Raw genomic sequence first — 288,358 nt, 5'->3', positions numbered from 1 at the left:
TTGATGTACATGTTGATGTTATCATTAGTTCTTTCAAATCCTATTTGTACTAGATACTTGTGAAGTCTCTCATACCAAGCTCTAGGGGCTTGCTTTTATCCATATAGAGCCTTATGCAATTTGCATATCTTATTTTTGTTATTTTCATCAACAAATCCTTCTGGTTGCTCTATGTAGACTTCCTCTTCAAATATACCATTCAAAAATGCGGACTTAACATCCATTTGATAGAATTTAAATTCTTTGAAGGCTACATATGCCAGTAAGGTCCTTACTCCTTCCATTCTAGCAATTGGAGCAAAGGTTTCCCCATAGTCTAGTCCTTCTTCTTGTGCATACCCTTTACAGACTAGTGTTGCCTTGTTCCTTATGATTTCACCATTCTCATATAACTTATTTCTAAACACCCACTTGGTTCCAATTACATTCTTATCAGTTGGTCTTGAGACTAAGGTCCATGTCTTGTTCTTTTCAATTTGTTCTATTTCTTCTTTCATAGCATTGTACTAGTCATCATCTTTTATGGATTCACTTACTATTTTTGGTTCCATTTTGCTGCGCAGACATGTCTCACTTCTAAGTCTATTCCTTGTCATTGGTCCTACCTCTTTGTTTCCAATAATTTGATTTATAGGATGATGTCTTCTTACATACTTTGCCAATACTGGCTCTTTCCTTATTTGCATGTTGTCTCTTTCAGAATCAGAATCTTCATTTTCATCAGATATTTCTTCATTTCCTTCATGTTGATAGTTCTAAGAGTTTGAATGAACATTCTTTGTATTTTGCAGCTCAGCTTCTGAATTTGTCTACTACTCGACATTCACTGTCTATGACTCGACAGATACTAGATTTTGTTGCTGATTGTCATTCTGAGTTGCAACTTCACCATTATTAGGTATACCTTCATAAAAGTATTAAAAAGTCTTGTATTCTTCTAATTTATTAGTGTTCTCATCATTTTGAACTTTTGCAAGCTCATCAAATTTTACATTTTTGCTTTCTACTACTTTGTTGGTGTTAACATTCAAACACTTATAAGCTTTTCTTCTAGTAGAATAACCAAGAAATGTGCCTTCCTCACTCTTTGCATCAAAATTTCCATTTCTAGACTCTTTATATATATAGAATTTGCATCCAAATATTTTGAAATTTTTTACATTAGGAGAATGTCCATACCATAATTCAAAAGGTGTTGCATTTGTACCTTTCTCAACTTGAACTCTATTGAGTGTGTAGATTGTAGTACTTACAGCTTCTCTCTAGTATTTGAGTGCAACATTTTTCTCCATCATTAAGGTCCTAGCATAGTCAATGGTTGATCTATTCCTTCTTTCTAATCTACCATTCTGAGGTGGAGTCCTAGGTGTTGATGTCTATCTTTTGATTCCTCTTTCATTGCAGAATTCTTCAAATTCTCTTGATGTGAATTCACCTCCTCTATCAGATCTGAGACATTTTAGGCTCTTTCCAGTCTCTTTCTCAACTTTGGCCAAGTACCATTTAAACATTTGGAACACATTTTATTTTTGTTTTAGAAACATGACTGTCATCATCCTTGAATAGTCTTCCATGAATAGCATTATGTATCTGTCACCTTTGTAGCTTTGTACTTCAATAGGACCACACAAGTCAGTATGAACTAGCTCTAATACTTCATTAGAAGTATAAGCCTTGCTTTTGAAAGTTGACCTGGTCATCTTCCCTAGTTGACATTTTTTGCACATGGTGTTATCAGGCTTCTTCAACTTTGGTAGACCTTTGACTTTCTTCATTTTGCTGATGCTTATTAGATTGTCAAAATTTACATGACATAGCCTCTTGTGCCATAACCATACATCATCAGTTTGAACAATGAGACAAGAAGCATCTTCCATGTCTAGGTAGAACAAATTACTCCTAGTCTGGTCACCTTTTCCTATTAGACTTCCTTGATAATCATAGATCTTGGCAACTCCATTTTCAAATTCAACCTTGCATCATATGTTGCCTAACTGTGAGACACTTAAAAAGTTATAATTCAGGCCTTCAACATAGTATGCATTATCACATGATATCTTTTTAGTAAGCTTGATACTACCTTTCCCTTTGATTTGACATGGTGCATTGTTACCAAATCTAACACTATTTTCTTCATATTGAATAAAGGTAATGAACTTACTTTTATCTCTAGTAATGTGATGAGAGCATCCACTATCTATGATCCATTTATTATTCATGTTCATGTAGGTTACTAGGGCAGTTGCTTGATCTTCATCTTATTCATCTTTCATAGCCACATAGACTACTTCATCATCATTCTTGTCAAAGTATTCTTCAACAATGTAGCATCTTTTGCCTTTACCTCTGTAGTCCTTGTTGTCCTCTTTCTTGTTCTTGAGGTTGCCTCCATCCTTGTAATTTTTCTTTTGTGTGCATCTAGCTACAATGTGACCAACTTCATTACAATTGAAACAAATGATTGGCAGCTTACCTTTGAATTTTTCTCTTCCTCTATGAAATCTTCTTGCTAGTAATGCCTCCAATTGGTCTACATCATCTTCATTAGTGCTGCTGTCACTAGATACATACTTTCCTTTTCCACTCTTTTTCTTTGTTTGCACCTCCTCATTATCTTTTATTGTCATCTTGGCTTTGGATGAAAATTCAAAGTTTTTTGGCTTGTAGTTGTCAAAGTTGGATAGCTCAGAGGCAGTGAGTCTTCCAATTATTCCTTCAAATGACAATGTGTTTCCTGGTACACACCTTAGCTCTTGGATGGTTGATACTCTTATAGCATAGATAGGAAGCAAAGTTCTCAACTATTTGCTACATACAATTTCTTCTGTTAACTATCCTTCTAGGATTCTTATGGCACTTGCCACTTCTTTCATTCTTGCACCATATTGAGCAACATTCTCTCCTCCTTCCATTTTCATGTCATCAAAATTTTCTCTTAGGCTCTCTCTTTTGGCTCTCTTGACATTATCATCTCCTCCATAGATGTTTGATAATGTTTTCCACATCTGATGTGTAGTACCACATTCAATGATGTCATCATACTCAGCATAGCTTAGTGCTGAAGCAATCTCTAACATCACTTGATTGTGCTCCTTCTTCTTGTTCATGTCTTCTGTAGTGAGGGGTCCTGCAGGGTCCACATGATCAATTGTGATTGAGGTTTGTGCATAGTCACCTATTGATCCAAGGTGCAACTTCATCAGACTTTTCCATGCAACAAAGTTGTCTTTGTTTAGCTTGGGAACTTCTCTCTTGGACATCTTGATCTTCCTACTGCTGGTACCTTGAAACAAATCAACAGTGGGCTCTGATACCAATTTTTATAATTCTTTTAGAATAACTGAGAGGGGGGGTAAATTAGTTATTCAATGTCTAATAATGTCCAATACAAATTTTTTAATAAAACAAGGGTGAACAAGAAGTACTAGCCTTTTTACTTTCTTGTCAAATCCTTAATAGCATATAATTGAAATTATCATGCATGCAATTAAACATTAAACAATCATGAAAAGTAAACATGCATACCCACACAACACTTGAGATTTTGGTGACCTAGAAACCCTCCAAGAATAAGAAGGTAAAACTGGGGTGGGGATAACACTCACAAAATTACTGCGCAATAGATTTCAACCACTTCTAATGGTTTGCCCTGTTAAAGGTCTTCCTTATTAAAGGCTTTACACACTATTAGATGTGACCTTGTTAAAGGATTTCTACACTCTATTAGGAGTGTGCTTTGTTAGAGGACTTAAGAACATTCACCCTGTTAAAGGATTTACATAGAGCTATTAGGCCCACCCAAGTCCATGGGATTTACAGTAACCTTCTCAAAAGAATCTTTTATCCCTCTCTAAGGATCTCCTATCCTTCTCTTGAGGATCTCTTATCCTTCTCCTGGGGATCTTCAATCCTTTTCTTGAGGCTTATCCACCTAGCTGTTAATCTAAACTAGCAATATAGGATTTCAATTTCTAATATAAAGGTAAGAAAGTATTAGAAAGGTTTTGACTTGATAAAGATTGCAACTCTAACCTTACAAATTTTAGATCACTCTTTAGTTCTTTTCTTTGCTTGGCTTTTCTTCCTTGCAGTGCTGATAGCTTGTCCACCCTTCAAGAACTGTCTCCTTGAGTTCTTCCACTCATTATGCCAATGTAGTCTATGGTCACTTGATCAACTTAGAGTCCTGATGCTCTATGCTTACTCCTCACAGTGTCCTCTTCTTGACACTTCACACTAGCCTTCTCTTGGCTTCTTCGCATGACCACACTTATGACCTCTGACTTGTAACTCCTTATAAAGAAGTTATGTTCTTCATTTCCCACTCAAATCTTCCTGCTCATCAATTTGATTTGATCTAAGAGAATGATATTATTTTCCCTCCAAATTGTTTCTCATAAAAACTTCATGATAAGTCCATCAGTATTCACTCAAAACTGGTTTGCATGGTTTACATGAAATTTTGTGACATCTACTCATCATCCTTATCATCCAAATAATTTACAAAATTCAATGTAACAAACTTATCGTTACTGATTTGGTGAATATTTTTGTCTTATCAATAATGTAGCAACTCAACATCATTGGTTTACTGATTCTTGGCACCTTTTGTGTTACTCAGCTTCTACTACATTTACTGATGCTCAACACCTTTGTGTTACTCAACTTCTACTACATTTATTAATGCTCGACACCTTCTATGTTACTCAACTTCTACTACATTTATTGATGCTCGGCTCTTTCTGTGTTACTCAGCACTCGAAGGATTGCTTAGCACACACTAAAGTTGAACTTGCTTGGCTTTAACTAGTTTTCTCGACACTCACAAATGAACTTAGTCAGGTTCTATGAATGACTTAGTTAAACCTTACATCTTTGATGTGTCTTAGCATGTCCATTCCCTATGCCTTAGAGTATGTCATCAATACACTATTTCTTCAATGGCTTAGTTGATCCTTATACTTCATTACAACATCATAACTTCAACCTTCCTCTAGGTGCTCTAGTTACATCTTATTGATTGCCTCCTCCTTGTCAATCAACCAATTGATAGTATTTGGATCACTTAAGCAAGTGTCATTCCTGCAAGTAGCAAGTTTGAAATCAATGAGAAAATAATGCTTGAAAACATTATTTACCAGTTCCATCATTCTTCATTCATGATCTTTTCAATCATTTCCAACAAAAATTCTTTGTTGGATTGTAGATTCAAAAAAATAAAGATGGTGTCTACATTACTTAATCTAAATATATCAAGGAGATACTAAAGAAATTTGGAATGGAAGATTCAAGACGAGTTGGAACCCCTATGTCTACTGGACATAAGCTTTCCAAAAATGATGATTCCAAATAGGTAGATCAGACCACACACAGATCAAGGATTGGAAAAAAATTCATGCACTAAATTTAACAGGACAAAACACAACAATTTTTTTTTTGAAAAGGAAATAATAGATAAGTTTATCACATACTAACATCAAATACGTGGTGGAAAGATGACGATTAGTGATGATGAGTTTGAGTCTCAAAGTTGCATGAATAATTTACTAGAGTTCTAGGGTTTTTAATCAACTCCTCTAAGCACTTGATACTATATATAGGGCTATTGGTCAAATAAATAGTATTGAAAAATGAGTGTCAACACACTTAACCATTTTCATCATACATGCCAAGTATACAATAGATGCTAAGCCATAATTTCAATAGGTGCTGAGTCACAGTTAGTGTCAAGTAGATTATAGTATAGTATGTACCAAGCAATATAAGAATTGTTCATGTGCTGAGTAAAAGAATCATTTAGATGCCAAGCAACTTAGAACAACATATTCTTAGTGATACAGGACACAACAGGTGCTGAGAAAACTAGGAAATGTAGTTAATGCTAAGAAATCTAGAAATAGTATGTGCCAAGCAATGCAGGATTAGCATAAGAGTTTGCATTTGCACAAACTAAGATGTAAACCATTTTTGGAGATGACTTAGATAAATTTTGAAGGAGAAAAATGATAAGGATGAATCATTTACCTTCCCTATGCAATCTACATGCAACCAATTAGAAAAATGGTAAAGGCATGCAACCAATAAGAACAATGCAAAGTATAAGTGGGAATTTGCGATTCAATTTGGATTGTAGATTCATACCTAACCCTAAGTCTTTGCATTCTTTATAAGGAGGAAAAATGCACCATTGTATTTATAAAAGAAAAATTGCATAAGGGGAGATTATAGTGAAATCTCAATATGAAGAGAAAAGACTTAGTGAAAGGGATAACATTTATATATCTAGTTGATTAGAATAGAACATGAGACATATTAAGAGATCAGAAGAGAAAGAGCAGATCAAGTGCCTATACCTAGCAATTCGAGATTGCATTCAAACAGGTCAAATGTTCTAATACTCTCTTAAAATTGTATTAGAAGTTGAAATCCTATGGTGATAGGTTAGCTTAACACCTAGGTGGAAGAGCCTTTGGAGAAGGTGAAGAAAATCCTATATATTAGGTGGGTTTAACAACCTTTATGTAAATCCTTTAACAGGGTGACACTTCTTGTAAAGTTTTTGTAAATCCTTTGAACAGGTCAGTATTGACACAATGTAAAGCCTTTAACAGGACAAATCATTAGAAGTGGTTGAACTCATTGTTGCAGTAATTTTTGTGGGTGTCATCCCCACCCTAGTTTTACCTTCTTATTCCTAGAGGGTTTCTAGGTCACCAAAATCTCTTGTCTTATGTATTGATGCATGCTCTCATTTTATGTTTATTTACTTGTATGCATTCTAATTTTAGTTATATGTTATTAAGAGTTTGAAAGGATAAGAATTGGTACTTCTGATTCACATGCGCCCCCCCCCAAGAGAAGTACTCTTCCCATTTGAACATTCCAAAAATTGGTACCAGAGCTTTGGTTCTAATAAGAAGAAGCCTAACAGCTTGGAGAAAAAGGTCAGAAGAAGGAAGTTTTCAAACTTGGGAAGATCATTGACAATTAGGTGATTGATGTGCAACTAGCTCTACACAAAGTAGACAAAGCCAGGGAGGAACTGAGAAAATCCTTGAAAAGAAGAAAGGAGATAGCCATAGATGAAAATGACATACATTACAAGGAGATTGATAGCACACATGTATTTTCCAATGGAGATTCCAAGGAATTTGATGCAACAATAGCAGAATTAATGGATAAAAATAGAGCACATGCTGAAGAAATCAAATTGCACAAGCTTGAACAAGAATCACAAGCCACAATACTTTGTGAAGTAACTGAACAAAAGAAAAGAGCTATTGAAGATAAGGTCATGGTAGAAGATGACAAGAGAAATCTCATCAATATACTAGAATAGAAGAAAATTGAATTTGAAAAGATTTCAAATATACAGTTAAATCTTGAGCCAAATGATGAATGCTCATCATGAGCTGAACATGAAGGACATTAAGATCTCCACCTTGAATATGCAAAATGAACAATTCCAGAATGAATTGAAGATAGAAAAGGAAATAGTAGAAAGCTACAATAAACCAAATGAGGCCATCAACTATTTTGAGCAATTTCTGAAATCACCAAGGGCTAGTAATGATACTTCAGGACTTGGCTACATCAGCACTGAACAAGGAGAATCATCCAAGGCTGTAGAAGAAAGAATAAACAAAGGTAAGAATACTCAACCCACTTGTCATTTCTATGGTAAAAATGGACATACCTCTAATGTGTGTAGAAGCAAGAATAGTCATCAGCATGATAAGCCCACAAATGCAAGTTTTTGTCACAAGTGAAAAAAGAAAGGATATCAAGCACATGAATGTAGAACCAAGATCATAAGGACACTAAGATTTGAAGGTTACTGCTACAATTGAAAAAAATATGGACATAGAGCTTTTGAGTAAAGATCAAAGCCTATGTGGACACCTAATCAGCTTGTAAGAGGAACCAATCATGCACATCACTATAATTGGGATTACAACACTAGGTATAGTTGTCACTATTGCCAAGGGCATGGACACATTCCTAAAAATTTCATAAGGACACATTTTAAGGAAAATTACAGCAAATGGTTATATCAAATTACTTGTTTTAGTTGCTTAAAGATTAGTCATATCAGTAGGAACTATCCAACAAAATTCAAAGCACACAAGACTAAAGTTAATAAGGGTAAAGAAAAAGTTAATGTGGAACACATTAGCAAAGATATGAAGAAGACATGGTAGAAGAAAGGTAAATATAGCACATCAAATGGAGAGATCACTTCACCCAAGAGGTCAAGTGATCACACCTCATCAAATTAAGCACTAGAAAGGCACATGGGGCTGATACATATAAAGATGTATCATACATCAGCCCAAAAGAACATAAGAACACTATAAAGAAGAAATTTTCATAAGTTAAGATGCCAGAATAAAAGTTGGAAGATGATGTCGAGCTATCTTTGGTTGCTGAGTAAAACTCCAGTATAGGCTGAGTTGAACAGTCTAGTGGATGCTAAGTAAAGAGATAATTGTAGCTATCGAGTGAGTGAAATATAGTTGATGCCAAATTGGAAAATCCTTTGGAAGTCGAGTGTACAACTATAAAGCATGAATGCAATAAATGCTAGGTTTCAAGCCTAATAAAAGTGAAAATCATTCATTTTCACACCATTCAAATGAAGAGCAAAAACTAGAAGAGCTAAGAGGTGATCAAGCAACTACCTTATAGTCATTCACATCAAATACAACATAGATTCATCATGAAGTCATCGATCTAAAGGTATTTACTAAGTGCCAAGCTATGCAGAGTTTTAATTTTAATACATTTTAAAGCCCTAGTTTGGTAATATGGCTTCTAGCTCAAGAAACCCTAAGGCTAAGGGAGATCATGAGATTCAATTGGTTAGCAATGAAGTTAAACAACTTGAATTCAGACCAATCCCTGAAGTAGTCTATAAAAATGACTCGACTGGCGCACTATCTGTCATTCCACCCAAAGTCATTATGGTTCAAGACATAAGGAAATGCTACAATTGTAAAATTGATTTCATAGGTGACCTAGAAATCTTCAATGCCTATGATAAGTTATGTGAGAATAGGATATTGAAGGAAGAGTTTTCAATCATTGTGAAGAAGGGTTTAACTAAACCCTTAGTTTTTCCCATAGTGTTTAAAACAAAATAGATTTGCATTGTTCTGAGCTGAGTTCATGATGGATGTCTATGGCTAGAGTAAGGACTAGTCAAGATTACTAAGAGGATTATGCATAGGGTTACTAGTCTTCCAACCCTAGATTGGCCAAAAACATTGAGAAGTGATAGAAAGGAGGTAATTCAGAAGAATATAGGTACAAAATGGAATAATAGGGGAATGACTATTGATACAATGAATGACCCCCTACTTGACTTGCTGTGAGGATAATTTCACGTAAATTCTATCAATCTAGTAGACTAAACAACATTCCCTACATAGTTGTTGATGTGGCATACAAGTTGGTAAAGAAAGATCACACCTATGATCTGGCTGAACTCATGTTGCAGAAAATCAGTTAGAACTTAGGAACCATAAGGAGATCAAAAGATGCATAGTGTAAATTTGGCTTGGTTCTCATGTGCATATTCTTTTATGTGAGGAAAGAATTTCCTTCAATTAAGAAGGTAAAATGGAATTCTAACAAGATAGAAGTCACTCAAATTAATGAGTTCATTGATCAAATGGGAGACAATTTTGAAGCCCAGATGACTATCTATTTTGAAGACTTTAAGAAGTCTATGAAGCAAAGGATGAGGATATCGGTCTCACTAGTTGAGAAACATGTTAATGACATATGTTTCTTGGTTGATATTGACTTCACATACATTCAAGTTGCAATACCAAGGGTAAGATGGCTAAGGCCATTAGGATATGAACTAGATATTGATGAAGCCTCAGCAGCAATCACATCATTGTTAGCAGAAGAAATTGATAAAGTAGCTCCTCACTTTGGAACTTATTATGTTGTTAAGTCCAAAATTGAGACAGAACTAAAAACTACTTTAGTTATTAAGAAGAAGGATAAAATGGTGAGCAAAATAAAGAAGACATTTGGAGTAAATATTAAGGGTCAAGCAGAAGAAGTGGAAGGAGATAGTGAAGAAGAAGAAGAGAAAGGGCAAGAGACAGAAGAGATAACACAAGGGCAAGAAGAAGACAAAGAGGAAGGTGTTGAGGAAGCACCTACACCTATCGAGTAGAAGAAGAGAAAGGAAAAAAACATAGCCTACAACTCAGTCAAAGCCTAAGAAGGTAACAAAAGTAGCCCTAACCAAGCTAGCTCCAACTAAGCTAGTAGCAACAAGGGCCACAACAAGAGCATCAAATCAAAAGGCCAAAGAGGTAGTAAAAGAAAAGAAGAAAGTTATTGCACAGCCAGTAGAAGAGCCCAAGAAAAGAAGAAGATATGTGGCTCAACCAGAAACAAATGATGAAAGGATAGAATCTAAAGATATAAGTCAATTCAAAGTGGTAAGCCATCCTCCAAAATCTGCAATAGATAAACTTTGCAACAAAATTAAAAATGCGGACTTAAATGATTTGAAGTCCTTAAATTTAATTAAGCTCACTAGGGAGGAACAAAATAAAATAGAGGAATCTGTGTATGCCATGATGAAAGAATTCAAAAACACACCTCTAGAGCTTGATAACACTATACCACAAGAATTGTATGAGATAGTAGAACATAAATGGCATTATTGTTTACAAATGGAAAGGGAAATTAGAGAATTTACCCTAGGACAGGCGAAGCCTAACATGTCAAAGGCTCAAATAACCAAGGCTAATAAGAAACATAGTGGGAAGTTTACACCCAAATACAGAGCCTTTTGTATTCTTCAAAATAAAATTGAAGATGTTGTAAATAAATCTGCACAAATATGGAAGACAATATATAAGATAACTGATGATAAGGTGGAAGAAACAAATAAGGCAGAAACAAGTGCCAAAGAAAAGGTAGAAGAAAAGAGAGTAGAAAAATAGAAGGAAGAGGAAAGGAAAGATGAGGAAGAAAAAGGAGAAGAGGAGAACGAAGAGAAAGGAGAGGAGGAACCAAGGGAGAAGAAACTATGGCAACAGCTAACCAACAACAGGAAGAAGAACAGAGTATGCAAGACACACAATTGCCACCTCCCAATTCTCCTCACTCAACTAATACACCTATAGAGATAGTCATTATAAAGGATGTTACTAACAAAATAGCTCAAAACATCAACCCACTCACTATAGAGGATCTCTCAAAGATCCTTCACCAATCTACTCTATAGACACAATTATGCATAAGCCTTGTATTGGTGAGTGTAGATGAATTACAAAGAGTAGTAGTAGCACCACAAAGATAGAAGGTGAAGCCAAAGGAATAACCTTTTACATACACTGCTACTAAAGCTAAAGTTTTGGTGCTGCTACCACCACCTCCACCAAGTGTAATTATTGATAATGTTCAGATGTCGAGTACAAAGGAGAGGAAATTAGATGAGAAGGATGATGCAACAAAAGAAAAGGAGTAGGTCGCCATTCAAACATTGGTAGAATCACCAAAGATTGGTACTTCTACTAAGCATATTAAGAAGCCAAGCATTGAATCTATTCCATTGCAATTTTCCACACCAGGCTCAAGTTCAACAAAAGTGGCCAGGGCAATTCATTATGGAGACCTTGAACTAGATGATGAAATTGAGATACCCTCCTATGATTCCAAAACTATCACAATGGCACAAATGACTGAAATGCAAAATGTATTAGATAGAAGGATGAGGTAGGAAATTCTGAGAAAAGATTTTAAACAAAAGCAAGCACTTCATGATATCAAGGACATCTTCATGGATGCCTTCAGCTTGCAGTCGCCAGATGAAGGAAAACCAATAATTGTGCAACTATCAAACATAGTTGATTAGGTGACAAATGAGGACCAGGACACCAATGTTAATCTAATGGAATGGTCAAAAAGAATGTTTCAAGGTAAGGTTAATGAGAAGATATCAAGTGGCATTGCACTTGAACAGGTAGAGTTGACCAAGACAATTGATAAGCCCAAAATTGTTCTTGAAAATATTTTTTCATTACATAGGAAGTTGTGTGATTTTTCAAATTTCACACAAGAAACAAATCAACGAATAATGAGCTTGGAAGGGAACTTGAAAATCTCTAGTATGCAATTACCTAGAGTTCTAGCTCAAAGTGAGAAGAATTTTGCATAAATGCTTCACACACATCCAGTCCTCTATAACCCCTCATTTAGAAGTCCTCCATAAGGAACAAGTTTATGCTGAGACAACATCAAAGAAAGATCCCAATATTTCTACCCTTGATGGAATTGTACACCTTGCTACAAAGACTGCCATCCAACACAAGTCATTGGACATTGCTTTGAAGAATTGGGATGCAACTCTAAAAACAATAATGGAGGTAAATAACAATTCTTTGGTTAAATATGGTATTACTCCATAGAACCCTTTCACATTATTGTCAAAAAGGGGGAGAATGAACAAAGGGGGAGATATATATTATAGGGAGAGTAATAAGAAAAGGAGGAGATATGTAAATACTATGGGTAATTACCAAATTTTGATCATTTTTCATTTTGAGAATAAAGTGGAATGATTGTAAATCACCAAAAAGGGGAGACAAGGAATAAAGGAGTGAAGAAGAGATGTAAACTTTTGGTATTCACATGGAACACAGGCACATCACACAAATCAGATACAACATACAGGGTCAGAATGTAGAAACAGATCAAAGGACAAGGAGGATCAGGCATATTGGCACAGAATTTCAAATTTCAAAGGCATAATCAACTCAGGGGGAGCAAAAAGGTATATTACCACTCACAAATTTTGAAATTTTTGCAATTTTTGCATGAAATTTGAGTGAGTAAAGAATGTACTCAATAAGGTTAGGATCATCAATGCTTAGTTAAGTGTTTTTGACACTCATGTCAAAGGGGGAGATTGTTGGTCAAAGAGATAGTATTGAAAAATGAGTGTCAACACACTTAACCATTTTCATCATACATGCCAAGTACACAATAGATGCCAAGCCAAAATTTCAATAGGTGCTGAGTCAAAATTACTGCCAAGTAGATTATAGTATAATATGTGTCGAGTAATACAAGAATTTTTTATGTGCCAAGTAACATAGTCATTTAGATGCCGAGAAACTAAGAACAACATGTGTTGAGTGATACAAGATACAATAGGTGCCGAGCAAACTAGGAAATATAGTTCATGTCAAGAAATCTAGAAATAATATGTGTCAAGCATCAGTAATACTTCATCTATCAAGCAACGTAGGATCAGCATAAGAGTTTTTATTTGCAAAAACTAAGATGTAAACCATTTTTGGAGCCGACATAGACAAATTTTAAAGGAGAAAAAGGATAAGGATGAATCATTTACATTCCATATGCAATCTATACAACCAATTAGAAAAATGGTGAAGGCATGCAACCAATAAGAAAAATGCAAAGTATAAGTAGGAATTTGAGATTAAATTTGGATCGTAGATCCATACCTAACCCTAAGTCTTCACATTTTTTATAAGGAGGATGAATGCACCATTGTATTTATGGAATAAAAGTAGCATAAGGGGAGATTATACTAAAATCTTAGTGTGAAGAGAAAAGACTTAGCAAAAGAGATAGCATTTATATATCCAATTGATCAGAACAAAATAGGGGACATATTTAGAGATCAGATCTAGTAGAGATCAAAAGAGAAAGAGCAGATCAAGTGTCTGTACCCAGTAGTTTGAGATTTCATTCAATCAAGTCAAATATTCTAATACTCTCTTACAATTTTATTAGAAGTTGAAATCCTATGGTGATAGGTTAGCTTAATAGCTAGGTGGAAGAGCCTTTAGAGAAGGTCAAGAAAATTCTATGTATTACGTGGGTTTAACAACCTTTATGTAAATCCTTTAACAGGGTGACACTTCTTGTAAAGTGTTTGTAAATCCTTTCAATGGGTCACTATTGACATAGTGTAAAGCCTTTAATAGGGAAAACCATTAGAAGTGGTTGAACTCATTGCTGCAGTAATTTTTGTGGGTGTCATCCCCACCTTAGTTTTACCTTCTTATTCCTGGAGGGTTTTTGGGTCACCAAAATCTCTTGTGTTATGTGTTGATTCATGCTCTCATTTTATATTTGTTTACTTGCATGCATGTTAATTTCAGTTATATGTTATTAAGAGTTTGAAAGGATAACAATTGGTACTTCTAATTCACCCCCCCCTCCCCCCTCGCTCAGAAGTACTCTTCCCATTTGAACATTCCAACAAGGGCTACTTGTTATCATGATAAGGCATGAAATTGACTTCAACATCTAGGTTAGGGTTCCATTAACTTGTACACCCACTACAGATATATGGTTTTCACTTTGACTTGGTCATGGTTAGATCAAACATACTGTACACTAACTAGCTCACTATTGTATTGTCCTTTTTCAATGTTCAATACAAGTTATTCACCACTAAAGTCTTAGGTAGTTCTTCACTTAACCCTTGAAAACATTACATCTTATTTTAATCCCAACAATCAAGGTTCTACCTATATCACTTATTCAAGATGAAATTTACTCATTTCATATTATGTAAATCATATGCATATATTATTACCAATGTATGTTAAGATTCGAAATAGTTCCATAGTACAAGTGATAACGAATCACTAAGCACATAAAAATAAGGACTCCTAATATATCTAAGGGCTAATTGACATAATAACTCAATGATCATGTATTATAGAAGTGTTCATGATTTAATATTGTTAATACATCCTAATACATCTTATTTATTAAGTGTGTTGATTAAGATTGTTAGATGAACTACTTATGTAAAGATTAGGTGCATGTAATTAAATAATGTTTGTATATAACATACTTTATCAATCTCATATGTATGTGTGTGTGTGTGTGTGTGTGTGTGTGTGTATACAACTAACATAGTAAAATGTGGTGTCCATAAATGTTTTGTCACTATTGAATTCATTACCATATGAAAGCCTCCTTCTAATTAACTTTAATTTTCATAATATTTAATAAAAGCATACCATAAAACAAGTGTTAACATCTTCATTTTATTGAATGCATGTAATAACTGAGGACTCTTAGGTGAAGTACAACTACTCTAACTAGATTCAAACATTTATTTAGACTAACATTAAACTCTCTTATACAAATTGAGCTTAAACTATCAAATACACTAAGGTAGTATAATAATGTACTCTTTAAACATAATTATCTTACAAACTAAGATTCCTAGATTATACCACATCTAACTTCCATACTACCTAAATATTATCCTACTAACATATCCCTAAATTATCACTAACTACATAACCTACTAATTAATTTAACTACATTGTTATATTAACTACTTATATCAATATAACAAAAACTAAACTTCAATGGTGAGTAGGAAGGGGAGCAGGCAGGGGAGAGATCAAGAAGTGCATGCTCAAATTTCAAACCTAGCATTGGGTGGGAAATCTCAGGGAGGTGGATCTCGAAAACTAGGTACGCAGGATGGGATCCAAGCTTACTATGGAGAGGCAGAGTCTAGGAATGGGGATTGACGTGCAGCTAGTGGTACCCTAGATAAGCTAAAAACACAATCCAAGGTGGATAGACCAAGGAATCTCCCACTGAAATGGGCCTCACTCTTTGGTGTTAAGCCTTTTGGTAAGCCCTCTTTCCCTCCGATTAAGGTTGTGTCAGGTCTGGAAAAGGGATTGTGCATGATTTCCATTCCCAATGAAATTGTTGACGACAACATTGCCATGATGGCATCCACACTTGTGGGGAAGGTTATGGGTCAGAGACCAAAAATTTATGTAGTCTGGTGCTTCACAAAGAAGAAATGGAGTCTGAAAGGCTAGGTTAGTGTTACTGCTATGGAAAAGGGATTTCTTTCTTTTGAATTCACTTGTAAAGAGGATATGGCTGACATCCTGTGTAAAGGACCCTGGATCATTGGAAGAGCTACCCTGGTGCTACAAAAATGGTCTTCAAAAGTGGATTTAAATGAATCTTTCTTTCAAAAAGCTCTAGTATGGGTTAGACTCCCTAAGCTACCCTTGGAATTTTGGAATGAGGATGTTTTTATAGGTGTTGGCCAGTTCTTTTGGAGCTTCTCTTCATAGACCCAACTACTACTTCTAAGAGTAGGCTGACCTATGCAAGGATTTATATAGGTGTTAGGGAAGGGGTTGATATGCCTAAAGTGGTGTGCTTTCAATCAAAACTTGGCACTCATATTTAGTAGTTGGATTATGAGAGTGTCCCTTTTGGATGTTATCATTGTCTTAAGATAGGCCATAAGGCTTTTCAATCCTTGAAAGCAAAGTCATTCCAGAAGAAGAATCCTTCTACTGCTTCTCTCTTTAGGGTCAAGAAAGTATCAAAGAAAAAGACCACCAACCAAGGCCAGAAGGGTCCTCTTTTGGTGAATAAGAAGGTTGCAGAAGCTTCAAAGAAGGTAAATCAAATGCAGCCTTCTGATTCCACTTTGCCTCTGGGCATGGATGGAAAGACTATTCCTTAGGATGAGCTATTGAAGATAGCCCCAAATTCCTCTCTAGTCATTAGGGAGCGACAAATTATTAATGTCCAACCACAACTAATTAAGGGTGCTTTGGTTGAGGAAAGGTTGGATCCTCAAGTGTTTTCAGGAGATGAAGAAGGTAAGGATGCCCCACAATAGGCTGTTCAAGAGGCTATGATGTTAAGTTCTCCACTTTTTGTGGGAGGGCTTGATCTAGCTTCCATTGAGGAGGAGAAGAATAGAATTAATAGGGATATTATCATCTATCAAGATCTAGAGGAAAATATTGTTTCCTCTATAGCCAAAGGGACCAGTACAGGAAAGATGGATGTGTTGGTGAAGGATCTAGACCAGTGGGAGGATCTTCCAAGCAACCCAAAGTTTGCTCTCAAGGCTTCTAGGTCATTGAATTTTGGCATGGAGAGTGTAGTTCTTCTATCCCCAAAGCCTAGGAATAAAAATTTTAGAGAACCTTCTTTGGCCTCTCCAGTGGAGACTAAGATTACCTACAAACTAGATGTGGGCTCAGCGGCCAAAAGAGGCAAAAAATCAAAGAAGGAAGCCAAAGAGGAGGAGACCAAAAGAAGCTTGGTGAATGGGTGCCAGAGAACTCTTCAAGAGTGTTCCAAGAATTAAATATGAAGATCATATCATGGAATATTAGGGGCCTTAATGGAGCCCATAAACAAGAAATTATCAAGAACCTGATTAGAGATCAGAGACCAAACATCTTTATGATCTAGGAAACTAAGATGAAAAAGGACTTTTTGGGGAAGATTAATTTTAGCAACTTGATGAGTGGGGAGGCTTGAGACTAAGATGGTGCCTCTAGGAGTCTGTTGACCCTTTTTAACACCAAAAATTTTAGAATGGGATCTACTTACAATGAAGGTAATATTCTTTTGTGTAAATTTTTTCATATTCCTTCCAATGATTATTGGTTCTTGCTGAATCTATATGCTCCCAACAATAAGAGAGAAAGAAATAATTACTAGACTAGAGCTTGAAGTCTAGTGTAGAGTAGTAATTTAAAGAAAGGAATTATTATGGGTGACTTTAACACTCTTTTGTTGGATGAGGAGAAGAAGGGAGGTCTGCCTCTAGATTGGGAAAGTAAACATGACCTATGAAACTTCATTAATGGTCTAGATTTTTTGGATATGGACCTCATGGGAGGTGCCTTTACTTGGTCAAATAAAGCATTGGTTAGGACTATATTTAGGTCAAACTGGATAGAGCTCTTATCACTCCCGACTGGCTACAATCTTCCTCTTGCAAATTAGCTCTTTTCCCCAGAGTGGGTTCTGACCACTCCCTTATTTCCCTTTTGGTTGTTCCTATAGGCCCCAAAAGGCCTCCCCCTTTTCATTTTGAAAAAATGTGAACCTCCCACCCTGAACTTTTAGACAAGATAAAGCTCTGGTGGAGTATTGATGTGGAAGGCACAACTATGTACAGGGTAGATAGAAAATTTAGCAACATTAAAAGGATGGTTAAATCTTGGAAAAAGTCTAATTTTGGCTACATATTCTTTGAGAAGGAAGTCTTATCTAACAATATTTCTTCTATCCAAGCCTCTATTCAGGAGGATGGGTATGACAAGTTAAACAGGGAGGTTGAGCTATCTATCCTTTCAGAATTACACAATATTATTAGTAAAGAGGAGAAGTTCTGGAGACAAAGATCAAGGGTTAATTGGATCAAAGAGGGAGACCAGAATACAAATTTTTTTCATCTTACTACTCTAAAACATCGAGCTAATAACAGAATCATAGATTTAAAGAAAGGACATGGTATGCTAACCAAGGATGATGAAATATCAATTGAAGCTATTTCTTTCTTCTCCTCCCTATTGTCTTGGTATCCTATGCTATCCAAAGTGGACCAGGATGACATTTTTTCTTGCATCCCTTAGATCATCCATCCTCACCATAATAAACTACTTCAGGCCATTCCCTCTGATTTAGAAGTTAGAGAAGCTCTCTTCTCTCTACCAACTAATAAACCTCCTGGCCTTGATGGTTTCCCTACTTTCTTTTTCCAATTGTTTTGGCTAGTTTTGATGAAGGATGTGGTGAATGTTGTTCAACAATTCTTTGGGGCCAAAAGCATTCTAAAGGAGATTAACTCTACTTTTTTAGTTCTCATACCTAAAGTTCCTAGAGACCATTCCTTGGACAAGTTTAGACGAATTAGCCTATGCAATTCTTTTTACAAAATCATTTCGAAGATACTTCCAGGTTGCTCAAGCTCCTCCCTTTGATAATATCTCAGTAGCAAATTGGTTTTGTTCGGGGCAGACAAATTTTAGACTCCATAATGATGGTGCATGAAGTGATTCACTCTATGGAAGCTAGAAAAAGGGAAGGGATGTTACTTAAATTGAACATATCAAAAGCCTATGATTGGGTTGACTACTCTTTCCTGGATATGGTGCTTAAGGCTTTTGGGTTTGATGACAAAACATGTAAGCTAATTTCTTAGCTGGTAACTACTTCCTCACTTGCTATTTTAGTTAATGGATCCCCCTCCAATCTTTTCAAACCTTCTTGTGGTCTTTGTTAGGGGGATCCTCTTTCGCCTATTCTTTTCATAATCTTGGTGGAATGCATAGGTAGACTTATTGAGAAGAATAAGAAGGAAGGGAGAATCAAAGGTATTAAACCTTCTTCTAAAAGTGCCTCTTTTATGCATCAACAATTTTTTGATGATACTATAATGGGAGGGGAGGCTTCTATTAAGGAGGCAAAGGCAATGAAGCACATCTTGGATACCTACTCTAGAGGGTCAGGATAGCTCATCAACTAGGATAAGAGTTCTATTTTCTTTATACGCACTCCTGAGGATAGACAGAAGAAAATCTCTAGAATTTTGGGATGTAGTGTGGGGAAGCTTCCCTCTACCTATTTTGGGCTCCCTTTGGGCATGAATCCTTCTGATTCTTTTTGGAATGAAATTATGGATAGATTCAATAAGAAGTTGGTTGGTTGGAAGGGGCCTTTCTAAGCCAAGCTAGAAAATGCCAATTGGTTAAATCCACCCTTCAGAACTTGCTTGTTTATGCTTTGAGCCTTTTTCTGATCCTTGTGAAATTTGCTGAGAGGATGGAAAAAATTCAGAGAGACTTCTTATGGATGAGGGCTAAAAGGAATAAAAGGTATCCCCTAGTTGCTTGGGAAAAAGTCTACCTCCCAAAGAAAAATGGAGGTCTTGGGAAGCTAACTCACCTCAACTAGGCTCTTTTGGCTAAACAAATATGGTGTATCTTTAGTAGCATAGGGGAATGGAGAGAAATTTTGGTTAAAAAGTACATAAAGAGGACCTCTAAATAGTTTTCCCTCTTTAGTGAAGATATCCCAAGAGGATCCACTATTTGGAATGGTTTTTTAAAAGCCAGGGACCTTGCAAATTCTAGAGTCTCTTGGAAATTGGGAAATGGGGAGGATATCTAGTTCTGGTCTGATAGTTGGCTTATTTAGGGCCCTCTTAAGAAAAACCCTAGCGATGAGGTCTAGTTGAATGACTACATCAACCATTTTGGGAAAAAAGTTAGTAACTATAGGAATGACCACGGATGGATAGTCCTTTCCATCATCTCTAAAGATCTTAATCCTATTATGATAATTCTTAACTCTATGGCCCTAAATAACAATAGGGATGAATTAGTTTGGGGAGATAATACCAATGGGCTTTATACTACTACCTCTAGGTATTCAACCCTTTGGAGATTAAATGAGATTCCTCCTTGGTCGAGGGCTTAGCTCCCTAGTCTCATTCCATAAATTAATATGTTCTATTGGCTTGCTCTACAAGAAAAAATCCTCACCTAGGATAACCTCATTATAAGAGGTCATATTATGCCCATCAAATGTGTGTTAGGTAAAGATCAGACAGAGATTGGCAATCTTTTGTTCATTCATTGCTCCTTCTCCAAGGAGGTTTGGGTTTTCCTCACCCAAGGCTTGGGCTTCAGCTAGTGTGTGCCTTTTAACCTTCTGGATCTCTTCTATCAATGGAAATGCATGTTCAATAGGTTTGATCTTCAAGAATTAAGTTCCTAGATCCTACCTCATTTCTATTGGAGCATTTGGAAGGAGAGAAACAATAGAATATTCAAAAATAAAGAGGAGCTAACTATAGTGATAGTGAAGAAAATATTTGCTAACATTAAGGAAAACTATTTAGTGAGGAAAGGGGGAGATATAGAATTAGGTGGTAGAAAAAAGGAGAAGGCAAAACACAAAAAGACAAAAAGATAGGAAGCCAAATGGCTTCTCCCCCTGAAGGATGGCATAAAGCCAACTTTGACAGAGCTTCCAAGGGAAATCCTAGCTCCTCAGGAAGTAGAGGTATAATAAGGAATGAAAATGGTGGTGGTATTGTGGCTTTTTCCCACCTACTGAGATTTCAAACCAACCACTTTGTGGAAGCAAATGCTATGCGTAATTTTGTCAAACTAGCTTTTCAAATTAGAGTTACTAACCTTTGGCTTGAAGGGGATTCGAACAACATTATAAAATGTAGTAAAGGAAAATCTCAACCATTATGGTCGATTACAAATCTTATTGATGAGACATGTGAGACTCTTGCCAAATTCAGTAGAGTCCACACCACTCATATATTCTGGGAAGCTAACCCAATAGATGACAGGTTTTCAAATATAGGGGTTGGCGCAAACCAAATAATGACATGGCATCCCAAAAATAGTTTGTCGACGGATGTCAAAAGCATGATTGAACTAGAAAAGATCCAAGGAAGTACGAAGAAGATCAATGTGTAATTATGAGTAAGAATGGATTAAGGGGAAAGGGTAATTCCCAAAAAGGTAGCATGGAAAATCATAATTGATGTAATTTATTACAGACTATTCGATATGCTTTGTGGGTCATTTTTTGCATTTGCAATAGGAGCAATAGAAAGGTTAATTCTTTCTACATTTTGCTCATACATAGATGTTCCTATCAGTTAAAGTGTGAGGTGCATATGAGAATTGGGGGTATGTAGAGTGCATATATGGTAGTTAAAAGGTGTAGAAAGGAGCCAGTGGGTGAAATAGAGAAATGGAGGAGCAGGGAAAAAGTTTGGGAGCAGCTGGATCAAGGTAGTATTACCAGATACATTACAAAACTACATGGATTTGATCAAGAGGTGACCAATAGTATGGTTGGATCATGGAAGGATGGTAGAGTTAAGGTGAATGGGGTTTCTTTCACGATCATTGAGGAGGTGATATTGACCATTTCTAAAATCTCAATTGAGGGTTTTAAGTTCTTTAGGGACAAGAGGCTCTCGGCTAATGCTATGTGGGATTTTGTGAAGGATGCAAAGGAACTAAAAGCCCTGAAGAAGATTGACACGTACTATGTTCCTGATACCATGAAGAAACTATGGAGGTATGTTTTGAGAGTTGTAATTGAGTACATTACTCTAGAGCCTAGGTTTGATCAAGCTCATACCCACCACTTTGTTCTTTTGAATCATTTTCGACACAGTTGTAAAATTTCTTTTCCTTTTTACTTGTTAACTTCCATGAGCAAGGCAGTGGATAGCTTCAAAAAGAATCCCACTGATAACCCTGCTCTACATGAGGGGCTCTTGCTACTTATTTATGAGCACTTTAAGGCTCAAACAATAAGCAATGCCCCCACTCAGACTAAGAATGTGACCTTTGGAAGTTCCAGCTTCTCTTCAGACTTGGATGATATTTAGAGCTTAAGCTCTAAGGATGACAGGATTTCTTCCACTAGTAAAGAAAGTCACCCATTAGGTCAAGAATTTGCCTTCTTCCATACCTTCTAGTAGAAAAATCCCTAGGGTTCATGGGAAGAAGCAACCTGTGAAGGATGAGAAGGTTGACAGTGATGATGAGGAGGATGTGGAGATGAAAGAGGAGGAAAAGGAGATGCAAGAGGAAAATAAGGAAGATCGAGGAGGGAAGAAATGCAAGAGGGAGGGTCTGGAGGATGAGAGAATGTAGCAAGAACTAGATATGTCTTCACTGCCTCTTTCTCCTATCCATATTCAAGCCCAACTTGAGGAGCAAAAAATGGATTCTGAGACTAAGGGAGGGGAGGTGTAGGTTAAATATAAGAGGAAATCTTGGAAAAAATTTAATGTTAGGACCTTGAAAATGGGCATTTTTAGAGAGGCCATGAACCCACAGGTCCTCATGGAAAACCAAGAAAGGTTGCAGCTTGAAGAACTCATAGACTCGACGATTATGGCTATTTCGGATAAAGCAAGGGAAACTGAGATGAACCTCTTGAACAATGCTTGCAACAGTATGATTGATAACTTTAGATCAATCAAGTGGCTTTTCCATGAGCTGGAGGAGGTCAAAGAGCAGGTGGGTCATATGGAGGAATATAAGAATGGAGTGGATTTTGATAATAGAGATGGCCACGGTGAGAGGCTTAGTCTAGCAAAGAGAAGGATTAACAACCTCAAGATCTACAATCACAATCTCTCAAACCAGATGATTTTGCTGCTAAGCTTCATTAACAACAACATCATATCTTTAATTGGCTGGATCAAAGATAGAGTTATGAAGGAAGATGATGAAGGAAAAGATAGGGAAAAAGCTAGACTAGTGGTCAACCTTGCAAAGGATAACATCAACAATGGTCAAGAATAGGAGGATCAAAGGGTGCACCATCAGGAGGCTGAGGAGAACCAGATGGCCTATGAGGCTGCTCAGGTCATGCAAGAGCTAGAGAGAAAGAACAAGGACTAATCCACTGCCTATTCTTTTGTTTCTATTTGTGCTTTCTTTCTTTTTTTTGGCTTTTTGTCAGGGCTTTTTCCTTTTTTGGCTCTTGTTGTTTCTGTCCCTAGTGTTTTCTATGATCTTTATTTTTTGGTTGGGCCTTGTGCTTATTATCAGCCTTTGAACTTGAACTCTTTTGGCTGGGCTTTTCACGCTTATTTTTAGCCTTGTTAATGTTTTAACTCTTGGGTTTTAGGGTCCCTATAAAACTTGTTTATCTAATCAAAAATAAAAACTAACCTTCATTACCCATAAAATAAAATCCCTCAAATGGTTGAACATACCACTTTTGTACTACTTTTCTATATAGACCACAAGTAATTTAGACAAATCTACTAACTAGAAGAATTAAATTAATAATGAAACCCTACTCCTTAATAATTACAAATGAATACATCTAATAACCCTTCTACTTACTAATACCCCTACATTATACAATAACATGATCCTCAAACAACTACATGCCTAACTAAGCCCACTAATACTTATGCCACCTTAACCCAAGTCCAAACCAAATTACATTAATAAATTTCCATATAAAAATAACATTATCCTATGCACAAGGGTCCTTCTAAGCCTAAACTACCCCTTTACTTTTACAACCTAAGACCTTATCCCTCTTTCTAAGGCAACTTCACCTAATCATCGTGGCCTCACCAAACTAGGTGGTATTCTCTATGTATGCTAAGGTGGAGGCGCCAAGTTGGGAGGGTTTACTTGATTACCCCTTGTCATAATCATGTGCCTAGAGTGTCTTGGAGAGAGGAGGCACCTAGGTAAGGGTGCCTAACATGTGTCAGGGTGTTTCTAACATGTGACTTTGTTGAGTCTTTAATCTTCAATGCCTAAGGCGCCCCCTTTTTTGGATTTATTTTCTTCCTAACATATGGCCCTTTTGTTAATAGTATCTAGGATTTGTTTATTCTTTTATTTTTCTTTTGTTTAATTTCTTTTTGATATGCAAGTAAAGTGGCCTACATCTAAGAGGGTAGGGGACTAGTTCTATCAACATTTAGACTTGACATATCCTATTAAATTTTAATTACTATTTTTTTAACGGCATGATGGTGACATGAAGATCACATGGCTCATATGAGTCCTTGATTTCCAATTGTTATAAGTTATAAGTTTTACTTCTTTTTTTGTTTGAAACTATATTCTAATGTCCTAGTTCTTATTAAATTATGTATAGGATTCCCAAGGCATGTTCCTTTATTATTTTATCGATCTATAATCTTGAGGAATGAATTATTTCCTTTCCCCATACATATTCCAGAGGCATAATCAGCACCTATAGGATTGCTTCCCTTATGTATTCTTTTCTCAAGCCAATTTCTTTTAGTCCTATCATGGAATTTTAGTACATGTGTTTGATGGTGTGATGGTGTCACCTAAATTTTTTACTAGAACTTGAAAACCCAAAGACTAATTTTTCATACACATGAATGAACTATCAAAATATGTTAACTTTCTTCCATCATATTTAATGCATAACATATATATGTTTACAATACAACCATTTATGTATTGAATTAAATAAACTATATCAAAAATATGTAACCACTATGAAATATTTACACTACTTGAATGGTAAGAAGGAGTATTTCATTTACATGATTCTCCATTTGGCATCAATTTACATAATGTAAAAACTCACAATAAATGTTTCCTTACAAGTAACTATATATATATATATATATATATATATATATACATATACATATATATACATATACATATATAGTTTTAATCTTTCCTTACACATTTTCAACAAGATACAATAATAAGAACATTCCTCTTTACATCACAATGAAATGAATATGGAGACCTAACATCCTGACCCATTTACAATGACATAAAGTTTTTGTATCTCCACACACGCTTGGTTTCCAACATTGCCAAGAATAAACTCTAGTATCTCCAATGAATCCATCTTCACAAAACTTATAACACAACACAAAACTTGGAACCGTGGAGGCTCACCTCCCATCCTAGGCTTCTATTAAGCCACCCACCAAGCAAGGGAATCAAGGTCCAAATAGGATAAACACACACACATCACTTGCCATTGCATGAACACAACACATAACACAAAACAAATCCCTCCCATGGCTTGCACATTGGGTAAAGGTGGGCTCGTCAAAGAGGAGATGCCATAACTAAACATAAACATCATATTGCAATTTCATTTGCCTCTCAAGGTCATCATAAAAATCTCCTCCTTCTTACACACAAAACCCCTTTTATCTCCCAAGACAAAAAAGGTATATGGCTTCAATGGAGCCCATACTTCATGAAAGAACAACTCCTTATCATGAGGTAATTCTTCAAGAACACAATACACATTCACATTGCTACAACAAAATACCAAAGTCCATAATGCAAAGATTCATAATACAAAGCATGCTCCATTGAAAAATGTTCTATACTTGCAGATTTATTTTGCCAAAATAAAGGTAATGATAGTTGTAGTAGAGCTCCCTTAATCTCCCTCCAAAACATAACTTTCTCTAAAAATAGAGAGTGGATGAACACCCCACTAGTTTGGAAAATACTCTCTAATAAGGCCTTCTCACTAACTATTTTAACAAAGACACCTAGTCACTTCCTCTCACAAACTTTTCTCCCTCTAAATTTGCTAAAATTTACTTAGTGGGAACAAGGGAGAAAACACATGTGACAACTCCAAATTAGAATTTATGGAAGAATGCATGGGTAAAGGGGCCCCCTAGGTAGTCTAGGCACTCACATGTTCAAAATTAGGTCCCTAACATGATATACTATCATATGGGTAACTTGGTTTCACATAAAAGACACTTTGGGACCACCTAATGACCCCTTAAAACCCTAGCCAAGTCCAAATTAGAATTTCCTTGTAATAATGACCCATCCTACCCCTTGTCAAGTTGAGTTTATTTAATCACTAACTAGGTAATTAGTTTTAGGGTAACATGTTACCATGACCAAACCCTAGATGACATGTTATTAATACACAAAATTCACAAGTGTCAAGTGACACATAAAATCACACATCATCATGACATGTCCCTAATGCATCTTTGAGATTAAAAATTTCACATGCAACCAAACTTATATTTACAAAATAAAATACATCACAATGAGGTTTTTGAATCTTCGAAAGATTCATCTTGGCTAAACCATGTTCACATAGGTTTGAACCTTGTTTCCCCCAAAATTTTCCATGGTTCCACTTCCTACACACTAAACTTGAGCATCAATAGTCCAAGGAGGTCATATAAAATACATGTCATGAATGCATATGAATTTAAATGTTACGTAATCCATATTAAAAAAATCATGTCTGCATAGGTTCAAAACCAATAATTAGGTAAACCCATTGTATTTTTTATTCAATATATCATATTTCATGTTAATAATCATTCACTAATATTGCTTATACAAAAATTATCTTAAGTATTGTATTTATATATTTTTAAGTTGTGATTGTCGTGGTAGACATACATGCAAAATTAACAATATCAAATTTCTGCAATCCATTTGTAATGCAAGTTCATTTTGGATTTGATTGTGTGTGTTTTTTAGCATCATCATTTCAAATCACTCTTTGTAATCCATCATCAGCTGGATGAGAGAGTGCAGGATGCATGCAAAATGTCAAATCAAATGCAAGGCATGTGAACTATTTTATAGAATGCCTAAAAGAAGGTAAGAATATTGAAATGAAAGTATAACAGATCAAGCATTAAATATGGCTTTCCTCTTCATAGATTTTAGATCATCACTATCTACAAAAATTTTAACCAATGCATCACTATAATCAACCTCAAAAAAACTAAAACAATTATATTGAACATTGCAAATAGAAGAACATCTGAACAAAATTTATATGTTAACCTTTGCTATGTGTACAACAGTGACTATAGCCTCCCATTTTCATATTTTCCACATGCATCTTAAACTTTCCCAGTTCAAGCTTCTAAGTTCCACCTTTCACTTTTTTCTTTCAGGATTTAGGGTTCATGCATGTGCATTTCTAAATGTCTTACAAATTTGATGACTGCCATAGCCTACTAATGCCAACTTTTAAGCTAGGGTATTAAGCTTTCACTTCTTTTCCTTATTTGTATTTTTCTAGGCTTTATTTCCATTTTTTATTCCCATAAATATATGGAATTTGCACCTAGGAAACTTGGCAAGCCTAAGGATACTTGCTAGAAACATGTAAACCAAGGTATAAAACAAAGAATGGTTATCTGCAACCACTATACTAAGGATATGAGAGCAAGCTAAATCATTTGAAATACCACTTTGCATGAATCCAATGCCATGATGTAAAGCTATGTACACAAGCATGTTGAGAGGTTCATGATGAGGCAAGAACTTTTCTTGAAGCATATGAATAAAAGAATTCAAAGAAAAAGAGGATGGTAAATGCAATGGAAGCCCCATCCTCATTTTTAAATTCTATCAAGTCAAAAGCTCAGGGACAACATAGCAGCTCACATGGTCTTAGATGCCAAGTCTTACAGTGGCCTTAGAGTCAAGGAGAGTACAAGGTTTCTCAATTACCATGTGAGCATTTAGCATTTAGTCAATTTGCTTGAGTATGAATGAATTTTGGTCTAAGAAGTCAAGAGTCTAATCTAGAATCTAAGTTCTTATATTAGGGAGATAGTAAAGAGAAGTTTGAGCTAGAGTAAGGCAACATAAAATGCCATGTCTAGATCAAGGCATGGGAAGGAAGATTTTAGAGTGTAGGCAATTTTTTATTTGACATTAGGATTAGAATTCATGAGGGAGCCTGACTTTAAAGATGATGAATTTGCAATCAACAAAGAGAACAAGTATCGAGAAAAAATATGAAATCTAGGGATTGAAAGTATGGCATAAAGATCAAGGCTAGAAAGAACAAATATAAGCATGAAGTGAAAAAGGATAATTCCAACATTTAGATCTGAGAGACACCATAAAAAAATAGAAAAATGCGTGATGAAGAAGGGGGTTTTATGAAATAACCACAAGGACAAGTTGGATTTTACAAAGATATGAGACCAACAATTAAATTTTTTTTAAACTTGGAAAATTTCCAAATCAGTCGAAATCCTACCATGAGTTGGAAATTGAATTCCAGCTGTAGGTTAGAACTTGACCATGAGTTGAAATTTAATTTCTAAATAGTCACCAATTCCCACCCTAGTTTGGAGGCATGCCAAGGTGTTAGAAGATGAATTTGGGCTTAAAACAAATAAGAAAACTAGTGTGAGTGGAGAAGGAGGTGAATAAACTAAGTTAAAATAGATGATAATCAAATTTCAAAATTAAAAAACACACTTGTAAAAAAAAAAAAATTTATATTATCCTAAATTGTATGTCTGATATTTATAATTTAAGCTATACTTTAAAAACTAATATAAATGTGAGGACTAATTCCCAACATCCTTCTTCAGTGTGAACATGTAAAAACTTTCACACTTTCAACTACAATAAGCCCAACTAGCATAGCTAATGAAAGGCACCTCTCATGGTTTTCACACATGTTTACAACAAACCTAGAGACTAATCAGTATACACTCATCAATGTTGTCATGATGAAACCCAGATCACAAATAATAAATGCCAAATAAATAGAAATCAAAATAGACAAAATATACACATTCCCTTGAACACTATATTAAAATAGATCATGATACCAAGCAAGATCATTTCTTGCATACTCTTGGGGAGGGTTTCTTGTGTTCTTGCATGTGATCATGAAGTGTTGGGCTAATCTTTAGCTCCTATAGTGTGTAGATGAGAAGTGCATCAAGAAAGGGTTCATGGCAAGCAATAGCTCATCTAGCTGAATAGAACTTATAAATAGATGTTAACATATATTTATATTGATAAAACTATATCTACCCACACACATTTATATTGCAAGCACAAAGCGCATAACATATAAAAATCAATACAACATTACTTGCAACAAATTTGTTCATTACGTCCAGGCTTGAAAACTGAAATTAGGGAAGAGGAATTTGAGAAGCATACCAAATATGTTTAGTCTCAACCTCACATATACTGGTTTAAAGAAACCATTGAAAAACTGAATAAACCACTAGGTGATATAGAAATTTATTGCAACTAGAATCAGAACCACACTACAAAATTGTGTTCAACATTTCAATCCCACATAATCATCTAGTACACATTTCAACATAGATTAACAAAGCCCCAATCCTTATTAGAACTAAAATTTTAAACAAATGAAATGGTCTATAGATCAATAGGTTTCAAAGTGTAATGAAATAAATGGAAAAAATGCCTTCTTACCATTCGCTAGTGAACTTTTTTGAAACCCAACTCTACAGAACAACATAAAAAGCCTGGTCAAATACAAAACCACTCAAGAATTTACTGAGCTTTTGACAACAACAAAAGGAAAAATAATAAAAAATAACATCAGAAGCACAAAAAAAATTAAAAGTTAGAGTGGTATCATTAAAATCATAAATAGAAAACAAATTAGAAACTTATTTAAATTATTTTTGTAATCCATTCAGATTAAAAACATGATAGAAATTGCTACACTATCTTATTAAAGAGCCCGAAGTACTTTTTTGGGTATATGTGACCAAAAATATGTACAAAAGTCTTTAACAAAGCTTGAAATGCATGAAGGAAATTAGAGGTTGAGCAGAACTTAATCTTTTTGAATGTAATGACTAATAGTTACAACATGCTTTACATGATTCCTCATAGTAGTAAGCTATATGAAGGATTATAAAAATATGAATCCTTGAATTATCTCACCTGGATCAAATCTATAAGCTTTGCCTCACACTCCTCAACTGTTAGATTATCTTTTGTACCTGATAGTCACCCTAGTTTAGCTTCTACTATAATGTTCTTTGCATGGGCCATGGTTGTTATGTATTTCATATATGAAATATTATCATTGAAAGATATATGTGAACCGTCCACCATTACCAATTCAACACCCTAATAAACAATCACATACACAACAACATGTCTATGAATGTTTTTTCACATACAGAGATAATCATTCAATGTACTATGAGGATTCATTTCTAATACCTCCAAAATCCTTCATAAGTTATGATGGACATAATTACATTGTAAGAAAAAAATGCAGCAACTATAATGATCTCACCATGGAACAAGTGATAACACAAGCATGCTACTATATGATTTGTTTCTTTCTATAAGGTTCCATTGAATCATTTATTTAGATACTAAGAGATGTTTTAAATTTGAAAAATTTTTGTCATACCATTGCATATAACATACCATCTCCAAAGTCTCAATCAAGTCATGCTTTTTAGTTCCTTGATCAATATGCACTGTGATAGGGACCTGTCAAAGTAACTTTTATGTTAAGTTTTGTTTAGAAATGAGCCAAATTTAACTATCAAAGAATAAAATTATGATAATTCATTATTTAATTCTACTAAAAATACTTTGCTTCACATTCAAATAGGATAGAGAATGATCAATTTTAGTTTATGGATGCCATCCTACATGAGATCATTCATTTTTCTTGAACTTCAAGCTTAAGGGATAAATAAATTATAAAGCATCTTCATAGCTACTTATGCAAATCACATGCTCCAAAGAACCAACACTTGCTAGCTTAAAAAGTAGCAGTAGATTATTGAGGAGCAATAGAAATGAAAGCAGTTGTAGTATTTTAAATCATTACCGTACTTGATACTGAAATATTGTATAAGAAGCCCCTTGTGGATATGCATTAGGGGATTGTTTTCCATTTACCTTTACATAATATTTAGAATACTCCTAGGTCCTATGACCCTATGACAAAGTAAATTCAAACTTGAAAATGGACAAGGTTTAATTTGTCATGATTTGATACTAGTGATATCGTTAAAGAAATACCTGGAACAGATTACTTCCTACCACACAAATTTTTGTTGTTGCACTTCAAAATATTTTGATAATAATTGATTCTAACTGTAAGTCCTATACATACATTAAACTACCATTTTATTTTATGTGACTCTGCAAGGACACTACCTTTTGTTACATGCATGATTTTCCTTTCTAAGATCACTTGTCATATTCATAAGAACCTATTTGCTCCATTAAAAAAGTAATTCCAACATGAAAAAATATCTTAATTGCTTTTACAATGATATTTTGATGTGCACAACATGACAAGCTCTTTAGATACATAAACAACATCCTTTGCAGCAAAGATACAATATGCAACCAAAGGTGCTCCCCCATGCTTTAGGGCACTTTGATAGATCTGTGAATACAAGAAGAATAAATCAAATCAACAAAGACTAACAAAAACACATCATTCCAAAAAGGCTACCTAGTACAATTATGTTATTAAGAAAGTAAAATTGTAATTAGTTTTGATTATTATACTAACAAATAGACATCACCTTGGGTGTCCTTTTATTTTGGCTTGAATGATATAAAAGCTCAAGAAGAAAACAAGTCATGTAGTGAGGAGTTTGATGGAAGTGTAGTCATAGAAGAGATGGAAGTCTAAGCATTTTTATAGAGTTTACTTGGTACTAAAGGAGTAATAGGGGTCACTAGATGATGATAAACTTAATCCCAATCACTTTTTTTGTTAAATTCTCTTCTAATTGTCTTTTGGAATTTTCTGGCTAAACCATCCTATAAAATTTTAAAAATAGAATTGTAGATAACCTAACTTACAAAATAGATGGGCTTTTTTCAGCTTCAGTTGCTGCTATAACAGTTTCAACTACCTCAAGATTGTATACATTGAATGCTCCAACAAAATATTGATGTCTTTCAGCTTCCTGAAGAAATAAATTAGCATTCTCTAGTAAATACAGTCTTAAGTTTTACAATAAATCCATGCAGTGATTACCAACTCTTACCAGAAGAAGATCTTTCATTGAGAATCTTGCTAGAATAGCCCAATTCTTAACAACCTGAGCCAATGCATCATTGCCCCCAACATTACCTATAGGAAAACTTATTAGTACTTGTATGGGAGTAGATTTATAGATTGGGGGATGTTATTTACATTTTTTTAAATACCTAGAAACACAATGTAAGGAACATCAGGGTGTCTACTTTTAGGTCCTAGCTACCACAAGGGAACCCCAACCAAGGCTTGTCTAACCACCTCAGCATGACATGCTCCCATTGCTTTGGTGGCTAGATCTAATGATGTGATACCTCCCTAAATAGAAGTCAAGAAAAATCCATAGAAAAAGGCTTTTAATAATATTCCATTTTACTAAGAGCAAAATGCACCCAAACAACCTCCAATATGTATTATTTTGGCTTCATTCTTATCAAGACTAATTTTACCTATTGAGAAATTTTACTTGAAGTGGGAAATACTGGCTTTTTTTTATCATGCATTCATAATAAATAAAAGCATTTGAACTTTTCAATAGAGGTAATGTATAATAATCCAAAGGAAGAGGTTTTCATGGATATTATTACTAAAAACTCGTGCTGATACCTAAAAATAATTTTTGGTTAACTACCTATGGGAAGCTTTAGAGAACGGGGGACCTAATTCTTTTACTAAGAAACCACTAAGATTTTAGAAGTTGGCTCTTCATTCCACATTGAAGGAAAAGGAAAAAAAATATGCTGAACCTACTAAGGCAATGTGTCAAGCTTTAGCTTAAACAAACCAAATACACAGGCTATTCTAAAAGATGGAATATAAAAGAAAATATTGGATCAAATATGAATGCAGAATAGTTATAGATCTAAGAACAACTATTCAAACATAAGATAAAGTAAAATGCTTAATAATAATTACAAAACAAAAAAGCTAGTAGTATTGGTAGTATAGTTCAAAATGGCTTACTTCTTATCAAGAATGCTTTGCTATTTCATATTCAAAAGTCTTGTCTAACATCTAAAATACCATTTTACTTTATCATAAAAAATTATTTAAACTAGTCAACTGTAAAATGTGGAGGACTAAAGAAAACATGAGATGGACATGAGTGTTCATCTAAGCTCTTGACAATTTTCACATTTAAGTCATGGGCCCCTCCTTAGCTTTCATGCTTTTGGGTAGGTTCAAGTACCTTCCTAAGTATCAAGGCATGTTGGAGATTGTTGGTTATAATTTTTTTCATTAACAATATAATGTTATCACTCTTAGATATATTCAAGATACTCAAGTACTACTGGGAACATCCTTTATAACCTATACTACCTACATACCCTATATCCATAGGATTAAGGTTCATGGATTCACACTCTACTAATGGTATGTAGTTCTAGTGTACTATGTTTAATACAACTGTATTGAGAATGCAAAACGTTGAAGGTATTTTTTGGTCCCAAATAGTTCTTCACTATCACCCATTTGGATGCATCCAGCAGAGCCTATATCATTGACTACAAACATTTGAAGTGTTTTCCATATAGTTATGGTTGAAAACATGTAGAAAATACAACTTAGTGTGTAGTGAAGATGATGGTAGTTTTTTTTATAAGAAACAATAGTGGGCTACAATAGTCTGGAGCTGGGTAGTGATCTGAGTAGGGTGCTAGACCACTTGCAATGGAAAGGAGAACTTGACTTGGAGTCCCAAAGAGGGGCTTGGATAGTATGACAAACCAAAACTATACATGTGCCAAAACCTAGTAAGGGATCACTTAGGTTCCTATACAACAAAAATCATGTTTGGGAGGTATGTGAATTGGGCAAAAGATCCAACTTCATTCAGGATGGTTGGTTGCCATGTATGAGCTCATTTTCCATCTCATAATAGTTCTTGTGTTAAAAGCATTTAAGAACAGGAGGTTTAGCATTGATAGTAAATTCTAGTATCATCAAAAATCATCCAAGCCGAGCCAATCTAAGGATTCCTCAAGATGCACGTAGTTATATATGTATGTATATAATTATGCATGTACTAGTCCTCCCAAGTGATCATTCAAATTTATTTGTGAGGACACACATCTCATTTTAGGGCCTTTCAAATCAAATGAGGGATCCAAATTGGCCAAGTAGACTTGATTGCTATGCATGAGCTTTGTTTCCATCTTATTGAATATCTTCTTTACATTTTTATGATGCTTTTCAATGATATCCAACATTGTTTCTCTTTTCTATTCTAGATGATTCAAGTACATGATTCTCTTCCCAATACCAAACTAGAATTTTTCATCTTTTATTGCCTTTTATAGATTAAGGGAATGAGTTCTAAAGGAAATGAATGGTTGCATCTATATCATATACCAATTGGAAGGGAGACATACCAATAGTACTTTTGTAAGTGATCTTATCAGCCCAAAGTGCATCATGAAGTTTCTTCATCACTAATTTATCAAAAAAGAAAATCAAAATTGACCCACAACAAAATGCATGTGAAAAAAATAGAAGCATTTTTGCATTACACCATGACCATGGTAGTAAGAAACTCCCTTCAACAACTGGTACATGAATCTCTACAACATAATAAAGTCTTAATAAGAAGGGGGTTGGGGACTAAAGCAAGATAGAATTAAATACCAACAACAAGACCAAAGAGCTAGTGATTCATATAGATAATCTAAATAAAACTACCATAATTCACCTCAAGAGTTTCCTTAGTTCTTAAGGCACCTTGGAACATAAGATTATACACCAACATTGATTTATTACAAAAGAAAGTATAAAGAATTTGAATCAAACACAACACTTGGTATCTACCTTAACTCGTGAGAAACTTTAATTTATAATATGTAAAATTTGAAACATTATTTCTTAGCATAGAAAAATACCTTCATAAGATTATGAGATATTATTTCCTTCGATAGTTTGTCAACATAATTCCTAAGATCACAATCCATGTATTCAAATATCAAATGGATGAAGAGTCTACTGTCATTGCATTTCATGTGATGGACATCAAGTAACCTGTATAATTGCTTTCATTAGCCCCAATGAGAAGACTAATAAATGCAATGTAAAAAAATACATAGGAATTATTGTCATTGAGAAATAATGCATGCAATGTAAATAAACACAGAGGAATTATTGGCTTTGAGAAACAATGCATTCAATCTAAATAAATGAAAATGAATTGTTGGCTTTGAGATACAATGCATTCCTTACCTTACAATGTTAAGATTCTAAGATAACATCCTTAGAATGGATATCTCACAAAGGGTAGTAGTAGTAATTCCATCTTCATCATGCTCAATCTTAGATTTCTTAATCTCCACAATTAGAGTAATAGTTTGATAGTCACCTCAAATTGCAATAAGAGCAATAGTTTGATAGTCACCTCAACTATAGACTTCAACATCAAAATCCAAAAATTATTTATAAATAGGAATAAAATATGTGAACTTACAACATCTAGAAAGCATATACCTGAAGAAAAAGATCTATGATGACATTGTAGTCAATAGGACAACCCCCCTCCATTTGAGACATCATTAGTGCAAAATTAACAGCACCCTAGGAATAATTTTCAACAAATAAGACCTCTTTCTTTAAAACTTCTTCAAATTCACTATAAGAAATATAATTTTATTAATTGACAATACCTGGGGATCAGAGCATAGAATTTTTTGAAGGAGAAACAAGTAATTTGGAGTGTACCCGACCTAAAAAATTCATGACTGCCTTATGTTATGCCTCATTCACAATATATAAAGCTATAAGAATTAAACACAACAAAGAGAATGTTGAACTAAAAGAAACCAATGCTTCCAAGAAAAATATATTTTTCTAGTTAGTTTAAACATAAACAAGCCCTATCTTCCATCATAAATGAGAAGTGAACAAATCCAAGGCATACTTGTTTAGAGTAAATAAGTATTTTATCAAACTCCCTTCTCTCATCAAAAGCTGCTACAACTTTGGGGGTAGCCCTTTCTTTAATATATATATTTAGTGCAAGGTCGTTGTCCACAGTCTACATCAAGAAACAAAAGGTAACTCAAAAAAATGATTTAGCATCATATATACAAATGTGCAGAAAGTATATAATTAATTATCCAAAGCATACTTGTATGCTAGTTTCAGCTTCACTTGGTTTCAAGAATACTATAATATTCTCTACTTAACAAGGCCAACCACATGAAGGTGGAAACTCATCTAGCCTCATCCCCCTCCCCCTAACATCAATCTCAATTACCCATTATCATCTAACTACATACTTCATTCATTCATTCATCTATTTATGAACTATAACATTAAATCAATACAATCACATAACATTCATTAATATGATATAAGATTCATTAATACACAATACTAATCAAGACTTCATTAACACATAACAATATTGATTAACATAAAATAAAAATTAGTATTAATATGCATCATTCATAGATAATTACATAAAACAAAGTTTTTTCATTATTCAACATGGTTTATCAAAGAGAATTTTTAAAACATCATTTCTTCTTTTTATTTTTCTTAGCTCTCTTAAGAAAAGCACTCATAGGAGCATCCATATCTTCCTCATTCTCCTCCTCTTCTGGCATGTGTAATGTCAAATTATGATGGCTCCTTCTCTTTGGAGAAGCAGGAGGCTGTTGCACTAAGGGGGGCTCTATTGCAAGGCCAAGTAAATGGGATAAACTAGCATACTCTTTTTCTTTTTTTAATTGTTAGAAGTCTATATTTAAGTACTAGTACAACATAACATGCATTTTTCTTACCTGACAATGCCACATCATGTACATTAACATTTTGATCCATTGCCACATCAACATGTTGAACACTTAGAACATGCTCCATTCCTTCACAATGATTTTCAACATGCTTTGAAATATTCAAAAAAAGGATACACATCAAATTTTAATTGAAGATGTTAATTTTATTCATAATTGCATAATTAATTTCCAATAGAAAATTAATACCTCCACCACTATAATGCACATCATGGCCTTCACCACGAGCAAGTTTTGTGATAGGAGATGAAGGCTACAGTAAAATGTTATGCACATTGTTATGCAGCCAATTTATGTTCAAAACTAATACCAAAAAAAAATCTTCTCAACTATTCAATTTCATTTACTTTTCATCTGACCAATTTACCTATGAGATATCATTTGGTGCACTAGATTCTTGGGCAAGGCTTTCAAATTCTTTGCATAGGTGTGCAGTCACAACTTTATAGCCTTCCTTCAAGGTAATTTTTCTATCTTCATCTGTGAGCTCCACATTGAATTTTGTGCCCTATATTTTTTGCTTAATATCGTCAGTTTTCCATGTATGGTTTCATTAAAAAAATTTTTTTGCAAATTTGCACTAGATTCTTGGGCAAGGCTTTCAAATTCTTTGCATAGGCGTGCAGCCACAACTTTATAGCCTTCCTTCAAGGTAATTTTTCTATCTTCATCTGTGAGCTCCACATTGAATTTTGTGCCCTATATTTTTTGCTTAATATCGTCAGTTTTCCATGTATGGTTTCATTAAAAAAAATTGTTTGCAAAATTATTTTAAAAAAAAAATATGAAATTTCATTGCTGCTACTTACAAGTCAAGACTGAAGGTTCATATAGCCACCAGAGCCAAGTTTGTTTTGGCCAACCTTTTGTAGTCTCACTTTTGTAGCCATGGATGTGTCCTGAAAGCTATGAACAATTTCAAACATCTTAAATTATATATTTACAAATATCAATAATTAGTGCATGATTACAATGTACTTAATACTATCATGACATACTTTTTTTTCCCCTGTGCTGCTTTATTTACTCTATTTTTACATAGTCTTTTCTCCTTTGCATCTTCTATTATTTCATTCTACTCCCTCAGTGGAATCATAAGAGGATAGTCATACTTTGGGTTATCCTTAAGAGCCCTTCTATATTGATCCCTCATAGTCTTTATATGCTTTGCTACTCTTTTGAGAAGTAGACCATTGTCAAAAATGTTTTTACCAAATTTCTTCTCAAAAGATATAATCAACTAATTTTTTATTCCACGGCTTGTAAATTCCACCTTTTTATAAAAAAAATAGATTGTTAGATCAATAACTTTAGTATAGCACAATAAATGGAAGAAAAGAAAAATTATGTAGCAATGATATGAAACTGTGTACCTTTTACATATGATGGGTCCAAATAGTCTCAATGTCATATCAAAAAGATGATCAAAGAAAGCATTATTACCTACAAAAACATAATTGGATTATTAGTCCAAAATGAGTAATGTAAAAGTAAACTAAATTTACACTTTAAATAATAACAATTTTAAAGCACCTGGAAGCTTTTGTTCTTTTAATAGAAACATACTTTTCTTGTTCAGCAACAATGTCCCTACATATGAACCAATACTAATCACACAGACTGCTCCACGAAATGGATCAGCTTCACTAGTACTACTCTCTGTTTCTCTATCAACTGAAACATCATGACAATCAAAGCACACACCAAATGAAATGATAGATAAAGAAAAACCGCCAGTCACACTTTTATCAAAATTACAATCTAGATGTACTAAATGATGAGTTTTATTTTTTATTGCATTCATAGTAGAAAAGAACATCTATTGAGCAATAGAGAACACCTATGTGAAAGAAAGGAAATAACATTGCAACAATAATAATCAACATTTGCATCATGGAAAGAATCATAAGTTTAGTGTGACAATTAATGTTCAAAATTCACAAAAATAATGAATACAAGTAAAAACAAACCTATGCAGTGAATATCATGAAATTGAATGGAGCTATTGATGTTCATTTTGATTATGAGGCCTAATTTTCAAAGTTTTGAGAGACTTTATTTTCAATGCTTTATTCATATAATTTGTTAATCACAACTAGTATAGTTAGGTAATTTTGTAATAAGGGTATTTTGATTATTGTTCCTATAGTTGCACACTAGAAAAATCAACTAGGCTATAACTCTCAAGAAGAATACTAGTAGGATGCTTAGAAAAGATGCTAGAAAACAAAGGAAAATGTCAAAGAATGTTTTATACATTGTACAAAATAATCCTATCATGCACTAGTTATCATAAACTCATAGTACAATAGGAGTTTTGAATGTTTTTTAGCATGTTGTTCCAGCGTAGGAGTACCCTATATTTTTGACACAACCTCTATCAAAAGTTCAAGTTAGTACAAAGTTTGTTAAGAAAAATGTGGTTGTTGTTGGAGATTTTTGAGGTATATGCTAGAAAGGCTTACAAATTTGAAACCCTTTTGAATTTCAATGAAATTGAAGTATTCAAACTACTATTAGTAGAGAAATAGATTACCAATGCTACAAATAGGCCAATACTAGAAAAATCATTACTATATTGGGAAAATAAATGGTCAAATATTCAAAGAATTAGAATAGTTTTTGACAACCAGAGTACACTAGTGAGAGCATGCCACAAGGAAGTAGTTCTTATCCAAGATTTAAAGCTAAACCCTTCTAAAATTGTAAAGAAAATAAGGAACAAGAGAAAACTATGCAACAACAATAGGGGATGGATATAACTCCATGCTTTAGGCTTGACTTCAAGATAGAATAAATTTCACAAAAGATGAACTAGGAGGATAAAGTAGGGAAGGGTTCAAATTACTATATTTTGTAAATTCTTGTCTAAGCTCTTTGAGGAGAAACCAATTTGGAAAAAACAAACCTTGTAGGAATATTTGGTACATGATGGACTAAAAGTTACATATGATCATTTGAAAAGGGTTATTTTTAGAAAAAAAACACATTAGTTTAGGTACGGGCCATATTAGAAATGGATACTCCCAACAAAAAAAAAAGAAAAAACCAAGATCCAATAAATAAACAAGTTGATAATCAGCTTCAGGAATGAAGATGAATCACTTAATAGAGCTTTTCTTAAGCAATTGGAGCTGCTAAAATGTCCTACCCTAAATAAATGGTAAACACAAAATAAATTCATAGTGATCAATGTTATTAAAAAATTGTTGCTAGCTAAACCATAGTTGATGATTGAACAAAAAAATCAAATTGGTCAGAAAGAACCTACATAATATATATTAGAGATGACTTCAAAAAATACCAAAAATAATTCATCAAGCCACTTAGAGCTATCATATCAATAAAAGAAAAAGATGAAGATAAACTCATAAAAAAATTGGAAACTTTGGTTCAGGGACTTCCCTTGCACAGAGAAGAAGTAGAACAATAAAGATAGTTATCTCATACTGACAATTGTTTTACAAGATAAAAACAATTACTAAAATAAACTATTGAATCATCAGCAAAGTGCTCATATTAACACCAAAACAAATACATTATACCTATAGCTTACATATGCAATACCAAAGATGATATATCAAAAGTATAAGCTTGAGATAGAGATAAAAAAATAGAATAATAACATCTTGAGGGCATAGACATTACAAAATATAGCACATTACAAAATATAGCAAAACAAGGTTTCACCAGTTCTAGTGGCCATAAACGAGGATGTTTGCATGGTCCTTATTGTTGAAAATGCACCAAGCAATACTAGATCGCTAACCAAAGGAGGTGTCCACACTTCATCATGAGCTGAAGAATACAATATTGTTAGCAAAGACATTTGCAATGTATAAAGATCAAATGAGATACTAGCTAGAAGCATCCACACAAAAAATGGTAAGTGTTATAATGTTGATGAAAACAAATAAATAAAGTGTTACTTACATGAAAGTTTTGCACTAAAACCCTCACCATGTTCACCATGTGATGTCACAACTATCACATATTTCTATACAAGAACACATAAAATTAGAGATCATGATCCATAAGATACTATAAAATATTTTCATCTATTGAACTTCTATTATTGCTTTAGTCAAATTACTGTTTCCTTCAAAGATTGGATTCTATAGTCAAAGTCTTTTCTTAGTGCCTCTTTTTCCTCACTTGTGTCACCCTCGATGATAATGTTAACAAGCTCATCAGTGTATCTTTATTTAATTTTTTGGGTGATGAACAAAGGGTTAGCACTAAGGGCGATGTCATGTAGAAATGATGCCTGTATTTCAAATTGCATTTGATAAGAAGTCATTCTAGCTTTTTCCTATCATTTATGACATCAAATATAAGTAAAATTTCATCAAAATAACTCCAAAGCCATAAAGAAAAGAACATAATAATATGACATTTGCTTCTACATTAACATTAAAAATTACAATAATTAATGTTTACCTCCATTGAAGGTGTCTGAGATGGTGCATCCATGTCGCCCTATGAAAAAAATTAGTAAATGTTAGAAATCAGCAAAAAAATTAAAGTAATAGACTTACCAAAACTATATATTAGTAATAAAGTATATTGTATATGTAAATCATTTGTCTTAAGCTAGCCAAAATATTGGTGTAACTAATGTGTATATCTAAAACAATATTTGACATGTTCTACTTAATGTTTATATCTGCACACATGGTTTGGAAAAAAAAATTGGTCATACATGACCCCGTCATAGTTGACATTGATCCTACTTGGACATTTCATTGATTGTCATGATCTTCATCCATGTCATCGTCATCATCATCATCATCACTATCATCATACTTGTCACTTTGATCATCATCATCACCACCACCATCTTCATCACCATCATCATCATCTTCATCACCATCATCATCATGACCATCGTCACCATGATCATCACCATCTTCATCACCATGATCATGATCATCATCAACATCATCATCATCATTATCACCATTATCATTAGCATGACCAAAATCATCACCATCTTCTTCTTCATCATCATTGGGTAGCTGTCGTTCCTGATAATCATTTACTTTGTCTTGTGCTTCTTCAATATCTTGTTCTTCCATCATATTATACTTTACTGACCTTACTCTTGGGTCATGTCTAACAAAAAATGACCAACCTAGTTTGTGTGGAACACCAAAGTAAAACACTTGCTCACATTGGCTTGGAAGAACATAGGGCTCATCTTCAACTGGCTAAAATGACCTTGTATTAATCATAGTAAATCTACTATTATGTTCAATAACAATCCTATCAGGATCATTTTGATTTAGTTATAGCCTAAACTATTTGATGAAAAATGGAACTATTTTGAATGAATTAAAGTTGCACTCAAGTATATTTGAGGGTGTATGTCAGTTCTAGACAAAATATTGGTAGTACATAGCTTTGTGGTGTTTTACCTACAATTATTCAAACATGTCAAGATTATTTGCATTGATCTATGAGTTGATATTAAACTTATGTCTTATGATTAGTAATCTTATGCATACCTTTGTCTCTCTTAAGCTAACATTGGGATCTCCATTATGATGAGCTTCTTTAACCAATGATGCAACACCATCCCATGTTAATGAGTGACCATTTTCTTGAGACTATTCAATCCATACCGTCATCCAATCAATATTGTTTACAATATACAAATGTAGTGCATCCCATTCACGACCAACTATAAAGAAGACAATTACACAAATTAGAAACAACTTATATATATTGACATCTGATGGATAAGAATTATTAAACTACAAAAAAAAAATTATAATTACCTTTCACCCTCCTCAATCTACCTTTCTTTGTTAGGTACTCCCCTTCAAATTTGTCATTAGAGTTGGGATCCCAAATGCAATCTACATGGATATTTGTTGCAAACTTTGGAAGATATTTCACTAATGTATACCATGGTCTAGTATACCATATATCCCTATACCATGGAACCCTAAGGACATGCTCTTTGTTGAACCAAGCCCTTCATAAATTTCAAGTGCCTCTCAACCATCCACATTGACCTAGTTTTATAGGTCAACACAATTCAATCTCCTCAACTTGATGTATGAGGTAGTGTTCTTGAGCATTGAAAAAGGTTGGAGGTAAACACTTTTTCATTTCACACATAAGCCATGGAATTTTTATTTTCCAATATTTTATATCTTTTTTATCAATTTCTTTAGATGATAACCACTTAAAAGAGATTCAACATGCAAAAACACATAAACGAGATTTCAAATAAAATTATACAATAGATTTTAGATAAAAAACTACAAATCTAAGAAAAAACACTTCTAACCTCATGTATTTTTAAAGATCATGTATAACTTGTTTAATACTATTGTTAAACTATTTTGGAAGGGATAGAGGTAGGATGTACTGCAATCATTAAAAAATGATCATTTCAATATATTATTAAATAATTCAATAGGTAGTACATTCAATTTTACAAATATATTGTAAATAGAGAAGATGACTCACCTTGATGAAGGTATGCCAATCATGTGTTTTCAACCTTGGCCCAAAATCACCTTCCTTTTGTAGAAGAGTGCTTATATTTGCAGCAAATCCTGTTGGAAATTTTTCTTTTTTTTATGACTTCTTTTAATGCATCACTTTGTTGCTCCATTAATAACCAAGGAAGGGCACTTGTATTTATGTGGTCTCCATTTCTATTTGATTCAATAACATATTTTAGTGCATGATTGGATTCATGAATATCAGTATAAATTTTGGCAATTTGTTCTCTATCATGCCTTTCATCCAACATTTTCCACAGTGTCTCTATTACATTCTTTCCAATATGCATAGCATCAAACAAATGCATGATTGGGAGATCTTTGTAATATGGTAACCTACTAAATCGAGTAGGGTAACTTTTCATTCCTCTAGGAAGTTGTTCATTGATGCCTTAACAACCTTCATGAGCATTAATTATAGCATTAGTAAATATAAGACAATATCAAAATACAAATTTTAAACTTAGGACAACAAATTGAACATTACTTCAATGATTTAGTTGATCATATTCCAACTTCCATAGATGAGGTGTCATTCTTCATGGCCTTGATGATGTCTCTTCTTTCCCATTGAAAAAATGTTTTTTAGCAATTTGATACCTATGATTATTGTGGAGAAAGTGCCTAAACTCATTGAACACCTACTTTCCTAAACTTCTTGAATGAAAAGATTTCATCTTTGGACCACAAACTCGACATGCAAATATTTCCTTTGTCTGAAGACCTAAAAGATCATGTACAATTATCATGCACAACTTAAGCATACAATAGTAATGTGTAAGCACTATAATAGACCAAAAATATGTGATCTTAACAATATAACATATCAAAAAAATGAGTTAGCCCAAGGGCATCATGTATTGTCCATACATGCATTGCATGGAATTGAAATTGTCAATGTCTTATCGATCTAGAGATGTCATACATAGTGGTGTCATTCCATAACTTCAACAACTCATCAATTAGGGGCTCAATATACATTTTCATATCTTTAACTTGGTACTTACCTAGTAATTTAATGAACATAAACATTATATAATTATTATGACCATTTTCATGCACTATTTATTAATTAATTTAGATAACTATAAAATGAAAAAATACTTGGCACAATCATTGACAACATTATGTTCTCCCTCTTTAGGGACATCCAAGTATGAATGTTATTGTTAATAACAAAAAATAGGCCACACTGAGTAAACAGATCTCATATTTGCATATGGATGACATCATTTGCTACCAATGAGAGCTTCAAATTACAAGGTTCTTCTTTAATGTGTGACCATATTTCTTCTATCTCTTTAAATGCAAAACCATCAGTAGGCATTCACATAATGTCATCTTGACTTCTATTGCATCCATGGTAATCCATAAATTGTGCCAAGCTAGCACACCTGAATAATCATTGAAGACGTGGAATAATGGAAATGTATCGAAGAACCTTTTTACAAACCTTTTTTGTTATTTGATCTGACCGATATCTACTAATATGACAATTAGGATTTTTTGTTGCAAATTCATGTTGTTTATGATATAGAATGTGATCATTGGGACATGCATGTATTGTCTGATACTTCATTCCAATCTAATTTGTAATTTTAGATAATTCTTGGTATGATCAAGGCAAAATGTTTGATGGTGGTAACAAGAACTCACTTACCAACCTACAACAACAATTATGCATTGTTAATTTAATGAATAATAATTGTATGCTAACATTGAAGATGACAAAAATGGCATACCTTAGCATATGTGACATTGCTATATTGGATATAGCATTCATAACCTTTAAGTTCACCAACAACACTATAGTCAAGAGTAGAGTTGTTTGGGAGCCTTCATATAAGGGCTCATGTGCCTTCTTAGGTAAAGGTATATCAAGATCATCTTCATCATCATTATCAGATTTTCTAGTACCATCATTGTGAGCCTCTTCATCACTTGCCCCAATAATATCTTCTTCAATCATGTCCTCTGGCACATTATCATCTTCTTCCATAGGAGTGTTATCCTCAACTTCGATATTCATACCTCCATGTTCCTCTAGTAGGAAGTCCACATTCAATAATGGACAAAAATCGTGGCCCTGTTCAATGTGACCATGTTGCCTACAATGACTCTGGGTTGTTGTGATTAGAATTCTTTGATTCTTTAAGCCCTTACAATTTTTGCAAGAACAATAACATTTATCAAGTTTTCTTTGGAACTGAGCCCACAATACAACCATTGTCTCATTATATTGTTCTGGGTTCATATTATCAGGTGTGATCTTTCTTCATAGGAAAATATATCTGCAAATAAATTGGACATGTTGTAGTTAATGTTTATATCTGCACATATGGAAATTGTTGATTAATATTTTCAAATGTAACTAAAATGATCCTATAATTCTTAGAAGGCCTAGATGTTTGCAAAATGTGGAGTTATAGACAATGTATCTTAATTATTTGTAAAATGCCTCAAAGAGATGTCACAAGGTGAAAGTTACTTAGGTGCTATTAGTAGCATGTCTTGACTAATCTTGATAGCAATGACTAATTTGATTAATGCATCAACTAATGAAGATGATTAAAAGATCAAAACATATTAATTTATAGCAATGTTTTCCTCATGGAAATATATGCTCTTTAGTAAGATATAAAAGGAAATATGAATTAGGTGTTATCTATGTGTGCTCCAGATAGATGAACATTACCTTTTGATTATCGTTCAACAGTGGCATCATATTTTCATCAATTTATAGAAATGAAACTAGACTAATGGATCCTTTAAAATTTGGAGTGCTCTTATAAGTTATTATCTGCTGGTCTACTGAACTATAAGACTTCAACCATTGATCCAATTTTTTGATTTGCATGCTACAACCTTGTATTTTTTGAGATGAAGTCTTTAAGTATCATATTAGGACCCTGAATCATCAAATTTTGTAATGTGGCTGATTTAAGATAGATCTCTTGGTCAACTTACATCATTTCATGAGACAGTATATAATTTGGCCTTCCTTGAAATCTAATTCCCTAGGGATTTGTCTATGGAGCTACTTAAGACTAATGTATAGTTATACCCTATTCTAATAGGCATTCCCAAGTCACTTTTTTTGGGTCAAATTATCCTTTCTCCTAATAGTTTCTACTACTGTGAATAATTTCTTACTTTTGGTACAAGATTGAGTTGCCCTAAAGAACCTTCCATTTCTTGTTTGAACTTAAGGCTTCTAAAAGCTCAATGATCAAAGCATTTGACTAGTAGATCAAAAATCACTTTGTTTCTTACAAGTTAAACTTTCTCATTGATTACACTAACTTTCTTTCTACTAATGTAGACAAAAAATAAGTTATATATTTACATTTTGCATAAATCAAATGAAATTGATATTGATTTTTCATTTGATCACATACATCAACTACCAAAATTGGAGAGTGACTCTCTTTCATAATGATTTGTAGGTTGCTAGTTGGGGTGCCTACCTACTAAAGAGAAACATTTTAACCATATCCTTTGCATTGAGGGATACACATGAAGTACAAGTATAGTTTTCTCTAGAACATGGTGTTCCAGCAATGATTGGTATCATGGCTTTTGAAAGGATGCCATAACTAGCAAGATCATTTGATATGGCTCACTGCTCCTATTGTCTTATTCCATGGAAAGACTATGGTGATTATCTAAATCCAACCTATTTCTTCAGTAGAGCTTTAGTAATGGATGGAATTTATTTTTCTAAGTTAACCTATTCTTTTTCCCACCATATGTCATTTACTTACTGGAAGTGGATAGGGTGTTGTGGTCTAGTGGGTATTGGATTTTATCTGGTAGTCCTATAAATTGGAAAAAATATCACAAGGGATGGGAAAGAACTCCAGAGGACTTGAAAGCAAAGAAAGATGCAATTGAAGATGTTGCAAAGCATCTATGTTGGAAGAAGTTTGTTCAAAGGGTGACCTTGCTATATGGCTAAAGCCCACAAACCATATTTATTGTGTTAAAAGTAGATGTGTTTACAAAACTCCCCAAATATATGAAGCTGACAACCCTAATGTTGCTTGGTATGTAATTTTACCCATTTTTATTTTATAGCAATATAAGTCTTCTAGAATGAAACATTATAAGAATTTGGTATCAGAGCATCTCCTCAACATCTTTTAGTGTAAATTAGGAATATATGTCAATCTATTAGATCATCTTTATAGCTTAGCTTTGTTTGACCTATTTTTGTTGCTATCAATTTGAATTGTTGCTAAATGGAAGGTATAAGAAGATGGAAAATTTCATAACACCACTTCCAGAGGTGAATGATATCCATGATGTTGTAGGGGGGGCCTTAGAAAAATGGCTAAAATGTTTTACATCTGCCCCTCCAAGGATAAGCAGTGGCAGTCTCCCTGGAATTATAGCTAAAAAGTTTGATGAAGATAACAAACTATGAAATGAGAGAGTTTCTTACTACAAAATGTTCAATGGCCATCTAGGGAAAGGATGATACAAAAACATCATTGACATGAACTTCAATTTGGGAGGCTTTGTTGCCTCCTTGGCAAATGATCGCTCATGGGTTATGAATGTGGTTCCATCCAATGCAAAACTAAATACTCTCAGTACCATCTATGAATGCGGATTAATTGGTAGTTATCACAATTGGTAAGCAAAACATTTTTGGGCATATTCTCAAATCTAATATTAGACCCACAATTAGGCAACATTGTGCCCTACATGTATGAAATTTCTATAGTCTATGATAAATTGTTGGATGGTTTTTGGATTTGATGGCATTAACATTTTTTTATTAACATTTCAAATCATACTCTATGATTCATATGAATGTAGAAATGATTGGTTATAGAATATGATCCAAGTGTTAATAAAAAATGGACAATGCAGTCAAATCCAAAGTCATCCAATAATATTGTGACTATTTTCTAAAATTTGATATAGCATTTGACCTTGCTACATCTCATGATTAGAGTTAAGGTGAAATGAGAACTGAATGAGCAACTCCCAAAGTGAACATTTTTTTTTTTTAATGTAAGAAGTCCCTAACAATTGCTTTGCCAATTTTTCTTCAAAGTTAAACCTAGATGTAACCTTCACATATCTTTCAGTTATGACTTTCCACAAACCCTTGCCATGAAAAATTACTGCCCATGTGCTGTCCAAAATATTAACATAAATTGTATGACATAAGATAACATGGTTTTGGTACTTGGACTCACCAAGAGTATGCTATTAAGCCTATTTGGATGGTATGACAAAGGCATGTTTTTGGATTGTAGGTGAGAGGCGTTTTCAACATATCCCAAAATTTATGACTTGATTCATGGCAGTGGTGTCTTTAGCATGTATCAAGACATGTAATGGTCTATTTCAATGTTCATATATTATCTTATGCAAAAATCCTCCATGGGTATGTTACAAATTAATAAGTTTTTGAAATCTTCAAGGTTAAATTGGTTTTAAGAACAATCAAAGTACATATTATGATGTCATTAAATTTTTGAAACCTTCAAGATTAAATTTTTTTTAAGACCAATCGAAGCATATATTTTGAAATAGAAATCAGTTACTATAATAGTTAAAAATTTGTAAGTTTTCTTTGGATTAGATCTTGCCTCCAAGATACATAATGAGGCTTGCACTAATTGTTGTCTGAGTGCATGTAAGGAAAATCATATTTGTAGCATCGTAGAAGCCTGGTGGAATGGGTGTTACTGGTGATCACCTAGTGAAGCATAACACTTCCCCTGTATCCAAAAAATAATTTAGTTGCTAAAGCATAAGAGTGTAGAAGTATTTGCTAACATCTAATAACCATTTCATTACCTAAAAAAAGTGAGTGGAGAAAGGTTTATTACAAATGAAAATGGTATGAATGAATGCAAAAATCCAATCTCTAAAAAGGCTTAGTTCCATCATTATTTTATTGTTTCTTGTAGGGCTAAATCAAATCAAGATCAATATGAATCCTAAAATGAAAAGAATGTTAGATTAGGAGAATTAAACAAGAAAAAATATTTGGGAAATACGGAAGGAGACATTTCAACTTTCAAATATTGAGATATCTCATAAAAAATCTACTACAAATTTGGAAATGTCTATTATACCCTAGGGCCTAAAATCAAGTTTTTGAGCTTCATCCTTTTAGATTTACAACAAACACCAAGATTGAGGTATAAGACCAAGTTTGAGGTATAAGATTGTCCAATAAAGTATAATGCTTGAAGTGAAGACCTAGAGAAAGAATACTATACTATTATGTCTATAATAATCTTTATATGAAGATAGCTATGAAGGAAGAAAATCAATATAAATAGATATAATCCGATGGCTATAGATCCTCTCAGGAAAGGTCCAAATATCCATGCTCTAGTAATTTTAAAGCCTCATAGATACAAAAAGTGACTCTAGCTAATTAGGCTATTTGTTACTTTTGTAGATAATTGAATAACCCTATAAGCAAGCCTTGGATTTTATCTCTAGTAAAAAGACTTTAAGATCCCAATCTTTATAGAAATAACACTAACCCCTTTTAAATCTAAATCTCTTTTCACCAAAAAATTTTAGAATCCTAGTTTCAACCAAACAAACTTAGAGGTCGAGTAGATATATATTAATAATCACAACATTTATAATAAACTCACATTCAACAAATGGGAATTTACTTGTTAAGTGCAATAAACACACCGCTGAGAACAAATGTTCATGTCACAAGCAACCATCCAATAATAACCAACTTTCCATAAATAGTAAATCTTATCAAGGTGGTGAAAAATAAAAATAAACTAAAAAATCTACTTTTCATGAAACATATTAAAATTTTGAAGAAACCAAAGTAAGGCTTACCCACATATAATATGCTTGAAGCCAAGAATAGTCAATACTATCAGTCAATCACCCCCAAAAGCATCAGTATAGATATGATATATTTTACCTATAGTAGAATAAAGGAACCAATAACAAAAACACTAGAGTCTAGAACCACTAAAGCTAGAACATTCTATTTTAACATTTGTAGGAAATGATCTAGATCATATGCAACACATAAAGTAATAAATGTAGAAAAGAAGAATTCTAGAAACACAATATTTGCAAGGCACAATTTTTGAGATTGTAGATGAAAGCATCTATTGTAATTCTGGTCAAAGCACACACTAAAGACAAAATATTGACAAGTTTTAGATTGGTGTATTGGACTTGGGTTAGAATTACGATAGAGAAATTCATTCTTGCAATGTCCCCTTAATCATGATCTTGACAAAACTAAGAAACTCATTCTCAAGTTTGAATGATTAAAGCTAGTATAACTGATAAAAAAATCATCATTCCAAATTGATTTTGGGTTGGTTGGTGAAGTTGTATGGGTTGTAAGGAGTTTATTAAACATTGATAATTATTTTGGGCATATTGATCTAGTTAGTATTATGAAGGGATACATTTGGTTTTGAGTGTATTGATCTAGTTAGCATTTTGAAGGGATATGTTTAAGATTGCATCTTAAGTGAAATTAATAGTATGGAACATGATATTAATTAATGACATTAAATCAAATAAGTTTGATTATTTTTATGTATGCTAAATAGGTGGAGTTCAAATTGTATCTTATGATTTATTTGGGGTGTATTGACTCTTACAATGAAAATATGAGGTTTACATCATACCCTAACTAGGATTAATGATATGGATTCAATCAAGCCCCAATACTAAATCAAATGAGTTTTATTATTTGGGTATCTATTAAATGGATGAAGTTGATATTGTGTCTTAAGATTTTCTTGGAGTGTAGTGATGTTGTATAGTGAAAGGACACAATTTAGATCATACCCTTACTGATAATAATATTATAGACTCAATCAACCCTTACGCTAACCAATTAATTTTGATTATTATTAAGTGGATGGGGTTGAAATTGTACCTTGAAAGAATTTGTAGTCCAAAGGCCTATCGATCCTTGATAATAAGTTGAAGAAGACCAATTATTTAAGTTTTTTTTTTAATGAATTAGACATGGCCCAACATTGAAGATATTATATCCTTGACACAATATTGAAGAGGATTGGTTATTTGTGGCCCTATAAAAGATATCATAGAAAAGTCTAGATCAAGATAATTTTTAGAACAAATTTGGTTGCATGAATACCCCTCAGTCCTTCATATTAGGTGTAAGGGGTTTTCATTATTTTTTTACTTATAAAAGGGAAAGGTTGAGATGGGGTAGACATTTGATTATCCATCAATTGCTAAAGAAATGGGGCTAGGATTGTGTATTAGTATAATTATTCAAGAACTTGTTAAGAGATGATGTTGGGATCATCTAAAAAGAATTGATTATTTGTGCACTGGTCAAGATTATACCTCTAAGAAAATTAGTGGTATGGACACCCTTCATTTATTTGACCTAATTCAAAGAAGTTTGGTTATTCATGCAACCATTAGAGGGACAGGGTATGATCTTTAGTAGCTTGGAGACCATAAGTTCCTGACACTAAGCGAAAGAAGTTTGATTGTTCTTGTACTTGCTAAAAAGAAAAGGTTGAGATATACCCTAAAAGGAATTTGAAAATACAGATGCCCGTTGTTCCTTGACAATAAGTGGGGGATGTTGAGATGGAATCTTATTTGTGCTCTTATAAAAGGAAGATGTTGAGATTGAACCTTGAGAGAATTTGGTAGCATGAAGGCCTTTAGACATTGACAAGAGTTGAAGAAGTTTGATTTTGTTCACATACCCATTAAGGAGATGAGAATGAAAGATACCTGAAAAGAGTTCAATGACTTGGAATTATTTTAGTCATTTTCTAAGTTGAAAATGTTTGATTATTTGTGAAACCATTAATGAGATAAATGAGTAAAAATTATCAAAACATGTTAATGTGGCTCATTAATAATTCCCACAAATCAAAAGGGATGAGGTTTGGATTATACCCCAACCAAATTTAATTGCACAAAGGTCACTTCATTGTTAACACTACATTTAAAAAGTTTAATTATTCATCAACCCAGTAAAGAGATTAGGCCAAAATCAAGCTCTAAGAATTTGGAGGCCCCTATTCCTTGATACTAAGTTGAAAAAGTTTGATTAATTATATATCCTTCAAGGAATGGAGTCAAATTGTATCTCATTTGAACCTAGTGTTATTGATGCCCTTTTTCCCTTAAAACTTAGTTAAACAAGTTTGATAATGCATGCACCATTAAAGGAATAAGGTCAAGATCATTTTGCAAATGAATATTGTTACATGGAGATCCTTTAGTGCTTATAACTATGATAAATATATTTTCTTATTTTTGCACTTCAACTACAAGTTATGTGTTATTCCATTTTTTATGATTATTGTTAAATAATAGGTTTTAAAACTCTAATTTTTGTTTGATAAATATACAATAAAACCTTTGGTTCTTCCAACACCATCTTTATAGGCTCTTTTCATGCAAGATTAGATTGTTTGTGTAAACATATCCATATCTACAAGATTATAATGCACTTGTGACATGTGTAGCCCTTTCAAAGAATATGGCAATTTGTAAACCAAACACTTTAAAAGAAGCATACCACTATTGATAGTGTTTATAAGGTCAGGCCTTGTTCAAGGTGGGCTTATTAAAAAAAAGCATTAGTTTCTCACTTATGTCATATTAAACACTTGCTAAAGTGCTATTACACAATCAAATATCATCTAAACATCCTACACTTACATTTTATGTTTGACACACAAATAATCTCTAGAATACTTCTGCAGTGCCTCTCCCATTTGACTTATATAAGTCATCGTGATGGATGCAACCTTGTTGATCTTTTATTGTGATGGATCATGATTGTGACCTTGAGTGGTTTACACCATAGAGCTGATTTGATGTATGTTTCTGTATTAGTTGCTTTGATTATGCTTTGACTGATTTATGAGATTATGATGTGATTTTTGGTTCACTGTGGTTTGTGTTAGTGGTTACCAAGATCGATGTGGTATTATGAGGTTGTTCCATGATTACCTTGAGATTTGTATAGAGATTTCACTATGTACTATTACCATGTTGCACTGGACTAGGTTCTTGTAGCAGTGGCTAGTCATGTTTATGACTGTGTTCACTTATGTGTTTTAAGTGCCTTTTTAGTGTTGTTTAAATAATCATTATTTAATGCTTAAGTAATTAGAAATGGAATGTTCAGGTTGGATTATTTGGTTATGTGCTTCAGCATTTACCTTGTTATATTTTGATATGAGAGATATCTGTTACTTATGTGATGTTTTATATTTTAGAGGACTTGAGGGTCAGATGTTATACTTTGATTTTAGTATCATAGATTTTAGACTACTATGTTGTTCAATCAATCATATTGCATGATGATGCCATTTTGAGATGATAATGTGTTTCGTGATGATACCTAGTTATCTTTTATTTCGACATACCTCTGATTATGTTAGGTGATGGATTTAATGCTATGGTTATCTACTTCATTACTGTGTTGATATGCTTTATGTGAACATGAGTGATGTAAATAGATTTTTTTAATATAATTAAATAAATGGTTAAATTAGGTGATTTAATGCATTTATTACTTTGGCTATGTTATTATATGCAATTGCACTTGATAATGTTATTTAGTATGTAGGATTTATATCCTTGGCAGTGGCACATGGAGTTAGTGATTCAACCATTCATATTTTACCAATGTCATCCTTATATGGTCGACGTATCCTTAATTAAATGTTTAATTTAATCCTTTTGGTGATTATTAAATCCGAACTCATTTGCATTATGTGATTAGATCAGTAAGCGTGTCTGTGCATTTAGAGGTTCACATTGTCGCGAAAGTTATTAAGGAAATTTTTGTATTTTTGGGTTTTTTAACTTTTTAATTGATTTATTTTTATTTTTGGCAGCTTTTCCATCAATGAATTCCTATTTTTAGGAATAGCCTATTTTCATTTGGGTTGATTTAGGGTTTAACTATGTTGGCTAGTTATTTGCCCTAATCGATTATTCACTTGAAAAGTGAATAAATATCCAAAAAGGAATTTAATTCCTCACTTCTCACTTTTGAATTAGAAATTTGGAGAGTAGAATCCAAAATCCTCTTCATGAGGATTTACTATTTTGTTCATTGTGGGAGCTATGGGTGTGGGATCATCATGAGGTTGAGCTCATTGGATCCAGCTTGGGGAAACTTTGGATTGCTGTGATTTTCAGCTACTTCTATGAGATATTTATTTTATAGTTCAGATTCCCATTTTCCCCTTTTGGTTGTGAGGTAGGGCTTTCTTGTTTTATTGTTTCTACTTCTTTTCTACTTCTATTTTTGGTAGTCATTTGTTTGGAGGCTAAGAACTAGTGTTCCCCTTCGTTTCTGTATGCTAGTTCTACCCGGTTGGGCGGGTACAAACATTTCCTTATTTTTTGAGATGAGGGTTTGGGGTTTTATGCTGTTATGCTAGCCATTTTTGCATATGATGTCCAAAATTGATTACTTTTGGATTTTTGGGGTTCTTGTACCCAAAGGCCAATTGGGTTTTAATTTTGAAGTTTTTTCAAATTTGGATTTTTTACCTCATTTTGTGTGCCACCCTATTTTCTTGGGTTGTCTTGGCACAATGTGGGTCATGGACATTGATGATCCATTTGGATATCAGTCAAACCACTATTACACAATCAGTCAAACCTAGTGTTATAGTTTCTTTTGGACCCTTGTTATTGTTTAGTGGACACTGGGATTCATGTAGAATCTATGTTCGTGGATTGAGGTCGGTTGTGTGAGTTCATGATGTTTGGTCTTGTTGCATCATTGGAATTCATGTAGAATCCATACTCTTAGATTGAGGCCAGTTGAGTGATTTCATGATATATGATTTTATTGGCTTTGGGATTCATCTAGAATTCGTCCTTCTCATGTTGCTTTCAGTTGGATGTTTTCTTTGCATTGTGTTCTCATCCTAGCCTTGTGTTATGATCTTTTTGATGGTGGTGTGCCACACACAAGTACATGTGCTTACATTTTTCGGGTGACTTGTGAGGCCCAATCTTTCATGGTACTTCTAGAAGTTATGATCATTGGGATTGGGATGGAAGTATGCATGCCCATGGGTATTTGTCGTAGGATGAGCATGAGTAGGGTAGGGTAGCATATGGAAGGGGCTTCTATCTCGCAACCTAGTGATCATGGCACCATGGGTTGATAGAGGAAGCTTTATATAAGTGATAACTAAATAAAATGTGTGAATGGTACAAAAACTTAAGATAATAAAATGCTGTGTTGAGCCATTCTGTTGAGGGATGCTGAATCCACACAATCCAAGCTTGGGCTTTTTGATGCCAAGCAAATCTCCATGATGTCAGTCCCTACTTAGTAGCCTTTTGAGTGTCTAACTAGGACCTATACTCCTTGCATTGTCTTAGTTCTTGGTTACAACCATATACTATCTGGCATGAGTGTTAGCCATGGATGTTATTTTGTGTATTTGTGGTTGGATCTTTTTCTCCATCAGCATGGCAAGTGTGGACCTATAGGTGCTACATGGTTGGGAGGCATAGCTACCTTCACCACTACTAGGGATTGGTGTACAGAGATAGTTTCTTGTCCTAGTGCGACCATTGTTGGATGTTTTCACTTGATGCTTTGGGTTTTGGAGTATGCTTTCTAATGTTTTATGCTTTCATTGGAATGCTTGGATATCCTGTTTAGATGATGTTAGTTTATTTTATGCATTCTCATATTATGATGTTTAGCATATGACTAGATGATGTGTATTGCTATATTAGATTATCTATTGCTTATTGGTTTAGCATGTTAGATTTCCTTATGCTTATGTTGGTAGCATGTTTAGTAGTCGCATCCCTATTATGACAATATCGAAGATCTAGTAATTGGTGACTTGGGATGTTATGCACGGGGATGGCTAGGATCCATGACAGTCTTATGATGCTTTTGATGGTTGGGAGGAACCGTGTACTTAGTTTGGTTTTTTTGTGCATCATGTTGTTAATTATGCTTAATGTGATGTTTCCTTCTATTATTCCCTTGCTTTTGATTAGATGGTTAGACTTTTCTTTCAGTTTTCCATCTTTTAGCTTTGATTAGAGTGTTCTTACCTCGAAATATGGATCCAGTACTCCCCAATGTGGAGGAACTTTGATTCATAGTTTCCTTAGCTTTTTATAATTTTTTTTGTGTGCGTGTTGATTTGAGTTCTTGCACGAGATTGCAAGTCTTTGCATGAGGATACAAGTCTTTGCACAAGGTTGTGCAACCCTCTTGTGAGACTGCACTTCTTTGAATGAGAGGGAATTTCTTCGTGCAAAATTTTGTTGTTCTATAATTTCATGCTATTTAGGCTTGTCAAGAATAAGTTTGAAAGTTGGTTTGGATACCCTTTTGGGTTCTCCACCTTCCTAGTTGAAAATAGATTTCCTAGGGTTTTAAAATATATTGTTTAAGTATAAGTTCCTTATACTTAAGATATATTTAAATATATGCAATGAATCTTTTTAGATAGGTTTCAGACCTCTCCAAGATAAGATAAAGATTTTAGAAAATTTCAAGGCTTTAGAAATCCAAACTTAGCCAATTTTTAGGCCTTCAAGATTTCAAGCTTAGCCAAATTTTAGGATTCTACATTTTACCCCAACTAGGTGTTTTGTTGATGAGTGGTCATTCCTTCGAGCCCTCATCATGTGCATTGTCATTATTGGCTTTGTTTGTGCGTGTTAGTTTGGTTGTGGCATTCAAAGATCTATTGGTTGCTGGGATTTTGGTGAAGTCTTCTATTGTGATCTTTGTGATCCATGTATGATGTTTTCATGTGCATTCATACATGTAAAAAAAAAAAATCTTGGCTTGTATTGAATCCTTGTTCCAAGGATCTTCGGGCAGGGCATTACAACTTCTCAACGCTACCACCTTTTAAATAAATATGCATGCACATTTATATCAAATAGAAAGTAGCATACATATGGATCTTAGAAGAAAACCATACTAGAAACCCACATATATTAAAACAAAGAAAACTTCTTCTTTTTTCTTGAACTGGTAACAAATCTCCCATTATAGTTATGAACTAAAGTTGTGTTATAAAATTAGGTATCTAAGTAGTACAAATCAACACAAAAAATTAAACACATCTCACCCCTTTATCAGTCTCAATTCTAATCTAATTTAAACACATCCCACCCCTCTATTAGTCTCAATTCAAATCTAATTTTTTCTATATTACTATTTTATAGATCAATAAAGGTAAATCCACAGTTTCTTTTCCTACACAAAGAAACCATAACTATTAGCATTATAATATTTAGGAATTATAGGTTGAGGATATTTTTAAAAAAATCTTAATTCCCTATACAAGAGCCCATTCCTTTATATTTTTGCATATAATTTTAAATTTGGCCTGTTAGATTACAATATTATATTGAAGTTATTTCATCCCTTTGAATAGAGAGGTAGGATGGCTGTAACTTTCTTAAGACACACAAAGAGAGAGAGAGAGAGAGAGAGAGAGAGAGAGAGAGAGAGAGAGAGAGAGAGAGAGAGAGAGAGAGAGAGAGAGAGAGAGAGAGAGAGAGAGAGAGAAGCACATATAGAAACCAAGAATGGCTACCGGAAGCATCACAATAGCTACTACAATTGAGGCATCCTAACTATCATATAAAACTCAAACCTTGAGAACTTTTGTGTAGCACGAGGTCAAATTACATATCTTAGCTTTAATATCCTTCACCTTCTTCTACAAGTCTTGTACATAGCTAATGGCATCTCCAACAATTGATTCCTTGTCCATCTACACAAGCAAAAACATAACCCCCTTTTAGAACAAACAAATAGAGAACTTCATATAGAATCTTCAAGAAACAGAAGAAAAAGAAATCAAGAAAGAAAAGAAAACCCTAATTTGGAATATTGCCTTGGTGATTTTCGGAACAAGAGCATGCAAAGCATAAATCCTCTCATTCAGTCAACCATGGGTGAAGTGATTCTACACTACTCTTTGGATGTTGATTTGACATCTCAGATTGGAAGAAGACCTCCTGGAAGAAGACCTCAATGCATGTTGCATGTTCTATAGAGTTTTCTCAATGCCACAAAGTGGTGCAAATGAGTCATATCTACACAAGATGAGGAAATGTTGGATGGAACCAATATTAGAGTAATAGTTATAATTAGTAACTATACTTCAAGACAAGGGAATGATTGTATGAGTGGTTAGTCATGTCTTTTGGGCTAACCAATACACTAATCACTTTCATGCGGCTTTAGATTGAGGTACTAAAGGAATTTCTGGGTAAGTTTATCATTGTTTACCTAGATGATATTTTGATCTTTAGTAAGACCTTGGAGGAGCCTGCGATGCAAATTTGTAAGGTGTTTGATATTTTAAGGGAAGAAAAGTTGTTGATAAATTTGAAGAAGGCTAGTTTTGTGAAGGAGGAGTTCATGTACCTAGGATTTGTAGTTTAGAAATAAACTCTTAAAATGGACCTTGAGAAAGTGAAGTCTATCCTTGAATACCTACTCCAAAGAGTATAAAAAAGGTAAGATCTTTTCATGATTTGGCTATAGCATTTACAAAAAATTTATTAGAGGTTTTAGTAGTATTTGTGGACCCTTGTCTAAAACAATGAAAAGGGATAGGAAAGAGCTTAAGTGGGATATAGGAGCATATAAAAGTGTTAATTTGTTGAAACAAAGAGTTATAGAGAAACCTATTATAGCACTTCTATATTTTAATAAGGTGTTTCAAGTATATTGTTAAGCTAGTAGTAGTGAAATAGGAGCTATTTTGAGCCAAGAAAATAGTATTGTCGCTTATTTTAATGAGAATTTGAATGATGTCAAAAGAAATTATTATGTTTATGATTAGTAATTTTATCCTATACTTCAAGAATTAAAGAAGTGGATATAATATCTTCTTTCTAAGGAGTTTGTTCTGTATACTAATTATCAAGCTTTGGAATATTTGAATACTCAAGGAAAATTGAACCAAATGCATTTGAAATGGGTTGAGTCTTTACAAATTTAGACATTTATTTTGAAACACGGTAGTGAGAAGATCAACATAGTTGCAGATGCTCTTAGTAGAAGACAACATTTGTTGAGAAAGATACAAATTGAGGTGGTTGGTTCAAGGAACTCAAGAATTTGTATCAGATAATCCTACATTTGATGAAGCTTGGAAAGCTTGTACAAAACCAGTTACATGTTATAGAACAAAGTGGTTGAATTTTATAATCCAAGATGGTATGTTGTTCAAAGGAAGTCTTTTGTGCATTCCAAGTTCTATGAGGGAGAATCTCATCATAGAGAAGCATAGTGGAGGATTGGTTGTACATCTTGATATAGATAAAACCATTTCTATGGTTAATGAGAATTGTGAATGGCTACAATTGCAAGAAGATGTCAAGAATTTTGTACAGAGTTGCAAAGTATGTCAGATGGAAAGAAGAGTGAAGAAAAATATGATATTGTATCAACCATTACTTGTACTAGAGAAGTCATGGGAAGATGTCAACATGGATTTTTTCTTAGTTTACCAAGGAATCAATGAGGGTATGATTTAATGTTTGTGGTGGTTGAAAGGTTTCAAAGATGACACATTTCATTCCCTGCAAGAAGACTAGTGATGTTGTTCATGTCACAAAGTTTTTTTTCAAAGAAGTGGTGAGACTACATGGTCACCCAAATAGCATAGGTTTTCTACCAAGATACCAAGTTTGTTGGATATTTTTGGCATACATGATGGAAGAAGTTGAACATGGACTTGAAGTTTGATTCATCACATCATCCACAGACTAATGTGTAGACAAAAATTTTGAATAGGATTTTGGGGAATTTGCTTGGATGTTTGGTTGGAGATAAGGCAATGGGATAAGATATGATTCTATTAGAGGCCAAATTTGCATACAATAATTATGTCAACATGAGTGTTGGTAAATCACCATTTAGATTGTAAATGGGAGTAGCCCCTAGAATGATTTTGAATTGAGGAAGTTGGATAAATGAGATATAAGAAGTGCTAAAGTGGAGGATTTTTTTGAACATTTGAAGAACATTGACAAGGAGGTGAGGAATCACATTGCAAGGATGAATACACAATATAAGTCTAAGATAAATGAGAAATGGGGGCATAAGGAATTTCAGGTTGGGGATGAAGTCATGGTTCATTTGAGGATGTAGTGTTTTCTAGTAGGAGCAAATAACAAGCTAAAAATGAAGAAGTTTGAACCATGCAAGATACTAAAAAGAAAAGATTCTAGAAATACCTAAGAAGTAGAGTTTATTACTTAACTAAATATTTTACTAGTATTTAACATTTTAGATCTAACAAAATATTATAATGGAGGTGATTGAGATGAAATTGTATAAGTGCAGTGGAGTATTCCATCAATTGCTTCACCTACAAAGGAGATTGAGGAGATATTGGAAAGTCATGTCGGAAAAAGCACAAGGAACAAAACATATAAAGAGTACTTGGTAAAATGGAAAAGGGGGCCAATAGAAGGTTAATCATGGATAAAAAGGGAGTAGATTGACCATCTTTGTTTTTCTCTAAATACCTAAGATGTGACAAGGTCACTTCTCAAATTACCTAGGGTTTCTAATGAAGGAGCATCATGGGTTTAAGTGCAATCCTACATCAACCAAAAATATTTCCTTTCTATTTATTAAATAAGGGTTTTCTTAGTGAAAATTTATTTTTTGTGGAGGCTTTCTACTTAGTAAGTTAGTCATATGAACTTAGAATGTCATAAATTTAAAGGTGGAGGTTCATCTTGGAGATATCAGCCTAATAGTTGAGGCTTATTTAATATCATGAGTATTAATGGAGTTATTACAAATTTTTGGTGTGAAAATAATAGGCATTATAAAACTAGCATAACTATATGGTAGGCAAATGGAGAAAATGACACAAATGAATGGCTAAAGGCATTTCCTACCACACTATGGGGTATAGATATTGATTGGTATACAAACTTGGAGGTGGGGAAGAAGGCCAAATGGAGGGATCTAAGCATGATGTTTGAGGAGGAGTTCTAAATTGTAAAAGATGATGATAAGATTGTAGTAGAGATATACAATACAAGACAAGGAAAAAATATATCTATAAGAGCATATAGTAGGATACTAAAGGAGTTAATAGGGAAATTAGATAAAAAACCCACATATGGGCTAAAGAATATATTTAAGATTAACCCCATCTGTGTATAGACTATGAAAATGAGGGGCACATGAAGAATAATTTCCCTAGGAAGGCATTTTGAAACATATTTTAAAATGATGGGACATTCTATCAAGGATTGTCCCTACAATTTGAAATAACACAATACTCACATTTTTTTGGCTCAAGGAGAACCATCTACACCTCCCTTTACTCCCCCATTGAGTGTTAAATATGGGCATCTAATTCAAGCACACACTTCAACATGATAATTGTTTGTCAATAACATCTCAAAATAAAAATGAGATTATTCATCCAACATATCTACACAAGGAAATCTATTTCCTTCTAACTAGATAAGGTTTTACTATGTGCTCTTAGAATTGAGAGTTCAGTAACCAGACCAAACTAGTACAAAGGATTTGAATGAATGCAAATGCAAGATTAATCTATGGTTTTTAGATTTTTGTATACAAAGATATGAATTAATCTATATTATATTCAAATTAATCTAAGGAATGAGATAATAAAATTAATCTAAATGAATTCATTTTGAACTATATGATAAGCATGTAAAAGAAATGGAGATGTGAATGCAAAATGCTTGAGTGCTCAATCCAACAATGGTTCAATACTCTTCACTTGCATCCCCCAAAATGAGAGGTTGAGGGTCTCTTTTATAGAATCTTGGACCCAATCAACGGTTAAGATTAAATTGGATGTGCGGTTCAAATTGGAGGAGAGATTGAGTCCCCCATTATTATGGAGTTGAATAAGATGAACTAGGGGAGAATATTGATCCATTAAAATATGACCTCATAATATAATGTTATAACTAATTAAATAATTAGTTTCAAAAATTATGATAAGGATATTTAATTAAACCAATATATTTAATTCCATTTTTATATGAGATGAATTAGGAAAGAATATTGATCCATTCAAATATGACATCATAATCTAATATTATAATTAATTAAATATTAAATTCAACCATTATGATGAGACTATTTAATTAAATCAATATATTTAATTCATTTTTCATGTGTATTAGCTACAGGGGTGGATCTTAATTTGATTAAAGTGCTAGGACTTGTAATTAAATTAATAAATTAGAAGGTTAATTTAGCCAATTTAGATAAATATTTAGGAATTAAATAAAGTATGTGATTAATAAAAATTATAAGTTTTCTACAGTTGACACTTAGGTCAAGTAAATCCAATCAAAATTGAAATTCCTAGTACAATAAGGCTTAATTAATAAAGAAATTGATGTTGTAAGATTGATGCACAAAATTGGTTCAAAATGCCAATGTGCCAATTTAGGGGTATTACATTTGCCCCTCTTTGAATAAATGTGCAAACGACACATTGATTCAGAGAAATTGAAAGTTTGAAGTATAGATCAAGCACTAAGATTGATTCCAAGATTGATGATATGAAAACCAATTGATGATATTTTTAGGGTTATCTCCAGAATGAAGCTTAACCTTCTAGAGTCTAGATAGAACACCTAGATATTGTTCCAAGAGAATAAATATTGTCAAAATCTGTAAGATCATTCCTGGAATGAGACTCAATCCTCAAGAGTCATGGTTAGAATGCCTTGATACCTATTCATAAAAAGATGACAAAATTAATCAAAATTCATAGGGTTTTCCCTAGAACGAGACTTATCCTTAGGAGCTCGGGTTAGAATGTCCCATTACCTATCCATTAAACAATGACTGAAATAAAGTTTAGAATTATCTCTAGAATGAAACTTAATCCTCCAAAGTTCATATAGAACACCTGAATACTAGTTGATAAAGAGAAAGATATGAAGACCTATTATGAGTCATAGGATTATCCCCATAATGAGGCTTAATCCTTATGAGTCTAGATAGAACATCTAGATATGTGTCCAACAATCTATGATAATAATTGCTATGAGTTTGATTAGTTTATCAATAAGTAAGATAGATAGCATGTGACAGAGATAGATGAGACATGAGAATATTGATGTAAATAAATAGATTTGAAGATAGTAATGTGGTTAGAGATTTAAAAGAATATAGAATAGATCAGAAGAGTATGTAGAAAATTTTGAGTCAATATAGAGTTATTCAAAGGTTCAGTTAACCAAGTTTGACCACCATTGACCAAACTTGACTTTTTATGAAAATTTTGAAAATTGTGAAGAAAATTTGAGTTGATAGTTTTCTAAGATTCATATGATATCAGAAAGATAGACTACACAATGCTCGATCATGCCAGTCCCATGATTTTAAAATATGATTTTTAGTTGTTTAAGTGTGTCAAATTTTGATTTTGATCCTGAAAATGAGTTTAGAGTGGTCCATTTAGCCATGGGGTAATTTTCGCATCCATCAGTGCACTTTGATAATTTAGTCAAAACATATATAAGGGCCCTAAGGGTCATGTTCAAATCATTTGATCATTTCTCTTTTGTGGAAAAATGATGCAGGAGCATCTTGGGTTGCCTTGTTATCCTGCTCATTTTGTTCACCTAGTAGTTCCTTCATGTGCCTAGCAGTCCTTCATGTGCCTAGCAATTCCTTCATGTGCCTAGCAATCCTTCATGTGCCTATTAGTTCCTTCATGTGCCTAGTAGTCCTTCATGTGCCTAGTAGTTCCTTCATGTACCTAGTAGTCCTTCACGTGCCTAGAAATTCCTTTATGTGCCTAGCAGTTCTTCATGTGCCTAGAAATTCCTTTATGTGCCTAGCAATCCTATTTTCTTCATGTGCCTAGTAACCATGTTTTCTTCATGTGCCTAGTAACCCTATTTTTTTCATGTGCCTAGTAACTCTGTTTTCTTCATGTGCCTAGTAACCCTATTTTCTTCATGTTCCTAGTAACTCTATTTTCCTTCATGTGCTGAGTTATTTTAGCATTCCTTCCTGTTCCAAGTTACCCAGTGTATGCCAAGTGATTCTTCATGTGTCAAGTTACTCAGTGTATGTCGAGTGTTTCTTCATGTACCAAGTTACCCAGTGTATGCTGAGTGTTTCTTCATGTGCCAAGTTACCCAGTGTATGCTGAGTGTTTCTTCATGTGTTGAGTTACTCAGTGCATGCTAAGTGTTTCTTCATGTGCCGAGGTACCTAGTGTATGTCGAGTGTCAGTATTTGGACGTGATTTTTCAAGCTAACTTGTGGGTTTTATTTCATTCATGACATTTATTTTAAGATCTTTTCTTGGGATGAGTCCAGGCCATTTTTGGGTCACCCTTCCTCTTATGTAATGATTCTAGAATGATCTGTAACCATTTTGGAAAGTATAAATAGAATGTTCATGCTTAGAATTAGGCAAGTTTCAAAGAGAGAAGATGAGGAAGTAGAACTAAAAGTGCAAATTTGTTGTTGGATCTTTGTAACTAAATGTATTGTAATTGGTTGTAACCCAAAAGGCCTCATAGCTAGGCATGTATGAAGATATCTTGATGAATCAATAAAAGTAATTCACTCTTCTTCCTCCTTTGGTTGTTGTTCTTTGTGTTCATTTCCATTATGTTAACTCTTGCAGGGTGGTTTGGATAGCTGGGTGAGACTTTGGCCCTAGTTATTCACCCTCTTGCCTACGTCAAAAAAGAACTCTAAGGCAAAAATGGTGGTCCCAGTGCATAGTCATAGATCAAGCAATCCAGGCATCACAATCGATCAATAGACTATAAACCACCTATGAGTAGTCAAAAAACCTCATTGTTGTTTTAAATTTTGTGCATTTTGGTTAAAATTTATAAGTTAGTGTTGGGTCCTTGTGTGAGGACTCATTTCCTTGTATGAGGCTCCCAAAGAATGTGCATGAAGATATTCTTAGTAGCATAAGCTCGTACAAATAGTAAGGAATTCTCATGTGACACATACCCATGTCTCATGTGGGAAACCCTTTGATAGGGTTAAATTGCACATATGTTTGGACAAACTTCACATGATGCAAGTTTCTCGTGTGACCCAACATGTTTCTTGTGCAAGCATGTGTATAGTTTTGAGTTAGTTGTATGTAAATTGGCATTTTTTTGGGTAGTTTGGCGTCATTGTAAGTCATTGTAGCATGTTTTTATGATGTTTGTATAGTAATAGTATGAAATTATCATATTTTTGTTGTGCTTACATACTAATTGTGCTATGTTGTTTGCATGTTTAAAAATTTACTTTCCATATGTTGGTTTTAGATCTCATTATCCAACCACTGGGGCTTTGATCAGATAGTTGGATGTCACAAAGGTGGCACATATTGATTCTTTAGGTCTCATACATCTATGTAATATCCCTAAAATTTGGGTGAATCATAGTTTCTTGACTATATTGATGGAGCATTTCCATTCAGAGATGAACACATTCCACCTACCATCCAAGGAGATGACCATAACATCAAAGGGTATTTACAAGATTCTATGTATCCCATTTCACATTGTAAGGATAGAGTATGCCACAGAGCCTAAGGCTAGCACTTTAGAACTTAGGGCCATATTTTAGGATGATGTCATCATGGGTAGGGATATCCCCTAGGAGGAGCTCATACAATAGTATGGTCAAACCCATAGACTGGCAATAGTACGTGGTACATTCTTCAGTTTCTACTTGATGCCAGACAAAGGGTAGAATGGTTTAGAGTGTGGATGGGGCCATATGCTTTAGTGTATGTTAGAGAAGCCTATGTATTTTTGTTGGGGTTAGTACATGTTGGTCCACATGTTTCATGAGATGCATGAGATTGCCTCTAAAGAGAAAAAGAGCATGGTGATATGTGTAAACATATTGTAGGTTTGGGTATGGGAGAACTTACTTATTACAAGACCCATTTGTGAGGAAATGAGATAGCCTCATGAGCCTTATATTTGCAAATATAGGGGATAGCTAACCACCATTATTGGGTAAGAATGAGTAGTGGAGGGCTTAGTTGGAAAACCTAGAATAAGTTATATGGAGACCCTAGAGGGAGACCAAGGTGTAGGATGATGCCTAAGCCTAGATAAGGTACATGTTTTCTTTTTGAACACTGATAAGCTAATCGATCCAAGTAATTGAGACTTCCACAAATATGCAAGTGGACATAGAATAGTTGCCCACAAGATATCTCACAGGAGTAGTATTCATACACCCACTTCATCGAGGAGATGAAGAAGGGTTGGTTGTTGAGGTTATATCCTAGGCAATCCATGATAGATGTGTAGAGCTTAGAATTGACTTGGTGGGATTATATGCTTGTAATAGCTGATGGAGGGATGAATTTGAAGTTTAGGGAGAATTTTGTGAGTTATCATTTTCTTCAATTTATAGATCCAATTGGTGTTTTTGTACTAGGTTGTATGGTTATACTAGGGTAGTCAGTAGAGGCCTCATAATAGGCACCATAGAGGCCATAGTAGTAGGGACCTTGATAGAGGATGACATTGATCTTGATTTTGCATCAATAGATAAGGATAGATCTAGGTGTTAGGGGGAGTGGATTAGGTCACAAGAGGCCATAGGGAGATATGGGAACCTTGGGTTCTATCAGAGGTGATACCCTGAGGTAGCAGGTGGAGGATCAACCTCTACAATAAGTGGACTAGGAAGAGTAGGGTGGAAGTGATGAGGAGATGCAAGATCAGCCTACTCCCAAGCCATAGGATCAAGATCTATTAGCATAGACATAGGATGCTTTGTGATGGTCATGGGATAGGGTCCAAAAAGTGTAGCGATGGCTTGGAGAGTTTCAGATTCAAGTCATAGTGTGAGACACATGATTGGCAAAGCTAGATCAAGAGATCCAAGAGCTAAGAGAGAAGATAGAGTGACATCAGGATGAGGCATGTAAGCAAATAGCATGATAAACTTACTATTATGTTGCATATGTCAGACTAGTACCAAAGGTGACAAAGATGGTACCCCATTACTTGGAGTATGCCATAGCTTTAGAGGTTACACATCCACTAGCTAGAGCAGATGCTCCTCCTCCTCCTACACTAGGGGATGAAGGAGAAGGGTGGAGTTAGCTCACTCCCTTATGTCCATTTTGGATTTCATATCATATATTTGAGATGTATCAACATCATTTTGTAGCATTTTGAGATCAATAGTGCTTGAGTAGCACTCATTTTTATTTATATGTATATTTTGACTCACATCATTGTGTCATAGTTTTATGATGTTCATACATGAGATGTTTTCGTATATGATTTTGATTTATGCAAGTGTGATGGATGGTATGACAATGTAAAATAGATATATACTAACATCTCATGTAGGGGTTTATAGTTGTTGCTCATGATAAGTGCTCCAACAAATTCATAAAGATTGACCAGGGATCAAACACTTGTGTAGTCAAGATGAAACATAATACGTGTAAGAAATCATTCTCCTTTCAAGTTGAAGAATACAATTAAAAAATTAATTGAGATCATGTCCTAATTCAATTTTAGTATGAAATGCAATCCTATGCTAGATGCAATCCCTAGGACTAGTTATTGAACCTATAAGATATAGTTTTCATCATAGAGAATTTGATTAAGGCCACCAAATATCATACAATCCTCACTAGCATTGCAATCATGAGAATATGAATATGACATGTTTTGTAGTTTTGTTGGAATTAGATGTAAGCATTGAGGCATAAGAAGCCAGAATGACTAGAACATCTTTTCCTAGTAATGTAGTAAGTGAACATAAACATCCGGGCATAAATGCTAGGATGACTAAAATGTTTCTTGCGTACAAGCACGCCAGACATGTGAGAGATTCTTCTCATGCTAATTAATTAGTAAGCATTCTATCTTCAAGGACCCTTGCATTTGTAACTTGAGACAAAACTGTACTAAGTATAGTCACAGTGACCTATTTGTTCACTTCATAGGACGAGGATTATTATTTTATCGTAGCATAAAGAAATCACTCAAATAGTCAAGGAAAAAGACCAAAATCAATGAAGTGTCCATATAAAATGAGTAGAGGTACACATGGCCATCCAACATGACACAGGGGCTCTTATAGTGGACCACCCTTTTATATAGAACCTTCAAATCATTGGAACTAAACCATCAAAAAAGAAGAAAAGAAAAGATCATGCCCCTAGTCGTTGCTTCTCTAGTCAAATTAGACATCCTTGAGTTTCTTAAAGGGGAATGACAAAGAGAAAGAAAAAACATAGAGAATATCTCATCATAGCTTAATTAGTTTTAATGTTTTCAATTTAGTTATAGTGTTAGGGGATTGATGTCAAATTTTGATGTTTAGAATATTCATAAGAAATATCTTCAATAGAGGGATGATAGTATATGACATAGTTAGGGCAACTGGTAACTAACATCAAAGAGATTGCCTTAGAGAGGAATCTCATAAATAGACTAGGTGATAGCAAATAGACATAGTTAGGACATTTGGTGACTGATGTAAAAGAAATATTCTTCCAAAAAAATCTAGTAGTAGACTAAGCGACAATAGGTAGACACAGTTAGGAAAACTAGTGACTAATGCAAAAGAGATCTTCGAGAGAGAAATCTCATTAGTAGATAGACATAGTTAAAACAACTGGTGACTAACACAAAATAAATCCTTGAAAACTATAGGGTGTTTCCCCCTATACTCTAACTAGTTTTAATTCATGTAGGTTTGAGAATAATCTCAAAGATAATTGAGAGTGTATGCATGAGAGAAAATAGTAAATTAAAGAAAGAATGTGAAATACTAAAAGCAGAAAAGCAATTGTATAAGAGCCAAAAGATGTGCTACAAGATGTAGTATTTGAAATAAGTTGCATATGTTCACTAGGTTTTCACCTTCTTGGTAGAGATTCTATTTTTGCTACCACGATACTTGTTTGCCAAGTTTTCATCAATGACACATTTCATGTTTTTCATTTTTTTTCATTTTTCATTTTTCTTTTTCAATTTTTTTTTTTTTTTTTTGTATTACCAAGGTGGCTATTGCTAGGTTTTCACTAGGATAATAGATTTTTTTAGGACTTTTTCTAATTTTTAGAATTTTTTAAGGATATTTAGATATGTACAAAGAGCTTCAAAAGCATATCAATTGTAGAACCTTTTCAAATGAAGGGTGTTGATTGACTCCTTGAGCTGGTTTTCCCTTCAAACAAGATCACCCACCTAGAAGTCCCATGGTTTTACTTCCTTATTGTAACTATTGGACATCCACTTTTGGTAAGATTATAGATAATCAAACACAACTTATCGAAATTCATCTAGTAATTCTAGCTCTTTTAGCCAAGATATTCTATAGTCATCATCAATTATGAGGCCTTTTAGAGAGATTCATAGAATAAGAATCTCAACCTCAATTAGAAGCACAACATCTGCTCTGTATACTAAAGAAAAGGGTGATGTTCCCACAAGACTTCTGATACTTGTTTTATAAGCCCATATAGCTAGATTAATTTTAAGGTGTCATTCACTTCCATATTTATTAATTGCGCAATGTAGGATTTTGAGAATAGCCTTATTGGATGCTTCTTCTTATCCATTACCTTGGGGATAGTAGATCAAAGGCCAATACTACATGATGTTGAACTTTGAACATAGCTCTTTGAGATATTTGGTTTTGAATTTTCCTCCATTTTTATTAATGATGGAGGATGGTACACCATACCTACAGATGATGTAGTTGAGAATAAATAGAGCTAGAATTTTTTCATTAGCCTTAGCAAGAGGGACTCCCTCTACCCACTTTTTGAAGTAGTCTATAGATGTGATGATGAACTTGTGTCCATTTGAAGAAGATGGATGAATTATTAGACCCACTAAATAGAAGGCCCATTTTTGGAATGGCCAAAGTGTGATGAAAGAAATTAGCTCCCTAGCTGGAGTGTGAATCAAATTTCCATGAAGCTAGAACTGCTTGCAAGACTTGGCATATTTTATTTCCTTTTTCTCTATTTCCAGCCAATAGTAACTAACTCTAATAATTTTATGAGCTAGTGTCAATCAATTTGAGTGTGATCCATTAATACCTTCATGTAACTCAATTTAATGCACATTTTGATTCTTCAAGTTCTAGACACCTAAGGAGTCTACCATCAAGACCTCTCTAAAACAAGTCATTAGTGATGATGACATATTGTGAAGTATTTCAGATAAGGTGATGTTTCTCATTCTAGGTTAGAGTACTCAGAACAATTTGGTCATGTAAGTAGGAGAATATGTGATGGTAGCAAGATAAATCATATCCTATGATAGAACAAATCATTCATAGTTTAGGGGAATCATAGGTAGGGTAGGATAATGTCTCCACTAGGAACTCAAGTTGAAAGCCATTTTCTAGCATTTGTAACATAGAAGCTAGAGTGGCCATTGCATTAAATGCATTGTTATCTATCCAAGGAATCTACTGGAAAGTAACATGTGAAAAGTACTTTTTCAAATCATCAATCATCTTCTTGTAAGGCATCAATTTTTCATATTTTGTGTAATAGATATCATTAATCTAGTTGATCACCAACTATAAGTGACCAAAGATATTCAATTTTTCTAACCTCCATTCAACAATTATTTTCATCCCAATGATTAAGGCTTCAAATTCAACAATATTTTTTTTACAAGGAAATAGAATCTTGTATGCCTTAGGTAGAGAATATTTCTATGGGGTAATGAATTGAAGTCCAATACCATATCCTTTTTGTGTTAATGATCTATCAAAGAACATAACCCATGTTTGGTGTATCAATAGTAGAATAGATTCATCAAGAAATTCAACATTCTATGGTTGGTGACTTTGCAATGGTCCCTCTACTAGTTGATCAGAAATTGCTTATCCTTTGATAGCTTTTCATTCTAAATATTCAATGTCAAATTTACTCAAGATCATCACCCATTTATCCAACCTTTCTATTAGAGTAGCTTTACTGAGTAAGTACTTTAATGGATCAATCTTTGCAATTAGTCTTATAGTATGAGTGAGCATGTAGTGTCTCATATCCTGGGAAGCCAAAATAACTAACAAGAAATCTTTCTCGATAATTTTTTAATTCATCTCATACAAGATCAATGTAAGACTAAGGTAGTAAATAACTCACTACTTATTTTTGTTATCTTCTTGAGCAAGTAAGATACCTAGAGATGAGGTTTTTGTAGAAATGTACAAAATGAGTGGCTTCCCATGAATAAGAGGCATAAATATTGGTAGATTAGCAAGATACTACTTGATCTATGTTAAGTTTTGATCACAATCTATATTCTAGTTGTTTTTTACACCCTTATACAAATTTTTAGTGAAGGGTTCTAATTTATGTACTAATTTTGATATGAATTGATGAACAAACTGAAGTCTTCCTTATCATCCTCTAATTTGACTAATGTTACGAGGTAGAGGCATCTCCATTATAGATTAAACCATTTTGGAATTCACCTCGATACCATTTGTAGACACAATGTACTTGAATAGTTTTTTTGATGGGATACCAAAGGCACACTTCTTAGGATTCAATCAAAGACTAATTTTTTTTATGTGATCTAAAATAGGTCCCAAATCTTGGAGATGAGTACTTCTTTGCATACTCTTGGCTATAGTATCATCAACGTATTCTTCCATTATTTTATGTGTCATGGCATGTAATATTATTATAACTGCATGTTGATATGTTGCACTAGCGTTCTTTAAACCAAATGGTATTACATTCCAGCAAAAGGTCCCCCATGTATAGGTGAAGGCAGTCTTCTTTTAGTCTTCTGGCACAATTTTGATTTGATTATAGCCAGAAAAAGCATATCTTTTAGTCTTCATGTCCACTATCATATCAATGTTACGTAGTGGAAAATCATCCTTAGGACATTATTTTTTGAGATTCTATAAATCAATGTAGATTTTGATAGAATTGTCATGTTTTGAGTCTAGAATTATATTTGATATTCATTTAGAATAATCAATGGTACAAATGAAACCCAGTTTCAAGAGTTTTTCCAATCTAGTTCAACAAGAAGTGCCACTTGAGGATGCATCTTTCTGAGTTTCTTTTTAACAATTTTCACCCTTGGTGTGATAGAAAAATGATGCATAAAAAGATCATGACCTAAACTTAGCATATCTAAGTATGTCCATGCAAAGTTGATCTTCTTTTCCTAGAAGAAAGCAACAAATTCTTCTTTTTCTTCAGCAAACAATAATTTTGCAAGATGTATGATATGAGGATGTTCCTTAGTTCCTAGATTTATTGGTTGTATTGGTTCTATCAATAGTAATTATCACTCTTCAAAGTGACTCAAAAGTGTATCATATATCCTATCCTTAGGTGCCTCAAAGAGGTTTTCACCTTTAGGTATGTCTTTTTTTTAATACTATTTTTTGCTCTGATACTATCATACTATGGTTTTCACCATTAGTATACTTATTAATTTTCCTTTTGATTGTATGAATGAGATATTTGATGTCAAATTCAGTCATATTGACATTGTACTCATTAGTGGAAGATGTTACTGGTTCAACAACATGTAGATAGTAAGTAAGAGCATAGTCAGTCTAGAACATAGGGACTTTTCTAGATGTAGTTTTTGAGTTCTAGTCTATTAGCTTAGGATTAGTAAGTAAAAGAGAAATGGTTAGTTCAATTGCATTCATAGTATAGTTATCAAATGCATGGACACATAAGTTGAGACCTAGAGTGATTTCATTAAAAGATATGTTTGAATTCCTCTAAGTTTTAACAACATAAATCAAGGATATGTCAAAATTAGTAGAGTGAGATTCATTAGAACAAATCTTAGACTACTCTCCTACTTTGAGTTGGTTTTCATATATGTGAAAATTTTTGATAGCCTCATCAAAAGTTGCATCTAAGAGTGAATAAAATTCATACTCTCAAGAATCCATACTACATGGAGTCATATTGTATTATTCCCCAACATTCATGGGTACCCATTCTCCACATTCATTATCATCTTGATTTTGACAAAGTCATTCAATAGTAAGAGTGTGAGTAGACTTACCCAATTCCTTTTGAGTCAGGGGAGTATCAGTAGTATTCTCAATAGAATCAGTGTTAGCTTTAGTAGTAATGACATGTGGTTTAAAGTTGACATGTTCTGCAAAGAATGTACAAGGATCTAGTGGAATAGGATAAGGAAAGGCATCCTCATCACCAAAAGTTTTTGCTTGGTTGTTAGAATTAGTTTGTGACTCATGTTTAGATGAACTATCAGTTTCTAGTACAAATTTTTCGATCCCTAAATGAAACAGAACTTTCTTGAAGCCTAGACCTATTGTGTCATGAGGTCGTCTAGATGTTGCTTTAATTGGATCTATCAATCCTTTGTTGTTGTGTCCTATAGGACCAATACCTTTATGTCCAAGATGTTTTATCACTTTAAGACCTTGTCCATATTTTCAATAGTTATTTCATGAGACTAGTTTGTGAGATTAGATGGGACCTCTTCTTTGTATAGCCACACAACAATGGCTCTTTTTTCATCTTCATCTTGTAAAGGTACAATGGCCTATACAAAGGCACCATTGAAGACAGTCTTAGGTGATAACAAAAATGGTCTCTTCATTTTAGATGGTATCCCATAATGATGAGGACATTTGCAAAGAGATGTTAGAGAAAAAAGTGGTTCAATTTGATATTCGCTCATTCTGGTTTCTATTTTCTTAAGAGTCTTCGCCATTTCTTTGAGCTTGTTGATAGGATTTTTTATATACTTTCTATTAGGAGGAACAAAACTATCATTAGACTTGAACATGTTACATGTGTATAAGGTATTGGTAGGTATAGTAACCTTTGATCCTTGGAAAAAAAACTTCATACATTTATGGTATGTTGAAGGTATTGCTTGCATTTCATGAATTCAAGGTCTTCCTAATAGTATATTATAAGTTTATGGAAAATATTGATCTGATGTTAGGTGGAAAGGCAAGTGAAGGAGACCATGAGGATCTTTCATTATACTTAGACTATATAAATATAACTTGGAATGACCTCTACCACAATTCCTACCTTTATCTCTACATTGTCTAGGTTGATGGGGAGGAAATATGTTTCCACTCCTAGTTATAATAGTCATAGACAATGACTTATGAAATTTTTTATACAAGGACCACACTTAGAACATTGTCTCAAATTAAATAAGTATTAGTAAGAATGATGTATACTAGGGCATGAGTAGTCAAATAAATGGCTAGAACAACTGAGAGATTGACTATTGTGACACAAGGTATGACAACACAATGGAACAAACATGACAATAGAGTGACGAGAATAGTTCATATGTGGATCACAAGTAATCAACTAAGCAAGTTGGCTAAATTTTAGATTATTGTAGATAGAGAAATGAATCAATGTACTTGGATAAATACTAGATTTGAATAGAGTGTTGACATGGAAGCTAAAAATAGCTCATTATTTTTGATAATTTCTGATAGACTTGCATGATAAAATGACTCTGAGGTGAGTAAATGATATAAACCAGGTGAGTGAGTACTTTAGATAGACCAATTTGAGGAAATTTTGACCTAGTTGAGGCAAAATCATGTGCAAGTATCCTAGTAGATCCACGTGAGGAACTATGTAGACCGGTGTGAGAAAAGGGAACAATAATTCCCAAGTTCTTAATTGTGTAAAGTTTTTCCAAAAATGACATGAGGAAGTGACAAAAGACAAGTTCAACTATATTTTGGACAAGTTTGAAAGTTTTTATGCACAATCTCATGTGAGAAAACTCAACTTCCCATGTGAGGAACTACAGAGAGTGATGTGAGGAAATATAGACTCAAAGACCTTAAGATCTTGACTTACATGAAAGTTCACAACAAACTAGGTGAGTATAGGATAGAATGATAAGTTTGTACATGATTTTGAAGAAATATTGATCAATTCTAATAGGTTTTGGACAAATCAGAGATGATGTTTCCAATTTTTAGATAAATTTGAACATTATTTTCAGATAAATATTGTGTTGGACTGATTTAGCAAGTAGAACAGTTGTTTTTTAGGCTTGTTTATAAAAATAGAGAAGGGGACACAAGTAGTATTCATGAACAATCCAACTAAGGACAAAGAAACTCAAAAGGATAGGGGAGTTTTAACCTCTTGTTTGGATAGTTTGAAAAATTGTTGACTCAAAAAAGACACTCTTTATCCTTATAACTAAAAAATGGCAGAGGCAACAAAATCTTTTTTATATCCTAGAGGGTGTATCATATATCCTAATACAACTGTATCACCCCATAAGAGGGTGCCCATTTTTTTGGTGTATTAAAAGGACTCAATAACATATATACTCAAAGGTTACCCTTGAGGCAGGGGCTACTATCATATACCATCTTCCAACATCTATGTGCATGCCTATGGTGAGGATCTACAAGAGAGATTCTTCCCCCTCCTTGAACAAAGATTATACCCACTTTTAGAGGTGAACCTAGTAGCAACTAACTAAAAAGTGTTTAATAGGATTTTTTTCATATTAATCCTTGGTGGCCTTGCAAATGAAGTTGAGGCCAACAACCCACATCGACACCTAAAAGTTCACACACTTTACTAGCAAGACTGGGGACGACATCACCTAGTGCAATAGAAAGAGCCTTCTCTTGATATGTGATATCAGAACCAAGAGAAATAAATTTACATGGCTTTAGATTTTTTGACTCTATAAAGCTTCTTTATTATAGTGAGTTAGAATCATCGGCATTAGGTGTGTACTCACTTGGATCATTCTAGGAGGTTGGATCACTCTAGCAAGCCCTCTAAAGGTTGACTTAGACTTGGCTTGGATTCAAGGGTCCAAGTTTCTAATTTTCCCAAAGGGAAAAGAGAATACTCCTTGGTTGGTTAGAATAGTATCCTAGTAACACAAGGATTGAACACCCTTAAACAATGATTCATTTCTAAAACTCATCATGTTTCTACTAGAACATCATGCTAGACTCATTTAATGTACCAATTTGGGAACATGAACTTGAGATGGTGACTACAAAGTTTATGCTTTAGTTCTTCTCAATAATCATCACTACTAAGGTACAAGCAATTGCTATAGGAAACTCATACTAGGAACTAAACTTATAGATTAATTCATATCTTGAAGAAAAAACATAACATTAAATAAATAATGCTTTGGAAGTAAACCTATGCTATAGGATATAGCCAATGGTTCTACTACCAGTGGTTGTAGGAACAACAGTACTTAATAATCCAAAGGAAACTTAACTGAATTCTACTTAAGCATGAACAAGGAATTCAACTCCCATATGGGCCCCATGGAAGTATGAATAAATTATAACTCAGAGATTGAAGTGAAAACCTGTCTTATATTCATTCAATAAAACATGGGCACAATATAGAATATCAAAAATGCTTTACTCTACTACTACTAGATTACAACATGAATTTCTCAAAACCTCTAACTCTCTTAGAAACATAAATTCTAACTTATTTAAAGGAAGCTAGGAAAAAAAAATTCCTAAAAACTTGGTCTTCCATTACAAAGCATAACAACATTTAGTTTCAGGGGCAACAACATCATTTATGCAAAAAGATAAGCCACATTTAATGCTTCAAAAATATAGGAACGCTTGGCAACTAAATTGTCTTGGACTAAATCAACAACCATAAAGTGATGGAATTAGTGGATCTATAATGAACTCTAAAATAGTCGCCCACCTTGAAGGACCTACTCATCGTTAATCTACACTCCTTGCTTGACTTCTTATTCTTATAAATAGTTAACACAAAAAATCCAAAACATGAATCCAAGGCATTGATCATAATAATTTTCTCTATTTTAATGTAGCCTTGTCACACAGCTATAGGAGGTCTACCCATTAAAGATAGAGAAGAAATATACCAAATTTACCTTGAAATTCATTAATCTAGATATATATATTCAGTATTGTCTTTAAGTTTCATAAGCATCAAATATACATATAGTTAAAACTTATAAACATAAAGACTATCATATTTATGAAAAACTATAAGATACTCAAGTTTGCACTTAGAAAATCATAAACAAAACATCCTATACATTTGACTCATCATTCTACCTAGCTTAGCCATTTTTTGGTCCTCCAACAAAGAAATTCTTTAACCTAGCTATAATCCTATAGTCAGCAGCTACCTTCTATCCAGATCCTCCCTCTACAAAACTCTAGTAGAACTCTTTTGTTTTCATGTGTTTATTCCACTTGTCATTTTCCTCCTACATGTTAAAATTGTCTAGACATTCTAAATTTGCAAGTAATGGAGACATTAACAATGGAGGCTAGATGGTTAATGGAATCCAAAAACTCTCTCTCTCTCTCTCTCTCTCTCTCTCTCTCTCTCTCTCTCTCTCTCTCTCTCTCTCTCTCTCTCTCTCTCTCTCTCTCTCTCTCTCTCTCTTCCCAAAGAAATGTACCAAGGACCATGTTGGGTTTCCATAGAAAAATTGAGAGGTGAATGTGGTTTTGTCTTTCTTATCTCCCAAGATAAACTATTCCAACACCAATGTATGGCATTTCCAGCCTTAGGTAGTTCAGTATTCACCCTTTGTTCATATGCATCAAATGCTTCCTTCCACATTGGATAGATGATCTCACTACCTAATTTAGAGGGGGCTATTCTTTACCAATTATAATAGAGAGTTTTAGGATCCTTGGCTTCAAGACATAGAAATAGGGGAATGTTTGACTCTAAATTTCTATACGCTTCAAATTGAGTGTTCCAACTAATTTCACTTTGTATCTAGGATATGAAGGCTCTAATTTGAATATCCCCAACATGAAGTAATGGATTCCAAACTCGGTCATTTGGACTTGCAATATTGTGAGGATGAAGTTCACATAAAAAAAAATTAATAGCTACAAGAGAGTTATGGAAAGCTTGGGAAAACTGAATAGGCTCTTGTAATGAGGGAGCCCTATCTTGCATAATGTAGGTCATTTGATAGTTCAACAATTTTTCTTTAATAAATAGAGCATAGATAAGTGATGGGGATCTACAATCCATTAAGTGAGGGATTAAGGATGTAATTTTGTCAAGCTTCATACTTAACTATTCTACCTTTTCTTCCTGAACAAGTGTTTCTTGATAGTGACTATATATGATTTTATTTAGTTCTTTCCTTTTTTTGTTGTTTCTAATTTCCCTCTCAAAATTTAATTGTTTAGCCAACAAGAAAATGAAATCTAACAAAGATGTTGGACTAGATTGAGCTAATATCAAACTACAATGAGAATTATCTATGGCTAGAGGAATAGATGACTTACCATTGTTAACACTTGTCCATTTTAAAGAATTTTTCCACATATTTATAGCTTTCTCAGTATTAGAGCATTGTTGAGCCACTGAAGCTAATGTTTCTAATCCTTCATTCGCAATTTGCTCAACCACCTTATTAACAAGGTCCATATCAACAATTGGATTTTCTTCATAGGGATCCTTCTCTACCATAGGAGAAAATGTTGGTTCATCTGCTTCCCTGATGTAACTCTTAGAATCATCATTTTCTAAATCATCTCTCTAAAAATTCCTATAGGTTGATCCTTGAGATACATAAGGTTTCTCCTTTGAGTTGGAGTCATCTCTAATTGTAATGACTTCTACACTCTTGGGCTTAACAAGAACCTTCTCCATTTTTTCATCATGAAATTCTTTAAATGTATCTTGTTCTAGAACTCCATTCCATTGCTCATCTTCCTGAGAAATTTTAGGCCATAAATCAGCCTCTTGCTAGATATTTTCAATTGCTTCTTCTTGTGGCTTAGAATCTTGGGTTACCTATGTTTCATTTTCTAGAATCTCCTCAATTGGTTTTTTTCCTCACCTAGCACTCCTCCTTAATGGAGTTTCCTCCTTTTCTAGGGCTTTCCTTTTTCTAGAAGTGCTTTTGGCTACAAGAGATGCCTTATCCTACCGGCTAGTACTAGGGTTAACTTTTCACTTCTTTTTCTCTAGGAAAACCATTTCTACTATAGGGGAAGCTTCAGCCTTCTCTGTAGGAGTCTCCAATTCCTCTTCATGAAACTATTCTTGAAGTAGAGGAATTAGGGTTTCTAACCTTAGCTTCCTTTTTCTTTTTGGGTGAAGAACATTTTCTAATTTCGACAAAGATTTCTCTAATTCCTTTAGTAGTTTTAACCCTCTAACCTACTCTACACCCAACTAGTTTTGGAATAGGCTCCTTAAACCCTCATAGCAAAAATTCCTCCTAGGAAATATTTGACTACTCCTTTAAAGCTTTTTCCACTATGAGCTTAATTAAAAAATGGTGGGAGACAAAAAAAATTCTACCCTTTTGTACTAGTATGGCTTGTTTTGACAAAATACCAAATACAAAACTAGGGACATTGATAGATCTGTTATCATGCCTTAAACAACTCAAGAATTTGAAATTAATATCATGTTGAAATGAGTGTTGCCCTTCATAGGTGAAATACTTAATGATAAAAATTGCACATTGTTGAAATGGCTTGGGAAGAGATATTCTAACAATACCTTTTTTCTTATTAATATCAAGCTTTGGATCTCCATGTAGAGTGAATTGAGCTCTAGCAAAAGTTGGATCAAAATTCTCTACAAATTCCTCACCCTCCAACGGTAATCCCATAACTTTTGCCAGAACTATCTAAGAAAATGGCACCTTTTAGTCGTTTAACTATTACCACTCCATTATTTAAGGAGTTGAGAAATTGAAACACAACCTCATCATCCCAGCTAGTTAACTTCTAAACATAATCTATCCATCCCCTTGCTTGAAAATATGACCTACAATCCTAGTCTTCAAGAAACACATTATGCATAGTAGGCTCTCTTCAAATTAGGTCTCCTCCTTGTAGGACTAGAAAATGGATTAAATGCATAACATACTATGAGAAAATCACAAAACTCAATCAACATAAGTTAGCACCCACTAGTCTACCATGAAAGCCAAACTAGTCAAAAGAAAGCAAACATAATTAAAAACTCCCTCTTTCATTTGTAGCTCCCATGTTCTTCTTTCTTCTCCAAATGATTGTAGCTCCAAAGTTTCCTATAAGGCACACAAAATTGAAGCAAAAGTCTATGATATGGATGATGCCATGAGAATACTAGAAGTGTGATTTTCATGTGAGAGAATGAATGCAAAATGCAAAGAAGCTAGGGACTCAAAAGACTCAAGAATTAGGACCCAAGGACTTTAAAGATCCAAAATTAGAGAAAGAGTGTCCATTTTATAATTGGCATGGAGGATGAGAGCCTTGGATTTTTCACCCATAGATATGCAATGTGGTAAGAGATTCCTTTGAGAATCCATGATGCATATGACAAAATATGCCAATTGTAAGATTCTATGAAGCATGGAAGTCAAACTTGGCTAAATGTGGGAGAGAATCTATGATGTATCAAAAGACACCTCAAACCCACTTAAAGCCAATAATCTATGACAAATAAGCCAAACAAGGACATGCATAAGGAATAGGAATATTTGATTATGGCATATCGTATCCAAGTTTCAAAGGAGAATCCACAAGGTGTCATATCCAAGTGTCCCTATGATGCAATATTTTATGGAATATTCGAATTAAAAATCCTTTTATTCCACAAAATAAGAATTAGTAGAAAATAGAATTAAGGATGGAAAATGTGACTTAGGAAATTAAGAATTTCCATGGTTTGCAAATGATGAACCAATTAACTAATAAAATTAATTAATTGAGGACAATAATTAGGAAGAATAATTAGTAAGCATAATAGAATTAACTTATGGGTTATTTAATCCTATAGAGAAAATTAGTAAATGATTGACCAAATTGGTTAAATGAATGCGACCATATCCTTTGATGAAAATGTGATGATGATATAGATTGAATGAGATGATGACAAGTAGACCAAAGCCATGGTGAGATTAATTGATTGAAGTTGATAACATGCTAAGGACACATGACATGAATTGATTGATATGTAACATTTAACTGACATTGCAAATTCTATAGGATCAAGGTTGACTGATAAGGCTGATCATAATAACATTGAAGAACACTATCAATATTATAAAAATGGTTGATAATTCCATGATCTAAAATTGAAAGCCCCAATAATGTCAAATATTGGATGACATGAATGATAGTTTGACCTAGCACTGAGAGTTGCGATAGTACTAAGGTCAAATTGATAAGATTGATATGTTGATAGGTTTCCAAGGCACTAAAAGCCACAACAATACTTAGGAATGGATAAATGATGATTGATTTTATATTTTTGATATGTTTTGGGTTGATTAAGACTGATTGCGAGTGATTCTGAGTTTATTTGGGGTGATTCTGAGTTGATTTGGGGTGATTTCGAGTTGATTTGAAATTGATGTGAAAGAGGATACAAATGATAAAGTATGATCAATTTTAGTTGAAAGATCAAAGTTAATAGAATGAGAAAATGAGACAAATTTGTAAGAAGGAAGTGATGAAACCGTAGATGCGAACCATTTTTGAGCGTCTACATTTTGCCCCTCTTTAATACAATGTGATTTAGAACATTGTGTTAAAGAATGCTAACAAAAAAATCATAAAAGCATGCCCCAGCAATGTGGTAAATATTTATGCCCCCTTGAGAAATTGACCAACATATCAATATGATAGGTCAATTTCATCAACAACAAGAAAACAAAGTCATAGCAAGTGACAGATCAATAATCAGAGTTGAAACGCATATGGCCTGCGGAGTGCAAAAAAGCATTGTGACCAACACAGGAGTCTTTGGCATAGCCATCTAGGTAGTAGAAAGTTATAAAAGGGATTTAAGAGGATTTTAAAGTTCATTTTCACTCTCTCATTTGGAAGAAAAGAGATCTGGAGCAAGGAGGATGGATCAACTACCTAGGGAGCAACACCATGGTGAACGAGTGTGGACCTTCTGATGACAGGTAGATGCTAGACCTCTAGTCAGTACAACAAGGCCATCTTTGTGCTTTTTATGGTTTTTCATTCTTTTTTCTACATTTCCATGCTTTTTAACTACTTTTCAGGCACCTAGGAGTCTGTCGAGGGGAAATAGGGGTCAAATAGGGTCAACCAGGGGGTCTCAGGGCTAGTTAGGGCTTCCAAATGCCCCAAATTGCACCCAAAATGCAGCCAAGTGCATCAATGATGTATTTGGAATTCCCAAGTGTGTCAATGACATAGTTGGTATGACCAAGTGTGTCAATGACATAGTTGGGAACCCCAACTATACCTTAGGATGCTCTGGGGCTTCGATCAGGGTCTGAATGGTCCCAAACTGAGCTAAAACTTGGTATGGGCTAGGATAACCCTAAGGAGATGTTAAAAACATGATAAAATGTAGTTTAAACTGGTCAACATGCTTACAATTTGGTCAAACTTAGGGTAGATGAAGGTCAAACATAGGTAAATGCTGACAGCGAACAGTACAAAGGGCTCAAAAGGATGCAAATGGACTCAAAATGACTCAAAATTTGGAACACATGTTCAAAACCATAGGAAGAGTTGAAAAAATAGGTTAACTAAGGCTAGGATAGTAAAAAAAGTCAAACTTGGATAGTAAAAAGGTTGATCGATGGATAGGGATAGGGTCAAAATGATGCAAACAAGCTCCAAATGACCCAAAACTTGGGAAACATTTTCAAAACCCTAGGAAGAGTCCAAAACATAAGTAAAATTAGTCAAACATGCTCAGAAATAAGTCAAACTAAGTCAAACTAGAGTTAAACTAAGTTAAACTTGGATCAAAAGTAGGGTAAACTATATGCAAAACCATAGAAGGTTGACATAGGCTATGTGATTATGTAGGAGGATTTGCCCCTGTTATGGATATGAGGACATAAGCCATGGAATCTTGCACTACATCATCAAATGACACCTAGTGAGTGGTGGATATTGACTAGGTTAGGATTATATCATGTGATTTTTATGCAAGAGGTGAGGGGAAATAGGGCTTTGCTGATAGCCTTGATGGAGAGGTGGCACTCAGAGACTAGTTCATTCCACCTACTAATTATGGAGATGACTATGGCACTAGAGGATGTATGGTGCATCCTTAGGATCCCTATCCATGGAGAGTTAGTAGTGTATGACCCAGCTATAGGGCGAGCAGCTCTACATCGACTATTTGGATGTAGAGATGCAAAGCTAGGGATCTGAGACTATGAGATCGGATGGGACTTATTAGTGGTAGGCCATGAGTAGCTGATGATTGTGATCTATTGGGTTATTGGTGGATTGTTGATACTTGATAGATGGGGACATGGATTCCTAGTTGGATAGGGTCGAGTACTTGAGCAGATGATCATGGAGGGCACTATGTTTGCTTGGGGCCCATACATGTTGGGGATGTTATATTATTATCTGCATCAGGTAGCATATAAAGGAGGACTATCCTTCAACACTAGTGGCACATTATTATAGATCTAGGCTTATGAGCATATTGCAATATTTAGGCCTTTGGTAGAGCAAGTGTTGGTGGATTATATGCCATATGCTTATAGCTATAGAGGTGTCCTAGCTTGGGGACCATTGGGATATGCAAGGTATTTTCACCATCAAATAGACATGATGACATAGTTCATATGGAGACCATATAGAGATTTTCCTACATGGGATGGTGATGACATCCACTTATGATACTATAGGCAAGAGTGTTACCTCATAGGGCGCACAGTGATTAGTCACCTGGTTATAGAGATGTACCTACCAGAGAGGGTATGAAGATGGTTTGGGAAGACACAGGATGTACCTATAGGGTTAGCATTGTTTGCCCAATCTAGAGTAGAGGTTTGAGAGTGGGGAAAACCTATCAGGACATAGGTAGCATATGCATAGTTAGAAGAGTTATAGCCAAGACTATGGGGGGCAACAATAGATATAGTGGATGCAGGAACAACAATAGCATATGATAGGTGGTTTGCATAGCATCAGCTGAGACCTTTGATAGATCTCGCAATATTAGTACCCCAAGGGAGGCCACAAGATGAGGAGGATGAGGAGGAGGAGGAGGATGGGGGAGAGGATGAGGAGGGATTTGATGAGGGTGAGGGCACAGAGGATGATGTTGAGGAGGATGATGAGAGAGACAATGAGGAAGGAGGAGAGGAGGAAAAGGAAGGAGATGAGGATGTTGAGGGTGATGTGGGGGGTGATGAGGAGGGTACTGAGGGAGAGGAGGAGGGAGATGGTGAAGAGAGTGGAGGTAGCAAGGATGGGGATGGTGTTGGAGGTGATGACGAGGGAGAGGATGAGGAGGACTATTGGGAGGATAGGGATGCAGCTTCAATGGATGTGGAGGAGGATCCAATGGAGGACACTGGGAGAGCATTAGTACCAATAGATGTAGGGCCTAGCTAGGTAGAGTTGATGGAGGTGATCACATGGCTACAAATTTAGTTAGATCAGGTTATAGCAAAGAGGGATGTCATGGTGGGAGAGAGGGATGTAGTTACTATAGAGAGAGATTAGGTGATGGCTGAAAGAGATGCAACAGTGTATAAGGTAGAGATAGTAGTGTAGGAGCCTCAAGGGTTCATCACTAGCATCAAAGATGCAAACTTTTGAGATTTGGTGATGATGATGAGTAGGGCTCACATGGAGGCACAGTATTGGTGAGATCAGTATGAGAGGGTGGTGCCATCAGGGTAGAGAGTAGAGAGTTTTTGTGCATCAAGATATCATTGCCATACGACACAGAGGACGTAGAGTAGTGTAGGGGTGATGGGGTTTATGAGGCCACCATAGAGAGAAGAGGGATCATCCTCAAGGCTAGATAAAGACCATGAGGTTAGGGATAGCACAGGATGAAACGGATAGACTCACATATAGAGGGGCCTCTCTATGTTACTTTTTGGTTTCTATTATGCTCTTTCATGGTTCATGCCTACGGGCAGTTAGTATTGATGTAAACCATGGTCATGTACTCTAACACCTTTCTGAGACATTTATGAGATGGACTTATGTTATGATGACTATATGAAATAAATTATGCAAATGCTTTATATGTTTTATATGGATGTATTTATGCTTTTTTTGTGGACTTATATAAGATGACATCATGTGTTTATTTACCACATGTTATGCATAGGAAATGCCATCTTTTTATTTTTTGCCACATGTTTTTCTCATGAATAAATGCCTAATGTAATGCAAATGATATGGAATGGATGTAAATGAAATGAAATGAATGCAAATGAAATGTAAAATGATAGGGAATGAATGCAAATGAAATGTAAAATGGATGCAAATGAAATGTGAATATAATATAAATGCCATGTTTATTGCTTTGGATCATTTTGGACTTTGGACACATGTAGGAATATAGTATGACAATGCTTTTTGTGTATCAGAGTATGAGACCAAGGGAACAGATGAAGGAGACACAAAAGATAGAGGAGATGAGATGAAGAATTGTTAGTATGATGAGAAGACTTGTTGCTTTTGTAAAGTGCACTATATTTCAAATGGAGCTTTATTTTGATATGTTAAATAGATTGCAACACATCGTGGCATAAAGGGCCAAAGTGCAAATGAAAGCCTTTTGCATAAACAAGCACAATGCAGATAGAGAATGATCTTGTTCTTACTGAGGAATATGTACATACCCCAGACTCTCAAAGGTACATTGTAATAGATAGAAATAGAAAAAGATGATCATGAACCATTCTAGCCACTCTCGTAGATTAGTTTTATATCATCGAGTGGCATAGGAACATGAATGAAAAGAAAACAAAGAAAAAATAAATCCTCACTAAACAACGTGAGCCAAAAACTATTCTTGTCCATTATTACTTTTTTTAAAGTTTTTGAGGTGTTCAGATGGTGTTTGACATGTTGATGATGTGATAGTTCTGGTTGTGGATTCAATTGATAGGTTCATAGTAACATGTTGGATTGAGTGTCAGTTCACATTGCTCAGATAGTGTGATTGTCATGAAAGTGTAGTGCTTTGAGTTTCAATCTACAAAGTGCAAGTGCATATGCAAAAGGAATGGTTATCCATATTGAATATGTACAAGGTTTATTGCAAATTTTTGATGGGTTTTGTGATTTTTAGAGTTTTTGAGGATATTTGATGTTTTTGTGTGACTAATTTCGTTAGGTCATTTTACAATTTTTTAGGGTTTTTTCAGGACATTTTATGATTTTTAGTGCTTTTTTCAAGACATTTATGATTTTTGTAGATTTTTTTAGGATCGTAAAAGCATGTACAAGTGTTAGCTCCAATCCATTATGTGATAAGTCCAATGGATAAAAAGTGTTTAGGGATATGCCCCTAGTTCAAATTCAAACTCGTGCACCATGTAGGTAATATGCCCCCACACAAGATGCAAACTATGTACAAAGGTCAATGACAGAGTGTGTGCAGACTGGTGATGCTTTAAGTAGGATAACAATGGATATCAACCAGTTCATGAGCCATGGTCTAGGAGCCAAGGATGTCCTTCAAAAGGAAAGATAAGATCAAGGAATAAGAGAGGGGGGGAAATCAGATGGAATCTCGATAGATGGAGGAGCAACAACTGATTACACATGGTACCTATTTGCTAGGCGTTCACCATGGTACTTTCCCAAAGTACCTATTTTCCAAGTTTTCACTTGTGGATGAAGTTTTTCTCTTGACTGAAATTTTTGTGCCAAGATGCCTATTTGCCAGGTTTTCATCAAGGCATCCATTTTTTCATGACTTTTTAAACTTCTTTTTCTTTTCTTTTTTTAGGACTTTTTGATATTTTTTCAAGACTTTTAGATGGAATCAATAATGTCACTAACAAATGATAAGAAGATATCTAATGTTGGTGCTACTAGTTGATAAGCTTTGGATCCATGATTGATCATAACTACATAGGAGTCGTTCTGAGTCTGTAGCTAAGATCAAACCACTGGAAAGGCCTCAAGATATACTATCATGTACCTTATGTAAGACAATGTTTTCCTCCTACAAATCAAGGCATCTGAGGATAATTAGGTCAACAAATATGTCATGCAGGATGTCACTGATGATGACATGTGCAAAGGCTTTTTGGATAAATATTTGATCTTGGGTGTTGGGAAAATTAGGTAGCTGGATTTGGGGATAAACAATTGGATATAACGGAGGGTTGGGAGGGTTGAGACAAATGACCTTCAGCATGAATGCTGATTGAGAGAGTTCCAAAAGACTTTGTGGCATGTTGAACATTGGAACACTAATATTCATGGCATTGGCTTTTTCATTTTGTATCCTTGGGAGCTACTTAGTTTTTGATTTTTCACGGTCTAATGGTGCCTTTTGGTTTTCACCAAGAGACCTATGCTCATTATTTTTTTCTCTTTTTGTTTTGGCTCCCCAAAATATGCTGATGTGTTCTCTTTAGAATAAATTGGTTCTTTATGATTGTCAATCATAATTCCTTCATAGATTTCAAAGTCTATTATAAGAGTGTCCTCATTGTCAAATTGATCAAAAATTGGTGGTCCATGTTGGTCCCAATCCAATAGTTTAGGATAACTTAAGAGGATGTCATCATCAATGATGAATGGGCTTTGGTGAAAGGTATGGATATGGGCATTAGGTTCCATTGTATCATTGGGGTTATTCTTCGAATTTAGAGGATTGTTGGTTTTAGGTGGGATATCCTCAGATGCCTTTTCATCATTCAAAACATCCATAGTCTTACACGTAGGTATCATGGTACTAGGAGAACCTATTCGTAATGGTTTAAATCAAACTAGTAGGTTGTCCTTCTATAGTGATAGGTTCAATTATGCCTTGTTTATGAGGTCCAAGACCACTACATCCATCATAGCCTTGCTTTTGCATGATAGTAAACCCAAGTCCATACTTGTTAGAAGATACCAAAGTGGGTTCTTGTTCTACTTTTTCTTTCTCCATACAAACAAAAGTATTCTTATTGATGGAAGTGGCATTTTTTGTACTAATGGGAGAAAGTGGTGACTCCTTGATGTGGGATACATGAGACAAGAAGTAGTCACCACACCCATTGTCTTCAATCTTCATCTTTTCCTTAGCCTTACTAAGGAGTATATCAGCATCCACATACTTAGAGGAATCTATGGGTTGTGTTTCATTGTTTGTTGGGATTTGGTATGCAGTAACATCTCTTAGATTAGCACAAAACTAGAAAGGATCTAGATCACTAGGGATGGTAACCTCTACATTGTCATAGGAAAACTTCAGACATTGATGATATGTAGAAGGGACTGCTTTCATAGCATAAAGCCAAGGGTGTCCTAGTATCATGTTACAGTTCATTTCGATATCTAGGACATGGAACAATGTGTCTTTAGTAGTTGGCCCAACTCTAACAGGTAATGTGATGACACCCTTGGAGAAGCATTCACCATCATCATAAGCTTTTATTGTGATTCTTCAAGTGGGATCCACATCATCTTCAAAATAACCCAAATTTTTGACAACCTGAAGAGTATAGATGTTCAGTCCTGCTCCTCCATCTATTAAGACACATTTGACTTTGGCTTTATGGATGAAGACTTCAAGGTGGAGGGGATCATTGTGGTTGGGTTTGTCTTTAGGAATATCCCCAAGGGAAAAAGTGATATGCTATGATATGGATAGGTTCCCAACCATGGCTTGGAACTAGGTGACATCCATGTTATCTTGGACTATTAACTCTTCAAGGGCTTGCTCCAAGATCTTCTAGTGTTGGGGAGATGCACATAGTAGGTCCAAGATGGATATTTTTGTAGGGGTCTTGCTGAGCTATTCAACAAGGCTATAATCTGATGAAGTAGGAGCAATAGGTCTAGTAGGGGGTGTAGGTCTAGTAGAAGTAGTAGGTCTAGATGGGGCTCCAGGTAGTGTGATCTTGATATGGCATGTAGTGATAGTGCAATGAGGGTCTTTAGCCTTTAATGTGAATGTGGATATGTGGGAATCAAACTCATTAAAGCAATTGGTGGTGTAGTCATGTCCGGTGTGTGTGTAATTCACATTACCTTGTGAGTTTGAATTTGAACTTGAGGGTTTCTCTTTGTCATGATTACCCAAAGGATCTTTGAATATAGTGTGGTCAAAGTTGGATGCTAATAGTGATGGATCAATCATGATTATACCATCATCAATAAGGTCTTGGATGGCATGTTTCAATTGAAAGCACGATGAAGTCTTATGTCCTTTGGTGTGATGGTAATCACAGTACTTTTTTTCATCCCACCAATCGGCTTTAGTCAATGGTTCATCTTTGATTGGGGGTAACTATAGGAAGTTATTACTTAGTAAATGTTGTAATGTAGTCTCAAGAGGTATGCCCAATGTTTTGAATTTCCTGTCTTTGGTTCTAGGATGTCTTCGAGGTTTGTCTTACATCGAAGTCTTAGTTTTCTATTATTGAGGTGTTGTTTGATTAGGAGTTTGTGAATTACTTGTGAGGTTTTTACCTTTCAAAGTTAGTTGAGGTTGTGTTGTGCTAATTGTTCATGCATCCACAATACCATTAGTAGTCACATTCTTTTTTTTGGAGAAAAAATTTGGCTTGTCATTAGAGGAACTGGTGTTGTTGTTTTCCTTATTTATCTTGAGGATTCCCTTACGAATAAGAGCATCTTCAATATTAGCCCCTTTTTTCATTAGTTTAGAAATGGTGCTTGGACTCTTGATTTTGAGTTCATACATTAAATTTAGGACCAAGTTTTTAATGCACAAGTTTACTTGTTTTTCTTCAGGAATTTCTAGTGAGCATTGACTGACTAAGCTTCTCCAATGTAGTAAGAATGTGATAAATGGTTCTCATGTCTTTTGTTTAGTTGAGCACAAATTAGAAAGTGTCACCTCATTTCTAATGTTGAAGGAAAAGTTGGAGATGAACTTGTTTGCTAGCTCTGACCAATATTTGATATTACTAAGAAATTTGGAGTACCATTCAAGTGCAGGCCCACCAAGAGAATGAGGGAACAATATCATGAGGTAAGTGGGCTCATCAGTGAGTTCAGTACATAAAGAACAAATTTTTTTGATATGATCAATAGGATTACCTTTTCCTCAATATTTTTCAAACCTTGGAGCCTCAAAGTGTTTTGGGAATGGAGGCATATATAGACTTTTGTCAAATGGATTAGGACGTAGGTCCCTTTCTGTATATAGAGCCTATTTCTTTTGGACTCCCAATGCCTTGACTTGTTTGGAAAGTAGTTTGAATTGTTTTAATAGCTCTTCATTTGGATTTTGCATGATAGTCTTTCCTTCAAATCATTTGTGCCTATGAGTAGACCATTTTGTATGGCAAGAGCTATGTCTACTCAATTCTGACATTTTTGTGTTTGATGAGTCTGGTGATGTGTCACTAGGTGGTGGAGGTATGTTGATACCTTGAAGATAGAAGAGTCCCTATTTTTGGGGAACTTGTTGTGGTATTTAATGTGGCACTTGTTGTGGGATTGATTCTGATTGTTGTACCATGTGTTGTTGTTGTGCCATGTGTTGTGGTTGTTGTTGGGATACCTATATTGGTTGTATGTGAGACCATGTACATGCTTGTTGTTGTAGAGGTATTTTTTTAGGTTGTTGTGGCACATGTTGTTGTTGTTGCAACAAATGTTGTTGATATGCGATTTTTTGCTCAAGTTGTCTTTGGTATTCCAACTATTGCTTGAGTTGCTCTTGTTGTTTAGAAAACATCACTTGTTGTTGTTGGAATTGTGTGTTGATACATTGCATGGGAGTCAAGTGGGTTTATATTGGACCACATATTAGAAATGTTGGATGTTTGCACCACTTGAGGTTTTTTTTGTCATGGTTGATGTTTTTGTTGATACATTGGATGTGTGTTGGAGAGATTAGGTCTTTGGACTAGCGTAGGTTGATGTTGTTGGGGTAGTTGGTTATGTCTTTGAGAAATGATCATAATGTTGGTATTGTTTCTTTGGCTCCTTTGTGTGTTAGAGGTTCCTCCTTGTGACATCATATTGACTTAACTATGAGATGTGTTCCTATTGGGAATGGGTGTAATTTCAATAAGACTTTTCCTTTGTGCATCAATAGGGATTTTTGTAGTTGATGTTGCACATAGTGTACTCAAGGGAGGCTCCATAACATTTGATGTCATACCACTTGGTAGGGTTAGGAGCAAAGGTGTACTTTGTTGATTTTACTCCAAAGAAGGTATGTCTAGCATCCCTAGAGTACAAGTACCTTTAGGTGCATCTTGTTGTTGCATTATGTGACTAAAATCAAGTCTTAATGTCCTTTTGGGGTGTTTAGGAATTGGTGGTATTTCATCAAACAATGGGTTAACATTGATGTGTTCAAATGTACTTTGGAGGATTTTGGATGGTTGATTCTTGATGGGACCTTATAGTTGTCAGTATCATGTTTGAAAACTCCAAAGGTTGTTTTCCTTTATCTAAGTCCAAATTGATCATGGGTTGTATATTTTTAATGGTTGTGTTGGTTTGATGTTTGGACTTAGGTCCTTCCACATGTGGGTTGAACTTGACAATTTCTTGGGCTGCCAAGAGTTTAAATTTCTTGCAAAAAAAATTGTCTTGACATGCCCTAGCCATTTCTTCATAAGTGATACCATAACTAGTGTTAGAGTAATCATTGAGGTGTACAATACCCTGTTGTATGTTTGATGTGTTATAGTTGGAGGTACTTATGTTAGGTTGACTTAATTCGAAGGAGTGTGATTGTTCATCTTCAGGTGTGGTTGGTACACTTCCTCCTTTGGGTGGTATCAACACAAATATAGGTTCAAATTTAGGACTCCATTGAACCATCCCATGTGTAGGGGAAGTGTTTTGTAAGGAAACTTGGCAACAAAGAATATAACCATTTCCACATAACCCATAATAGATCTGAAATAAAAATGAAATTAAAATCCACATGCAAGAGAATTAGACAACATACCCACAAAATTGTGACACAAGATATACCCCGGGAAACCCTCATTGAGGGAAAAACCCAGCCTCCAAAAGCATCCATCACCATGTATTATTCAGCAAAAATACCATTTCCATACAACCATAGAAGCCTTCATGGCCATAGCCACAACCGAGAAAACTATGTGAATAAGCATGAATCCACACATCCCATGCCATGCTTTCAACCTTCACAAATGCTCCCTTGGCTAACCTATCAAGCCTTGTCCCGCTTGACTCTTGCCTTTTTTTCCTTCTCACTCTTCTTGTCACACTCTTTCTAGAACAACTACCCTTGTGGCTGCTTATATAGTAGCAAGTCCCACAAAACCACCAAGTGGTATTACATAAACCATGTGCTACCTAACCCACTGACCCCACATTTAATATTGGGCATTTAATTTTTTTTTCCCCAATATTAAATAATTGCATGAAATATTTTCACAATTTTACAATACAACTAATCAAGAATATTCCATGGGAATCTTTACATGTTGCGCGTCCATCTAGGTACAACATTACATAATAAAAAATAAAATAATAAAATAACAATATTATGCAATGTGTGCAACACCCATTATCTCAACAATCTCCCACTTGTTGTATACATTGGATAGGGTCAATCCGTAGCCACATAAATGAAAAAGGGAACAATCCCTCCCAGGACATCCACCATCATGGATCAAAATACACCAAGTGCTCCATCCTGGTACCTGCAACAAAATCAAAGTATCCAGCATCTCAAACATGAATGATCTTACCTCCTATTATGCCACTCCCACTGGACATACATAGAATCCATCCAAAGAGAAAGCCACCCAACCTGTCACATTAGAAGATCATAACATCCTGTACCAACTAAAATTCCAAGCACAAATAACCTGATCCAAAGGTAATCACATGTATCCGTAGTTGTCAAAATATCCATAGCTGAAATAGCACCCACAGCAAAGTGCCAAACCCATCCAACTATCCATACCTCAAAGGTATAACAAGTGAATCTCATATCATCGACATATCCAATCTATAACCTACAATCACAAGCCTCAAGAGAAATACCTGCCACATATATACCAAGAAGCTCCCACTGCAAAAGATAATGTCAAATCTATAACCAATCAACTCACAACATCTCAAATAAGTGAATCCATGTAGTATCAAGGACATCCACAATACATAAACCAATATCCTGCAAGAAAAAACTCTCATAAAAAGTCTTCAATAGTCTCCCAAATTCTCCACAACTAACAGAGGAAAGAGATAAAGTAATAACCATGTCATCTCTCACATGACATAGTGATCACAATCTCTAACCAATCTCTAATCCAGTGTAAGCAAAACCAAACATCCAAGAAGATAACCAAGACTAGAGAAACCATGCAAATCATAACCTGTATCATGTCCTTCTACACACACCTCTAGATGTAAACTGTGCAAGTATGATCGCCTCCATAAAACCCCAATAAGAAGCCTCAAAAACACCCAAACCATACCATATAACTAATCATGGATGTAAGCCTCTCACAAGAAGATCAAACTCAATAAACCATTCCTAAACCAAGGAATAACCCTCCTAATCCAAGGAATATGCCCAATATAAAACCATCTCCCAAACTCAACTAGCATAACAACATATGCACATGGAGATAACCAATGCTTAAACCATCTCTCAAATGAACCCTCCAGAACTAACTCATGTACCATAGCTAAAGATCCATATCCATGAAAGACAAGTATAAATATAATGCAACTGAGAGAAACAATGGGCTATACCTCTCAAGTAGCAAACTGCCGAGTAGACCAAGAGTGGGGAATGAGAATGCTCATCAAGATACCCAAGTCTCCAACCAAGACTCATCTAAGAACAATCTCCTCTCAAGTCCATATCAAGTGACTACCCCTCAGACTTCCTATTGAAACCATTAACTATCCCAACAAATACATCTCTAATCCAAGAGAAATCAGCATCACCACCGTCTCTAAGTATCCATGAGCACCTGTAACCAATCAATCCATGCCAACTCCAAATGCAACATAGAAATATCATGAAGTATCTAGCTTATGATCAGCATACTCAATACCAAGAAACTAAACCAAGATCAATGTCAAAGTTCCAACCATGGCCTCAGGAACATAAACATGACAACATGATCTAACCATCTCAACTAAAGAGATAACATGCTTCACATGAACATACTATAACATGTCACAACTCTAAACGCGTATCAAGAGTATACCATGACATAATAATGAAACCATCTTCATACCAAGGATAACATGCCAAATAAAAGCATAAACCACACCTTTTCCAAGAACCCTATGAGTCCTCAAGATGCAACCATCTTCGCACACCATGAAGAAAATCATCTCCACATACTAGGAAGAACCATCTCCACACACCATGAAGATAACCAAGAACTCCATGAGTCCTCAAGATCTAACCATCTTCACACACCATGAAGATAACAAGTGCACCATGCAAATGTCAAAGACGCTTCTGCAGCAACAGGATCTATGACAAACCTCCAACATCTGCAAACACTCAATAAATATATCAATGCCAACAACTCCCACTCAACCATGGTACCAAGTCACCTATGGCATCATAAAATCCATCCTCTTCAAACCAAGAAGATATAAATCAAACCAAGAACTAATCCTGCACTGTCACCCCATCACTGTCACAAGCTCCCACTAAACCATGTATCCAAGCTATCCATGACATCATGATGAAAAACCATCTTCTAACCATGAGAATCAACCAAGGCATCAAACCATCAAAGAACTCAAAGTGCACATCATGAGCTCCTCAAAAGAAACCAAATAACCATGATCCTCAACCAAGAAGATATACCACCATAACTATATCAAAAAATCCAAGCTAATAAACATCAAGGATGTACCTATATATCCAATCATGTCATGCCAAAATCCATGACACCATGATCACATCCATGAACCGAGCATCTGGCTCTCAATATGTCCAACCTGTCAGCATAGTCAACCATAATCCTCTGCCATGACCGTACCTAGTAACAACATCTCATCCCTTCTATATAAAGATAAAATCATGTGACTTAGGGCATAGACAACCCAAATCCAAGCCACCAACCTGAATATGCATCAATAATGAAAGATCAATGGGCAAAGACAACCCATAACCAAGCTATAAATGCAACCTGTAAGTATAGACCGCTTACAACACTACACAACTTGTAGATCCAACAAGTCATCATGCATATCCAAACCAAACATTGATAACCATATCATCATGAGACCAATCTGAAATATGAACTAAGTATACAATGACATCAAATCTTAAATCTCCAATGCCATAAACTCACAATATTACCATAGTCAAAATATATTTATAAACTGTTCAGATCAATATATCAACAAATAAATCATGCCAAAGCTACACCAAATTTGAACCAATGTGTAGAGCTCTCCAAGAGCTTTCTGTTGACTACTCAAAGTCTAGAATCCGACTCCGTATGCCCAAGTTATGCCCTAATCCGTGCTCAAAATAAAAAACATCTTACTTTAGGGCTTTTAAAACCTGAAAAAATTTCAAAATCATAGAACCAAACCTACACCATGTTGTAGTGCTCTGAATTATCTTTCCAACGCCTATAAGAACTCTGAAATTTGATATTCTGAGAGAAAGTTATGGCCATTTTACTAAGACAGTCTTTTTACCATTTTCAGTACGATTTTTCATTTTTAATTTTTTTTTTTAGTGACAAAAATTCCGACGGGATTAAATTTGATGGCCATCATGGGCTGAAACTAAAAAACTCTTTCATTTCCTCTGAACATGGCCAAACTAGGGCATATTATATATCAAAATTTATGGAAATGTCGACCTGAATCCAATGGTGAGGTCTTTTTTTACCTAGGAGGTCATTTATGCAAGCTACCCCCCAAAACCCTCATTTTAAATGAAACATCCGAAAAATCTTTTTCTCCAACAATTTCACATGCCCAAATATTTTAACATCCCATCATAACAGCAAACCCAAATCCCTTAGATCTACAATAAATCATTCATATATCTTGCCCTTTTCTTTTATCCTCTCATGCATTCCCATGGATTCAATCTAGGGTTACAATAATAAAATCTTAGCTCTGATACCACTTGTAAGGAAACTTGGCAACAAAGAATATAACTGTTTCCACATAACCCATAATAGATTTGAAATAAACACAAAATTAAAATCCACATGCAAGAGAATTAGACAACATACCCACAAAATTGTGACACAAGATATACCCTGGGAAACCCTCATTGAGGGAACAACTTAGCCTCCAAAAGCATCCATCACCATGTATTATTCAGCAAAAATACCATTGCCATACAACCATAGAAGCCTTCATGGCCATAGCCACAACTGAGAAAACTATGTGAATAAGCATGAATCCACACATCCCATGCCATGCTTTCAACCTTCACAAATGCTCCCTTGGCTAACCTGTCAAGCCTTGTCCCGCTTGACTCTTGCCTTTTTTTCCTTCTCACTCTTCTTATCACACTCTTTCTACAACAACTACCCTTGTGGCTGCTTATATAGTAGCAAGTCCCACAAAACCACCAAGTGGTATTACATAAACCATGTGCTAAAACTATGTGCTACCTAACCCACTAACCCCACATTTAATATTGGACATTTAATTCTTTTTTCCCCAATATTAAATAATTACATGAAATATTTTCACAATGTTACAATACAACTAATCAAGAATATTCTATGGGAATCTTTACATGTTGCACGTCCATCTAGGTACAACATTACATAATAAAAAATAAAATAATAAAATAACAATATTATGCAATGTGTGCAACACCCATTATCTCAACATGTTTGGAGGAAATCTCATGGTAGGTGCATTGTTCAAGGTTTGTTTTGTCATAGCTTGATTATGATGTTCTTGTGGATACATGTTCAAGGGATCTATAAGTAAAGGTTGTGACACCTCATTTTGATCTTCATCAAATTTCTATTGGGTTTTCTTGCTCTTCTTTTGTCTTGGATGATGTTTTGGTTGCATTGATGTCTCAGAAAACAATGGTTGGTAAATTTCTTTGGGTCTCTAGGTTGATTGTGTCCTAGTAAGTGCTAGCATGAGACCTAAGAATGTAGATGCAAATGGAGGGAAACTTGAGGACTTTCTACCTCCCAAGTGCACACCTAAACTACCAACTATACCCTAAAAACACCAATTGCACACCTGAAGTGTGCAATTGGTAAAATAGGGTTGTGATTGGTAAAACAAGGTTGCGGTTGGTAAAAGAGGTCAAAACTTGATAATTAAGATGTGGGTATGCAAGATATGAGTGTTGTTTGGATTTTTAAGTGTTTAGGGATGTTATGAAATATGATGAAATGATAAATGAATTAGGGTTTTGACATGAAAAGTGCAAATGTGTTAGGGACATCATGCAAATGCGAATGCAAGGTGTTATTTTGAAGTTTGACTAGAGGGGATGAAAATGACTCTTAAGGTATGCAAAATGACAATTAGGCTTATGTTTTGGACTTGGTAAGGATTTCAAAGGTTGATGTATTCAAGGTGGACTATGCAAGGGGTGGTGTTCAAGTGTTGATAATGGCATTTGGGATATGCAAAATGAGGGTAAATGCTCAAGAAGGCAATTTGGTTGATGGACAATTTCATAGGGTTTGGTAATGAAAATGATGCTAGGATTTGAACCATGCAAGATGAAGGGGATATGCCACTAGAGTAAGTCAAAATGACATTTAGGGACACTAAGAGTATGACAATGCAATGGCAAGGGTATATGCAAGGTTTGAACTTAGGTAGAATCTTTACAAGGTATTAACCTAAGAGTTTAAAGCTATGACAATAGACTTTGGATCTTGACCCCAAAAAAAAAGACAAAAAGAAATAAGATCAAAATGACAAAGCCAAATCTACCTTGACATAGGTAGTGTTTGACCAAAGAAAATGATAAGAAAAAGTGATAAAATGACCATGGTTAAGATCCATCATCCATTGACACAATGCAATACTCTAGAGTTCATACTTTGTTTAGATTTTTGACTAAGTTCAAAGGTTTTGGGGGTTCAAAATGATGTTTTGGGGATCCAAAATGGTGGTGAGGCTAAGAGGATATGCAATATAGACAATGCCTATGATGCAAAATGGGATTTTGGGTGCAAGATGCAGTTTTGGGTCAAGTGCAAAATAGGGAGGTACAAAGGCTCCTAGATGCAGTATTGGGGTCTTGAAGTGTAGTTTGGGGGCCCAAAATGGTCATGAAAGTGCCCAAGTGTGCCCTAATAGTGCAAAATGCATCAATAATGCAGTTGGTAACTTTTGGATGTAGTTGGTAGTTTTTGGGCGTAGTTGGTAAGCTAGAATGAAGGTTTGCTAATTCTAAAGGGTATGGTTGCCAAACTGATATGTTAGGAAGCTAAGATGATAGGTTTGATGTTAGGATGGGTTGGGAGATGCAAAATAGAGGTTATGACCTAAGTAATGATGTCCTAAGTGAAGGTAATGAAAACTAGGTGATGCAAAATGCATATCTAGGCAAGCTAGTGCAAGGGGAGCTAACCAGTTACCTAAAGAGATAGTTGAAGTCCCAAAATGTTATCTAGAATCAAAAATTGGGTCTTAGAACCACCAAGTGTGCCCAAATTGTATAGACTACATCAATGATGGAGTTGTTAGTTTCTGGGTGTAGTTGGTAAATTGGGCTGAAACTAAGGCAATTCTGGGATTTATGGTTTTAGGATTGATGTCACAGAGAGGTAAATAGTAGGGGATAGTGTTAGGGCTACTATGAATGCTCAAAATGATGGTTAAAGTGGTTAAGATGATGAATAGGTATGCAAAGATGCAAGGTGGTGAATGCAAAGTGCTGATTTTGAGATGGAAATGTAAAAAACTATGGGAGGTAAACTATACCCAAATGGATTCAATATGAAAAGTAACAGATGGAAAATGAGGACTAAAAGGTGAAATATGAAGTCTATATGATGCAAGTATGAGGCCTATACTAGGGTGAATGCAAATGGAGTCTATGCAAGGATGAGATCTATGTTTTGCCAAGCACATTTAGGAGCACAAGTCACCATGTTTTCCAAAGTTTGAATATGTTGAACCAAAGTTTGCAAAGTTTGGACAAATGTGAAAATTCTTTGACAATGTGTAATGTTTGGAGAAGTGTTTGCAAGTTTCCAAGGTTTAAATTTTAATGTTGTCTATTATCTTGATTATTTTTTACACACACGCAAGACACATTAAGACAAGAATAATTGTTGTTAAAAGTGAACAAACACATAACAACCTAGGCTTTTAGGATTGTATCTACTGAATTCCTACTTGAACCAAAGTTTAGCTACACTTATCCAGAGTAGACAACCTAGGATCTTGGCACCATAGGCTCCCCCTTATATGCACTCACTTCTCGAGGCTACCAAGATCCACTTCCTAAGGGGCATGACTTCCCAAGGGACTATTGCCTCTACTAAGGACCACGAGAATGTTGGATGTCTTCATAGGCATGGGTGACCCTTTGAGCTAGTGGATAGAAGGGATTTTGGCCACTAAAACATGGTTTTTAGTAAGGGCATTCTGTTCAGCAAGTGAATGATAAGCTCCTGTAGAAGGTATCCTAGCCCCAAGAACTAGGGTTTGACAGACCTCAAGGGTACTGGAGGAGAGCTATCACATAGCAATATTTCTGACATAACTTTCACCATAATTGAGTTTTATATAGTGACTAGAATGTTGACCTAGCTTTTGGCCTATTACCACTCTAAGGTCATCCCCTGGCATACCCAATATCAAGTATCTTGGTCCAAGGCAGGCCTCCTATAGAAGTTACATAGATTTCTCTTACACTCAAGATCTACAAATGGCAAGGGGAGAGGATATGTCCAATGTAACTCCTATGGATTTAAATACTATAGACACATCAAGAAAAAAAGAAAAAGTTCATTTTAAGCACCAAAAAAAGTGTTATCTAATCTAGGAAATCCACACACATGGTTTTAGCAAACACACAATGGTCTTCAACAACATCTTGCAAACAAATATTAGTAGTTTTTCATAATCATGTCTTCATCCAATGATTGCCACATGCTGAAAATAGACCATCAGTAACAAAAAATCATCTAACACATGTCCTAGAGAGTGGTAGAAACCTTTGATGCAAATTCTATGTTATGTGTGTGTTTCCTATGAACCTAGGTGTGCTCTGATAGAGCAGATTGCACCCCAGAAAGCCAAAATAGCTCAGAAAACCCCCAAGTGTGCCCAAATAGTGTAGACTATTTCAATGATGTAGTTGGGGCCTAGTTGGGTGTAGTTGGTAGTTTCATGGTGCAGTTGGGAGATCAAGTGCAGACTGTGGGGAAATAGTGCCTAATCAAGACCCAGAAACTAATTTTTTTTGACACCTATAATACCAAGTGCACTTAAATAGTGTAGACTATGTCAATGACATAGTTGGTAAATTTTGGATGTAGTTGGAAAGTTAGAAATAGTAGAAAGGGGTTTTGGTGGCTTCCATATTCCTAAACCTAGTCCTAGTGGTCCTAAGTGTGCCTTGACAAACCAGAGTGCACCCGAGGACAACAAGTTGATAAAATGCATAGAATAAAAGGATAAAACCATATTACTAGACCTCCTACTTAATCTAGGTGTGAAAAGGAGGAGAAGATAGTCATTATACCCTTCCAAGTGAGATCCTTCCTTGCACCTACAAGCACAAAACAAGAAAAACCAAGTTAGATAAGCATGATTCACGTTGGGTTCACCAAAATGTAGGACTAGAAAATGGGCTAAATGCATAACATACTATGAGAAAATCACAAAACTCAATCAACATACGTTAGCACCATCCAAACTAGTCAAAAGAAAGAAAACATAATTAAAAACTCCCTCTTTCATTTGTAGCTCCCATGTTCTTCTTTCTTCTCCAAATGATTGTAGCTCCAAAGTTGCCTATAGTGCACACAAAATTGAAGAAAAATTCTATGATATGGATGATGCCATGAGAATACTAGAAGTGTGATTTTAGTGTGAGAGCAAGAATGAAAAATGTAAAGAATCTAGGGACTCAAAAGACTTAAGAATTAGGACCCAAGGACTTTCAAGACCCGAAATGAGAGAAAGAATGTCCATTTTATAATTGGCATGGAGGATGAGAGCCTTGGATTTTCCACCCATAGATATGCAATGTGGCAAGAGATTCCTTTGAGAATCCATGATGCATATGACAAAATATGCCAATTGTAAGATTCTATGATGCATGGAAGTCAAACTTGGCTAAATGTGGGAGAGAATCTATGACGCATCATAAGACACCTCAAGCCCACGTAAAGCCAAGAATCTATGAAAAATAAGCCAAATAAATACATGCATAAGGAATAAGAATTTTTGATTATGACATATCTTATCCAAGTGTCAAAGGAGAATCCATAAGGTTTCATATCCAAGTGTCACTATAATGCAATATTTTATGGAATATTTGAATTAAAAATCCTTTTATTCCACAAAATAAGAATTAGTAGAAAATGGAATTAAGATGGAAAATGTGATTTAGGAAATTAAGAATTTCCATGGTTTGAAAATGATGAACCAATTAACTAATAAAATTAATTAATCAAGGAAAATAATTAGGAAGAATAATTAGTACGCATAATAGAATTAAATTATGGGTTATTTAATCTTATAGAGAAAATTAGTAAATGATTGGCCAAATTGATTAAATGAATGCAACCGTATCCTTTGATGAAAATGTGATGATGATATAGATCAAATGAGATGATCACAAGTAGACCAAAGCCATGGTCAGATTGATTGATTGAAGTTGATAACATGTCAAGGACACATGACATGAATTGATTGATACGTAATATTTAACTGACATTGCAAATGCTACAAGATCGAGGTTGATTGATAAGGTTGATCATAATAAAATTGATGGACACTATAAATATTATTAAAATGGTTGAAAATTCCATGATCTAACATTGAAAGCCTCAAAAATGTCAAATATTGGATGACATGAATGATAGTTTGACCTAGCACTGGGAGTTGCAACAGTACTAAGGTCAAATTGATAAGATTGATAGGTTGATAGGTTTCCAAGGCACTGAAAGCCACAACAATACCTAGGAATGGATAAATGATTATTGATTTTGGATGTTTGATATGTTTTAGGTTGATTAGGACTAATTCTAAGTGATTCCAAGTTGATTTGGGGTGATTCTGAGTTGATTTTGGGTGATTCTGAGTTGATTTGAAATTGATGTGAAAGAGGATACAAATGATAAAGTATAATCAATTTTGGCCAAAAGATCGAAGTTAGTAGAATGAGAAAATGGGACAAATTAGTATGAAGAAGTGATGAAATTGTAGATGTGAACCATTTTTGAGCATCTACACTCCCATAGTCTAATTTCCAAGTACCCAAAAAAAAGTTACAAGAGAGAATAATAGAAAACCACAATTTTGGATAAGAAATCTTAAAATAGAAAATTACAAGATGAGTTCAAATTTAGAAATTTTCACAAGAAATAAGAACTTATGAGTAAAATAAATGCAAATCTTCATGTTATCATTTCATAATTACTCATGAATGTGTTCCACAGAACTTGTACATAACATATCTTGCCACCTTAGTTAAATATGTGCAAAAGATAACATGTAGCAAAAGGATTTTCGAAAATATCAAATCATTCATAGAAAATGCAAGTATGACGAGGGAAAAGAATAAATAAAAATATTGCATAAACATAATGACAAAACTAATATAACTCCCCCCAACTAAAATAGTGCAAGTGATCCCATACTGGAAGTTGTGACAAGGCATACCAAAAAAACATTGGAAAAATAAATTAATATCACATACCTTGGAATGTGTGTTAACTGAAAGTGTTGGTGAGGTGGTAGGTGCTATCCATGAATAAAAGAAATGATGAGATGGATGGGTGGTAGACTAGGAATAAAGAAAAAATTTATTATGGCATCAACTTTCGCAATGAAAGTGTTTCTTATAATAATGAAAAGAACAACTAGAGTGAGGAAGGAAAATGAGAAAAAAAACTCATTTGGAGATGCTACAAGAACTACAACACTAGTAGTAGAAGAGAATTACTACAAGAATTTCTCATTATTCTCTAGTTTGTGATATAATTTTAACCTTTGACCAATGACCAACAATTTGAACCAAACTTGATCCATAGTGGAGAGCTAGACCATTCCATTTGGAAAGACTATGATAATTTCATATGGCCTAAACCAGCTGGTTTGGAATTTGCTAGGATTATGCTAATACTTGGAGTCATAAAGGAGTACCTAGTGACCAACAAAAAAAACTTTATCTTTAGCATAGTTTTCATGCCATTATTTGCATTGGTTTTGTATCAATTTTGTGTTGTGCAAGGCAGATTTGAGCCATTTATCAAGACCATTTAAACCCAATATCCTATCTTATTATGCAATAGTGAGATCCATCCCAAGATCAAGGGTTGTTTTCAATGTCTTATGTTCAAAATATATTAACATAACTACAGAAATAAGCTCAAATGGTGTAAAACCAATTGTAGACTTGAATGTAGTGCAAAAAGCCCAAAGTGATTTAGGAAGTTGGACAGTCCAATATTTCTCATGGATGGCTTCTATTTTAGTAAGAATAGACTCCAATTCCTAATTGGGAACATCAACCTGCCCACTAGCTTGAGGGTGATAAGGTGAAGATTTACCATGTCTGATGTTGGATTCCACCATTAGAATAGTAATTAGATTAGAAGTAATCCGAGGACCTTGTTCATGACTGGTGTAAAACATGAATCTAGAAATCCATGAATAATTAAAGTTCTTTCTATTTAGCAATTTATTATCCTTAGCAATCTTATCAAGGACATGATCTATGAATGGTAAGGGAAAGTGATCATCTTTAGTGGTAGTGTTAAATTCCCCATAGTTGACACAAACTCTACACTTCCCTCCTTTCTTAGGTAGTATAACAAGAGGGGAGACCCACAAACTATCTGAAATAGGATAGATGAAGCCAACATTTAAAAACTTTTGCAACTCAATTTGACTATATCCCTAAGAGTTGGATTTACCTAGTGTTGAGGTTGGTGAACAGGTATAAATTCAAAGATGATATAAATTTTGTGAGTGGAGAGCTTAGGGTCTAGGCCTTTCATGTCAGTATAATTCCAAGCAAAGGTTGATTGATTTTATTTAAGAAGTTGCAAAACTTCTAACCACTGAGAGGAAGTCAAAGCACTACTTACATTTAATTCCCTTCCTGAGCTAACCTCTATCTTGGTGACCTTTTCTACCATGGACAATTGAGTAATTGTGAAAGACTTCATTTCATAAGGCAAAAATGTGTGAAGAAATTTTAAAGTTTCTGAATACTCTAGACCATCAATAGGTGGTAACAAAGTGTTAAGAAATTTTGAAGTTTTTTAATACTCCAAAGCATTAATAGGTGGTAACAAAGTGTTAAGAACATAGTTCAATTGGGGAAACACTTGGGTTTCCACTCCATATTCTTTCAAAATAATGGAGGAAATGATCTCATCTTCCCCTCTAAAAGATATAGATAGTTCCCTAGATATCATCATTAACTGATGAATGGAATCAACCTCATCCAATTTGGCCAGATGATTTAATCATCTTGTAACAAAGGTTGAACTGGAGAATATAGAGTTAGATGTTTAGTGTTGACTCCATTAGATATAGTCATTTTTCAGAGTGACAAACTATATAGGCATGAGCAATAGCTAGCCAAGTTCTACCTAGGATTATTGGGTACCCTCCCATGTTAGCCTTTTGGAAAAGGACAAAAAAGTCAATCAGATATTCCCAAGAATTCAAGATGACCATGACATCTTCTACCATCCCATTAGGTGCAATGGTGGAACTTTTAGCAAGCTAAAGGATGGTGGCTATCTCCCTAAGACTAATGATATGTAACTAATACATTACCTCCTTGGTCATGACATTTATGGAAGCACCAAAGTCAATTAGGGAATTGTAGACTTGAACTCCTTGAATAGTGATTGTTACCACATGACTACCAAGATCAGAATACTTTGGAATTGTCAATTTCTATCCTAGGACATGAATGGTTTTAGGATCATTTCTCTTCATTTTGGAATTCTTTATGCAAACTTCCTTGATAGCTTTGGTATATGTAGGTACTTCCTTTATGGCACCTTAAAAAGGAATCTTTATTATCATTTACTTCAGTTGGGTAAGAAAATCCAATATTCCCTGATTTTCCATCGACTTAACATATTCCTCCAACCTATGAGGAAATGGAGGTTCTTGAGTTGTAGGAGTAGTAGGAGAAATAGGTTTGATTAGAACATCAATTAGATCTACTAAAGTATCCTCAACTTTGGTAATAATAGGCTACTATGAAGGACGAAGAATTGTTGCAGATCTTAAATGGATGTTGTTCAGGGATATTACATAGCTTTGTTGTTCCATTGTTGGCTTAGCATTGTTGGGATTAGGAATAGGTTGAGTATGAAATTAAGTCTATTTAGGGGAAGTAGTATTGGTTGTAGCAGGAGGCATCAAAGCTTGCTGGCTTGATTGACTAGACCAATTGTATCAGTCTTACCATGCATTATTAGGATTAAAATTTTGAAGAGGATCTTGGAGAATACCTAGTCTCAAAGCCCATGGCCTTTGTTGGACAACATAGAGGACCTCTCCATTCTCATCAATGTATTTGAACTTGGTAGGCATAGGTTGAGACTCTAGGCTTGCAACAGGCTTGCACTGGTAATTTTTTTCTTCTCCCTAAAATGTGGACAATATTTTGCCAACATTGCATTATAGATTCATCCTTCTTTCTTATTGCTTGCATTATATCCAACTGAGTAGAAATATCATTAATGATGTCTCATTTGAAGTCTGAAAACATCTTAGATAACTCCATTTTGGAGACACCTTTTCCATTAGACTTGTGAGGAAGGGCTCTCAAGCCACTTCCTTTTTTGACAGTAGCTCTAGAATAGTTAAGGCATATATTCTTTAGAGGATGGTGGTGAAGGCAATTGGTCATCGGCATCAGCAAAAACATTCTCAAATGGTTCTTCTTCTTGTGGTATTTCTAATTGGGTTTCCTCAAGTGCTAGAGGTGAACCTCAAATGGTTCTTCCTAATTAAAATTAGGTGGGAATCACTCAAGAGGGTCCCTACGCCTATGCATATAAAATTAAGCATAATGCAAACAAACTTAATGACTTCTAGGTGGAACTAAATTAATACCATCCCCAATAATGATGCCAAAAATGGTTGGTTACAATAATATCCTAATAGAACAAGGATTGGACACCCTTAACCAATAATTCATTAATAAAACTCATCATGTTTCTACTAGAACATCATACTAGACTCATTTAATGTATCAATCTGAGAATGTGAACTTGAGCTGGTGACTGAAAATTTCATGCTTTGGTTCTTCTCAATAGTCATCATTTCTAAGGCAAAAGTAGTTGCTATAGGAAACTCATACTAGGAACTGAACTTACAAATTAATTCTTATCTTGAAGGGAAAACATAACAATAAATAAATAATGCTTTGGAAGTAAACCTATGCTACAAGATACAGTAAATGGCTCTGCTACTAGTGGTTGTATTAACAACAATAGTTAATAATCCAAAGGAAACTTAACTGAATTATAGTTGAGCATGAACAAGCAATTCACCTCCTATGTGGGACCCCATGGAAGTATGAATGAATTATAACTAGGAGATTGAAGCGAAACCTGCCATATATTCATTCAATAAAACATGGACACAATATAGAATATTGGAAATGCTTTACTATACTACTATTGGATTACAAAATGAATTTCTTAGAATATCTAACTCTCCTAAAAACATAAGTTCCAACTTATTTAAAGGAAACTAGGAAAAAAAGAATGCTACAAACTAGATCTTCCATTACAGAGCATAAAAATGTTTAGTTCTAGGGGTGATAGCATCATTTATACAAGAAGATAAGCCACATTTAATGCTTCAAAAATATAGGAATGTTTGACAACTAAATTGTCAGCTACCTTGAAAGACCCACTCATCCTTAATCTATGCTCCTTGCTTGACTTCTTCTTCCTATAAAAGCTTAACACAAAAAAATCCAAAACACGAATCCAAGGCATAGATCATAATAAGTTTTCCCTATTTTAATGTAGCCTTTTCACACAAATATAAGAGGTCTACCCATTAAAGCTAGAGAAAAATATTCATTTGGGAGAACCACTTTCTTCCTTTCCTCCCTCAGGTACTATCTTCCAAAGGTGTCTAGGTTTTTTATTTAGTCTTGGGCATCACTTCTAAGTAGCAAAGAGCATAATCCCCTAATCCTTTTTCTAGAGCCATATGAAGTTCACAAAGCCTATTTAAACTATGTGAATTGAAAGCATACATAATGTTTGAATGGGTTTTAATTGTCTTTGACAAGTGTCCTACAATATAACCATTAACAAGTTTTGTGTGTTCATTTCAAAGTATCTTCAACAATCATCCTACAAACCACAATTTTCTTTTTCTAGAAATCAGAAATTATGAAATAATTACTTCATAAATAGAGGTTAGAAGAAAACTATCAATGAAAGATTACGAAAATGCAAATTTTGGATCTTCTGTTGTCATGTTTTGTGAGACTTTTCACTAGGTTGCACAAGTTAATGCTTTATGTCATGTGAGAGAATTATCTCTCCACATGAGAATATAAACTTTCATGTGAGAAAGTACAAATGAGAGTGCAAGAATTCAAAGTTCTCATGTGACAAAATATCTTTTCACATGAGATTTCATTGTATTGTACAAAATACAATCCAAAATTTCAAAAATGAAGATAAATTAGGCCAAAGAATTGATTTTTTGGCCCCAATGTGGGTGCTAGAAATGTGAGTGTTAAATATGTGCCTCTAATTCAACCATACACTTCAAAATGATCATTGCTTTTCAATAACATCCCAAAATGAACATGAGATTATTCATCTACCATTTCTACACAAGGTGATATGTTGCCTTCTAACTAGATGGGGTTATACTATGTGCTCTCAAAATCAAGAGTTGAGTAACTAGAACAAACTAGTACAATGGATTTGAATGAATACAAATGCAAAATTAATCTATGTTTTTTAGATATTTGTATGCAAAGATATGAATTAATCTAGATGATATTCATATTAGTCTAAGGAATGAGATAAGAAAATTAATCTAAATAAATGCATCTTAAACTATATGATAAGCATGTAAAATAAATAAAGATGCAAATTCAAAATGCTTGAGTGTTCAATCCAATAGTAGTTTGATATTCTTCCCTTGCAGCCCCTCCCCCAATGAGAGGTCAAGGGTCTCTTTTATAGAATCTTGGAGCTAATCAATGGTCAAGATTAAATCAGATGTACGATTTAGATTGGAGGAGAGATTGAGTGCTCCAATTTTGTATGGATTTGAATGAGATTAATTAGGGGAGAATATTGATCCATTCAAATATAACCTCATAATCTAATATTATAACTAATTAAATAATTATTTTAAACAATTATGATGAGAATATTTAATTAAATCAATAAATTTAATTCAATTTTCTATGAGATGAGTTAGGAAAGAATATTGATCCATTCAAATATGACATCATAATCTAATATTCTAATTAATTAAATAATTAGTTTCAACCATTATGATGAGAACATTTAATTAAATCAATATATTTAATTCCTTTTCATGTGTATTAGTTAAAGGGGGTGGATTTTAATTTAATTAAAGTGCTAGGACTTTTAATTAAATTAATTTGATTAGAAGGTTAATTTAGCCAATTTAGATCAATATTTAAGAATTAAATAAAGTATGCAATTAATATAGATTATAGGTTTTTTACATTTGAAACTTAGTTCAAGTAAAACCAATCAAAATTAGAAATGCCTAGTATAATAGGACATAATTGATCAAGAAATTGATGTTGTGAGATTGATGCAAGGAAATTTGTTCAAAATGTCATTGTGCCAATTTAGGGGTGTTACATCCCATACAACACAAACACAAAAGAATCACCTAGAGGGCACCCAAAAAATAGAATGGGTAGAAATAATAATACTAATAAGAACACACCAAGAAGCCAAATTCAATATGAATCAAGAGGATGACTCATGATACAATGTAACATATGTAATGAATGGGAACAATTTTCCTACAATAGATAGAGTGGATGATAAAGTTGCGGGATGCTCTAAAAATCATGTGTGCTTGTTAATCATGAGGATACCTACTAACCCAAATATAAGAGTGTAAACATGTTGGAGGCAGTAGAATTAGAAGTGGAAGTCTTAGCTATGACTTGGTTATAGGCCAGAAAACTCACATATCCAAATGTAAGTAGGAAAAAGGAGAGGTTGGACAAATTTAGTAGAGAGATCTAATAGTTAATGAATAAGGTAGGGAAGGTGAGTACTCTCAAGACATCCTCCAGCAAGTCCATCCCAGAAACTAATATCATGAAGCAAGTCCTAGAAACCATAGTACTAGTAAAAATTAAGGATCTATTGGACACCCTACCACAATTAAGGGTGGCAATAGCACATGGAAACAATACTAAGGAAGAACCATTGATAGAGGAAGTTAAGATGAGTAAGGATAATAACTCTATATTTACCAAAGGAATAGGAAGGACACTAGTAGTGGTGGAGATGGATATTATGGGATGCAAATTGACCAATACTATTATAGATGGAGGTTTTAATGTTAATGCCCTCCCTGAAGAAACTTGGAAGGCTCTCAAGAAACCAACCATGTAGCCACCCACTTTCCAGTTAGTAGGAGTGGATCAACATGGAATCAAGCCCATTGGAACCTTAATGGGACAAACAGTGGTGATTGGGCCTAAGCAGTTCTTTCTTGATTTTAAAGTGATTTCCTGGGACAAGAATGGGTATGATGCATTATGAGGGAGAGGATGGTTAATCTCAGAAAAAGGAAAATCAAAACTAGAAGAAAAATAGTATTTCTATTGAATTTGACAGTTGGAAATACACAATTGACTTAGGGAGCTAGTCTATAAGTCAAGAGCTTGCTTATGATTCAAAAGCTGAGCAAGAGGATGCCAATGTAATCAAGCCAAATTAAGAAGACATTGTATGACTAGGACAATGTATTGAAGATGAAAATACTTCCCTCAATGTCATGTTTCATTGGAAAATGAGATATTATGAAGTGTTTCAACCAAAGTGTAATATGTTGCAAATTTAGGAGATGGGACCAGAGGATGGTTATCTAGGGTGTTACATGGAGCACATAGAAAGTACAACCTCAATTGATGATACCCCATTACACACATTGCATAAGGAGAAATAAATAGAGTACAAGGAGGAAGATCTTGAGAATTTGAACTTAGGAAAAAAGGACCAACATTAGAATATTTTTATAAGAGATGAATGGGATCCTCTTTTCAAAGTGGCAACATTCATAATATTCATTGAGTATAAAGATATGCTTCCTTGGACTCAAAAGGAATTCCACCAAAACTATACATCCATCAAATACCTTTAGTACAAGGAGAAATGCTAGTACATAGGAGACCTTATCAAATAAATAAGAACTATTCAACTAGGTACATGAGGAGATTACTAAGATGCTAGATATGAGCATACAATTTAAAGTGCAAACAAGAGAGTGTGTGTCACCAATAGTTATATCCTTGAAAGAATATGGAAATCAAATCCAAATTTCTATAGACTTCAAGTACCTAAATGTAGTAACTATAAAGGACCCCTTTCTAATCCCCTTTATGGATAGTATCTTTGAAAAAGTGGTCGGACAGGAGGTGCACTCCTTCAGGGATGGGTCGTTGGGGTACAACTAAATCAACATTATTGAGGATGAAAATTGAAAAATACCTTTGTAGTGAAACATAGTCTATATTCTTACAACAAGATTCCATTTGGCTTGTGTAATGCATTCAGCACATTTTAAATAATTATTCTTCACATATTTGATGGGATGTCATTAGGAAACTTCAAGGCCTTTCTAGATGATTGATCTATCTATAATGAAAAGGAGAAGCACCTAAAGATTATAGAAGAGTGCATGGAATGATGTAGAAGTGCTAGGATGACTTTAAACCTAAAGAAATATCAATTCATGGTCCCCCAAGGTAAGCTCCTTAGACATATACCGTGCAAAGAATTGTTACAAATAGATCTTTGATAAGATCAAAGTAATTGTTGACATAGAGGATCCCAAGGATATCATTGGTGTCAAGTCATTTTAGTGCATGTGGGATACTATAAGAGATTTACAAAGGGTTTTGTAGAAATATCCCTACCCTTTGAGAAATTAACCAAAAATGCAAGAAATTTACATGGAAGAAAAAACCAAGAGGAGGACTTTCAAGAATCGAAGAGGAGACTAGTGGGGGCTTCAATCCTTATATATCATAACTAGAACAAGGAATTTCACTTCCATGTGTATGCTTTTAAGTATGCAATATGTGCTACTATAGCACAAACAAGAAAGGAGGGACTAGACCACCTAGTGTACTTTGCTAGCAAGTTACTTTCAAAAGTGGAATGAAATTATAGTACCACTAAGAGAGAAGCACTAGGTATGGTCTATGTAGTTCAAAATTTTAGATGTAACTAATTATCCACTCCTTTTTCATTTTTTTTATGTCATCAAGATCTTATGTATCCAGTGAAAAAACCTATTATCCAAGGAAGGTAAGTAGGTGGTTAATCCTTTTTCAAAAATTTACTTTCAAATTATAGCCCAACCAAGAAAAAGTCACATAATTGCAGACTACTTGTTGAGAATAAAGTCAAGAAAACTTGCTAGAAATAGAATAAATGGAGACTTTTCAGATGCCAACTTATTTCAAATTTCCATACTCCTACAATGGTATGAAGGTTTTGCTCAATACTTATCAACTTCTACCTTTATGAGAGAAATGTCAGTTGTTGAAAAGAGGAAGAATGTATTGAATAGAAAGACATTTTAACTTATTAATGGGTTTTTGTATAAGATGGGATCAAATGAGGTGTTAAGGAGATGTGTGATGGAGGAAGAGATCCTGGGTGTTCTTAGAGAGACCCATAAAGGTGTGTTTGGAGGTCATATGGAACTAGATGCAACAACCAAAAAGGTACTACTAGTAGTACCTTAGTGGCCCACACTCCATGCATATGCTAGGGAATGGGTCATTAGTTGTGATATGGACCCCCTCAAAAGAGACTTCAAACCATTATTTCCTTCACAACCACATGAGATATTTGAGTGTTGGGTTTTGGGATTTGTGGGCCCTCTTCCTATTAGCAATACTCATAGATGTAGATATATAGTGGTGGAAATAGAGTATTTTACAAAATGGATGGAGGAAAAGGTGCTTCCAAAAAACATTACAATAATTATGACTAAAATTATCTAAACAAATAGGAACTTAGTTTTGCATATCCCTTTAGTTAACAAGTGATAGAGAAGTGCACTTTATCAACTAGGTAATTCGAAAAATGATAAATGAGCAGAAAATTTTCCATTCCTAATAGGATGATTTTTTTTTGGATTTTATTGTGTATATAACTTTTAGCATCAAAATTTTGGATCACATGTTGTGATCCATCATCAAGATGAGAGAAATTCAAGAATAGATTGGTAAAATATGCGAATAGAAATGCATATTTTACCAATCTATTATTGCATTTCTCTCATCTTGATGATGGATCATAGAGTATGATCTGAAATGTTGATGCTAAAAATTATATACACAATCAAATCCATAAACAAATAATGTTGTTAAAATGGATTGTGGAAACCTGATAAAATTCATTTTCCATTCATTTTCTAGTTTATACTACCCCATAGCTGAAGATCAAGAAGAGGCCACAAATAAAGTTTTGGTAACCTTTTTCTATAAGACTCTTGAAGTGGAAAAAGGAGATTGGGAGGAAATGCTTCCAATAGTCTTATTGGCTTACAAGACTTCTTACAAGGCCACCACTAGATACATGCCAAAGGGCAAGGAAACCCCTCGAAAGAGACTTCAGCCACTATTTCCTTCACATCCACAAGATCTATTTGGGCACTAAGGTTTGGACTTTGTGGGCCATCTACCTATTAGAAACACTCATAGATGCAGATATATAGTGGTGGCAATAGAGTATCTTACAAAATGGGTGGAGGAAAGGAAAGTTCTAGACAATATATTAATTAGTATGACTAAATTTCTCTATGAACAAATAGTGACTTAGTTTTGCATACCACTATAGTTAACAAGTGAAAGACGACTACCTTTTGTCAACTAGGCAATCAAGACAATGACAAGTGAATGCAATATTTTCCATTCCTTTTCTAGTCTATATTACCCCAAAGCTAATAGTTAAGAAGAGGCCACAAAAAAAACTTTTGTAACCATTTTGTGTAATACTTGTGGAGTAGAAAATAGAAATTGGGAGGAAAGGCTTCCAATAGTATTATGGGCTTCCAAGACTACTTAGAATCATGATGTAGATATAGAGTGGTGGCTACATTGGGTGTTCTGAGAAAGCCCCATGAAAGTTTGGTGGGAGATCATGTGGGGCTAGATGTAATAGCTAGAAAGGTACTACTATTAGGACTTTGGTGGCCCACACTCCATGAAGATGTCAGGGAATGGTTCCTTAGTTGTGATACATGCCATAGGGTAGGAAAACCCCTCAAAAGAGACTCCATGCCACTATTTCCTTCAAAACCAAAAGAACTATTTGAGCACTAGGGTTTGGACTTTGTGGGACCTCTACCTATTAGCAACATGCACAAGTGTAAATATATAGTGGTGGAAACAAAGTATCTTACAAAATGGCTGCAGAAAAGGGTGCTTCTAGATAACATGACAATGAGTATGACTAAATTTCTTTATGAACAAATGTGACTTAGTTTATCATACCCCTATAGTCAAGAAGTGACAAAGGAGTGCACTTTGTAGACCATGCAATCAAGACAATGACAATTTTTGTCACAGAGGTTTGCACCCTTGTCCAAAGTTTTTACCTAAGGGCAACCTTATGAAACATGGAAACAACCTCCAAGCTATGGGACTTGAACTATGAGGTTGAGTCTCTAGAGAAGGTCGGTTTTCTTTACTATCAGGGTGCACCTAACTACTCTTCGAGAGGAAAAGGGAGAAGGAATGCATGAGAGCAAATCTACTTACTCTAACCTATGGGGGTGATGCACCAAAATAGAGTGTTCAAACCAATCTATGTCCATACATGCACTATTGAACCATCATGAAACCAAAATATATACACATTCAGACTTGTTTTAACCTAAAAATCACATGCAGATCAGAAAATCTGAATGAATGATAAAAGGAAAGACAAAATTCACTTATATATCATTCATAAGCCAAAAAAGATATAGTCATGCAAGATTGTAGATCTCTACTATACACCAATGAGAGGAAAATAGTTCTTTCACTTTACATCAATGGCTGAAGGAGATAAGGCAGAATGTCATATAGTTCAGAGGCAAAGGGAATTTACACATGAAATTGCAGAGCAATATCAGAGAAGTTAGAGAAGAGTCGACCTTTTCAAAATCTACAAAAATTGCCTTTATAGCTTAGGCATAATTGAGATATTTCCCAACTGACATTACTCTACAACTACTACCATTAAGTCCTACCAAGAACAATCATGCAAATCTAAAGAAAGTCTAATCTAAGTATAGATTTAGACACAATGATAACTAATTATGTTGGAATAAGGCCCTGAGAAGATAGAAACAATGCCATTAAATAGTTCAAAACTAGGTAGATGGATTGGATCAAAGATGGTGGAGTGTTTTTCCATGTTTACTAAGTTTATCATTTATCCAAGAGTGGTTGGCATTGATCACAAGGATCAAATCATGCAACAAACCTTGATATCCCCTATTTCTACCTTGTGAATCAATAAGATTCGCAAGCCAACCTAACTCTGGCACTAGGATGAGCCATGAACGATCTTCTTTTATTTTTCCACTCTATAGAGTCTCCATGTGGTTGACCACATCTTCTTATTAACTATGCCACCTCCTCAAACCCTAACCATGATAGTCACATAACTGCCAACCCAGCTGTCAATGCCTTCATTGTTAATACCCTGGCCAAGTCCATAAGGACATGTATCGTAAGAGTGCTTCTCCACAATGTTTAATCTTCATGCACTTCCATATTACAGGCAAGCACTGATCATCGATCTACAAAAGATCAGTGATCAGGAAAGATTCTCTGTATCACTATGCTTGTTCAAAATTTTGGGCCCACAAAACACTTAGCATCTGACCTGGCAACCAACTGGCATTGCCTTGCAGCATATGAAACTAGCCTAGCCCCACAAGGACACATGGCAACAAGGTGCTTGTCCACATTCCTTAAAATCCTTGCATCTTCATTTTGCGGAGAAGAACCAACTCTTGATTTCATTTGAATCTACGACAATCAAAGCTCTATAGAACTGCATACCTAGTCTGCTAGATGGGCCAATGAGATGCCCTCATTGTACTCTGACTCATCTTAAAACTACCATGGGAGACAAGCTATCATTATCTTCTGAGAAAAGTGGGCCTATAATGTCACACAATGCCACATGTTGCAAGGGTGCATACCTACATTATTTAATTTCCTCGCAACTCCTTATTGCGAGCATGTGCCAGTCATTGATCCTTGAAGATCTGACAGTGAAAGGTACAACCAGGAACATGTGAGGTCATGGGATAGGTGTCACAAAGGGACTTTACCACATTGTCAGAAAGCTTGACAAAAGAAAAAATGTGGGAATGTGGGCATCAATCAAACTACCAACTCATCCTACCACCCTATCCACCCTATTTGCAACAACTCAAAGAAGATGGACCCACTTGCCATGCAACTGAAAAGTGCTTCCCTGCATTGTCAGGAAATCTGACAGAACTCATAATGCAAGAATGTGGGCACCAATAGAATCACCAACTGGACTGAGACTTCCTCCTTCTGTAGCCCAAAAAAAGAACATGGACCCATCGATCCACATGTTGCAAAGGGGCTTCCCTGCATTACATAAAGGTTGTAAATTTGGAGAATGCGAGAATGCACCCACCGTAGATTGCCAGAGATCTAATGGCACAGAAAGCTACAAAAAAGAAGCAGGTTTGTTTAATCTTTTTATTTAATTTTTTGCATTTTAAATTCTTGGGCATTAAAATAGCATAAAAGATGGGAAATAGCTTTTGGGCGAGGTAGCATTCAAATTCAAATTTTGGTGAGAGGGAAAAAAATGGTAACATTTATAGTGACTCAAAGGGGATGCAAGCTGGCTATGCATAAGACCAATGGCCTGAAACATCCATTGGACTATAGAGTAATGAAAGATGTGGATTAGTGCATTGTAAAACCCTAACCCTACCTCTGTAGTAGCAAAACACTAAAAATCCCTATCTCTACAACTCTGAAAACTTAGCAAAACACATGTGCTTGTGCACTTCTTGGAAAACTAGAAAACAATAGAAAGGAAACTGCTTTAATATGTATAGGAAGATTCAAGCCCTATTAGAAACATGGTTTGAGATAGATCCCATTGACTAGGATAGGCAAAATTTCACCACCAAGCTTGCTTAATTGAAAAGTGTTGGCCTGCTTACAACTGAAAATTAGGTAGGGACCACTCCATAGTGCATAAAACTTTGAGTGTCTCCCTGGTTTTACCCTATCTGCATCCTACTTTAAAACTAAGTCACCCTCTCTGAAGGTTCTGACCCTAGCATTCTTGTCAAAGCTCCTTTTCACCTACTGCCGATGTATTTCTAGGGTCTGCATGCCCTGACCTCTTTTTTCTTCCAACTCCATTAGCTCTGCCATTCTTACTATCATGGCATCATTTTTTATTAGCTCTAGCTGATGAGCTAGTTCTAGAGATGGGAATTCTAATAAAATTGGAAGCCTTGCTTCTCTACCATATACCAACATAAATGGTGAATTCCCTATTGACCTCTTAGGTGTTATTCTGTCAGCCCATAAAATTTTGATGCCAACACCTTTGGTTATCCTCTATAGTTCTTTTCATAATCTAAATCAGGTTTTTGTTGGAGAACTTGACCAAACCATTACCTTGAGGATAGTAGTTTAAGGAGGTGTTTAAGTAGATATTATGGTCAACTGCTAGTGCACAAATCTGAGCTCCTACAAAAGATTTTGCATTATCTAAAATGATGGTTGAAGGGGCACCAAACTTGGTCAAAATTCCATCAATGAACTCAACAACTAAAATTTTTGTGGCATCCTTTAATGCCACTGTGTCTATCCATCTAGTGAAGTAATCTATAGCAGCTAAAATCCATTTGTGACCAGAACTAGGAGGATTGATAGGGCCTATGAAATCCAATCCCCACTGAGCAAAAGGTCAGTCCACCTGAATGGGATGAAGAGGAAGAGCTACAATCTTTTTCTTTCTAGAAAAGAAAGCACACTTTTCACATTTCCTCACATACCTATGACAATCATGGAACAAGGATTGCCAGTAGTAACCAGCCCTCATGACATTCATTGCAGTTGTTCTTGGTGAGAAGTGACCACCATCAGGACCATCATGAAGCTCTTTGATCATTCTTTTAGCTTGGTCTATATTAATGCATCTTAATAGGGCTCCATTAAAATCTCTCCTAAAAAGGATATCATCAACTATAACATAAGGGATCGACTGCAATCTATACTACCTTCTTTTAGTTCTATCTGACCCTTGAGGATATCCATTACCTGATAAGAAATTCTTCATATCATCCATCCAGTTCCTTGGGCCATTATTTCTTGTCTCTTGCTGTTCTATTAGTATCATAACAACTTCCTCATCTAATTCCTGAGCTGATATCATATGTTTACACAACCCTTTCCCTCTTACTAGCTTGTTGATCTAGGTGTCAACATCATATCCATTACTTTAGTAACCTAGCCAGCTCTCTTCTCACTAATATCTTTTCTTAAAAGGAAATCTTTCACATTGGCATGGGGTACTAATAGATGAATTTTATTATGAGACAAGAGGTGTCTAAATTTCTTAAAAGCTCTGATGACTGCAAGGGCTTGCTTCTCTAAAAAAGGTTATGGGTTGCTCTTCATCTTTATCATTTGTTTGAGTCAAGATAGCAGAAATGCTTGACTCACCACCTAGGGTATAAAGGATGAAATCCTTTTAAAAGTTTGGATTAATGAGAGTAGGGTTTGAGGCTATGGCTACCTTGATCTCTTCAAAACTTTCCTTCCCTTCCTTGGTCCATGCAAAAACCATACTTTTCTTAAGCATAGTTGTAAGGGGTTTTACCATGGTAGTAAGATTAGGGATAAATCTTCTTACAAAATTTATCCTACCAAGGAAACATTGCAGCCCCTTCTTATGTTTAGGAAGAGGGAGAGCAAGTATTGCTTTTGTTCTTTCTTGATCAATGGTTAAACCATCCTTAGATACAATGTCTCCTAATAATTTTCCTTGATTGGTAGCAAAGACATACTTGCTCAAGTTAAGGGATACCCCAAACTCTCTATACCTTGAGAACACCTACCTTAAATGATCAAAATGATCTTCTACATTCTTTGAATACACTGTGATATCATCAAGGTAAACTAATAAAAACTTTTCAATCATTCTTTTAAAGGCCATCTCCATTGCCTTCTAAAATGTAGCACCTGCATTGGTTAGCCCAAATGACATCTTACAATAAGCATAGGTACCCCACTTGGTGGTAAATGTAGTCTTGTATCTATCAGACTCTTTGACCAGTACTTGATTGTAGCCAGAAAACCCATCGAGAAATGAAAACCTCCTTGAACCACTAACCTTGGACAAAATCTGCTCCATGGAAGGGAGAGGATGGTGATCCTTAAGGGAAGCTTGGTTAAGGTCCCTAAAGTCCACACACAATCAAATTTCTCCATTCTTCTTCCTAATAGGAACAAGGTTTTCTATCCATGATGAGTGCTTGATGGGGAAAATTATATTGGCCTCAATCAATTTGGATAGCTCTTTTCTCATTAAGGGTTTAATTTTGGAATTCACTAGCCTCTATTTTTGTCTTCCTAGTTTGACATTATCAATTAAATCTATGGTATGCTGATAGAACCTTGGGTGAAAACCCTTTAAATCATCATATGTCCAAGAAAATATATCATTTAATTCTTGATATGGATGAATAATACTTTCTTTCTCAATATCAAAACATACCTTCCCCATGTTTAAGGATTTTTCATCAGCAATCATGACTAGGGTGTGATCATCTTCATCAGCAGCTAGGTTCATGACTCTACCTCTTGCTTGGTCATAAGGATTCAAAAAACTCTCCAAGGTAATGAAACCCTTAGGAAACTTGTTGGAACTTAGGTTAATGATTTGATCACCATATTGATCCTGCAGTCTTGACTAGTTTTTATCTAAAAATTTTGCCTCATTCTACAAGAAGCTTACAATTTGTTCATCCAATTAAAATACTTTCCAATGGATGTTGTTATCAGGGATGGCAAGCCTTACTACCATCTTGATTTGTTGCTTCTTCTTCTCCTCAAAATTCCCTAGTACATCATGAGATGCACCTATTGTTGCAAGTCTATCAATAGGTCTATTTTCTTTTCTAGGGATGCTTTGAATATTAAATGCATTGAAACCCTCAAGCAGATCACATACCCTATGTTTATATGACTTGAGCAAGCCATTCTTGGTGATATTCTGATTTCTCACTTGATTAACCACCAACTCACTATCTCCATACACACTTAAGGCTTGAATTCCTCTTTTTTGAGCAAGTAGGAGACCCTAATTCAAGGATTCATACTCAGCCATATTATTAGTGCAACTAAACTAGAGTCTAAAGGAGAAGTAGTACCTTACTTGTGTAAAAGAAATCAACATCATACCAGCCCCTGATCCATTCTTGTTTCTTGAGCCATCAAAGTACATACTCCATATCCCACTCATATCTTCTTTAGTCTCCACAAGATTGGGGACTAGAGCATCTTTCTTAATATATAATACATATTCAGGCATGTTTCAAAGGTTTTTGACATAGGATCAAATTGATATGCATTAGCCCATTCATCTAAGAGAAACTTAGGTATCTCTACTAGGGAAGTAGTAGGCTCATTCACTATGTCATTCTCATCCACTTCTAGGATAGCGCAATTCATGTTGGTGAGATTAGGGGTGTAGGATTTGGTATGATGGAGGGCTAGAGGCTTTACTCTAATCGAAGCTTTGGCCCATATCTTTTCCTAAAAAACATATATGACCAATCAAAAGATATGTAACCATTTATTTGGGTAGTAAAATATCTTGACAGACAGATAGTAAGATTTGGCTTGACTTTAGCAACGGATATGTCTTGAGTTATAGTATAGCCAGGGCATGCATGTAGGGCCATTTCCACATTCCTAAGGATCCCTATAGTCTTGATATTACTACCATCCAATTGTAACACATCCCTAACAATGGGTTCATATTTCATTCCCAAAGCATCAGCAACACACCTAGGCATCACTGAACCACTAGCTCTTGAATCAATCATGATATTGTGGACTAGTTCATCCCTTATGATTAAAGAAACATAAAATGGAGGGGGTCTAACCTTTTTACTTTTTTCTTCCTCCCTTGATGGTTGTACTAGGCTCATGGTACTTTCCATGCTGGGTGGCTGATCCTTTGGTTCAATACTTTCCAACTCTTATTGCAACAACTTCTTTTGCATGGGTATAGTAGCAATAGCATCCCACATGGAAATATTCACATTTATCTTCTTCATTTATTCTACCACACTAAATGGCATAGTAGGTACTTTAGTAGAAACCTTGGGAGCTGCATTTGTAGGAGGTTGAGGTGGAACAACCTGGGATCACTTACATTCTTTCTGCCATCATTTTGCCTTTGCTGCTGAGGGGTATTTGACTGGTCATTTACTACTTGTTCATGGGGTATTGCATTTGAAGTCAAGGCCTAATTGGGATGAGGAGGGGTAGCACCTTCAATAGCTCTTCTCTTACTCCTAGTGTTGTGAGCAATGGAATCCTAGTTTACATTACAATGTTCCTCCATTTGATGATTCACAAAGGAGCAATCACCTTGTCCCTACATATATGAGGCCTCTTTAAATTGGTCCTCCTTATATGATTGTCCCATTGCAGGCTCTTGGATGGTCAAAGCTAAATAAGATTCAGCCTTCTGACACATGCAACGAGTATGGGAGTAGTTACAAGAGGGACAAAAATCCTGATCCTAGGCCATGTTGTTTTGATGGACTATGGCCCTACTTTGGTTTACATTTGAGGTTGAAGCATGGCTATTCTACCTATTCTAATCAAAAGAATTGTTCCCATAATTATGATTTGGAGGCCTACCACTATTTAGAGTTTGATATTGCAATTGATGAGCCTTACTACCTTGAGCTTGTTGTCTCTCTAAAGTCACCACCTTATTGCTCATTTTTTGCATCACAGAGAAACTATCCTCCAATTTCTTTTCTTGGCCCTAAAATCTCTTATCTATGTTCAACATCATAGATTGCATCATCTCCTTGATTTCATCTATTCCATTTGAAGATGTGGAAGCTTGAGGGAATAGAGCAAGGAATTGTGATGTGGAAGTTGTGGGAAGAGGAGCCATTTCTAGTTTGTGATTTGGAACATCAGGAAAGAAATGCATGGGAGCCCTTGGAGCTAGCTTACCTCCTTGTATCAAGATGTTTTCTAACTTTATTGCTATGTCATAGGCATTAGGCAAGGTATCTCCTCCCATAGTTTGGATTGTAGTGGCAATGTCATTGTTAAGAGCTTTGAGGTAATGCAAGAAGGCATTACCAGGGGTAGGTTTTATTGAAGCAGGTATTCTATCCCATGTCTTTTGAAATCTATAGTTAAAATCAGTCATACATTCATGAGGGGCTCTTTTTATAGTAGTCAACTATTCTAAAAGTGACAAATGGTCACTTTTGTCCTCACAGTGTTTACATAGTCCTGCTCCTAATCCATCCCAATCTATTATAGAACCATGAGCCAAACCTCTATACCATTGTAATGCTTTTCCTTTCAAGGATGAGGCTAGAAGACTAATTGCATATTATAGACATTTATGACTTCTTGAATGTGTTCTAAGGGAGGGATAAAAGTTTCACTACTAAACTCTGGTATGCTTTTGAGTGTAGCTATTGGTATGTCATGCCTTTGGGCCAACAAAAGAGGACTTCCACCATTAAAGGTGGTAAAAGTATGGGCCCTAGGTTGTGCCATATACACAAGTAATCTATTGATATGTATTGATGGCAATCGAGGCTAATATCTAATAGTAGGAGGAGTAGAGATAGATCTTGTAGGTGTATTTTTACTATTACACTCCTAACTGGTGATAAAGATACTATAGTCTTCCTTCTTCTAGGATTTGAAAATGAAAGTTCTTGGTACTAAAATTTACCTCTAGAAGATGCCCTTGTTTCAGCTTTGGGCATGAATTACTACAACTTTGGTCTAGAACTAGATGTATTTGAAGCTTAGAGTCACCAAGTACTTGAAGAGTGAGCCTCTTAAAGGCTTGAACACCAAAGCCAGTACTATCTCCTCGATATTAATCTTGAAATCTTCCTTTTGACACCATTAGACTTGAAATTTTGTAGTTTTTGTCCCACCAGGCATGCCAAAAATTATTGTCATAGAGGTTTGCACCCTTTTCCAAATTTTTTACCTAAGGAAAACCTTGTGAAACATGGAAACAACCTCCAAGCTATGGGACTTGAACTATGAAGTTGATTCTCTAGAGAAGGTTGGCTTCCTTTACTATCAAGGTGCACTTAACTACTCTTCGAGAGGAAAAGGGAGAAGAAATGCATGAAAGAAAATCTACCTACTCTAACCTAAGGGGTGATGCACCAAAATAGAGTGTTCAAACCAATCTCTATCCATACATGCACCATTGAACCATCATGACACCAAAATATATACGCATTCAAAAAAAATTTAATCTAAAAATCACATGCAGATCATAAAACTCGAATGAATGACACAAGGAAAGAGAAGATTCACTTATATATCATTCACAGGCCAAAAGAGATATAGTCATGCAGGATTGCAGATCTCTCCAATACACTAATGAGAGGCAAATAATTCTTGCACTTTACATCAATGGCTGAAGGAGATAAGGTAGAATGTCATATAGTTTAGAGGCAAAGGGAATTTACACATGAAATTGCAGAGCAATATCAAAGAAGTCAGAGAAGAGTTGACCTTTTCAAAATCTACAAAAATTGCCTTTATAGCTTAGGTATAATTGAGATATTTCCCAACTGACATTACTTTAGAACTACTGCCATTAAGTCCTACTGAGAAAAATCATGCAAATATGAAGAATGTTTGATCTAAGTATAGATTCAGATGCAATGATATCTGATCTTGGTGGAACAGGGCCTGAAAAGATAGAAACAATGCCATTAAATAGTTTTGACTAGGTAGATGGATTGGATTAGAGATGGTGGAGTCTTTTCCCACGTTTACTAAGTTTATCATTTATCCAAGAGTGGTTGGCATTGATCACAAGGATTAGATTGCATAATAAACCTTGATATCCCCTATTTCTAACTCATGAATCAGTAAGATTGGCAGGCCAACCTAACTCTGGCACCAGGATGAGCCACATGTCCCAATGATCTTCTTTTATTTTTCCACTCTATAGAGTCTCTATGTGGTTGACCACATCTTCTTATTAACTGTGCCACCTCCTCAAACCCTGACTACGACAATCACATAACTGCCAGCCCAACTGTCAATGCCTTCATTATTAATACCTTGGCCAAGCCCACAAGGACACATGTCTTAAGGGCACTTCCCTACAATGTTTAATCTTCATGCACTTCCATATTGCAGGCAAGTACTAATCATCAATCTATAGAAGATCAATGATTGGGAAAGATTCTTCATATTACTACTCTTGTTCTTCAAAATTTTGGGCCCACAAAACACTGGACATCTGACCTAGCAACCAACTAGCATAACCTTATAGCATATGAAACTAGACTAGCCCCACAAGGACATGTGGCAACAAGGTGCTTGCCCACATTCCTTAAAATCATTACATCTTCATTTTGTGGGGAAGCGCCATTTCTTGATTTCATTTGAATCTACAATGATCAAAGCTCTGCAGAAGTGCATACCTGGTTAGCTAGATGGGCCAATGATATGCCCTCATTGTACTCTAACTCATCTAACAACTACCATGGGAGATGAGCTATCATTACCTTCCAAGAAAAGTTGGCCCATAATGTCACACCATGCCATGTGTTGCAAGGGTGCATACTTGCATTATTTAATTTCCTCGCAACTCCTTATTGCGGGCATGTGCCAGCTATTGATCCTTGAACATCTGATGGTGGAAGGTATAACGAAGAACATGTGAGGTCATGGGATAGGTGTCACAAAGGGGCATGCTCGCATTGTCAGAAAGCCTAACAAAAGACAAAATGCAAGAATGCGGGCACCAATCAAACTGCCAACTCACCCTACCACCCTGTTCACCCTACCTGCAGTAGCTCAAAGAAGATGGACCCACCTACCATGTAGCTGAAAAGAACTTCCCTGCATTGTCAGGAAATTTGACAGAACTCAGAATGCAGGAATGCGAGCGCCAATAGAATCGTCAGCTAGATTGAGACTTCCTCCCTCTGTGGCCCACAGAAAGAACAAGACCCATTGATCCATGTGTTACAAAGGGGCTTCCCCACATTACATAAAGCTCATACATTTGGAGAATGCAAGAATGTGCCCACTGATAATTTCCAGAGATCTAACGGTGCAAAAAGCTGCAGAAAAGAAGGTCCATTTGATCATTTTATTTAATTTTTTGCATTTTAAATTCCTGGGCATTACAATAGTATAAAAATGGGAAATAGCCATTGGGTGAGACAACATTAAAATTCAAATTTTGGTGGGGGGCAAAAAAAAATGGTAACAACAATTGAGTACAAAATTTTCCATTCATTTTCTAGTTCATACTACCCCATAGCCAAAAATCAAGCAGAGACCACAAATAATGTTTTGGTAACCATTTTGTATAAGATTAGTGGAGTGGAAAAATGAGATTGGGAGGAAAGGATTATGCCACTCTTATTGGCTTAGAGAACTACTTACAATGATAGATGTAGATGTATAGTGTTATAAATACAATATCTTACAATATCTTACAAAATGGGTGGAAGCAAGGGCTCTTTCAAAAAATACGACAATAAGTACAACTAAATTTCTCTATGAACAAATAGTGAATTTGTTTAACATATTCCTATTGTTAAAAAAAGATAGAGGAGTGTAATTTTTCAACCAAATAATTTTTGAAAATGGCAAGTGAGTACAAAAAATTTCATTCCTTTTCTATTATATACTACCTCAGAGCCAACAGTCAAGGAAAGGCCTCAAATAGTCTTATGGAATTAAAAGAATACTTACAATCACAAATGCATATATATAGTAGTGTTAATGCAGTATCTTATAAAATGGGTGGAGACAAGAGAACTTCAAAACAAAAAGATAAGAAGTACGACTAAATTTCTCTATGAACAGATAGTGACTCAATTTGGCATACCCCTATAGTTAAGAAGTGGTAAAGGAGTGCACTTTATCAACTAGGCAATTCAAACAATAACAAGTGAGTACAAATTTTCCATTCCTTTTCTAGTCTATACTACCCCAAAGCCAACAATCAAATAGAAGTCACAAAGAAAGTTTTGGTATCATTTTGTATAATAATTGTGGAGTGGAAAAAGTAGATTAGGAGGAAAGCCTTCCAACAATCTTATGGGCTTATAGAACTACTTACAAGAGTACTACCCCTTTCAACTTAAAGTATGGATAGGAGGTAATGATGCTAGTAGAATATGTAGTACCCAATTTAAGAGTAGCAGTGGAACAAAGTTTAGGGGATATGGAGATTTTAACAAAATGACTAAAGGCTTAATGGGCTACTAAAGTGGCACAAGGAAGACACAAATTTTGGCATGATAAATATTTGAAGAAAATGAACATTAAACCCAGGCAACTAGTACTTAAGTATAATGGGAAGAATGAAATAAAGCCAAGTAAATTTAGAATATGATGATTAGGATCATACAGAATAATGAAAGTAAATGGAAACAAAGCAATAAAATTATAAACTCTAGATAATAACCCTTAAAATACCTAGTTAATGGGTCTAAATTAAAACCTTCTATAGAAAGGAGGGAGCCTTGTTCTATCTATTAGATAGGCATAAAAGGAGATAAAGGAAACATAAAAGAAATAGAAAAAGTGGAAAAAAAAATTCTATGGATATAAAAGGACATGAGGAGGAAAAAAGAAGTTATAATAGAGAAAGTAAAGATAAGAAAGTTAGAAGAAAATACTAAGGGGAAAAGAATAAAAGAAAATTCTAACATCACCTAGTTATATAAGTCAAGAAGCATAGATAACAATATAGTTGCATGCAACCTTGGAACTCAATAGATTAAGCTTGGAGCAATACTAGGTGCATAGGAGGAGTTAAAGGAATTAAAGGAATGGGAGTTGTATCCATATGAAATACTAAATAGAAAAGGAAGAGTAAAAGGTGTCAAAGACATGGAAGGAGTACATGTATGGGTTAGAAGTAGAGGCATATGTGTACAAGTAGAAGATCTAAATATTAGAGTTTTTTGGATTTATAACATTCAGTGGAGTTGGCATACCAGGTATTGTGGTATGAAGGATATCATTTAGAGTATGGAGAAGAAAATTTTACGCCAGAGTGAAGGAGGCGATAGGAGAGTTGGAAGCATTGTTGCAATACAAAGACTAAGGGGGACAAGGGAAACAAGTAGTGTATATAGAAAAAGTGTGTCAAATAAAACACCAAGCCACAAAAGAAGGGAAGATATAATTATACAAAAATTAAGCATACAAGTTAAAACATCAAGCCACATAGGAAGGGAAGTAGCTATTGTACACAACTTGAGCACATGAGTTCGATCACCAAGTTGCATACAAGTGTGAGTAGAAGATGTACTAGTGCAAGGCACCTCCCCTCTTTTTTTGGTTTTTGGAGTTGTTAAGGGTTAGTTAATAGGTTGTTTTTGTTTAATAATTTCAATTGGTCCTTGGAATTCAACTAGTTCCAATATGTTTGTAAAGAGCCAAAATTGCTCATTAGGTCCTAGAGTTGTCAAAAGTTGCCCAATGGGTCAAAAATTGCCAAGAATGGGAAACTAAGGTATTTTTTTAGTTATTAGGTCCTAGGAGTCCTAAATAGGGTCCTATAATAGGCCTAGAAGCACCTATTTGATGAAAAGATGTAAAGAGCAAAAATTGCTCAAAAGTTGCAAAGTTGTTGAAAAAGTTGCTTGAGCAACTTTTGCAACTTTTACAAAAAGTTGCAAATGATGGTTTGGGCAAATGTAACCACCCATGCTCAAGTATTTGAGCATGGTATGCATATTTTGGAAGGTTAGAATGATTTCCATTTAGATTACACACATGTGAACCTATTGTCAAATTCTTAGGTGATAGCTCTTAGAATCACAAAGTCTTTTATTGGGTTATGTGTAAGGATTTGGAGAAATGGAATGAAATAGTGTAGCTAGACCTAATGAAAATAGGCCAAATTGGCCCTATTTGAAGGTAGTGACTTTTTAATGATTTTTTATGTGACTAGAGGTTTTAGGAAAGGTCAAGAAGGATATGGAGGGTATCTACAAAATCAATAGGAACCAAGGAAGGGTGAGAGTGAGATTCTAAGAAAGGGTTACAGTTCTAAAGAAAGGAAGGGCTAGTAGGACTTATGCCTTATCAAGGAAGATTAATTCTACACCAATCCAACTACACCTAGGAGGAAATTTGGGTAAGGGTCTTGGAGGCCAAGATTTTTGAAGAGGAGAAGAAAACAAGAACCATTGGATGGTTCAAGAGTTATATTCTTAATTAGGAGTGGTTAAGTGTTAGAACCCTAGTCCCTCTACATTAGAGTTGTATCAGAGCCAACTTTTAGCTTGGTGTATGTCAGATGTGGAAGATAACCAAGAGATTGATAGTATGCAACCAAAGGCAATGAGAAAGGGTTCCATAGTTGATTTGGTCAAGAATCTATTGGCCAAGCCCAATCAAGTAGAGACAAAAAGTAAAAAGTAAATCATAGAATGGGGAGATGAGAGTTAGGAAGAAGATGAAAGTCAAACTGGGGAGACATTTGATAGGGGCAAAGATCTAGAGATGTAGAAGGAGCCAAAGGTGTTGGATTCCTATAAGTCTCTCAATAAGGATAGTATGGAGCATATTTTTTATTACATTGGTAGCTTGAATGGAGAAGAATTATTAGATTGTCTAGAGAACATAGATAATCAATTTGATTACAAAGAAGTACAAGAGGAGAACATAGTCAAATATGCCAAGTCAACATTAGTTTGGTGGAATATGATGTAGGATGATAGAGTAATAGTAGGGAAGAAGAAGATAGTGTCTTGGAATAGGATTAAGATTAAGTTGAGGGCATAATTCCTACCAATACATTATGAGATATAGATATATCATAGGTTGTAGAACCTAAGGTAAAGGGATCTCATAGTGAGTGCCTACATTGAAGAGTTCAACAAACTAAGCTTAAGAGGAAGAAGACAAGAAGAGGAAGTGGACAGAGTGGCAAGGCAACTCAATGGCTAAGACAAGGGATTCAAGATGAGATTAGCATGATGCTTCTTGAAAATATGCATAAGTTATTTTAGCTATCCTTAAGGGAAGAAGAGAAGACTAGGAGAAGACATGATTCATAACAAAGGGGGTAGAGGCAATAGAGGTTTCAAGGTAGGGGCACCTTTGGCAAAGGAATAATACCAAGTAGGCCTAAATAAACTCAAACAAATAATAGTACTGGGGGTAACTAGAACAAGGGCACATTTCAAAGAGGGGGATATAGAGGAAGAGGACCACCTAGAGGTAGGTTTCAGTCCCAAGGTAGAGGCAATTCAGTCTTCACTAGTAGATGTTATAATTGCAATCAAATAGGTCACACCATGGGTATATGTCTTGAGAAGGCTTCCACCTCATCCATGGGAGAAAGGAAAACACAACTGGTACAAGAGGATGACACCCAAAGTGTCACAACACCTATTTTCAAAGTAGGACTAGTATTGGATGGTGATAATTTGATGTTGATAAGGACTTTCTTAAAGGTTCCTAATGTGGTAGAACCACCTTAGAGGAAGATCTTGTATAAGACCACTTAAAGCTCACATAGGAAGATCTACAAAGTGATAGTGGACTCTAGTTCCACTAAAAATATAGTATCAACAGATATGGTAGATAAGATGAACCTCAAAAGGGTACCCCACATCACTCCCTTTGTCTTGGTTGAATAACGGCCAAAAAATAATGGTGGATGAACAAATTTTTGTGGAGATTGAAATAGGGGAAGGACAAAGTGTTATGTAACATAATTCCTATGGATGTGTGTCATCTCTTGTAAGGACATCCATGGAAGTATGATGTGAAGGCTATACATGATGGGGAGAAGAATAGTTATGTGATCACCAAGTAGGGAAAGAAGTTTTAGATAGACCCTTTAATTGAACCTAATGAAGAGAAATATGTGGGGAAAAATGTAATTTTATTGAGTGGGAAGGAGTTCCTTAAGGCTAAGAAGAAGGAGAAAGGATTTTTTTGTGCATTAGTTGTAAGACCTAGGGAAGAAACTAAGGATAAGGTCCATGTACCTCAAGAAGTGAAGTAGTTGTTGGAGAAGTACTATGAAATAGTGGAAAATGGGATACCTAGTGCATTAACACCTATGAGAGAGGTTAGTCATCAAATAGACCTGATACCAAGAGAAAATCTACCAAATAAGGTAACCTACAAGATAAGACCAAGTTAGAATGTTGAATTGCAAAACAAATACAAGATTTTTTGGAGAAAAGCCTTATAAGGAAGAACTTGAGCCCTTGTGTTGTACCAACCATCCTTGAACCTAAGAAATATGGAAAATGGAGAATGTGTATTGACTCTAGAGAAATCAATAAGATAACCATGAGATATAGATTCCCAATGCCCTAGATTGTGGATTTTTTAGATAATTTGGGAGGATCTTGCTACTTCTCCAAGGTGGATTTGAAATTAGGGTATCACCAAATTAGAGTTAGGCTTGGCAATGAGTGGAAGATAGCCTTCAAGACAAATTAAGGACTATAGAAATGGTTTGTGATGCCGTTTGGCTTGACAAATGCCCCAAGCACCTTCATGAGGTTGATGAATTAGGTGCTAGCAGACTTCAATGCTAAGTTTTTCATTGTGTATTTGGATGACATTTAAATTTTTAGTAGGTCCAAAGAGGAGCATATGAAATACTTGGAGATGGTCTTGAGGAGGCTATATCAAGAGAAGCTGATGATTAATCAAGAAAAGTGTGATATTCTAAAGATTGAATTAGTATATATTGGTTTTATTATTTCCAATGGGTGTATTAAGAGGGATACTAATAAGTTCAAGGCCATATTAGAGTGGTAAACAACCAAGTGCATAAGATATTTTAGGATTCTTCATGGGTTGGCATCCTACTATAGGAAGTTTGTGAGAGGATTTAGTCATATATGTGCACCCATTCTTAATACTATCAAAGGAGGTATAAAATATCAGTTCAAGTGGACAGAGGTAGTAGATAAGGGATTTGAACTATTAAAAAAGAGAATTGCAACACTACCTACCCTAAGGTTCCCAAACTTCAATAAGCTCTTTGTTGTAGTGTGTAATGCTAGTAAAATAGCCATTGGGGTAGTGCTAAGTCAAGAAGGACACCCTATAGTATTATTTTCTAAAAAATTGAATGAGGAAAAATAGAAATACTCCACTTATGACCTAGAGCTATATACAATGGTCCAAGCCTTGGAAAAGTGGAGGCACTACCTCTTACCAAAGGAATTTGTAATGTATACAAACAATCATGGCCTTAGCTTCTTGAATGGGTAGGAGAAGTTAAATCAAACACAACTCAAGTGGGTGGAATACTTGCAAGCATTTACCTTTGTGATCAAGCATAAGAAATGTGTGAGAAAAAAAGTTGAAAATTATCTCAGTAGGAAAGTACTAGCTATATAGGAGATACAATTGCAAAGTTTGGGAATGGATGATCTAAGAGACCTCTACAAGGAGGATAAAGACTTCAAAGATGCCTATGAGGTATGTAAAAAATTCAAACAAGGTTTTAGATTTTATTTCACTGATTGTATGTTGTAGGAAGTTTTTCTATTTAAAGGAAACTTATTTTGTATTCCCAATGTTCCATGAGGGAGAATATAATCAAGGAAAAGCATCAAGGTAGTTTAGGGGGACATTTTGGGGTAGACAAGAAAATTGAACAAGTCACTAGGTACTATCATTGGCCTAAGATGTAGTCAGATATAAGGAGGTTTGTGGAGCAATGTCATGCATGTCAAAGGGCCAAGGGACATAGCAATAATGTAGGGTTATATCAACCCCTAACTATACCATAGAGGCTATGGGAGTGTTTGAGTATGGATTTTGTTTTAGGAATTCCTAAAACACCTAGAGGGCATGATAGTGTATTTGTTGTTGTAGATCATTTTAGCAAAATGACACACTTCATCCCTTGATAGAAAAAAAATGATGCCTCACATATAGCAGCCCTATTCTTCATGAGTATAGTGAGAATCCATGGGTTGTTACTCAACATAGTGAGTGATAGGGATAGTAAATTTGTAGGTCACTTTTGGAGGACCCTTTGGAAGATGCTAAGGAAAAATTTGTCCTTTTCTTTGACTTACCATCCTCAATCTAATGGGTAAACTAAGGTAGTGGATAGGTCTTTGGGCAACCTATTAAGGTGTTTGATTAAGAAACATGGTCAATCATGGGATCACATCATAGGGTGGGTAGAATATGCCTGTAATGACTCCATTGATATGAGTAATGGTAAGAGCTCATTTTAAATAGTTTATGGGAATCACCTTAGGGGGATTTTGGAGTTGAGAGATCTTGGTTTACATAGAATAGGAGTTCTCATGGGGAGTCCTTTTCAAATCAAATGAAAGAGCTTCATGAATAGGCTAGAACGACTTTACAACACTAAGTAGAAAAGTAAAAGAGTAGAGTAGACAAAACAAGGAGGGATTTGAAATTTAAGGTGGGAGATTTAGTGCTTTCTTACCTTGGGAAGGAGAGATTACCCAAGGGGTAGCCAACCAAATTAATGATGAAGAATATAGGACCTCTAAAAATCTTACATAAGTTCAGGAACAACACCTATGAAGTAGAACTTCATCCTAATTTTTAATGTGTGTGATTTGTTCTCTTATAAGGGTAGTCACTCTGATATTGGTTAGCACACCCTTGTAAACTTAGAAGGAGCATATTGGGTTCAAGACTTGCCAACTCCCCAACCTTTGCAATTGGACAACATTATGGGCTCCAAAGTGGTTAAGAAGACTAGAAAGGGCACCTATAAGACCTATCTAGTGAAATGGAGGGGACTACTAGATGTTGTAGCCACTTGGATGACTGAGTCAAAAATACTGAAGCATGGGATCACCATTGAGGACTTCCTAACTCAAGGGACTTGAGTTTTTGTCCCAAGGGAGTATGATGAAGGGAAAATCCTCTCTTTTTTGGCTTTTGGAGTTGTTAAGGTTTGGTTAAGAGGTTGTGTATGTTTAATAATTTCCAATGGTCCTTGGAATTCAACTAGTCCCATTATGTTTGTAAAAGAGCCAAAATTGCTCATTAGGTCCTAGAGTTGTCAAAAGTTACTCAATGGATCAAAACTTGCTAGGGATGGGAAACTTAGGTATTTGGTTAGTTATTAGGTCCTAGGAGTCCTAACTAGGGTCCTAGAATAGTTCTAGAAGTGTCTATTTGATCAAAAGATGTAAAGAGTAAAAATTGCTAAAAAGTTGCAAAGTTGCTTGAGCAACTTTTGCAATTTTTGCAAAAAGTTGCAAATGATGGTTTGGGCAGTTGTAACCACCTATGCTTAGGTATTTGAGCATGGGATGCATATTTTGGAAGGTTGGAATGATTTCTAGTCAAATTACACATGTGTGAGCCTATTGTATAGATAATTTAATGTGTTTTTCATTATTTTTACAGAGTTCAATGCCCCAGTATGACTGTGTATAGATTGGGATAGATGATCTGACTTCAAGAAGTTTTTGTTATTTTAGAGCTTTATTTTTCATTCTCAAAATTGATCTCAAGTTTTTAGGTTGGAGAGTTGTGAAGGTTGTTTGAGTGACTAGTCTATGATTTGCCTTCACAGGGTTGTTGTCACTTAAATGGATCTAACATGATCATCCATTATGAAAAATATTTGAAACATTGTGGGATGATAGGTTAGACTTTTACATATTCTTTTTTCTTTCCTTTTTTTTTTTAAAGCTATGGAGTGATGCCCTAGGCTGACTACTGGGAGTAAGTGAGTCAGTACTGCGAGAAGATGTTGACATTGAGCACACCCATTATTAGAATTAGCCAATCTAATGGTAGGGTTAGAATACCTAGGGTGTTACCTTGAGGGAAGAAGTGGTTGGGAAGGTTCGTTTCAATTTTGAAGGGATTTAGATGTCTTTTGGTGAAAACTAGTCTAGAGGCCTAAAAGATAGCCTAGAAACTAGGGTTTGATAGTTAACAGGGTTGTGGGTGTTTTGAGACCCTATAAATTTGGATTCTAGAATTACTAAGTGATAGCATTCAGAATTACAAAGTATTTCATGTAGTTATGTGCAATTATTTGGAGAAATGGAATGAAATAGTGTTGCTATACCTATTGCAAATAGGCCTAACTGGCCCTATTTGAAGGTAGTGACTTTTCAATGATTGTTGATGTGACCAAATGTGTTAGGAAAGGTCAAGAAGGATATGGAGGGTATCTACAACATCAGTAGGAACCAAGGAAGGGTGAGGGTAAGATCTTAATAAATGGGTAGGTTTCTAAAGGAAGGAAGGGATAGTAGGACTAGTGCCTTAACAAGGAAGATTAAGTCTACACCAATCCAACTACACATAGTAGGAAAGTTGGGTAGGGGTCTTGGAGGTGAAGATTAGTGAAAAGGACAAGAAAACAAGAGCCATTAGATAATTTAAGTGTTAGATCCTTAATTAGGAGTGGCTGAGTCTTAGAGCCCTAATCCCTATGCATCACATACACAAGGGAGGAGGGATGACAACATAGAGACAACCTACAAAATTGAGATAGTTCCCACCATAAGAAGTGTACAAAGCCACAATGTGCTAGGAATAGGGGTACAAAAAAAATTAAGTATAAAACTTTTCTTGTGAGATCCCATAGCTAGTGAAAAAAACTCCAAGTACAAAAGTGTTATGAGGAATAATAGAAGTACTTTTGTGAAGAACTATACATCAAAGAGAGGTCATGAGGAGGGTTGTGAAAATATGTAGGAGAAGTAGTATAAGAAAAACTTAGAAGAGAAATTGTACCAAGGAGAATTGAGACAACACTTGGAAACAATAACTTGTTGGAACACAAAGAGAATTAAATCCATTTGGAGGTGTTGATCTCTAAGCCTATGTTATCAATTAGTGTCCAAACACTTAGTCAATTATAGGTAATATTACAAGGTCATCACTGGGACTGAGTTATCTAGTAAAGATTGAGCATACAAAGATTATACTGAGCACGATAGCGATTGTCAAGTATTCAGTAGTGACTAAGTAGATGACCAAGCTAAGAAATATAATAGAGACTGAGCATGTTGACAATTTATCAAGAGCTGAGTAAATAGTTATACAGATGTTGAGTAAAAAATGTGAAGATGTTTACATGACTGAGTGTCAAAGCACTCAAGTGTCAAGTTGTTCAGTTTTGATATATAAGTTTGTAATGGAAAAAACTCATATGTAAACCATTTTGGCAAACTTTTCTATGATATTTAATATTTGAAGAGCCAACTAAGATGTTGATCATGCATCATTGTAGAAGGTAATGATCCCAAGGCATGCAATCAAACCAATCAAAAAAGGGGATATAAATGGAAAAAGATGATGAAGTGTAAGTTGTTAATCAAGATCTAGAAACTTCACATAACATCTATTTAAGGAGGATTCTAACCCTAGAATCAATATGTGTGTGTGTTAAGATGAGAGTTTATGAAGAAGGAAGAAGAGATAAGGACAAGTATCCTTATGCACATGTGAATTAGTGAAGCCAAAGTCTAAAAGTAGCACAGATAGAGAGCAATCAAACCAGTGAAGGACTGAATAGAGTTATCACATAAGGAGATCATATTAGTGATACAGTAAAGAGGAGAACCAAGATCAACTTATAGTGAAAATTGAGGGTCACATACTAAATTTTTTTTTGTTAGTTGAGATAAGATAAATATCTTAATAGAGTGGTCTTAACATATCTATCTAAACCTTCTAATAAAATCCTTACTTTGTTGTGAGTGTAAAATCCTTTAACTAGGTGAGACCTAATAGTCTCTTAAGATTTTAGCAAATCAGACCCCTCAAAGAGTAGATCATATTTTATAATCAAACATTGTAACCCTAATAGGTTAACTTTATTGTTGCAACAATGAAGATTTTTGGGTTTCATCCCCACCTCAGTTATACCGTCATCTTAAAGTATTTGTATGTAACCAAATTATTATGTTATGTGTGAACTATTTGTGGATGTGATGCATTTCATTTGTGTTTTAGCATTTTAGTTTTAATGGTAGATCTATGAGATAAATTAGGTATGAATGAGTGAAATCAGTTTTGAAGCTAAAAGTTTAAGATCTTGATTCCCCGCTCCCCCCACTCTTAGTATCTTGTTTCCCATATACTTATTCCAATAATCGGTATCAAAGAATAGTTCTCTTGTCAAGAACCTTAACATCTTGGGAGGATGAGATCATGCAGATGGAAGTTTACAAGATGGGAAAGGTCACTGATAATTAGATGATTGAAATCTAGACCACATTGCAACAATTAGAAGAAACAAAAGAAGAGTTAAGGAAAACCCTAAAAAGGAGAAAAGAGTTAGCTATTCAGCTAAATGACACTCAATACAAAGAAGTTGACATAGAAGGATTGCTAGAAAATGGAAGGAATTGTAACAATGATGAAGCAATGACAAAATTTCTAGAGAAGAATAGTGCCCTAGTGAAAGAAGTAAAAGATATCAAGATAGAACAAGAAATTCAATTAGTTACACTTTGTGAAGCAATTGAACAAAAGAAGAAAGCAATGGAAGATAAGATAATGGCTGAAGAAGATGAAAGGCAGTTGGCTAGTAGACTTAAAGAGAGATCATTTGAAGTACAAAAGATTACAAACAATTACCTAGACATGATAAATTAGTTAGTAATTAGTAATCAGGAAGCAAATAAAAAAGATTTGGAGATCACAAATCTAAGACTACAAATTGAGAAATTGAAAAGTGAGTTAAGGCATAAAAAGGAAATCATGAAGAGATTGAACAAACCTAATGAAGCAATAAATAACTTTGAAGAAATGATGAAGTTTCCTAGAGAAAAAGACACTTTTGGACTTGGATACTATTGAGTTGTCATTGTGCATGATGCTAAACAGCAAGAATTCTTTCGAACTCCTCTCTTGAAAAGTCAATCTTATGGATCAACTCTAAAGTTCTAGGTGATCTTGCAACCTAGTAGAATCTACTTAGTTGAAGATAAATTTTCTTGTTCATGAGGAGGCCTTTTTTGGTTTGAATGATCTCAGATAAGATATAGAATCTGCTCACTACTTCAAATTAAACATGCAAAAGAACTATGTTTTTGTATATTTTGTTTTATATAAATGCAATCTAACAATGTAGCTAGTATGAATTACTATTTTAAAAAGACGTTAGTTAAGAAAATAATAAGAACTTTAAAGTAAATAACATGAAAGTAAAATTCTAATGCACATAAGCTATAGAAAACAACATGTTTGCAAGTTAAGCTTTTGAAGAAATCAGTGGGTAACCAATGAAAGTAGGAGTGGCACTTCCTTGATTCCATTGATGCAATCATCAATGGGAAATGTAGTAACCGTATGATGTTTCACTCTTCATCAAATCACAGCCATAGAAAGTGTGCTCATGCAAGCACAATTTGGTGATTTCTTCTTGAGCTAGATACATTAGTAGAATTCGTAAAACCATAGCAAACACATGAATTAAAAGATCGCACAACCAAAAAAAATGCAACAAAATTTTGGCTCAATCAAAATTCCATCAACATAAATTCACAAAAAATATGACACATTTAGGCAAGAATAACTACACTCCAAATGCAAGTACCAAAAGCATAATATTATTGCAAAATAATGGCAACCCTGATTACATATTACAATCCTGTATTTATAAGAAATCATCTCCTCAATTTGTGTTGAGAGTGAGAGATATCTTCATGCAATAATATTCTTTTAATTTAATAAAATAAACTAATAATCTAACTAGTGCTTAGTAGGACTCCATCCATTTTTATATTTATTAATTGGATGCCTGAGCCTTCACATGTCATAAAACAAAGAAATTATGAGAGAATAAGAAGAAAGCCTTAAATCAAAGTAGAAGTGTCTAGAAGTATCAAAAATAGAAGTTGATCCTTCACTAGGCATCTGTTAGAGTTAAACTATTGTCAAAATGCATGTCCAATGCATGGAAAGCTCTAATTTTGGAACTAGCAGTTAACTATGGGTGCACCTCTGGAAAAAATGCACCTTAGTAGAACTTCACTAGCACACTTGCACACCTCTAACTTCTCCAAAAATGTCTTCCAACACATTGTGACAAAAATAACACTAGCACACTTGATGCAACAGTGCACCAGTGCACCAATGTAGTAGTGCACCTCAAAGGTTCAAAATTACAAAATTTCACCAAGTGTCAAAATTAAAATTTTGGCTTCTAGGTTTTTTCCCCCTTCATACTAGAGCTATGTTTGGATGCTTTCCCTTGAATTTCTCAATAATCTTAGTGATTCTTGTTACATTTAGTAAATCTAAGGCATCATACTTATCCCTGAACTTTTGTCTATAGTTGTTTACTTAAATACATGTCTCAGCAAAATCCCCAAGTTTGGTATCCAACTCTAGCAAAGCTTCTTCTATCCTGAATACCTACCAGATATCTTCATCACTAGAAACTTCATCAAAAATCTTCCTAAATCTCTTCACTACTACATCAAATAGTATTAACTCTCCCATGCATCATCTTCAAACATATCAAGACATGCATCACTATAATGTTTCTTTGCTTGCAAAATCTTCTCTTAGGCTTGGTCCTTGAGTCGATGGATCTTTGCATGCAACTTTTTCCTTACTTTATTACTATCTGTTATCTTTTCAATCCAACCATCAGTTAAATCTAACTCCTCTACTGTATATACATCTACAAGCATTCTATACCTTTGTCCCTTTATGGCCTATAGTACCTATAAATGTTTTCCCCATGCATGTACTTCATCCATAATACTGAAATCTTGCTTCAAAATTGTCACTATTTTATCTACATTTTCCTCCATAGCATGAAGTATCTATAGATTTCCTTGGATGATAAGCATGCCCTTTTCCTCAAAAATTTCTTGCCATTGCTGACAGGAATTCAAAAATGGATTCAACTATACTCCTCCCCCATCTCTACTTTGAATTGTTGTGTTCAGAGTCTCCTCAGTGTTCAAGATCCAAGGGACCAACAACTTTGGCTAAATATCCTTTTAGGATTTCATTTTTCGTATGAAGTGTCATTAGTTTTGCCCCTTCCCATTCTAAACTTTTGAACACCTCCTTCATCTCCCTTGTAAACATCAACTTCACTGTATCCAATGCAGGCTTCCTGAGCATAACATCTCTAATCTAATAATCTTGTGGACCCAAATCTTCTATTTCCAAAATATAAGGAGTGATAGCCACTTGCACAAAAAAATCTTAATTTTGACCATTGTTGATGAATTTTAATGCTCTTGCCTCTGTTGAGGGAGACTTGGGGTTCCTCAGAATGTCAATCAACTCAATCATGTCCTTTTCATTAGCATTGAATTATGGCTTTTTATTTCTTATCACTTATTTGTGCAACCACATCAACACCTGTTCCATTGAAATTTTTCCTCTTGAGGATGATGGAGTTTTCTCTGCTACCCCTTTTCCCTTATTGCTCCTTTTTGGGGTCTTCTCCCTCTGTGAAGGCTCTTCCTCTATAGTTTTTTTTTTTAGTGGAGCCCACAGTTCTTACCTCAGTGCCTTGGGGATCTTGTTAAGGATATTGAACCATTTTCCCTTCCCCAGACACTTGATCAGTTGATATTTGCTAAGATTCTTCCTCTTGTTCCTTTTGAATTTGTTCTTCTTTGGTAGTTGGAGGTAGGGGAGTAGTAGAGGCTTTGTACACAACTGTGACTTGCAATGGGGATGGAGAAGGAAGCTCAAGACCTTGTGATTCTGGAGGCATTTGAGTCCAATCTTCTTATTGGGGCTTATTAATCAGCATATTCCAAATCTTATCTCCCACTAATTCGGTGCCTACAAGTATGAAATCAAAATCTAGCATTTTAAATATGTCAGTTCCATCTACATACTGCTCATCAATCTATTGTTGCATTTCATCCTCTGATGTAGTTGTTTGCAGAGGTTCTTTTGGGATTGATGGCAGTGTAATAGTAGAACTTCTCCTTCTTTCCTACTCTATGGCTCTAACTAGTCAAGTTCTCCTATTTAAAGGTACATTATCCTTATCATCCTCTTCGTCTTCCTCTTCAAGAATGGGTTCTAAGACAAATGGGAAAGGCACTACCCTCCTAATCACCCTTTGCCTTTTTTTGATAGGAGTTTTGATCTTTCTTCCTTTCTTAGGTGTGAAAGGGGATGCTTGTTCTATTTTCCAAGGTGGAGAGACCTCTTGAACCTCAACTTCTTTCTCTATTTGGCTAGGTACAACAACTAGTGGTAATTGTGGGTCATCTTGAAGTTGTGATGCCCCAGTATCCTCAGACCCTTGTACATTTACTTCCTCTTGTTGTGGGGGTGTCAGGATTTTTCCCTCTTCAAGTTCAACTCTTTGAGGGGAATTTCTTTTCCTCTTCCCTTGGCCTCCACTCTTTTGAGCTCTATAATAACCTACTGGCCTACCAATTTGATGCATAATTTTGAGCCTTATTGGAGATTGAGTTTCAAAGATAGGAATGGTGACTTTCCTCCCTCTTCCTTTGGTTGAGCGAGCTTGTGCATGGAAGATTACTATTTTAGGTATTGGATCAAGATCAAATGGCTTCTTAATCCAATCCTATGTCATTTTAATGACATGCCTAGCCTGATGGTTGATATATGAGTTTTCTTCCCTATCAACCTCAGCACTCATACTAGGCTTGTCACCAATTCTATCCCTACTAAATAGGGGATCCGACAACTCATCAAATATTGCTACCATATCTTCAAGGGAATTGTTATTTTTAGGGCCTTCTCTGCCAAGTACAAATTCATCCTACAATGGTCCCTTATTCAGACATTCTAGTCATTTGCAGCATTCATCCAATGGTCTTCAGTGGCCTCCTCATGTGTGAATGCTTTACCTGCTAGATATTGTACTCTCTTGATATTATCAAAACATGGTCATCAAGAATTGTATTCTTCTAAGGATACTGATCCCATTCACACTTAAAAGAAGGAATATCTTGCTTCTATTCCACTTGAAAATGTCCTATGGTTAAAGGCCACATTCAAAAAAATTTGTTTTGTTTCTTGACCCTATTGTATGTAGACTTAATTTTTTGGGCAATCTCCAAGAGGACAAGTCAATCACAAGGGTATCGTGGAAGCTTCTTTAGGTTGATAGTGGTACCAGCTACCCTTAGATATTTAAATCTTTTGAACTGAATGTAATATGCTCTGAGTATCATTATATGTTCCACTACATCCTCTGATAACCTCTTTAATAATCTCCTTCTATGAATTGGATGATGGCAAATATGAATGTATCATTCATGATTCTGTATTCTTGACTTTTCTCCAAGAGCTTCTTTCTTAGCAACTAAGGGTACACAATGTAAGGCCATGCATTTGGATCCTACATGCTACCCTTCTTGTACAATCTTAGATAGTATGTTGCCCTTGTAGCTAACAAGTACGCCAAATATGAAGTCATATAGTACTTCCCTTTGTTCTTTGCTACTACCAACTACTCACACCAATTTTGGCTCAAAGTAAAGACACAATCTAGTGGCCTTGTCATGTTCTTGATTCTTTTAATGAAATGCACCATAAAAATGTTTAAATGCCTAGCTACAATTAAACCCATAGTTTTGCTTAATAGGATAATAAAATATCTAATGTCCTCCACCATATATCCCCTAGTCATGAGAACTAAATGATCTATGATGCCTTCTCAATATGTTCCTAGTACCACCTTTCACCTATTCATATGTAAGCCTAATGAACTAATCTACCCATGGGAGGTGGAATACTTTCTCGATATTCTTCAAGCGCAAATCTAGGACAATTTCTCCAATTACACTCTTCACCACTCTTTCCTCTAGGACCAAGTATTCTGCAAGTGTCATTGAAAGCTCTAAAGATTGCATCGATACTAGATGTGAAGTGGCATTGACTAGTCCTGATTGGATAAGTGCAGAAACCATTTGTGATCTCTCAATGTGTTTGTTGCAAATCTTTAGGAATTCTCCCAAATCTATGTGTCCCAATTCTATATATTTGATCTCTAAATATTCATCTTGAGACCTTGATTTTGATGGGATTCCTTGGAATTTGAAGACCACTAGTTTCGGTGCCATTTTCTTGCCCATAGAAGCTAATGAGGATGACATTATATCTGCACAAAGGGACACCCATTAGTTTGGGATATGATCAATTGAAACACTAAGGTTGAATCACAGAAAATCTGCATAGTGAAATTGCTTGAAAACAAAGAAAAACTTATTTATCTTTAAAACAAGAAAAATATATAGCACACCAAGGAGGTGTGCTTGATGTGCAAAACCCCTTATTTTGTTTCTTTTCATTTTTTAAAAAATCTTAGGCGTGCACCAGCACACCTAGTATTTTTTAGCACTTTAAGTGTTTTTTTTAATGTTTTATGCCCTCTTTCCTTGTTAAAACAAGTTGGGTGTGCACTAGTGCACCCAAATAGGTGTGTTACTATGAACCCAACCTGTGATGTAGGTATGTTTTTAAGTTTAACACATGTTCAGGTGCACTACTGCACACCTTGAAATAGGTTATTTAGCATTTTTTTTTTTAATGTTCTTTCAAATTTTTAAAGGACTGGTGTGCACTAGTGCACCAAGTTAAGTGTGCTAGTGCACACTGTGAGGTGACTTATTATTTTTTTCTTTGTGCAAGGAGATGGTGAAGGGTGCACCTTCTTAGGTGCATAGCGGTAGTGTTGGAATACTCAGTGAAGATGAATGTAACGAATGGAGAGAAGGTAGGAAACAAGGGGAGGGAAGGGAATATATAGGCCTTGGGTCCACTGAGTGATGCAAAAGTGTGCAGCTGTGTAGGTGCATTGCTACACATCTGCATATTATTCATACCTTTTCTTTGTATTTTGGCACACTAGCACACTTGATTAGGTGCATTGGTGCACCTTTTATTTTTCAAAAGTACTTATTTTCTCTCTAGAACTCTATTTTGGGATCCATCATTGAACTAGGACCCAGTCATGACCTGAAGTACTAGAAAAATACTCAAAAGGACTAGTACCCTAGACTAGGGCTCCAAAAAAACACAAAATAAAGTAGGGGGTCCCCATTTCCATTAGGAAATGGGGAGTGTGTTGTGTAACCCACAATAGATACAACAAGAAATCTTTGTTTAATGAGAAAGGAGAATCATCCAAGAGTGGAGAGATAAGGAATGAAAAATCAAAAGACAAATCCACATGTTATTATTGTGGGAAAATTGGTCATACAACCAACATTTGTAGGAAGAGAAATGCTAGGAAAATTCCTAAACCTATACTAGTGGGACATCAAGCACATGAATGTAGATCAAAGAATAATGATACAAGTAGAAAAATATCTAAATTCCAAGGACACTACTATAATTTTAAAAAGTATGGACATAGAGCTCATGAGTGCAAACCTAACAAGAAGCCAAACTAGTCACTTGAAAAAAAAACTCACACAATAAGTAAAGGTAATTCCTAAATTGGGATCACAATATATGGTAGATTTTTTACTATTGTGGAGAGTATGGACACATTCTAGAGAATTGGATCAAAACACATTTCAAAGGAAATTGCAAGAAATGGTTAAATAGAGGTATAGTATGTTTTAGTTGTCTCAGAGTTGGACACATCAGTAGGAACTGCAAAAGTAGAATACCAAAACTAGCACCAAGTAATAGAAATGAAAAACCTAAAGGTAAGAAAACTTGGATAGAGATAATAAGAGTTGGAGTAGTAGAGCAATAGAAACTATGATCACTTAATCTAGTGGATTAGGTGATCACACCACGTCTTACTAAAGAAAAAGGTATATAGGAACTATATATTTAAAGCTATATTTTACATTAGTTCATGGCATAGAAGTGATGAAAAGTCATATTTGCATAAATATAAATGCATTAAGAACTATTAGAAATAGAAAATCATAAAGTACTAAGCATCAGTGGTAAAGTCTATATTGACTAAGCCTTGTAGTATAGACCAAGTTATTAAGGAAAGATAACATATTGCCCGGGTGAATTAGTTATGACCAAGTGAATAACCTTGATCAAGCTGAAAATGAAGATCAAGCTAGCTATCACACACCAGCTAAGTACAAAGACATTAATTGTAGACCTAAAAATGAAAGATCAAAGGTATTTATTGAATTTGGCGATTCATTTTTACAGGCCAAGTGATCAAAGAGTTCATGAGAAGATTTCAAGGTGATCAAAGCAATTTTAGCAACCAGAGAAAAGTATCACAACATTTTATCAACAAATTTGTGAAGCAACGTAAGTATTTCTCTCAATGCCTAGTTAAGATATTGGTGAAAGTTTTGTTTAAAACCCTAGTTTGAAATGGTATCTAGAAGTGAAATAGTGAAGGATGGCATGCTCAAATCATTAGAAATGATCAAAGTCAACTTTAGAAATTTAGTTAACATTGATAACATTGTTGATGATGTTAGAGCATTGTCATCAATTCCACCCAGAGTCTTGAGTGTTCAAGACATAAGATCATGATATTCATGTAAATTTGGAGAAATTAGAGATTTTGAGATTAGAGCAGAATATGAGAAGCTATGCATTAATGAAAACATAAAGGAAAAATACAAGATCATTGCTAACAAAGGGATAACCTGTGCCCTAGGTTTTCTTAAAGTTTTCAAGGTTGAATGGATCAAGATTGTGCTCAATCAAATTCATGATATGCAAATTTGGTTTCAAGGTGGGCTAATCAAGATCAACAAAGAAATCATTCACAAGGTAACTAGTATCCTACTTTGGATCTACCAAAGTGCATGAGGAGTAGAACAAAGAATGAGATGGAAAACTTGACAAAGGATAAGTGGAATGGTTGTGGTATGTTAATTGATGACATCAAGGATTCATTAATTGAATTTGATGTTCATGTGATTGTACACAAATTCTATCAATTGAGTAGATTGAACAATGTGCCATGTGTTGTATGTAATTTAGGCTACAAAATTGTGAAGAAAGATCATTCATATGATCTTGTCAAGTTACAACTACACCAATTTACAAAGAACCTATTGGCAGTGAGAAAAGCAAAGAACACCTCTTGTTAGTTTGGTTCCCTACTAGTTTGTATTTTTTTCTATGCAAAAAATTGTTTTCCTACCATTGGTGTAGTTACATGGGACAAGAATAGAACAACTATGGAATAGTTAAGTGACTGGATAAATAGGTTGAGAGATAATTTTCAAGTAGTAATGGACAACTACTTTGAAGAATTAAAATTCAAAATGAAGAACAAAATGGGAATTCTAAAATCAGTTGTGAACAGATACTATGATGAAGTATGTTTTATTGTGGACAGATTTTGTGTATGCATAGGTAGTATTACTAAGGGTAGCATGGATAAGGAAAATTCCCTATGAAGTAAATGTAGATAATGTAATGATAGTAGTTACTACACTCTTAGAAGAAGATATCGATGCCAGTGATGAGCATTTTGGCACATATGAGACTATTATTTCCAAGCTAACTATAGGATCTGACACACCTAAGGTAGGGAAGGAAAGAAAGAGAAAATTTGTTGAGGTTAGAAAGAAGGAACAAGGAAAAGGGTATGGACACACTACAGAGGCTGAGGAAAGCAAAGGAAAAGACCTTGTAGTTGTTGAACCAAGGGCCACAAAACAAGAAAAGATTGTTGTTATAGAACCTAAGGTGTAGAACAACTAAAGAAAGACATGAAAGAAATGGTGACACCACATAGGCCAATGGTCAAGGTGATCATCACTAGAAAAAGTTTAGCACAACCTCTTGCAAAGATATTAATAGAAAGTCCATCACAGAATAGGAAACCAATAGAGGATCAAGAAGAGTCAACAATAACTTGATTGTTGCATAAGAGGAGGAGGAAGATGAAGAAAAGATCAAGTCTATTGAGACTAGAAAACTTCAAGTAGTAAAGAGACTCCCTCCAATGATTGTAGATAAGGTATGTGTGAAATTGGTAGAATTAGAAAGCATAATGGGGTTCAAAAATATTCAGTATGATTCTTTGAACAATGATGGTCAAGTTAAGCTTGAAGGTCCAATAATTGACATGATGATCAAGTTTAGGTGCACACCCATGGAATTAGGAACTTGATTCCCAATGGTTTATACAAAAAAGTGGATGCTGAGTGGAAATGGATATTATCCACTAAAAAGGAAATAAGAGAGACAACATTGGCACAAGTTATGCTAGATTTAGGAAATACACACATGTCTATAGCCCTTAAAGATTTTGTTAAGAATTTTATGCCAAGGAATAGGGAATATAAAGTTTTGAAAAATGTAACTCATGAATTTTAGAAATATAGTATTTGAGTATGGAAAGTATCATTTGGATTTCTTATTTCATCTATAGAGGTGAGGGAAGGCTAAGATGTTATTGAATTTGAAGATGGTTACAAGCAAGAAATGGCTAAGGTGACAGAGGAGATTCAACAATGTGTCAATCAATGTGAACAAAAAGAGAGTCACAACTACAGATGATATTGACACCCATCCACCAATCCAAACATACTGATAGAAGAAGATATTTAAGGTTTAACAAATGACTAAAAAAAAAATGTATTAATTCAATTTTGTTATAGATAGTTCAATATCTAAGAAGACTAATGATGTTAATGTCAAATCCACTATAAAGGATACAAGTGGTGAGAAACTTGGTAAGGCATTCATTGTATATACACCACCAACTTTTATGCAAATTTTGAAAAAGGAAACAAATTTTGAGAAAGATTCTTTCACTAAATTAGTAGAGGATGAAGTCACACAAAAAGAGCAAGAGGCTACTAAAGCTCTTATTTAACTGCCAAGTGCAAAGGCTATAGAACCAACAAATGTAACACCTATGAAAAAAATGATTTATACACCATTAGATGGGTCAAGCCAAGCATGGGATGAGAAGAGAGCTGAACCCAACCTACACTACTAAAGCCAACCAACCCAATATAACAGTCAATGTTGAGATCAAGTGAGAAAAGAAAACACTTACAATTATCACTACCCAAGGATACACCCTCAAGATCTCAGGACATGACTCATAAAGGAGATGAAGATGATGAGTTAGTGAACCTTGATGAGGTAATTACATTACCTAAGTATGATTTAAAGAATCTTACACTAGAAAAAATGGAAGAATTGCAAATCTTGTTGAGCTGTAAGGAAAAACAAGAGTAGTTGAAAAGTGAGAAAGAGAGAAGATAGGTACTTCATACTATGTCATGTCCCGCCCCGACCATCATAGCACTATTGACATTTTGTTTCTTTTGGACTTTGATAGTTAGACTCTAGATGACACATTATTACCCACTATGGACATTGACATTTTGATCCTTAGACTATTTGATTTCATGTTATGTTATTGGGACATTGATACCTATATCATTAGGCTATATGATGATTCCTTATGATGTTACTAGGACACTAATATTCTAAGTAGTTTTTATGATGTTATTCAGATATGCTTACTTACCTTCTTGATGATCCATATGTCATGATTAAAGCTTATGTTATACTCAAGTGAATGTTTGATTTTTGAATTGTGGTCTCCATATGGTGCTAGATTATCATGTCTTAGCATATTTAGAGTAACATTAAGAATTCATGTATCATTTGAATAAACTAGAATTGTACACTTATATTATATTTGATGCATTGCTTAAGGTAGATTAATTCCATAATTTTTTGTAAGAATAAATGATCATAATGTTTTACTATCTAGATTAGAGAATTGCTACAAATGTGAAGTGTGTAATGTGATATGAATGGAAATACATATTTCATATTAGTTATGTTATTCATTGATGATAGAATCTATGTGATTTATATTTACATTATCATTTTATCACCTTATTCTTGGACTACTGCTATTTGCAATAAGTGTGCAGGAAAGAAGCCCATGGATTTATGGAGAACCTTTCTAGGTGTTTGGAAAAACCAAGGTTAACCCTAAGGAGGGTATAACCTTTTTACCCTTGTATTTTATTTGTAAAACCAATTTGTGTGTATTATTGTGATTCTATAAAAGTAAATTTGTTTTTCTTGATGGCTTGCCAAGTGTGTTGTGTGTATTGTGGTGTCACTTGACACATGTTCTCCTTTGTAGCATGCTTAGTGGGATGGTAGGTGGTTGAGTGAACCAAGGAGTGGTTTGGTAGGATTTCTTTTCCCTAGGTGTATTTATGGGTCCAAGAGGGATTCTTTCCATGCTAGGTCGAATGCACACCTTTTGTGAATTTTTAGGAGGTTTACACCATCCCTAGGGGTAGTTTGAGGTCTTATTTTAAAGCCCATATGATATACCTAGGGGGTAGGGGCATTTTTAAGTATTATAAGCTTCCCTAGGCATTGAAAAGAGCACCCAAAAATTGTGGATTCCCAAGTTGGCCGAATTTGTAAACTTAAGCATCAAAAGAAAACATTCTTGAGAGAGAGTTGGTTGGAGAGTTCTTGGGGGGAGAATTTTTGGAAAAAGAATCTAAGTGGGGTAAAATTTTGGGAAAAAAGGGAAAAACAAGGGGAAGAAGATAGCTTAGGAGGAGGATTGCTGGTAAAAAAGAGAGGGAGCTCAAATTTGCTTGGAAACCAGGTTGGTAACCTTATGTACCCTTGCTATGAAAGCTTGTTGTCAAGTAGTTTATTTTTATTGTGTTATGCATGTGAGTTTTCTGTAATGTAGTTGTAATATGGTGTGTTGTAATGTTGTGTTGTGTAAGGTTGAGGGATCATGTTTCAGTTTTGGTGTATGTGTGTATTGTGATTTACTTTGTGTTGTGAATTCATATGTTCTTGTTGCAATTTTCTGTTTTGGGTGTGACAAGGTGAGTCTCATCTCTTGGGAGGGAAAGAGAGCCTTGTGAGGATAAGGGGTGCATAGGGAATGTGTTGGGTGAGAGTCTCTCCTAGAGTAGGAGAGGGATGCCATATGGGTGTTATGGGCCCCATATGCCACCTTGCTGGAGTTATAAGTATTGTAAAGATGCCATGTGAGGGCATGTATGTGGTATTGGGTTGCCTTGTGAAGGCATGTGTATAAAATGTATAGCCTAATGAAGGCATAGTTACAGGTGGAGTCTCCCCAACATTCATTTTCCACCCTTACCCCTTGAGATGGATCTACATGTGATCCTAAGTGGTCTACCTTGGTTGGGAATTTTTGTGGTTTTATTTGTCAACTGTAAAATGTGTGAACAGTTTTGTAATGTGAGCATTGTGTTGTAAATGGTTGTTAGTAATGTATGTCCACCTAGTCAAGGTTCTCCCTGCTCGGGGGTGGCCTTTAAAAGGCCTAAGGTTGGGAGGAGAGTACCATGGGCTTGTTTGTGTGTGTTGTAATGCAGGTTGTGATCTATGGATTGAAGACTTGAAGAGAAGAAGGATGTTGTCTTATTTTCATGTGCAACAAAAACATACTTCCAAGTGAATTCTTATTGTATTAGGGAGAGTCACCCTTGGGTAACTCCCAATCTTGTGTTTTATGACAGCTTGTAAGCTGAAAAATTGTATAAGTGGACTGTATAAGTGGACTGTACTTGTTGATATGTTGCTACATTCAGTGATTAAAGAAATTTATATATCATGCACTATCCTATAGTATATAGAAATGAGTAAAGTTGTTATGCTTTTGTTTCTAAAATGATTCTAAGAGAAAATGTGTGTCTCCATTTGAAATTGATACATTTGGTTATAAAGACATTTTGTTAGAATTTCAAATAATGTTCTGGTTGGAAGGAACTAAAGTGGTCAGTGAAGTTAGTTAAATGTATTGTAAGAATGTATATCAATATTGTAGATCAAGGAAAATAAATATAACAAATAAAATAAAATAAAAATGCTTTCATTGAAAAAGAAAAATATATTTATATTTGCTGGTTCCTTTGACTATAATATTGGTGCACTACATACTATCAAAGATATTTTTACAGATGCATTTTGAATCACAGACATGAATAATTAGCATACATTTGTAGATTAACTAGTGTATTTAGTTGATAAAATCTAGACAAATAAATAGAGACCAATGAGAAGTTATTACAATGGTTTGAGAGAAGAATGGACCATAAGTTTTTACAAAAATTCTTGTAGGAACTTGTATAGAGACAAGCTAAGCTTTCTACATCTATTACATAGTTGGAAACAATTTTTAAGACCACCAATTCTTTATACTTGAAATTGTGTGATATATGCTCATTAGAGCTATTACATGTGGATATAAGAGTGAATGTTATTATGTTGGGAAAGAATGTAAGTTCAAGCACATCCTCTTATAGTGAACTAATATTCAATCAAAAGAGGCTAGTCAAGCTCACAGCTAGAGATACAAAGATAAGGCATAAGTTACATTGATTCAACTATAATTATTGCCACATATAGAAATAATTTAGAATGTAATCTCTATTTCTAGACATATTTTGAAGAAAGAGACAAATTTTTCCAATATTATAGGATTCATTGATCTAGCTTCCAAGCTAGAAATTAAATTTCAAATTTTGGAACAAGTATAGGAGAGATGGAATAAAGGCTATGCCAATATTGTGGCAATTCATCAAAAATTCTTTGATAAATATCAACTTACCCCAATAACCCAAGTTCCACCAGTGAAAAAAACAAGGGGGAATGAGAATGAAAATAAGGGGGATTGAGAATGAAGATAATGAAGATGATAAATAAGGATGTGGAAGAATAAGACATAGAAAGTCAATATGTAGATCAAAGATGAGATATCAAATTTATAGGAAAACATTATGGGGGAGTACTCATTTTTTAGCAATATATGATTTCATGAGAAAGTGTTTTTTCCACTAATGTCAAAGGGGAATATTATTGATCTATAAGCCTATGTTGTTGATTAGTGTCCAAACACTTATTCATTTACTAGGCAAGATTACAAGGTCATCGTTGCAATCGAGTTATCTAGTAAAGGTTGAGCATACAAACAATATCATATCAATGATACAGTAAAGAGGAGACCCAATATCAACTTGCAGAGAAAACTAAGGGTTATATATTGAATTGGTTATTGTTAATGGAGATAGGGTAAATCTCTTAATAGAGTGATCTTAAAAAATCTATGTAAACCTGCTAACATAGTCCTTATTTCTACGTGAGTGTAAAATCCTTTAACAAAGTGAGACCTAATAGTCTCTTAAGCTTTTAATAAGGAAAACACCTTACAAGGTAGATCATATTTTATGAGTAGAAATTATAACCCTAAAAGGTTAACTGTATTCTTGCAATAGTGAATATTTGTGGGTTTCATCCCCACCCCAGTTTACCACTAGCAACATGACACTCTTTTTCACTCTTTCAAAGTGAGCCCTATTAGGAGCCAACCCTATTAAAGGTTACAAAATATACTATTAAATGTGACCTGGTTAGAGGATTTATTCACCCTATTAGGAGTGGCCTTGTGAGAGGAATTTGATCATTCCATTTAGAATGTCACCTATTTAAAGGATTTGAATAGACTATTAAGTCTTCAAATGACTATTAGGTCAACCTCTATTAAAAGTATTTCAATACAAACTATTTACAATGACTAGAAAGAAAATAGTAGGTTTTGATCTGTGTGATTACAACTCGCTTTACTAGTTCAGATCTCTATTCAGTCCTTGTATTGGTTTACTAATAAGCCTTCCATTGACATCTCTAATCTTGATTTTCTTGGACACCCTTCAAGCAATCAGTCCACTCTTCTTATCAACCCTTAAGCCTTCTTCTTAGATTCACTTATCAATATCAATATCATCTCTACAAGATCTCTCTATTAGCTTCTTAATCACTCACACTAATGTATTTCTAAAAATAGAAAATTTGTGCTTTACCATTTTCTACATCCACTATAGATCTTAGGTTTTACAATTAGGTTCAACTCAATTCATTGTATTTGTCCATCTTCTTGATATTCTTCTAGAAACTTCTTTCAAAATCATCTATTAGGTCTCTACCTAATCCTTGCCTTGAATTTAATGATCAAACTTATCAATCTTATCTTCAACCCAATTTAAATCTCCCAAGAAATCAATTGTGTTAGTTTGATCTCATGATTTCTTGAATTCATTCTTATACTATCACCTGGAAATCTCTAAATTTTGGCACTCGATCATCACAAAAATACTCGACCAATATAAATCTTTCTATCTTGGCATCAATTATCTTGCTCAATTGATGCTAATTCTCATTCAACACTAGATTTTCTCGGCACTAACTGTAGCTTGGTTGACACTAGCATTACTTAGAACTAACTATATTTTATACTTCTTCTTGGGTTGGCTTAGATTTCTTTACATAATCAATCACTTTTTTTATCAAAGTCTATCTAATCAAATATCCATTGTAACTTCCTTTTCATAACTCAACCTTACCTCTAGGTGCTATTGTGAGCAACTTCTCAAATCCTCTTCATCAATCAAATAGATGTGACATTTAGATTAGGTAGGAATTTATATTATCAATATATTTGCATCAATGACAAAAAAACAATTGTTCCAATTGTAAGTTTCCAACAAAAGGTGAGTCAAAACTATACGCATATCAAAACTTTGGTGCATTCTTATTCTACCCTCAAGCTAATTGATTTCCCAAAAGAGTCATACAATTCTTAAAAATTATTTAGATTTTTCAAATTATGTATCCCATGAACTTCTAACTACATCTACAATATTGATTGCTCTATAAAATGCAAAAGATGCTACTTCTATTGCATTCAAGTTAGTATAAGAAAATCTATCATATAAAGATTTAGCCTCAAGAAGTGTGAATAGTTGTCTTTTCACTAAGTCAAATTTTGGAGTAAAGCGGTCTTTTAATAGATTAAATATTTTTAAGATTCTCTCTCTATCATTCCACAACTTAACTCATCATGTGGTTTTCTAATCTTTTGATTAGTTTTAGTAACCTTTGTATTTGCCACCTTCTCAAGTTCTTCCTCTTTTTTCTTAATGGCTTTGTCAATGGCATGGGTATTGTTTTGTACTAAGACACATTCAACATATAGGATTTTCCCCTCTAAAATACATTTTCTCATTTCTTTGATGCAAACATCCAAAACTATTAGGTCACTATTAAAGTTATCACATACCATTTTGAAGAGTTTTTCATTATGTTCTATTTGTTCTTTAACATTCACTACATCTTCAAGAGCTGTGAAGTGTTGATTAAATTACTTAGTAACTTTCTCATCTTTTATCTTGTAATTTCCTACCCATAAAATTCCTTTATATGGTATATCATATTTCCTTTTAGATGGGCTATATCTTGGTAATATTGTGAGGTATGACCTAAGGTCTTTTGGAAGACCTGCTTGACCAAATAGTGGGTACTTCTTGACTCATCCAATGAGTTTCATAAGGAGATTTGGATACCCTTTGGGGATTTCTTTCTCCCTATACCTTGACCATTCAATTATGATATGTTTAGGGTTTGGTCATTTTCCTTGGTAATTGTTGCATTATCTTAAATAGTGAAATAACTTGGATGGATTCAATATTTATGAATCTTGGATGTTGAATAAAATGGATGCATCAGTTAGTAGTGATGCTTGGAGATCTTTGTAATTTGGGTTTTTTATTCTTCTTCTAAGAATTTGGCTTAGGCAAAAATTCACCCAAGAACTAAAGAACTCAACACAAGCACACAGTAGACCAAAATAGACAAAGTATGATCATAATGACGATATTCATTCAATAACTAGATTAGAGTACACTAGGAGTGCCTAAATATAAAGGCCTTACGAGAGCTTCTAGAATGCATAGAAGTCAGCATCATGATATGTCATACAACCAGGCACATGTCCACTAGATATGGGTTATCCTCCATTGAGCACATGATTAAGTATGATGATGTGAGGATAAGCCTACAATGGTGTAGCACACAAATCAATGGTGTAGACAACATGTGCTAAATGAGGAGTGCAGATAACTATGTTATCATCATGACAACTCAATGAATGATGCATACTCCTATGTTGTAGACACCATGTGCATAATTAGAGTTGTGTAACTCAATGAGAGTACCCAGACTCCTAAGTGTCTCGCCTAAAATAATAATAAAATAATGCATTAACCTAAGTAAACTTAAGTAAGTGTAATAAGAAAATACTTATTTACACCAACACCCCCCCTTAAGTGTAGCTTAGGGGAATGCCCTTAAGCTTACAAAATCTAGGATGCAATGCAAAATGGGTCCCAGCTACTAGGGCATGTTAGGTACTCATGTACATAATGATATGAAATCTCCCATTAAGTGGGAAAAGAGGGAAAACCTCATGGGAAAAACCCTCCCCCAAAAAGAGAGATAAAGGGGATGCATGGATGGATGGATTAATCAAGACCCCCCCATTACAACATACATCTAGTATATGCATAAGAGAATTATGAGAAGAGGAAGAGAGACAGAATAGGCTCCCCCGCCCCCCAAAGAAGAATTCTAAATAGTGACTACTCTGATGAAGAAGCTAATCCAAGACTACAGAATGGTGTTCCTCCCCTTAGGAAGAAAGAATGCCAAGGGTACAACTGAGATGCTTTTGCTATGTGTGGAAAGAATCCCATGGATAAGTGATGTCTCTAAAACCTTCTCATCATGCTGAAGAACCTATCCCAAAGAACTATTTGTCTCTACAACTGATGAAGAACCCTGCTGCAACTGTTGATCATAAGTATCCACAATCACTTCAACCTATGAGGATTGATCATGTAGAGAATGAACAAGAGAGTCAGATGGAACCCTTAAGACAATTGAAGAAGGTAATTCTACATCAAGAAGAAGAGGTAGATCATCAATACTATCCCCAAAATCTATCAGTGAAACTGTATCTAGAAGACTAGATGTACCCTACTATGTTGGACCTATTACTGTGGTGATGTATGCATGTGGAATGAACTGATAAAGTGACCCCTCACTATAACTGTCAATAAAACCCCATGTATCTGAATCTATTGAAGTACTATAGCTGAAATCACTATCAGTATCCACACTGTATGATGTGCGAAGAGGAGTAGAGGACAAGCTTGGTGAACTTTCCTCAAAGCATACATCCTTCTCCACAAATATTTGATGTGTCTCTAGATCTAGAAGTCTGTATGCCTTCACACTGTCTTCATAACCAATGAAAGTACAAGGCCGAGATGGATGTACCTTACATCCCTTGGAAGATCTCTTTGCCCATGCAAGACAACCAAAGACTCTAAAGTGTGGCACAATAGGTTTTTTGAGGCATCATGCCCCAAAAGGAGTTTTTCCATCTAAGGTTGGATGAGGAGAATGATTAAGAATGTGAGTGGCACTTAAGATTGCTTCGACTTCTAATGATGGATCTAGAGATTTGGCAATAATCATGCAACTTTCCATAGACTTAAGAGTTTGAATCCTCAAAGTTGCAGTATCTATCTTATTTGGATTGAATATTGTCAAAGTCTAAAGATCAATTCCCTCATGTCTAAAAAATTCCATAAGTCTTCTGGTCACATCCATGTTACCATTGTCCATGCAGAGCATTTTGATGGCCTTTTTGGATTTCCATTCCACATGAGTCTTGAAGTCTAGAAACTTGTCCAACACTCCATTCTTGTTATGTAAAAAGTAGACCCAAGTGAACCTTGAAAAATATTCAACTAAGGTGAGCATGTAGTGACCTTGTCTTAATGCAAAAGGACCTACTAATACCATGTGAACCATTTGTAGAACACAAGGTGCTCTAGAATACTTCCCTCTTGGTAACTTCCCCTTTCAATGCATATCCACTAAATCTATTGAAAATTCACCCTTAGAAAAGTTGATTTGAGGTAGACCTTTCACCATTCGGTATGTGCAAAGTTGCTAAAGATAGTGGTAGTCAAGATGACCATACCACTCATGCCATAATTGCATGTTTGAATTTGATTGAGTTAACAAGTCTTTTGAAGAAGACTTGGGTACAAAATGCAAGAAAGAGTACAACCTCTTGTGATCATTCATTTTCCCCACTACAACCAAGGAATCATCTTTAAGACTGTGCACCTAAACTGAGTCTGGAAGGAACTCAACTCTATGTCCATCTCCAAGGTAAGTGATTTGGTAGATTGAAAGGAAATTTGAACTTAGGTTTGGAACATAGAGAACCTCTTGAAACTCTCCATTTTCCATCTCTACATTTCCTTTCCCTTCAACTTCCATTTTGCTATCGTTCCCCATGAAGATGTGTGGTACCTTTGAGAGATTCAATGAAGAAAAATCCTCCTTTGAAGAACCTATATGATATGAGGCACCTAACTCAAATATCCATTCCTTTGAAGAGTTTGAATTTTCCATGAGTGCTTGCCCTTTGCCCTTGGAATCTGAAGATGACCCTTTATCCTTATAAGCATTAGGTAATGGAACATTATGTTTCTTCATGATGTTGGTTAACTCATCAATCTTTTTAAGATAACACTCATGCTCTTCATGACCTAATTTCTTGCAATAAGCAGACTTCTTCTTCTCCTTATTATTTTTGTCCCCTTTCTTGTTGGAATTTGAGGACTTGCCTTGTTGATTAGATTGTGGTGTTGTCTTTTCTACATCCTCTTATTTGTCTTTCTTCCACTTCTTTTTACCCTTTCCTTTATTTGAAGATTGTCTAGCTGAATTTTGAGAACCCTCATTGTTGGCCACCAATGCTTTGGACTAAGGTGATTTGAGAATATCCATTGATTTCAACTTCTTTTCTTAATCATCCAACAGTTTTGCAGATTCATCAAAAGTGACTTTCTTGTAGGAAAACCCTAAGGTAGTCTTTGAGGTGTTAAAAGAAGATACAAATGTGGAATACTCTAATGGTAGCTTGTTATGAATGAGATAGATCAGTCTATCATCTTTTATAGAACTCCCACAATTAGTAAGCTTAGTCCTTAATCCATTCACCTTAATGATGAAGTCTTGTATTGAGTCATATGACTTAGGATCTAAGGAAACAAGCTCATCTTCAATTTTGAAAACATCCTCTTTAGACACTTTTACCATAAAGGCTTTTAAGGGCATCCCAAGCTTCCTTGGATGTAGTACATTTCTTGATTTGATACATGATTTTATCATTTACCCCCAAACATATATCACCTAGAGCTTTCCTATCCATTGCTACCCAATTTGAAATATCACTTGCAAAAACATTATCACCTACTGATTTAGGAAGAGTACCATCTACATATTGTAAAACTCCATTATGCATTAAGTGATACAACATTTTGATTGACCACAAAGCATAATTATGAGGAGTTAATTTAAGAAACTTAAAGTTGCCCATAATGTAGAAAAGTGTAGAAAAGAGAGAACACAACACCAAGAACACCCCCCCTTTTCACTAAATCAAGAAACCCCCCCAAAATAGATGCTTTGGGCACTTTTTAAGTAGTGTGATTACAATGGGGCACTTGCTAATTTTGGCCTTCATGGACTTCTGATTTTGCCTGTTACAACCTCTAAATAGAGTACAAATCTGAAACTTTACAATGTGCTACAATTCTGAAGCATTACAAAGCAAAGAAAGGCCCTATTGCTGAAAGTGACACTTTTTTCCACACAACACTACAATCTGATGCTAGATCTGGAAAGTAGACAAAAAAAATGCACTTTCAAAAAAAATGGAACTTATTTTTTACTCTAGATGTGCTTGTACGGAGCGTTTGAAGTTGCAAAATGTAGGATTATGCAAGTATAGTCACCAAAAAACATAATTTTTGACCAATCCCTACACCAAAACTAGAAAATAGCTACACCACTAAAAAATTTAGAAAATTCTACCCAATTTCAAAAACAATCACACCTGATTTGGAGTTCAAATGTGAGAGTTATGGCCTCTTGAAGTCAGACTGCAAAAATGAAAATGAATCTAAAGAGGGGTTGCATCAGCGAATGAGGGGGTTAAATTTGATGATCATATAGCCATCGCAAAATTTCAATTAAGCCCTTAAATGACATCTCGATGGGCATCAAATTTAATGAAATAAAATTGATGACATCAGTAGACTTTGTGCTTATGATGATGTTAGCGTATAGAATGGTGACATCATATATGTACGGATTGTACGATCGAGTGACAGGGACAGGTGACATGTCCTAGCGATAGTGTGATGTGGATTATTCATGTGCAGATGTGTCAATGTCTACATGTTATTGGAGGCATGTTCGTAGCTTGCTTGGAAATTTGGCAATGTTGGAAATCTGTGTTGTCTGCCAGCCTCAGAATCTACTGCGAATATGTCTCTAGTGTATGGGAGTTAATCCCACATTGGGTGGGATGGTGGGTATGTTTTTTTTAAAAAACAATAGTACTCACTTCCCATAATAAAGTGAGAATGTCAGTGCCGGTAGGATTTGTGGCCACCAGATGTTTGAGGTTTAACACCACTTTTTAAGGCATTCGCTGGGAATTGACTTTGTTTTCATCATGCACATGTTTATCCATAGGTACGGGCATTCATTTGAGCCCACAAATTAGTTTATTGGCTCACCAATGAAATAATATTTTGCAAATAATAAACCCCAAAAAATAGAGCCGAGCCGAGGTGTGACTACCCAGGTTGGCAAAAAAATTTCCTCTGCTCAACTATATGAAATATTCTGAAAATACTTAAATCAAAAAATAAATGCAGAGATAAAATAAATATTTAGATCTGAAAAATAATAATCAAATCAATAAAATGATCATACCCGATCTGCAAATCGGGGCCTCTGGGTTCCAATTTGGAAGAAAAAAATTGCCTCATGATCAACTTTTGCCAAACATAGACAAATTTATAGTTGATCTTCACCAAATCGATGCTCCAGATGCAACGATGAGGTCAGATCTGGCTCTAGATGCTCCCAATTTCTATAGATCCTCTAGATTCGTGTCGAGGTGCTAAAGCATGAACGGTCATGAATGGCTATGTGATGAGAATCTCTCTTAGCTTTGATACCATGTAAGAATTTGGCTTAGGCCAAAATTCACCGAAGAACTAAATAACTCAACACAAGCACACAGTAGACCAAAATAGATAGAATATGATCAGAATGATGATATTAATTCAATAACTAGATTAGAGTACACTAGGAGTGCCTAAATATAAAGGCCTCGGGAGAGCTTCTAGAATGCATAAAAGTTAGCATCATGATATGTCATGCAACCAGGCACATGTCCACCAGATATGAGTTATCCTCCATTAAGCACAGGATTAAGTGTGATGATGTGAGGATAAGCCTACAATGGTGTAGCATGCAAATCAATTGTGTAGAATACATGTGCTAAATGAGGAGTGCGGATAACTATGTTGTCATCACGACAACTCAGTGAATGATGCATACTCATGTGTTGTAGACACCATGTGCATAATTAGAGTTCCATAACTCAATGAGAGTACACAAACTCCTAAGTGTCTTACCTAAAATAATAATAAAATAATGTAAAATAATTAAATAATGCATTAACCTAAGGAAAATTAAGTGTAATAATTAAATACTTATTTACACCAACACTTCCACTGCATTCTTATTGTTGTGAAAAAAAAAATACTAGGTTTTATTTATCATTGCTCCAAGGATCTTTGGATAGGGCATTACATTTGGTATCAAAGCCCATGATTCAACATTGGGATCCCTATATTATCCTCCCACTATCATAGTGGATATTGAATTTCTTATGTATTGATATCATACTTAGTGGTTTTTGGCATGAAATTCTTGTATGCTTTTTTGAGTAGCTGACTTTTGTCTTATTGACTCTTTAAGGATGCCTAATTGAAATAGAGATGGTAGTTATAAGAATACCTGATAGAATAACCATAAAGAGGAGAAGAATGAAGATCATCATGATGAAGAGCATTAGAAATAAGGGGAAAGATAGGAGAATACTTAGGGTGGAATCAAGGCATTGATGCCTTTTCTACATGATATTATAGCTCACTTGGGACCTCAAGTTGAGGGTTCTCAATAAGATGGTGGAAAGGGGGAGAGATCATAGGGAATAGACTCCCACATGTTAGAGTACAAGAATAAGGAGGATTGAGTGAATGAACATAAGTGTTCTCTCACACCACCTGATGACAAAGGGTACCATAAGAGAGGCTGAGACTGAGATGATGGATGTCATCTAGAGTGATATGATGGGAGACCTTTAGTGATCTAAACCATTATAATTTTATGGTAGAGGAGGTAGCCTCAAGGATGAAACATGGTTACTTGATATTGGTTATTACTCCTCTATGCATGTTTATGTGAGAAACCTAAAAGCCTATTGTGGAATAATGCAATTGAGAGACATGCGTCCATTTAGTGGCACATTCAAGAGCAAAAGCTCTAGATTAGTATTGTAGATCTCACCTGTAGAAGTTTATAACCCCTCAATATAGAGAATCACGAGCTGATGAGTTCCATGAGATTAAGAAAGGGAACTTGTCATTGGATCTGTATAAGATGAGGTTCTTTGATTTGAGGTAGTACACAAGCTATAGCCATGATGAGGTACTCCTCACTCAAAAACTTCATTAGGGGTCTTAAGGACTCCATCATTGGAGAGGTATGTATTCATCAACCAATTACTCTAGCACTAGCCATAGAGAAGGCAAGGATTTTTCAGAGCAATGTGATTAGGGGTTATAGTAGAAGTTTGGGTACAAAAATTCATAGTAGACAACCTAAAAGGTTATATATACCTCCTCCTTAGACATAACCTTCAAGATATGCTCCTACCTAGTCAACACCTTTAAAAGGTGGACATGGTCAGTTTGTTAGTTAGTGCTACCCCTAGGGTTAGTAGAGTGGTCAAGAATCTAGTACTGTGGGTGGAAAGGGGTGTGACTAAAACCAATGACAATAGTGACAACATATTCACTCTACTCATAATGGTTGGTAGTATTCTAGTAGAGGAAGTTCCCATTAGTCTAGTGTTCCATTGGGAGGACACAAGTCTAGTTTTAGTTATAGTAGTGGGGCATGTTTCTTTTGTGGTCAACTTGGGCAGAAGCCTACAAGACATCCTCAAAATACATCATAAAGATCAACAAGAGGTGTGATCATGTGCAAGACAATAGTGGGGAACATAAAAAGAGCCCATAGAGTCTTTGTGGTGGTTTAAAACTATCAATTTGAGCACTTGGGTATCATAGTCGATACTATAGGTATACTATTTAGCTTTTCCACCATAGTACTTTTTATTCTACTCCTTTAGATTATTTTATTTACTATGTCTTATTTAGTGATGTGGTCTAGTGGTAGCATGCCATGTAAATAGGTGGTAGGTTGAGTTAGCCATAGGATCCAAAGTGTATGTGGATTCCTTGGTTAGTGGTTGCATGTTGGATTTAGGCATGCTCACCACCATAGTTGATCTTCATATCATACCATTAGTATATTATGACATGCTATTGGGTATGGATTGGCTAACCTTCAATCAAGTGAGTATTGATTGTGATATAATTTGGTACAATGTCTTGATGACATAGGTTGGTAGGTTGAGCTTGTAGGGATCTAGAGACCAGTCTCACTTTGTATGACATCATTTAAACAACTAAAATAGAGTGTGAAACATGGATATTAGATGTTTACAATATTTTTTAGTGACCTAGAGGGGGTTGAGAGTTGAGAGTTATTTCTTGATGATCATCTACTCCTTCATAAGTATGAAAATGTGTTTCCTAATGAGATACAAAGTATGTTGCCATAGCAAGATATTAAATTTTGTATTGATCTCATCCCAAGAGTGGAGCCTATTTCTCGAGCACCTTATCACATGACTACTTCAGATTTGAGTGAGCTTTGATTATAGTTAGAGTATTTTTTGGCCAAGTTCCATATTTTTCCTAGTGTATTCCATGGGTGCACCAATCATATTTGTTAAGAAGAAGGATGGGTCATTATAGTTATGCATTGACTATTGATGATTGAATAAGGTGATGATGAAAAATTGATATCCCTTGTATAGGATATATGACTTATTTGATTAGATAAAGGGAGATAGAGTATTCTCAAAGATTGACCTTAACTTGGGATACCATCATCTTCATATCTATGAGGCTAATATGCATTAGATAACTTTTCATACATACTATGGGCATTATGAGTTCACTTTTGTACCCTTTGGGTTAACCAATGCACCATCAGTGCTAATGAGTTTGATGGATGGGGTGTTCCACACCTATCTTGATTTTTTTTCCTTGTATTTCTAGATGACATACTGATCTACTCAAATGTTATGGAGGAGCATGAGGTCCACTTGCATTAGGTATTGCATTGCTTATGTGATCATCAATTGTATGGAAAATTGGTCAAGTGTAAGTTCTTCCAGTATAAGGTGAAGTATTATGGAAACATCATTATAGGTGATATTATTGCAATGGATCCAACTAAAATCCAATCTATTATGGATTAGCCAGCATCCACTAGTGTTCCTATGGTTCAGAGTTTGATGGGATTAGCAGGCTACAATTGTTAATTAATGAAGTATTTCTCATGTGTGGAAAACCTTATCACTTATCTTTAGTGGAAAGGGAAGAATCATATCTAGACCAATCATTGTGAACCAATGTTTAAGGCTCTTACAAAGTGATTGACTAGTGTGCTTGTCCTTATAGTGCCTAATCCTATAGGTGATTTCATGGTGTACATAGTGTTGCAAGGTTGGTGCCTTTGTCCCCTCTAGGTAAACGTACCATTTGGCATAAGACATTGGGTTTGTGACATGTGCTTAAACACCTCCCTTGGATCCTTGTCTCTAGCTATTGTGATGTTCATTGACAACTTGAGCTTTTGGTGTAATGAAAATGGTGATTCCAATAAGTGGTATCAAAGCATTAGGTTAAGGGTCCAAATCCCTTGGGTCATGCTAAGGAGGAGAATGTTGGGACATTGGTGCCTCTATCCCCTCTAGATGAAGGTACCATTCAACATAGACTGATGGATTTGTGACATTTTCTTAATTGCCTCCCATGGATCCTTGTCTTTAGTTGTTGTGATGTTCATTGATAGCTCAAGCTTTTGGTGTAACAACAATGTTGGTTCCAACACACAAATGCATCATTATAGGGTGTGGTGGCAATATTAATGCAAGATGGTTGAGTGATTTCATATGTGTCTAGGAAGCTCAAGGAACATGAGATGGACTACCTTGCTCATAATTTGGAGTCAGTGCTGGTTGTGTATTCACTTGTGCACTGCAAACATTTCCTTTTGGGACATAGGTTTGAGTTGGATAGTGATTATCATAGCTTGTAGTATACTTTTACTCAGCCAAACCTAAATACATGTCAACATCATTGGTTGGAGTTTTTGTGGGAGTATGATTTTGATGTTCATTAAATCAAGGGTAAAGAGAATACTATCACATATTCCTTGAGTAGGAGAAGACATGAGATATCAGTTTTGTCTTTGGAAGTGGAATTACACAACCATATCTTAGAGGCTTTGGCTAGTGACAAATGATATCAAGAGGTTAGAGAAGAGATTGAGTCCAGACATACCCTTGAGAGGCAATTTCTTGGCTATTCTTTATAATTCAATGGGATATTGCAGCATTTAGAGTGCATTTATGTGTCAATGTCAAGAGATTTGCATTCCATAGTTTTGTTAAAGTCATACTATGCACCATATTCCATACATCCTAGTGTCAAGAAGATGCATGTCAACCTTAGACAATTGTACTTTTAGGCAAGGATGAGGCACGATGTTACTAATTTTGTTACTCAATATCTTGAGTGTCAAAGACTGAAGGAAAAGCATTAGGATCCTATGGGTCTTTTGTGTTCACATTCCATTCTAGAGAATAAGTGGGACATTTTATTCATCTTTTTGGGACTCAAAATCAAAGCCCTAATTTGGAGTACCATTGAGAAAATTAAGCCCTTTAAACACTTTTTAAATGCATGTGTACCTAGCTATCCTTGTGAGGTCTAAGATGTGTTTAATGTTTCTAACACCTTCCCTTAAATGTTTCTATGTGTTCCATGATGATAAATTTTCATTTTGAGCTATTCCATGAAGTCCTATTTTGAGCATTTGTCAAAATCTGCATTTTTGCTTGAGTGTCAAACAGCAACAAGAGGTTATGTTTGCAATTGAATTCCTTGCACCCAGTAATGTTTCATGGCTCACCACTTTGGGAGTGTTTATTATCCATATCTAAGAGCCTATGTTTCAGATTTCAAGTTGTTTCAAATTAGTTTGACTAGGTTTTGAATCCCTCAAAGTTGGTCTTTTATTAATGTCATGCTGATGCAATTTGTTCTGAATTCTAGGAAGCCCTTTTTGACTGGTTATAAATTTGACCCAGTTGACCAAAATGCTAAAATCCTTTTTGAATTTCATTTTAGAGGTTAGGGACTTACTCTATTTCAATTTTGAGCTTATGACAAATTTGTTTGATCAATTTTCGAACACAATTCCAAATGCAACTTGCAACTTTTTACTGGTGTCAAGAAATGCAGATTTGTTAGTACCCCTATTTATTATGTCATAACTTTGATTTTGTGATTGGTAAGATCAAATAGATTGCACCACTATGTTCTACTCTAAAAATACTTTAAGTGTGCCAATTTCTAGGTCTTGACGAATCTGTCTGCACACTTTCCCAAGTCAATTCCATTTGCAAAAACCACTTTTCTGCCATTGTTTCCGGTCCACAAATTTGAATAGTCCACTTTGACTACTCACCAAATGCATCTTATTATTCATCATGAGCCTAAATAATAGATTCATATTATCCTCATGATAGTGAACAAATGCTCCAGTTTTCTTTTTCCCAAGTGTCCATTTGCCTACTTTTCGAAGCCAAATCCAAACGCAATTTATTATTTTTTGACATGTTTTCTTGCAGGCAGTTCTGAGAGGGAAACTTTAACAGTCAATATCTTTTGATTGAGAATTCATCATGAGACAAGATTTGACAGGGTAAAAGTATGTAGAACAAAGAATCAATGTGTTTGATTTCAGAACTTGGTCAGGCATTTTGGTCAGTTATTAAAGCCATTCAAAGGACCTCCTGGCACAAAATCCACAGCATGCAGATAATATGTGAAATGAGTTTTAATGATAAATTAGTGCTTCAAATTAGTTCCAATCAGAATCAAAAGTTCTATGGATCAGTTTAGCATTTCAATTGTTTGAAAATGAATTTTTTTTTAGTCAGACCCACTTTAGGGGGGCTGACTAATATGCAAGAGATTGTGGATTGGGATTATCGAAGTGATGTATAATTTTTACTAAATCATCTAAGAATTTTAGGTCTTTGGAATTGGGGTATCATTTTGACATTCTTGATTTATTAAGAGTTTTAATTAAAGGAGGATCTCCTAATAGGTTTGACACATGAACTGTATTGATACGGTTATAGTGAATTCTCCATATGCTTAGTATGAGGGACATGATATGAAGATCTCATTTATCACTTAGAAATAACAATACTTAGTACATTTGCAACTATACTCAGAATTCAACATAGTATAAGAACCAAGTTGATTACTAATAATAAGGAAAATATAAAGATCTGAGATGCAGCTTGTGATTCTTATATCTACCATAGAGTAGAGGATTGGAACATGATAGAAGTAGGTCAGCAAAACTTTCTCAACATGATATAAGACATGATAAGGAAATACCCACAACACTTGGTTCTCTATCTGAGAATTTTATGGATGCACATTCTGCTCTAAGTTGCTCTAGACCAACATTGTTGAATGCAAGTACAAATTTGATGAAGACTGATACAACATCTATAGCTACACATTTTGTTCCTCTACAAACACAAACAACTACTTTTAGACCTTTGTTAGGTCCAAGAGTGAGTGGAGTCATGATTGGATATCCTTAGGCAATGAATAGAACATTTCTTCAAGGAATCGTGAAAACAAAAATTCCCTCCAATGTGCCTCTAACATTAGCACCTAATCTACCTCACATGACTTCCAGCTCACTTTTGCATGGTACTTCTCAAGGAGCTCCTAGCTAGTATTATACATCTTCAGTTCTTTCCACTCAAGATACAAAAGCAAATATAGATGCAATAGATCTATAGGATTTCAAATCAGTTGCTACCAATGCATCATAGCAACTTCGCAATACAACACCATCCACCACAAATGTAAACTTGTTGAATAATCTTTTGCACTCACAGTTGCCTTCAGCTACTTTACTAGGAGCAAGTACTCAAGAGTTACAAATAGGCAATGCATGCATAAATAAAAATGAATAGTTTAAGGGGAATGCCCATGCAACAAACATAGAGATAAGCCACAACCAATACACGAGTCCAAGGTGGTGTTAAAAAGGAGAAGCCATTATGGTTGAATTTACAGACCAAAAAAAAATTTAACCATGGACATGGTCATAAGCATTTGGCACCCTCTTTTCATCATGATATATTCATTGTATTTTCCTCCACTCACCTCATTGTGGTTGCTCTCCAAACTAAGATTTGGTAGAAGATGCAGGATGGCCTTCGCTTGTAGTAGAAATGTTCTTCAAAGAGAGTAGTGTTTTGTTTTGGAAGTAGCAGGAAAAATGATAAATCCCATGTTCAATGGGAGGAGGAGTTATGCAACATTTAAATACTCCCATACACATATCACTAAGTGTCTTAAAAGACACACACTTTTGGGAAGCCGCCAAGCTTGTATGGTGGATCCCACCCATGGTCGGCCAAAAGAATTTTGGACAAACATGTTGGAAAACATGATGACATCAGCTATGACATGGAACCTAAGAATGAACCAATGGCTAAAAAGTCGCAATAATCCTCCAGCCTAGGCACAGAATACTATGTGCTAACTTGGTACAGAATATTATGTGCTAACTTGACACAGGGGACATGTGTCACGTAGGTGCGTTCTCGCATGCATAGTTAGCAGCTTGTTGACTATAATGTGGGGAAGCACCTAGTTGACACATGTCAGTGGGCTCGCCCAGAGACAAATGGCAAACTCCAACAAAGCAATGATGTGGATAGTGACATGGAACTTGGCAGAAAACTACAGATTGCCATGTGGGAGCAGGCCCAATCGTAGATGATGTGGTGCTAGAATAGCAAGATCAAGATGAAGGCATTAGATTGCTCCACATGGTGAAATGGATGGTGGGTGCTTGCCCACATTATGGAGATGTAGGGAGGTTAAGCAAAGTGGGAATGCACCTAGGCATCACATAGCAGAGGGCCCAGGTTAGAGATGAGGTGGCAGTTGACTGGATGGACAGACAGGCCAATCAGCTGCTGCCACATGGTAGCATGATCAAAGGAGGGTCGACCCAAGATTCAAGGGTGAGGCAAAAATTAGAAATAATTAAAAAATGATTCTTTTTAATTTTTTTTCAAAACTGAATGCACGTACAGATTTTAAATCTAAAGAAGTATTTTCTAAAGTTTATACTTTAGAAATTTTAAATTTTTGGAAAATTCAAATTGCAAACCAAGTTTATAATAGGAGGGCATATTATTCAAATTGAGATTCTAGGAGTCTCAGAGAGGTGGATATAGGCATATTATATATTGCCAGAACTGAGAGAAGATGAACTTTCTGATTATGAGGTTAGTTTTTGCACAGGAATTCACTGGTTCAAGTTATAGCTAGAAATGTAAAATTTGGGCCTTCTCAGTGAAATGAGCTAAAATTGAAAATGCAGTTATAGACATGGTAAAAGGTTTATTGGGATAGTTTTGAGGATATTATTCCATTCTAGTATAATTTGGCTCCAATTTTTAGTTTTAAGAATATTATGTTTTCAGATGTGATGAATTTTGGGAATTGAAGTTGAAGTCATGATTCAATGGTTTTCATTATTCAGCAGAGATATTTACAAGTTTGTTACAGAATAATGATGAAAACCATATCAGATTAGATGGGTAGAAAGATGAAAGAGGTTTTACAACTGCAAAGGATGGAATTTCAAGTGTACACATGTCATTCTCAAATCAGATATGGGAATTCATCTCTCTTCTATATCTTTCCTTCTCTCATCCATTGTAGAGGTTGGTTCCAATTTTTTGAGAAAAACTTCTCACTAATGAGACACCATTCTTTAGCATTTCCTTTGGTATCAATAGCCATAGTGAAGAGAATAGATAAAGTTTGGATCTATTAGGTGTTTTCATATTTTGATTTCATGCATTTGTATTGTTTCAAAGAAATGAATACAAATTAGAAAAAAAAAAATTAGTTTCATTCTGATTCTCATCTCCTATCTCAGTAATCTATAGCCTTATGTGGTCTAAGGGAAAAGAACTAAGACTCATTTGCATCCCTTTAAGGTTGTATGTTAGATATGTTTTGTTGTTGGAACAAAGAGCCAAGTAAATGCTTGATGTGTTTGATAGGGTTGCTAGTTATTTGAGAAGGATATTTCATGAGAATGAGATCTTAATGAACATCGATGTCTAATTCACAAAGTGATAGGATAGATCTGATATCTTGGTGCATGAAATATGTCCTTGATATCATAGATGTATGTATTTGATTCATGAAATTTCCCAATAGATAAGGCACTAATCAGCTACAGGATCAATTTGTTCTTACTACTACATATTTAGGGTTTTGTTGAATTCAACATCATTAATCAAATGTATTTCCCTTTCATGTTGAAGAGTTGAAAAGGATGCCCTCACTCATCTTGTGAATTTCATGGATTTGAATTTAGCTACTATAGATCTATGTTATTACATGATTTATTAGGAGAATTAAGGGTTAAATCTGCTTATTATATTCAGGAATATATTTTTGTACTGGTACCATATAAATGAATCTGAGGTCCACCTACCTAGGTTTTACAGAGCCTAAAGTAGAAGAAGGGTGAAGACTTATAGTTGGCCTGGTGTCTAAAATGACATGTTGAAGATGGGAGTTAGCTGCCCCTAGATGTGTCTTGTTCTCATCGAGGTAATTTGAAACCTATAGCATTTCAAAACACCAAAAAATCTCATTTTTGTTTTGACATATGAGTGACAATACATGTAATTCATTACTTAATAGTACTTAGTGCATGTCAAGTAAGTAGTGTATCCCAAGTATAAGTTGTCAGGTAATGCATGCTGAGCAAGATATATAGTATGTTTGTAGGAGCATCAATGAAAATCAAAACCCTAAGTTGAAGCTCATGGGTTATTGTCATAAGTGCAACAAGAAAGGACATCAAGCACATGAATGCAAGACCAAGACTTCAAGAACACAAAAATTTTGAAGGATATTGCCACAATTGTCAAAAGTATGGACATAAAGCATATGAATATATATCTAATGCCAAGTGGACATCAAACAAGCAAATAAAGGGACAGCACAATGGAAAATCCTAAAATTGGGATTAAAATACAAGGTATAGTTGTCACTATTGTCAAGAGTATGGACATGTTGGTAAGAATTGAATTAGAACACATTTTAGAAGTGATTATAGTATATGGTTGAGTCAAACTATATGTTTTAGCTATTTGAAGATAGGTCACATTAGTAGAGACTGTCCAACAAGGTCAAAAGCACCTAGTAGTGAATTCAACAAAGGAAAAGAGAAAGTTGATGTTGAGAAAGTCAAAGTGTAGATGAACAAGACATGGAAGAAAAAGGAAGATTATAGCACATCAAGTTCAGATGAGGTCACTTCATCCAATGGATCAGGTGATCACAGCACCCATAGCTAGGAAATCAAATGGTATGTGGGACTGATATTTCAATCATATATTTTACATTAGTTTCAACAATCTAAGTTTAAAAAATATTATATATGCATGAATTAAGATGCAATGTACTAGTTAAAACTTGGAAGAAATTTATAATTTTTGTTAGTTTTCATGTTGTTGCTGAGCATGAAAAGTTTTGTAGTTGTTGCCAAGTAAAAATGAAATTTCAATTGATGTTGATCTATTAAAGGTGATATTATTGGCTAAGCTCTGTATAGTTTCTGAGCATTGTAGAAACTATTTGTAAGTCAAGTTAGTTGAAATTGCTATGATAGATGAGCTTACAACTATATAAGCATCGAGCATTTATTGTCAAGTTTTAAGATTTATATGGTCAATTTTTGACTCATTTGCATTCATTCAAGATTGAAGAAAGCATAAAGAGTATAAGTCAAACTAAGGTGAAGGATTCAAGCATTTGTAAATTGGATTTAGCTACTACTCATCACTAATCATCATATTCATAAGGTATTTATCTTGTATCTAGCTACATTGTCTGAATTATTGCAAGCCCTAGTTATTTTAAATGGTGTCTAATTCTTCTACTGATGCTATGAAGAAATGAAAAGATGTTTTGAATGTTCAATTAATAAGAAATGAGATTAAACAACCACCCTTCTAAGCTATTCTTGAGATAGCATACAAGGGAGATCCTACTAGTGTGTTATCGATGATACCACCACAGGGTTTGATGATACAAGATGTTGCTACACTTGTAAGGTTGGTAGTATTAGAGACATGAAAATTAGAGAACTATATGGTAAACTATGTGTAGATGGAGTGTTGAAGGAGGGAAAAAAAATTAAAGAGAATAGGGTTAACCCGTGCCCTAGATTTTCCAAATGTATTGAAAACAAAATGGATTAAGATAGTAGTTAGCAGAATACATGATCACTCTGTATAGTTGGAAAATGGCCCTACCAAGATCACAAAAAGGACCATTCAACGAGTAATAGGGTATCCTACCATTGATAGACCTAAGACCATGTGAAGTGATGGTAAGGAGGTAATTGAGAAGAATATAGGGGTTGTATGGAACAAAAGAGGAATGACAATAGACATAAATTTAGATCCCCTAATTGTATTTGCAATGAGAATAATTTCTTGCAAGTTATTTCAATCTAGTAGATTGAATAGTGTGTCTTGTATGGCCATGTATTTAGGCTACAAGATAGTGAATGAGGATCACTCTTATGACCTTGTCAAGTTACAACTCTAGCATTTATCAAAAACTTGGGTGCCATAAGAAAGACAAAGAGTGCACAATGCAAATTTGGTTCACTATTGGTTTGTGTATACTTTTATGTGTAGAACACATTTCCTTCATTTGGAAAAGTTACTTGTAAGACCAACAGGTCTATTGCAGTTTAGATTGGAGAGTTCATAGAATAACTTGGGGACAACTTTGAATTAGTAATGATATAACACCCTATCAAGGGATCCAAAAGAACTAACCTAAAGTTTTTCTAAGTTTGTCAAAAAAAAAAATTTAAGATAACATATAACAACAATCATAAAGTAACGAACGCATTAACATACAATCATTCATAAACAAACATAATAGATTACATTCTTTAAGGATCCCAAGACATTGAGTCACATTTAATTTAATTAATACTAAGTCAAATAAATAACACATCCATGTGAAAGAATAACTACAAGTCCAATCCCTTTAAATAATATACATTTGTTCTAAATGCCACTTGGTAATAAATTTGGAATCCACAATTATCCATTGTACATGTCACAGGGTATGAAAGACTAAAATAATATACATTCATAAAATAGATTACATCATCCCTTTCAAATACATGAAACAAGATATAGTATAATAATTAAAATCATCCATAAAATAGATATAACCATTAATCATAATGGCATTAACAACCAGATCTCAATGGTAAAAGTAAAAAGCACTACCACCCGACCTTGTGGTAACCCAAAAAGGTCCACTCCCACCATGCTGAGGAGATAGTCTCAAGTCCCACATAGGATAACAATCCCAAAAATCAAAATTAATATCTAGGTCAAGGAAAACCCTAAAAGTAGTCTAACTCAAAGGTTCCAAGATAGATCGACATCTAAACCCAAAGGCAAACAAAGACATGTAGGAAATCTATACTGCTAATGGGCAAGTGTCATTGCACAAACCAACTCTAGGGTTAACCAGCTACTCTTTTAATCCTTTACCCCCCTAGTGACTATATGTGGCACTAGTATCCTTTTATACTAACAAGGCATACTAACGATGCAATTTTGCAACTAAGCTTCCTCTCTACTCCCATCCTAGTCTGTACTAGCACTCAAGGCATGCGCAAGGAAAGACAAAGACTCTTATTAGGTTCATTTTACTCTCATTTAGTGTAGTGTTTTCACTTATTAACTACTTACAATGGGTTACTTGTTAGCCTCTTTAGGGCCTCAACCTCCATAGCAAGCCACTTCCCAACTTAACATATAGATTACCTACCCTAGGCTCATAAAATTACAAATCAAAGAATCACAATTTTCCACCTCAGCTCTATACAAGTGACTGGAAAGCATCAAAAGATAATTCACAATAACACCTCAGTCCTTTACAAGCAACTAGAAAGCATCCAAGAAATAATTGATTGAAGACTTGAAGGTTAAGTCAAATACATCATACCATTCACCTCAGTTTCACACAAGAACACTACAAAGCAATAATGAACAATAAATCCAAACTCATCATAGAGCATACTAGACACATTAGCATGGTTGAGTTTAAAAGATCAAGGTCAAATCATCATCAAGACATCACAAACATAGAACTTCCAAGCCTTTGGTAAAACAACCTGATTGGTCAACACTCTATTCCATCCCCAAATCTGACATACAATAAAGTACTTAACAGATAGTGTAATTCACAATTTTATTTTACTTTGATGACACATAATCTAAGTTTACAGTTACATTTAAGTCTCCATTTTGTTGTACATTTTTGGTCTAATAAATTTTACTATATTCCCATATAACTCAACCCATTTTCTCATTTAAATATGAATGCCTTATTACCATAAACTCTTAAAACAAGCATTATTCTTAAATTTTAAATAATTATTATTAAATAATTAGTTGGTAATTATTTAACATTATTAAATTTTAAATAAAGAATCCCCTTTATCAATTTATAATGTTCTATTGATAATTAATTAATCAATTATTAAATTAATAAAATAATTATTTATAACTACATTTCAATAATAACCCTTTTAAAATATTTTATCATATATTAATAAATAAATAAATTTATTAATAAATATATTAATAAAAACCTTACTAAAATTAACTTTTAATTGAATCATATTTAAACTAAATAAAATTTTAACTAAATTAAAATTTTAATAAATTAATTATAATATAATTTAAAACTTTTAAATAATGTAATTTTAAAAAGATCAAATACAAAAAAAGAGACACATTTTTATTTTTTAAAAGGCCCACCAACCTTTGACCCCTACGGCCATAGTTGTTACTATTGTTGTAGGTAGCAATACGTAGTACTACTGCTGCGTGCAGCAGTACAACCTGTCATGCACAACCATTAATGGCCATGGGTAGGAAGGTTGGGGTGTGGGAATTAATGGCCCTGCCCGCACCTCAATAAATTATTTTATTATTATGTTTTTTAATAAATTTTATTTTTAAGACAATTCCCCCTTATATATATATAATAAAAGTTCTAACAATACTCTGATAGGAAAAATAAGGCAAACCAGTCAAATTTTAAATCTAAAATTTCCATTTCTTTTTAAAACCCTTCTCAATTTAATTAACAACTTTTAAATCTATAGACGAAAGGTTTTACTAATTTTCAATCCTCACATATACAGAAGAAATTGATATGAATACCAGTAAATTCAAAATGAAAGATTGAAAGATTCATCACAAATAAAATTTGGAAAAACAAATTAACAAACATGATGTAGATAGGAATTTCAATAAACATAATTCATTATGCAAACAAAACACAAAACCCTATCTAAATCGCAACCACCCAAAAATTGTGAGAGGATTTTATTCTCTCTCAAAACCTTCTCTCTAAAAATCCCTTCTCCAAAAATCCTAGTTAATGGAGAATGAACTCTAAATTGTTGATAAGGAGTTTCCACTAAATTCGAGGTACTAATTGTGTGATCACCTGAGGGAACTCATTGATCACAACCCTTTAACTCTTTATTTACTTATCTTTTAGATTTTCATGCAAGATTTTTGCAATATAAAATAACTTTATTAATTTTAGTTTCTTTTTTTTAATTTAATTTATTATATTTTAATTTCATGCATAAGCTTTATGCAATTTTAATTAAATTAAACATTACTAAATAACTGCTTTCTCTCAATAATTTTTGAAGCGTTTTTAATATAATATTTATTAACTTAAGTAATAATATTATTTAGCATTTATTTAAAAATGATCTCCTAAATATATTATTACTAAATTAATTAAATGTTATTACGCTCTCAAAATAGAACTATAATTTCTTATTTATAATTTATTCTTTCTATTTAATTAATTAAATATAATTAAATATTGAAATTATCTTAATAATTTTCCATTAAATTAAATCATTAATTAATCTTTTAATTTGACTTAATTAATAGAAAAATCACTGAAGACCTAAAAGACAAAATATGAAAACCCATCATAAAATATAACGTACAAAATCAAACTCAAGGGTTATAATCATGAATTTATGTCATACGAAAAATTTAGAAGGGCAATCATCTCAAATACTTGTCCTAATTTCTAGGACAATTAGTTTTAAGGTTAGGATTTGGACTCAAGAATTTATCTCCCCTCTCTTACCATTGAGATATTACAATAAGGTATGCTCATCCTGGCAATTTAGGGAAGTTGATACCCAGTACCTGCAATCTCCATAAAATCCATGCATGTACAAACACATATATTCTAAACTAAATAGGCAATGGCAAGAAGTGGTACATCATGTAGATCCCAACTAGCAAGTGACTATGACTCCCTTCCTTAACCACCTCAGAAATGTCATACATAAAGAAAACATCATACATAAAGAAAACATACGCACACACCATACACATGTAGTATGGGGTAAGTATCCATAAGAAAACATGTATAAATAATCAATCTAACATCCATCATCAAATAATTGGGATCACTATAGTGAATCATCATCAAGGTATAATCATGCATACATGAAGTAACTAGTACCAAAGTAGTCTCATCATATAATCAACTAAGTATGAAAACAATATCAATAATCTGGAAGATGATGCTACTAATCATCTAGCATAAACATAAATTGGCCTAAAAGAGTTCAGAAATAATAGCTGAATGTAAACTGGGGGTAGGCACTACAAATGACAAGCTATTTTGAGGGTTTTAAGAAGTTTATGAAGTAGAGATTCAGGATATGAGTATCACTAGTAGAGAAAAATTATGATGATGTTTGTTTTCTAGTTGATGATGACCATACATATGTATAAGCAATTGTTCCAAGGGTTAGATGGCTTAGGCTATTGCCCTATGAAATCAATGTGAATGAGACATTAGTAGCCATCACAACACTATTAGCAGAAGAAGTAGACAAGAGTGCAACCTCATTTGGCAATGATGAGGAAGCCAAATCTAGAATCACAATAGATTTGAAGATAGCTTTTGTGGTGAGAAAGAAAAACAAAAATTGTGAAGAAGTAAAACAAAATATTTGGTGAAGAAGAAGAAGAAGGTGATCAACTAGTCCAAGCCCCACTTACACTTACACTAGGTCAAGGAGAGGACCAAGAAGAAGAACTAGAACATGATGAAGGTGCTTAGGAAAAAAAAGCCAATGAAGCACCTAAGCTAGAAGAAAAGAAATGCCAAGGAGCCAACAGTGAGTAAACCAAGAAAAGTCATAAATCAAAAAAATCCAACAATACCTATTACCAGGGCTAGCACAAGAAAAACTACAAAGAAGACTCAATAATTTAAGAAGCATAAAGGAAAAAGAGCTATTGTAGCTGCCAAGGAGCAGCCTAAGAAGAAATAGAGGAAAAAATATGTAGCTCTAGCCAAATCAAATGAGGAGAAGACTAGATCAGATCACTATAGTCAATTCCAAGTGGTAAGCCACAATCCCTCTTTTGATTTAGACAACTTGTATGATAATATCAAGAATAATGCAGATCTATCAAGATTCACACATGTTGAGTTTGACAAACTTGGAAAGTTAGATATGAATAAGGTGGAGGAATTTGTATATAAGATGATGACCACATTTAAGAATGCACCTATTGAGGTTGACAACTCATTACCCAAAAGTATATATGAAATAGTCGAGCACAGGTGGAAATATAGCTTAACAACTGAAAGAAATATAGGGGAGACTACTCTAGCCAGAGTAATGCTAGATTTGGATAAGTCATCAATGACCAAGACCACAAAAAAATACAAGGGGATATTTTCTCCCAAATATAGAGCCTTTAACATTTTATAGAATAATATTGAATAGGTTGTCAAATAGAGCACCCAGATATGGAAAGTTGTCCATGGGTTGACAATAGAAAATGAATTGAACAAGCACTTGAGGAGGTTGGTGAATATAAAGATCAACAAGAGGTAGTCGAGATTACTAAAGATTTATCTATTAAAGATGGACATGAGGGAGGCACAAAGAAGGAAGTAGATGTAGAGGCTACAACTGAAGAAGAGAAGCAACAAGATCATAATGTACCTAAGGAACATATCATTAGTGTCACTCCCCCTATTGTGGACCTAGCAAATGAACAAGACACAATTAAGATAAAGGATTTTTTTGATAACATAGTTTAGAACATTAATCCTTTGATAGAGGACGATTTGAAAAGGAAACTACAGGATTCTACTTTAGCTATCAAATTATGCACTAATCTTGTATTAATTAGCACATATGAGATTGACAAAGCATTAGTAGGGGAGAAATAGAACATTGTCACATCTAGTGTACATGCTACATCTACAAAGAAAAAAGGTCCAAAAGCACTACAATGTGTCACCACTAACACACATGTTTCAATGCCCATTGTGGTATATCAAGTGAAGGACATAGTGACATTAGATGTTAGCACATTAGTGTCAAATTCTTCAATGCAAGCAATTTTAATAGTTGATTAGGATGGGACACAATTCCATATAGGTCAAGAAGGAAATCCTACACCTATCTCATAGGCACAAGGTGAAGAAGAAAAAATAGAGAAGGGAGATAATAGGACTAAAGATCTAGTTTTGACTATGAAACTAGAGGAACAAATAGCAATTCAAACAATGGTTGCCCTATTAATCTTTGCATCTCCTATTCCTAGTCTAACTCTTCATATGCCAAGTGTAGATGCTACACTATTAAAATCATCAAGGCCTAGTCCTGATCCATCTAAGGTTGGAGAAGGGATATCTTATGGAGATGTCAACTTAGATTAGGTGATTGAACTTCCAAAGTTTGATCTTACAATAATCACCATAGAAGAAATGAGCATATTATAGTAAGCTCTAGCAAGAAAAAAGCACCAAGAGTTACTTAGAAGGGAGCACAAGAAAAGACAAGTTTTATATGACATCAAATAAATATTTCTTGATACATTTAGCCTCCCAACACCTAATGAAGAAAAACCTATTATTGAGAAACTAGTGAATATGGTTGATAAGATTAGTGATGCAAACCTGGACGCAAATATTAAACTTCTAGAATGGTCTAAGAAAAGATTCCAAACAAAGGTTGATGAAAATATTTCTAGTGCCATTGCCCTAAGATAGGTTGACTTAGAAACCAAGATGGAGAGTGTAAAAAAGGTGTTAGAGAATATCTTTTCTCTATACACAAAGTTTTGTGGATTATAGGACATAATAACCTGCCCAAAATAACCTTGGACAAAATAACCCAGCCATAATAACCCAAGGAAAAAATAACCCAGGGTCATAATAACCCAATCCAAAATAACTCAGAGTCAAAATAAGCCATGGACAAAATAATCCCATAAGATTATAGAGAAAGGAAAACAAAATTTTTAAATTAAAACTAGATTTCTAAGAAAAAAAATTATTCAAATTTTCAATTAAAGTGTCAAATTATGAGCAATGCCTCTTATATAATCTAAAATATTATTATTGTCATAACCATCAACTAGTCTTTTAGTCTTTCTTGGAGTTCAAGGTATTTTTTCCTGCTTGGTTGTGTTGTGTGTCCAGCCATATATTTCTCTATTTTATTCTCTTGGTGACCCTATTCTTTTTTCACTGCTTTGATGAATCTCCAGATTGAGCTATATGATGATTGAAGTGATTCACTAAATCCTCTGTGCCATCCCTCAATAGAATTATTATTTTTGGGAAGATCATCTTGAATAGTTGAATAGCAGTTCCACATTGTGATTAGAAACTTGGTTGATCATCTATTGCCTCTTCTAGTTAGTCTTCCAATCCATATGTCTTCAAAATAATCAATTATGGGTTGAAAAGTCTCCTCATGATCTATATAATAAGGAGATTATAGAATTATTTCAAATGCATTGATTACATATATTTGAGGCACAAAAGCTAATGCAACCAATTTTTTGATCTCAAATGAAAATACTTCATCAATAATGTAACATGTTTGTAGACCTACTTCTTAAGCTTTCCTCCACAAGCACTAATAAAAATGGAAAAGACATCCTCGAATAGTGATATTTGGAAAAAAATTAGAAATAGCTCCCTTGAAACCTAATTCAAAATCAATAAGTATAGTTTTTGGGTTTAGATCAAGTTGTAGTTGTTTTAATTTTACAAGTACTTGTGTATAAGTGGATCCTGTTTTGTTGGTCATAAGAATATAGATGAGTGGAAATATTGCATCATTTTTCAAGCCATGAATTGTGTACAACTATTGAAAAATACTTGGTACTATTTTAAATGTACCATCACTAAACCAATTTTCATATTCTTTTAGTAGTTACAAATTTTGTGTGGTGGTGAATATTAAAAAATGATTCTCATCATTACTATCATGATAAAGAAATTTTTCCCCTCTATTGGTAATTTTATATTCAATTGGTAAGATAAGATCTCTTGATGTCTGAGGATTTGGTGGTGGTGCTTCAAATCTTATTCTTTTCCTTTGAATCATTTTGGATAATGCATTGGTTGATGGTATTGCTCTTGCTACTAGTAATGAAATATTAGAACATGTAGTAGAAATGATATTTCTTGTAGAGTCTTGATTCAAGCACACCATGTCTTTCATTTCATTCAACTTATGTTTGACAGTGATCATCTCAATTTTTGGAGCATGATTATGTCCTGTACTGCTAATCACATCACCAAATTCTATTTGTGTTGTAGTATAGCACAGACTTGAACATTTATTTGTAAAATATTTTGCACAACACAAACCATTTCATTGACACCTTCTTGATGATGCAAATATGTGTAACCATATAAAATGATTAATTTCTTTTTTTTTTGACTTGTTGAAAATTGAAGAGGCATTGTATATATTAAATATTATGAAGAATTTCTTGATTCCCTAAAAGTATATTTATTTTTGTATACTTTATAGAAACCCCTAGAAAAAATTAATATAATGTTTAAAAAATTATATTAAAAAATATTTTTTTTATGAATTTTGATTTCTCTTTTTCTTATCACTCTACACACTCTTCATTCTTCTCCTCTTCTTCCTTTCTTTACTTCTCTAAGCTCTTAATTTTACCACTTTATATATCCTCCTAATGCCTCTTCATAATGCCTTTTGACTTACATCTTTTCATAATAATTTTTATTTAGCTTATTCCCACGAATTTATCTTTATTTTTATAATTATTTACCATTTTATAAGTTATTTAAGCATATTAAAGATGTTTTAAGGCTATTTTAGTGGTATATAATGGATATATGGACTAAAAATGACCTAAATATCCTCTATGGTGCCTCACAATCCCTTTTTAAGCATACTAACTTGACCTAGAATGACTATGGGTTATTTTGTCCATGGGTTATTTTGACTAGTCTATGGGTTATTTTGTCCATGGATTATTTTGACCATGTGTTATTGTGACCTTGGGTTATTGTGTCATTGGGTTATTATGGCAGGGTTATTGTGTCCAAGGTTATTATGGATGGGTTATTATGTCTGGCACCCTTATAGATTATCTAAGTTATGCTCATAAGTTAGCAGTATATATATGCATGACAAAGTGTTTTTTCCACTCATGTCAAAGGGGGAGATTGTTGATTTCTTTTTTTTTTTGAGATATGAGTGACAATATACTTAATTCATTACTTAAAAGTACTTAGTACATGTTGAGTAAGTAGTGTATGTTGAGCATAAGTTGTCAAATAATGCATGCTAAGAAAGATATATATATATGTGTCGAGCACCAGTATGTGTGGAGCAGACAGTTAGTGCCAAGTCACTCCAGTGACAAGCAAGTTAATACATGTCAAGTGATTTAGATGTTGAGTGAATAGTGGATGTTGAGTCATTCAGAGGTCATGTTACATCATTGAAGATATAGTAGATGTCGAGCATCAAAGGCTTCAAGTGCCAAGTAAACAGTTTTGGACATAGTTTTTTGTAATGGTACAAACTCTTATGTAAACCATTTTTAGGCTGACTTAATGATTATTTTGTGATTCTAGATTATAAGAACAAATCTATATTGAGGATCACAATGTAGTACATGTAACCAATCATATAAAGGGATGAATTAAGAAAAAAAGGGTGAATCACAATCATTGATTCCTACCTAACCTTAGGTCACCTAAGTCTTCTTAAGGAAGCCAAACCCTAAAGAGTTTGTGTGAAGAGAGAAGTTTGCATGTGTAGACAAAGCATTCATGGTGACAAAGGAGTTGTGAGAAAGATATGAATTATAGAACTAGTTAGAGAGAATAGAGGAAAGAAGAGAGAGGACAGAAGTGATACATCTTATCAGAGAGGATCAAATATACATTAGGAAAGAGATGATCTGATATCTAGTAGAGAGGTGCTAACCAAAGGATCAAGGTTGACACATTATAATAGGTGAATCAATGAAAATCTCTTAACCAATTAGTCCTAGCAGGCTTTTGTAAATCATTTAATAGGGTGCTTACTTCATTTAAGTTGAATTCATTTAACCAAGACAACTTGTAATAAGGTGTTGAAATCCTTTAATAGGCTAAGACCTAACAGTCTTTGTAAGCTTTTAACAAGGCAGACCTTTCACAGGGTAGATCATAGTTTATGATCAAGCAATTGTAACCTTCATTAGATACACTTTAGAACCTGTAGTAGTAAAGATTTTTGGGTGTCATCCCCACCCCATTTTTAACTTCTCATTGGAGGGTTTCTAAATAACCAAATATCTTGTGTCACATGTGTTATTTTTTTTTCATGCTATGGATGAATATGTTTAGTTTGGTATTTTAGTTTACATGCAAATTATGAGATGGATGTGTAGTGAATGTTTTAATGGTTAAAGTTTTGAAGTACTAATTCAACCCCCCTAGAGTTTACTTTCCCTATTGTTATTTCCAACACAAATATATATATATATATATATATATATATATATATATATATATATATCATCACAGGATTTCCTATGTCATCACATCGTTATGATGCTATTATGGTGATAGTAGCCAAGTTGTCCAAGGTAGCATTTTCTTCACCCATGAGATCATCCTATATAACTACTTCTATGCCTCATGCTTTCTTGGAGGATATTGTTCAATTGCATGGGATCCCTCATAGGATAATTTCAAATAGAGATACAATGCTTACCTGAGAACCCTGAATATGTCTCTAGCATTCTTTCAGTGCATAACTCAATTTTATTTCAGCTTATCACCCACTAACTAATGGAGAGACCAAGAGGGAGAACCAAATTCTAGAGGACATGCTTCGCATGTATGTGATGAAAAGATAGACTAAGTGGGAGGATTACTCATAATTAGTGTTTTTTCTTATAAAAACTATGATATTTCCATCATGTTACTATGGTATTTGTACAACAAATAACCTAATCAACACTACTAAAAATTGATGCCAGGTTTTTTTACCAGAGAGTGAGAATTAGATGATACTTATCTAGTGTGTTTCCTTCTACTTCATGCTCTAGACTAAGATACTAATGGAATAATTTGATAACTTGGACTATGATAAATTTATCTCTCTACCTAATAATCTAGACTGAGACATGTTACATCAGTTCTTTCTTATGTGGGTTGTATGCTTGATCTTCCTATTGAATATCTCTTCTTTCTTTGTCTATTTCTCTTTGGCTCTCCTATATTCCTCTGTTGAAGCATATCTCTCTCATTGATTTTATCATCTTTCTATTTTCTTGCATTTCTTTAAAAATGTTCATCTAATTCTCAATCTCTAGTAAGAAATTTGGCATCAATTTTCAATTGTGTTGATTAGATTACTTGTAGAAATATCATAGTAATAGGGCAAGATCTTAGCTCTGATACCATTGTAATGTTCCCACTCTCATGTAGCTTCTATTTATTTTTAATTTCTAATTTTCTAAAATGATTATTTATGTATATTTATCTGTCATCATTTTCTCTCTATTTTATAAGTGTGTGCATTAGTAAAAAGATGCCAATGGTCATATTCCTTTAGGCAATAATGAGTCAAATTAGTATTTTTTGAAATTAAAAGCAATCAAAGAAAGGGGGTAGGCCCATATACAAGCAAAAAGCTATTAACCAGCACATTACCAGCTAAACCCACCAGCAAACAAAAGACTAACTAAATAGCATTAAAGTTCCAAATGTCTATAGAAACAACTAGAGACCAGCAGCTAAGCTAAAACCAAATAAAGAAAACAAGCTAACTATGAAAGTTCCACATAATCAAAAATGGCAACTAGGCCAACCTGAGTCATAATTACAGCTGTAAACTAGCAAAACCAAACTACCATTAAAACATTAAAAGTCTTCCATCCAAATATCCTAGTAAACTGAAAAAACTTTAAAAACTTAGTTTTCATTTTTTCCTTTCCCCTTCATGTGTAGTAGGATCCGAGCCCAGTCATCAGCAAGGAACTTGAAGAGCAACCTATGGTCCTCCATATCCATACCAATTAGTATGTTAAGATAACAATGTTTAATTAATTCATATTTTATCATATAGATATTATTATTAATATATTGTATAGTTTTTCAATATATCAGATATATATTACTATTTTATATTCTTATATTCTTATTATATCCTTGGGTCTATTTATTATATTATACATATGTTTTCCTCTTACTCCCTTACATTAATAAAGAAGTTAATTGTATTATTATTTATTATCAATAATATTAATGATTTAGTTGTATTACAATGATTATTGTTATAAAGTTATTATATTACTAAAATAATCATAAAAACATATTATCATTAAATGTATTTAATAATAACCTATATTTAGATTATTTTATATTCTTTTTTATTTCTATCATTTGTGAAAGGAGAGGAACATTATAATTAGGGTTTTAAGTGGGGAACATGAAAATCCACAATTTGGATACCTGAGAACATGGCTAATATGGTAAACTATGTAGAATTCCCCTTGGTTGCTTCTAATTTGAGTTTGCCTACTCTACTTGGAGTTGATACAGAAATAACCATCTACTCCAATGGAAAATGAAACTGGTTGTAGCATAAAGGAAATGGATCCAAACTTCATCAAAAATTATTTGGGTATGGAAGGTACAACAGATGTTAACAATAAAACAAGTTCTTGTATATAGGACATTGATAATGGCATTTTAGTAGAGGAGGATTAGAGTCTGAAGATGAAATTAATTACACTTTACTGAGATAGTGCAAGACAAATGTGAGTGTTCAAGGTCTCTTTGTCTTAGAATATGTTGGAAATAATAAGGTTTCACCTCACTTGGAAGATGTGGTTTAAAAGATTGATTTTTCAAAAACATTCTCCCTTCACCAATCCCCTTTGCTGCAAAAAGACAAAATCAAGACTCTTAAGAGGCGGGGAAGAAAGCCAAATGCAATAAAGATTAAAAAAAATGAATTAGGAATTAAAACTACCTTAGACAAATCCATGTCTATCACTAGAAGAATGAGGAGTGCTATTTGCACTCCTTCAAAGAAATGAGGCTCATTCTATGGAATGTCAGAGGCATCAATGCCTCTAACAAGTGTGCTTGCATCAAAAAATAGCTTGATGTGAGCGATGCAAACATTATTATTTTACAAGAAACTAGGTTATATCAACAAGATTATAAAAAATCAACTTTTATATGATCAATATGGAAATCTTGTCATACTCTTTTGGTGGTTTCTTTAGGGAGTCTTTGTATTTTATGGAACTCAACATCCTGCATGATATATTTTCTTCATAGTGAAGCAAATTGGTAATGTGTAGTAGTAGCTTTCTGTGATTTGGTGTTTTCCCTCTTTGATATTTATGGATCATCTTTAGCTAGTGATAAATAATCCTTATGGGATTCATTATCAACTGCAATGGCTTCTATTTCCATGGAGAAATTTCTTTTGGCTGGTGATTTTAATACAATTCTTTCTCCATATGAGAAAATTTGGGTTATACTCCCTTTAGCAAAAACTATGGAAGACTTTGGTGCATTTGTTAATAACAATGCTTTAGTAGATATTCCATCTAGTAATGGGTCATTCACATGGACAAATTAAAGAAAGGAAATTTTGCAAATTGTAAAACATTTGGATTGTTTCCTCTTGTTATAGAACTAGATTTTGATGGGATTTTAAATATCCTTGGAAATTATTTCCTTGATAACTTCATATCATTTTGCAATCTCTTTTTCTATAGATACTCTCCAAAGGCCTATTCATCAAAAATATTAGTATAAATTTGAGAAAATATGATTTAGAGATTCAGATTTTGTATCTCTACTTCAACATTGGTGGTTTTCCTCCCCTTTTGTGTAAGGCTCTAGAATGTATCAATTCCATATGAAAGTAAGACACTTGAAATTTAAAATAAGTTACTGGAAAAAAAAATTCAAAAATATTTTTTATCAAAAGATAATTGTAGAAGAGGATCTCAAGTTAGTTCAAGAACACATTTTTTTTATGGTTTATATCATGATACATATGTTAAATAAAAGGACTTATCGCTAGAATGGGAGAAATTGTGTGCTCGAGAAGAGATCTACTAGTATCAAAAGTCAAGAAAACTTTGGCTATGGGAGGGTGACCAAAATACTAATTTTTTCAATAAATGAACAAGCATTAAAAAAAAAATGGAAACCACTTTTTCAATAAAGACTTTGGTATCTAGTGATCAACTCTTATTGAAGGAGAAAATTGAATAAGAGGGTATTAACTTCTTTTCTAATCTGTTATCTTCCTCTACTCAACTTGATAACAATCAAATGTTGGATGAAGAGAAGTTATTATCTTCCATTCCTATAGTTATTTCTCAAGAAGATAACCAACTCTTATAACCATTTTCTCTTAAGGAAATCAAAGTTTTGGTTTCTTCTTTTCTAGTTGATAAGGCTCTAGGGCTAAATGGTTTTACTACTTTATTTTTTCAAAAAGAATGATATTTAATTGGTTCTCTCCTTTTATTAGAAATGGAAGAATTAGGCATAGTTGGGATATGCTATCTCATTTTAACTCAACACACATAGCTCTAATATCCAAGGTCAAGCCTCTTATCATGTTTTCTAATTTTAGACCAATTTTACTTTGTAATGTGATTTACAAGTTCTTTTCTAAGGCATTATATCTAAGAGTTCAGGGTATGATATCAAATTTGAATTCATCACAACAAGGGGGGTTTGTTTAGGGTAGAGAAACCAGTAATGGGGTCTTTGTACACAAATTTTTACATTCTATCAAACAACATGGTATCCCTGCAACAATTACAAAACTTGATTTTGAATAAGGTTTTGTTGAAATTTGGTTTTTCTAGAAAATAGTTCAAATGGATATTGTCTCTTCTAAAGGGTCCTTCTTTCTCCATCATGATTAATGGTAAACCTTATGGATCCTTTAAGGAATCTCAAGGAGTAAGGCAAGGGGGCCCACTTTCTCCATTTTTATTCATTGTTATGGCTAAAGCATTAATTTTTTTTAGTATTACTCAACATCAAGAGGGTTTATGAAAAGGGATCCAAATTCCAAATATGAATATTGCATCCACTCACTCCTTATTTTTAGATGATACACTACTTTGTTGCAACGCTAATACAGTAGAAATACAACATGTTAAGAAGTTATTATGATTATATAAGCGGGTTTCAAGCTAAAAAATTCATCATTAAAAGTCATTTGTTTTTATATTTAATTTAACTATTTAGATTAAAGAAAAAAAATGTACATTGGATTTCACAGAGGCATACCTGACTAGTTCTTATCTAGGCATTCCCTTATTCCAAGATACAAACATGAAGTAATATTGGTTAGTGATCATTGATAGATTAAAGGCTAGGACTGTACAATGGAAAGCTAGATGGATTTAATTTGATGGAAGATTAACTTAAGTAAAATCACTCCTTTCTTTAATACCAAATTATTTCTTGGAAATTCTTAGAGCACCTAAATCAGTTATTAAATAGGTGGAGAAGATCATTAGAAACTTCAATGGGATAATAATATGGGTCAGGATAGGAGGGTTACATTGATATCTTTACAAGGCATGTTCATGAATAAGTTTCATGGTGGGGAAGGTATACATGATCTCATGTGTCATAATTCTACGTCCGGGGCTAAGTTAGTTTGGAAAATGTATCATAATCCTAACCTTCCATGGTGTAAGATCACGTGAGCTAAATAACTTGATTCCATGAACCCACTAGAATATTCACTACTTCTAATTTCCCAAAGGAATCTTAAATGTGGAATTTGATTACATCTTCTCATGAGTTGATAACTAACTATATCTCTTGGGAAGTTCATAATAGAGAAGAAGTCTTATTTTGGCTTGATTCATGGAATGGTTTTATGTCATTAGTGCAAGATGAATATCTTGCAAATGTCTAGTTCATTACTTCAAATTTTTGGGGAGCTAAATTGATCTATTATATGGATTCTATGGAGATTCAATCAAGCAATGTTATTTGGAAAGAATCCTTCATGCTTCCCATTAGTGTAGATCTTCAAAAACATTTTAAAGAAATTTGGATAGCAAGACTATATTTCTCTCTCAGCAATTAGACAAATTCATATGGCTTCCTTCCTCTTCAAGAAAATATTGAGTCAAGATTTTCTATAGGAATATTCAACCATTGCAGTCTCAAACTTTCTCATTAAGAACATTCAACTTTTGTTTGCATTCACATGTCCTCCCTAGATCAGGGAGTTCTACTTGGCTTGTTTAAAAAAAGAGAGTTCAAATAAGTAATAGGTTGACTAAGATAAATATCAGGGTTCCTTGTAAATGTGTTACATGTGAAGAAGAATAAGAGGATGTGGATCACTTATTCCTCATACATCCATTTTCTAATGAATGCTAGAAATTTCTATTATCCAAATTACAATGTTTCTTTCCTCTCCCTACATCCATTTGGGACCTACTACAACCTTGGCCCATTTTATATAAAAATTATCTATTTTCAAAGCTTTGAATTCTAATCCATTTTATTATCATATGGTCCTTATGGTGGGATCATAACAAACACATTTTTAGGCAAGATAAATCTTCAATTGAAAAAATTTAGAATAAGATAATTTCAAGTGTGTGTAAAACATTGAGTCCTATTTTTTTTTTATAACACTTCAACCTACCATGATTTCTCATCTTGGGATAATGAAGTTCTCAAAGAATGGCTTGCTGTGTCTTCCACCTTCATGGGTTGTTAACTAGAGAGTTCAAATTAATGGAAAATTAAACAAATGGTTTAGTCTAACATATCCCTTTTTCAAATTGAACTTTGATAGTACTTCTCATGAAAATATTGATCAATCTGGGGTAGAGGTGTGTATCAGATATCATAATGGGAAGCTTATAGTTATTACAGCTATTGTATTACCATGAGGTTCAAACAATCAAGCTAAAGTGTTAACATTATTCTATGGTCTTCTAATGGAAATTTCTTTCCAAATTCCTAATATTCACATCGAAGGGGACTTCTTGTTAATCATTTAAGAATGACAGAAGCATTCATGCATAAAGTGGAAGTTGAATTACATTCTACAAACTACATGTCCATTATTGGATAAGTTTGACAATTATGTAATCTCCCACACATTGTGAGGGAAATTTTGTGGCTGGCTGCTTGGAAATTTTGGCTATTGATAAGGGTTCATTAACTTTTTTCTCCAGTGAATCATGTAGGAATAAATTATCTCTTCTATTTCAACATTTGGATTTTGAAATGGTTGTTGAGGATGTATTAGTTATTCTATAAAAGTGTTAGTTATGCTCTCATAATTATCTTGGTGGTGTTTCAAAGGTTTTTACTTCAAATTTAGTACATACTATCCCCTATTTTCTAGATAATTTACATGCCTAGGTGCATACTCACTATTGAAAATATGGATTCCACATAAGTTGGGTGACTTACATTTATCTAGCATGTTTGACTAGCTATATGAGCTACATGGGTAATTTTATTGTCTCTGCCCAACTTATTGCAATGGATATTGATGGCATTGGGCTTAATTAATGCCTTGGTTTTCCTCCTCACTAATTCATGATTATCTAAGGACACCTATGGATTGGTGCTTTGAGAGGATATTCCTTTTCCATAATACAAATGATAATTTCCATAAGGCCCTGTTTGGTTAGGGAAGATTAATTTGGCTCAAAACCTTATTATCTCATAATGAGGTTTTTTAAAACTTGGTTTTGCATTTTGGGAAAATAGTTGGACTATTTGGTTGACACAAAAGATGAATATACAAATTCATATTTTGTATTTGGTTGCCAATTTATAAATTGAAATTGGAATAGAATATGATAGGGAATATCCTTATCTTGTGTTTTCTTGTTCATTTTTGAATTGGAATTGGAATTCGACGTAATTTTTTTAATCTTATTTATTATAAAACACAAGTATTATAAATAGATACCAACATTCAAATGACAATGTGATTCTAGAAAAGTACAAAACACTAGTTTTTTTTTAATCGATGTACAAAACTGCACAACATTGCAAGATCGTAAAAAGGAGTCATTTCACTTCAAATAGTCTTGTGATCTTGCATAAGCATGAAAATGCACCACAATTTTTGACCTTTGAATGTTGAACAAGTAGAAAGATATTCATTTGATATTTGACTCATTCGATGTAGCTCCTTTGATGCATGAAACTACCATCGCCACAAGTTATGGTGATCATGTACTTTCTATCGTTGATCACCACAACACAATCATCCCCTTTTTGATCATCAAAAACATGTATCACTGTGACATATAGTGATATAATATCTTTATTGCTCATTGTTAAGATGACTATATTTCATTTCTACTTGCCAATAATCACTAGGTGTTATAGAAACTATTGAATGAGAAGAAAGAGATTTGTGATATTTGACTTATTCGATGTATCTCCTTCGACACACAAAACTACACAACATCATGAGATCATAGCAAGGAGTATTTTCACTTCAAATAGTCCTATGATCCTACATGAGCACAAAAATACACCTTTTTAGAGATCATCCTGTCATCACCATAAGTTATGGTGATCATGTATTTTCTATCGCAAATCTTCACAACACAATCCTTCCCTTTTCGATCGCTAAAGGGACTTATCACTGAGACATATACCAATATAATATCTTTATTTTTCATCACCAAGATGACTATATTTCATTCCTCTTTCTGATAATTGCTAGGTGTTTTAGAAAATGTCAAATTATTAGAATGAGATTCGTTTGATATTTGACTAATTCGATGTATCTCCTTCGATGCACGAAACTACACAACATCATGAGATTGCAACAAGGAGTCCTTTCACTTCAAATAGTCATGTGATCCTACATAGGCATGAAAATTCACCTTTTCAAAGATCATACTGCCATCACCATAAGTTAGGGAAACCATGTATTTTCTATAGCTGGTCACCACAACACAATCCTCCCATTTGCAATCACTAAAAACACTTATCGCTAAGACATATAGCGATATAATATCTTTATTGCTCATCACCATGATAACTATATTTCATTTCTACTTGCCAATAATTGCTAGGTGTTTTAGAAAATGTTGAATGAGTAGAAAGATATTCATTTAATAGTTGACTCATTCGATGTATCTCCTTCGATGCATGAAACTGCACAACATCGTGAGATTGCAACAAGGAATCCTTTTTCTTCAAAAATTCCTACAATCCTATGTAGGCACAAAAATGCACCTTCTGAGAGATCATAATGCCATCACCATAAATTATGGTGATCATGTATTTTCTATCATTGATTACCACAACACAATCTTCTCCTTCTCAATCACCAATAACACTTATCACTAAGACATATAGTTATATAATATCTTTATCACTAATCACCAAGATGTCTATATTTCATTTCCACTTGCTAATAATAACTAGGCATTATAGTGAATTTTGAATGAGCATAAAGATATTTGTTTGATATTTGACTCATTCGATGTATCTTCTTCAATGCACGAAATTGCACAACATCATGAGATCACAACAAGGAATCCTTTCACTTCAAACAGTCCTGCAATCTTCTATAGGCATGAAAATTTACCACACTTTTTGACCTGTGAATGTCAAACAAGTGGAAAGATATTCATTTGATATTTGACTCATTTGATGTAGCTCCTTTGACACAAGAAAATGCACAATGTTTTCATTTTCCCAAGAATTCTTGAAACTGCACAACTATATATGGTCAAAAATATGTTAGATTTTCTTCAAATAAGTATTGTGATTTGAGATATCTGTTATGCTAATATGATTTCACATGTTTTATATAAAGAAAACCTTGATATACATTTATTTAAATAATTATTCTTAATGTATTATTATTATTTTAAATAAATAACTATTTAACATGTTCAATCATACGCAAATTTGAAAGTATCTTATTTATTTTTTAAAATATAAAACAAAACAAAATTGAAATTATTTGTAAAAAATAAGAGATAGACAAGTTCATAGTATTGATTTAACATTATATTGAATTTGTTATTGACATCATATAAATTCTTTAAAATATAGTAAAGAATGCAAAGAACCTTGTAAAACATAGTTCCACTTTGTTAATAAAATAAGATAGATAAAAATCATGTTAAAATAATCTAAAATAGAAACATAATTTCCCTCCAACCAAAAGAGTTGCCTTATTTTTTTAAACATCCCTTTTAATTTAGAATATTTATCATAAAAAAATCAAATGACTCTATTCATTAAAATTGAACCTTAATCATTTTGAACTCGATTAAAATGACATAATTTGGTTGAATCCATAACACACTATAATAGATTCATTTTATAAGCAAATTGTTAGCAGAGAGATTTTTCATACAAGTTAATTTTGTCATCATTTGCATAAGTTGATTTAAATTGACACTCAGTAATTTTGTTACAAGATCTTATGCTTTCGTTTTTGGCTTACTTAGAATTATGTGCATTCCTCATAAGCTAAAGAGAAAAACTATATATATATTTGCCTTCAATTCTTTGTAACCTACAATAAAATAAAATATCTTTATAAATTCAATGAAAGATAAGATAAGTGAGATTTATTTATTTTTAAAAAGCTATCATAATATTGTGTTAATAAAACATAGATGAGAAAAAGAGACAAAACTCTCTATTTTTTCAATTAGCAATGATCATTTTTCCCATAAATTTTCTAGTTGATGACATTGTAAACTATTCATTGATATAACATAATTGATATAGTTGTACATCTCATTGCCATTGGTAAAGATAATTAAAAGTAACATATGTAGCATGAGATAGAAGACGTAAAAAAAATATCCATGAACTGATGGAAAAGAACAATATACATGATCTAAATGGTGGTGTGAAAACATACCATTAAATATAAAAACATAGGAAAATCCACACTCTACACAAACAATATCCATGAGTTGATGGGAAAGAACAATATCTGTGATCTGAATGGTGGTGTGAAAACACATCATTAAATATTTAAAAATATAGGGAAATCCATGCTCTACACCCTTATGTCCCACATTTAGTGAGCAACCCTCTCATATACTACTTAATCTTCCCATTACTATTTGTATTGTTATATGGTCAATCCTACATATATAAACTAAACATGCTTGTAAAAGTAAAACCTAATTATTTTTTAATGGAATACACCAAGGAGTAGCATCAAAAATATTAACTATTTACAAACATGAACAATAAACAATCATCAGATAGCTCATTTTTTAATCAACATTTGTAGTTTCGCAATATCAACAAATTAGGATCAATCAAAAAAACACAAAAGAAAGACACTTTGTCAATAGTGTTGAAAATCTTGTCAAGAAGAAACATATATAGGAAACCAAATAGGGAAAAAAATATTTTAAATAAAAATATCCAAGAAAATTAGGAATATACATATAACATGGGATAGAATCGTGAACTATGCAATCATCTACCAAAACACATTTCTATTAGCATATGCTCTCAAGTTCTATAATTGAGCATCCATCATTTGCTACTCCTTGGTGTATTCCACATAAGTATAGTTCAACTATAGCTCTAAATAACAATGAAATGAATAACTATACCAAATGTTTATGAGGTCATAAACTATGTATAGATCAACTATGTATAGATCCATGTGAATCTTGGCTCTGATCTATACATAGTTCATCCACATAATAGTTTATGATGTCATTAACTATGTATAGATAAATGCTTTCATGTCATTACCTCTAATTAACTATATATATCATAGTTAAATCTTTGATTATCTATACCAATAGTAATGAAATGTGCAGCTATATCAATAGTTTATGAGGTCATAAACTATGTATAGATCAAGAATGTATGGATCCATGGAATACCATTAAAGAGAGGCAGCTCATAAATTGGAGTTACTTCAAATGTCAATCATGCCAATGCCAATGAAATAAAAAACTAAAATATTTAGCAATTTTTTGTCAGTCTACTTAGAAAAATAGTCAATATGTGCTCAATAATGAGTTCCAGTTTAGTGCTATGAGAGATCAATGCAATACCATTAAACAAAGACAACTCATGAACTGGAATTACTTCAAATGTCAATCATGCCAATGCCAATGAAATGAACAACTAAACTATGTATTGATCAATTCCAATCATTACAATGAAATGAAAAACTAAGCTATGGATAGATCAAGTATGTATATATCCATGTAATACCATTAAACAAAGCCAACTCATAAACTGTAATTACTTTAGATCCCAATCATGCCAATGCCGATGAATTGAACAACTAAACTATGTAACAATTTGTTAGTAGTCTTCTTAGCAAAATAGTCAATATTTACTTAGTAATTAGTTCCAATTTAGTGTTGTGAGAGATCAATGCAATACCATTAAACATAGCCAACTCATAAACTAGGATTACTTCATATGCCAATCATGCCAATGCTAATGAAATGTACAACTAAACTATGTATTAGTCAATGCCAATCATGTCAATGAAATGAATAACTAAACTATGTAATAGATGTATGAGATAAACTATGTATAGAAAAAAAAGGTAAATGAAGTAACACTTAAAGTAACAATTAATGGATACGATCAAAGTAATAGTCTAAGTAAATCAAGAAACTCTGAAAGTAGCAGTCACTAGCTAGAATAAATAAATTACACCAAATACCATTGTAATCCAGTTTACTCTCTCTATCTCATCCATCATCAAGAACCCTTTGGATATTTCACATTGAAGCACAAAGGTTTTATGTTCTTTTAGGAAAAACCTTGACTTAGTTTAGAGATGGCTTTAAGAGTGGTATACATGGTACTCAAAACATTATCTTCTTCATATTTATCCCTTTTTACAATTTGAGGCTTACTGAGGCAATCTTTGAGTTCCTTCATAGTTTCACATATCACATCCAATGATGCAACCAAAGTTGTATTCTTCCTCTTTCTCTTCCTTGATGATGATGGTGGAGGAGTCCCTGTTCCACTTGCACTCAACTGATTGGAATGATATAACTCTTCATCCGAATATGGTTGGCTATCAAGAAGTGTACCGTAACTGGTATCATTTTCATCAAGCGAGTGGAATACATCATTCATTGGGTTCCCTTCTTCAACATCAAAGGCCATTATAGCTATGTACCCTTTAGTAATGTCATTTCCAAAAATTACAGCCAACTCATTAAAATATTGGAAGGGTGATCTCTTTTACATTTTTGCATTTTTGAATTCTCTCCTCTACATGTAAGCATAAATAAATGGATTAGGTTGTTAGTCTTTCATTATTAAAATAAGAAGACAATATTTCTTCTATCAAAAGAGTACAAAGGTCATCCTACCTTCAAAATTCATCCCACACAGGATCTTCAGCATCCACAGTTTGAGTTGCTTCATTCCAAGGAAACCCACTTATATTTTTCAAGTCCTTCATTACTCTATATCCTAATTTCCATGTTTTCATCTTATTCTTAAAATTAGCCCATGATAGATTCGATTTCATCTCTGCATTGAATGTCCTCTCTATGGTGATCTGTGCTTCTTTTTTAAAATCACCTTCACCTTTTCATCTGAGATGAACTTGTTTGAGAAAGTATATAAACTTGTGTTCGATCTATTTTGTCCACATCATATTCTCTAAATAAGAAGAAGATATGTGGCTCACATTGAGAAGCCTATTCATCTCACTCAAACTAATGGGAGAATTCATTTGGTGCACACTAACATGTTCATCCATGCTCATCATGAGCTCAATATATTCCATACTCTAAAATTTATGTTCACAAAGTATATATTGTTATCATTGCTTTAAACATATTACAATTTAAACTAATCATATGATTAAAATTTAAAGTTAATGCTCTTTAAATTTAAATGGAATGTGGCAAGGACTAACATCAAAAAAATAGGAATTTCAGTGAATTTGTTGTTCTCTTGTTAATAGTGGGCTTATAATCTTCATCATTTGGTACTCCTTGTTGTATTTCGTTTAAAATTGAAGATTATAAACTTTAAATTTTAATTTTTAATACATCCTAATGCAACAAGACTAACATATTCAATAGGTATAAATATATTACAATTTAAAATAATATTATTATTGAAATTGAAAGTTAATGCTCTTTAAATTTAATTAGAATGAAGCAAGGACTAACATCAGAAAAAGGAAATCATCCATCACTATATATGCATACATCACTTTAATCAAATAAAACACATTGTCCCATAAAATTTTAATTATTCTCGGGATCTATAATCTTCCCACATCCTACTTGCTATATCTTCTCAAAATTGAGCCCACTCATTTCTATCCTCGTGAGACAATTTATATGTCTCAAGTACTAGTACCTCTATCCCATCATAGTCATATTCCTCTTTAATATCTACTTTTGATGGAAGGTCATCCTCTATCATAATGAAATTGTGAAGTATACAACATGCTAAAACAATATAGGATTGTGTCATGATACCATAAGACATGCATGTCTTAAGATTGGAAAATGTTGCTTTGGAATACCAAATGTACATTTTACTATATTTCTAAAAGAGGAGTGTTAGTAGTTGAACAACTCATGTGTAGACTTTATTGGGTTTTCTCTTGGCCACTATTTCAAGTGGTAGCATGTACATCGATAAGGAGCAAGGAATCCAAGTGCATTTGGATATCCAGCATCCACTAGAAAATATTTTCATGTATAAAGAAAGTATATTGTCAATACATGAAACATTTCGTATACCCTTGAGTATATTAAACTGTGATTTGGCTTACTAGGGGAACTACAAGTGGATTTTCTCTAGACATAGTTGAAGTTAGAACACGACTATCCACAATAGAGCCTTCCTATCCAACAAGGTAGTACTAAAACTTGCAATCAAAGGAGAAGACACCCATAACAATTTATGATAGGTTCCCTTTTCTATCACAACATTTACCCTATATGTCGACATCAATAGTGACTAAAATATGGGTTCCATCAATAGCTCCAATGCAATCCTATGGGATATGATACACTAATCAAATGTATGCTCAAGCAATTAAGATAAGGATAAAAATCTAGACAATAAACTTGTAAATATGTACTATTTACCTTGAAGAATGGGTCAAAATAGTCCTTCTCACTAATTTTGGAAGGAGTTCCTAGACTAGGTGGTATGAAGTAATTCCTATGAAGGGCTAAGATAGCCATCAACACCTTGTGGAAGTATTGACTAGCTATCTCTCCTGAGTGCCCAAAGTTATGGGAAATCTTTTAGTTCCTTAGATTATGCCCAAGGGTGTGGAGTAACATCACTAGTTGTTCCTTTAACTTCAAGTGGATCATATCTCTCAAGCTTCCTTTTAGACTAAGAATACGAGCTAGACGAAAGAACGTTGCCTACTCATCTAAATTTGATCATGACAATCAACTTCATTAGAATGAATAATGTCTCTACAAAAATAATCTCCTTTTCTTGTTCCTTTACCCATTTGATTTCCTTCTTAGGCTACCATTAATTTGGCTATGACAATGAAAGAGAAAAGAACTATGACAATATAGTTGTATGTGGTCTTCCTAACTATGCATGCTTGAACCTCTATACTATCCATAGGATCCATTGGTGGCCTAAAATGTGGAAAAATTATACACTATCAGTTACTTGATTAGCTCATTCTTTTGCAAGTTGTTTACAATGATGTATTTGTATCAGTAGGTTTTAATGGACCTAGGCTTCAGCTATTGATTGGAGATGACATTCAAATGGTTATAACTTTAGATGACTATTTTAAGATGTTAAATAGATCTTAATTTTTAAGAATGAGAATATGATTTATGAGGATTCATCAACTTCAAGATTTTAATTTGATAATTTCCATTATTAGGTGAGTACATATTTAAATACATATATGGCATACTAGTATAGGGTCTATAATTTGATATTAGGATCAAGTTTGAAACCCTGCATGGAATATCATTTTCAACTGATCTATGTCTTAAATGTAAAGAAAATTTTAGTTAAATCTATGTTTCTATGGAATTAGATGCATTGTTAGCCTTAGATTGAATAAAAGAGGCTTTTGGATTATATCAAATAAAATAGGGAACTTAAGGTATGAATAGTTAACTAATAACACCTAAGTAGGTGTGTGAAGTCTACAAATTCACTATTTCTTTTAGAACTCCAGACTCTCCCCTTTTGAGCACTTGTCTGCTAATTTATGACTATTATCAAGCATGTAAAGGTATATATAAATTTTTCAATGCTATCTTTTTTCAAACTTTTAGACAATAATGGGAAGTGGAAAGAGAATATTTTGTCTAGGCAGAGCAGAATGTCATAATATTTTGTCCAAACACAAAAAAAAAAAATGCAAATATTGGTGGGAGAAGAGAACCACGCGCATGGAGATGAGTCCAAACTTTTCATTTAAAGCCATCATTGTCATCCAAAGCCATCATCATCCAAAGTAGAGAGAGATGTAGAAGAATCCTATTACCAAATACATAGCCATCGTCAATGCAGAGAAACCCTATTCGACATGAACAATCATCATTGATGTAGAGAAACCCTATTCAACCATCACTAGAGAATAATGCAGAGAACAATGTCACCCGAGAAACCCTATTCCCAACTACCTTTTTCATCTTCTAAAAACCTAACCATGATCTTGGTGGACCCAATGGTTTTATTAAAACATGTTAATAAAAACCCAAATTCATGTTATAATTTGGAATCCCACCTATTTTGTTGGAAGATGCATCTTCCAATTTTGGTAAAAAAATGGAAGATGAAAGTGAAAATTGGGTTATTAGTGTAATGAACCAAATGACTATTTTTAGCTCCAAAACCTAATTTTGGCCCTCATATACCTATTTCACCACTCATCTAGAAACCAAATGGGGCCTAAAGTTTTTTGAGTCGATAAATCTAATCCAAGGATTTTTTCTTCCCTTGTTGTATTCTATGATTTTCTTGCATGCTTGGAATGAGGACAGCATTGATGTTGCTATAATTTGAAATGTCATGTGGATATATTTGACTTGATTTGAGTTACGTTAAGAATTTCAAGTATCTCATTCACCATTAAAAGGATTTTTTTCTCCAATATTTAATATGGTCGTCATCATTCACATGTGATTATGCCTTCTCTTTTGACCTTTATTAAGAAGATTCTAGGCTCAAAAATTATGGAGTTTGATTGAAGGCATGAGAATAGTGTGGTGATAGGTATGTGGTGTACTTAAGGAGAGAAATGGAATATGGCCCCTACAATCCACACACTTCTTTTTGGATTCAGACCCTTTCATCTATAAGGTTTAAAAAGAAGATATGAGTAAGTTTTTAATTTCTCCTTCCCTGTTTGTTGCAATCTTATTAGGATGATCATTGAGGAGGATTTCTCTCTCCTACACCCCTCATACCTTTTTTCCATGAAAGATGTCTAAATTTTCTTCTAATGTGTATGATTTGACTCAGAACCCAACCCATGTTGTTGCATTGTGCATCAAATGTACTCTCCTTGGTATTATTTCTACTAAGGAACTTAGGTTGGACCCACTAAAATATAATTTGTGGCAAGAAATGTGTTTTTTGGATGGTATATTTTCCTGTCATCTTCTTCTTGAAGATTCCCTCTTTTATATTTTGTTTGATAACATCAAATTATCTATACCACTAATTTCTTGCTTAGAAATAAGGGTACCTTCATGATCCCCAAAGTTAATGAGTTTAATGTGTCATCATGTCTCTACCATTTTTCTTTTTCTTTCAACATGGGGATGAATTATGTTGTTCCTCCTACATTACATGCTCATGTTCTATACTTTAATCAAGTGGCTCATGTGGGGGGTGGTTTGGTTTCCAATTCGCTCTCTTGTCTCCAATTAATTAATGTGACATCATGTCTCTACCATTTTTCTCTTCTCTATCAACATGAGGATGAATCATGTTGTTCCTCCTACATTACATGCTCATGTTCTAGACTTGAATTAGGTGGCTCATGTGGGGGGTAGTTTGGTTTCCAATTCACTCCCTTGCCTCCAATTAATCATGGTGACACCCTTGTTCATAATCATGTTTTCTTGAATCACTCGGCTTCTATTTAATTTTTAGTTCTCAACTCTTGTTGGATATTGAGTTACTCAGCACATGTTGAATTCTATATAGCTCGGCATATGAAGATCTCTATTACTCAACATATACAATTTTCTGGATCACTCGGTTCCTGAATGATTCTTGATTTTCTCTGCATCCATTACCTTTTTCTTATGCTTGGCACCTAAAGGATTGTTTGGCACACACTAAAGTTGAACTTGCTTGGCTTTAACTAGCTTGCTTGGCACTTACAAATGAACTTAGTCAAGTTCTACAAATGACTTAGTTAAACCTTACATCTTTGATGTGTCGTAGTGTGTCCATTCCCTGTGTCTTAGAGTATGTCATCAATACACTATTTCATCAATGGCTTAGCTGATCTTTATACTTCAATACAACATCATAACTTCAACCTTTCTCTAGGTGCTCTAGTTACATCTAATTGATTGCCTCCTCCTTGTTAATCAACCAATTGATAGTATTTGGATCACTTAAGCAATTGTCATTCCTGCAAGTAGCAAGTTTGACGTCAATGACAAAAAAATGATTGAAAGAATTCTTTACCACTTCCATCATTCTTCATTCATGATCTTTTCAATCATTTCCAACAATCTCCCTCTTTGGCATTGATGGAAAACCAAACTGATCAATTGATTGAGTTGATCAACTTAGTTACCACCAAAATTATATACCAAATAGAAAACTTGTTGTCATTACATATCTCCCTTTATGTATCATGTCTCCCTCTTTTGTTGATAGAAACTGAATCCTTGTTTTGCTTCTCCCTTTTAACTACTACGTCCTTACTTTGTATTCTCGATCCTTTATAGCTACTTTCTGATCAGTATCTTATCTTTTCTAAATCTCGCTCTTTCATCTCTCTTTTTTTGGTCTACTTCTGATCTCATACATTCTCATACATCTCCCTCTTACCTTTTATTGATTGGTTTCTCATACATCTCCCTCTTTGACATAAATGCCAAAGATGTAGCATATTCAACATGCTAAATATAAGCTTTGCATCTCATGTTTTCTCCCTCTGTCACCATGCTTGTGACTGATCTGGAATTTCTATTCTTGTTGTCATCCTCTGCATCATTCTTCTGATATTTCAATGATCTACTTCTATTGATGTAGGGTAGCTTCTTTGTTGCTTTAGACTGCTTGAGTTAGGGGCTTTACCCCCAACTTGCCTCTAAGATATTCATAAGTATCCTTGGGTAATGGTTTGGTGAAGATATCTACAATTTATTCCTTTGTGTGAATGTACTCCATCTTCACTTGTTTGTCTTCCACCAATTCTTTGACATAGTGATACTTGATTGCAATATGCTTGGTTTTTGCATGCATTACTAGATTCTTGGATATGTTTATAGCACTTGTATTATCACAATATAGTATCACAAGTTTGGTTACCTCTTCTTTCATTCCTTTCAATAGATGTTTGAGCCACACAATGTTTGTGCAATTGATTACTGCTGCCACATATTTTGCTTCTGCAATGGATTGAGATGTGCATGTTTGTTTCTTGCTATTCCAAGTAACTATCCTTTTACCTAAGAATAATGCTCCTCCACTTGTGCTTTTCCTATCATCAATGTTGCCTCCCCAATCTGCATCGATGTATGCATTGAGCTCAAACTTCTCATTCTTTTGTAGTATAGGCCAAAATCATCAGTTCCTTTGAGATACCTCATTATCCTTTTTACTGCCATGAGATGATTTTCTCTAGGATTAGTAGAGAATCTAGCCACTATTCCAACTACTAATGCTATGTCTAGTCTTCTATGTACAACATATTGTAGTTTTCCAATCATGGATCTGTACATTGTTTGATTGACTTTAGTTGATTCATCATTTTTGGATAGCTTATGTCCTATTGCCATTGGTGTGCTGATAGGTTTGGAGTCTTCCAATCCAAATGTCTTGAGTATCTCTTTGATGTACTTTGATTATGTCAAGAATATACCATGTTTTAGTTGATGTACTTGCAATCCAACAAAGAACTTGATTTCTCCAAACATAGACATCTCAAACTCATGTTTCATTTTGTCAGCAAAACCTTTGCAAAGAGCTTCCTTTCCTCCAAAAATTATGTCATCCACAAATATTTTAGATACAAGGACATCCTTACCTTCTTTTGATTTGATGTAAAAGTTGTTTTTATCATTAGTTCTTTCAAATCCTATTTGCACTAGATACTTGTGAAGTCTCTCATACCAATCTCTAGGGGCTTTCTTTAATCCATATAGAGCCTTATGCAATTTGCATACCTTTTTTTTTTTTTTTCATCAACAAATCCTTTTGGTTGTTCTATGTAGACTTCCTCTTCAAGTATACCATTTAGAAATCCGAACTTAACATCCATTTGATAGACTTTAAATCTTTTGAAGGCTACATATGCCAATAAAGTCCTCACTCCTTCCATTCTGGCAGCTAGAGCAAAAGTTTCTCCATAGTCTAGTCCTTCTTCTTGTGCATACCCTTTATAGACTAGTCTTACCTTGTTCCTTATGATTTTACCATTCTCTTCTAACTTGTTTCTAAATACCCACTTGGTTCCAATTACATTCTTGTGAGACTAAGGTCCATGTCTTGTTCTTTTCAATTTGTTATATTTCTTCTTTCATAGCATTGTACCAGTCATCATCTTTTATGGCTTCACTAACTATTTTTGGTTCCATTTTACTGAGCAGACATGTCTCACTTCTGATTCTATTCCTTGTCATTGGTCCTGCCTCTTTGTTTCCAATAATTTGATCTATAGGATGATGTCTTCTTACATACTTTTCCAATACAGGTTCTTTCCTTGTTTGCATGTTGTCTCTTTCAGAATCTGAATCTTCATGTGTATTTTCATTAGATATTTCTTTATTTCCTTAATGTTGACTATTCTCAAAATTTGAATGAACATTCTAGTATTCTACAGCTTGGCTTATGAATGTGTCTGCTACTTAGCATTCACTATCTGTGACTTGATAGATACTGGATTTTGTTGTTGATTGTAATTCTGAGTTGCAACTTCACCATTATTAGGTATACCTTCATAAAAGTATACAAAGGTCTTGTATTCTTCTTCTTTCTTGGTGTCCTCAACACTTTGAACTTCTGTAAGCTCATCAAATTTCACATTTGTAATTTCTACTACTTTGTTAGTGTTAACATTCAAGCACTTATAAGCTTTGCTTCTAGTGGAATAACCAAGAAATGTACCTTCCTCACTCTTTGCATCAAACTTTCCATTTCTAGACTCTTTATATATATAGCATTTGCATCCAAATATTTTGAAATGTTTTACATTAGGAGAATTCCCATACCATAATTTAAAAGGTGTTGTATTTGTACCTTTCTTGACTTGAACTCTGTTGAGTGTGTAAACTGTAGTACTTACAGCTTCTCTCTAGTACTTGAATGCAACATTTTTCTCCATGCAATAACTGATCTATTCCTTCTTTCTACTATACCATTCTAAGGTGGAGTCCTAGGTGCTAATATCTTCCTTTTGATTCCTCTTTCATTGTAGAATTTTTCAAATTCTCTTGATGTGAATTCCCCTCCTCTATTAGATCTGAGACATTTTAGGCTCTTCCCAGTCTCTTATTCAACTCTAGCCAAGTACCATTTGAACATTTGGAATGCATCTAATTTTTGTTTCAAGAACATTACTATCATCATCCTTGAATAGTCATCTACAAATAGCATTATGTATCTGTCACCTTTGTAGCTTTTCACTTCAATAGGACCACACAAGTCAGTATGAACTAGCTCTAATACTTCATTAAAAGTATAGGCCTTGCTTTTGAAAGTTGACTTGGTCATCTTCCCTAGTTGGAATTTTTTGCACATGGCGTTATCAAGCTTCTTCAACTTTGGTAGACCTTTGACTTTCTTCATTTTGTTGATGTTTATCAAATTGTCAAAATTTACATGACATAGCCTCTTGTGTCCTAACCATACATCATTAGTTTGAACACTAAGACAAGAAGCATCTTCCATGTCTAGGTAGAACAAATTACTCCTAGTCTGGTCACCTTTTCCTATTAGACTTCCTTGAGAATCATAGATCTTAGCAACTCCATTTTCAAATTCAACCTTACATCCTATGTTTCCTAACTGTGAGACACTTAACAAGTTATAATTTAGGCCTTCAACATAGTATGCATTATTACATGATATCTTTTTAGTAAGCTTGATACTACCTTTCCCTTTGATCTGACATGGTGCATTATTACCAAATCTAACACTATTTCCTTCATATTGAATAAAGGTAATGAACTTACTTTTATCTCTGGTCGTCTGATGAGAGCATCCATTGTCTATGATCCATTTGTTATTCTTTTTCATGCAGGTTATCAGGGTAGTTGCTTCATCTTCATCTAATTCATCTTTCATAGCCACATAAACTACTTCATCATCATTCTCGTCAGAGTCTTCTTCAACAATGTAGCATCTTTTGCCTTTACCTATGTAGTCCTTGTTGTCCTCTTTCTTGTTCTTGAGGTTGCCTCCATCCTTTCAATTTTTCTTTTGTGTGCATTTGGCTGCAATGTGACCAACTTCATTACAATTGAAACAAATGATTGGTAGCTTACCTTTGAATTTGCCTCTTCCTCTATGAAATCTTCTTGCTAGTAATGACTCCAATTGGTCTACATCATCTCCATCAGTGCTATTGTCACTAAATACATACTTTCCTTTACCATTCTTTTTCTTTGCTTGCACCTCCTCATTGTCTTTTATTGTCATCTTGGCTTTGAATGCAGATTCAAAGTCTTCTAGCTTGTAGTTGTCAAATTTGGATAGCTCAAAGGTAGTGAGTCTTCCAATTATTCCTTCAAATGACAATGTGTTGCCTAGTACACACCTTAGCTCTTGGATGGCTGATACTCTTATAGCATAGATAGGAAGCAAAGTTCTCAATTATTTGCTACATACTATTTCTTCTTATAACTATCCTTCTAGGATTCATATGGCACTTACCACTTCTTTCATTCTTGCACTATATTGAGCAGCATTCTCTCCTTCTTCCATTTTCATGTCATCAAACTTTCCTCTTAGGCTTTCTCTTTTGGCTCTCTTGACATTATCATCTCCTCCATAGATGTTTGATAATATTTTCCACATCTGATGTGTAGTACCACATTCTTTGATGTCATCATACTCGGCATAGTTTAGTGCTAAAGCAATCTTTAACATTGCTTGATTATGCTCCTTCTTCTTGTTCATGTCATCTATAGTGAGGGGTCTTGCAGGGTCTACATGATCAACTATGATTGATGTCTATGCATAGTCACCTATTGATCCAAGGTGTAACTTCATCATACTTTTTCATGCAACAAAGTTGTCTTTGTTTAGCTTGGGAACTTCTTTCTTGGACATCTTGATCTTCTTATTGCTAGTACCTTGAAACAAATTAGTAGTGGGCTCTAATATCAGTTGTTAGAATTCTTTTAGAATAATTGAGAGGGGGGGTGAATCAGTTATTCAAGGTCCAATAATGTCCAATACAATTTTTTCTTTAATAAAACTATAATGCAATTAAACAATCATGAAAAGTAAACATGGATCACCACATAACACAGATTTTGGTGACCAAAAAACCCTCCAAGAATAAGAAGGTAAAACAGGGGTGGGGATGACACCCACAAAATAACTGTGCAATTGATTTCAACCACTTCTGATGGTTTTTCCTATTAAAGGCCTGCCTTGTTAAAGGCTTTACACACTGTCAGATGTGACCCTGTTAAAGGATTTCTACACCCTATTAGGAGTGTGCATTGTTAGAGGACTTAGAAACATTCAACTTAGAATGCCACTCTGTTAAAGAATTTACACAGAGCTGTTAGGCCCACCCAAGTCCATTGGATTTTCAATCGCCTTCTCAAAAGGATCTCTTATCCCTCACCTAAGGATCTCCTATCCTTCTCCCAAGGATCTCTTATCCTTCTCCTGAGGATCTTCTATCCTTTTCCTGAGGCTTGTCCACCTAGCTATTAAGCTAATCTAGCAATGTAGAATTTCAATGTCTAATACAATGGTAAGTAAGGATTAGAAAGTTTTTGACCTGATAAAGATTGCAACTCTAACATTACATATTTTAGATCACTTCTTCAATCCTTTTCTTTGCTTGGCTTTTCTTCCTTGCAATGCTGACAGCTTATCCACCCTTCAAGATCTATCTCCTTGAGTTCTTCCACTCATTGTGCCAATGCACTCTATGGTCACTTGATCAACTCAAAGTCTTGATGCTCTGTGCTTACTCCTCACTGTGTCCTCATCTTTTGACACTTCACACTAGCCTTCTCTTGGCTTCTTCACACGACCACACTTGTGACCAACTCACTCTCTTACTATTTTGATCTCTGACCTGTAATTCCTTATAAAAAAGTTCTGTTCTTCATTTCCCACTCATCAATTTGATTTGATCTAAGAGAATGATATTGTTTTCCCTCCAAATTGTTTCTTCTAGAAACTTCATGATAAGTCCATTAGTATTCGCCTTGAAATGGTTTGCATGGTTTACATAAAATTCTATGACATTTACTCATCATCCTTATCATCCAACTAATTCACAAAATTCAATGTAACAAACTTATCATTTCCGATCTGGCAAATCTTTTGACTTAACAAATAATGCAGCAACTCGGCATCATTGGTTTACTGATGCTTGGCATCAACTAGGTTGCTCAGCTTCTACTACTATTTACTGATGCTCGACACTATCTAGCTTTGGATTGCTCGGCATCCTCTATAGTTTCTGCTTTACTCGGCACTTGAAGCTTTCTTGTATTGCTCAACTTTTATTATTTTCTTAAATCACTCAACTTCTATTTACTTCATAGTGCTCAACTCCTGTTGGATCCTGAGTTACTCAGCACATGTTGAATTCTATATAGCTTAGCATATGAACATCTTTGTTACTCGGCATATACAGTTTTCTGGATCACTCAATTCCTGAATGATACTTGATTTTCTCAACATCCATTACCTTTTTCTTATGCTCGACACCTGAAGGATTTCTTGACACACACTAAAGTTGAACTTGCTCGGCTTTAACTAGCTTTCTCAGCACTTACAAATGAACTTAGTCAGGTTCTACAAATGACATAGTTAAACCTTACATCCTTGATGTGTCTTAGTGTGTCCATTCCCTGTGTCTTAGAGTATGTCATCAATACACTATTTCATCAATGGCTTAGCTGATCTTTATACTTCATTACAATATCATAACTTCAACCTTTCTCTAGGTGCTCTATTTACATCTAATTGATTGCCTCTCCTTGTCAATCAACTAGTTAATAGTATTTGGATCACTTAAGCAATTGTCATTCCTACAAGAAGCAAGTTTGACATCAATGACAAAACAATGATTGAAAGCATTCTTTACCAGTTCCATCATTCTTCATTCATGATCTTTTCAATCATTTCCAATAGTAATATGATGATGAGATTAAGGGGAGTATATTTGCATTAGGTGAATAAACCATCTTTTCATTTATATTTAAATATAAGATTATATTTAGATTTATGTATACTTACATGTATAAATATAAAATAACAGAAATAATATTGCCAATAATAATAATTTAAATTTGTTTAGGGCCATATTAGACATACTAGACTTATTAAGTTTACTACAATATTTTATGTTATGATTTATTTTATATAGTTTATAGATTGATTTATATAAACATTTTTAATCGAATCTATAATATAACACATAATCTTTTTAAAGGAAGTACTCTTTTGTTTATATTTATTTCTTTGCTATAATAAAATATAATATTAGATTTATACATCTCATTATTCAAGTCTCTTTCCTTAACTATTACATATCATCTTCTCACTTGTAAACTAAGGATAATGAAAATACTCAAACAATGAGATAAGATATGACAAAAATGAGCCCAATAATGCCCAAATGTAAAAAACATGGCTCTATTACCAAGTGTCTTTCCTCAAATTTCTTAGCTAGATACACACTCATTTTTTTATAATTTTATGGTTTATATTAGTCTATTATAAAATAGAAAATATTTCTTTATATTTCTTTCTATAAAAGAGAACTCAAGGACTGAATTTTGATGAAAAAATCTAGTTCAATTATGCCTCAAATGTAGGTATAATATTGTAGAAAAACATTCTTATTCTCCTACACTGTAATCATAAACTAATCTAACAATACAAATGTCAATCTTTGATAAACTCATAGTTAACATTAAAATATGCAACTATATTTTTAATATTCATGAAATAGAATCATCATTCCATTCTCTCTTTCTTAATGAAATTCCAAATGACGTCAAATTAAATTTGAATCTTATCTTCTAATTTGTCTCTACTAAATGCAACTTAATAAAAAACATAGTGAGATGATCTTATTTGGAAAGCATATAAGGCTTTCTTGTAAACAATCTTCTTCTTTTTTTAAATAGATGGCCCATTAAGCATAAAATTACTTTCAAATGGGAGACTCTCCTAGTATTTTAACACCTAAGAGATGTACTTGCACAAAATGGCAATACATCAATCTTCTATTTACTCTAGGATTTAGATTTATCATAAAAATAACCTACAATAAAATATAATTACCCATGGAAAAGGTCACCTCCTGACTTAGGCATTTACAAGGCCACCCCAAGGTAGGAGAACTAGATACCAAAATAGGTTGCACTCATATATCACACATAACATAGAGACACCCATTTTTTCTAAAGCTTCACAATGACCTTTAATGGCTAGCATATGGGGTGAAGATGGACATCTCATTGAGGAGAATGCTACAATATATTAATAAGATGCATTCCTTCACAAGGAATCAATATCACAATGTTGTCTCATAGTTTTCTCAAAACTATTATGACCCTTAACAAGGCTTTCTAGCCACAAACTCCTTTTATGCCCCCACTCACAAAGTGGCATAAAGAGCCTATAATATCATTGATGCATCCCTCTCCTCATTGAGGATGGACTCTAAACTCTAATAAAGTCACATGCATTTACCCCTAAGGCCATCTCAACCCCCTAAGAAAGAGGTGAGCTTTGAAATACCCATAGTAACACAAAATCAACAAGAAAAAAATCCACAATAACAAAGAAAACTCACAATGATCTCTTACAATAATACATCTTCTTAAGATAACAAAACATATATAATACACTATTCATTTAAAGAATTCAACAAGAATATATATTACACAAGGTGACAGAAAGGTAGGTTGTTAAAGAGCCCACCTTCCAAATCTTCCAAAATTCTCTAATTCCTATAATGTCTTCAAAATTGGAGTGGGTAAACACCTATCCAACAATAGAGGAAATCCCTAAAAAGGCTCTCCACACTTCCCACAACTTCCTTATGAAGAGGATCATGGGTTCTCTTTGGTTGGTCTTCCCAACCTACAATAGATTACCAAAACTAGAAACTAAAAAGGTGGCTTTTGAAAAGGGAAAAGGTATCTTGCATCAAAATAGAAGGTTTCCTATCCAAGGTCCTTCTTTCAAAGGTTAATTTTTATCTATCTTGAAAAAAAAAACTTTTGGAAGACCTCCCAAGTCAACTATGGTTTTCCTAGGGTTAAATGACCCTTACCCATAGTTATACAAAGTGGGCTCGCTAAAATTTCCTAAACTCAACCTTAGGTGCTTATTTGAACTCTAAAATATTCACCTAAAGATTATATATGGGTTTCAAGATATTTTACCCAATGTAAGGCTCTCTAACCATGTGGGTCACATCGAGATTCCAAAAGTGTACTATGGTCAAGGTAGGCTTCACATATTTTCTAAATGGACATGTCATTACCATGTATACACATCACATATGTCAAGTGACACCATAAATACACATCACAACACATACATGGCATGCCCATCTAGAAATTACACACTTACAAATAACAAATTGTTATCCCTATGGACATTCATGTTGTCATTAGTGCCAAATAGTTATTAATGAAGGAAGAAGGTATTGGTAAGTGAACTTAGTTATCAAGCCATGATATAGTACTCAATCAAAGACAAGATAGAGGTGTATGTATAGAAAAATTATACCCAAGCATAGTATATACCAAGCAATTCTATACATATCAAGAATAAACATCATCGAGCAATTCAAGTTTACCTAAGTCTGAAGGACACTGAGTGATAGCATAACTAGGAAGCATAAATAGAGTATACACTAATTTATGTAGGAAGTATATAAATGTCTCAAATGACACATTATCTTATGTGTAAAAAATCCTCCTAGTGAGAAAAGTGATTTGTGCAAATCAAGGAAATGATTTGGTAAGATTCATTGGAAAATGTAACATGATTTTTCATGATTTCATGGCATAATGGAGACTAATGAAAAAAAAGAATGGAACAAGGGTGATTCTAGATCATTGATTTCTATCTATGATATAATTTGGATGTTTCTTAAACCCTAATTAGGTCAATGATCATAAGAGGAAAAAGATACATATTTAAGGACCTACAAGGAATATTTTAAAGATTGATGGTGGTGTTACTATGAATATTGTTGTTGATAAAGTTATTTATTATGAGAAAGTTGTATTAGAAGTTTAAGGAGGAATATCAACTAAAGATCAAAGATTAAAGCACCATAAAAGATAATTTGATATATCAATCAATAAAGGTGATAAATCATTGAGCCCAAAAGGGATCTGAACAACAAAGTAAGTTGTAATTTTATAGATTTTTTTTACTAGTATTTTCTTATAATTGTCATAGTTAAATCCTTTAACAAGGTAGACTTAGCACTCTAATTGTAATTTTCTTTACAGAGTACACACATTATATAGTGTTTTAAAATCATTAAGAAAGGTAAATCTCTACAGATCTGATTATATTACTCCTAATAAACTAAGTCACCATAAGTGACAAAATATTGTATCGCAACCTCTTACTATAGTAGTGAAGGATTTGTGGGTACCATCCCCACCATAGATTTTCCACTAACAAAGGGTTTTTGTGTGACCAAATCCATGTTTTATATATTTTGGTGATTGATTTATATTTGCATACATATTTTAAGATAGATTAGCTACATATACTTTCATTTTACTATTGAAGTAATGTATGTGCATATTTACCAAGTGGATAAAATTATAAAGGGCTAATCAAATTTGAAAGGGTATAAATTTTTTAGAGGATATTGATTCACTCCCTCCCCTTAGAATATTGTCTTTCCTGAAAAGTCCAAAATGTGGTTTGAGAGATAGTTATCTTGTTAAGGGTATTTATCACCTCAAGGAAAAGATTTAGATATAGAAAGGTATATGCTTGACAAGACTATTGAGAATAAGAAGCTCAAACTAAAGATGGCCATGAATTAAATCAATGAGATGAAGGAGAAATTGAAGTAACCACTGAATAGAAGGAAGAAAATTGCCCAACAAATTAATGACACAACATATTAGGAAGAAGTAATTGAGGAATTATCTTATGGAAATATGTCTAATGAATATGATGTTGCCATATTAGATTTGATAGAGAAAAACAACAACCTTACCAAGTAGATGAAATCATTGAAAAGAGAGAGAACTACAATCTAAAAGGATGTGTGAAGTGCTAGAATATAAGAGACAATATGTGAAAAGAATGATTGAAGAGGATAATAGAAAGATCCCATTTAGACTAGATGTTAAGGATGAAGAAAGCATGAGGTTGACTTAGAATCACTATGATATGGTAAATCAACTACTTAGTGCAAACCATGAGATAAAAAGAGAGATGGAGGAAATTATTGAGCTAAGAACTAAGAATGAAAAATTGAAGAGTAAAATAATACTAGAGAAATATATCAATGAAAGGCTAAAAATATTGAAAGAATGTATAAGAAAACTTGATGAAAAACTAAGCGGATAGAAGCAATCGAGAGATACTTTAGGACTAGGCTATACTGAGCATTCCACTACCAAGTAAGGAGAATAATTTAAGCAAGTTGAACAAATGAATGTCTATACAAATCCCAAGACAAATAATCCTACATGCTATCAATTTTGAAAACTTGGACACACATTAAAAGTTTGTAGAAGCAAAACTGGTAAGATCAATGTTACATTTAAATTTGATGGTTATTGTTACAACTACAACAAGTATGGTCATCAAGCATATGCATGTAGATCCAAGTTTAATAATTCTCCTAGGAAATATGAGTTCAATGGGTGTTGTTATACTTTTAATAAATTTGGACATAAGTCATAGAATTGAAGGTCTCAAAAGAAGTTCAATTGGGTACCTAACAAGCAAGTTAATACTATAAATTGGGATTACAACACAAACATTACCTATACTGCATCTAGAAGGTAAAGTCACATTTCTTCCAATTGTATGAGATTTGACTTTGGAGGGAGAACTAAAAATTAGAGGAATACTACAATGGCATGTCATTATTGTCATAAGGTTGGTCACTTAAGAAGAGATTGTAGGTACTGAGCATCAACACCTAAAGAAGTAGATAAGAAAGGAAACGAAAAAGTGAATGTTGATGAGGTTTGTAATCAAATGGGAAAGACTAGAAAATGAAGACAAGAGAGAGTGGATCATCAAATTTTATAGTCACTAGCACCTCATCCAAAGAATCGAGTGAAACCTCTACTACCAACTAAATCAAGCACAAAGGTATGGAACTACATTACTATTGTCATATTCTACATTGGTTCCTTAAATTAATGAGATGAAGTCCATATCATCCTAATGTATGATGTAAAAAGAAAATTTATGTGAAGTTAGAAGTTAGTGCAGTCAGTGAGACACACCAAGCAGAGAAGTTAAGTTGACTATTAACCAAGTAAAAGTGGATGGTGTTGATCTAATTTTTCACCTTCTAAATTTTTTTCAAATCACAATGAAAAATCTAGTTACTTACCAAAATTAGGAGCTATGTGTTTTCAAATTGACGTTTGTCCTAGATAAAAAAATCCGTAATTCACATTACACTAATGTTGGTTGTCCCTTAAGTTCCTAAACTAGGTTTATATGGTTAGCATTTTAAAGAAATACAAGGGAATTTCTAGAAAAAAATTTTAAATACCTTCTTTTATAAGGTCATTCTGTAACGCCCCACTCAGGAACCCAAGAGAAATAAACCTAACATGTTACAATGTTCACTAAACTATTTTTTTTTTTTGAAGTTTAAACAACATCAAGATAACATTAATGCGGAAGCAATATGAACATACACATCAAATACACATATGCAAATATAGATACAGTTTCAATTCCTCAAGAGTTCCTTTACGTTGGGTCACATTTAATGATTTTAAATTAATTAGTTTAAGTTCAGAGTACAATGTCTCAAGATCATAAAGGAATAACAAATATATAATCGCATAAGCAAAGCATAAGTATATCTAATACAATGAAAGTACATCCACTAAATAACATCCACTGCACATGTCGCAGGGTATGTGAGAATAGATATAATACATCAGAATACATGATAACATACATACATCATCTGAAAAGAAGTCTCTAAGATAAGAAATAAGAATGATAAAGGTACATCTTCTGCAACAAACATCCATTAGCTAGCAATGTGAAGGGGAACCCAAATGGTAAGAAGGCACTACCTCCCAACCGCGTGGTTACCTAGTGAGGCTTCCACTCCCACCGTGTAGGGAAGATAATGAACGATCCACATACAGCTATGAAACATAAAACATCCCTAGGCAAGGTACCCCTAATAGCCAAAACTACCTCAAAGATAACACATGCTATTCAAGAAGATAAAATAATCCAAAAATAAGAACACTCAATCCAATACCGACACCACATAATCAAACATCATACATGAACCAAGTATAAACCAAATAACAAGATCATAAGATAAAGTCAATGAAAGATAATCACCTCAAGTCAAAAGCCACATGTCAAAAGTACAACATCCATGGATCACCAATCATCATCAATGAAAGTAAATAACCATAATAAACACATCCGACAATAGATACACCACCAACAATAAGTACACCACCAGAGATACACAAAATCTACAGAGGAGACTCAGGCTACACACTAGGGAGTGTCATCACATGGCTGCTTGAGTTACCCTGGACTGATCTCTTAAGAGACCCTGGACCCTCAAGCGTTGAGTTACCCTGGACTGGTTACTCTGAACCTCGGACCCTCAACATCACACATATGGAAAACTAGAAAGCCCTCTCAAGAAGACGAGGCACTCATCTCATTCCCATCCTTAGTCTATACAAGCACTAAAGGCATGGGTAGATCAAAAATCTCTAACTTATCTTTTTAGTGTGTTTCCCCCCATAAATTTTAATTACTAGATTATCACTTATTACATAACTTGCATTAGGTTACCCTGGCACTGACCACTTTGGGTCTCGGACCCCTATGCAAGCCACTCCCAAGTCACGTACCTAGACAACCTCTCCTAAGCACATAAAAACACAGTTGTGTCCCATACCACAACACCCATAAAGATCAAACTTGGTTCCTTAATAGGCAACCCGAAAGCAAATTGGTTCTCCAAACCCAAGTACACATAAATGTTCCATAGAGTAAACCTCATAAACATAATCTCAATATGAATCACAAAACACATCACAACATCTAGTCCCATAAATAGTATACAAGAAATCTCACAAAACCTCTGGTGTACATCCTAGACTAGTCAACACCTACTCGACTCCAAAATCCAAAGGCATAAATAATACAAGCAACACCACAATTTCATAGTTTGGTTTGATTTGATAATACACAATAAAGTCAAAAGTAAAGTTTCAATTCTCGTTTCAAAGTATGAACTTGATTGACAATATATTGTTGAGTTAATGATTAGTTCCCATTTCCAGTTGAACGTATTTTTTAATCAGATAATTCCCATAGTTTACCCTTGCAAAAATATCTTGTCCCTATATCCAAATGATTTCAAGTTAAGTCCCCAAGAGTGATAATTAAATTATTAATAATACTTATTGATCCATCAATATAATAATCTACGTTTTTAATTAAAATTTGGTATTATAATAATTTAATTATCTTTAATTTAATCCACTTCCTTTACTCAATTAAATCAAATTCTAATTAAACCAATTATTATTATTTTTCATAAGAATCTATATTATATTTACAAATAATTTATTTAATTACAAAATTATTAATAAATGATAATACAAATTCAATATAATTAAAACTAAATTATAATTAAAAAAATTTAATGCATATATCAAGAAATGTTTATAGCCCACCGGCTAACACTACTGGTTGCAGCCCTTAGTGCGGCAGCTCTGCCGTAGCAGGCTGCTGCCGCAGCAGTAGTACTATGTACTGTTGTTGTTGTAGCAGTCACTGCTGCGACAACGGCTGACCGTCGTGCGAGGATGACAAGGGGACAGGGGGTGGGTAAAACCCGCCCCTCCCCATATTTATTTTTTTTTTTTTAATATTTAAAACACCCACATCTTTTTAAATAATTTTTTTTTTTTTTCTTTTTAAATTTAAGAATTGTTTTATTATTTGATAAATTTTTATTTCATTAAAATTTATGATTTTCATTTCAAACAAATTCTACAATAAAAATTATTTTAAATATATATATATTTAACAATCTTTACATTATTAGTGTGATAGAAGAAAAAACTAAGTTTGACCATTCAAATTTCTAATTTTAAATCTTTCTTTTCCTTCAAACCCTATGTGATTTAATTAATTTTCTCTATGATTCTTCTGTATAAAAAAAGAGAAACTAATTTTAACCAATCAGATCTTGAAACAATCGAGATTATAAACATAATTTCAATCACCCAACAATCATGAAGCAAACAGATATTTCCAATTAAAATTACATTCACGGGATTTCAAAACCCTACCTCGTACTGATGCTAAAAATCTAACAGCTGGATGAAAATTTCTACTGCAAGCAATATCCTTCAAGCTACGAAAAATTCCTTCTTTTCCAAACCCTCTGAATTGCTCTCCAAACCTGTGTGTGCCCTTGACACTTGTGTGTGTCTTGAAAACCTGTGTGTCCCCTGAAAAACCTGTGTCTGAAAAACTCTCCCTTCAAAAATGAACCCTCAAATCCCTCTAATATAGAATCTAATTACCTTAAGGGTTTCTGTCCCCACAAATCTAAATTAGAATAATTACTTTATTTAATTAATTCATTCATGCACAATTAATTTTCTTTTTAATTAAGATATTCTTTTATTATTCCTTCATGTACTTTAAGTGAATTGTTAAATTACTTTATTTAACTTTCCACTCAACTTCTATTTTAATCAATTTATATCTTATAAATCTCATGCGCACTTAATGTGATTAAATATCTTTATTAATTTCACATGTTTAATTTTTTCAATTAATTTCTTTTATTTTCAACTCATGTATAAATCATGCGAACTATAATCTTTATGATAATTAAATATCTTTTCACTTTTAATTTCATTTTTAGAAACATAATTGATAAAATATTTATTAACTTAAATAACAATAATATTTAGCATTTATTTAAAAATGCACTCTAAATATATTATTATTAAATTAAATAAATATAATCACGTTCTAAATTTAAACTTATAGCTTTTATCTTCGAATTCAATTCTTTATATTTAATTAATTTCTCAATTAATTAAATATAATTAAATATTCAAAAAGTCATAATAATTCTCCATTAAATTAAATTATTAATTTAATCTATTAATAGAAATTCATCAAAGACTCACAAAACAACATACGCACAAAAGACTCACGGATTTTAAAAAGGTAGACAGTCTGTTATGAGTCCTCCTTGCAGGACAAGTATTATAGGCTTATGGCTAGGATTGGACCTGATCATTATCTTCTCATTCTCACCATTTGAGTATTTGTAATAGGGCACGCTCATCCTGGCAATTCAGGGAAGTCGATGCCCGGTACCTACATCCTGCATAAAAGATGAGCATGTACATGTATATAATATATCTAAACTAAAAAGACAATGGCGGGGAGTGGTTCATCGTGTAGATCTCCACTAACAGGTGACTACGACTCCCTCCCTTAACCATATCAAACATGTCAGACAGAAAGATAAAATAGACACGCGCACCATACACATGCAAATATGGGGTAAGTATCGTAAAAATCACAAGTCTAATATCAAATGCGTACATATAATAATGCATCTCTATCAACACAACATAATCATCATTAAAGACATCACATTAACATTGTTACAAAGAAACCACATTTACTAATTAGGAATCATTAAGACATCATTAACGTCATGTGAAATGAAATCAACAAGTATATATGTAATCCAAAACATGAAATAATATCTTAATATTACAAATCTAGTATCTCTAAAACTAATCAATGCATAAAATCAGCCTAAAGAATTTGAAAATGATAACAGAAATGCGATCTAGGGGTAGGCACTACCTCCAACCCCCCAAGAATTAGGCTTACTCTTGGAAGCCCATTACAAAGAAGCATGAATCAACACAGAACTAAGGTCCATGATTGGGGCAATTGATCACTCTATGACCATATTGTCCATAGAAGTAGCAATCTCCACTAAAGCCTCCCTGAGCTCCAGGTGCACGCGAATGATCACAACTACCAACACTAGCATCCTCACTGAGAGCTTGAGGAACTCGATCCAACCTATTGCGCATACTACGCTTCCAGTTGCGATAGTTCCATGACTGTGAACCACCACTGCTACCATGGAAGAACTTTCTTCCTGGCTTCTCCTGATTACCCTTAGAGAAGTTAGGAGAATTTCTAGAATTTCCAGCCCCTTGAGACTGGTTATCCCTCAATGCTCCTGAATAAAGTGTCCCTCTAGCCTGAACACCTGGTAGGCCACCTTGGCCTGAAGTCACACTCACCTCAACCAAAGTAACTCACAATATAGCATCCTTAAGGGTTTTAGGTTGGAAAACCTTAACAGCCCCAATGATGTTAGCATTAAGTCCTCTAATGAAATGTTAGACCATCAATGGTGAGCTATCACTAACTCCCGCATAAGACATAAGCTCGAAGAACTTACGCTCATACTCCACCACAGTCTTGGTACCCTGTCTCAAGTCATGAAACTCATCTGCCCTCTGCAGTTGCCACTGCTTTGATAGAAATCGCTCATGGAAGTGTTCAAGGAACAACTCCCATGTAACAGTCTGCATATTTATCCCAAGTTTCTTCTCCTCTATATTCCACCAAATCACTGCAAAGAGCTCTAAGTGGGTAATGGCATATCTTGCTTTGACATTGGAGTCAAAGTCTTGCATGGAAAAACATCTATCTAGAGCAATCAACCAATTCTCAGCATCATATCCAGTACCTTCTCCATTGAAAGGTTTGATCTTGACCCGTAATAGGTCCTTCATCTGGATGGACTGACTAGACCGCCTGTTTCTCTCTAGGATCCTCCCTCTAGGACTCATGGACCTATCTCTATCTCCATGCTCTGAATGATGAGCTCTATCCTGCAATGGTAGGCATGCTAGGATCTCCTTGACCAAGTCTCTAGTGACCGGTCCTTCTATCTCAGCATCTTGCTTAACACTAGCATCCTCTCTAGCCTCTTCTTGAATAGGGTCCCCTGAATGGACCAAGGAAGGAATACGGTGACTAACTCTCCCATGACTTCTACCACAACCTGAGCTATGACTCCTAGCAATGGATCTAGAATCAGAAGTCATCTCTCCTACAACACCCATACACAACAATGACATCTAAGAATCCATCATAGCCATAGGGTCACAACTTACTGACATCAAGCAATAATCCAAAAAGTTTTATAAGTTTTCTAGTTCCATGTTCAGAATTTGTATCATTTCAAAGTTTGATGTTCAACATTTTGGTTTCAAGTTTGATGTCAATATAAGTTTGTTGTTTTAAATAAGTTGCAAGTTTACTAATTGCTCAAGTGATGGTGCACATAATGCCCAGAGTTCCCAATGTTGAAACTCAAGCTCCGATACCACATGTAACACCCCACTCGGGAACCCAAGAGAAATAAACCTAACATGTTACAATGTTTACTGAACTATTTTTTTTTTTTGAAGTTTAAACAACATCAAGATAACATTAATGCGGAAGCAATATGAACATACACATCAAATACACATATGCAAATATAGATACAGTTTCAATTCCTCAAGAGTTCCTTTACGTTGGGTCACATTTAATGATTTTAAATTAATTAGTTTAAGTTCCAAGTACAATGTCTCAAGATCATAAAGGAATAATAGATACATAATCGCATAAGCAAAGCATAAGTATATCTAATACAATGAAAGTACATCAACTAAATAAAATCCACTGCACATGTCGTAGGGTATGTAAGAATAGATATAATACATCAGAATACATGATAACATACATACATCATCTGAAAAGAAGTCTCTAAGATAAGAAATAAGAATGATAAAGGTACATCTTCTGCAATGAACATCCATCAGCTAGCAATGTGAAGGGGAACCCAAATGGTAAGAAGGCACTACCTCCCGACCGCGTGGTTACCTAGTTAGGCTTCCACTCCCACCGTGTAGGGAAGATAATGAACGATCCACATATAGCTATGAAACATAAAACATCCCTAGGCAAGGTACCCCTAATAGCCAAAACTACCTCAAAGATAACACATGCTATTCAAGAAGATAAAATAATCCTAAAACAAGAACACTCAATCCAATACCGACACCACATAATCAAACATCATACATGAACCAAGTATAAACCAAATAACAAGATCATAAGATAAAGTCAATGAAAGATAATAACCTCAAGTCAAAAGCCACATGTCAAAAGTATAACATCCATGGATCACCAATCATCATCAATGAAAGTAAATAACCATAATAAACACATTCGACAATAGATACACCACCAACAATAAGTACACCACCAGAGATACACAAAATCTACAGAGGAGACTCAGGCTACACACTAGGGAGTGTCATCACATGGCTACTTGAGTTACCCTGGACTGATCTCTTAAGAGACCTCGGACCCTCAAGCGTTGAGTTACCCTGGACTGGTTACTCTGAACCCCAGACCCTCAACATCACACATATGGAAAACTAGAAAGCCCTCTCAAGAAGACGAGGCACTCATCTCATTCCCATCCTTAGTCTATACAAGCACTAAAGGCATGGGTAGATCAAAAATCTCTAACTTATCTTTTTAGTGTGTTTCCCCCCATAAATTTTAATTACTAGATTATCACTTATTACATAACTTGCATTAGGTTACCCTGGCACTGACCACTTTGGGTCCCGGACCCCTATGCAAGCCACTCCCAAGTCACGTACCTAGACAACCTCTCCTAAGCACATAAAAACACAGTTGTGTCCCATACCACAACACCCATAAAGATCAAACTGGGTTCCTTAATAGGCAACCCGAAAGCAAATTGGTTCTCCAAACCCAAGTACACATAAATGTTCCGTAGAGTAAACCTCATAAACATAATCTCAATATGAATCACAAAACACATCACAACATCTAGTCCCATAAATAGTATACAAGAAATCTCACAAAACCTCTGGTGTACATCCTAGACTAGTCAACACCTACTCGACTCCAAAATCCAAAGGCATAAATAATACAAGCAACACCACAGTTTCATAGTTTGGTTTGATTTGATAATACACAATAAAGTCAAAAGTAAAGTTTCAATTCTCGTTTCAAAGTATGAGCTTGATTGACAATATATTGTTGAGTTAATGATTAGTTCCCATTTCCAGTTGAACGTATGTTTTAATCAGATAATTCCCATAGTTTACCCTTGCAAAAGTATCTTGTCCCTATATCCAAATGATTTCAAGTTAAGTCCCCAAGAGTGATAATTAAATTATTAATAATACTTATTGATCCATCAATATAATAATCTACGTTTTTCATTAAAATTTGGTATTATAATAATTTAATTATCTTTAATTTAATCCACTTCCTTTACTCAATTAAATCAAATTTTAATTAAACCAATTATTATTATTTTTCATAAGAATCTATATTATATTTACAAATAATTTATTTAATTACAAAATTATTAATAAATGATAATACAAATTCAATATAATTAAAACTTAATATATTTAAGTTTAATAATTTAAAATTTTAATATAATTAAAATATAATAAAAACTAAATTATAATTAAAAAAATTTAATGCATATATCAAGAAACGTTTATAGCCCGCTGGCTAACACTACTGGCCGCAGCCCTTAGTGTGGCAGCTCTGCCGTAGCAGGCTGTTGCCGCAGCAGCAGTACTATGTACTGTTGCTGTTGCAACAGTCACTGCTGCAATAGCAGTTGACCGCCGTGCAAGGAGGACAAGGGGACAGGAGGTGGGTAAAACCCGCCCCTCCCCATTTTTTTTTTTTTTTTTTTAATATTTAAAACACCCACGTCTTTTTAAATAATTTTTTTCTTTTCTTTTTTTTAAATTTAAGAATTGTTTTATTATTTGATAAATTTTTATTTCATTAAAATTTATGATTTTCATTTCAAACAAATTCTACAATAAAAATTATTTTAAATATATATATATATATATATATATATATATATATATTTAATAATCTTTACATTATTAGTCTGATAGAAAAAAAAACTAAGTTTGACCATTCAAATTTCTAATTTTAAATCTTTCTTTTCCTTCAAACCCTACATGATTTAATTAATTTCCTCTATGATTCTTCTGTATAAACAAAGAGAAACTAATTTTAACCAATCAGATCTTGAAACAATCGAGATTATAAACATAATTTCAATCACCCAACATCCACGAAGCAAACAGATATTTCTAATTAAAATTACATTCACGGGATTTCAAAACCCTACCTCGTACTAATACTAAAACTCTAACAGCTGGATGAAAATTTCTACTGCAAGCAATATCCTTCAAGCTACGAAAAATTCCTTCTTTTCCAAACCCTCTGAATTGCTCTCCAAACCTGTGTGTTCTCTTGACACTTGTGTGTGTCTTGAAAACCTGTGTGTCCCCTGAAAAACCTGTGTCTGAAAAACTCTCCCTTCAAAAATGAACCCTCAAATCCCTCTAATATAGAATCTAATTACCTTTAGGGTTTCTGTCCCCACAAATCTAAATTAGAATAATTACTTTATTTAATTAATTCATTCATGCACAATTAATTTTCTTTTTAATTAAGATATTCTTTTATTATTCCTTCATGTACTTTAAGTGAATTGTTAAATTACTTTATTTAACTTTCCACTCAACTTCTATTTTAATCAATTTATATCTTATAAATCTCATGCGAACTTAATGCGATTAAATATCTTTATTAATTTCACATGTTTAATTTTTTCAATTAATTTCTTTTATTTTCAACTCATGCATAAATCATGCGAACTATAATCTTTATGATAATTAAATATCTTTTCACTTTTAATTTCATTTTTAGAAACTTAATTGGTAAAATATTTATTAACTTAAATAACAATAATATTTAGCATTTATTTAAAAATGCACTCTAAATATATTATTATTAAATTAAATAAATATAATCACGTTCTAAATTTAAACTTATAGCTTTTATCTTCGAATTCAATTCTTTATATTTAATTAATTTCTCAATTAATTAAATATAATTAAATATTCAAAAAGTCATAATAATTCTCCATTAAATTAAATTATTAATTTAATCTATTAATAGAAATTCATCAAAGACTCACAAAACAACATACGCACAAAAGACTCACAGATTTTAAAAAGGGTAGACAGTCTGTTACGAGTCCTTGCAGGACAAGTATTATAGGCTTATGGCTAGAATTGGACCTGATCATTATCGTCCCATTCTCACCATTTGAGTATTTGTAATAGGGCACGCTCATCCTGGCAATTCAGGGAAGTCGATGCCCAGTACCTGCATCCTGCATAAAAGACGAGCATGTACATGTATATAATATATCTAAACTAAACAGACAATGGCGGGGAGTGGTTCATCGTGTAGATCTCCACTAACAGGTGACTACGACTCCCTCCCTTAACCATATCAAACATGTCAGACAGAAAGATAAAATAGACACGCGCACCATACACATGCAAATATGGGGTAAGTATCGTAAAAATCACAAGTCTAATATCAAATGCGTACATATAATAATGCATCTCTATCAACACAACATAATCATCATTAAAGACATCACATTAACATTGTTACAAAGAAACCACATTTACTAATTAGGAATCATTAAGACATCATTAACGTCATGTGAAATGAAATCAACAAGTATATATGTAATCCAAAACATGAAATAATATCTTAATATTACAAATCTAGTATCTCTAAAACTAATCAATGCATAAAATCAGCCTAAGGAATTTGACAATGATAACAGAAATGCGATCTAGGGGCAGGCACTACATCCAACCCCCCTAGAATTAGGCTTACTCCTGGAAGCCCATTATAAAGAAGCATGAATCAACACAAAACTAAGGTCCATGATTGGGGCAATTGATCGCTCTATGACCATATTGTCCACAGAAGTAGCAATCTCCACTAAAGCCTCCCTGAGCTCCAAGTGCACGCAAATGATCACAACTACCAACACTAGCATCCTCACTGAGAGCTTGAGGAACTCGATCCAACCTATTGTGCATACTACGCTTCCAGTTGTGATAGTTCCCTGACTGTGAACCACCACTGCTACCATGGAAGAACTTTCTTCCCGACTTCTCCTGATTACCCTTAGAGAAGTTAGGAGAATTTCTAGAATTTCCAGCCCCTTGAGACTGGTTATCCCTCAATGCTCCTGAATAAAGTGTCCCTCTAGCCTGAACACCTGGTAGGCCACCTTGGCCTAAAGTCACACTCACCTCAACCAAATTAGCTCACAATATAGCATCCTTAAGGGTTTTAGGTTGGAAAACCTTAACAGCCCCAATGATGTTAGCATTAAGTCCTCTAATGAAATGTTAGACCATCAATGGTGAGCTATCACTAACTCCCGCATAAGACATAAGCTCAAAGAACTTACGCTCATACTCCACCATAGTCTTGGTACCCTGTCTCAAGTCATGAAACTCATCTGCCCTCTACAGTTGCCACTTCTTTGATAGAAATCGCTCATGGAAGTGTTCAAGGAACAACTCCCATGTAACAGTCTGCATATTTATCCCAAGTTTCTTCTCCTCTATATTCCACCAAATCACTGCAAAGAGCTCTAAGTGGGTAATGGCATATCTTGCTTTGACATTGGAGTCAAAGTCTTGCATGGAAAAACATCTATCTAGAGCAATCAACCAATTCTCAGCATCATATCCAGTACCTTCTCCATTGAAAGGTTTGATCTTGACCCGTAATAGGTCCTTCATCTGGATGGACTGACTAGACCACCTCTTTCTCTCTAGGATCCTCCCTCTAGGACTCATGGACCTATCTTTATCTCCATGCTCTGAATGATGAGCTCTATCCTGCAACGGTAGGCATGCTAGGATCTCCTTGACCAAGTCTCTAGTGATCGGTCTTTCTATCTCAGCATCTTGCTTAACACTAGCATCCTCTCTAGCCTCTTCTTGAATAGGGTCCCCTGAATGGACCAAGGAAGCAATACGGTGACTAACTCTCCCATGACTTCTACCACAACCTGAGCTATGACTCCTAGCAATGGATCTAGAATCAGAAGTCATCTCTCCTACAACACCCACACACAACAACGACATCTAAGAATCCATCATAACCATAGGGTCACAACTTACTGACATAAAGCAATAATCCAAAAAGTTTTATAAGTTTCCTAGTTCCATGTTCAGAATTTGTATCATTTCAAAGTTTGATGTTCAACAGTTTGGTTTCAAGTTTGATGTCAATATAAGTTTGTCGTTTTAAATAAGTTGCAAGTTTACTAATTGCTCAAGTGATGGCGCACATAATGCCCAGCGTTCCCAATGTTGAAACTCAGGCTTTGATACCACATGTAACGCCCCGCTCGGGAACCCAAGAGAAATAAACCTAACATGTTACAATGTTTACTGAACTATTTTTTTTTTTTTTGAAGTTTAAACAACATCAAGATAACATTAATGCGAAAGCAATATGAACATACACATCAAATACACATATGCAAATATAGATACAGTTTCAATTCCTCAAGAGTTCTTTTACGTTGGGTCACATTTAATGATTTTAAATTAATTAGTTTAAGTTCCAAGTACAATGTCTCAAGATCATAAAGGAATAACAGATACATAATCGCATAAGCAAAGCATAAGTATATCTAATACAATGAAAGTACATCCACTAAATAACATCCACTGCACATGTCGCAGGGTATTTGAGAATAGATATAATACATCAGAATACATGATAACATACATACATCATCTGAAAAGAAGTCTCTAAGATAAGAAATAAGAATGATAAAGGTACATCTTCTGCAACGAACATCCATCAGCTAGCAATGTGAAGGGGAACCCAAATGGTAAGAAGGCACTACCTCCCGACCACGTGGTTACCTAGTGAGGCTTCCACTCCCACCGTGTAGGGAAGATAATGAACGATCCACATACGGCTATCAAACATAAAACATCCCTAGGCAAGGTACCCCTAATAGCCAAAACTACCTCAAAGATAACATATGCTATTCAAGAAGATAAAATAATCCAAAAATAAGAACACTCAATCCAATACCGACACCACATAATCAAACATCATACATGAACCAAGTATAAACCAAATAACAAGATCATAAGATAAAGTCAACGAAAGATAATAACCTCAAGTCAAAAGCCACATCTCAAAAGTAGAACATCCATGGATCACCAATCATCATCAATGAAAGTAAATAACCATAATAAACACATCTGACAATAGATACACCACCAACAATAAGTACACCACCAGAGATACACAAAATCTATAGAGGAGACTCAGGCTACACACTAGGGAGTGTCATCACATGGCTGCTTGAGTTACCCTGGACTGATCTCTTAAGAGACCCCGGACCCTCAAGCGTTGAGTTACCCTGGACTGGTTGCTCTGAACCCCGGACCCTCAACATCACACATATGGAAAACTAGAAAGCCCTCTCAAGAAGACGAGGCACTCATCTCATTCCCATCCTTAGTCTATACAAGCACTAAAGGCATGGGTAGATCAAAAATCTCTAACTTATCTTTTTAGTGTGTTTCCCCCCATAAATTTTAATTACTAGATTATCACTTATTACATAACTTGCATTAGGTTACCCTGGCACTGACCACTTTGGGTCCCGGACCCCTATGCAAGCCACTCCCAAGTCACGTACCTAGACAACCTCTCCTAAGCACATAAAAACACAGTTGCGTCCCATACCACAACACCCATAAAGATCAAACTGGGTTCCTTAACAGGCAACCCGAAAGCAAATTGGTTCTCAAAACCCAAGTACACATAAATGTTCCATAGAGTAAACCTCATAAACATAATCTCAATATGAATCACAAAACACATCACAACATCTAGTCCCATAAATAGTATACAAGAAATCTCACAAAACCTCTAGTGTACATCCTAGACTAGTCAACACCTACTCGACTCCAAAATCCAAAGGCATAAATATTACAAGCAACACCACAGTTTCATAGTTTGGTTTTATTTGATAATACACAATAAAGTCAAAAGTAAAGTTTCAATTCTCGTTTCAAAGTATGAACTTGATTGACAATATATTGTTGAGTTAATGATTAGTTCCCATTTCCAGTTGAACGTATGTTTTAATCAGATAATTCCCATAGTTTACCCTTGCAAAAATATCTTGTCCCTATATCCAAATGATTTCAAGTTAAGTCCCCAAGAGTGATAATTAAATTATTAATAATACTTATTGATCCATCAATATAATAATCTACGTTTTTCATTAAAATTTGGTATTATAATAATTTAATTATCTTTAATTTAATCCACTTCCTTTACTCAATTAAATCAAATTTTAATTAAACCAATTATTATTATTTTTCATAAGAATCTATATTATATTTACAAATAATTTATTTAATTACAAAATTATTAATAAATGATAATACAAATTCAATATAATTAAAACTTAATATATTTAAGTTTAATAATTTAAAATTTTAATATAATTAAAATATAATAAAAACTAAATTATAATTAAAAAAATTTAATGCATATATCAAGAAACATTTATAGCCCGCCGGCTAACACTACTGGCCGCAGCCCTTAGTGCGGCAGCTCTGCCGTAGCAGGCTGCTGCCGCAGCAGCAGTACTATGTACTGTTGTTGTTGCAGCAGTCACTGCTGCAATAGCGGCTGACCGCCGTGCGAGGAGGACAAGGGGACAGGGGGTGGATAAAACCCGCCCCTCCCCATATTTTTTTTTTTTGTTTTTAATATTTAAAACACCCACGTCTTTTTAAATAATTTTTTTTTTTTCTTTTTTTTAAATTTAAGAATTGTTTTATTATTTGATAAATTTTTATTTCATTAAAATTTATGATTTTCATTTCAAACAAATTCTACAATAAAAATTATTTTAAATATATATATATATATATATATATATATATATATATATATATATATATATATATATATATATATAATAATCTTTACATTATTAGTCTGATAGAAAAAAAAACTAAGTTTGACCATTCAAATTTTTAATTTTTAATCTTTCTTTTCCTTCAAACCCTACGTGATTTAATTAATTTCCTCTATGATTCTTCTGTATAAACAAAGAGAAACTAATTTTAACCAATCAGATCTTGAAACAATCGAGATGATAAACATAATTTCAATCACCCAACAATCACGAAGCAAACAGATATTTCCAATTAAATATACATTCACGGGATTTCAAAACCCTACCTCGTATTGATGCTAAAAATCTAATAGTTGGATGAAAATTTCTACTGCAAGCAATATCCTTCAAGCTACGAAAAATTCCTTCTTTTCCAAACCCTCTGAATTGCTCTCCAAACCTGTTTGTGCCCTTGACACTTGTGTGTGTCTTGAAAACCTGTGTGTCCCCTGAAAAACCTGTGTCTGAAAAACTCTCCCTTCAAAAATGAACCCTCAAATCCCTCTAATATAGAATCTAATTACCTTTAGGGTTTCTGTCCCCACAAATCTAAATTAGAATAATTACTTTATTTAATTAATTCATTCATGCACAATTAATTTTCTTTTTAATTAAGATATTCTTTTATTATTCCTTCATGTACTTTAAGTGAATTGTTAAATTACTTTATTTAACTTTCCACTCAACTTCTATTTTAATCAATTTATATCTTATAAATCTCATGTGCACTTAATGCGATTAAATATCTTTATTAATTTCACATGTTTAATTTTTTCAATTAATTTCTTTTATTTTCAACTCATGCATAAATCATGCGAACTATAATATTTATGATAATTAAATATCTTTTCACTTTTAATTTCATTTTTAGAAACTTAATTGATAAAATATTTATTAACTTAAATAACCATAATATTTAGCATTTATTTAAAAATGCACTCTAAATATATTATTATTAAATTAAATAAATATAATCACGTTCTAAATTTAAACTTATAGCTTTTATCTTCGAATTCAATTCTTTATAATTAATTAATTTCTCAATTAATTAAATATAATTAAATATTCAAAAAGTCATAATAATTCTCCATTAAATTAAATTATTAATTTAATCTATTAATTAGACTTAATTAATAGAAATTCATCAAAGACTCACGAAACAACATACCCACAAAAGACTCACGGATTTTAAAAAGGGTAGACAGTCTGTTACAAGTCCTCCTTGCAGGACAAGTATTATAGGCTTATGGCTAGGATTGGACCTGATCATTATCTTCCCATTCTCACCATTTGAGTATTTGTAATAGGGCACGCTCATCCTGGCAATTTAGGGAAGTCGATGCCCGGCACCTGCATCCTGCATAAAAGACGAGCATGTACATGTATATAATATATCTAAACTAAATAGACAATGGCGGGGAGTGGTTCATCGTGTAGATCCTGACTAGCAGGTGACTACGACTCCCTCCCTTAACCATATCAAACACGTCAGAGAGAAAGATAAAATAAACACGTGCACCATACACATGCAAATATGGGGTAAGTATCGTAAAAATCACAAGTCTAATATCAAATGCGTACATATAATAATGCATCTCTATCAACACAACATAATCATCATTAAAGACATCACGTTCACATTGTTACAAAGAAACCACATTTACTAATTAGGAATCATTAAGACATCATTAACGTCATGTGAAATGAAATCAACAAGTATATATGTAATCCAAAACATGAAATAATATCTTGATATTATAAATCTAGTATCTCTAAAACTAATCAATGCATAAAATCAGCCTAAGAAATTTGACAATGATAACAGAAATGCAATCTAGGGGCAGGCACTACACTTTCCCACTTACCATTTAAATTTTTTCCACATTACTTTACCCTACCCTAAGTCCCAGTTCATAAATATAACCCAAGCTTCTATTATAATCTTTTAATTTTACATGGGTTACATTTTATGCTTAAGTAATAACTAGATCAAAACAACCTGTGATCTTCCTTAAGATCAAGGGTCATCGTTATGTCGCTTTGACAAAATGAAGATGATTTAACTATACTGAAATGGCAACAAGGTGACACCTATTCATAGGACCTAGTGATAGTAAAGTTTTAGAACAAGTTCATCATCGTCAGATGCATGACAGATCAATGAATGTTGTTATGTCACTAGTAGAAGTCATGTAATTTTTAACTATAGTAACATAACAATAGGAAGACATGTGGTAGAGTGGGCCATTTTCTATTGTGGCTAGTGGATTTTTCAGACAAGATGATAGATGTCCAATTTTTATTTGTTTCTTTGAAAAGTGGACCAAATTCTTGACATATCTTTGTCCACCATTGATCTCAAGGTGAATCTATGATTGTCACTTTGTTGTTATGTAGAGTTGCAAGGTTATTAATCATGGTGACATAGCGAGGGGTTGACATGTGGAAAGTGGTAGGGTTAGCCCATACAAGGAGTTGCCAAATGTTTCTATAAGAATAATGATCTAGCTATCAAATTCTTATTGGTAGCAGGGATAAACATAAGGAGAATTTATGTTTAGTTTTAGTTGTATGATCTTTCAAGGGTCAGTGGTTGTCACTTTTTCACTAGAAAAATTTGCACAATGAATACTCATGGTGAGATAGTAGTAAAGGAACACATGTCCCAATGGGTTTGACATAGTTCATAACATGGCTTTTGTGTCCACTGTTAGATTGAAGATTGATTGAGGGTTGTCGTTATGTCGCTAATAGAAAATGCTAAACCTTTAACCATAGTAAAATAATAACAAATTAACTTGTGTCTTATGAAATGTAATAGTAACATGAAAATTTCTAGTAAGGTTGAAAGAAATCTATACGTCAAAGTTCAATTGGTTTGACTCCCAAGTTAGAGGGTTTGAAGCTAAATCAACATGTGTTTTATTTCCTAACCGTCATATTTTTGTGAATCAATGGCCCTTTTCAAATTTCAAATAGAATGCCACCCTATTTTCTACAACACATTTATGAGAGTTAAAAGCTTCTCATGCAAATTGATACAAAGATTGTAATAGAGAAAATTGAAAGTTTTATTCTACGAAGAGATTGTTGAAAATTTAGAGCATGGTGTCTGGAAAATTTTTGTTAATGTGCCTTGCTAAGTCGTGAGCTTACTTGTATCAAACAATCTACTATAGTAATCAAAGAACAAGTGAGAAAGCCCAGTAATTATTTCTTTTGCCTACAAATAAGAATTCTAATATTCTCTAATTGTCATTTATAATGCATCCAAAGAAGGGTTTCTTTAAGAAAATTGATTATGCAAGTAGAAATATTCATGATTATTTTCTAGAACAATTGAATGAATCTACCAATGATGTCACACAAATAAAGAAGTTAGTCCCTATAAACCCTAGGTTGAAAGTCATAGATGTTTTATATGATAGGGGAAATTGGACCCAAGATGCGATGACATCTAATAATGGGCTAAAATTGTTCAAAAAAGGGTTTTCTAAAAGAAAATTATTGCCCCTCATGGTAATGTCTAAAATTTTAACCTAGGTAAACTAGTAGTGCCTAGAGTTTTTATGGACTCAAACCTCCTCACTACTATATCCTTAAGTTATGATCCAATAACCTGAATCATAAGAGGAACCAATGGGGAATGGATCCCACTACAAAATATCATGAGGTTATTGACAATCAGGGTTTGGAGAAGGAATACTTTTCTTGCAAGGATCAGATTAGGCAGGGGGCATTGAAAGGACATTTGGCTATAATTGGAAGCATGACCTTTGCCACAGCCTCAATCAAGGAACCTTTTAAAAAGCAATTTTTCAATTCTGGAGCCATAGATATGTATACGTGTCTTTGTGTAAGGTTTTCAGTAAAGATGAACAAGAATTTATGCCAATAAAATTCATGTATATGATGGTGCAAATTTCTTCCTTTGGATTTGATATTATTTTTTATTTTGCATCTTTTATAGCTAAGGAAATTCATGTAGTTTTGATAGGGATTGCAAAAGGAAAAATTAAGAAAACTCTTGGTTTTTACTCTTTGTTGATGCACATGTTTCTATTCAAAGGAGTTCACTGTTTTGAGAAGGAGATGGTGTTGACAAGAGAGCATGATGGAGAATCTCTACCAGTTTAACTATGGAGTGCAGACATGACTTGGGATGTAGAGGAGGCCAATTTTGTAAGATTTAATAGATATTTTGCATCTAGGTTGAGAAACCTTCTGTTGAAAGATAACTTTAGAATACCCAAGATATTGTTGGATTTCATTAGGTCAATGGATAGCCCTAATAATTTGAAAGTCTCGCATAATTGGGTAGACATTATATCATATCTAGTATCTATAGTTTTTAGAGTGTACAGATTCTAGGGAACTCTACATGTGCTACCCTACCAAGTACCTCTTAAGGTAGGGCTAGCTGAAATTCTATAGAAAATAGGTGGTTTGGAAGAGGCAAAATTAATTGCTAGGTTAAGGGGCTCTATTTTTCCTTCTTGCACTATGGCCCTCATCAATTCATAATTACAAAAGTTGGTTGGTTATTTCTATATAAAGTGTTAAGCCCATATACTATGGCAGTATCCCATACTAGATTCAATAATAGTGAGGGATTTTTTGAAGTTTTTAGAAAAAGGGCTAAGACTAGTGCTCGCAAACATGAATTCGATTTCCTAGAGGATATAATAAGAAATAAATTCTCCATCCAAGAACAAGTAATCAAGAAAGAAAAATGGAGAGTTTATTCTAGGGTGTTTGAATTCATTAACTATTTTGAAAAAGACTATAGTCCATTAAAGGATGCCAGGATATCAATTGACAAAGTAAACAAGTTAATGATAACCTTTCTAGAGATCATGAATATAATGAATGAAAAGAAGGCCCTTCTTATCAGTGCTTATCCTAAACAAGAAAGGGAGGTAATGAAGAAATTATCTTTTACTCCTACAATAGGTTTGAGACAATTGATTATTCAGAAGAAAACTAGTTATAACATAATCAGAAAGGAGTGGATGATTTCCAAGGGAAAGGAAATGGTTGGGTCAACAAGCATTTTTTTGACAAGAGGACCTCAATTGGAAGAAAGGCCTAAAGATCCAATGCCTAAGAGGTATAAGATATAAGAGAGGCATGTGTCACGAGGAGGAGATCACACTCTATCTCAATCTCCTTTGCATATAGGAGAGGAATAGCTTACTAGAGAGTAGATTGAACAACCTTGATCTTGTTAACCATATTTTCCTCCCCATAAAATATTTGAATTTAAATGTCTAGGCCCATCTAATGGTCATTTCCTATTTTTAAATATTTAAATTTCAATGGAAATACAAAAATAATTGAAATAAAACTTTAACGTATTTCCTTATTCCTAAGTGATGAAGCACTTTAATGTTTCCACAAGCCTACAACTTCCCTATCATCAAATTTTTTATCATCTACGGTGGTCACTTTGTCACTATGCAAAGATGTGAGGGATTGATTTCATGTAACATAGCAACAGTTTGACTTTGATCTTGGTGGCCTCCACTTTCTTGTAAGAGCAACTGGGCAATTATCTCATTGGCTAATATTATGATGTAGCATGATGGGTCCTTTCCTTATGGGTTAGTTCCTACAAAGTTCATTGTGCATCTTCCCAATCATTGATCTTCCTAGGATCTGCAGTTGTCACCTTGTTGCTATGCAAAACTATGAGCACTTTAATTCATGCAACATAGCAACATTGCACCACATGTCTATGTGGGCCCAAGTTCTTTGGTGGGCCATAGGGTGATAGGGTGATGAGTTAGATTGAGCTAGTGTATGGTAAGAATTTCATTATCTAAGCTCCTAATGTATTGAGGTCATGGGTCACATGTTCTTAGTTTCTACCTCCTACCGTCTAATGCAAATAGATCAATGATGGTTGCTTTGTCACTATAGGAAGTTGCTTGATAATTATTCATAACAAAAAAGTGATGAGTTGATGTGTGGAAGGTGGGTTCATTCCTTTGTAGGCCATAGTGTGTTGGGTCAATGTTAGAGAAGTTGGCAAGGGGTCATGTTTCTATTGGTTGGTGCACTGACAGGTTGGGTGTACCCTTGAGGCCATCGGATGGAGGATGATTGATGTCTCTTGCTTATTTGCTATGGGAAAATGATCAACCCTTAGCTATAGTGACATAGCAAGGATTTACCACATGTCCTAGTAGGCCTAATTTTGTAGTCACAGTTAGCACTAATAATACCATAAACCATCGATGGTTAAGTAAAGAGGTTGCTACAGTCAAGGTGATATGGCAGTCAAATGTGTGAAGACTCCACAGGGTGGCAAAAATAAATAACATGGTTGGTCCACATGGAGGTTTCTATTTGAGTGGCTAGATTGACCTGTTGACCTCACTAATTTGTAAAGCTAGAAATGAGAAAGATAGGGTTTCTTGCACGATCTAATCTTCATGATTGATTCCAACCACTTTCCAATGAATGTTGTGCATAGTGAATGAAGGAAAACACTCCATCTCTAGTTTTATCCATCTACTTGGTTAGAGTGACTTAATGGTGTCATTCTATCTTCTCAAGGATCTATTTTGATAAAATATTAGATTTCATTGTAATTGAATTTGTACTAAGATTAGATTTTCCCCAGGGTTGTATGATTATTCTCTAAAGCATTTAAGATAGTGGTTGTGGAGTAACTCCAATTAGAAATATCTCAATTATGCCTGAGCTATAAAGGCAATTTTTGTAAGTTTTGTTAGGGTCAACTCTTCTCTATTTTCTCTGATATTGCTTTATGAGTTCACTATGAATTCCCTTTGCCTCTGAACTTATATGACATTCTACCTTATCTCCTCCATCCATTGATGTATTGTACAAGACCTATTTGCCTCTCATTAGTGTATTGTGGATATCTACAATCTTGTATGATTGTATCTCCTTTTGGCCTATGAATGACATTTAAGTGAATTCTTTTCTTCCTTGTGTCATTTATTTGGGTTTTATGATCTACATGTGGTTGTTAGATTAAAACAACTCTAGATGTGTATATATCTTGGTGTCATGATGGTTCATAAGTGCATGTATGGGTAGAGATTAGTTTGAATACTCTATTTTGGTGCATCACCCCTTTAGCTTAGAATAGGTTGATTTGCTTTCATGCATTCCTTCTCCCTTTTCCTCTCCAAGTTTAGTTAGGTGAACCCTTATAGCAAAAGAATTCAGCCTTCTCTAGAGATTCAACCTCATAGTTAAATTCCCACAACTTGGAGGTTGTTTCCATGTTTCACAAGGGTGTCCTTAGGTAAAAACTTTGGACAAGGGTACAAGCTTTTGTAACAAAAAATGCCAAGGAGGAGTCTTCATTACTACTATAGAATTAGAAGAAGGAAATGCCCAAGAACCTCCTATGCCTAGCCTTGAACTAAGTGTTGCTGATTTCAAAGGGAATGAGTTATATCTATAATGGAAAATGCTAGCCATGAGTTCTTATCAGATGAAAACTTTGTCAAATCAAGAGATTTTTACCAATTTTCTTGGAGGAAAAATATTGAGAACTTTGAATAAAGATGTAGCAAAAGGAAAGTGAGTAGCCAAAAAAGGAGGACTCAATTATACAAGATGAGATAAAGGCTAAAATGATGCAAGAATTTAGTAGTCTAACTCCTAAAGAAGGAAGAAGAATCATTAGATCATCTAGAGTTCTACTCTTACCAAATTGGGACATTACATATGTAATGGTATTCAATACTATTACCAAGAAATTGAGTACTAATGAGAAGAGGAAAAAGGCACTCAATGGTATTGAATTTAGTGAGGATCATGTTACCTTAGTCATCTAGTCTCTAAAAAGAGGATCCAAATCTAGCTATTCTCAAACTAGTGGTTTTGAATTGATGGGAAATTTTATTGTCAAGAGAGCAAAGGACACTCCTAATAAGAGGTAGCAGAGTTAAATGTTGAAGTAGCTACTCTCACTTTAGACACTGCTAAGAAAGAGAAAAGATATAAACTAGAGTTGCAAGAAAAATATGAACAAGTCCTAGATGAAGGAATTTCATAAGAACATTGCGCTTGAATATAAAATGACAAGATATAGAGGATAGTCTAGCAAACCTAGGATTACTTACCATCCTCATCCCCCAGTATCACCTTTCAACACACTTCCAATTATAGAAATCCCAAGTACTCCATAGGAACCCCAATTGTATACAACCAAAGAGCTTAAAGAAGAAAAGACTAAATTATGGTCAATGCATATGGAATTGGGTATTAAACATGAAAGTAGGATAAGAGATTCAATCTTGTATCTAGTAGATAGGGTAGGTTGACCCACCTTTTATTTGGAATTGTCAAAGTAAGTAGAACTATGGAATGAATTGACAAATAATGAGGCAATTTTAAGGCCAATTGGAAACAAATGGATTAGTAAGGACAGTGATGTTACTATTCTATGTTGTTTAGTTATTAATCTTTCTTGTGAGCAAGTACAGAAAAAATTTAATCTAACTAATGGACTTTCTGATTTTGATAATAAGAGGAATATGTTGCAAAGGAGAATTAATAATTGTTTCTCAAAATACCTTGGTAAATATTTTGGTCTCTTTCTTTATGCACTCAAGGGCATAGGTAAAATAAAGGATAAAGAAGAATGGGCTAAAGAATTAAATGAGTTAATGAGCATCAAGCTAAATAAAGTGGTCAATGAAAAGGATCTCATCCAATTTATCAAGATAGCTAAAGAAGTTGTGTAGGTTCAAATATTCCTTGATTCTTTCAAAAGGGATTTTGTTGAGATTGATAAAATAAGAGAACAGATCCTAAAAAAATAGCAAGAGATATTGAATTTCAATTGGCTAGATGATGCACTTTTTAACAGGCAGATGGTAGAATATGTTCGAGCAGAGCAGTTGTTACTAGAAGAGGTTGAGGAAAAGGATGAGGATGGAGATGAAGTAGAAATAATTGATGCATAAAAAGAAATAAAATGGGAGAAACTAACTACAACAATAGGCATGGCTACTCAAACTGATAATCTGACAAAAGAACAACCAATTGTAATTATGGACATGACAGTTCAATCTAATGAGATGGAGAGAGAGAGAGAGAGAGAGAGAGAGAGAGAAATGAGTTGTAATAAATTTTTAGATATCAAAACCTAATACACCATGTGAAAATTAGATGGTTCCACAGTTGGAAGGGCAACAAATACAAATAAACCAATCATCGGATGAAGCCTTGCAACAACAAAAAGCTACCAAAGAAATGGTCCCACCACAAAATGATCAATGATAAAGAAATTATGTTGTAAGGTGCAAGTGAACACAAGGTTTTTGTCTTTTTGTGACAATGATAGTTTTGATCCTTCTGTAAATCTTGTATTGTAAGGGCAGCTATCTTTTTCCTCTTTGCATGTAGCTTGTTGCATCTCATGCTATACAAATGAGATCCGAAGGCTAGAGAAGGGTCCAAAGCCCATGTAATTTTTAGTGTTATGCTATTTGCATTCAATCCAGTTAGGCTTTGTCTAAAATTTTGTGATATATTCATCTGCAAACCTAAGAATACAAGTGAACATTGAATTATAAGTTGTCATGTCTTGAAGTATTCCTAAGTTTTACATCAATATTATATGATTTTCAAGGATAATTAATACAAAAGCATTGTTCTTCCATATCTATTTTCTCTATAAAAAATTTTCCATTGTTATGTGTTGGTTATGTTGGGATTGTATGAGCAAGGTTTATGAAATTAAATGTAACTAGGATAGGTTGTATATCAATTTATTGTTTCTTTTTATTCAAGGAATTAAGTAAATGCTTTAATAAATTGGTAGGACTTCTAGTAATATAACAAGGATATTCATTGTTGATCAAATAAGTAAGATTGACAAATGAGTGTCAACACACTTAACCATATTCACTATACATGCCGAGTATACAATGGAAGCCGAGCCAAAACTCTAACACATGCCGAGTTACAAATAGTGTTGAGTGATTCAGGAATCAGTAGAAGCTGAGAAATGCATAAAACTAATAGGTGTTGAGTAACATAGGAATTCTATAGGTGCTAAGTGACACAGTAATTCTATAGGAGCCAAGTAACGTAGGAAACATAGTGGATGCCAAGCAATCTAAATAGATGGTGTCGAGCATCAGTATTACTTCATGTGCCAAGCAATGCTAGATCAGCATGAAAGTTTGTTCAATCACAAGCCAAGATGTAAAATGGTTATGCATGACTCATTACTTAATAAGGAGATAAGATCAAATCCTCACAACTACCTATGCAATCTCATGCAACCAATCAAAAAATTGGAGAATGCATGCAATTAATCAAAAAATTGGAGACTGCATGCAACCAATAGGTGAATTTCAAGGGTTTGAGTGGGAACACTTGAATCAAGGATACATAAAAAACCACTAGTCTTTATAAGGGAGTCTTGATGTTGTTGAAAAAGTAGAGTTAGAGTGGAAATAAGCGAGAAAAGAAGAGCCTATTATTAAGGTCATTGCAGAACATTTGGTGTCAAAGATTTAGTGGAAAGGATGACATTTACACATCTAGTTGATCAAAATAGAATAAGGAACACAATCAACAGATCAGATCTAGCAGAGCTCAGTGATAGAAGAGTAGATCAAGTACCTGAGATCAGCATTAGAGATTGCATTAGATCAGGTGTATTATTATAATACTCTCTCACAATTGTATTAGGAATTTGGAAATCCTATTGAGTTAGGTGGGTTTAATAGCTCTATGTAAATCCTTTAATAGGGTGGCATTCTAAGTTGAATGTTCTTAAGTCCTCTAATAGGGCACACTCCTAACAAGTGTAGAAATCCTTTAACAGGGTCACATTTAACAGTGGGTTGTAGCCTTTAACAGGGAAAACCATTAGAAGTGGTTGAAATCAATTGCTGCAATAATTTTGTGGGTATCATCCCCACTCTAGTTTTACCTTCTTATTCCTGGAGGGTTTCTGGGTCACCAAAATCTCAAGTGTTATGTGGTGATGCATGTTTTCTTCTCATGATTGTTTAAGGTTTATACGCATGCATGTTAATTTTAGTTATATGTTATTAAGGATTTAAAACAAAGAAAAGGTTAGTACTTCTGATTCACCCCCCCTCTTAGAAGCACTCTTCCCATTAAGACATTCCAACAATTGGTATTAGACCCAAATTCTCTTAAGAAGAAGCTTAACAGCTTGAAGGAAAAGATCTGAAGATGGAAGTCTTCAAACTTGGGAAGATCATTGAGAACTAGGTGATAGATGTGCATCTCGCTCTACAAAAGGTAGAGGAAGCTAGAGAGGAATTAAGAAAATCCTTAAAAAGAAGAAAGGAAATAGCTATAGCTGAAAATTATATTCACTACAAGGAGATTGACACCACACAAGTACTTGCCAAAGGAGATTCCAAATAATTTGGTGCATTAATAGCAGAACTGATGGAGAAAAATAGAGTTCAAGTAGTAGAGATAAGAACTCTTAAGATGGAGCATGAATCATAGGCCATGATGCTATGTGAAATCACTAAGCAAAAGAAAAGAGTAGTTGAGGATAGAGTCATGATGGAAGATGAAAAAATAAATCTTACAAATAGACTTGAAGGAAAATGAACTAAATTAACAAGGATCTCAAACATGCAGATGGATACACTTGACCAATTGATGAATCTTCATCATGAACTCAATATGAAAGATATTGAGATCTCTACTTTGAGGATGCAAAATGAACAACTTCAGAATGAATTGAAAAGAGAAAAAGAAATAGTAGAGAATCTCAACAAGTCAAGTGAAGCTATCAAACACTTTGAATAGTTACTGAAATCCCCAAGATCAGCCCATGATACATCAAGACTTGGATACACCAGAACTAAAGTTGGTGAATCATCAAAGAGTGCTGAGAAAAGAAGTGACAAAGGTAAGGATACTAAACCCACTTGTCATTACTATAATAAAAAGGGGCATACTACTAATGTTTGCAGGAGTAGATGGATCAATCAGCCAAACACACCCAAAAGCAAGGGTTACAATCACAAGTACAACATGCAAGGTCATATGACACAAGACTATAGGTGTATAGTCACAAGGACACAAAGATTTGATGGACATTGCCACAATTGCAAGAAGTATGTACATAGAGCCTTTTGAGTGTAGATCAAAGCTTATGTGGACACCAAATCAGCATGTAAGGAGGGACAACTATGTACACCATTACAATTGGGACTACAATACAAGGAAAAGTTGTCACTATTGTCAAGAGTATGGACATATACCCCATAATTGCATCAAAACAAATTTCAAGGGGAACTATAAAAGATGGTTAAACCAAACTACTTGCTTTAGTTGCTTGAAAACTTGACATGTCAGCAGAAATTGTCCAACAAAGGCCAAGGCACCTAAGATTGAAGTAAATAAGGGCAAAGAAAAACTTGAGGAGGCACAAATCAGAATAGACATGAAGAAAATATGGCAAAAAAAAGGTGGACCAAGTACATCCAATGGAAGGGTCACTTCACCCAAGAGGTCAAGTGATCATATCTCATTCAACTAATCAAAAAATGAGCCTATGGGGCTAATACATACAAGGAAGTATCATAGATTAGCCCTAAACAAAGAAGAACCACTGCAAAGTATAAATCTACATTAGTTAAGATGCCAAGACAAAATTTGAATGATGATGCCAGGCTGTCTTTGGTTGCCGAATGAAACTACTTTGGAAGCTGAGTTAAAAAGTCAAGTGGAAGCTAAGCAAAGCCTGTAAGTGGTTCCTGAGTTATTAATAAAGTTAGTAGATGCCGAGTGAGAATGGCTACCGAGTAAAATGGAGTGGATACCAAGTTGAAAACCTTTGGAAGCTAAGTGACAAGTGAACATACAAGAATGCATTAAATGCAAGGCTTTTTTTTTTTTAGTCACTTAAAGGTAAAAATTGATTCATTTTGAGCCATTCAAATGAAGAATGATTACCAGGAGCATGACTGAGTGATTTTCAAGTATTCAACCAATGATTTGCAGCAATTTAGCATCTACCCAAGTGATTTAAGCATTTAACTAGGTATTTCCTTTAGATTTTGAGTTGTACAGTTTGTGAAGTTTACTTTAAATGTCAAACCCTAGCTTGGTTAAAAATGGTGTCTAGTTAAAAGTTCACTAAAGGGAAGGAAATCCATTAGATTTAGCTTGTTAGTAATGAGGTTAAACAACCTGAGTTTAGGCCCATACTAGAGGTAGCATACAAAAATGATCCCACAGGTGCATTGTCTATGATTCCAGAAAAAAGTTGTTATGGTCCAAGACATGCATAAGTGTTACAACTGCAAGATTGGAGCCATAGGAGACCTAGAAATCTTCAATGCCTATGATAAACTCTATGATAATGGTATATTAAAAGATGAATTTTCAATTGTAGCGAAGAAGGGTTTAACTAAAGCCCTAGTTTTTCCAATCGTATTCAAAACTAAGTGGATACACATAGTACTTAGCAAAATCCATGATGGATCATTCTAGTTAGAGCAAGGACCAGTTAAAATTACTAAGAAGATGGTTCATAGGGTCACAAGTTTGCCAACTCTAGATCAGCCAAAGACATTGAGAAGTGATAAGAAGGAAACAATTGAGAAAACCACAAGACCAAAGTGGAACAATAGAGGTATGACCATAGACACCATAACTGATCCCCTTCTAGAATTTTCTATAAGGATCATATCACATAAGTTTTATCAATCCAGCAGGTTGAATAGTGTACCTTGCATAGTAATGGATGTGGCATATAAGCTTGTAAAGAAATACCACACCTATGACCTTGCAGAGCTCATTTTACAGCAGATAAATGAAAATCTTGGAGCAATTAGAAAGTCTAAGGGAGCATAATCCAAATTTGGGTCAGCATTGGTATGCATGTTCTTTTATGTGATGAAGGAATTTCCTTCATTTGGGAAAGTCATCTGGAGTCAGAATAAAACAATTGTTGATCAAATAAATGATTTTATTGCACAAATGGGAGATAGCTTTGATGATCAAATGACTATCTATTTTGATGATTTCAAGAATGCAATGAAGAAAATAATGAGGATACCAATCTCATTGGTGAATCAACATGAGAATGACAAATGCTTTCTTGTTGACATTGGTTATACTTACAAGAGTAAGATGGCTTAGATCATTGGGATATGAGCTTGATGTTGATCAAGCTTCTACAGCTATTACAACATTACTTGCAGATGAAATGGACAAAACTGCCAAGGCATTTGGAACCTATGACACTGTCAAATCAAGAGTTGTTATAGAACTCAAAAAAACCATAACAATGAAGAGGAAGGAGAAGCTAGTAAAGAAAATAAAGAAGAAATTTGGTGTTGAAGAAACAAGTGCAGCAGGAGAAGCAGAAGAAATCAGTGAAGATGAAGAAGAAGGTGATGATGAGAAAGATGAAGATGAGACAGAACAAGGGCCACTTGAATTGACACAAGGCCAAAGTGAAGACAAAGATAAGGATGCTGAGGAAGAAGAAGCCAAGGAAGAACCCATCAAAGGCAAGGCTATCAAAAGGAAGGCAAAGATGCCTCATGCTCCTTAGTCTAAACCAAAAGAAAGCTGCCATGCCAACACCCAAGAAGCCAACAACTAGGGCTACAACAAGGGCCTCCACACGAAAAGCCAAAGAGAAAGTTGTCACAAAGAAGAAAGCAACCAAGAAGGCATAGGAAGAGCCAAGAAAAAGAAAAAGATATGTGGCTTAACCTGATACTGATGAGGAAGATTTATCTGAAAAGGTAAGTCATTCTACTAAGTCTTCAGTTGATACATTATGTGAAAAGATTAGGAATGGAGACTTAAGTGACATGAAAAAAATTGACTTCAATAAGTTCACTAAAGAGGAACAAGATAGAATAGAAGAACTAGTCTATGCAATGATGGCACAGTTCAAGTATACACCTCTTGAACTAGATGGACAATTGCCAAAAGAATTGTCTAAAATTGTAGAGGACGGATGGCATTTTTGTTTGAAAATGGAGAAGGAGATGAGAGAAACAACCCTAGCAAACATACTGCCTGATTTGACAAGGGAATAGATAACTAAAGTAGTCAAAAGGCATAATAAAAGGTTTACACCTAAGTATAGGGAATTTTCCATACTTCAAAATAAAATAGAAGAAGTTGTACAGAGAACCACAAGATCGTGGAAGAATTTATATAAGAAAACTGAAGATGTCCTTGAAGAGGAATACAAAGAAGAAGCTACTACTAAGCTAGAAGAGAGAAGAAAGAGGAGAGAAGAGAAGACAGAAGTAGAGAAAAAGGTTGAAGAAGAGGAAAACAAGGAAGAAAAAGAAGAGGAAGGAAAAGATGAAGACAAGGGTACTGATGGGCAGCAAGACCAAAGTGTGCAAGACACACAACTACCACCTCCTAGTCCTCCTCACTCTACTACCACACCTGCATAAATCATAAAGATTAAGGATGTTTTTGACACTTCAAGTCAAAACATCAATCCACTAACTGTAGAGGATCTCACTAAGATCCTTGACCAAACAACTCTTCAAGCATAATTGTGTACAAGTCCCATATTGGTTCGTGTAGATCAGCTCCAAAAGTCAGTAGATAAACTCAAAGAAGCCAAGGTGTTAGCACAATAACCACCTCAAATCACTCAAATTACTGGACTTTCATCACCACCAAGAATAGCCATGCAAGCTCATCAGGAACTGAGTGCAATAGCAAAGGAATTCATAGGTACATTAGTACAAATAATAAGTACACCCCCAGCAATAGTGGCACAAGAAGAGGATAAGGAAGAAGCATAGGATAAGGAGGATTCTGCAATACAAACTTTGGTTGAATTGCCAAAAAAATAGGAACTCCTACCAAACCCGTTCAGAAGCCAAGTACTAACATGTTAACCTTACAAGTCAGCACACCAGGCTCAAGTTTTACTAGGGTAGCCAGGACCATTCATTATGGTATTCCTGAGCTTGATGAAGAAATTCAACTACCCTATTATGATTCAAGTACTTTAACTAAGGAAAAGATGAATGAGATAAAAAGTGCATTGGACAAGAGAAGGAGGCAAGAGGCATGGAGGAAAGAGTTCAAATACAAGCAGGCAATGAATGAGATCAAATATATATTCATGGATGCCTTCACCCTACAACCTCTAGATTCAAGCAGGCCAATCCTTGAGCAACTATCTGATATAGTTGACCAAGTAAATAATGAAGACCATGATACAAATGTAAAAATCATGGAATGGTCAGAAAAGAAGTTTCTAGGCAAGGTCAACCAAAAGATAGCCAATAACATAATTTTAGGACAAGTTGACCTAGCCAAGAAATTGGATAAGGTAAAGATTGTACTAGGGAACATCTTTTCCCTTTACAGCAAATTGTGTGATTTTTCTAGGTTCACACAAGAAATAAATTCTAAAATTATGAACCTTGAGAAAAACTAAAGCTCTCCAGTATGCAACTACCCTCAAATCCTACACACAGTGGGAAGCATTTTACTCAAATGCTTCACACTCAAAGGGAATTAGTTGCATTATTAGTAGAAGAGGCCACTATTAAAGAAAAATTGATGCAAATTCAAGCCTCAATTACTCATCATTTGGAAGTCTTACACAAGGAGCAAATGTATGCTGAAACAATCCTCAAGAAGGATCCAAATATTTCTACACATGAAGGACTTGTTGATCTAGTAGTAGAGCTTTCAATCCAAAAAAAGTCATTAGATATTGCATAGAATAATTAGGATGCAGCTCTCAAAATACTCCTTGAGGTAAACAAGACATTTTTGGCCAAGCATGGCATTACTATTTAGAAACCCTTTGACATCAGTGTCAAAAAGGGGGAGATAATGAAGGAGATAATATTCTAAGGGGGAGATATATTAAAGGAGGAGAAATGCATATAGCAAGAAGATAAGGAGATAACAGGTTTAGAAATAGGTCAAAGAACAAAGTAGATTAGGCACATTGGCACAATTTTCATGACATGACAAGGCATAAACAACTCAGAGGGAGTCATAATATATATTGATTGTTTACAATATTTTTTGAAATTTTGTATGTAAGTTAAGCAAGTAAAGAATGTACATATAAGGATTGGATAATGAATGATCAGTTAAGTTTTTTTGACACTCATGTCAAAGGGGGAGATTGTTGATCAAATAAGTAAGATTGACAAATGAGTGTCACCACACTTAACCATCTTCACTATACATGTTGAGTATACAATGGAAGCCGAGCTAGAACTCTAACACATGCCAAGTTATAGATAGTGTCAAGTGATTTAGGAATCAGTAGAAGCCAAGCAATGTAGAAAACTAATAGGTGTCGAGTAATACAAGAAGTTAATAGGTGTTGAGTAACACAAGAAGTTAATAGGTGCTAAGTAACATAGGAATTCTATAGGTGTCGAGTGACATAGTAATTCTATAGGAGCCAAGTAATGCAAGAAACATAGTGGATGCTGAGCAATACAGAATAGATCATGCCAAGCATCAGTACTACTTCATGTGTCGAGCAATGTAGGATCAGTATGAAAGTTGGTGCAATCGCAAGCCAAGATGTAAAATGGTTATACATGAATCATTACTTAATAAGGAGATAAGATCAAATCCTCACAACCACCTATGAAATCTTCATGCAGCCAATTAGAAAATTGGAGACTGCATGCAGCCAATAGGTGAATTTCAAGGGTTTGATTGGGAACGCTTGAATCAAGGATGCATAACAAACCACTAATATTAATAAGGGAGTCTTGACACCATTGAAAAAGTAGAGTTAGAGTGGAAAGAAGAAGGAAAAGTAGATACTATTATTAAGGTCATTGCAGAAAATTTGTTGTCAAAGATTTAGTGGAAAGGACAACATTTACACATCTAGTTGATCAGAACAGAACAAGGAACACAATCAACAGATCAAATCTAGCAGAGATCACTGATAGAAGAGTAGATCAAGTACCTAAGATCAGCATTAGAGATTGCATTAGATCAGATGTATTATTCTAATACTCTCTCACAATTGTATTAGGAATTTGGAAATCCTATTAAGTTAGGTGGGTTTAATAGCTCGATGTAAATCCTTTAACAGGGTAGCATTCTAAGTTGAATGTTCTTAAGTCCTCTAATAGGGCACACTCCTAACAAGGTTTAGAAATCCTTTAATAAGGTCACATTTAATAGTTTTTTGTAGCCTTTAACAGGGTAGGCCTTTAACAGGGAAAACCATCAGAAGTGGTTGAAATCAATTGTTGCAGTAATTTTGTAGGTATCATCCCAACCCCAATTTTACCTTCTTATTCCTAGAGGGTTTTTGGGTCACCAAAATCTCAAGTGTTATGTGGTGATGCATGTTTTCTTCTCATGATTGTTTAATGTTTGTATGCATGCATGGTAATTTCAGTTATATGTTATTAAAGATTTAAAACAAAGAAAAGGTCAGTACTTCTGATTCACCCCCCCCCCCCCCCCCCAAGAAGCACTCTTCCCATTAAGACATTCCAACATTCATAAGAATGGGGTTTAGGGTTAATTGTTAATATAATTGATTATAAGGTAATTAATTAGGTCAAAGTTTGTTGGGTAGACTCTAAATACCAATGGATGTGGTACTAATCATTTATTCAATTGCATTTTAAGAAATCATGGGGTTGCATGAAGCATAAAATTAAAATAAAATCAACTTTTACTTTACTGTTTGAAGATAAAATTGCTGGTCAGAACTTATTTGAAATAGTTCTCTGTGTCATAGTTAGCTGCTATAATCAAGAGCTATTTGCAAATTCAAGAAGAAATATGACCACTTCTGCTATAGGGAAATTATTTTTGAAGAAAATAATATCTGTAAGTGGAGTGTAATAGAAAATATCAAGTACCCAATCATTCCAATCCCTAATGTGCACCTATAGAGCTCTCAGTTATTTTAAAGCATTTCTAACAATTGGTATCAAAGCTATCTACTGATTTAGTTTCAAGGTACTAGAAGTAGGAAGATCAAGATGTCCAAGAGAGAAGTTCCCAAGCTCAACAAAGACAACATCGTTGCATGGAAAAGTCTGATGAAATTGTACCTTGGATCAATAGGTGACTATGCAAAAACCTCAACTAGAATAGAACATGTAGACATAGTTGGACCTCTTACTGCAAATGATTTGAGCAAAAGGAAGGAGCACAATCAGGCAATGTTGGAGATTACCTCTGCACTCAATTATACTAAATTTGATGACATCAAAGGATGTGATACCATATTCAAAATGTGGAAAGCCCTATCAAATATCTATGGAGGAGATCAAAATGTTCAGAGAGCAAAGAGAGAAAGCATCAGAGGAAAGTTTGATGACATGAAAATGGAGGAAGGTGAGAATGCTACTCAATATGGATCTAGAATGGAAGAAGTGGTAAGTGCAATAAGAAGTTTGGGTGGTCAATTGGAAGAAGAGATTGTCAATAGAAAATACTTGAGAACCCTACTCCCTATCTATGCTATTAGAGTTTTAGCCATCCAAAAGCTAAGGTGTGTACAAAGAAACACACTAACCTTTGAAGGAATAGTGGGAAGACTTACTACATTTAAACTATCAAACTTTGACAATTATAGACCTGAGAACCTTGAATCTAATTTCAAGGCCAAGTTGAAATTTAAAGACAATGAGGAGGTGACATCAAAAAGGAAGAGTAGAAAAGGAAAACATGCATCCAATGATAGCAACATAGATGAACAAGATGTAGAATAGTTAGAAGCACTACTAGCTAGAAGATTCCATAGAGGCAAAGGTAAGGTTCCTATCATATGTTTCAATTGCAATGAAGTAGGTCATATTGTTGCAAGGTGTACACAAAAGAAGGACTAAAAAGAAGGAAACAAGTACAAGAACAAAAGAGAAGATGATAGCAGAGATTACAAGGACAAAGGAAAAAGATGCTACATTGTTGAAGAAGATGCTGACAAGAATGATGATGAAGTAGTCTATGTGGACGTAAAGGATGAATCAGATGAAGATGAAGCAATAGCATTGGTAACCTATGTGAACAAGAATGACAAGTGGATCATAGATAGTGGTTACTCACATCACATGATAGGAGACAAAAGTAAGTTTATTACCTTTACTCAATATGATGGAAATAGTGTTAGATTTGGTAATGATGCTTCATGTCAAATCAAAGGAAAAGGCTCAATTAAACTTGCAAAGAAAATTTCATGTGATAATGCATACTATGTTGAAGGATTGAACTACAATTTGTTGAGTGTATCATAGTTAGGCAATGGGGGTTGCAAAGTAGAATTTGGAAATAAAACTGCCAAGATCTATGACATTGGTGGAAATCTGATAGGAAAAGGTGAACAAACTAGGAGTAACTTGTTCTATCTAGATATGGAAGATGCAACTTGTCTTTTTGCTAGACTTGATGATGTGTGGTTGTGGCATAAAATATTGTGTCATGTTAACTTTGACAATCTGATTAGCATCAGCAAAAAGAAGAAAGTCAAAGGGTTGCCAAAACTGAAGAAACCTGAAAACACAATGTGCAAACAATGTCAACTAGGGAAGATGACCAAGTCTAGTTTCAAAAGAAAAACCTACACTTCCAAAGAAGTACTAGAGTTAGTCCATTCAGACTTATGTGGTCCAATAGAAATGCAAACTTACCTAGGAGATAGATACATAATGTTATTTGTAGATGACTATTCTAAGATGATTATTGCCATATTTTTAAAGCAAAAATCTGATGCATTTCAAATGTTTAAGTGTTATTGCTGATGTTCTGGTCAAATAAAACATTTGACTCTTATTACCTTTTTCATTGCAGAATATTTCAAGTTCTTTTGATGTAAACTCACTACCTGTATTTCAAATGATTTCAAATGTTTAAGTGTTAAGTGTTATCAAATGAAACATGAGTTTAAGATGTTAATGTTTGGAGAAATCAAATTCTTTTTTGGATTACAAGTACATCAATTGAAGCATGACATATTTGTAACTTAATAAAAATACATCAAGGAGATACTCAAGACATTTGGATTAGAAGATTAAAAACTAGTGAGCACACAAATGGTGATAGGACATAAGTTATCCAAGAATGATGAGTCAGCTGAAGTGAATCAGATAATGTATAGATCAATGATTAGAAAGTTACAATATGTTGTACATAGTAGACCAGACATTGCATTAGCTATTGGAATACTAGCAATATGTTTTGCAAATCCAAGAGAAAATCATCTTATGGTAATAAAGAGAATACTGAAGTACTAAAAGAAACTAATTACTTTGGTTTGTACTACAAGAGAAGTGAAAATTTTGAACTAAGAGCCTACACTAACGCAGATTGGGGAGGCAATATTGATGATAGAAAAAGCACCAGTGGAGGAGCACTTTTCTTAGGAAGAAGATTGATTACATGGACTAGCAAAAAGCAAAGTTGTACCTCATAGTCCACAGCAGAATATGAATATGTTGTAGCTGCTATCAATTGCATCAATATTGTATGGATCAAACATTTGTTGCAAGGTATGAAGGAAGAGGTAAATGAGCTTGTGATAATACAAGTGCTATCAACATATCAAAGAACCGTATAATGCATGCCAAAACCAAGCACATTACAATTAAGTATCACTATGTAAGAGAGTTGGTAGAAGAGAAACAAGTGAAGATGGAATATGTAAGCTCAAAGGAACAAATTGCTGACATCTTCACAAAAGCACTACCTAAAGATGCTTTTGAGTATCTCAGAGTTAATTTAGGGGTGATACCCCTAGCCAAGGCTACTTAAGAAAAAGTAAGACTACGCTACATCAAAAAAATTGATTGTTGAAATATTACACACTAATGCAGAGGATATTTACTTTAGGACTCATGCCTAAAGTAATTAAAGTGTTGAAGATTCAAATCAGTCACAAGCAAGGTGATAGAGGAAGAAATTGAGAGAACCTACAAAAGCTACACTTGAATGATAAGATGCTAAAATAATATGTCTTTGGCATTGTTTTCAAAGAGGGAGAAGTAGTAAGAAACTAATCAACAGCATTTGATCAACAATATGAGGGAGAAATAGTAGAAATGATCAACAGTTGTAGGAGAAGCTAATCAAATTCATGGATAGAGAAAGAAGCAGAAGATGAGAAATGCATAAAAAGGGAGAGAATGTAAGAAATAATACAGCAACTAAGAGGGAGAAGTAGAAATGAAGCAATCAGGATTGTAGATCAAACAAGGGAGATGTGAAAACTAATGGTAACACAATTACTTTTTGGCATTTGACTTACTATTCTAACCTAGTTAGCAATTTTGATAACTTGGTTAAATAGTTTAGTCTGATGGTTGATCACTTTGGTTTGCCATCAATGCCAAAAAGGGAGATTGTTGGAAATCTGATTGAAAAGATCATTGTTGAAGATCAAAGAGAGAGATTGTTGCAAAGAAGGAAGTTGGTTGATAAAGAATATTTTCAATCATTATTTTGTCATTGATGTCAAACCTACTATTTGTAGAAATAAAAATTTCTTATAAGATCCAAGTGTTATCACTTAGTTGATTGATGAAGAGGATTTGATCAACAAGATGTAATAGGAGTACCTAAGGGAAAGGTTGAGTTATGATATTGTAATGAAGTGCAAGCATTAGTTAAGACAATGATTAAATGATGTATTGGTTACATATTCAAAGACATGGAGGTTGGTCACACTTAGAAACATTAGAAGTATAAGTTAGAACAAGGTTGACTGCAAAGCTTAAACTAAGTTCATCAATAGGTGCCAAGCAAGCTAGTTTAAGCCAAGAAAATTTTCAGTTAGAGTCGAGCAAATAGAAAATCTAGTGTATGACGAGTGAACTTCAAGTGTTGAATGAAGCTCAAGTGTCAAGCAACGTAACAGGTGTCAAGCATCAAAAAAATTTAGTAGGTACCAAGCGAACTTCAGGTGCCGAGCATTAGTAAAACAAAGTTGATGTTGAGTAACATAGTATGTGTTGAGCATCAAAATTTCAATAGTGCCAAGCTACTACATTATTGGAAATGTCAAAGATTTTCCAAATTTGAGTTGACAAAGTTGTTATCTTGAATTTTGTGAACTAGTTAGAGGATAAGGATGATGAGTTGGTGGCACAAAATTCTATGTAAACCATTTTTGAGTGAATTCAAGAGGATTCTTCATGATGTTTCTAGAAGAAACAAAATATGGGTTAGATTCAATGAATCCTACCTAATCCATATGAATTGAAATTAAAAGAGGGAAGAATCGAGCAGGAAAATGAATTCCAAACTTCTATTTACGAAGTCACAAAAAAAGAAGCAAGAGCTATTGGAGTGCCAAATTGTGAAGAGGTTGAAAGAGTGTCAAGGAGAAGACATCTAGGAGAAGGAAGAATAGAGCACATAGACTCTACTTTGACAAATGGTCAGAGATAGATGATTGCACTGGTACATTGAGCATGGAGACTCAAGGAGAAAATGCTTGAAAGGAGGGCAAGTTGTCAAGAGTTGTAGAGACTGAAAGCTAGGCAATGATATGAGCTAAGAAGTGATCTGAGATTTGCAACTTAAGTTGTATTCTATAATCAAGTCAAAACCCCTTATTGTTACTCGCTAGAAATTATATTAGTTAGGGTAGAATAAAATCCTATGGACTTAGGTTGGTCTAACAGCCATTTGTAAATCCTTTAACAGGGTGGCATTCCAAGTGAATGTTCTAAAGTCCTATAACCAGGCCCACTTCTAACAGGGTGGTTAAATCATTTAACCAGATCACATTTAACAGTGTATTGTAGCCTTTAATAGGGCAAGCCTTTCATAAGGCATCACTTCAAAAGAATGAGAATTGAGTAGCATGTTACTGGTGGTTTTTCCCAAATTGGGTTTCTACATAAATCATTGTGTTATGTGTTGATCTTTTTATGTGTTATGCTTGCATATTGATTTACAGTAATTTGTTGAATAGGAAAGTTAAAGCTTGGACGAATGAATAAGTTTAATGGGCACACTTTACTTGATGAAAAGTTTGAATTAGACATATGGACCTTGAATAACTGATTTACCCCCCCCCCCCCCCCCCCTCTTAGTTTTTAGATTAAGGTAAAAATAGGTTTTGAAGGGGCCCCGAAACCCTTTACATCAAAAAGAAAGATATACCATGAGGCTCTACTAGGTTTTAAGCAGACCTGAAACCAGCAATACAATTAAACCAGTTCAAGCAAGGACCTAAAACCAACAGAAGTGATCAGAAAGAGAAACCAGCGAGGACACTAGAACCTAGAAAAATAGACTGGAAAGTGAGGTGACCTGAGAAGCCTCCTAGACCAAGAAAATCATCAAGGATTACTGATCAAATTTGTTCTTCTAGTTAAAAATTCCTTAGAAACATTCTTTCTCCAGCACTTATCTTGAAGCAGGAGAAACTTAGACTTTTGTTATCTAACAAAATTCTAACAATATCTAGATTATGAATACTGTTCAGCCCCCTAATATACCAAGTAATGATTTTCATATCTTTTTTTTAGGGGTAAAATCTAGAATAGTAGCTTGCCTACCATCAGCAATATTTTGCATACTTTCTAACTCTATGGTTTTTCTTAATGGTTCTTCTTCCAGATTTTTTTGGACGACCAACATCTGGTTTCACCTTGGACTACTATTCTGCTCTTTTTCCAGATTTATCTAGAGTAGAAGCAAGAGAATTTATCTTGGTTTGCTGGACCATTTTGCTACTTCTAGTCTCTACCCCTTTAGTAATGTTCTTAATATCAACTCTTTTTCTTTGGTTTGGTTTATGCTTTGAGTTGTCTCATTTTTCAATTGCAGCATCTAAGGGGGGAGGTTCATCCAAAGGAAGGTCATAATAAGTCTGAGATAAAATCTAGAACTCCTTGGACTGAGAAACAGGAAGATCACCCATCTTTGATTGATTTCCATCTTCAGACAAGAATTTACCTTCCTCTAGCATGGATTTATCATCTAACTCTCTCCTTTGATCTTCTATCATTTGATAAATAACAATTTGTTTTGATAAATCAGCCAGATCATCTATTCTTTTCTTAGGCATTATGGTATTAGATTGAAAACCATGTCCTTCTTCCTCAAATATTTATTTCTCAAATGAAGGCTCTTTATCCACCTTTGCATGTGATGATTTAGAATCTTCTTTGGGTTTCCATACTTTCTTTTGCTAGATCTTGGTCTTTTTCCAATCCGAAACACTGTTTGGATGCTTTCTACTTTTGGAAGGATAGTATTTAACCAAATGCCCCTATTTCTTGCAAGCATAGGAAGAGTTAGGTAGATCTTCAAAAATAATTTCTTGAGTCTTTTTACCAAGTTTGGAAATTAGTTCCACCTTGTCTGGGAGATGATTTAAGTCAGCCACTTTAACATAAAGTTTGGCAATTTGAAGTTTGGTTCTGGAAATCGTAGCATTATCCAGTGCCACTAATTCACCAAAAGAATTGGCAATACCTTTGAAAATGTCCTCATGCCAGAATTCTAAAGGGAGACTAGGAAGTCTAGCCCAAATGGGGGTGGTTAAGAAAAAAGAATTTGAAAGATCCATGTTAGGCTCCCATTTTTTAATTGTGAGAGAGCATTTACCAAAAGACCATGGTCCCCCACAAAGATCCATATTCATATCTTCAATGCAATTGAAAACAAAAGAGAAGAAATCATTTAACATTGGGAAAATATCAACTTCTCCTCGAATAATCCATTTCCATTTAACCATTTTTCTAAGAGATTCAAGAACTGGTCTTGCTCCTAAAAATTTACCCACTAGGGTGAAATCTAGGGAGGACATAGAAAAATCAACTAAAGGATTTGGAATAAAAACTTGAAACTCAACTTTCTCCCAACAAGTCTTAGCAATCACTGGTGGGAAAAGAGGTTTCCCTGTAGGTTTCTTTCCAAAAAGAGAAGACCAGGGTTTCAATCCTTCTGAAGACATTTCCTTGTTAGAGTTAGCAACATATTTCTTCTTCCCAAGATCTTGTCTCAACCCATGAATAGAATCTAATAAGGGGACACGAACCCCACAAAAAAGACCAGATTCACATAACATCTTTGCAATATCCACGTCGACCAGAGAGTTTGACCCAAAATTCTTCTCAGAACCTCCAATAGATCCTCCAAGGATAGAATATCCTACCAGATTCTCTCTAACCAGTTTCCCGCCTGCCTATGAACTAGAAATTTTAAATTTTGATTGAGCACAAGAAGGATTAGAATCACACAAGATCTTTCTATTATCCACAACGGCCAAGGATTTTGTCCCAGCATTCTTCTCAGAACCCCTTCCAATGTGTAGAGGGTCGATTCCTCTTGCCAGATACTCTCCAACCAAATTCCCTCCTACCCCACAAAAAGGACCAGATTCATGCAACTTCTTTCCAATATCCACTTCAGCCAGAGAATCTGACCCGAAATTCTTCTCAGAACCCCCAACAGATCCTTCAAGGACAAAACATCCTTCCAGATTCTCTCTGACCAATTTCTCACCTGCCTACGAACCAGATATTTCAAATTTTGATTGAGCACAAAAAGAATCAGATACACACAAGATCTTTCCATTTTCCACGTCAACCAAGGATTCAGTCCCAACATTCATCTCAGAACCCCATCCAGCATCTAGAGGGTCAGTTCCTCCTGCTACATTCTCTCTGACCAAATTCTCGCCTACCAGCGACCTAGCCAATTCAAATTTTGAAAGAGGAATCCTAGAATCTAACCAGTCCTCCATTCCTGGGTCTATTTGTTAATTCATGGAATGAATGTTAACTGCATATGCAACCTATTGTGGTGAGCCCATAGCTAGAGCTCCTTATCGGATGACCACTTAGGAGTTGAGTGAATTGTACCTATGGCTAGAGGACCTTTTATCTAAAGCTTGTATTAGATTGACTTTTTCTCCATGGGGAACACTAGTTCCCTTGATGAAGAAGAAACATGCATCGTTATGCTTATGCATCGACTACAGATAGTTGAACAAGGTAATGATTAAGAATAGGAACCCTTTATCGAGGATCGATGACTTGTTTGACTAGATCAAGGGAGCTAAAGTGTTCTCTAAGATAATTTGAAGTCAGGGTAGCATTAGCTACACAGTCATGATGCTAATATACATAAGACATTCTCCCACACTCATTATAGACACTATGAGTTTACAGTGGTTCTATATGGTTTGATGAATGCTTCATCGGTATTCATGTGCTTGATGAATGGAGTATTCTGTTCTTACCAATACCATTTTGTGCTTGTGTTCTTGGATGACATATTGATATATTCTAGATCTCAGGAAGAACATGAGGAACACCTATGGTTAGTCCTTTAATGCCTTAGAGACAATCAACTATATGTTAATTTAGTGAAGTGTGACTTCTTTAAGATTAAGGTATAGTACTTAGGACACGTCATTTTAGGAGATGGTATCTTAGTGGACCCTACAAAGATCTAGGCGATTGTAGATTGACCTACACCCACTACTATGGTTGAGATTCATAGCTTTATGGGTTTAGTCAGATATTACCACAAATTTATTCAAAACTTCTCAAGAGTTGCATATCCCATCACTTCCCTCCTAAGAAAGGGGAAGAAGTTCATTTGGACAAAGAAATGCGAGGAAGAATTCTAGAAGCTCAAGGAAATTTTGACTAGCTCACTGATTCTAGTAGTACCTAATCTAGAAAGTTATTTAATGGTGTGTATTGATGCTTCCCTACAAGGGATTGGAGCAATCCTAATGCAGGACAAACGTATGATTTCCTATGAGTCTCGCAAGCTCAAGGATCATGAGTTGAACTATTCCACACATGATCTTGAGCTAGTTCTATATTTTTCATGCTCTAATGAGATGGAGATACTTCTTGTTGGGAAATCATTTTGAGCTTCATAGAAATCATTGTATTTTGAAATATAGATTGACGTGGCCTAATCTAAATGACAAGAAAAGGTTTTGGATGGATTTTTTATGTGAGTATGACTTTGAGGTGAAGCATATTTAGGGGAAGGAGAGTGTCATAGCTAATGCTTTGAGTCATAGGAGACATGAGATATTATCATTGAATCATAGTGTAGATTTCAAGAGCCATATACTTTAGACACTTTCTACAAATACTTGGTATCAGGAAGTGAGCCTTGAGATAGATCGGGGAAGATCTTTAGATGGTATATTTTTAGGTTATTTCCTAGAGTCAAATAGCCTTTTATGCTATATAGGTAGGATTTGTGTACCACTGTTGGATGAGCTTCGTACATTGATCCTATCTAAGGCCCATCATGCACCTTACTCGACACATCTAGGTGTTAAGAAGATGCATGCAAACTTACGAATATTATACTTTTGGATATGGATTAAGCATGATATTACCTAATTTTGTGGCTAGGTGTCTTGAGTGCTAGAGGGTTAAGGTAGAGCAGTAGTATCCTGCAAGACGTTTATAGCCTAATCTCATTCCTTCATGAAAGTTGGATATTATTTCTATGGACTATATTGTAGGATTACCTATGATGTCTTGTCAACATGATGCTATGATGGTCACCATTGACTAGTTGACTAATGTGACACACTTCTCACTGATGAGGTCATCCTACATAGCAGCTTCAATAGCCAATGTCTTTATGCATAAGATTATGAGATTGAATTTCCCAAAAGATCATTTTAGATAGGTATCTTGTATTCACATGTGCATTTTGGACATCTTTACAACATGATCTTGGAGAACTGTTGAACTTCAACTCAACATATCACCCTAAGATAGAAGGTCAGACTAAGAGAGTGAATCAAGTTTTGGAGGATATGTTAAGGATGTATGTTATGGACTAGTAGACTCATTGGGAGGATTATCTATTTCTAGTGGAGTTTTCTTATAATAATGGTTATCCCAATTTAATTAGGATGGTACCTTTTTAGGCTTAGTATTTTTGTCCTTGTCATACACTAGTCATTTGGGACAGTCTAGAGGATCACATCCTATTGGGTCCTAAGATGCTTTGAGATATGGAGCAACAGGTAGTGTGCATTTGTGAGCATGTTTCTATAGCACATGATAGACAAAATAAGTATGTTGATGCTTATAGGAAAAATAAGAAGTATACAATGGGGGTGAAGGTATTCTTGAAAGTGCATCTGCAAAGGAGTCCATTTTTTTATAAAAAAAGGGTTTGAAGCCAGCACCTTGGCTTGTGGGGTTGTTTGAGATTCTTGAGAGGATGGGTCTAGTTGCCTATTGTCTTGTGTTGCTACCTAGTTTAGCTTGTGTACATGATGTTTTCTATGTTTCTATTCTTAGACATTATATTCTTGATGTAATACATGTTCTTGTTTGGAATGCGTTATAGTAGAGGATAGGAAGTTGGCTTTGGAGCTAGTGTGCATTCTTTAGCAACGAAATTTGACCCTCAGACGTCGAACCATAAAGTAGATAAGGGTCCAATAGGATCTTATTGATGAGTCATTAGCTACATGGGAGGATGCATCTGGATTATGGGATTTATATACCTACTTGTTTATAGGCTTCTAGGAGTAAGCCTAAGTCTAGGGGTGGATGTAGTGCCTACCCCTACTTTAATTTTCATGTTATATTGTTGAATTCTTTTACGCTAGCTTTTATGGTTATGTGTGATGATTTAATGGTACTTGGTTACCTAATTTGATTGATGCTATTTTAAACTTAGATTATATATTTGATGAGTTACTTGATACTTGGTTATATCATGTGTTCATGGTTATTCTTTCAATGATGATGCCTTGTATGTTTCATATAGTGATTTCAGTTGTTTTCATGATGACAGTTAGATAGATGATTTATATATAGTCTTTTTATGATTACTTACCCCATACTTGCATGTGTATGGTGTACATGTATGTTTTACTTTATGTTTGACATTTTTGATGTGGTTGAGGGAAGGAGTTGTAGTCACCGGCTAGTCGGGATCTACATGATGTACCACTCCTTGCCATTGCCTATTTAGTTTAGATATATATATGTATATATACATGTTTTCCTTTTATGCAGATTGTAGGTACTAGGCATTGACTTCCCTAAATTTTTAGGATGAGTGTGCCCTGTCATAGTATGTCAAAGGTAAAAGAGAGGAGATAGTCCTCAAGTCCAAATCCTGAGCTTGAGCCAATTATCCTAAAATATAGGACAAGTATCTGAGTTATTTACCTTTCTAAATTTGTCAAGTGACATGAATTTGATATTTTGACCCTTGAGTTTAAATTTGTACTTTGTCTTGTAGATGAGTTTCCCTATTAAGTTTCTAGGCCTACTGTGATTTTTTATTTTAATTAAATCAAACAAAGATATATTAAATGATTTAATTAAAAGAAAATTTTATAAAGGAAAAATCAATTTTTAATTATATTTAATTAATTAGGAAATTAATTAAATGGAAGAAATAAATTTAAAGATTTAATTGAAAGACCAAATTTGACATAATTATAATTATTCAATTTAATAATAATTTTAGAAGATTCATTTAAATAATGAACTTTAAATATTATTATTAGTTAAATTAATAAATATATTTTCTAAATACGTCTTATTATTTAATTTTAAAAAAGTGGGAATAATTTAGATAAACTTTATTCTAATTAAAAAGCAAAAAGTGTGCATAATAATTAAATAAATTAAAATATTAAAAGAAAAGACTTTTGCATGTTCGTAAAACTAAAACCTTGGGTTGAGAAAATTCTTTATTAGCATATTAGAGCTCATTTCTCCACACATAGATTTGGAGAAGCAATTTTTGGAAGGAATGTGGAAGACGATAATTGTTGCATTCTTCGAGCGTTCATCAAGTTTTACATCAAATCGAGGTAAGAATTCTACAGAGTTTATCATACTAAATCTTTTGTTTTATCTATGTCTTCATTGTGTATTTTATATAAATCTTTGTTTATGGAAATCATATTTTAAAATTGAAACCCTTATTCTTGGAACAACATTCTTCATAATTGAATTATCTAAGAGAAAAGAAAATTAAAACCTCATTAGAAGAATTGAATTCTAAAATACAAAAAACTAAGACTAGAGTTTGATGGAAATCTAATCTGGATTGAATTTACAATTTCTTTTGAGTAAACCAATTTTATCTTTGTTTTAAAAAAATTTAATGGAAAAATTTGTATTACATGCATGTACTACAAATACATTTAAAAATATATATATTAAAAAATTATTATTATTATTATATTTTTTAGAATGTAATATAAAAATAAATTTCAATTTTAAAAAATTAGATTGGAGACAGGGGTCATGACCCCCCTACCCCGCTTTATTTTACAAAGGTTGACAGCCTTGGTTGATGCATACAGCACAAAGGTTGTTGCATGTAAGCTAAAGGCTACTGCAGGAAGACCTTGTACTATTGCAACAAGCCCAAAGGTTGTTGCAACTAGTACATGGTTTGTGACAGACAGCCAACCCTTTATTTGGGCTGTTAAATTATTATTTTTAAATAAAGGTTTTTATTTTTAAAAAAATCTTGAAAAAAAGTTATTATTTTTTTTTTTTTAATTAAAAGATATATATTAAGTATATCTAAAATAGTTATATTTAAAGTTTAGATTAGTATAATTAAATTTAGTTCAATTTGAAATTAAATTTTAGTTAGATTTTAATTTAAAATTGATTTTTCAAATGAAGTTTAATCTTTATTAAATATAATGATCATTTAATTTTTAGAGGTAGAACTTTTAACCAATATTAGTAAATGGGATTTTTTTAGGAGTGGAGTTTAAATGAAAGAATTTTTCCATATAGATTATCATTAGATAGAAATAAACATATAGTTTACTTGGGAAGACATGGATGATTAAGATATAAAAATGAAATCTTTATTTTGATCAATCGAACTTTGACACTTCTATCAATAGGGAAACTTTTGAAACTGAAAAATGGAAACCTTGTCTCAAATCAAAACATTAGAGAATTATTATAGAAAACTAAAACCTCTAAATAACTACACCTTTTTTAATTACATGATCAGATGTGATGTTTTATTTCATGATGGGGATTGGGATAAACCTAGTATTTTGGCTAGTTAGGTATGTTTACCATAGGCTTGGGAGGTGTTCAATATATGATGTTTTTATGTAATGTTGTGATTTTTGTCATTTAACGTTTCAGGAATTGATTAGTATATATTTTGATTTCTAGGTGCTTGTATAGGACTGATGCAGATATTGTGATTTTATGAGATTCTCTATTATGAGCTTAGGCTAGGTTATCTTTATGTATGTTGGGAAGTGGCTTGCAATGGAGGCCAAATCCCTAAAGAGGATGCCTAGGTAACCCATTGTAAGTTGTATAAATAAGTGATAACATTTCATTAATGGGGTTTAAATGAATTAATAAGAGTCAGTGTATTACCTCATTCATGCCTCAAGTGCTAGTACATGCTAGGATGCGAGTAGAAAGTATGTATGGTTGTGACCTTACCTCGTTAGTATGCCTTGTCTATAAGAAAGGATACGGATGCCACATAGAGTCACTAGGGGGGAAGAGTCTAGAGAGGCTACCATGGTAATCTTAGAGTTAGACTCATGTGATGACACTTTCCCACTTACATATTAGGTTCCTACGTGTCTTTGTTGCCTCTAGGATTAGATGTTACTTGTGTGCTTGGTACCTTTGAGATAGATTGCTATTAGGATTCCTTGACCTAGATTATTGTTATGACTTTGGATTGTTATCCATTTGAGAATTGAGATTATCTACTCAAAATGGTGTGAGTGGACCATTTAGGTTCTACGAGGTCAGGTGGTAGTGTTTCTTATACCATTGAAATCCAACAAATGGATGTTGATGTTGGATGTACCTTGTGCAATTCTTCTATTCTTCTGATCTTGTGATTATGTTCTATGATCATAATTCAATTTATTGTACTTTTATTATTTGAGATTCTTTGAGTTATTGTATCTTATCTTGATGTATATTCTTTTAGCATTTCATACCCTATGACTTGTACAAAGGATGATTATACATTTTGGTTATTCCATGTGGTATATTATGTACTAGTATGTTATTTCATGTGATTTTGTACTTATGGTTATTCAATGATGTGGACTTTGTTTATTTATCAAATTTTATCTTAACAAAACTTATGTATGTGATTCAACATCATGGAACCCTTGAGAGATGTAACTCTTTTTGTGTTGCTTGTGTATGTATGTGAGTTATTGCTTCCACTATGTTATCTCTTGTTTGTTTTAATCTTTCAAAAAAAATGTTTAGAAAAATTATTGTCATAATAGGTTAATTTATTTTGGGTTCCTTAGTGGGGCATTACATCTTGCAACTATAATGCCTAAATTACATGTTAATGAAATTAGTGATGCAATGAAGATGCATAAGCAAATATTTGTACCCAAAAAGAGAGCATTGAAAATCTTAACAAGAAAACTACAAGATGTTGACATAGATGGGAAAATAATATGGAAATATATTTTCAATATCAAAAGCCATAAGGAGAGTAAAAATGTTAATAATAGTGAGTCAGAACAACATGTTAAACTAGATAATCAAGAAGATCATTATGTTCAAAATATAGCAGATGCTATACATGTTATGGTTAAAGACATCGCTAGTAAAGATGACACTATAAATATTGAAGAGGTTATTGAAGAAGATCCAAGAGATGAAGTGAAAAAGGATGAAGATGTGAATACTAACACTAAGCATAATATTAAAGAAAAACACTCGCTGGGTCAATGCATGCACATATACTAGGCTACACACATGTTATTGTACAAATCAAGGAATATAAAAAGATTGAGACACAAATTGAGTCATCCAATGTCAATGTTATCTCTATTGATTCTTTACATTCTTTTGTTGCTAATATGCCAATGGACATAGATACTAAGAAAACCAAGCAAAGTGCTCAAAATACTTAAGGGAGAGATTCAAATGCTAAGAAGAAGATTAAAATGTTGATAATAAAAATACACAAATAGGAGGAGAAATGATAGATAAAAAAGCTAATGATTCTTCTACAGATGCAAGGGAACAAGACTAGGGACCTCCTGATGAGGGGATTAAAGGGAAAAACAGATAGCTCAACCTAAGCAAGGTTTACCAAGTGAACCCATGATAGATGCATTGAAATAATCAAGGTTTACATGTGAATCATTTTTTCAATTTACACTAGTACCCAAAGAAAATAAAGATAAGGCAAAGAAAAATGATTTACCATAATAGATATATTAGGAGAAAAAGGCTCCATTACCACCCAAGCCATCATCAAGTAACATTACTATTTATTTAAAAGGTAAGAAGATGGTGAAGAAGAAGACTATAGTAGTAAGGTCCAATCTAATTACTCTTGATGAAGTCATTGGAATATCTAATTGGAACCCAAATACTTTAGATTCAGACACTCTAGATGAATATAGAGAAATAGGAAGAAAAAAGGCAGAAAAAGAAAGGTTGAGGAAGGAGCTAAAGTAGAAGCAAGTTCTACATGATATCAAGGATATGTTACTAGATTTTTTTCCTGACATTATCAAACAATTAAATTACACAAAGTGGAACTTTCCACCTTAGTCACTGAGCTTGAAATTATTGCTCTAAATGTTATTTCATTATTCAAGTAACTATGTGACATTCCCCAAATTACACTGGCAATGAATGGAAAACTTGATGAGATAAAAGAAGATATGAAGACATTTGTAGATAAGTTAAATATTGACCTAGAATCATATATGGGTCATTACTCAAAAGTAAGATTCTACATAGGGGTCTAACATGAGTTATTAGCTAAAGAGGCCAAAAGTAGATAGGAAATCAATGAGATACAAGCTTTTTTGAGGTCATGAAAATACATATTTAGAAGGCCAAAGATCTAATTTTTGCACTAAGGTTGTCGGTTACAAATATTATATGATTGATCTTGTAGCAAAGGTGAAAGTAAAGAAATAAACTTTGGTGATATTAAAGAAAAATTAGGATACCACCATGAACATCATGCTAAAGAAGCACAAAAAATTTATTGATCATTTGAGAATATGTCTTAGCTAAATATTTCTATTTTTGAAGTTTTTGGCATAAGTGTCAAAAAAGGGGATAATTATGTATATTGATAGGGGTAGTGTATATATATTATGAGTATATATGTTATGTAAGGAGTTAGAAGGATTTTAGGAGATATAAGGAGGATAAATAAGGATTGAAACTACATATAAAAAGAGTTTTGAAAAAAAAAATCAAAACATGTGTTATACTGAGTAAGAAAAGGAAGTATGTATGTAGGGGGAGTTCTACAATTTTAGCTAAGTCATTTTTTAATTGTCATGCAAAATGTTTTTTCCACTAATTCCAAAGGGTGAGAATGTTATCCCTATGAAAATTCATGTTCTCATTAGTCTCAAATAGTTAGTGATGAAGGAAAAAGGTATTGTTCAATGAACATAGTTATTGATCCCTAGCACCCAAGCCAAGAGAAGATAGAAGTGTATGTATGGAATAATTATACTTGAGCATGGCATATACCAAGAAATTATATATACACAAAGCATATACATCATCAAGAAATTCAATTTTAACCAAGTCATAAGGACATCAAGTGACAATGTAACTATTGAGCATGAACAAGGTATACACCAAGTTAGGCAAGAAGTATATAAATGTTTGGAATGTGATGCATGAGCATCCTAGGGAAGTCAAAAATATTTTATGAAGGGTATTTATGATTGGATTCATGTAGTTATTATATTTTTATTTGAGGATTAGTTGAAGGAATATTGGGGAACCTTTCCTTAGGAGCACATGGGGATTGGATGGATCATGTTGAAGTTAGAGTCATTTTACCTCGTAATTGGAGCTGTATTTTCTAGTTTCCATAGGCTACTTGTGGGTAGTGTAAATAATTATCCTTAATAAATGAGAGGTTTGAATTTTAGGTATTTAATGATTCCTATAGTACTACCTTTATTTAAAGGTGTAAGTCATAATTCGTTGTGAGTTGAGAGATATGGTCGTTGTCCTTGGGTATCTATCAAATTACACATCTGATTTTTGTGTGTGACTTTCAAGATGTGTAGAAAATTATCCTTGAGGGATAAGAATTTTCTCACTTGGGTCTTAAAGAGGACCTAAAATACCATCTTGAGTTAAAGTGCAAGTCTTAATTCATTCAAAGTTGGGAGATAAAGTTATTTTCCTTGGGTATCAATTTTTGGCTAGTTTTCAGAAAACGTGTGGAGTTTTTCATCTTGTGCAATTTTGTGTGATGAAAATGGGATATTGTTAAGTTAGTGACATTTTATTAGGTCATATGTGGGCCTAAATATAACTTTTCATTAAGTTTTGTTCATATATAAGAAGCTTGAGTTCTTGTAGAAATCATTATTGGAGGATGATTATTATGGATCATGAATTATAGGATTAGATATAATTAGTAGAGGAGTAGTTGAGATAGAAAATTTGGAGAAGAGTTAATGGTTGTGATTTAGAAACAAGGAGGTTTCTTGGTGGCTTGCTAGCACAAGTTGAGATCTTGGAGGTTTCTACCAAATTTTTGTTATGTTATAGATCCGAGCAAGCGAGGAATAGAGTTGTATCTTGAGGGATCTTTCTAAACTATTATTGTATTTGGTCATAACCCGGAAGGCCTTACAATCAAGCTCATTGCATGTAATAGCGATTTTAAGATTAAAGAGTTGTGAATTGGTATCAGCTCTTGAATTTTTGTATTATTTTTGTTGTGAGGTTTTTTTGGGGGGCTAGGACATCTCCTTTGGCGATTCTCTTGCCTTGCACTACATCAAAATGACGTAGAATCTTATGTGAAATGATTCCATTGAGAAGGAAACAAGATTTGTGTTTATTGAGGAAATGATTTGGTAAGATGCATTGGTAAATGTAATATGCTTTTTTATGATTCTATGGTAGAATGGATGCTAATGAAATAAAAGAAGAGAAAATACTAGAACAAGGATGATTCAAGATCATAGAATCCAATCTCTGACATATTTTGGATGTTTCCTAAACTCTAATTAGGTCAATGATCATAAGAGGCAAAAAATGCTTATTTAAGGACCTACAAGGAATAATTTAAAGATTGATGCTGTTGTTGGTGATGAATTTATTTGTTATGAAAGGATTATATTAGAATTTTAAGGAGGAAGTTCCAACGTAGACCAAATATTCAAGTACCATAAATGAGGATTTGATACATCAGTCACTAGACTTGATAAAATATTAATTAAAAGAGGGATATGAACAAAAATGTAAGTTGCAATTATACATATCAATTTCACTACTATTTTCTTATTATTGTAGTTGTTAAATCCTTTAATAGTGTAGACTTACATACTGATTATAAATCTCTTCATAGAGTACACACATTGTATTGTGTTGTAAAATCCTTTAGAAAGGTGGATCTGATTGTATCTCCTAACAAAGTAAGTCACCAAAAGTGACAAAAACATATTGTAGCCTTAATAAGGAAACCTCTTACTATAGTAGTGAAGGATTTTTTGGTACTATCCCCACTATTTTTTCTCCTTTAATCAAGTGTTACTATGTAACCAAATCATTGTGTTATGTGTTGTGGTAATTAGTTTATCTTTGCATGCATATGTTAAGATAGATTAGTGATATTTACTTTCATTTTAGTATTGAAGTAATGTATGTGCATATTTATCGAGTGGAAAAAAATTACAAAGGGCTAATTAAATTGAAAGGGTATTAAAGTTTTAGAGGAAGACTATATGATAAAGTGTAAAATAATCAAGTTCATAATTAAGGAGGTAAAGCATTAAAGAATTAAGTGCATAATTCATAAAAAAACACTTAAGTGGTTAGGATGTATGGTTAATGATGTCAACATAAGTTCAATAATCAACCTTTAGATGAAAGCACTCCATCCTATGCTTCCAATATAGTCTAAATATCAAAACTAACATGGTAGTTTACTAGTGTACAATAATCTTATCATACAAACACTTCTTAATCTAATGCATATTTCATTTGTAATTCCTAATGATTCTCTTAAAGTTAGATGCCAAATTTGTTTAGATTAATGCAGAAGCAGGTTTCGAGGGGACGTGAAACCCCTTACAAAACAAAGGATAAATGATAAGGATCACCATTTTTTACAAGGACCTAAAACCTGAAGTTCACAACTAAACATCAAAAAGAAAAGTTTTATAGCTAGATGCCAAATAATTCTACCCCACTAACCATCAATAATCTTTGATAAAGCATGAAATATAAAAAATCCAATCGACTTAGGTTTTTCTCTAATATATTGACACATCAAGCCTTTTTTTCATTAAGTCTAAACACATCAACCTAATGTAACCGATATCCAATCATGGAAATAGATGAAAAACTATATCAACTTCAAATATTTTCTCACAATCAATCAGTTGATGAACAAAATGACATACAAGGAATACTAAAAATCTTTTTAATGACGTCCCTATAAAAAAATTTGACATGCAGAAACAATATGTGATTTACAATAATATTCTCAAGGAAATCCTTCGCTTATCTCTCAATTACAATACCTCATCTTGCATACTTAATTTGGCAATCCCTTTAACAAGGGAACATTCACAAAATTAATGTTTTATTATGTTCATAAGAAGAGGGTTCTTAAAAATGTTTTTCTAGGCTACAAAGTGAAGGTTTAACTAGTATGTAACATTTACAAAGAAAATAAACCCATATATGATGCCAGAATATTCAAAATAACTAAGAGGGGAGTGAATTAGTTATTAGCAATCCTAGATGTACTAAGTCAACTTTTACTAACTTCAAACAACTAAAAGAAACTCATTAAACCACTCGATCCACAATAACAACTCTTTAGCAAGTTATCATATTCATTTATCACTTAACTCTTTGTTTACTATATGCCAACTAACAATAAATATCATGCATCACACATATAACATTCACACATGTTTAACACTAGGATTTAATGTGGAAACCCTATTTGGGAAAAATTGCCAAGTAACATGCTACCACTTTTCACTCTTCTAGAGTGAACTTGGTTAAAAGCCAACCATGTTAAAGGTTACAAAACACACTATTAGGTGTGGCCCAATTAAAGGATTTAATCACCCTATTAGTAGTGGCCTAGTTAGAGGACTTTGGATCATTCCATTAGAATGTCATCTTGATTAAAGGGTTAAAAAAATTATTGTTAGGTCAACTTTGATTAAAGGATTTTCACTTCCACAATGGTTAGAAAGTAATAATAGGTTTGACCTGCAAAGATGCAAGTCACTTTGCAAATTCAAATCTCCATTTGGCTCATTTGTTAGTTCATTGACTAGACTTCATTATCATATCCTTTTCTAATTTGCTTGGCAACCCTTCAAACAATCGTACTTCACCAATCTTCTTACTTTTCCTATGTTACTATGTTCTTCATAGGTTCTCCATTAAATCACCAATCAACAATGAGCCAACCTTAGAAAACATCTCTTATATCTCCTTAACTAGGTAGCTTTGGTCTTTTTCTACTTAAACATCACCATAGATCTTAGGGTTTGGTTAGATCCATTGAATCTATCCATCATTTTGTCCTTCTACACCTTTCTTCAAATTTCTATAAACTTCACTTTGACTCTTTTCCTTTGATCAGATAACAAACTCTATTCATGCATTAAATATGGCAACTCATTAATCCTTATTATCTATGTATTTTGACTAGTCCAAAAATTCAACTGTGTGGGCCTCAAACTCAATTCTTTCACAAAATCTTGTTTTGTTGTCACTTGGTCATTACTATATTGTTTAGTCTCTACTATCTTGTCTCACTTGGCTTACACTGGATTGCTCAGTCTTCATTGTTCTCAATCGTTACATTTTCCTTCTTCAACTTAATTATCACTCGACTAATATTATTTACTTGGCTATCTCTTAAGTTCCTTTATCTTATGCTTCAATAGCCTCATAAAACTGTCAATCAGTCAAGCTTAGGGAATTTCTCAATTTCTTGTCTTTTCTTCTATACATCAACACAATTATCTTCTTCACTTCATATAATGATTAAACAATACATCATCTTGTCAAAGACTAATTGATTAAGTGTCCAATTTAATTCCAACATACTTGCTCCTCCTCACTCAACAACTTCACTGGTTCATCTAGTTATCTCTCTTTTCAAATCCTCTTCATCAATCAATAGATATGACACTCTACATTATTAGTAAATGTCTCTTTAGTAGGTTTGAAATCAATGAAAACATAAAAATTATTCCAATTGTAGTCTCCAACAATCTCTCTCTTTAGCATTGGTGGTAACACCTCTAGTTACCATGCAAATGAAAAAAAATGTTCTCATTATTTATCAGTAACAACTCCCTCTGTGATTTGATATACATCATCATTAATATCCTTAGTTTCATTCTAATTCTCATCTTTTAGTCACTTAAACTTATCCCTATATGATACCAATTGTATATTCTTTAATGCTAACACCAATTTTATTACCAACTATATTGGTGCCCTCTTGTCATATCTCTTCTTGTGATTCAACATTAGATTTGATCATTGGATGACAACAACTCTAATCATATTCTCACTCTTGATACATAGCATATATGGTAACTTGAACACATTCTCCCTCTTTTAAAGCAATGCCAAAGACATCATCCATTTACATACACAACATCCTCATATCACTGTCTAACTAATATTTTAAGATCACTTTCTTTCATTTTTACTTTGATTATTTGCAGTCTCATCTATTCATATGCTTTTTTCCTTCATTTTACAATCTTTAGGTATCTCCTAAAGTGTCACTTTCTACATCAATGTGTGAGATATTTTGATCATATCATTTTATGCAATATTGCATCACTTCTCAACTTGCTTCAGATAAGAGAATGATGTCTAGCTTGCCTCTTAGATACTCATATGAATCCTTAGGTAATGCCTTGGTGAATACATCAGCTATCTTCTCCTTTGTATTGACATACTCTAGTCTCACTTCTTTATCTTTTACCAACTCTCTCAAGTAATGATACTTCATAGCAATGTGTTTGGTCTTTTTGTGCACTATAAGATTCTTTGATATGTTTATAGCACACTTGTGTTATCGCAATATATCACAATGGATTTAGTAATCTCTTCTTTCATACCTTTCAATAGTTTATTGATCCACACAATATTAGAGTAATTAATTGTTACAACAACATACTCAACCTCTACTATGGATTGAGAAATACAACTATGCTTCTTTCTTGTCAATCAAATCACTCTCCTTCCTAGAAAGAAAATATCTCCACTTGTACTCTTTTTGTCATCAATTTTTCTAGCTCAATCAACATTTGTATAAACCGTCAACTCAGACTTGTCACTTTTATTATACCATAATTCATGGTATTCTACTCCTTTCAAATATCTTAGTATTCTTTTAATAGCCATCATGTAATTTTCTCTAGGATTAGCATAAAATCTAGCAACAATACCAACTACTAATGCAATTTCAGGTCTATTATGTATGACATATTACAATTTCCCAACCATTGAATTGTATAATGTTTGATTCACCTCATTTGAATCATCATTCTTTGAAATTTTGTGACCAGTAACCATAGTTGTTCTAATTAGTTTTGAATCCTTCATTCCAAAATTATTCAATATCTCCTCGATATACTTTGACTATATAATGTATATACCTTTCTTCATTCAATAAACTTGCAAACCAACAAAGAACTTGACCTCTTCAAAAATTCACATCTTAAATACTTTCTTCATCTCATTAGCAAATTATTTACACAACATATCATGTCCTCCAAATATGATATCATCAACAAAAATTTCAGCTAGCAATATCTTGTACTCAAATTTACTTTTTAAGTATAGAGTGTTATTATCATTAGTTCTTGCAAAACCAATTTTTACCTAATAAGTGTGCAACCTTTCATACCATGCTCTAGGGGCTTACTTCAAACCATATAATCCCTTGTGTAGTTTGCATACCATACTTCTCTTGCTAGGATCAACAAATTATTAAGATTAATCAATGTATACTTCTTCTAAGATTCTATTCAAAAATGTAGATTTGACATCCATTTGATATACTTTGAATCATTTGTAAGTAGCATATGTAAGAAAAGTTCTCACTCCTTCCAATCTTGTAACTGGAGAAAATATTTCTCCATAGTCAATTCCTTCCTCTTGTGCATATCCCTTACAAACTAGTCTTGTCTTGTTCCTTGTGACTTCACCTTTCTCATCCAGCTTGTTTCTAAATACCCACTTAGTTCTAATCACATTCTTGTCCTTTGGTCTAGGTACCAATATCCATGTCTTGTTCTTCTCTATTTGATCAATTTCCTCATTCATTAGTCTTAATCCAATCTTGATTCTCCAAGGCTTCTTTAACTAATTTTAGTTCAACTTCACATAATAAACATGTATCATTCTTCAACTTACTTCTTATCATGACTCCTAAATCTTTGCTTCCAATAATTTGGTCTGGTGTATGATTCCAACTTACGTTCTTTGCTAAGATAGGTTTAGGTCTTCATTCTTCTTGTTGTGATTCACTTAGTTCTACTTGTTCACCTTCATCAGGTATCTCTGGATGCAACTCGACATTGTCTTTCTGATGTTTAGTTTCTTCTCTCTAATGTTTGACTTCTTTTATCTATGACTCGACTCTTACACCTTAATGCCCAATAGTATGATGATGCTTGACAAAGCTTTTCTATTGAACCTCGACAGTGCCTAGTTATTGTTGTTCGATAGCCTCTTTCTATGGTTTAGGAAAAGTACTAGGTTCTCCTTCATAGATGTTAAAAAAAATTATGTATTCTTCATGTTGTTTCTTGCATTCCTCTTTGCAAATTCATCAACTCTAACATTTTCACTTTCCACATTTTTGTTAGTGTTAGAATTCAAACACTTATATGCCTTGCTTTTAGTGGAATATCCTAGGAAAATAAATTCATTACTCTTTGCATCAATTTTTTCATTCCTATATCTTTCAATATGTAACCCTTACTTCCAAAAACTTTGAAATACTTTACATTAGGTGCATAGCCATACCAAATTTTAAAAAGGGTTTTGTTAGTATTTTTCTTAACTTGTACTCGATTCAAAGTATAGACTATAGTACTTACAGCTTCTCTCCAATATTTTTGTGAAATATTCTTCTCCATCATCAATGTCCTTGCACAATCTATGGTTGATCTATTCCTTCTTTCATCTATTCTATTATGTGGTGGAGTCCTTGGTGCACTCATTTTTCTCTTGATTCTTTGTCATTGCAAAATACGGTAAATGAATTCACCCTCTCTATTTGATATCAAAAATTTTATAATCTTGCCTAATTATTTTTCAAGTCTAACCAAATACCACTTAAACATTTGAAATGCATCAAATTTTTCTTTGAGAAATATCATAGTCATCATTCTAGAGAAGTCATCAACAAATAGTATAAAATATTTATCACCATAATAGCTTTGCACTCCTATAGGACCACATAAGTTAGTATGAGCTAACACCAAAATATCATTAGAATAATAAATCTCTCTCTTGAAACTAGACTTTTTCATTTTTCCCATTTGACATTATTTACACATCAACTTATCAATTTTATTCAATCTTGGTAATCCTCTTACTCTTTTCATATTACTAATGCTTACCAAATTATCAAAAATTACATGATATAGCCTCTTATGCCATAACCAAATATCTTCAAATTGTGCAAATAAATAAGTATCTTCAAATAGGTCTAGATAGAACAAGTTACCTCTTTTTTGATCACCGGTTCCATTAGTTCACCAATAGCATCATAGATCTTTGTCTTTCTATTTTGGAATTCAACTTGGTAACCTGAACTATTCAACTATGCCACACTCAAAAAGTTATATTTCAAACCATCAACCCAATATGCATTGTCACATATGATCTTATCATTCAAATCAGTTCAAAAGTTCAAAGTTCAAATTTAAAAATGTAGATTCATCAATTCAAAGGTTCAAAGTTTGAAGGCTCGACATCTACAATTCAAGGATGTAAATCTAGAAGTTCAATAGTTCATAAAGATAAAACAAGTTCAGGTTCAGAATCTAGATTCATTAGAAGCACACCATTAAAAGTTCAAGATTTGAATTATAAAGCCAAGTTCGAAGGTTGAGATGCATGGTTTAGAATTGTAAGTCTATAAGTACAAGTTCAAAGATCAATGTTCCAAATGTGAAAGTAGTGGTCAATCTCAAGATTTGAACACACATGATTTAGAATTTAGATCCAAGGTTCAACTTCAAGTTCATCTCAAAGACATGATTATCATTGCATTTCATTATTTAACTTTTTTTGATCCAAGAGTATAGGTTCCAAAATAGAGTTTGCATATAAAAAGTTGAGAAAATGGACTCTTTATTATGGATTCTAAATCACAAGCTTTAAGTTTCATATCTCAAGCAACAAGAGTCTCATTGTCTTATATAGAGCTAGTTGTTGGCTTCACATAGTTAAAAGGGGAAGTAATGTTCTTGAAGTGAGAAATGTATCTCAATGAATTGGTCTTTAGGATGATATGACTCCTCCCCTCAATCCTAATTATCTAGATAAGTCACACTATACTCATTTTTGAACATATTCATGTCCATTATAGTCAAGGACTATCGGTTCTACATATGTGTATTTCAAAAATAGAGATAAAGGGGTTAAAGGTTTGACAGTGCAAACTAAAATTTCCAAAGCTTCTTCTCATCATATTTGTCTCCTAGAAATTGACATGAATTAAAAAAATAATTATATAATGCCTCTCTAATCATTACCAATTCCATCTCCTATCACTCACATTCCCCAATGCGAAGACTGACACTATGCATGTGAAATATGACGTAGAAAGAAGGATCGGATTCATTGGTGATGATGGGGCTTTTGTGCCAAGTGTTTCATGCAATGCATTGATTCCCAAAGACTAATTCAATATATAAGTCACAATCTTCATGCACCATATTGGGTATGTATAAGCCCCTTGTCTATGGAGAAAGATAGTTGTGGTGATAATAGATGTATGCCTAAGCTCGTTAAGATGGCCTTTGTCAGCACGAGTACAATCCAAAGGAAAGATATAACAATAAAAAAAAATTGATATCGAGGGAAGGTGATGAAGTACTTATCTTGGGAGTCAATAAATTGTAAAGACCTGATTCATGCAAAGGCTAACAAAGGTGTTATATCAATAGTTCACCTAAATGTGAAACATCCATGTTATTGAATCAACAAATAGCTTGTACATACCATCATATTTTTTTCCATTGGTTCTTGGCATGTCAAAAAAATATTCGTAAAGTATGATTGGGGTGGAATTCATGCATGTAATAATGGACAATATGAGCCAAGTGTTTGACCAAATGCCAATTCAAAAGGCATAGCTCAAACTGCTTCAACCTATGATATTGGGTGACTATGTATTCTTACGATGAAATAATATTTCGTGTCATATAGCAATAGTGTAGAGTCAAAAATTCTATGTGTATGGAGCCTTTAGTTGAGTTGCTGAGAAGAATTGAATGCGAAGGTTTTCACATACACTTTCCCCTTAGTGGATTTGAATGTCAAAGGTGGGAAGCATTGATTAACTACTTGACTGAATGCCCACTCAAATGTTTCCTAATGAAATTGACATAGAATAATGTTAATGTGGGGATATTTTCCTAATGTTTTCATAATTAAAATTCTTAAAAGAGGAATGTTGGCTTCATATTACTAGTTTCAATGGCTTTGGTCCATTGTGATACTGCCAAGAAGATGGGAAAAATGAAAATCCTTGAGTTTATATAGGACGTCCACAAGCTATCTGTAGGGATGTTTGTGATATCTAAAAGAAAATTATTTATGTATAGGTCCCATGTAGTGATGTCCTTTGCATTAATTTTCAAACTAATGATGAAAAAACTATGATGCCCTCTAGATCAGAATTGTGGCTTCACAAAGTTAGGGGCTCAGAACATGAAGATTGTCTATCAACTTCTTGACAAAAAGTCAATGCAAAAGATGAAAGGAGATATGCATCCACTAAGAGAAAAAGTGTTTTAATTCATCACACAAACTCAATAGCTCACCATAGTACACTTTTCAATGTTGGCACATTTGGAAAATGCCCAAATCTCAGATGTCTACATGGGAGTAAGTTGCAAGGCTTGAGTAAATGTGTTGGAAGCATATCAATAATCAAGAACTTCAACAACTGGCAGAACCCATAGTATGAAATGAGGAGGTCTATAGTGACTTATGTAGATAACCAATAATACACATAGATATCACCACCACTGGTATCACAGATGTTGTATATCACCTTAGGTTATCTTTGCATTTGGGGTGAATTACAACATTCATCTGTTAATGACATTAATTTAATGATGTTATATTGTTATAAGGAATCTAGTCATAAGAGTTATCATGAAAGACATAAAATAAAATAAAGGAAAGATTAATTAATTAATGAGCCAACATTGGAGCAAATAATAAGAAAGATTTAACATAAATTAGAATGAATTTCAACTTGGTCTATTTATGTCAATCTAGGGTGTAAGATTTTGAAAGGTGTTTGGGCAATATGCCATCGAGGGATATTGGTTGCGAGATGAGGGATTATAAATGTAGCTATAATATTTGAAAGTAAATCTATGGAAAACCAAATAAATCTTGGCAATAGCAACTATCACTTCCTAGCGACAGGAACATCAATAATAGAATCAAAGACATCAATCCATAATAAAGATAATAGCAACAACAATTTATAGAAGAAATAACAGTAGCATAAATATTGATGGAAATATTATATTCTACTATAGATAAATTAATCTAAAACTCACTAACTAATATAAATATAAACATCTAAGTTGAGAAAAGAAAGAAGTAGAAAATTAAAAAAATAAAGTAAACATGCATCACCGTGTTTTACCAAAGAGTGGGCCCTTACTCCCTGGCTTGCACAGTGGGTGGAATAGATTTTCTACATTGTTGTAATCATGTAAAATATCATTTTATTCATCAAAAATAATGTGGTTTTTCATATGGTATTGTCACTCATAAGCTTCTCCATAATACCCTCCTTTCATAGTTTATATTGTGTGACTTATATACACGCAGATTACAACAGTAAATATGTGGATAATAAAGAGTATTTTTCAATATTAATGATTCAAAAAAATTGATGAAATATGTCCATGAATAAAAAATAGATCTATTATAATGATGAGCAGGAATAGTATGAGGAGATATGTGATTTTGTCAAACATATCCATTCTCCCTAAACTAGTATTATCATTTCCTTTAGAGAGAACATGTCCCACACATTGCTATCCACCTAGATCCATTAATTACTATGAAAAATCATAGGATCTTAGTTGGTCACACAAATAATATATTCTCCTAACAACAAATGAAAATCAAAGGTCTTTATGCAATTGGAAAATGCATCTTGCATGAGTTTACATTGTCCATGATAAGATATGATGAAGAGAAACCAACGTGGGTATACAATGACTACAAAAAAAACCAAAGGAGGGTAACCGATAGTGTACAGTTAGCAACTATGTCATCTTGGAAGCAATTATACATGTCCCAAACTAATACACATCATTTACTAACTAGAAAATGGCAATAGGACCTATACCCTTAAAATTTCATCTTGTAAAATATATCTTCCAAGAAAGAAGATAATAATGCCTATTAATAATAACAATCAATAATTAATTTTCATAATTTCATCTCAAAAGTATATGACTACTACTTACTAATATTTAATTATATGTAGGCAAGAGTCCACAAAACAATGGTAAATTGTGAGCCTCTTATCGAAGAGGTCTTGGGGTCGAATCTACTTGCGCTAAATAAATAATAATAATTAATTATAACCCAATAATTAATCTTGGCTTCGACCTCTTACCAATCAAAAAAAAACATATACAACCTAAACTAGTGAAATTGAATAGAAATAGAATGTGGAAATGAGGGTAAAGGTTTATGAAATTATCTAAAGTATGGTATAAAATGGGATATAATTGGCTCTCATCATTAATCATTAATCTTTCCAAGATTCAGTTATGGAACTGAATGTCAAGCCCATGAAACTATTAATTTCTTAATGTTGGAGAAGTGTGAGGTTCTTTTTCTGCAAGTCCTGAGGTTGCAAGGGGAGGAAGGATATGTTATCATTGTAATTGAGGATAGGGAAATTAGTTTGATATTTGGTATTTCAATTGTAGTTGCAGGGCAGGTAATCATATGGTTTACTATTATGTTTTCATAATAGAGATAGATTATGCTTATCAGATTTTATGGTCTGAGGATGTAATTCTTGGATCATTGTTGATTATATGGTCACTTCTTTCATGTTTTGAATCCAATCCTATAGTTATTTATAGTTGCAAAATAAATAATGGTTTTCTCCATTTCTTTGTGATATAAAGAGGATCAAATGATTGGTCATATGGCTATTTTCTATTATTTCTATCTTTATTCTATTCATAAACCTTATAATCACATTCATTCCATGTTGATGGATGAATGTTAGCTAACCTTTGTGTCTTCAAGTTAAAGACATAACCAATTTATCTAATTCATTGAATATCTTTTTATGAGGGAATTGTACCTCTCAATTCAAAGGAGAGTTATCAATCAATGATAACTCATCCAAATGTTAGTAGCTTTTTGCTCTTCTATTTGGGTGTTTTGAGTCATATTTTGCAATCCTTTTCGAAGAAAAAATTTGTTTACTAAAAGAACCATCTTCTTCAACAATGTAACAAGATTTCTTACCTTTTCCTTTATAATCTTTATTACCTCAATTGTCTTTGTTGTCTCTCCTTCCTTGGTATTTTTTGTCTTTCCTTTCTTCCTTCTCATCTTTGTGTAGCAATATGACCAACTTTTTTACATGTAAAATAGATAATAGGGATTGTACCTTTGTATTTGTCTTTTCCACTTGGTAGTCTCCTTGCCAATAATGCTTCTAACTCATCAAGTTCATCAAATGATTCACTATCACTCTCCAAATGCCTACACTTCTTTTTTCTCTTAGATCCATCAAGGGTTAGTTGAAACTTGAAAGAACATTCAATACTAGATGGTGTATAATTATCAAATTTTGACAATTCAAATGTAGTGAGTCTACCAATTAGACTATCTAAGGTCAGATCATTACCAAATGTACATCTCAGTTATTGAATGACAAATACATTAATTGCATAGATAGGAAGTAAAGTCCTCAATACCTTACTTATCAGAGTCTAATTAGTTATGATTCCTCCAGCTTCTCTAATAGCATTCATAACCTCTTTTATTGGGCCACAATACTATGCAATAGTTTCACCTTCTTTCATTCTCATGTCATCAAATTTGCCTTTTAGACTTTCAAATTTAGCCCTCAACATATTTTTGTCTCCTCCATGAATTTGAGACAACTTATCCCACATTTTCTTTGCAATAGTGCATTCCTTCACATCATCAAATTCAACATAACTCGAGGAAGATGCTAGATCTATCATCATTTGATTATGCTCCTACTTCTCCTTCATTTGTTTAATAGACATGGATCTAGGAACTTCAATGTTTTCATTCTCCATGTAGTACAATGTAGAATCTCCCACTCCATATAGATGCAATTTTATTAGTTGTTTCCATGTTAGAAAGTTATCCGTGTTCAAGTTATGTACCTCTCCCTTGTACATCTTGATCTTTAGTTGAAGTCCCTTTAAACTTTCCTTACAAGAACCAAAGCTCTAATAACAATTTTTAGAATATTTAAACAATAACTAAGAGGGGGTTGAATTAGTTATTCTAAATCCTAAATGTAGCAATTCAACTTTTATTAGCTTCAAACAACTTTAAAAACTCATTAAACCACTCGGTTCATATAAAAACTCTTTAGCAAGTTATCATATTCATTTATCACTTAATTCTTTGTTTAGTATATGCTAACTAACGATAAGTAAGATACATCACTCATATAACATTCACATGTGTTTGACACCAGAATTTAACATGGAAACCTAGTTTGGAAAAAGCCACCAAGTAACATGCTACCACTTTTCACTCTTTTGAAGTGAGCTCGGTCAAGAGCCAACCCTATTAAAGGTTTCAAAACACACTATTAGGTGTGACCCTTTTAAAGGATTTAATCACCCTATTAGGAGAGGCATGGTTAGAGGAATTTGGATCATTCCATTAAAATGCCATCTTGATTAAAGGATTTACAAAATGACTATTAGGTCAACCTTGATTAAAGGATTTTCGCTCCCACAATTATTAGAAAGTAGCAATAGTTTTGATCTGTAAAGATACAACCCACTTTTCAAATTTAGATCTCCATTCGGCTCATTTTTTGGTTCATTGACTAGACTTAATTATCATCTCCTTCTTTGATCCACTTGGCAACCCTTTAAGCACTCGTACTTCTCCAATCTTCTTATTTTTCCTCTATTACTCTACTCTTCATGAGTTTTTCATAAAATTTACAATCAACAATAAACCAACCTTGGAAAACATCTCTTATGTCTCCTTAAATATGAAGCATTGATCTTTTGTCGCTTAAACATCATTGTAGATCTTAGGGTTTGGTTAGATCCATTAAATTTATCCATCATTTTGTTCTTCTACTCCTTTCTTAGTACTTTTTAAAACTTCACTTTAAATTGTTTCCTTTAATCTCATAAAAAACTCTACTTGTGCATTAAATATGCCAATTCATCAATCCTTATCACCCATACATTTTGACTAATCCAAAAATTTGACTATGTCAACCTCAAACTTGATTCTTTCACAAACTATTGTTTTGTTGACACTTGGTCATCACTAGATTGCTCGATCTCTATTGTCTTGTCTCACTTGACTCACATTGGCTTGCTCGGTCTTCACTATGCTCAGTCACTATATTTTCCTTCTTCACGGCCATAACTATCACTCAACTAATACTATTTACTTGATAATCTCTTAAGTTCCTTAATCTTCTGCTTCAATAGCCTTGTAAAACTATCACTTATCAAGCTTAGGGAAATTTTCAATTTATTTTCTTCTCTTTTATACATCAATTCAACTATCTTGTTCACTTCATATAATGGTTAAATAATATATCAACTTGTCAAAGACTAACTGATCAAGTGCCCATTGTAATTTCAACGTACTTGCTTCTCTTCACTCAACAACTTCACTAGTTCATCTACTTATCTCTCTTATCAAATCCTATTCATCAATCAATAAAATCTCTCTTATCAAATCCTATTCATCAATCAATAAATATGGCACTCTACATTGTTACTAAATGTCTCTCCAGTAGGTTTGACATCAATGACAACATAACAATTATTCCAATTGTAGTTTTTGACAATACGAATCACTGCTACTAAATTCTTATGAAAGAAATTCTTAGGAAACAAAAAATGTATAACAAAAACCAAGATAGGCTAAGTTTTTCAACAAGAAATTCTTCAACAACTAGAAGGTTGCAGCCCTATTCATGATGTGCAACTTCATAGAGAATATTCAAAGAAATAAACTTAGGAATGTGATTACTAAATTTGGGCCTCTGATTAACAACGTACTCTGATAGAGTCATTATTTTTCAAATTCATCCAAGAATAAACATGAGGTTATTCATCCTAAATAGCAGAACAAGGTGACCTATTGCCTTCTATCTATGTGAGGTTTTGAATTTTCTCTCAGAATTGAGAGTTTAGTAACCATAGACCATCCTAAGAACAAAAAAATTAATGCTATATGAATGCAAGATTAAAACTAGAATGAATGTAGTTAATCAATGTTTTTGAGATTTTCTTATACAAAATAGCTATGAACTAATCTAGATGATTATGAGAGATTAATCCAACATGATTGTAAAATAATCTAAATGAAAGTATTTGCGAATAAAATACAATAAAGAAAAGCTTTTTGAATGCACAATGTTGAGCTCTCAAATCTGAAGAGTTTCGATACACATCAATTGCATCCTCCTGAAATGAGAGGCAAAGGTTCCTTTTATAGAACCCCAGAACCAATCAACTGTCTAGATTAAAGTAGATGCATGGTGGACATTTGAAGAATAGTCAGAATGACAAGTTTCCTTAATTGCAAGAGTTGATTGATTTCTTTTAAGATGAATAAGGAGTTAATTGGTTTTATTTCTTTTTTCTAATTTGATTTAACTCAATGTTTCAAATTCTAAACTGAAGAGAAGATTTGCAGAGAATAGTTGATTTAATTACAATATGACCTCACAAGTGGATTTTCTCAATTATTTGAACAATTAAATTCAATAATTTAGAATGAGGATATTTAATTTAATCAAACATACTTGAATTTATTAAAATATGACATACATAAGTAATATAATTAGAAATATAGAGGAAGTCAAAGTTCAGAGGAATTTAGAACTTAAATTAAAGAGTTATAGGAATTCCTAACATTTTCATGATATAAATTGCATCCCAATACAAATCATTACAATTGTAAAAGTTATTCTAGTTGCATAAATAGATACATACTCAAGAACAACCATAATAGATAAATGCAACTTATAATGGAAGTTTGGAGTCATGTGAATATTCAGTACAAAATTTGGACAATGATAAACTTTCATTTCATGAGGATTATTTGGGTTTAGAAGATTGCATTTACAAATAGCTTCAAAATGGGCAAGTTTATTCAGACTCATGCATGGATTTTCATCTTCATGAATCTGAGAATATCAATGCTTGTTCTACCAAGGAATCTAAGAGTCTCCCTACAGTTGGATTATTTGATCACCAGCAAATCCTTTCAATTGTCCAATTTCCTTCCTAGTGTTAGCAGGTTCCTAAAATGCCCAAATCTAGAGGTAGACCTAAAGGGTCTAAGACTAAAATTGAAATTGTAGCAAGTATTTAGACTACCCTAGATGACAACTTTTTTATTACTAAATGAGTGACAAGGAGAAAAAAAGGTTCTCCTTATCCAATATGAAGATTAATTCTTGGAATGTCAGAGGCATTAATGCCTCTAACAAAAGATGTAGGATCAAGCAGTTATTTTATTCTATGAATGTAGATATTATCCTATTATAGGAAACTAAGTTATCTGATGATTCATTTGACAAGACACTTTCTAAATGGTCTAAGTGGTCTTCCTTGCATTCCCCTAGGATTGGTGCTTCTAGTGGTCTTGTGGTCCTACGGACTCCCCAAACTATTCAAGGTCAACTTATTCAACAACACTTCAATTGGAAAATTCTTAAGATGTCTCATTTTGACCTTTCTTTCATTGTTATTAATGTTTATGGGCCTACCTCAACCCAAGATAAATTAAAGATCTAGAATAGCATCATTCATTTGATTCAAACCCAAGATTTTCATAATGTTTTTCTTGTGGGAGATTTTAATGCAATTCTGAATCAATCAGAGAAAGTTGGAGGGATTTGCCCACCATTTAAAACCATTCATGACTTCTCTCATTTTGTGGAAAGGAATAATTTAATGGATATTCATGGGTTTGCAAAAATTGATGTTCACTTAAATTGATGTTTTCTTGGATAGGTTTCTCCTTTCTCAAGATTGGAAACTACATAACTTGAATTTTCATTCAAAAATTTTGTCTTTGCTAGGTTTAGATCACTTTCCAATATCTATTTCAATTTCTCAAGCTTCCAATGGGGTCAACATTCAAACAAAATCCTCTTTTAAATTTGAAAGGATGTGGCTCTGCCATCCTCACTTCATTCAATTGGTCAAACAATGGTGGGTTAGTGCACCCTTTGTTCATGGCTTCAAGATGCATCAATTTGCCAATAAACTGAAGCATATCAAGGTACTTATCAAAGATTGGAATCATCATGAATTTTAAGAACGTATTTCAACAAAAAGAGGTTGCTCAAGCATAGCTAAATGATATATATAGAAATATCATTCAAAATGGCATGAATAATGATACATACATAAGAAAAAGAGCCTTCAAATTGAATGGGATGAATTGTGTAATAGGGAAGAAGAATATTGGAGAAAAAAGTCTAGGGAATCATGGCTACAGCAAGGTGATAAGAATACTAAATATTTTCATGCTTTAACCAAACAAAAGAGTGTAGCCAAAATGATATTTCAGATTTAGGATGCTTCTTCAGGAATGATTTTAACTAATGAATGACATATTAGGGATGCAGGTGTTAACTTTTTCAAAAAGCTTCTTGCTCCTACGAAATATCCAACACCTTTGGATTCTCAAGTGAATGAACTTCTTGAAGTTATTCCCACAATGGTATCTCCTTCATAGAATTCTATGCTTATGACTCCCTTTTCCATTCATGAAATTCATAAGGTTGTCTTCTCATTCCCTCTAGATAAAGCCCCGAGCCCTAATGGGTTTACTGCTCTCTTTTACCAAAGTTGTTGGGATACCATTGGTTGGGACTTGTTTGTCGCTATTGAGGAATCCAGGAAAAATAGATATGTGTTGAAGTATTTCAACAATACCAATATTTCCTTGTGTAATCTAACATATAATATTGTCACCAGAGAAATCTGCTTGTAACTGCAACTTCTACTTCCAAACATTATATCTTCTAAACAAGGCGGTTGTGTTCCAAGTAGGGAAACTATGGAGGGAGCTTTGGTTGCTCATGAAGTCCTTCATTCTATTAACTCTTCAAAATTTCCAAATTTTGTGATCAAACTTGATATGATGAAAGCATACGAAAAAGTTTGTTGGACTTTCCTCTTCCAAGTTCTTCAAAAAATGGGTTTTTTGAAAACATGGTGTAAATTGATTAAAGCATGTATATCTAGAGCCTCATTCTTAGTTATCATTAATGGGAAAGCCTTTGGTTTCTTCTCTTCTACACAAGGTGTTAGACAAGGTGATCCATTATCACCAACGTTATTCATTGTTATGGTCATAGCTTTTAGTAGGACCATCAAGCTTCATAACTCATTTGGCAAATGGAAGGGTGTGCACATACATGGTACTTCTTTATCTATCACACATTTATTATTTGTAGATGACACACTTTTATTTGGTATTTCTCTTGTTTTTGAGGCCAGGTAGATTAAGCATGTTTTGCAGTTATATTCTAATGTCTCTGGGTAGAAAATTAACTCTCAAAAGTCAAAAAAAAATTCTATTCAATACTAGCAAAGTCATCTCTGACAAATTGTGCAGGTCTTGGGATTTGCTGAGAACTTTCTACCTTCTAATTACCTTGGAATTCCATTTTTCATGGGGTCTAACAAGACAAGTTATTGGACTTCTATTGTTGACAGAATTAAAAGCAGAATTGTTGCATGGAAAGTTAGATGGCTCTCTTTTTCAGGCAGAATTCTTCTCGTTAAATTAGTTCTTACAACTATCCCAAATTACTACCTTGTTGTCCTTAAAGCTCCAACCTCAATCATTTTACAAATTCAAAAATTGATTAGAGGTTTTCATTGGATGGGTAATTTGTCAATTGAAAAAAAATTCCTCTTCTCTCTCCAGGACATGACACATACTCTAGCTATCAGGGGTGCTGGTGTTCATGATTTATCAAATAGGAATATTGAATTTGGTGGTAAATTAGCTTGGAAAATGTATACTAAGTCTCACACTACTTGGTGCCAAATAATACAACAAAAATATTTGGATAATAATGATCCTTCAAGAATTTTCTCAATGTCAAATCCTCCAAAGGGGTCTATGGTTTGGGACTTTTTGGTCTCTTCAAGAGACATTGTTCTTAAGTATATTACTTGGGAAGTAAATAGTTGAGATGAAGTTAATTTTTGGAGAGACTCTTGGAATGGTCAACCTCTCTTGATCAACTTGCCCAATACAAAAGATCTTTTCTTAATTTTAGAATCTATATGGGGAACACAAGTTCATCACTATATTTTAGCAGTTTGGCTTTTTTCTAGGAAAGTATTTTGGAAGGATCTGGATCTTCTTACTCTTTCCTATCAAGATCAACAATATTTTGATACCATTTTAGATCAGAAACATGTTCTTTTATCCAACTCTAAAGATAAACTATTGTGGGCACCTTCCAAGGATGGTAACTATTATATTAAAGAGGGATATAAACTTATTCAATGGATTGCTTCAAAAAAGAGTCCTTGCAAAGCATATTTATTCTACTTGAACAATTTAGTTCTTCCAAAATCTAGTTGCTTTGCATGGCTTGCTATTAAGTATAGGATCCTTACAAGTGACAAACTTGTAAGATTACATATTGCTTCAGATTTCAAATGTGTGTTATGTAATGACGAATTTGAAACAAGTGATCACCTCTTTGTTAGATGTTCATTTTCTTATTAGTGTTGGTCCTTTCTTCTACACAAATTAAGCTTCTTTACTCCTCTTTAAAACAACATATGGGATGTTTTCTAAGCATGGCAAATCATCCATCCTCGCGCTCTACTTGAAGGGTTATGGAAGTGATCCTCGACTTTAGTCATTTGGGCCATTCGGTGGGAAAGAAGTAAGCAGATATTTCGAAAAGAGTTTTCTACTATTGATAAGATGCTTGAAGGTATCAAAAAGTCAATTTCATAAATAACAAATATAAGCCTTAGCAGAAGTAAGTTCAATCCTATCATTACTTAATGGGATTCCAAACTTATGCATGAATGGAAATCACTCTTTATTCCTATGAGTGGTCGATTAATCAGTAAATTGCAACATAAAGCTGACCGTTCTAATGTACATTTGTATCCTCCCAATTCAGGGTATGTGAAGATCAATTTTGATGGTGCCTCTAGAGGAAATCCAAGTAAATCAGGGTTAGGAGCATGTATTCATGAATGTAATGGGAAATTGTTAGCATTTACATCTAGCCCCTTACTAGTTGGTACCAATAATCTTGCAGAAGCTCATGCCCTATTTGTTGGTTTAGTTCTTGCCAAAAAAGGTAACTTTCAATGTCTTCATATTGAAGGTGACTCATAGGTAATCATTAATGCTTTCATTAAAAGGCAAACATTCTCCTAGCAACTTAAGTAAATTCTCTCTCAAATTTGGAATTTGTTAGATCGGTATCAAGAGTTATGTATTTTGCATACTTTATGGGAGGGAAATCAAGTTGTTAATTACCTTTCAAATCTAGGTTGTGATGGCATCACGATTTCTACTTTTCAACCATCCTCATTTCTTGATAAATTCAAAGAGCTACAACCATTGATCACCTCAAATATTGTTAAATGTGGATCTTGATGTCATTTTATTGGGTTCATGTGCCATGATGAAGCTGATTTTCTCATAGTTGGGATTATGTAAAACATAGTCATCTAAGTTTTGGCATATTGATGCCATAATCATACTTTACACGCCTTGGATGGATGGATGGTTTACCTCTTTTGGGCTTTTGGCCATTTTGACATTTGATTTTATTACATCTCACAAGAATATATATCCTACATATCCCTCAAGTGTGCTAATTTATGATGGAATTTAATTCATACATGAGATGCGGTTGATACTCCTCATTTATTCCCATCAAGCCATTAGTTTTAGTACTCTTTCATTCTTGGCGATTTGGTATTATGCTTTGACATGAAAGGTTGCATCAAGTGTGACTCATGCTCTCACTTTCATCGATCAATTTTGCCAAAAAAATGTCATATTTGGCTTCAACCAAACATGGATGAATGTGTTCTACCTTTGATGGTTGTGGATTGAGATATGGACGTGACGTTCTCTATTCATTCACCTTCTATACGGTGGGCAATTAGACATGTGATTGGGGAAGATATTCTCTCCCCCTCTTCCAGACATTTCCTATTTTCGTCCAACATGGTGTTCGTATTTTTGTCAAATGCAATGGAATTATTGCAATCTATTCCCCTTCTGAAGATCTTGGCTACTAAGGTAGTTCTCTACAAATTTTGGGGTGATCACAAATTGTAGGTTGCAATGCAACATTATGACTTGTGGGTGGGTAATGCTCTGGTGAGTGCTCTCTTCACGCTGTCCCAGATCATGCAAAACCATGAATTTTTTTCTATTTATGAGGCTCTCCAAAAATCATTTGAAAAATAGGGCTCCTATCCTATGAAGAATACGCTACAAGTTACGGCATAGGCTCTAGGCTTTCAACTAGCTAAATGAGATAAGCATGTATATGCAATCTTGGACCTGTTAAAGTTTCCAAACTCGACTGCCTTGCCATCTCCCACTCCATGGATTTTGTCTCAGCTAACTTTTTCCTCTTAGTAATGGTTTGTGGATTCATGGGATACTCAATTTTCTGACTTGCAAGATGCTTCAGGTGTGTCAAGGGATCATCTTCTATCTTGTTAAAACTAGCTTCTCTCCACTCATGATGCCCCATATCTTTGGCCCCTTCGGGTGTATCTCATGGCTCAGGCTAGGATTTATCCCCTCAACCCTTACCCAATGCTATCTAGGGATGGGAAACTCATGATGTCGTTGTTTTGACCCCATCCAACTTGCCTGCATACGCTGTTATGGAAGAGTGAGAGTAGGTTTCGTCTCAACTATCAATTTTTTGAAATTTTGACAATTTCTCAATTGGATGATTGATTTTAGTTTTGAAGGAAGTATTTGGGTCTTCATTGTAATCAAGAAACTTAGCTCATCGATATGGTATTTTGTAAATACCAATGTTTCTTATCTTTTGTATTTAGCAAGGATTTTGGGTTTTCTTTCTAATTCTTTCTTGGTTGAGCTTTGAATCAATCTTTTTATAAAAATATAATATATTCAGTGGCTTGCCCACTTTTGCAAAAAAAAAAAAAAAAAAAACCCACATCACAAAAATAAAAGGAAAAGTAAACCCTTGTTCTTGTGTTACAATACCTTATTCTTAATAAGTCATAGAACCATAGTGGTTGACATGAGAGTATGCAAAATGTAACAAGCCATAGTATGTCTGGCGGGTATTCAAAAGTTCCAAGTATAACCTATAGTTTTATTGAAAAGGTAAGGATAATCAAATTGAGTTATATAAATCATCATTAGTCCAAAATAGTCAAAAATAAGCTTTTGCAGAAGTTATTCTAAGATTTAGATTGTAGTCTTATCATAACCTTTCACATAATTGAAACCCTTAGGTAGCTACGAGTGAACAAGACTTTTAGAAAAGTAAAAAGGGAAAAATGAACGCAGTTTAGGGTTTTCCTCTTCTTATACTAGATGCCCTAATTTGTATAAAATACAAAATATAAAAAGTTTTTTAGGTTTACTCATATTCAGAAAGTGCTTTTTTATTATTTCACCATAAATGATAATCTTTTATTAATTTTGATATATTCAATGATTAAACAAACAATGATATCATTTAATATATACAAATTAATAAAAAAATATTTTATATTTCTTATTTATCAATAGTGTCTAGTGTTCTAATACATTTAATATTTATTAAATAAGAAACATTACTTATTTATGTATATTAAATATATCAGTGTTGATAAATAAGAAATAAACATTTTATTTTTCATAACAATTGTAAAGTCACCATCCTAGAGTGTTAAAATTATAAAAACACTTAAGACTATTGGTTGTTTATAAATACGAAAGAATCAAAAGGGTGAGTTAAGGTGGGATTTTTTTAAGAGAGGAGTTTCTTTTTATCTAGGTTCATATTTTATTTTTAGTGGTAGGAGGTTGTTTTTAGCCAACTATAGTTTGATTGGAGTTTTATTTCAGACAAAGAGAGTTTTATTTTCTTGTGCACTCATGGACCGCTTTCATGCTATTTTTGGTAAGTCATAAGGAAATTAAGGCTAGTTTTAGTTATACATAAGTTTATAGGCCTTTCTATGCAGTTTTCTCATAGAGATTCTATAATGACTCCTAATAGGCTTCTCCTAATTTCTATCATATTTAATGATAATATCTTTGATCTTCACCTTATATCGTTGAGATAGATAGCCAACAAAGTAAATGCTTAAAATTATAGATGAAGAATAGGTCCACTTTTTATGATGCTAAGAATATATAATCAATTCTCATTATATATCTTCGAAAATGGAAGAGTGAATGCTCTTATGGTGAAGAGACGTGTCTCTTGCTTAATCACTTCTCTTTTGATTAATGCAAACGGGCTTGAATATTATTAATACTAATATTAATTAGATATACTATATTCATTGATTCTCTAATATGTATATTATTACATTATAATCTAATTATAATGTATATTATTACATTATAATCTAATTATAATGTATAAATTAATATTTATATATGTTAGTATATTTTAATATTATTATAATTTGTATTTAAACATTATTATTATTTATTCAATATTCATTTCTAATATTATTATATTTTAATAATTATTTAATATTAAATCTTATTTTAGTAGAGATATCACAAATTCATAGTCCTACCTCTTAATTTTTAGCTTCAGTTATGCATCCTAGATAGGGTTTTGCATTTTTGGGGCATTTTTATGCAGTTTTGGGTGAGCCATCAGTTGGCCTATGACTTGAGGACAATTTTGATGGGGTTTCTTCATACTTTGGAGTAGTTTTAACATTGATTTTCATGCATTATTTTATGTATTTTAGTTAGGGTTTTTGATATCTATGCATTGTATATTCAGTCATTAAGAGCTATCTTCTTTCTCACATAGATTCTTTGCACATTGCAAGCTTTTGAGTTGATAGTGGGGCACTTTGTAGAAGAGATTTTTTATCATTGATTATTTAAATACATTGATTCCTTCTCATTGATTCTCATTTCAATATTATTAATTCCTTTCTTTTATATTGCATTTATCCTTTATTTAGGTTATATTCCTTATTGTGCATGTGAATCTCAATACTTTAAGTTAGATGTCTTTGTTTGTGTCCATCTTTTTTGTAAAAATTGGTAAAGCTTAGATTTTCCTCTCAAAGAAAAATATTTTGGGTCCTTTCATTAGAATCACTTTTATAATTGCATGCTTGTCTAGATATGGTGAATCTATCATATTTTGGATAGGTTATGTTCGAAAATTTGAAATTGCAAATTATCTTTGATGTATCACCTCATTTAGAATTTAGTTATTCATTTTTATCACCAATTTTCTCATCCCTTTTCTTGCATAAAGGTTTAGTTTAGGCAACTATTATCTAAGAACCAACTATATCCATAGATTCTACTCTTGTTTCAGTGCAACTTGCCACCTAAGAGTGTTTCCATGTTTCAATAGGATAGCTAGATTTCACATCAAGTTATTGGTACAATCTTGATTGACAATAGTTTTTAGCATGCTCAATGAGACATAAAATACTTCTTAGTTCTTTGAATTACCAAATTTAATTTCTATTTAGGTGTGAACAACAATATTTTAGCCTTTTTGAAGGTATTTACACATGACAACTCTAATTTTATGGTTTTTAAGTAGATCCATCAATTTCATCTTATGATAAAGGTTACTACATGACAAAGTAAAGAGGAATTCCATTACTAGGAGTTGTCATTGACTAGAACAAGGAGTACTATAACAAGAAAATGTACTAGACCAACTAGCAAAGGTGGGAGAAGTATTATTTCAAGAGAAAAACTGACACTTACTCTTTATTAGATTATATACTTTAGTGAATTATCTTTTTGGGCAAATACTTACGGTGGTTTTTCTAAGTTTGGGTTTTCCATATATAAATCTTGGTATTTTTGTGTTGTTGGTTATATTGCTTACTTGCATATTGGTTCATGTGGCGATTATTGAAGTTTATTGTCTTTTCAAGTGAGGTATGATTTTCTATATAAATATGTTGTTTAAAATATTTCCAAATTTTAAATATTACAACAAATGTATAAAATATGTATTTTTCTCATATAAGGAATATAATAACTGCATGCCATACCCTCCACAACTTTCTTAAAACATGTGGCCTATTTCCTTAGTTTGTTTAATAAATTAATATTTTGAATATATGACCAACTTAAAACTTCCATGATTTTTTTTATCAAATTCTTTGAATTTAACTAGATAAATAAATACAATTAGCAATAAAAAAGTAGTCTCCTATAACTTCATTAGTTGATCCTCATAATTGTACACATTTATATAATGAAAATTGATAAAGAGAATAATAGTGTTTGGCTTTATATGAAATAAGATGATATAATGTCTTACTTTGTACTCAATGGTTCAATTATGATATTTATCTCATAATTTTTACTCATTAATTCAATTACAATCTCTATAATCATAAAAAAGTATTTTTAGTTGTCTCATTCCAATCTATTGTTCATAGGACAACCAT

At 34.0% G+C, this 288,358-nt stretch overlaps 1 pseudogene; it reads left to right on the top strand.

The window, feature by feature from the left end:
• Positions 1–46,481: 46,481 nt before the first annotated feature.
• On the top strand, positions 46,482–235,205 carry LOC149529623 (putative methyltransferase PMT17; annotated as a pseudogene).
• The last annotated feature ends 53,153 nt before the right edge of the window (positions 235,206–288,358 follow it).

The sequence above is a fragment of the Cupressus sempervirens genome, chromosome 11 (genome assembly GCF_028749045.1).
Source record: "Cupressus sempervirens isolate cs-2001-9-10 chromosome 11, ASM2874904v1, whole genome shotgun sequence".
Classification (NCBI taxonomy): Eukaryota; Viridiplantae; Streptophyta; class Pinopsida; order Cupressales; family Cupressaceae; genus Cupressus; species Cupressus sempervirens.
This window is presented reverse-complemented; position numbering and strand designations above follow the sequence as displayed.